Source organism: Aquila chrysaetos, chromosome 5 (assembly GCF_900496995.4).
Source record: "Aquila chrysaetos chrysaetos chromosome 5, bAquChr1.4, whole genome shotgun sequence".
Taxonomy (NCBI): Eukaryota; Metazoa; Chordata; class Aves; order Accipitriformes; family Accipitridae; genus Aquila; species Aquila chrysaetos.
Genome location: NC_044008.1, coordinates 69,123,556 through 69,328,549, shown reverse-complemented (window position 1 = coordinate 69,328,549; position 204,994 = coordinate 69,123,556). Strand labels below are relative to the sequence as shown.

Below are 204,994 nucleotides of genomic sequence, written 5' to 3'. Positions count from 1 at the left end.
CGACAGAGGCAGCCCCCGGTGGGACCCACTGCAGCACCGGGAGAGGGGGAAGCCGATGAGCGGCAAGGGGGGGGGGAGGAGGGGAAAATGATGGGGCGGGGAGGGGGGGGGGGGGGAAGATGATGGGGCAGGGGGAGACCGACCCGGCTCGGCCCCTCCTGCCGGGGGGGGGGCATGAGCCCCAGGCGAGGGAGGCCCACCGGGGCCAAGGTGCCGAGGGCAGCAGGAGCCGGTACCGGGAGCGAGGCTTACGCCAGCTGCAGCCCCCGGTAGCTCGGGATTCAGCGCCCTCCCCAGTGCCGCGGCTCCGCTCCTCGCTGCTACGCCGGCGAGTCCTTCCCGAGATCCTCACCCCGCTACAGGGCACCGGGAGGCTTCCCCCCACCGTGTCCCCCACCGCTTGCGAGCGGAGACAGCGCTGCTGGGCTCGGTGCATGTGGGGCACGGCCGGGTGCCCCCCCCCCCCCAGCTCTTTGCGAGGGGCCACCCCGTCTGGAGCAGATCACCCCTGGGCTGGGGGCACGATCCCGGCCAGCAGGTCCCAGGAGAGCGGGGCCCCGAGTGGGAAGGGGGGGGGGGGAGACGGGACACACGACCCGCCACCCCCCAACCGTGGGAGCAGCGGGTACCCCCGGTTCCCCCCCGCTCGGAGGACGCGGCCGGAGCTCCCTCTGCCGGTGCAACTCCCGGCCGCGACGGGAGCCGGCCCCGACGGCGGGGACCTCGCCGCAAGCAGCCCCCGGGGCGGGGGGGGGACCGGGAGGGGACCCGGCCCCGAGCGAGGGGCACGCCACGCTGGGCGCTCCCGGCCACGGCACAAGCCAGGGACCTTCTTTCAGCAGGGGCAGAGGAAAGGATTTTCTGCAGGCATCACTCATTTTGAGCACAGACATCCCCACAGGCTGAGCCAAAGCCCTGTTTTTAAATGGTTAAGATTTCTTGCCGCTTTAGAAACAGCTTTCTCACCTTTCTGCGGTAGCCTCCCACATCATATATATATGTATATGAGCATCCCCTTCCCAAGAGCTCCAGCTAGCTCAAAATCACCTGCAAGAGCAATAGGAAGATGCTCTTGTCTGACCCAAAATGCCTTCTCTGGGCTGAATCCTGCTGGCCTGGGAGCACACTTGATCTTGGATTCACAGCCTGTGCTGTCCAACCTGAGACAAATCACATGGCTGTTGGCAAAACTTCAAGGCCAGCCAGGCTCTGCTGCAGAACTGTGAGAGACTGTGTCCAGGCGGAGGAGGAGATACAAACCCCACAGCCCCACCACGCATGGCCAGGAGACCCTCCTGCAAGCCCAGGAGGACGCAAGTGTGACAGCACGTGGCGCACGTGACACCAGACGAGCGGAGAGCCCACGACACAGGTGCTAAGGACAGGGACTCCCATTTGTTTCCCAGGTTTCTGAGTGATTTCCCCCCTCTGGATGCAGCGTCTGTACTCATGGAGAGGGCAAAGCTCGACTAGTTCTTTGGCCTCTCTCCACTCCTGCCAAAGCAAGCAGACATACCGACAGGCCAGGAGCTCCCTCGCTTCCCCAGCAAAGGCTCCTGCGGTGGGGGACACCCCAGCCTTTGCTCCCCTGGCAGAGCACAGCCCAGTAGCCCGACAGCTCGGCTGTTGTACAAATGCAATTCACGGAAAGGTCCACAAACACATTTGCATGTGCAAGGTGCAGTCTTAGATCAAGCAATTTCCTCGCTACATATGTACAGCCTGGCCACAGCTGCTTTTGATCCGATTCTCTTTGTATCCTGATAATGTACAGAGAGCCTTTGTGTGTCGGTCTGTTTATTTAAATGGATTTGGAGCAAACATTTTTTTAAAAGCTGAAGCTTTGAGCCTCTAAGTGGGTTACCAGATTATATGCTGTCTCCATTTTAATTACATTTGGCTCGTTTTGTTTATTGCGTACATTTTCGAGAATTATGCTCGTCGTGAGAATTGAAAACATTTTGCTTTAGAAGATACCTGCCCTATAAAGGGATCCAACATCACACAGGAGACGCGATGCAAACCTTCCCATCTCAAAGAGCACTCTCCCTCCAACTAAAACAGGAAAAGAAGAAAGGCTCGACAGAGCCATATATCCTCTAAGTTTAAAATGAAGCACCTGAACATCAGGAGGATCAAGCCAACACCACCAGTCTAGCAGGATTTTAGCATCAGCAAACACAGATAGGATGATGCTCTGGCTAGGGAAGAGTGATCTTGGTTGTGGATCTCAGAGGGACGAGAGCACGGAGCCTGTCACAGCCTGGCCGGGGTGTTTGTCATTCCCCGTCTCAGCCGGCACCGGAGCAGAGGGAGCATCCAGAGCTTTGCTGTCTCACCTCGGGTGGGCAGAGAAGTTAAACCAGGAGCACCCCGGTGCTACCCCAGCCCAGGACATCTCCCCAGGGAGCCTTTCCCACCTGCCTAGGGTAAACCAGGAATTTGTCTTCCTGAAACACATGGCGGGGGTGGCTTTGAGATGGAAGTGGAGGGATCAGTTGAGGAGAGGGAACACAGCTCTGGCCTGGAGCTTTGGTGAGAAGGATGGAAAGCAGCAGAAAGTAACCCCGGACACCAGAGCTGCACATTTAGGGATTGGGGATGTAAATGAGAAGAAATTTTAATACAGTATAAGAAACTAATGAGGTCACATTCACCTCACACACACAGTCCTGGCCTCCTAATTATACCAAAGATAGCACAGGAGAGAGGGATGGGGGTGAGCCAGGGACAGCTCGGGTGGCAGCAGGAATTTTAGGGCTGTGGTGTTTTGGAGGGGTGAGAGGGAGGGGGGTCATGCACTGCAACATCAGTTATGCCTCCAACAGCAGATGTGATACCCCCTAAATTACTCAGCAGACCCCCGGCAGCTACAGGAGCTGTGCCACCCGAGGACGAGGAAGAAGAAGAGGAAGCAGAGCTGTTTTCATCCCAGCACAGCCCTCTTGCTCTCCTCTCCCCCCTGCAGCAGAGCTGCCCCCCACCATTTCAGGACTCTTTCAGGGGAGCACAACCCTGCACTCTCTTTCTTAGTGGTACTTCTAGGAAAAGCATCACGAGCAATATTTCACGTCAGGGAGGAAGCTTTAGCCGAGCCGATGCTCACCAAAGACGGCTCTGGCGTGGTAATGGGATTTGGAGTCGGCTGTACAGGAGCTGCACTGAGCTGTAATGGGAAAAGCCTACATCTGTAACCATTTTAGCAGGAGGCGGATTGAAGACAGCCTCAACGGAGAGGCTCCAATCCGATGGGAACTAGTCGCTATTTGTTTTGCTGTTGACATACAGCTGCAGTAGCTGTGGGTGATTTTAATAAGATGGGATAATATTTCTATCAGTTCTGGGAGCTATAGATTGAACCCATATAGGCATCTGGCTTAGGGCTGAGTGATAAATCGCAACAAGATCCAAAGCTCTTCTCATGCCTTGGAACGGGAGAGAAAACATATTTCATTTCGGATGTCACAGTTTGAGGGCAGAGCAGGCCTCCCACGACCAATTTACAGACTCGAGTGTTGTTGAAGAGCACTTTGATGGCACCAGGCCCGCTCTACCCCTGCTCCCCCCACCCCACCAGTGACAGTTAGTGTCGTGGGGCCAGAGCCCTTGCCATGCATGGGGGCTCCTGGCTGCCCCCATCAGTGAATTAACCTCCCGAGAAACGCCGTTCACCGTATTTCACCTGACACAGCTATAGCACAGACACCAGAGACCCCCCTGCCCACCCCTGCTTCTGCCTCTTCCCACCAAACCCAGCCCCACACAGCCCTTGGTCCCTCTCCAGTGTCCCCCCTGCTCCCTCCAGCCTTAGCACAGCCCCCCAGGCTGCTCCCATCCCTCAGTGCCCACAGCTGGAAGAGCCCCAGACTAATGATTTTAGCAATTTGCTTCTTAGGACAGCAGCTAACGACCTGGGAGGAGCAGGAGACCAGCCCCAGGTTCGACACAGCACAAGATAACGGCTTAACCCTGCATAACCCCATCCAAACAGCTGCTTTTCCTCAAGAGCTTATTTTGCTAATTCCCTTTCTCATCACCCAGGCAGTTTCTTGCCCTCCTCAGTTATCCCGTTGGTGCCACAGCCATGGCCTTCACCCTGAGCATCTCAGGGCTTCCCAGTCCGGTGCCGCATCCCCAAATCCCAGGGCTGGGTACTGGCACTGGGAGCCACTGTGGAGGGTTTGGGAGAAGCAATTGCTTAATGAAACCAACTGCTAGAGGCTACAAGCAGGGCTTCATCTTTTATTTTTTTCCTCTTTAATGAATGTTTTTATTGTCTCTCTCAATCTTTATTAAGTGAAGAGCCAGACAAGTAGTTGGAGGGAAAATATACTACGGCACGAAGCACAACGACTGTGCAGAGGGGATGTACGCGACCAGCACAATCCGTTTGGTGTGCAGAAAGGAATTAATAATTTAGGCTGGGGAATGCTTTTTTTTGGCTGATGACCAGCACTTTCCTACATGATCAATGTTTGCACCTTGACTTTTTGGTACACAATCAATCCATGCCTGAGTACGGCCCAAGTTTTGGGAACTGCTACATCTGCAAGGGCTGAGCCGCTCGGGGCTGTAGCACTGGTGCAGCTGATCCTCCTGACTTGGCAAGAGCTGGGCTGAGCCCAGGTTTCAGCTCTGGGGCTCAGAATACAATTTATAGTAAAAATATAATTTATAATAAAAATCTGTCTGCTCCCCCATCTTTAAAAAAATTGCTTTTTCCTTAACAACTGCTATTACCTCCAGAAGACATTGAGAGGGGAGGGAATTGTCCTTTCAAGACTATCTTGGTCAGGCAGATTGGGTGTTTTAGTGGCCAGATCCTGGCTCTGACCTCCAAAAGGTGCAAAGGTCCATCAGCCCCACAAAGACAGCTCCCCCAGATGGGACGCAGGGACCCAGCGCCACACTGGATGCTGACCCTATTCAGTACCCTCTTGAATTTACCATGACTCCGACTGGAGCCTGTCCTTGTCCCCGTGCCCGGCCAAGCAGCCACGAGGCTTCGCACCAAAGGCTGCGGCATTGCAGCGAAGGACTCAGATGGGCTCTACGTCTCTCTGAAGCGTTAGTGCAAAATGAAGCGCAGTTTAATGGAGAGGCAGCCTTCAGAAAAGGGGAAAACAAAAAAATCCTCAACTGGAATCCAGCCTTCTGCTGCTTGGTTGAGGCAGCTCCCCATCTGATGGGGATAATGAACGAAGCTTTGCCTTGTTCTCCCCTCTGGTGCCGAGACCCAGCCCCGCTCCTGGCTCGCTCTCACCGCTGCCCTGGAGACCCGACTCTGTAGGATGAGATTTTGGGCGAGCAAGCCCTGCCCCGATGCCCAGCCTCACCCCACCAAGCACACACAGAGGGATTTTGGAGCAGGTCTCCCCAGCCCAGTGCTGCCCTGGGAGCCCCTCTCCTGAGTGGGAACCACTCCGCTGCTCCGGAGGCTGGAGCACATCCCCAAGCCTCCAACCATCCCTCAACCCCCTCCAAATCTGCATTTCTTGCTTTTTTCTCCCAGGCTGGCAAAAAGCCTCCCTTTCCAATACCCTCCTCTCCCCATCCCCCCTGCATCGCTTTCAGCTTTCATCTGGTTCCCATGCAGCGCGAGTGCGGGGCGCGAGCAGCACGCCAGCACCGCTGCTATCAGCGGCTCCCACTCTAATTGAATCTTCAAATCTTGTCTGACAGGAAGAGACAAGAGGGAAATGAGACGCTTGTTGCCGGGCCCTGGATCCCCAAGCAACACTGCTGCTGCGAGCTCGGCCGAGCACCGGGATGCTGGTGAGCATCGTGTGGTGCTCCGCAGCGTGCCCGCCTTGGTCCCCAGCACTGCTACAAGCACTTCCAGCATCCCAGGGAGCTCAGGAAGGCATCGCCACAGCTCAGGATGGCCCCAGGAAGGAAGGGTACAAAGCGCCAAAAAGCCAACAAAGCTGAGAGATCAGGCAAGGGGAAGGGCAGAGCCACACAAACACCCGGATCGCAGCAGGCAGAGGATGGGCTGCGGAGCACAGCCCTGGGCTTGGCAGGGATCAGGGCAACGAGACCTTGCTCACAGCATGCACAATTTTGCAAGGAAAGAGAAACCTTCTGAGCAATGGCAACACATCAACAAGTCACCCCACTGCCCCCCCCCCAAGCGACTCCAGGCTCAAGAAAAGCCAACCCCCTTATCTCCATCTAGGAACCCACGGCAGCCACAGCCACCCAAGGGCATCTCCACCTCCCCTGCCCCAGCACAAAGTGCACAACAGCAACAAAAGGTCTCAACAGGACAATTCTCACTCGGGTTCTTACCTGAGCACTCAGGAGCTCCAGCCAGAGGACATCTTCACCCCAGAGCTGCTGCACCAGCACCCTCAAACAACCTTCTGCCCCGGGGGCCTGGCAGGGAGGGGAAGGCAGGAGCTGGAGCAGTGATTGGCACCTGCTGAACAAGCGCTAATTAAGAAAAGGTGGACGTGGGAGGAGGAGAGGGCATGGGGAGGACGGCAGCTCTTGGTGCTGCTGGTGGCCAGGCATGAGCAAACAATGTCTTGGTCCATATAAAAAGGATTCACTAAAATTTGCCCTAGTAAAGGTTTTCCAGCCACCTCCCCTGGAGTACAGTGGCCAGGCTGCGACAGCCCCATGTTGTGGAGGTCAAACTCATTAAACCCCCCTGCAAAGGCTGTGCTGCTGTGGGGAGGGGGGGTCACCATCCCACCCCAAAGAGGTTGATGCTGTCCCCCAGCCCCGGGTGGCAGGTCTGGGGGGGGACTGCACCCTCCGCACCCCTTCCCCTGTCCCAAAACAGCGGCTTCCCCTGCCAGCTGGGGAGAAAATGACCCAAATGGTCTTAAAATAAATGACTGTTAAATGAGCACATGGCACTGATGGCAAGGACTGACTGACATGGCATAAATGTCTCCTGTTTTCCCAAGGAGCGATGAATAGCAGCGAGGGCAGGGGGAGGGAGAAACAGCCTTTGGGGGGACCAGGAGGAGAGGGGTCAGGATGGGAGGGAGAGCGGGGCTTTAACCTGGGGTCTGCAGAGGGAGGGCAGACGCTGCCAAACCAGCGGGATGCTGGGTCACGAGCAAGAGCTCGTGCCCTCCATCCCACCGAGCGCAGCGGGACTCAGGCGGGAGCTCAGCGGCGAGCACTGCCCTGAGCTGGCAGCTGCCGGCTGGGATGGCTGGGATGGCTGGGATGGCTGGGATGGCTGCCCTTCCTCCGGGGAGGGGGCTCTGCCCCCGTGGGCAAGCTTGGCCATGAGTTGGGGGCACCCCTGAGTGCTGCCTTCTGCACCCCAAACTTCGCTCCTCTGCTGCTTAAGCCCCTCTCAATCATTATTCGTATTCCAGCTCGCCTCCAACAACCTTTGATGAGGAAGGGGCCTTTTTTCCCCCTTTTCCTTTTTTTTCTTTTTTAAGGCCTCTGTTGGGAAATCTTTGTAATTAATGGCCCTTTAAAGTAAAATATAATTAAAAATAATGTGGAGCACACCAAAGCCTGCTGGCAGCTTGCAATGTGGGTGGGTGATGGGGAGCGGGGCAGCCGGGTGGCTGCGGGTCCTGCAGACCTGCCACGGTGGTGCTCGGGCTGGGGTGGGCAGGTACCCACTGGGGTGGGCTCATCCCAGCCTCGTTTAGCCCTAAAGCAATTTCTAAATCACCAAGAGCACCAGGCTTCTCTGTCACACCCGTGGGGACACCGGGGTGCATTTCATCCTCACCCTCCCGTGGGAGATGGGGTGCGGGTGGCCCTGCCGGGAAGAGATGCTGAACACGAAGCGCTGGGGCAGAGGGAGACCCGATCCCACCCGACTGCTCGTGGGGCTGCGACGGGTCAGTCCACACCCAGGGGAGCCTTCTTGGATAGAAAAGTCTGATTTTCACGCTTTTAGAAAGCCAAGGAGGGAGAAATGGCTTGCTGAGCCCCCGCTGAAGCCCGTGCTCCCTGATCACCCTCTTGCAGGAGCCGGAGCATCGCAGAATTGTGCAAATGAGGACTGGCTCATTTAAATTTAATGCTGATGAGGAGATCTTCCTCCTCTTTCCAGCAGAGAGCAGATGTTCTTGTTTCACATAGGCAAGGCGTCTCTAAATCACTTCCCCAGCAGTGAGGTGGACGGTGATGTCATTGTTTATAGGTTCTTAGTTATTATTTCGTAGACAAACCTGACATTTTTCCCTTTTAAAGATACATAGGGATGGATTCTGGTTTTCTGCCACTGAAAATATCCTGGCAGTCCCGTCGTTAGCCTCCTTCCAAGATTCAGGCTGCTTTCCTCACAGCACATAATTAAAACAGCACTTTGAATTTTCAGCAGCTCGCAACATCTTCATGATATACAGGAACCCAGGCAACAGCTCGCTGTCGAGCCCAGCCCCGCCAAGAGTCAGCACCCAGCGAGCCGTGCCGGCGAGCCCGCGCGCGAGCAAGGCGTGCGCGCGTGGACGTGCAAGATGCGAGCGAGGGATGTGGCGTGAGAGGTGGTGGAGCAGCACAGCGGCTCCGGCGAGCCTCGGGGGCGAGCCATGTGCCGGCCGCTCCGCGTGGTCCCCGCCGGCTCCGGCAGCTCCTTGCCGTGCCGCTGGGGAGGTGTCGGTGGCACCTGGGGTGCTTTTAGCCAGTTCAACATCTTTTAGCTAAATCACACGGCCTGCCTGCGGTCTTTCTCTGGCGTGAATCATAATTACCTTAACAAATCCCCAGGCAACACGAACACCTTGCCGCTGGGGTTTTAACGTGGCCGGTGGCACCACAGGCTGCGAGGGTCATCGCTTGAACGGGGTGAAGAGCAGGGGTTTGGGGCTGCCCAGCCCTTGTGAGCGCACACGGCCGGAGCCGCACAGGGCCAAAACGAGATTCGTGGGTGCAGGAGGTGCCAGACCCGACAGGTCACGGCTGCCAGCGTGGCAGAAGGGCAGAGCTGGCAGGGATCTGGCTGCCCTGCGGGGTGCCGGGAGCCTGGGGAACGAGCGCGGAGCTGGAGAGGGGAGCGCGGTGCTGCGAAGCCCCATAACACCAGGGGAGCCCGGTGCCAGCCCCATGCCACCACTCGTGCTCTGCACGCTGGTACCAGCCCAATGTGTCCCCATCCTCCCTTTTCTCAGGGTACCGAGTGGGTTTGGCGATTGCAAGGCAGCCTTTGAGCAGCTCGCAGCTCCAGCCTTTCCCATGGGAGCTCCCTAAGGAAAAGCCCAAGCCCCCACACCACACAAAGGTGGGGGTGAGGGACCGGCAGCAGCCCCACAGCAAAGCGCAGGGCACCGGCAGGCTCGAAGCCTGTTCCCTGCCTCCGCTTTCCTGCTGCTCCCGCAATGCCAGAGCTGACACGCTCGAGAAGCCTCGCTCTGCCTTAAAACGTTCATAATGGTACAAAAGGCAGTTTGGGAGTTGTTTCGGTGGGAAGCCAGGACCCAGCTGTTGCCCAAACAGCTTCATCTCCCCCGAGACAGACCTGGGCAAGCCCCAGCACACTGGACCTGGCCGTGACGCTCGGTCACCCCCAGCACGACAAGTCCCAAGACCTGCCCTGAGAGCCACTCTCCCAAAGTGCTCGGGTCCCGCTAGCTTGTGGCGGACCCAGCTCATCCTCACAGGTAGCAGCCACCACCCAAAAAAATCACCCGGCGCTTCCTCCCACCATGGCCCCGACCCCTTTCACCATCCAAGTGCCTGGCTGTGACAGCCCTGACCCGGCCCCAGCAAGGACCAGTGATACTTTAGCTTGTGTCCAACCTCACGTGCATCCCCACTCGAGCGGCAGCACAGCAGGAACACAATCCCGGCTTTATTTCATCCCAAACCAGGCTCAGTTCAGCCCTTGCCCTCCAAGACCCGAGCGTCAGATGTCTCCTGCCCCCAGAGCTGTCCCTGCCCTTCTCCTGCCCCAGCTCACACCCATACTGGTAGGACTGGAGCAGCTCCCACCCACAGCACTGCTGGAGCAGGCACACAGCGCTTGCACGCACGGAGAAGCTGGCAATGAAAGGGAACATATTAGTGCTCCCCTAACCAGTGGAGGGGAGTTAATGATATCAAACTGGTTTGTTGTTGTTGGTTTTGATTATAATTTTTTTTTAAGATCTGGCTTCTATCTGTCATTACCGTTATATTGCATAACTGGGGAGAAATCTGAATGAAGTTAATACCCGCGGAGTGTGGTACAGAATATTCATGTACTGGGAACCAGAACGAGGCAAATGTGAATCTTTATTACCAGTGGAGGTTGTTAAATATTTATATTTTCTGTTTGAGACACGCTGTGACACATGAAACTCAATTAGAATATAACTAAAAATCATGCTAAATTATAGATAAACGGCAACAAATGAAGGGGAGCCATCTGAGCTCCCCCGTGCACAGCCCTGGGGGACAAGGGTGACAACTTTGGGAGAAGAGGGCAGCCCCATTAAGGGCATCACTGTCCCGCAGCGACTGGTCAGCGCACACCAGCACAGCGCTGCGTTTCCTCTACAGGGCTGATTTTTGCCCCGAGACATCCAGAAGGAGACCCTCGGGGAAGCAGGATCCATCCAAACCACCCAGCGCCTTCACGCGAAGCAGCCCCAGCCATCCCGGCCTCCCCGCTGATCCCGATGCATCACGAGGACCCCCAAGGCCCCCTCTCCTGGGCTGTGTTTATTTTAATATGAATATGTCTAGTAACAAAAACCACAGTGAAAAGGAAAGACAGATGTTAAAGAGAAATATATATTCACGGCCCAGCACTGTGCTGGTGCTGTGCTGTGGAAATGACTGGAGATTTCTATCCCTCGGCTCGCTGAAGCCAAGCTAAGGACAGAGTCAGGGCTGGAAAATTAGGGGCTGAAAGGACTGTGGGGTTATTTCTGTAATTGTTTGCTCTGGGAGACGCTCGTCATCGCCGGTGGGGCTGGAGAGCGGGGGAGGCTGCGCGGACATGAGCTTTAAGTGGCTGCTGCCGGGGCCGAGCTCAAGCAGTGCCTCTGCGCAATATCCTTAGGAATATTACTGTGGGCAGACAGACAGCCGGACGGTCGGACAGCCGTGTTCCCAGCACAGACAGGCGTTTTCTCCCTGACCCTGTGTGGTACAGAAGCCCCCAGGCTGCTGGGATTCCCCTCGGTGGCCTTGCAAGAGCATCCCTCCGGAGCATCCCTCTGGAGCATCCCTCCGCGTTGCCATGGAGATGCGGTCCAGGAGGAGACCGGGTGCTGTACCCCTCCGGGGGGGGCTGCCGGACCCCCCTTCCCCACCGCAGCCCTTCCCCTTGGCTGCCCCGTGAGATAAAAAGTGATTTGGGGACTTCATTAGTGCCACAAGGATCTCAGCCAGAGATGAGCGCAGGATCTGTCCCGGCAGTCAAAGCTGCAGCCGTTCATTAGTGGCAGTAACCAGGGCTATCGTTAGTGCGTGTTGAGGGAAACCAGAGCAAAAGGGCACACAGACAGATGGGTAGGTGACATGGAGAGAGAACAGCACCTTCCCAGAGGGGTTTCTGCCTGCGCTTCTCAGCTTTGCAAGCCTCAAAAGACTCCAAAGGCCCCACTGCCCCCTCCATCCCGCTCCCTTTTGGGTGGAGGGGCAGTGGGGCTCTGCCAAAGCAGCGTGGGCATGGGGACGCCAACCCTCTGCCCTGCGCCGCCCTGGGCTAACCCCGCCGTGCCGCAGCCACGCGCAGCGCTTTCCCTCCCTGCGGCACGTTTCCAGCCTGATTACCTCCTAATTTTGTCTCCTACCTCCTTTTGCTCTGCCTCGCTGTCCCTGCCTGCCTGCCCCCGGTGCGGGGTAGTCCTCCCTGTGTCTCCCCCATCCCGGGCTGTCCCCTCACCGAGTCCCTTGCCAGCGCTGGCCGGCCCGGTCACTGCATGCGGAAAGATCCTCGATTCGTCAACAGATGAAAAACATGCCATTTAATGAAGAAAACAGCAATACAGAAGAAAAAAAAAAAAGGAATTTAAATTTAAATTATGACTTTTCTGAGGCTCGTGAGCAGAATCCCTTCCTCCTGCTTCTTGACTCTGCTCCCTCGGAGCAATCAGCCACGTCCAGCCCCGTGGGGCAGGTGTCCTGACCGTGCTTGCAGGGATCCCGGATCTCCAGGTATCCCACACCTGCAGGGAGAGGATCCATGGGATTCCCAGACCTGCAGGGATCACATTTTCCATGGGGAGAAGACAGAAACTTTTCCCCAGCCTGTCCCATCTCAACAAACCTGGCAACAGGAGGTCCCTGACCCAACGAACCCTCCCGTGGGGCTGAGCCCCCTCGTGCCGGGGGTGCGTGGAGGTGCCCGGGGGTGCCCAGCAGCCACATCCCCCAGCCCACAGACCCCACTGGTACCAGCTCCAACCCCCAGCATCAGACCATCCCTGCCAGGGCTCAGCCTCAGCAATTGAGGTTTTAATTCCTCAGGGCCAGGACGGCCGCTTGCAGAGCGTGCTCGGAGCAGAGGCTGAGCCCTCAGCCATGCCACCAGCACCTCCATTGCAAGCCAGCTTATTAGTAATAGTAATAATACTAATAATATCAGCATTTCCCAGTGTGGTGTCTGCTACCAGAGGCTGATTACCCAGCTCTGGCGATCCGCTCCAGGTGAAACAAGCCTCTGCCAGGAACATGTGAGTCCTCTGGCCGGGGAGGTCGTGGAGAGTGGTCAGAGCAGTGGGGAGTTACAGACTGAAAAAGCAAAGCCAGAGACCTTCCCCTGCCAGAGCTTAGCCCCCGGCCCAGCCTTCCCGTGGGCTGAAGGGTCCCCAAACATTATGGGGAGACCCGCTCGTGCCCCCACCTCGGGCCAAGCTGCCGGGACACATCCAGCCCCCGTGGGCTTGCAGTGCGATCCTCCATCGATGCTCGGGCTGAGGTTTTGCACTATGACCAGGAGCCCCTCCAGCACTTTTGTCTTTGTATACTCTAAATTAGATTTTGCTCTTTTCTCTGTTATCCCTGCCAATCCCATAGGAGCTGGGAAATAGCTTTGTCCCCTTCTTCTCCCCCTTTAATTTCCAGTCATTCACCAAAACACTGATTCCTCTTTCTCGCCTGCTTTTCTGGGAGATAAACACATCTGTGCTGGCCATGCTTCGCACAGCCCAGAGGCAGCCGGCATCCCCAGCATGTGGCGGGGGTAGCAGCTCCCGCACCCCTCGGTAACTGGCAGAGACATCGGTCACAGCCACAGAAACCTGAGTTTTAAAGCACGAAATGTTGAGGAAGAGATGCCGAGAGGTGTAGAAAGCCTGGTGCTGCCAGCATCCTGAGCAGGCGCTCGGGAGGGATGAGGGGATCGCATGTGGGAGCAAGGTCTGGTCCAAAGGCAGGACCCGAGAGCTGCCCGTGGGGTCCCAGAGGGACAGGGACCCCCCCGCTCCATCACACCCCACCTGCGGGGCCACACGACCAGCATCCGACCGCGGAGCCGGGGCTGACATCAGTGCCACCGTACCCAGCACCCTGGCTCTATCCAGGGCCCCATGACTAATTTGGGATGCGGTGGACATTTTTAATACGCCGCTATAAATATTCATGGGCTGTCAGCTATGAAAAAGGACCCTGCCTCCCGCCGTGCTGCCCTGCCAGAAGGCAGCAGAAGGGAGACAGACCGAGCCCTTGCTGGTGGCCGCGGGGGCTCAGAAACCCTGGGGGCCACCGGGACATCCCCAGATTACACCGGTGAGCATCCCGTTGTGAGGATGCTTGGTTGGCGCACACCTCGCAGACGGCCCAAACCAGCTTCTGCCCAAATTCTGGTTGAACCTCAAACCAGTTTCCTCAGGGCCGTGACGTCTCCGGCAAGCGCGGGGGCGAGCGCACCGGCACGGGCGGGGGCCGGCTGTCAAACCCGTGCCTCGAATCCCGCAGAGCCGAAGCTCACGCCTGTCACGGCAGCCTCCAGTCTGCTGAGCTGCAAAAACCTGATGAAAGCCTTGTGCTGAGTTGCAGTTCTGCTTTGCTGGCGTGCATCGCCCGAGGGATCGCCTGCCACCGGCTCCCACGTCTCCACCTCTCCCTCCCGGCCCCGCGCCACTCGGGCATCGCCGCCGCCCCGACCCCAAAAGCATCACCCCGTAGATTTATACAGACCGTCTTCGGCATTTCTGAACACCTATTGATTCCTCTTTTATGTGCTTCACCCCAACGTATCGATCCGATTTAGCTTCTGTAACTCAAACTAAATTAGCTGCCTTTAATCCGAGGATAATTGCAGCGAGCCCGGCTCTGCCTGTCCCAGATTCGCAGGTGTCGGGGATGGGGAGGAGAGCGCTGGGTCAGGCAGGGACATTCAGGTTCCTCGTCTGCGGGTAAAACCCTCAAACAAGCCAGCGGGCATCAGCCCCGAGGCACCCGGGGAAGTGGCCTCAGGACATCTGTGCTGTGGCCAGAAACTCAGTTCCTAAGGCTGGGGGCCCTATCTTGCTATTCCAGTGGGAGATTTTGCCCCAAAGCCCAGGCATCACCAGCCGGCTCCTGCTTTCTCCAAGCCCTGGGGTCCCTGATGTGGGTTCCAGCCTTAGCTGATACCGTGAGGTGTTGCTACATGCTCCTGCCAGGCTGCAGCGCACAAGGGGTTAACCCCAAAATCCACCTAGTCATGGGGAGAGGAGCAGCCTCAGCCCTCTCTGGAGCCTTAGATAAAACCCCAGTTGAAAAGCGGAGCCTGTTCCCCTTTGATTAGCAGCCGAGGATCCCCGGGAGCCCTCAGCATGTCTCGCCTTTTAATTCAGTAGTTCATCAAGTACCAAAAGCACCGGAGACGCCACTGGCACCTCACCTGGACTGACAGACTGGCACAGCAACTGGGGGACAATCCCACACTGGTGATGAGGCCATTCAGGACCCACTGGGGTCCTGGTCCCTCTGTGCACCCTCAAGCCCACCTGTCACCGAGGCACCCATAAACCTGCATCCTTCTCGCCAGACATCCTCCTCCGCCCTTCTGTAAAGCCTCCAAAATACACATTTAATTTCGATTTAATGCAATAGTTACCGTGGTCGGTAAATACTGAAACCATATTAAAGGAGGATTAATAGCCGTGTAATGGCCAAGTGTCTATTGCATAACCCTTAATAAGTGCGGATGGCCTCCCGCCGCCCTCCCACCGTGCCGCCGGCGCTGCAGGTCCTCCAGCCATCCCTTCCCATCCTTCCCTGCCTTCCCAGCGGTGTGGCCAAGGTTGACAGTTCCATGAGAAATGGATGAGATTGCTGCGGCACTGCCAGGCAGGAGGGGGAGACCTCCAAGTGTTAAAATTGGTTAAAAGCATCGGCCCGTGGTTGCAGTGCCTGTTTGGAGCCACTGAGCATCGCATGGGGATGATGGTCCCCAAAATACCTTGGCATGTGCACCTGGCAATGGCAGCCAGCCTGGAGACAACTGTGAGTTCCCCTGCATGGTCCCTGGAGCGCATCTCCCCCTCTCCGCTCGGTAAAAACCAGGCGTTAAACAGTTTGGCTGCACCCTGCTTGTGTTTTCTCCCTCTGGGGAGGGAGGCAGGCAGCATCTCCATCCCACCCCAGCCCATCTCCCTGTCGCACTGACCACTCGCTGCACCCAGCAGCATCCCAACGCCAACCCGCTTGCAAGGACAGAGCCATTTGCCCGTCTCTGGTGTTCCCCGGCTTTGGAGAACACTGCCCTGAAATGCAGCATTCGGGGCTCCCTAGATTATCCTGCCAAAAGAGAAGCCGGAGCACATGGTGGCTCTGAGCAGGGGACACGCTCCAGGGCCACGTGGGAGTGATGGATGGTTTGGATAGGAACAGCCAGGACACGCTTTCATGGGAGGGGAAACTGAGGCAGCAGCTGAGCCAAGCGGGGCTATCCTGCGGAGCCCCCAAACCATGGTCTGGCACTGCCCCCCCCACCCCCGCAGTCCCTGGCACCGATCCGAATGGAAAGTTGGTTTAAAAAGAAAAGACAAAAAAAAAAAAAAAGTACATTTTGAGCAAGTGTTGGCCAGCTTCAGCTGCAAATTCACTTGTCAGGAATATTGGAATTACTGGAGCTGGATGGCGTGAACATCTGTGCAACGCAAACGCTGGGGCGGGGAGGGGGGAGCGGAGCCGGCTCGCCCACCAGCCCCCACTGCTGCCTGCGGATGCTCCGGCGGGATACTGGAGGAAGGCGGCTGTGACCCAAGACGTGCTCCCCACCCGCCTCCCGGTGCAAGGGGACCCCAGCAAGCTCCCCGAAATACCCCAGAGAGGAGGCTGCAACTCAGGGGACTCACCGCACCAGTTCGCCCACTGCAGATTCCCTTTGGGTGAATATTGGAGTAACTGGGCTCAACAGCACAGGACAAGCACGGAGGGACTCCTTGCACCAGTGGGGCTCCAGCCCCACGTCTCCAGCCCTCCCTGCCATAGGCTTCCCTAATATTTTGGGGTACAACAGGGCATTTCCATGACTTTCAGAGGAGCCACAACCAGCACTTTCCCAACCTCCTCCCACATCAACACCACTACAGCCCCCAAATACCAAAACCTGCCCATTTATGCCCAAAATAACCTTCAGGCAGGAGCTAATCATCCACTCAGGCATGAGCAGATTGGGTGCTCAGGTGTTGACTGATTGGGTGCTCAGGTGTTGGCTAATTGGCCACCCAAGCATGGCACAATGGGGTGCCCAGGCATGACCTAACTGGGTGCTCACGCGTGAATTCGTTGCATGCTCAGGTGTGAATTGGGCACCCATGCCCGGGGCACCCACGTGGGAAACAACTGGGTGCAGAAACCCTCATTATTTTGCCCAACATACCTTCTCAGAGGGGCTGGAAACAGGGATGCCCAAATTACACCCCCACATGTGTCTTGTTGGGGGGGGGGACAGACACTGGAGCAGGGTTGGACCCGGGCTTGGGGACCCCCCTCTCCATCCTCCCTCTCCCGCAGATCCAACATCACAAATAACAAACAGCTTTCAAAGCCCCGTCTCCCATTGATGTCACATCAATGCCAATGGAGATAAAAGCCAAGAGACCCAGAACCAGCGCTGGCTTTGCTGGAGAATATTAATTAGAGGGAAAGCCTCATTAGAGCAGCAAGGGTGGCCGCCAGCGCTGCCTCCCCCCTGCCATGTGCCCCAGACCCCCCAAAGGGGCACGACGGGCATCAGCCCTCCTGGCTGCCTTGGTGGGCTGAGCGATAGGGAGCACTGCAGATCACCCAATGTAAGCATTAAAAATTTAAATCTTGAAAGGTTTTTTTTTTTCATTAAAAAGAAGGAAGGGGAAAATGTGCTTCTCCCCATCTGCGGCTGTCGGGGCTTCCAGGCAAGCCCAGAGCCCTGGGCAGGGTGATAAACCGCCCCCCCCCGTGCCCTCCGGAGCAGCCCGATGGCAAACCTAAGTGTTTGCAGGGAAAAAGCAGCACATCAGTTATTTGATGCATTTTGTGGATTTTTATTTTTTTTTTTGACAACTCTGCAGCTGGAGAGGAGCGGGAGGAGCAGGGAACGCTGGCTGTTGCTGCCCCAAGCCTCCCTGCCAACAGGGAAAGGGGGTCCGGTGCTGCCCCAGGGAGAGTCCGCAGCAGCCCCCACGTCTGCCACCAAAAGGAAGGTGGGAATCAGGGATCAGGGAAATGGATATTGTGAAGTGGCACAGGACCCTTGAGCACCGAGACTCTGCTCCATCACCCTCCTGAGAGTCCGGGCCAGCTGGGCAGCACCCTGCCAGCCTCGTCTCCCATTAATCAGCCTGGGGACCACAGGCTGGAAAACAACACTTGCAGCAAAGCACCGGCATTTGCAGCGAAATCGGTGGGTTAGCAACGGGAAAGTAATGAGGAAGGAAGCATCACCAGCAGGGTTTAATCGCCACGGCTGTGCCGGCTCCTGTGGCCAGTGCCTCCTTCTGCACCACCTGCCAATGAGGAGCAGCACCCATGGGTGCCCTGGCACCCATCCTGGCCAGGGGACACTAGAGGGGACCAGCGAGGTGGGTGCTGAAACTGAACTTAAGCAAAACCACCACTTGCCAAGGCTGTAAAGCCGAAAGGCTGAAAAAGCCGGGTGGCTCTGGGGATGGGGCAGAAAGCGTGGGGCCACACGGGATGGTGCCACCGGCTCCCAGGCAGCAGCAAGGCAGAGGCACCGGGAGGACCAAGGTGCCAAAACATCAGTTATTTATTACAGAGAACTTTCTTCCTTTTTTTGTTTTGGTTTGTTGTTTTTTTTTTCTGAAAGGTGAGCCCAATTCAGCCTGACAGAGGTTCGCAGCACATTTTTGCCCGGCGGCTGCTTACGGAGACGCGCCAACAAGCAAGCCGGTGTGGGAGAAAGGCACTCTGTGCCTGTGCCACGAGGGGCTGGTGGGCACCGAAACGGGTTTGGCGCATCGCCCCCAGCCCCGTGCCACCGCTGCACGCGGACCTGGCCAGTCACGGGGCCCAAGATGTCTGGGCTTCCCCATGGGTGCTTAGTGCCGGCCCCGCTCTCCGAGGATGCTCTCCTGGCATGGAGACAGCATCAACCCGCTCCGAGCGCTCATGGGGACGGGTGTCAAATCAATCCCTGCAGCAGAGATGCCAAGTTAAAAAAAAAAAAACAAAAAAAACCGGAGGAAAGCAGCCAGCCATCTGCCAAACCAGCAATTTTCAGCTGGATTTCCAGAAACACTTCAGCTTTTAAAACCAAGAGAGGAGAGAAAATAAAACCCCCTCCTCTTCCACAAGCATAGAAAGCATTCATGAGATGAGGTGCAAAATTCCTCTTTGACTTCAAAGGCTGGTTACCCCCAAATCCTGGCACAACCCACTGGAAAGCTGGCGGGCAGTGCGGCTCAGCGCCGCTTTGCTGCCAGATGACGGCATCCCGCCGGCCCCGGGTGCGGGCTGGCGTGCCAAGGGAGCCCCAGGGTGCAGAGGGATGCTGAAAACATGGTACTTGTCCCTTTGGAAACAGGGAGGAGGAGGAGGGATGAGGGGGAAGAGAGGGAGAATGAAGTTTATGCTGCAGCAAAGGGGGTTTGCGTGGTTGGCGACAGCGTCCCGCTTCTGCCGGGGTGGGTTATCTGCCTCTGCTCGGCGCGCAGAGGTGCCGAGACCCGGTAGCGCTGTCCCCATGGCTGGCGTCTGCAGGATGCGGCCGAGCACCCAGTGAGGCTGGGCGAGACCCTCGCTCCAGCCTCGGCTTCGCCAGGAAATTTCAGACCAAACACCTCCCTCCTCAAACACCGGCTGAAAGGCATTTTTAGGGTTATTTCCTCTGCTGTTACCGCAACCTTCTGCAAGCAAAGGCAGGGGCCAGGCTGGAGCAGCCGCAGCCCTGAGCACCCTGTCCAGCAGCACCCACCCCGAGCATCCAGCTGGAAAACGCAGCCCCAGCCAACCTACCTCACCAGCCGTCCGTCCCTGCCTGCTCCAGCCCAGCCAGCCTCCCCGGCACGGAGCAGCAGCCGGCCGCTCTCCTGCCAGCCCCGCTGCCTGCAGGCTCGGGGGTCCCCAGCAACTCGGCTCCCACCCCGGGTGACGGCCCCAGCCGAGGTGCGGGTCGGACGTCTCCCTTCTTGCCATCCCCGCTGGGGACCCCCCGGCCGGGGCAGGGGCACCCACCCGCAGGGATGCTCAGGAACCCCGGGGGAGCCGTGGGGCACGGCGGCATCCCAGCTCCCGGCATCCTCAGCCCCGGCACCTGCCCCCTCCAGCCACCCCAGCCCCGGGGAAGCTCCCCACCTCGCCGCAGGTCCCAGGGGAAGCAGCGCAGCCCCATCCCATAGCGTAGACGCAGGCATTAGCCTTTTACAAAGCAAACAAGACTTTCAAAAGCGTTTTCTCGAGCTGAACCACGTCTCCGCAGCCTTGGCAAAGCCAGGATGAGATGTTTAGCTGTTTGGAAGGGCTTAGGCTGGGTCTCGTGGCACGTTTTCATCGGTTGCGGTAATCAGCAGGTTTTTTGCATGCACTATGTATTAACTTAATGTATGTTACAATCTACTCTGTAATGGAAAAATACCGTGGCTGTCGTAACCGGTAACACTTTCAAAAGCACTTGACTCCCAAGTCATCCAGGTGCTTTTGACAATGTTACCCTGGGTTGCTATAGGAACCCTAATAGTTTTCCCATCCGACTTCTCCATTAACGCTGGGATTTATACTTAATTTGTTTTCTTTTTCCTCAGCGAGCAGAGGCAAGGAGCAAGCGCGTGTGCAGGGGGAGGCGATGCTCCTCGGTGGGTGTCTCCTAGCCATGCCAAAACCAGCACCGGGGAGCAGAGCCGGTTCTGCCGAGATGCTGCCAGAGCAGTGGTTGCAAGCAGAGCCTGACCCCTGCTGCAGGCACAGCCCCACTGTGCTGCCAGGAACCATCCAGGAGGCAGTTGATGGCCAAGGTAGCTTTATTACGGGTCTCTCCCGTGTCCCCAGGCTGGCGTGACAGTCTGCCTCCCCCTTGCCTTCCCTGCAGGCGGAGGGGCCGAGGGGCTCACGGGCAGAGCATCCCACGTAGCTCCTGGGGAGAGGTGATGGGCAGGGAACAGGCGAAGTTGCTGCAGAGATAGGCGGTGGCTTTCCCGTCCTTCCTCTCCAGGGATGCAAGGAAAGGCAACTGGCGGTAGAGGAACCCAGTGCTGTCTCCATCTGCTAGCATCAGCACCTGCCGGAGAAGGAGCTGGGAGAGCTGGAGAGCAGAGCCAGCGCCAGCCAGCTGGTCCTTCCCTCCCCACAGACATGCCAAGTGCTGGCAGCGTCCCCCCACGCACTCGCCCGAAGAGGGAAGGGGACGGGGAGCCGAGGGGACCCATGCCAGCCCTCTGCCAGGGTCCCACGGCGGCCACATCCCCAGCGCCCGTGTTGGAGGGAGCACGTGATCCACACCATCCCCGGCAGCTTGGCCTCCCTTTTCTGCTCCAGACACCCGACAACTGGGGATGAAGCACAGGGACCGGCACACAACGGCCTGGAGTGGGGCTGCCCGAGCCAGCCGGCTCCCTGGGGACACCCACCCAGCCCAGGGGCAGCCCCAATCCCAGCACCAGCTCCAGCATCCCACCCGGCAGCCCAACTCCTCCTGCCCTCCAGATGCTTTCCAAAAAACTCAAGACACCAGCAAGCAGTGGGTCGGGGGCTCTCCCGGCTGACACGGCAGCACCAGCCAGGGGTGATGACAGGGCTGCCGTGATAATTAGCTTTTCTGAAAGGGAAAATGTTTGTTAAAGCCTCAGGGCTTGCAGGCTAATCAGGGGAAAGGCCAGGAGCTGGCAGGGAGCCTGGTGCCGACACGGATGCAAAGGGTGAGCAAAACGCCAGCCCTTCCAAGGTCCAAGGCATGAAGGCAGCATCCCACTGCTGGAGCACATGGTTCTCCCTTGCCCTCTCCAGCTCCGGCTCCGGCCCCAGCCCCATGTGTGCACCCACCACGGTGCCCACCAAGCACTGACACGCTCGCCACAGGTTCACGCCGCCGCCGCCGCCGAGGGATGCCGACACCGAACGCTACTACCCCCGGCACGCACATCTTGCCACCGTGGCATCGCTCGCCCGGCACGCAGCATCCTCTTGCCACCGGCCCCGGGGCCAGGAGCAAACCCAGCACCAAGACCCAGCAGAGACGCCTCACCCGTGCCTGGCAGGGGCTGCCCTCACCCCCTGCGTCCCCAGGAGGTCACCATGTCCCCAAGCCCTTGCCCTCGATAACGGCTGCTGCAGTCCCGTCCTGTCCCCCATCGCCCCACATCTCCCGCTCGGCCCCTGCCTTGACCCAGCTCTGACTCAGCCCGACTCCCTGCCTCCCTCCTGCTCCCCCCCAACCTCCTCCCCCACTCGCCTTTGTCTGGAATTAATTCCAGGAGTGATTAATTACCAATTCATGTCCAATCTGAAATTCATTATTCATTTTTCTCACAAGCTCCCTAAGGTCCTCTTGCAGGGCCAGGATGAAGGCAAGCGGCAGGCTTAGCGCTCTGCAGCTGAGGAGATAATGGGATCCTTCATAATTACCCTAAAGACCATTAACAGGGCAGGAATCTATACCAGGAGCCGGGATCCAGCCCCGGAGCAGGGATCCAACCCTTTCTGCTCCCAGCACCGGGACCCCTGGGGAGCACCTCCGGCATCGCCCCTGCAGCACTCACATCCCTGCGGCAGGTGCCTGCGGCAAAGGGCTCCTCCGGGTGCGGGGTCCATTTAAACCTGCGACCTCAATGCCGTTTTATCATCGGCATCTCGTTACAGCAAGGATTTCAATGTGAAGTTTGTAAGGAATTAATTACTGGAATGACCTAATTAATTGTGTTCCTGCAGACGAGCCAAGCCCCCAGCGCCCTGCCGGCACTGAGGGAGCAGGGGCGGCAGGGGACACGGCAGTGACATTTCCCCAACTCCTTGGCAAAGCCGATTCCCAAAGCCGTCGTGTCCCCGGAGCGGGTGACCCCGGAGCTGCTCTGCCTCAGGCAGCTTCTCGGGGTGGGGAAGGAGAGCTGGGGTGCAGCTGGAGGGGGCTGAAGGCGGGTGGGAAAAGGGAGGACCCGCATCTCTGTGCGATGCAGCACGGAAAGAGGGATGGCTGTCAGGAGGCAGCAGGCTGCTCCCAAAGGCAGTGTGACTCTCTGAGCAGTGGGATTCTCCTCCCTTCTCTCCATCCCCTCTGCAAGGTGAGGAGCCATCGCTACTGCCAGAGATCAGGTTGGCCATGAAGAATGGCACCGGGGAAGCCCCGGCAGGACGGCTCAGGGGAAGTGTGGCTCTACCCCCTCCCTGTTGCCCTTCATTCCACCCAGATGATGCTGAAGAGACCCAAACGCTCGCCCCCGGCCTCGGTGACAGCAGGGAGAAGCAGCCATCACCGCGACGGGACACCCCGTCTGCTGGAGCCGGGCTCAGCAGCGCAGGCAGCTTTCGTGGCAGGAATGAGCGGGAGGGAGGTGGGCTGAGGAAGGTCGAGGAGGAGCTCAGCTCCTACCGCTCCTGCACGCTCATGCTTGGGGAAGCACATGCCTACAGGGCTGTGCTCCTCTGGGAAGAGAGCCTTCCCCTCCTGCCACGTTCTTTCTTCCAGGAAACAAACCCAAGCTGCCAAAAGGGACAACTCCTGATCCATCCCACCATCGCGACATGAGGAACACGCAAGAGCAGGGATGCCCGGCAAGGGGCTGGCAGGGGCTCGACCTCTGCCCTGCCTGCTGCCAGCCTCCAGCTGCAGCCCCCCCCGCATGCCCCTCTGAGCGCAGCCCCCCGCGGCTTCACTCCCTTATAGCAATATCCATCCAGAGCGCCCAGCCCTCCTCTTCCTCCCTATCCCGAGGAAGGCAACGGCTTGGGGCAGACAGACCTGCCCCTGGGGAGCGAGCGTCCCCAACAGCCAGGCTTGTTACCAGCTTAGCAGGAGGGAACCAAATCCCACGAGAGGAGAGGAAACGGCTGCGCTATTTGCTCTGCTCGAGACCCCGAAGCTGCCGGCTGCATCCCCTGCCGGAGCCCACGTGGACTCGGGGGAACCGACGGCTGAACCAGTTGCGGGGAGAGGGAGCGGGTTATTAGCAGCAGCACTGGGTTCCCCGCTGCCACCACGGCGCTTCCCGTCCCCGCAAACTGGGTCACCCGCTGTAATCCTTCCAAGGGAGAGAGGAAGAGCGTGGGAGCAGAGGCCTCGCACGCGGCACGGCGACAGGCACGGCTGAGGGCATCGCTGGACGGGAGATGCCAGAGGAAGGACGGAGAGCTGCGTCCCCCACCCACGTGCCTGGGCAAAAGTGGTGACTGTCCTCCAACACCGGCGTTGAACACCGCTGGGCACGTAAGCAGAGGGTCAGGGACGAAAGCCTCCGTGGGCTGAGCTAACGTGAGGACGGAGCAGGGGACCCCGTGCCGATGGCTCAGCGCTCCCCAGTTCACCCCAGCTGGGGCTACAGAGGGAAACTGATGCTTTGGCCTCAGTGCCAGCTCCCCACGTGTTGCGGCTCAATGTGCCAGTCCCTGGCACCAGGACCCCGACAGGCAGGGATGAATCCGGTCCAGAGGCTGAAACGCTGAGCCTCCTCGCCTACAGCCCAGCCCTGCTTCCCTCGGCTCGACAGCTTTGCCAAGGCGAGAGCCATCCGTCCCCAGGGCAGGGACGCTGCCCACCAAACGTGACGGGCGCCGGCTGCCGCACTGCCCTTCCCTGCCAGCTCCGCGGGCGGCAAACAGCTCCGTCCCCGCGGCAGCACGGCCCCTCCGTGGGACGCACCGGGTGACGCATCTCTGAGCAGGGATGCAGACGAGCAGAGCAAGGTGGTAACCCCAGTGCGCGGCGACGGCACAACTGGGGGCAAAGCTTTTGGGAAAAGCCAGACCCTCCCAGCCAGGGGTACCCACAGCCGGAGCAAGGTACTGCCTTGCCGTTTCCCAAGGATGCGAGGGTGGCTCCAGGCAGAAGGTGACCCAGACACTGGCTGGATCTGCACCAGGCATGACACATCCACACCGGGCATGACGCATCCGCACCGGAACGAAGGGTTTTCCCTTGGGAGAGCAGCGCTGGGGATGCTGGGCTCAGGCCGAGGGCAGTGTAAACAGCCGGCAGCGACAGCAGCCGCTGCTGCAGCCGCTCCTTGGGCTGGGCTGCCAGCACTCTGTGCCAGGGAGAGGGGTGCAGGGGCTCAGCCGTGGCCCTGCCGGCTGCGCTTACAAATATGGAAAGGATAGGATGCTTCCCAGAAAGGAGGCAGGACAGAGGAGGAGGAAGACGGATGCTACAGCCGCACTGGGAGAAAAGGATGAAGGCACCGGCAATGCAGGTGGCAGCAGGGAGCATGCCGGCTGGCGGGGAGCGGCTGCGCAGGGGGCTGCGGAGGGCTGGCACCTCTACCTTGTTTGGGCTGAAGACGGAGCGGACGCAGTGCAGCATCTCTTTCGTGTCTTCTCCCTGGGGGTCCCCACAGATAACCACCTGTCCGGGGAGAGTGTGGGTGGCAGAAGAGAGAGAGCAGAGAGCTGTGACTGCACCCACACCACCACAAAGCCCCCTCCCTGCGGCAGGTTCCGTAAGGGGCACATGAGCCCCAGCCCGTACCTGTTTGAGGGTGTGATGGAACACAGCGGTGGCCCGGGCCATCTCTGGCAGGGCTATTGGGATCTTCTGCAGCCTCTCTGAGAAGGCAGCCAAGATCTGCCCGGCTTTTTCCACCCACTCTGTATGGCCGGAGTAACAAGCTGCTCGGAGCAGGTTTGTGACAGTGACAGAGTTGGGAGTGGGCTCTGCTCCATCTTGGTCTGCAGGGGAAAACAGCTCCTCCATCAGCCCAGTGCCTCACCACCCCACGGCTTGTTCCTTCAGCCAGGCACCACCCCTGCCCTCCCTAAGCTGCCCCACACCATAACCCATGGAGAGCAGGGCCGTGTCCCTGAGCTCACCATCCTTCAGGCGCAGGAGCAGAGAGGGATCGCCAGCCTCGCTGGAGAAATACGCAAAGCCTTTGGGGTCCCAGAAGAGCTTGTCTTGCATGTGCTGGAGCTGCAGGGCCCACTCCAGCCAGCCCTGCTCCAACGAGGCTTCATACAGGTCAAAGAGAGCCTGGATGACAAAGACGTAATCCTCCAGGAAGCCCTGGATGGGCACGGCGCTGCAGTGGCAGACAGGGAAGGAGCATCAGGGTCTCTACACTGGCCAGGTGGGAAATGTTCTCCAACCCAGCAAAGCCCTACCTACTGGTCTCTGCTACCCGAGGAGACGCCACCTCAGAGCTCAGTCCAAGATAAGCCGTGGCTGTGCCAAGTCATCACATGGCTCAGCCCCGGGTTTCTGTACAGCAGGGGAGGGCAGGGGAAGGCTCCTGCCAGCTTGGAAGATGAGGATCGGGAAAGGATTTGACCTTAATTCTTCCTCACCGGGTGGGGGGCACTAATCCATCCCAAACTGCACCAGAGGCTGTTCTGTGCAAGGCAAACAGCCTCCCTCCCTCCCAGTTCAGTCCTGCCTGGAAGAGAGGAGGACGGGGACCACCTGGGGCCTGGGCAGCACCCGGGGGGTGGCCAGTCGGTCTGTAGACACTCTCTGTACCACTGCTCACCTCTGCTCCACCGTGTTGTCTTTGCCCCGGTAGCAGCTCCGCAGCAACCTCCCACTGGCAGGGTCAAAAAGGTGTCTCCGCAGGAAGGCAGCTGCCTGCGTAGCCCGGTTCACGTACTCCTGCTCGGCCAGGGCTGCCCCAGCCTGGGCAAAGCCCGAGATCATCAGCCCTGCACAGGCACAGACACGGGGACAGGCTCAGGGGGGGCACAAGGAACCGGTGGGGGTGTCACGGTCTTTCCTTTAAAGGATGCTCAGCAGGAAGCTCATCTTCCCTGAGGTTCTAGGCAGGTCAGGGCTCAGCCACCAGCTCTCCCACTCGGTTCAAACCGCTAAGAAAGTCACTTACTGTCACTGAAGAGAGGGGCAGAACGCTGCAAGGCCAGCAAGAGCTAAGCCTTCGTTTGCAGGAAGAAACAGGGTTTAAGAGAGTCTTCCTGTTTGCAGGACGAGGTGTAACTCCAGCTTACGCCAGCTCCAGACCCAGCTACCCAGGCATTTACTGCTGGGAACAGTGTCTGGGGTACTGCAGTTATTACCTGCTGCAGGACACCTGGACAGACGGACACAGAGCTGCGGTCTCCCACTAATGCAGCAGTGGAGGTGGGCTCTGCACCCCACCTGGGTCCTGAATCCCCAACTCAGTCCCCTTCCCCAGATCCCAAGTGGGGGAACCAGGCTGAGCCAGGGGAAGGGTTTTGCTGCTCTCTACTGGCAACAGGGGAGGAAAATAAAGCCAGAGTAATATCCCGACGCCCAGCAGCCCCACGGCTTGCAGGTTTGGGGCTGCTTCCCCCAGGTGCTCCCACAGCCCCGGACCCCAGCCCACCCACCACCTCCGTGGGGGGCTCTCCAGTCCCAGCAGGACTCGTTGCTACAAGCCCCCCAAAAGCGTGCTGGCCCCGGGCCGCCGCGGAGGGGTCCAGCCAAGGCACACACCCCCAGAGCTGAGCCGCCTCTCACCGTTCCATGCCGCCAGCATCTTGGTGTCCAAGTGTGGCCGCGGCCGCTGTGCCCGGGCTGTGGACAGCCTCCGCCGGCCCTCCTGCAGGAGAGCAGCCAGCCGCCCCGGCTCCAGCCCAAACCGGGATGCCGTCAGCTCCGGGGAGCATCGAACAATAAGGACATTCTTGCCCTTCAGCTCCTGATGGGGGTCCTGAAAGGAATGCCCCGTTCTAGGAACGTCACCGGGCTGAGGAAGGGTTGGACCCCACGTGCTCTGGGGCTGCTCTGCCATCGCCCCATGCCCAAGGGTGCGGGTCCCCCACCAGTCGTCCCAGTACCAGGCAGGTCTTTGTTCTCCCTCACCTTCATGGGGCTCACGTTGCCAGTCTCCTTCACTCCGTAGTGGTGCATGAAGACATCTCCCAGGGTCGTCCCCTCTGTGGCCCCTTCGACAGGGTCAGGAAGGAGAGCCCGAATTTCCTCGGCTGCCCACACACAGAAAGCTCCTTCTCGCTTCTTTCCGGATGCAGTGGTCGGGTAGGAATCAGCATCTTCCGCACTGTAGAAACCTCCAGCCTGGGAAAAGAGCAACAGAGAGACTCTCCCGTTACTGGGACAGCACCTTCAGCCAACTCCCCATCACTGCTGGGCTGGCAATCTGGCCAGCGAGCCGCAGCAGTGCCCCAGACTGAGCTCAGCTGGGAAGGGAGGGAGGGAAAAGCAGCCCCAAGCCACGTCCCAGGGCAGGGTAAGTGGCTCCCTTTGGCCCAGCCCAGGTAACAACCTACCTGGTCACTCAGGTCCCGCGAGACGTAGAGCAAAATGTCTTGAGCGACACTGGCAAAGAATTCATCGCCAGAGATCTGCAGGAGGCACGGGGTGGATGTCAATATTACAAGGGGCAGCGGGGAGGCAAGAGACACAGCAAGATATGATCAGAGATTCAGATTGAAAGAGCTGGCAAAGGAGGGGAAACACATTTGAAAGTCTGGGGACTTTAAACGTGGGATGGATTCAGAGTAAGATCTCTGACAAAAATCTACAGGCACTGGAGAGCAACCCTGGAGTTATACCAACATCACAGGCAGCAGCATGTGTTTGCTGACTTGCAGAGACCAGCCAGAAGGCTGTTCCCTCCCCCGTTACGCTCAAAACCCTGGGGCTCCACTGTCACGGATTTGTGCAGTGTTTCTGGATGAACACCAGTAGATGAAGAGGAGTATGGGACCACTCCACGCCCAGGGGATGGGCAACATCTTGGGGAACAGGTTTCGAAGCTGCTCCCCAAACCAAGCCAGCCCTCCCCAGCCAGCGCTCAGAGTGCTGAGGGAGCCCCCCCCCCACAGAGGGATGCCACGGCCGTACCTGAAACGCTCTGCTATACGTGGCTGCCAGCTGCCCCTGGTCATACAGCATCTTCTCAAAGTGAGGGACGTGCCAGTGCTGGTCGGTGGAGTAGCGGTGAAAGCCCTGCAAAAACCAAGTGGACACGTCTCCACCCCACGCCTCCTGGATGTGCCAGGGGTTTACCCCCGAGGCCTTCCTCCTACCTGACCGATGTGGTCATGGATGCCCCCATGGGCCATCATCTTGAGGGTATGCAGAGCCATCTGCAGTGCCCGGGCACCTTCTGGAGTTGTTCGGTGCAGGGCCCAGTACGTGAAGAGGAAATTCAAGTTCACTGAAATACAGGGAGAAAGCGGGAGGCTGTGGGGTGGGCTCTGCCCCCCGGCGCTGCCTGCCCCACGGCAGGGCTCAGCAGCAGAGGCCAGACTGACCTGGGGTGGGGAACTTGGGGGATTCGGAAAAGCCACCGTAGTCCTCATCGTAAGAGTTGGAGAGCTGCTTGAAACAGGTGGCCATCACCTCTTTGGATGGTGGGGGTGACTCCTGGCCCTGCACATGGACCTCAGACCTGTATAGCAATGCTTCCAGGATCTTCTGGCTGTTCTCCAACAGGGCCTCTTTGTTCTCCTTCCACTAAGATGCAGAGTGAGAAAGTCAGTTCTTCCATTTTTTGTCTCTCTTTCTGCTTCCTGCATTGCACCAGTCCAAACTGCACCTTCAGTTCTCGGTCCTCCTCCCCAGATCAGTTCCAATCCATCTCTAACCCAGCCAAAGCTCTGACATGTCCTCTGGGCTACCATTTCTCATGACTATATCTCTTAACCCAGTCACCCGTCAATTCCAGACCAATTTCCCTGCAGCCCCGTTGGTTGAGCACTGTCTGCTACGCCACTCCTGCTCCGTACCTGCTCTGCGATTCGGAGCAGCACAGTCCGAAAGCCAACACGATGAACTCCATCTTCAGGTGGGAAGTACGTCCCCCCTACAAAGGGCTTGAGGTCTGGAGTCAGCCAGACACTCATCGGCCAGCCACCTCCACCACTGGTTGCCTGAAAGACAAATCACGGGTGCACCAAGGTCATGCAAGTGGCACCCTCTGCTCTGTAACCCTCCGGCACATCCCAGTGCCTCGCTTGAGGACAGACGTGTGCTTCCCTCCACCCTTGTGATCATGCATGGCCCCATTCAGACCAGCTCACATACTGGTTCTTCTTGCCTGAGGAACACAACCATGAATCTCATCTTGAAAGAGCCAGTCAAAGCCCCCCGAGCTCTGCCCGTGCCTCCCTTACCTGCACGAAGGTCATGTATACTTTGTCCACATCTGGCCGCTCCTCACGATCCACTTTGATGCATACAAAGTTCTTGTTCATAATCTCCCCGATCTCCTTGTTCTTGAAGGACTCCTCCTCCATCACGTGGCACCAGTGGCAGGTGGAGTAGCCAACTGAAAACAAGCTCAGGCGAGTGAGGAAAGACCCTTTGCAAGGAGCAGGACACGCGTTACGGGGAGATCGCTCAGCGGTGGGGAACCCTGATACGGGCAACAGCTGCCCACCCCACCCAGAGAAGAGATGGAGGAGAAAGCTTTTCAGCTCTTGCTCCTAAAATCTGGTCCTTGATGCAGCCCACCTTCAGAGAGAGCTATTAAAGCACGTGGCCCTCTCTTGCTAGCAGAGAATTAGTGCTCAGTGTCCTTACCTACACGGCTACTCACACACCAGCAGCCCAGCTTATCTGGTCATCTACCGAACAACACATGGGAACATGAAATATGTCTTGTTTCTGGTTACCTGACAGGAATATCAGCTTGTTTTCTTTCTTTGCTTTATCAAAGGCTTCCTGACCCCAAGGGTACCTGTGGAGGGAAGACAAGGAAGGAGCTTCAGGGGTCACCGCTGATGGGACCCGGATTCCTCTACAGCTGCCTGAGAATCTGCTGCCTGGTGGAGAGGGGTCAGGACAGCCGGGGGCACGGCTGGCTCAGGAGCACGGACCCCGAGTCCGCGGGGAGCTGCAGAGGAGGCCGGGCTGCTTCGCCTGCCGCCGCTTCCGTGGCAGCGAGTCCCTCAGCCCCACGGACGCAAAAAGGAGAGGAGGAGGGAGAAAGGCACCAGTCGCTCTTACCAGTCCACGGGGTTGTGAGCATGCTGCAGGAGGTAGGGGGACTTCTCGTTAATCAGGCGGTTGGTGTGACGAGGGACGCTGGGGGGGCTGGTTGTCCCCCCCGTGGCCATGGTCACGCTCCCAGTCAGAAACGTGCACCTGCGACACGGAATAGGCTCATCGTTTCCTTGCTCGCCACAGCAAAGCACAGCCCCTGGAGAGAGCCGCGACACCCCAGACCAGCACCACCAGCACCCCGGCTCCTGCGGGTGCCCAGCGCAGCCCTGGGACGGGGTGCTGCTCCCCGCTCCCCATTATTTGCTCCTCGTGCCAGGGGAACCACTTTTAGCCCCAGGGCTGGGGCTTGGTCCACCTCTGTCCCCCCTCCAGGACCCTAAAAAGTCCTCCCCGCTTGCTGGAGGCTCAGGTGAGGCTGTTCTCCTCCGACTGCCATCCCTGGGCTCCCTCCCCTCCAGCCCCCAGCCCACCACCAGCATCTTTTGGGGGCACAGTCACCCGACAGCCGTGGGTAAGGGAGCAACATCCGCAGGATTGGACCCGTGCGGTCATCAGGGAGGAAAATCCTCTCCCGTGGGTGCACGGGTAGGTGCGGGGTCAGGGCGCGGGTAGGGTGGCACGGGCTTTTTGTGGCGAGGGGAACGAGGGACAAGAGGGGACCGGAGAGATCCTCCTGGGTGGGGATGCAGGGCTGGGGTGCGGGGATGCAAGAGGGGGTGCGAGAGGGGTGCAGGAAGGGGGTACAGGGAGAATGCTATGTCATGCGGGGGGTATAGGGGTGCAGGGGGGATTTGGGGGAGTGCAGGGAGGATTTCGGGGAGTGCAGGGGGGATTTGGGGGAGTGCAGGGGGGATTTCGGGGAGTGCAGGGGGGATTTCGGGGAGGACGCTGGGGAATACAGGAGGGGTGTAACGGTGCTGAAAGGATTTAGGGGAGATTCGGGAGGGTGCAGGGGGGGATTTAGGGAAGACGCGGGAGGGGTCCAGGGCGTTGCAAGGATGCGAGGGGAATTTAGGGGGATGTGGGAGGTGCCGGGAGGACGCGGGGGATATAGCGGGGGGAGCGCAGGGTGGATTTAGGGGGAGGCAGCGACGATGCCGAAGGGCTGCCGAGTGCCGCAGCGATCGCTGCCCACCGCCCCGCAGGGCCGCAGCCGCCCCGGCCCTCCCGTTCCCGCCCCCCCCCCGGTACCTGCGGGCCCGGCGCAGCGGCGCCGCCAACATGGCGGCGGGGCGGAGCGGAGCGGAGCGGAGCTGCCGCCGCTCCCCGTGACCGGCCCGAGGCCCGTCCCCGTCGTCGTCTTCCCCCCCCCCCCCCCGCCCCGAGCCCGGCCTCCTCGCCGGGCCCTGCCCTCCCCCCGGAGCCGCACACCGGGTCCGTCAGAGCATTTTATTGTCTCACAGGCAGCCCGGAGCCGCCGCTCTCCAGCAGCGCCGAAGTCACCGGTGCTCCCCGCCGCCCCTCCAGCCTCCCACCCCCTTCGCCCCCGCCAGCGGGCGAGGAAGCGGCTGCCCCCCGCGGGGGCCCTGCCCGCAGCTCCTTCGGGAGGGTCCGGGGAGGGGGCTGAGGGGCGGCAGCGAGCGGGAAAGGGGCGAGGGGCGGGGGGCGGCGAGCGACAGCCAGGGGAGCGCGAACCAGCCGGGGACCCCGGGGAAGGGAGCACGGTTGGGGGGGGGGGGGGGTGTAACCGCGGCTCCCCCCGGCCCCAGCGCTGCCCCAGCTCCCCGCAGGCTCCGAGGCAAAGCCCCCTACCCCGGGGGGGGAACCCATCCAGCAGCGAGCCCCCATGCACCAGCCCAGCCCGCTGCACCGGAGCCCCCAAAACCACCACAGTCCTTAGGACGGGCCCCGCCGTGGCCCCTCGGCCGCGGCTCTGGCCTTCGCCGGGGAGGGGACGGGGGGGGGGGTCCCCTCTTTTCTGTCAAGCACGGGGGCTCATGCTGGCTGCCCCCCCAGCCGGCAGGCACGGGGCAGGGGCTGGCGTGGGGGACACCCTCCCTTGCAGCTAGCGAACCGCTGGCCCCCCCCCCCGCCCCAAGGTCTTGGCGGAAGGAAAGGCCGGGGGGGATTTGTAACAGCCGGGGAAGGGGCGAGAGTCTCCACGTCCAGAGGATTCAGAGGAAGGGGTTGAGCCCCCCCGGAGCGGACGGCGGGGCCGGGGGGCCGCTCAGCGGTAGTAAAGGCTGCGGCAAGTTGCTGGGGAGTTCGGGGAAGGTGCCGGCCTGGGGAAAGGCACTGGCGGAGGCGGGGAGGGCGGCGGCGGCGGCGGGGACGCTGCTGAGGGGCAGCGGCAGGGACGCGCTGTAGGTCATGGAGTTGGCGGGGAGACCGGCGGGCAGGCCGGGCACCGGCGAGCTGGTCCGCATCTGGTTGAGCGTCGGCTTGGGCTGCTCGGCGAGGCTGAAGGGGTTGGTAGGGGACGGCGTGCTCAGACCTAGCAAGGAGAGGACGGGACGCGTCAGGGCAGCCATATGTCATCCCCCGTCCTCCTCCTCTTCCTCCCACAAACACCCCTCCGCCCAGCCCAGGGAAGCCCCCGGCCGGCAGCCCGCACCACAGCACCGGCACCTACCCGAGAGAAAGGGGTTGCGCGTCTTGGAGGCCGGAGCAGGTGCGACCAGGGAGTCCAGGTTGACCAGGGAGGAGGCGGCGGGGCCGAGGAAGGCCTCGGGGGTTTTACAGTCCTTCCGCTCCTTGCCGGATTCGGGCAGGGAGTCGGCCAGGTTGGCGAGGTCGAAGCTCTTCGCCCCATCCTGCCTGGTGCTGGGGAACAGGTCGCCGAAGGGGTCCAGCTCTGGGGTTGGGGAGGGGAAGACGAGTCGCGTGAGCCAGCGGTGAGAAACTGAGGGTGACGGCATCCCCCTGTCCCCGCACAGGGCGGCTAACGGCACGTCTCGCCCCAGGTCACAGCTCGGTGCGGTGGGGCTGAGGCTGCGGCGTGGCGTGCCCGAGATCCGCCCCCCGCCGCGAGCCACCACGGCGGGCGACGGGGTTGGGAAATGGATGACACGCAGGGCCTGGAGCTGCCCCCTCGGCTACGGGGCAGCCCAAGCCCACGGCACGCGTGGTTGCAGGTGGGAACGTGCTTTGGCCACGCCAGCAAGCAGCCACACACAGCCCGGCCAGCCCTGGAGCTGCCTCTCTGCGATGGGCAGGGACAGGTCACTGTCCCCCACCTGCCCAAATCGGCCCCTGCCCGCTCCCCCGGCTCTTACCGACGGGGCTGTTGGACTTGGCCGAGGAGGGTGGCTGAGAGGGCTCTTGCTCCGGCGGCTCGGCTGGCTCGGGCGGCTTTGCAAACAGGTCGAAAGCGTCCCCCCCTGGAGCTGGGGGGAAGAGGTGAGACTCAAGGAGGGGAGCAAGCGGGGAGGTGAGAGGCAGGAGATGTACGGGCAGGAGAGAGGCAGGGGCGGCTGCCTGCAAGGAGACAGAGAAGAGGGCGTGCGGTGGGGGGGGGCACGGGGCTGGGGGTCGGGAACGTGCACCGGCCCGGGGTCGGGGGGCTGAGCCAGACCATTGGGGGTCATTGCAGACCGAGGCAGCCCCTACACCGCTCGCAGCCATCCCCCTGCAGCAGGCAGGTCGCGTTGCCAGCCCCAGCAGGGACAGGCGGAGGGGACAGGTCTGCAGGAAAGCTTTAACAACCAGCACTGGCCCCCAGGCCGGATTCTGCTCTCCTCCCCAGGGAGCAAAACTGAGGGCAGAACACACGGTATCTCCGCGGGGCCAAAGGAAGCACGGAGGAGGAACCGAGAGTGGCACTGAGCTCTGAAACACAGGCTACTCCTACAACCGTTTCCCCATCTGCAACGTGGCATCTGCGAGCAGCAACCGTCCCGTCCCGGCCGGTTTGGGGTGAGCAGACAGACAGGTATCAGCAGGGGGGACACACACCATCACCCCGCTGCTGGAACGGTGCGGTGGCTGCGATCCGCTCCCATGGGCGGGCTCCGTTAACTGTGCCATGTTAATTAAAGCAGCCTATTCTGTGCAGAGATAAAGCCTAAAAGTTCCTTGAAGTTTTCAGGATGCTGAGGGGCGAGCGGAGGTCCCGCTGCAGGGCAGGAGAGCAATGCGGGGGGGTGTTTGCAGAGCTGGCTGCGGGAGGAAGGGGGGAGCACCGCAGGATACCCACTTGGAGGAGGGCAGTGACGGCCAACGCTGCCCGCCATCCCCAGCAAAGCCAAAACGCCCATCATCGAGCCTCTTACCAGGGTTAGGAGGTTGCTCGGCCACAGCGGCCCAAGGATCGGCAGCTGGTGTGGAACCAGAGACCTGGGTGGGGGGGGATGCCGTCACCCAGGGGTCCGCAGCAGGGAAGCCAGAAGACAAGGGTGCCTTCCCCCAAGGGTCAGAGGCTGCAGCGGTGCCAGGGGGGAAATCCCAGGGCCCGGCAGAGGTTTGCTGGGACGAGGCGCTCGCCTGGGAGAGGGGCTCCCCGCCGGCAGCTGGGACCGGCACCCAGGGGTCAGTCGCACCGGACCAGGCAGAGGCTGCCGGCTCCGCTTTGGGCTTCATATCTGAAAGAAGAGGGGAAACTGTGGAAGAGGGGAACGGTGCAGGGCACGGAGTGATGCTGAGCAGCAGGGATGTGCCCGGGGGACCACAGCTTCCAGCAGCACCACCCAGGCATGTAACGGACTGGGCAGCGGAGGGAGGAGAAGCAAGAGGTCCTTACTGTTGAGCTCCTGGGGACTGGGGAGGGACAGAGGCAAGGGAGAGGTTTCTGCCACTGTCCCAAGCTTTGGCAGCCTGCGAGTTGCCCCCACCTGGCATATCCCACGGGTCGGCAGACGTGTGGCTGGAGGGGGCTGGCGCCGGCCCAAATATATCTGCCAGCTCCAGGATAGAGGACTGCAAACGGAAAAGGAATAAAGAGGTGAGGGAAGCCCAGGGCAGACCTGCGGGATCGCCCCGGAGCCCAAGGCTGGCTGTGTGGCCATCCAGGCCCCCAGTGCTGTACCTGGCTTTTCTTCATCTTATCTTCTTCCTCCTCTTCCTCCTTGCCCTGGGTAGTCTCCTCCGAGGCTCTCTGCAGCAGGGAATTCTCCCCTTGCCAAGTCCTCACCTCCTGCAGGGACAAGGGACGGGGTCCATGAACTCAGCAACCCTGCAGCCAGCACCTTCTCCAGGAGACAGACTGAGCACAGGAGCTGCCACCGCATCCCCGAAAAGTCCCAGCATCCGAGCAGATGGCTCCTCTGGGGCTGAGCCCGCTGGGAGAGCGCTCAGCAGACAGCCCAGAGCAGCGAAAGCAAAGCAGGCGGCGGAGCAAGGTGGCATTTCGGGCTCCGGCGCCCCAGAGAGAAGCCCAAGTGTAAGGACAGAGGAGCACCCGGGGCTGCAGGGCACAGGTACCTTCTCGTGCTCCTCTTTGCTCAGCGCGAGCGCTAGCTGCAATTGCCTTTCTTCATCTGTACTGGAAATTGGAGGAAGTGGCTTCTGCCAACAGAGGAAATGGGGTGACATTTCAGCTTGCCCTCAGCTCGCAGGACTGCTTGGAGGTCCCTGTCCTCACCACCACCTCTCCTGCAGACCCTCGCCTGCCCGCACAGCATCTCTGTGCCCATCCATCCGGCTTTGGCTGTGGACCCCCAGCCCGGTGCCCCTACGCTCTCAAACCAGCTCCTGCTCAGGCTCCCCTGTGGCCTCTACCCCAGCTCCTTCCCCTACCCCATCACCAGCCTCTGCATCTAGACTGGGACAACCCTAAATTAGGCATCCAGCATCTCCCCAGGAGGTTTTTGGGGACTCCGACGCAGTTGGCGGAGGAGAGGGGATTGATTAGGCGTCCCCTCACCCTGGCAGCTTGCTGGGGAGGAGGGTTGGTGATGCCAACTGGCCTCGGTGCGGGAATCCTGCCTGGCCCTGCTCTGCTGGGGGAAAAGCACCCAGATCTGAGGCAGCTTTTGGGGAGAGGCTGTCCCCATACTGCCATGGCAGCCCTGATCACCACCCCACGATGCTTGTCCAGCAGCGTGGGACCAGCTGGGACTGGGAATGGGGACCCCAGTGGGGGTGTGCATGTGTGCACCCCTGTACAAGCGTGTGTGAGCATGCACACGTATGCGCAGCCCAGATGGATTCCAACAGGCAACACTTTCAAGAGCATGTTCCTACAGTGCTCATCGCAGCAGCCTGTGGAAGCTATAAATACTCCAATTCCAGGACAAAAATAGGGATATACGCTCTGCTCCATCTCCAAAAGAGCCTCCATCAGGCAGGGAAGATGGGCAGCAGCAAGCACCGGCTCCAAAGCACGTCCGCTGCCCCGGCAGGACTGAGCTCGCAGTGCTCGGTGCCAGCCCCGTGGGGGGACGCCCGCCGGCCCGGGCACACAGCCCCTCAGTCACCACGTCCCTCTGACTTTGTGTGTCCGGCCGTACCCACATGCTCCACGCAGGCTGTGCCAGCCGGTGGCAATCTCAGCCGGTGTGCAAATAAGCCGTCCCTGGTGAAAAAGGGGCCGTAGCCAGCAGATAGGAGAGGAGACAACCCTGGGGGAGGTTTCATGGTTGGGGACAGCAGCTCGCTTGCTGCCTGCATCCCTGCTCAGCTCCTCCTGGTGTGGTTTTCCAGAGCTCCTTCTAGCCTGGTTTGAACGGACCAGCCAGTGGGAGGGAGCACCCAGCCCCACTGAGCCCCCAGCCTGGTGCACAGTCCCAGGGACACTGCCGGGCCCCCACCCACCACGCAAACCGCAGCGCTGGGCAAGGCATCATCTCCTAAAACCTCGGCAGGAAGGCAAGAGAAATGGGGCAGCTCGACCAGAAGCCCTCAGTGGAAGAGGGCGGTCAAGTTTGGGGGGGGGGGGGGGTTTGCGATGAATCAAGACCCCCCGCAAGTTCACCCTGGGGTCTGGGAGGCTGGATGGGTCCCAGCCTGGTGCTGTCCCCGCTGGTACAAGGACGGGGAGCAGGGACAGCCCGTGCCTCCATCTGCCTGCTGGTGATTTTGGATGCCGGCCACAGCACGAGCAGCCCGGTGCAGTTGCAGGTGTATGCACCAGCCTCGGGCAGCCCCCAAAATCCTCCCTCCTCCCAGGGAAATGACCCACCATGCCCACAGACAAGGCAAGGTGCGGGGAGATGCCCGGCCTCGCGTGCCCTGGGGCAGGCAGAGCCACCCCTACCTTCTCCGCCTCTTCCCGACTCATGGCCAGCGCAAGCTGCAGCTGCAGCTCCTCCTCGCCCGTCGTCTGGGGCCTCGCTTGCTCCAGGTCGGAGGCAAACCGCGGGGACGAGGACGATGCTGGTTGATAAGAGGAAAAGGGGAAGGGGTGGCATCAGGACTAGGGTATTTTGCAGAGCATAGCAGCAGCCTCGTCCGGGCCCCCGTCCCAATGCCCGCAGCTCCACAGCGTGGCTTCCCCAGGGGACGTAGCCCCACGTTAGAGCTCCCTACCACGAACAAGCTGTGGGTTTAAGGCTTGAGGCACCGCCAGCTGCCACCACTCTTGGGGTTCACCCCTGGCCCAGCCAAACCTCTACCCGCGGGACAGAGACGGGCTTCACCACCACCACCCCCCCCAAAAGGCAGAGGGGAGCGATGGGCACCAGGCAGGTGCAAACCAAACGCAACTCCTGCCTCCAGCCCGCAGCGAGCCCGAGTGAGCCCAAGCGAGCCGCCAGCAACACTCACAGTTAAAGGAGGAGGGCGAGCCCCGCGCCCGGCCGTAGTCGTCACCGTAGGGCGATGCACGGCGGCCGTAGGAGACCTGGTGGCTGCCGCTGCCCATGCCCTCGAGGGCCATGCGCTCCTTGGTCTGCAGAGCGTGCGCCCGCTCCTGCTTCAGCCGCTCCTCGTCCTTCAGCAGCGCCATCACCTGCTTCACCTTCTCTCGGATGTTGATGCCCTGGTCCTTGCCATCGCGGTCCACATACTGGAAGTCCTTCAGTGTCTGGATGGTGTAGAGGTTCTCCCGGCACTGGTGGGTCACCTTCTCGGAGCCGGTTTTGATGAGGTAGTCCAAGAGGGTGAGCGCCTTGTAGACGTGACGCCAGTTCTTGCCGCTGTCGTTCAGCCGTCGCCATATCATGCCCATGACCTCGGCAAAGGCCACCGTGTTGAAGGTGAGGTCGGCGATCTCCGACATCAAGGAGCTGGGGGGTCCCCAGGGATCATTGGAGGTGGCCTCCCGCACCTTGATCTCTGCCTCCGAGTAGTTGTGCACGATGTTTTTCACCTGCCGGCGCAGTGCCGAGGTCGTCATGGCTGTGCGGTGCCGGAGACCCGCCGGCGGCGGGCAGGAATGGTGAAGAAGGGATGAGCAGTCACGGCTGCAGCCTCACCGGCGCCTGCAGAGGGGAACAGGGACACGGAGACCTCAGCATCACCCCAGCCACCGAGACCCGTCCCCAGAGCCCTCGGCTGGCACCTGGGACGCTTCTCAAGGTGGAAGCGCCCATCATTGGGGCATCAGGTGCACCTCGCTGGGCTGCCACTACTCGCTAACCCAAAGACATGCAGGATGCAGGATGCTCAAGGGGAAAAAAGTCTCATAGCAAGCCGATACCCAGCACTGCAGAGCTGCCAAGAGATTTGGCTCTGGATTCAGCAACATTTGGAGGAGATTTTACCCTGCACTTCTGCTTCTAAAAGTAACTACCTGAAAATGGCAGCTCCCTCCTCCAGATCCCGGCTGCCTCAGCCCCACCATCCTGGCAAAGCTTGTTTCAGGCCTCTCAGGACGCGTGCCAACCAGGGGCTCCCCTGTACCCCCAGGTGCGCTATCTGCAGCTGCACGCCGCCCCACTCGCCTCAGCCGTCGCCCCAAGGTTCTCAGTGCCACCGAGGATGCGTTGTGCAAAACCAAAATCCCGTCGTGAGTCAGAGCCTGCCACGACTTACCCGTGCTGGCAGCCACTTGGGTGGGTTTTCCCAGCAAACTCAGTAATTTGGCTTCCACGAGAGGCTGCAGGTACAGAACCGCGTGCTGCTGCGGGGTGGGGAATTCGGGGTGCTAACCTCCAGCGCCAGGTCAGCGAGCAGAATGGATAACGCAACCCCCCACTCTCCCAAAAACCCCGAGCTGCCTGAGCCTTCTCTGCACACAGACCTAGGGCCGGGGCGGCAGGGGCTGGCGCAGCCGGGAGCTGCCCTGGAACATCCCCGGCGGGCAGTGCCCGTCCTTGGGATGCGCTGCACCCGATGCAGGTGCAAAATGACGTGGGTCAGTCCGGACCCATCTTCAGGTGAGCACATCACAACTCTATCCTCTACTCTGTGCTAGTCTTAATCCTCACCTTCTCCCCGCACTGTGGGAAGACACCGTTTACCCTCATTTTCTCAGAGGGCCAAGCAAAGCCAGGAGGCAAAGGCTGCCTGGAGCTGCCTTGCCCTCAGCAGGGCCACACCGCAGGGCTGCGGAGCTGAGCTGCTCCCAGAGCTCCCACCATGGCTGCAACAAAACTCACTGGCAATTTTTTTCCCTGTCCAAGAGATAAAGCTTGCGGGCAGAGGAATATCTCCCCCACGCAGCAGTGCCTGCAGACAGCGATTACCGGCGTCCATCCCGCCACCCACCTCAGGTGCCGGTACCTCCCTGGACCGCAGCCGCCGTGCCGTGTCCAGCCCTCTCCCGGCTCAGGACACCGCTCCCTCCCGCCGGAGCTGGGCCGGGGCCGTGCCGACGTGCCCACAAGCCACGCACGGTGCCCGCCACGCTCCCACACAACCCGTGCGACCAGTCCAGCACCTCCTTGCTCCCGCGGGCCAGCGGCCGGGCGCCCCACGGCTCCGCCGGCAACGTCCCCCGTGAGTCAGAATGGATCCTGGCACAGCCACGCTCACAGGCGGCCGGAGTTTCTCTCGAGACGCTTCCCTGTATCGATTCCCTTTCGCAATGCAGCCCGTCAGTGCGGCCTTTGGATCCCGCCGGGAGAGCCCACGGTGCGGACAGCAACGCCGTTGCCCGCCTGGCGCGGAAACGCCTTCGGAACAAGGGCAGCGACACGGCAAAGTCCTCCGGGACTTGGTTCCACACTCTGCTTTCCACCAACTCCCAGGCAGGAGATAAAGTCACGTTTTCCAAAGGCGCCACCGGCCTGGCAAACACCGGCAAACACCAGCACTCCTCCTCCGGGGCAGGACGGTCCCTCCTGCCTCCAACAGGTCTCCCGGCAGGACAAACCCCAGGTCCAGTGCGACGGGTTCCGGCACCGGTCGTCCCGGCCGGAGACCCGATCCCGGCTGGACTTTGCCCACCACGAGATGGCCCGGGAAGTCTGCGTGGGAAGAGATGGGAAGCCGGGGCTGGGACAGGGGTGAGAGGAGCGTGGCCCTGGCTGGAGCGCTGCCAGGGGTGTTAAAGGCAGCGGGGTTTATCAAACGCAATATCCACCCCCCCAACCCCCCCAGAATATAAAAGGAGTGAAACAGAAGCTGTGCGGGAGATAAGGCCGCAGCACCCGGCAGCTCATATGGAATTACTGCAGTGACCTTGAGCAAGAGGCTGCCAGGTGGGAGAAGGACACCCGGGTGCGGGGACAGGTCCCCATCGCCCCGCGGCCCGGCGCAGGGGACTGCGGAGGCGAAGAGGAATAACATGGAGCGGGAACAGGAGGGGATGGGGGGAAGGAGGAGGGGGCAGAGGGGGCCAGACGAGAGGAGGGGGGAGGCCGGAGAGGGGGGATTAAAACCTCGCTCCATCCCTGATCAGGTGCAGGGCTGGGAGGAGCAGCGCCCGACATGGAGGGGGCGGCAGAGAAAGGCTCCGGGGCAGAGCCCTCGGCCTCGCCGCCGGCTCCCGCAGCTCGCCCGGGGACCGAGGCCGCATCCGCACCCGCCGAGGGGACCCCGAGCCCGGCCCGGGAGTCTCCCCGCCACCGAGCTACCCGCCGGGGCCCGGCATCCCCCGGCCCGCCGCAGCCCGCGACGCTCCGGCGTCCAGAACCTTCCTCCCCCCCCCCCCCCCCCGCTTCTTCTTCTTCCTCCTCCTCCTCCTCCTCCTCTTCCTCCTCCTCCTCCTCCTCCTCCTCCTCCCCCCGCAGCCGAGGGGCGAGCAGCCCCGCTTACCTGCGCGGAGCGGAGCGCGGCCCCGCCGTGCCCGGTGCCGGTGGGAGCGGGCTGGAGGCGGCCGCAGCCCGCCCGCTGCCTGCTGCGCGCCGCCGACTTGCCGGGCTGGCTGGGCAGGTCCAGGCTTAACCCCTTCGGGGTCACCCGAGCCCCGGCCCGGGCACCGGCAGAGGCGCTCAGCCTCCGCCTCCCGGTACCCCCGTTCCCTCCCCTTCCCTTCCACTCCGCGCCCGCCCCCGGTGCGGTGCAGCGCGGTGCGGTACCGGCCGCGGGGGATGCGGCGCCGAACCCCTGCCCCGCCGCATGCGGGAGGCGGGGATGCTGTAAATGCTCAGTCACTGCCCCTCGCTGGCAGCCAGCCAGGCGCTGCTTTGCTGCTGCTTGCTTTGCTTTATTATCCCCCCCCCCCTCATTATTTTTAGAGAGAAATCAACATCCCCGGGCTCGGAAGTGGCTCGGAGGGATGCCGACCCTCCCCACCCACCCCCTCTCTCCCATAACGCAGTTCCCTCTCTGGTACCCAAGGCCACAGTTGCAATTTGGGTTTGTTAATTTTTTTTTTTTTTTTTTTTCCTTTTTGGCCGGGATCTAAATTTGGAGCGCATTCTTCCCCTGCTCTGAACAGCTCCCGGAGCCTGGCCGGGGGGGAGAGAGGGAGGCATCAGATGACATGACAAAATAAGTCATGTCTCTCGATCGTTTCAATGCCACCCCCTCTCTCCCGGCCTCTGCCTTCCATTTTAATCACTGACAGGCCTTCAAGTATTATGGATATATATAATCTTTTTAATATCACTGACATTTTCCATACTGGAAAGCATCTCCTGTGTGCTGAGACATTCTGGAGGGGGATCGTGCCTTCCTTCTGATGCTCCCACCGCACAACACGCAGAGCTGAGATTCATCTCGCCCCAGGTCCCGGCGCTGAAGGTCTGAAGCTCCTGCCTTGGGTCGCAGGGAGAAGGCAGCGGGGAGGCCACGTGCCTCCAGGGGCTTTGCAGATCTCATCAGCCCGACTTTCCCAACAGGCTCTGGCCCTGCAAGCTGAACGTGCATCCAGCTGCAGCCTGTGAGAAGAACACCTCCAGCATCCCAACCGTCCTCCGGGTCAACCTGGAGAACACCCCAGTTCGGGTGGTGGGAGGCATTCTTCATGGTTGCCTAAGATCCAGGCCTTCCTCTTCCTCTGTTCCCAATGCTCCCGGTTCACCTGCATCAGACGGCCGAGGCAGCCAGCTTGCCCCTCTTCAGGCACTGATTTTTTTATAAGCAAAGTGAACCTCTCCACGGGGACAACACCCTATGAGCCACAGTGGAGCTGCACCAACTTGGAGTTTGCTTTGCTAGGCGGCCCACAACCCTGCCATAGCAAATAGGACCCAGCAAGGCTCTAAAGCCAATTTCCCTCAGCCCTGGGGGGCCCTGCTCACCCAGACCCCCTCAGCCATTGAGAAGCCTCTGGAAACGCACTGTCACCTTCTGCTTGCAGCGTTTTCCTGGAATTCCCCTTCCCGGCCTCCCTAATAGTTATGGTGTCTTCAGACCCCGACTCACGTGATGGGTTTGGTATGCAACTCCGAAGACCAGGAAGGTCGCTCACCTCTCACAACACAAATTATTAACACTAATACAAATAACGCCCAGGTTTGGGAGAGGAGAAGGAATACTCTCCTTGCCTGGCTGTTAGGACTTGGCATTATAGGCACTAGAGCATCCACGCATCCTTCAGAGCGCAGGGCTGACCAGCCCTGGGGGTCTCTGCTCTAATGACAGAACCCACATCTCACACCAGGCCTGTAAATGAGGGGTACATGTTTCTAAAGGTGTTCTGTGGAAGCCAGCTCTAATTCCACTGCAGTTCCAGTCATGTAACTTCCACAAATCAATGCAAAAGAAAAAAAAAAAAAAAAAGCAGCTGGCTCAGAAAAAGCTGCAGCAGCCAGACAGCAGAGTATTGCGCTTGTTGGCCCAGCACATCCCTTCCTGTGTGCTGCTTATACCTTGTCCCTTGAGGACATTCTTGTCCAAGGCTGTAAGAGGCACTAGCAATGTTTATGACAAAAAATTAGACTATTTGCAGCATTCAGGTTTGTTCTTTGCAGAAGTTCTTATGCCACCCCCCGCCCGGGGCCACCAGGCTCCTCCCTTGGAAGGGGAGACCAGCCTAGGACATTCTTCCATGGTACGTGACTGACGTGAAACTCCCATCTACCTGTTTTCATATTAACAAGTTTTCCTGTGAGCAGAGGTATACATGGAGACTGGTTTCTATAGGCTGGACTGGAGGCATAGATCTTGTGAATGGGGTTTGCCATCTTTCAAGGTAAAGCTACCCAATAAAAGTATTTCCTGCTTTTGAGACAATCACGTTGCCTCTATAACGTGCAGACTCCCTCTTGTCTAGAAACAGATGGCTTGAGCTGTTTGAGTTGGGCATATTCACAAGCTGATAATCATCTCCAGGGAGGCAGGAGCTATTGTCAGAGCCTGTGAGACACACCCCAACTTCAGGCCTTTTTCCTTCTAATTCTCAAAATGTTGCTGAAATTCTCACTACAGGAATGCTGAGCAGAGACATTCCCTTTGTGGGTTCATGCCCGCTAAGCCAGAAAAGGCTGCTAGCTTTCACAGAAGCCAAAGTGCTTCCCCGCACCCCACTAAGAGAAAGCATCTCAAAACATGAGGGGCCTCACCTGGCCAGCAAAAAAAATAAGCTGCGCTTTGCCGTGGTACTGCAGGGAGCCGAGGGGAAGAATACATCCTCACCCCAGAGACACCACATGAGTTAAAATGAGAAAGTAAAAGAAAACAATTCTGCAGAAGAAACAGTTATTTTACACTACGCGCAGCTCCAAGACGCGCGTCAGTGTGGCTGCCAATGTAAAAGAGCACGTGCCCGAGGCACACACGCCTGGTGCAACTGCGCAGCGATGTACAGAATTTGTAACAGCAATGCTCAGCACGGATATGCATCTGCTGCCTTAGAATCCCAAAGGTATCACAAACCTCAATTAATAATCTACACTGATGTCATTTCTCTACAGGGCCAAAGCCTTTCTGGGGAATGCCGTCCAGCTGCTTTTGCAGGAAGACGGCACTTTACTGACATACGCCATGTCTCTCTTGATGCCAGGTCAAGAGAGACCCTGCACCCAGCTCGCTCTGCCTTGGAAACCTGCTCTGACCCAAGCCCAGCTGCACAGTGTGCGACACTCAGACCTGGAATGCCTCCACAGAAAGCTCCATTCCAGCTGCAGTGCACAAGGAAACCCAGACAGAAAGCAGTGATAAGCCCAGACGCACATGCAGGCTGCAAGAGGCAGCAGGGGTGGCTCTAACACAAGGCCTTACCATGCTCACAATATTTATGGCATGAATTTCACTCACTTGAATTCAAGACTGATTAGTCCTGGAAGGAAGCAAGTAAGAGCTGGCTCAGAATGGGGCATGGGTACCTTGAGCTGGATGGAAAGAGACGGCAAGATCAGCACAAGAAGTAAACTAATGGGTGTAAAACCAGGCAGGGTGGCACACCCTTTGGGATAGTGCTGTCAGCAAGTCCTGAGAGGAGACTGGACAAGAGTCAAAAATATGATCAAAAATGAGATTAATTTTTCTAAGTTACTATCCTGGTAGTTGGACTCATGAGTACAAGGGACACTCTCTGCTCACTCACCTGCTAGCCAAGCAAGATCAAGAAGCAAAGAATAAGACATATCTCATGTTGACTGGCGCTTTTAAATTCTTCTTCCTTAGCAGAAATGCCAGTATTTGCCAGTCTTAACGGTTTCTGAGGCTGTGATATTTCTTGCCTTGTCTCTTCTTGGCAAGCGATCATCTGTGGAAGTAACAGATGATCTAGCAATATTCTCACATCACAAGATGTCACAAAAGAGGCAGGCCAGTATTTGTAATCACTGCATCATGTCAGAAAGAAGAATCGCCACCTGATCTGTGTAAATATGGTTATTTATTTATTTTTTAAAAGTAAGTCTATTTCTAGTCATAAAGGGCTTCACTCTCCCACTTTAGAGCACCTTTTTTCTTTAGTTCCTCAAATAAAGAAACCATTTTGCTCACCATTGAATCCAGCAGTCCATAAACCTGCAGCAGAAATTAACAGAAGATAGTTGCAGTGAAAACACATGAAGAAATCCTGATGATCAGACGGACAGACAGAGAGATGGTTTCTCACACACATTAACGTATGGGCACGCACACAATCATGTAAAAGTGGCTGCCTGCTATCAGCGCTTAGCTCTAGTAATAACTTTTCTGGCTACGAAATGTGTTTAACATTATCTGAAATACAATTAATTCTGCTGATCCCTCAAGAGTCCACAAGCATGCTAAAGACATCCCAGATAGAAATCCCGCATGTGGCTATGTGACGGCTGGATTTATGTGAACAGATTCCAGGCTGGAATAAAGGACATCTTACCTTGTATTTCACACTTACCTTGCTACGGAATTACGGACATATGTTTGTCAGTTTTCTGAGTTTAACAAAATGCTTACCTCTCCACCTAATCTTCAATGTAAGCTTACAAGTGAAGAACAAAAACAAAGATATAAGCTTTGGTCAGACTCACTTCAATATAAAGCTTTTCCTGGTATGTCGCAAACAAAATAGGGTCCACCTGCTCCTGAAGAGGATCAACTCTATCTGTAGTTACAGCTCCCACGCTCTGTCCTGCCTCTTTCACCTCCTGCGATGAAGTGGAAGATTTCAGCTTTTTCTCATCTTTTACTTTTAACTTTCTGCTGCTTGGACATTCCTATTCAGGGACAGACGAAAAAAAAAAGTTACATAGGACAAAACATCTTTCAGATTGTTGCAAGATGCACCTCCCAGAAGCAGCATGTCTTTCACCGGGTTGGAAATCAGCTCAAACTCAGGATGCACAACCTCAGAATGGACCACACTGTCCCCAGCACTTAGGTTTCAACAGGCATCCCAACACATACCTCTTTCTCTTTGCCCGCTGTCTTTGTTGTTCTTTTTTTGCCTTCTTTATCCTTACCACCAAATGACCTTCTCTCTTCTTTCCTAGTAGTTGTTCTGTCTTCCTTTCCTCCTTTTACAGGTTGCTTTACTTCCACTACAAAAGAAAGAATTTCAATTACCCAAAAGCGACATTTTCACGTCCAGAAAGGCAAGCCCACTACACTCATGCAGCGGAAGTATATTACTCTTGCAACGTATTTTCCTCTTTTTATTAATCTGAGCTGTACTGCACTGAAAAACAATACCTTGAAGAGTACTTTGTTTAAATAAGGAATGAACAAGTCTCAGACGTGTATCAGAACAAGCCTGTAAGACAGCTAATAGTGAGCGAGATAGGGTTGCCTGGGTTAGTCTGTGTGAAAACCATGGCTACATCTAGCTAAATTAAAAGGCTTATTTGTGTGATGTTTTTTTAATGACACCAAACCACAGATCACAATTAGTATCACGCAATCTGCCATTTTTTCTGACGCGTTTTCTTATAAAAGCTTTGAGGGGGAACTGCTGAAATTGCCATTTCAGTTGAAATTCAGCACGTTTTCTGGATTTCCAACAGTCCACAGAAACCGGCTGCTGTGCAAAAACCACCACTTACCTGTTTCCTCTGGAACAACATCTACGTAGGTGTCCTTCTCAGGCAAGCCAAGCAGGGATCTCAGCTTCAGAGAGTGACTCACCAGACCATCGATTGTTTCACGCCACAGTTGGAGACTGAGAAAAGTGTCACAATCAGAAGAGAGACAAGTACAGCAATTGCTATTTTGTTTTACCCTGCGCCCAGGAGTGATGGCACCTCACAGCTGAGAGCTGCTCTGTCCAACTAAACCAATAAAATAGCACCCACCGTCTAAAAATCTGTGCAGAGGGATGCTAAATTACTTTCCTCATGTTAGAACCCTCTGAGGTCTCAATGGTTTGCAAACCAATGAGCTCATATGGACCCATAAATATTACTGTGAAACCAGATCTGCTCTTCAACATGACACGTGTTGGTAAATCAGCATCAACCTGCTCTCTGTGTTTACCAAGAGGAACCCGCATCCTTCTAATTTAGAAGCAACTAGAAGCTGTTGATATGTTTACAGTCTGAAAGCCTGAGCAAAAAACAGAGAGACTGTATGAGGGAGGATACAGTTATCTGAGTAAAAGTGTACAGAAAATTACCCAAAGGTTTCATAAATACAGACTAAAATAATCTTGCCAGAAATAATCTTGTATACTCCCCAAAATTACATTAATTTAATATTCTAAACTTATCTCCAGAAAAAAACCAAAAAGGCATATGGGTCAGCTGGTACAATTAAGCTATAAAAAAACCAGAGTGTAAAGACGACTTCTAGACCTCATATAAATATCTGCACTCTGAATCACAATGCTTGCAACAGAGCTTGCTAAGGCTGCTGATCACACGATGCATTTACAAGCTTTATCTTGCAAACGTTAACGCACCAGGTTTGATACAGAAGGTCTGACTGAGTTGGCCTCTGTCCAACGCAAAGCTCCAGTGCTGCCTTATTGAGCTGGGTCAGTGCTTCTTCTCGCTGCTCCGCCTCGGGGATTGACTTTATAGCCTGATGTGAGAGAAAACACAGGGTTCATGGAGCGCGCCTCAGTCTTCATTCCCAGTCATCTGGACCCTGAGCTCAATGGAGCACACCACGGCTCTCTTCCTGGACACCAGTCTGAAACCAGGTTGCGCTGGGCACTTACACACCCAGGTGTAGCCCCCAATACAGCTGGGATTTAGCCAAGGTGCGCACGCGACCCAAGATCTGGGGAGCAATCCCGGACCCCCAGTTAGATTCACGGTAAGTCCCCTTGCAACATCACAGGTGTGCTGGAGAACAGGGATTCTAGCGAGTTAGAGGGCCTCGAAGTAAAGCTTAGTTATAAAAGCAGCAGAGAGGTTTCCAAGAGAGCACTACAGAAAAACTGTGCTGACAGAATCCAAACCACTCTTGCTTTAATCTAGGGAGGTCTGTACTTTATCCACAGCCTGTCATGAGTCCCCCCTTAGGGCTCTGATGAATAGGAAGGACTCTTCAAGGAGAGGAGCCCTTGGGGAAGCCACAGGAGGCTGTAGGATTAGCTTGCCCCCCGCATTCACTCCTAGGATGACAGAAAGCTAATGGGGGAAGAGCTTAAAATATCTATTACATTGCATGGTTCTTTTTTCTTCTTCACACAACAGCCCTCAAAGTCTCTCTTGAGAATCTCTTTACAAGAGCACTGAGGGTGTGGTCAGCAGAGCTGAAGTGCTTTTCTGCAAAACACATCATAAATCCTCTCTAACTCACAGCACATTGGGAGCAGACCTTTGGGTGGGCTCACACTGGGGTAGGCCAGGCTATTTATTTTCCTTCATTTAAGGAAAATGAAAACACCATCGGCTTGTCATAGCACTAGAGGGAACAGGGGTGACCACCTGCTTAAAGTCTTCAAAGGAGAGGTTCCATCCTGAGGGGCCTGGTTCTTCCTCCTCCACATTCATCATTTGACTCAGAGCCTCCTGGAGTGTGTTCTTCCAACCTGGGACCTCTGTGGTGCTGCTCTGAGCAGGGAGAGCCTCTGAGGTACCCTCCTGGAACTGCATGTCCTCCACAGTGCTCTTCTGGCCCGAGGGCACTTTCTCCTCAAAGGCTGAAGGAACAGTCATGTGCTGTCTCCATAGTTCATGCAGCTGCTTTACCACTCGATGCTGATAATGCAACTGTGATAATGGGGAAAAGGTAAATAGTGAAATGAGCTATGCCTTTCCTCTACAAACTTAATTGTTAAAGCCACCGTGGCAGACTATGCCAGCCTCCAGAAACCCCAGGGATGCACCAGCCCCATGGGTCTTCCCTCCCTGCTATTTCAGTTGTGTAGCCAATCAAATAGCAAACGTCACCTTGGGATTCTTCTGGTGGAACAACTCTTCCTCTGTGGCATAAGCACCCACAGGAGATGGGGTGCGCTCTGGGGTCCGAATTCGGACAAGAAGTTCCTTCAGACTCTCTTCTACTATAGTAGCACCTTCTCGAGCAGCCAGGTCACTCTGAGGCACCACAACAAGAACGACATGTGTGAGTGCCCGTTCAATATACAGACACACAAACAAATTCACACCCACACTAGTAACCACACGTATACGTTATGCAGGGTTACAAGGACAAGAATAACTGCAATCTCTGCTAAGCAGAGCAATACTTACAACAGCTTTTCAAATAAACCCTACAAATCCTCCCCCAAAGTATACTTTTCAAAGCATAGTGTAATTTTCAATTTATACCTTAACTGATGGCATAGTGTACGACACATAATCCCATCCCCTCTAAGTAACTAATGAAATTCATTACCAACAGAATATTCATTCTTTTAAAGGACCAGTGTGAATGGTTTAGGAGACACAATCATGACACAATCATGTCTTTATTAACAACATTACAATAGACTGCAGAGTTCTTCCATTTTATTTAGCAAACCTGCTCAAGTATGTACAGATGTTCTGTAAATAAATAATCATCTCACTCTCAGCCCTGATTGCATAGCAATAAAAATACCATGTCATCCACTCCCACCCTTACCCTTTATTTGCATACTAAGTTCAAAGCTCAGAGTTACTCAGTTACATGCTTGGTTACCTCCAGTTTCTCTCTGAGGTCAGCCAATTTATCCTCATACACAGCAATTCCCCAAAGGGTCACCTGCAGCAGAGCTCCTCCTAATAACAGAGGATGTGTCCCAAATTCCCAGGACTCGCTGAAAATGCCTGCTCTCTCTGACTTGAAAAGAAAGAAAAACTTCCTAGTTTCCCCAGGCAAAATTACACCTGAAATAAGAGAGAAGATGCTTCGGTCCACAAGAAACCACCTGGTTAACTTGACCCTTTTCCAACCCCACCCTGAGTGTCCTTATCTCTGCATGAGGCTCTTTCCCCATAGCTTAGCTGGTTATCACACTTCATCCAGCTATTTTTCTCCTTCCAGATTTACTCCCAGACACCATGTTACTGAACTGGTGTTATTTCCCCTGCACACTCCTTTTACAGCCAGCTCAGTACTCTCTCTGGCAGATTATGCCCAGTTTGCCATCAGAAAATGATTCACTTCTCAATATTCCACCCATTTACATTCAGAGCAGGAGCAACCTCCTTTAAGTTCCATGAAAGGGATCTGCCGCGCACACCTCTTTTGGTGTGAGTCAGCTCTGATGCCTAGGGTGGCTTCCTAAGGAGAATCACCCAACAGGCTTGCTCTGCCATTAGTCAGACTCCGCATCTCAGATAACTCCTGAATACGTGATCTCTGCTCTATGTACAAAGGTCTCGGAGATCAGCAGCTCTCATACCTGGTCTGGTATCAAAGTAAAAACACTGCATCCTCTTCCCCTTGGTTTCTCTGGAGGGAATCTGCTGGGGAAGCCTCATCCAGTTATACCAGATGGCAGCTGTGCCATCATTGCTCACCATCAGGGAGCTCTCAGCTTTTTCGCCAGCCAAAGTCTCAAAGGTGAGCCGGGCAGCAATGCCAATTTCATTCTACAAGGAAGAGGAAAAAGACATAGATAACTATGTCTACTTTACCTGGCAGGCTTTATCTTGCCTGAAGTCATACCACAAATAAGGCGCTGAGCCTTAGTAGGAGAACTTGTAAGGCAGGTCCAATGAAGTGGCCATTATACAGAGAGAGCCTGGGAATCTGAGCTTTACACCACAGAGAGAGCAAGCCCTTCTGTTTCTAGCTCTCTCCAGAGCAAACATAAGGATACTCTATTGTGCTCAGAATAAATCCCCCATTCTCTGGCCTGGGAGTGACACTCATTGTACAGCTGTGACTTGGGAACTCAAGCAGGCTTAGCTCGACTAAACGATAAAGAGGGCGCAATTACCCTGCAAGAAGTGGTGCAGCTGATCCAACGAGCAGGCTGGCCACAGAAATCTAAAGATGGACCCAGTACTGCTTCTGGAACCACATCAGGGTAGTCCCTCGAGGTGTCACTACTAAAGAAAACAAGAGCCAGCATTTTCGTGGAATGAAATTCACTTTTAGAGAGAGGAGAACCAGGGGTGATTTACAAGACCCTGTAAGAAATAATCCCAACTAATGCTTTTCCACACAGCCATCTCTTTAGGGACAGAGCCCTGCAGATGTGGTAAACTCCAGCTAGCTACTGGCCACCATCAAGGAGGACAGGACAGCCAGAATATTAAAGAATGATACCTGCCTAAGGAAGGCTGAGGGTACATGACTGAATAAGGACAAGAGGCCCTCAGGTTGTGCCTGTTACAGATGGACAGGACAGGGATAAAAGGCAAATTAATGATGGAAGTGGAAGGCTAGAAAAAGACAATCAGATGGAGGTAACTCAGGGCAGAATCCCCACCCTGCCTAATGTAAGCTCTGGAGCCACACAGAGGGAAGACTGGAGGAAGGGCCTCCAAAAAAACTTTTCTCTCATTCTTGCTCCTTAGGCACAAGGCCCCAAGGCACAAAAGAACTGCTTGATTCCTAAATCTGGTGATTATAATATTAAAATATGCCTTTTGTTGTGCCCCAGTGGAGAATCCTCTCCGTTCCGGATAAGAACAGCTAAGGATACCCTTACGGACTGGTGGTGCATACCCAAAATTCTTTATTTCTGCCATGAAGTAAAACTTACAGGGTCTCAGACTCTTCAGAAGTGGTGGAATGTGGAAAAGGCTCTGTTGAGACAGATGTGAAAGGCTGCCCTTTACCGATCACCTCCAGTCCATCCAGATCCTGGACATACAGAAAAATGACCAACTCATGATTTCTCTTTCTATATAGAAAGGAAGTTAAAATACCAGACAAATGTACCAACTGAGTCAAGTAAAGTGAAGTTGAGATATCTTGCTCCTACGATGGTTTTTAGAGGTAGCCAACGAATGTTCAAGAGACATGGGAAGGAACCAATTCTAGGTCTCCCAAGAATCCTAGATGACCGCACTCCCCACTACAAATGATGCATGGATGGGAAAAGTCTCCTTCACACACATTTCTCGTCTCCAGAACCAAGTTTCAGAAACAAAAAGGTGAGGTTTGTTCCGTTTTTAAGAGGAGGGGCTATCTGCCTTCAGGAGATTATTTCAGATGCGTGTCTTCCACGTGGGTAAAGGTGTCTTCCCTCTGCCCTGAGGCACTAAATCAAAGTCCTACACCAGTACTGGGCAGGTTTTTTTATTGCCTAGTTCTTGGCAGCTGCATGCTGCTGGTTTGGGCTCCTATTCTGAGGCTCCTAGACCACTCCATGCAACACTTAGGGAGGCCAGAAAAACTCTTCCATGGGTGTGGCCCTTTGGAAATGTGGAAACTTCCAAGATAAGTACTGTGGGGCTGAGTTTTAGATTCCTAATGCTTTTTCAGATCCAGTTCTTGGCAATTTTGTGTTACTCTACAGCATCTGACAAGAGACGAGAGATGCAAAGAATGTCCTCGCTCCTCTAGTCTTACCGGCTTATAAAAATCTAGCTCCTCTAGGACAGATTTTAGCTCCTGCCGTCGATGTTTCAGGAAAAGACTCTTATCCCAGGTTAGATGGAAAGGAATCCTCTTTGGAGGCTTCACACCTGTGGAAATACCCATACAAGAGCTCACTGTCTACATACCCACATGCTTATTAATTTCACTCTCTGGCAAACTTTGGTCTCATGGTGTTTTAAAGACAGGAGGTCCAACAGATGACGGGGAAGTAGCTTGTGCTGCACCTACCGCAAGGAACAACTATAATGTGAAGCCTCCAGACTCGCAGGAGTCACTGTTTCTTTCTGCTGCTCCCTCCACACTTGTACCCCATTTCTATGGAATCACCTCTCTGTGACATTCCCTTACCCGTTTCCATCCGGACAGTGTGGGGTTTCCCCACATGAGTGACTGGCTCTGGGTAGCCACGTTCTCTCTGAGTCAGTGTCATCGTCAAGCCTGTGAGTTCATCTCCAATACGCTCGGGCTGGCTCCAGAACTCGCTTCCTCTTCGGTAGCCCTGTGGCGGAAAACAAGACTCCCACTGACACTTTCAGAGACATACGGCTGCCTGCTACTTTCACAGGGACTAGAAGCTAAAAAGAAAACGGGGTCTAACTCTGCTTATATGGCTATTTTGAAGCCTCTAAATTACCACTTTCTGCAGAGCAAGCCAAAATTTCTACCAGGCTGCTGTCAAAGACAAAAGACTTACTTCTAGCTAGTGCTACATGAAGGTTGAATGATACTAAAATAATGCCTCACATAAATGCAAATTCCTCGATAGTGCTATATGTGTAAAAAAATTATTTTAACATAGGATACTCCCATAATCCTCCTGACTTACCCATACCCCTTTCTCCATGGCAATCACTAAAATTCAAGCCTAAAGCTATCAGATCTTTCCCTCCCTGGAACATCAATTGTGGCACGGCCCCCTGCCACTTCCCAGTGCGCGACAGTCTTTGGTGATAATCAAGAAGTGGCACTTGCCCGTGTACAGCAGTTTGTTAGCAAGGAGCCAAAGGACACCACCACTTTCCTCTGACTAGTACGGATAGTACAGTTCATGTTTTTATTTTTGAAGTTACTGAAAACCCTGCTTGCACACTCAGCTGAAGGACTTAGAGTGGCTTTGATAAGTATCTAATGACAGGTCTTCAGAGATGTTACTCATAACACCAGTGTCTTAGCTCTTTCACAAGAACAGAGCAATCAGGATGCAGAGGAAGTGGGTCTCTCACCTTTCCAGGAAGCAGGGCAGGGAGACTCCGGTCAATGACGTCACGTTCTTCCTGGATTTGCCTGTAATCCTCTGAGATGCTCATCAGCAATTCATTCTCTGGCCTCTGAAGAATTTCTATAAAGAAGAAAGGCCAAATCATTGGTGCTACGCTTCTTCTGGGCACAGCCTTTACCGCTACTATTGTTCACATGTAACTTCCTTACACCGTCCCCCACCAAATCCACTGTCCTTCCCCCAACCAGAACCACCAGCTCACTTCCCCACAGCATCCACAGCCACTAGCACTAGCAGCGTGGGGAGCTCTGAGAACATGGAAGTAGACTGCAAAAGCAATAGGATTAACCCCGGTCAGCTATGACCATTACAGTTTGTTGTGGTGCCATCAAACTCCCCCATCTGCACACAGAATTTCACAGAACAAGGCCTTGGCTTTTCTCACCTCCTAGATATTTCTCCTGCTTTTTCCTGATTGCCATATTACGGTGCCAGTTCTGGAGAGCTTTGTGCTCTGCTAGTGGGGTCTGATGAACATTTTTCTTCTGCTCTCCTCCATGTTCCTCTTTTAAAGCTGCTGCAGTAACATCTGGATGAGAAACCTCAATAAAATCTGCTATCTGAAGAGAAAGGAAACATTAAATTAACCTCTCCATACACACACGGCCACCACAACGAGAATGGAAGAGGGGAGGAGAAAAGAATTCTTCAGATTGACAGTACTTTCACCTTATCACTCTGAGGGGAACAAAAACAGAGCACTAGGAACACACTCAGAAACAATGGAAGGATTTATCTGAGTAATTAGACTCGAGCAATGACATTGCTGCAACACCAGCTCTTCCCTTGCAAGCCTGATGCCATCAGCAGAAGCACATATGAAAGAGGAAGCCTGCGTAATTCTTCCCTCCATGACCTCGTCCTGCACAAAGGTCTTCAAAACCTGCTGGTGCAGTTTCTCTGAAGGCAAGCCCTCCCCATAGAGTATGATGAGGCTGGGAAAACCACACCTCAGGCCTGACTTGTTCCTGATAGGTGCTGAAAAGCATTGAAAGGTACTGTAGGCACCACACTCCACCTCTAGAAAAGTGCCGCATTTTCGTAACTTTACAAACCAACCTGAGTGTTTCCTCTGGCTAAGGCTTCCATCTTGAACTCCTGGAGACTTCCCAAAATGTGATGGGGGAGAATCTCTTCACAGCCATCACCAAACAGTCCTGGTCCTACAACACACACACACACAAAAAAACCCAAAACAATCCCAGAGCCAGGTCACTAAAGCTAGGCTTAGCAAAACCAAAATCTAAAGATAAGACGTGAAGTTTAACCCTACCAGAAAAAGTCAGTGGTTCCCTGTGTGCCTTTGGGAAAGCAGGACATGCTACGAGGAGATGTGCTGCCTTCTTTGTCTCTCTGGGTCGATATTTTCGAACAAGGTATTTCTTCCTAACTGGAATTCTCCCAGCATCATGAGGAAGGTGTGGAGCATGGAGCTTCAGAAAATAAACAGTCACAATGCAATTAGGTACATACTGACTCACCTTCATTCCTTCTGATCCTTCTAGGATACACAGAGAAGTCATATCAGCACAGGCTGATATCACTTTCCCAATAGTTTTCTGCTGTGTCACTTGGTGTCAAATGCTTCCACTCAACAGTTTGACCCAATTTTTGGAAGGGATGCCGTGAGAGTTACTAAACAACTTACATGTCTTATTAGACCAGAAAGTTGGAAATGTAATTCTGAAGAGGCGGATGACATCTTCCCATTTGAAAAGATTGTGTAAGGATCAACAATCCTTTACTTTTAGCAACTGAACCTGATGATCTGACAAGTCATAAAAAGCAGGACAGACAAAATGGAATGAGAACTGAACTCCAAGAGTGGGTTTTGGTTTAAGTATATGGACAGCACCCTCTCTTAAACACACAAAATGAGTGTCAGTTAAAGCAGCTGTTTCTATCAGTAAAAATACATACTTTCTCCAGGTCCTCCACCTTAATTGCAAGCGCCTGGATGTCATCTCCTTGCAGAACACACGAAACGGGCTCAGGCTCTTCTGCAATTGTCGAGGAGGACAGTTCATGTGTCTTTTCCTTCTTGTCTGAAAAACAGATGAAGAGACCTCCTCTTCAGTCTCCCAAGAAAAACCCATCATTCTCTTTCAGCCTGGTTATTCATTTCCAGCTGAACTATGTTTTGGGGTGGGTTTTTTTTTAAGGTGGCACAGAACAATTAAATTCAGCATCTCTTATAACTGGAAAATCAAACTCTGAGAAGCTACAAGGACCAAAGCAGGTCACTAGCATTCAACTGTCCCATGCTTTATTCTTGACGAGAGACAACGGCTGAGAGAAATACAGCCTGCGCTTCCCGCAGGTAAAAGAACAAACTCCTGGGAAGTCTCCTGCTCCAGCTGCAAGCGCAAGCACACAGCCTCCCTGCACAGCTGCGCTACGCTCACCAAGCACAACTCAGACAGCAAGCCGTTGGATTTTCAGAAGCTCCTAAATAACAAAACAGCTCTTAAGTAGCAAAACCCCTGCAGAGCCGGGCGCAGGGCAGCGCTCCCCGGGCACAGGCAGGGCCGCAGCCGAGGCGATCCCGCCGGGGATCTGTTTCTCCCCTTATCCTTAACCTGCGGGTCCCTCCAGCTGGGACTGACTCCCTGACACGCGTCGGAAAAAGAAAAAAAAAAGAAAATATATACAAGAATAACGAAAGGGGGGGGTAACTGGGCGGGGAAGCGGCTGTTCACGGCGGCTTCAACGCCCGCCTCGGGCGCGGCGGGGACCCCGAGGCCGTGCCGAGGGTACAAGCCAGGCCCGGGGCCCGGCCGCCAGCCGCCTGCTGGGCCGTACCCGGGGGTGTACCGGGTCGGGGCTCCCGCCGGGCCGGGCCGGGCCGGGCCCCCAGCAACGCCGCCGCATCCCGCCGGCCCGCTCCGCGCCCGGGCGCCATGGCAACGCCGCCCGCACACCACCGAGGCGCCGCCTAGAGAGGCGCCTCCCGCCCGCCGCTCTATGATACCGCTTCCGGAGGACGGGACGGCGCCACCCGCTGTACGCAGGCGCCAGCTGTACAACACCCCCCCCTCCTCCCCGGCCCGGGCTCCGCGCATGCGCAATGCGGCAGCGGCCTAGCCGGGCCTGCAGCACCGCGGCCTTGCAGCGCCCGGGCAGGAGCCGCCTCCAGCGGCCCGGTGCCGCCGCCCCCAACACCCCTCTCAGCCGGCACACAGCTCTCGTATTTTATTCTCCACCGCTCACAACCCCCGCGAGCCCGTTGTGCTCCCCGCGGCTTCGCCACCGGCTCTGTCCCCCGTCGGGTTTCTCCTCAGCTCCCCCAGCCAGGGCGGCTGGCAGGGCCCAGCGGTGCTGCAGCTGGCAGAGCAGGTCGGGCAGCAGGGAGTCCAGCAGGGCCAGGCCCTCCCAGCTGCACCGCAGGCCGCTGGGGAAGAAGCGGCAGCTGGGCCCTGGCTCCGCGAAGGAGACCTCCCCACCCCGCCACCGCCGTGGTACCCCCAGGGCTCACCCGCCGTCCAGGACCAGCCAGCCCTGCTGCTGTAGATCCTTCGCCTCCCCAGGCACCCCGAACACGGCCTCCAGGCTGAGGTGGGGGGAGAATTGCCCCCAGCGCTGCGCGCCAGGGGTGAAGAAGGTCGTTAGCGATTTAGCGGCAGGTCGATGCTGGGTTCCCCCACGGGTGGCTCCTCACCTCGTGGGTGATGCCCTCGTCTGTGCGAAGTCCCAGGGCGAGCACCTCCTCCAGCCTGCGGGCACATGGGAGAGCTGTGAGGCGGCACGGAAGGGGAGAGGGTGTGTGTGGGGGGCAGACACCCCCCATACTCACTGCTCCAGCGGGCTCAGCACCACCCGCCTCCTGGTGCCGTGCCCCCGGCTCTGCACCTCCCGCATCCAGGCATCGGGCTCCAGCGTCTGGACACGGGCCTCCCGGCTGTGGCCACCCTCACCCCATGGCACAAACCGCCCGTGCGCCCCTGCAATGGGAGCCGGGGGGGACGACAATGGAGTTCAGGGGGTGCACATGGTCACGCACGCACCCCCCCGTCAGACCCCCGTCACTCTGGCTTACCCGGCCCCACGCCGATGTACTGCTCGGCCCGCCAGTACGAGAGGTTGTGGGTGCTGAGGGCGCCCTGGGGGAGAGCATTGCGTGGGGTGAGGGGGGGCTGAGCCTGCTTGTGGGGGTGGCATGGCATTGGGGGAGGGGGGGGCACGGCATGGGGGGCACCCCACCTTCCTTGCAAAATTGGAGACCTCGTAGTGGCGGAAGCCGGCAGCCACCAGCACGGCGCGGGCTGTCTGATACATGTCGGCCAGGAGGTCCTGGGGGGGCACGGGCAGGTCCCCCCCCCCAGACCTGCGCCGCCAGCGCCGTGCCCCGCTCCAGCGTCAGCTGGTACAGGGAGACGTGGTCGTCGCAGAGCCCCAGCGCCGCCTCCAGCCCCCGGGTCCAGGCGTCCCGGCTCTGCCCCGGCAGCCCGAAGAGGAGGTCGATGGAGGTTCGGCCGGGGAAGAGCCCCCGCGCCGCCTCCACGGCCCCCCGCGCCTCCGCCGCCGTGTGCTCCCGGCCCAGCAGCCGCAGCTCTGCGTCGTCCAGAGACTGTGGAGGGAGCGCAGTGGCAGTGGGGGGGGACGGGGGGGCTGCGGCGGACAGGACGAGGGAGAGCCCCTCTCACCTGGACGCCGATGGAGAGGCGGTTGACGCCAGCTTCCCTGAAGCCGGCGAGGCGCTGTGTGCCGGCAGAGCCGGGGTTGGCCTCCAGCGTGACCTCGGCGCCGGCGGGGAGGTGGGCAGCCCCCGCGACGGCCTCCAGCACCGCCGCGATGGTGCGGGGGCTGGCCAGGCTGGGGGTGCCCCCTCCGAAGAAGACGGAGGTGACGCTGTAGGGCAGAGGGTGGGGAGGCTGCGGGCAGGTGCCAAAGGGCCCCGCACCCCCCCAACCCGAGACCTCCCCAAGCACCCACCTCTGCACCTGGCTGAGGTGGAGCAGGGTGCGTGCCTCCCGCACCAGGCAGGCGCGCACGGCCGCCTCGTCCACCGCCGGCACCACGTACTTGTTGAAGTTGCAGTAGGAGCAGCGCTTGCGGCAGTAGGGCCACTGCGGGCACGGGATGCCGTGGGGGACGGCTGCGCCCCCGGGCACCCCACTTTGGGGAGGGGGACAGCCCCACGCACGGGCCCCAGTGCTCCCCAGCTGCCCCAGGGGCACAAGGTGCATGCGTCGTGGGTGCCTCCCCCCCTTCACATGGATGGCTCGGGGACCCCCCAGGTGTGCTCTGTGACACGTGCAAGGCCGGGTGCACCCCCACGTGTGCAAACCCCAGGGTCCTGCACGCACCCACACGTGTGCAAGCGCCGTGGTCCCACGGTCGCTCCCCAATGTGTGCAAGCCCCGGATTCCCACGTGTGCCCCCACGTGTGCAATCCCCGGCGTCCCTCCCCTAAAGTGTGCAAGCCCCAGGTCCCCTACCCGCTCCCACCACGTGTGCAAGCCCGGGGTCCCCGTGCACCCCCACGTGTGCAAGCCCAGGGTTCCCTTGTACGCCCACGTGTGCAAGGCCGGGGTTCCCGTGCCCCCCCACGTGTGCAAGCCCAGGGTTCCCTTGTACGCCCACGTGTGCAAGCCCGGGGTCCCCGTGCACCCCCCCACGTGTGCAAACCCGGGGGTCCCCGCTCACGTGCACGTAGAGCGCGGCTGTAGCGGGGGCGGCCGGTTCCGGGACCGGTTCCGAGGCAGGGGCCGATCCCGGTCCCGGTGCCGGTGCCGGTCCCGGTCCGCCCCCGCCGGTCCGCGCCGCAGCGATCGCCGCCGCCGCCGGCCGCCACCCCCGCGCCGCCATGGGACCCCACGGGCTGCGGCACCGCCCCGGGGCGGGCACCGAGCCTGGGCCGCCCCGCCGAGGCCCGGGGGTACGGCGGTGCCGGGGCGGTGGGGAGGGCAGAGCCCTTTGCTTCCAGAGAGCTTGCGCGGGGGGGGGGTGCCGGGGGCCGAGGGACCCGCTCCCGGTGCCGTACCGGGCACACGGTCCCGACGAGGCTGGGGCACCCCCGGGACCCGCCCCGGCATCCGCCGCCCCCGGCTGCCCCGCCGGGGCTGGAGCAGGGGTTTCCAGCGGAGGAGGGGCTGTTTCGGAGAAAGGAGCCGTGATGTGTCTCCGCGCAGGGTTGTGCAAACCCAGTGCTTACAGTCCCGGGCATTATTTTTTCTTAATTTCCTCTATTAATAGCCCTAGAGAAGTGAGAAATGCCGATGACAAAGACCGTGGCCGCAGATTCCTGTTTCCAGGCCAGGGAGGGGGTAGTTCAGAGTAACCCACCCCTGACGTAACTCTCCCCGGGAAGAGCCCCCCGCTGCCAGGATTTTCCGAGCGGGCAGCGAGAGCTATAAGAGCAGGACCCGGGTACAAGAAGGGCAGAAGCCCTGGAGCCTGCCCGCAGCCCAGCACACGCTGAAGCTATGCTGCCAGCCAGGAGGTTCGGCCCTTCGCCTCCTGTGAGTATTTACAGCCTGGGCTGCATCGTCCCAGGGGGGGGGTGAGATGGCCACGGGGCATCTCGGGAGGTGTCGTGGCCAGCGAGGCTGGATGTGGCCATGGGGAAGGGGATGGCAGGGAAGGAAAGCTTCCCCGGGCAGTCAGGCTCTGCTGGGGCTCAGACCCACGGACAGTGCAGCACTGCTCCCGGGACACGAGCAGAGCTCCGGGGAGCAGGGATGGGGTGACAGGGGCCCATACACCCCCTGTGCCGGCTGTGACTGGTGCTCGCTGTGTTTCTCAGCAGTGTGCCTACCCATGCAAGCCAGCGCTGACTTCATTTCTTACCGGCCAACCCCCAACTATGGTGAGTACATAAGGAGCTTCTAGGCAGCACAGGGGTTGTGCAGAGGGTGGAGTTATCAGACAAGAACCAGAGGAGAAGCTCCTCTCACTGCAGGACTGTCCTGCACCTGCATTAGTGCTGTGGGAAGCAAAGGAAAGTAAAAAGTCCTTCCCTAGGCGTTGGATGTAGAGGTCCACTGCATCCCCAAGGTCACTGGCTGCAGTTGCTGTAATGCAGGTAACAGCTCCTTCTTGGGGAAGGAAGGTTTACAAGGGTCCTAAAACCAGGGCAGGGAGGAGACCCGAGTTTTGCTTGCACACATCCCACTTATTGCAGGGTGGGCAGAGGTGAAGCTGGTGAAACATGCTGACACCAGCCTCACGAGCAGTTTGGGAACGCGGGAAGAACTTGCTGGAGAGACACCATACCGAAAGGGTCTGACACGAACCACCCCACGTGGTTTTTTTTTCCTTTCAGAAGGCAGGCACAAACAGTGGGCTTGTTGTCCACTTGGTCTGCTTCCATGGGTAGAGCCCACAGTCCAGCTGGGAGATCCAGGATCGAGACCTCGCTGATGTTTCACCTCTCTCCTTTGCACCATTTCCCCCCACCCACCGGAGGAAGCCCCAGCGTGGAGGTGGAAGCCCAGCTGCTAGCCCTGCTCGGCAAGGAAGCAGGAGGGAGATGGCCGGGAGGTTGGTGACAGTCAGCAGCATCGTTATCTGCTTCCCAGCTGGGGTGGGACACTTCTGCCGGGAAGGAAGAGGAGCTCTGCTCTTCCACTTCTCGGAGTAGTGTTTCATGGTTGGGAGGTACCAAATAACTCCCGTAAAATACTGTCCCGGGTATGCTCTGCTTCACACTGCCGATGGGACAGGAACTTTGGTATTTCTGCAAAATCCTTACGGTCTGTCTTGTCCAGAACAACAAAATAAACAATGCCAAGTCTGCCTTGGAGAAGTTTCTTTGGGGGTCAGAAGGCCCAGGGGAGGTGTGGGAACAGGGCGAGCTTTTCCAGCCAGCTTTAGGGAGCTCCTCCCCATGCCTTTGCACTCTCTAAAGTCCCTGCCCCTCATTTCAAGTTCATCAGCTGTGTTATATGACCTAGGAGTCTCAGCAACACCCAAGCACAGAAGGCATTCACCTACCCTGGGAAGCCAGGCCAGGCTGTTATGACTTAAAAGTACCAGTAAAATACCTACCAGCATCAGTTCAAGTCCTCTGAAATGGCTGCAGCCAAATGGCTCAGAGAGACACAAGATTTTAAAACCTTCATAAGGTCTTTCAGTAACCGGATAGAATTCCAGAAATAAGCATCTCTTCCTCACACCACAGTATTTCTGTTGGCAAAGAAACAAACCCAAGTGGGAAAAAAAGGCACTCTGTTTTATTAACTAAAAGTGCCATCAGCCTGATGTCAAGGAGAGAAGGTCTTCACTGCATAGCCCAAGGCACAGGTGAAAAGCAGACGCAAAGCTGGCTGAAGCGGGGCTGATTGATCCTGGTTTTTGCTCTGCCTTCCCAAGCTCAGAGCTGAAGGTGGTTTTCCATCTGCTCCCTCAACTTGTATTTCTGAATCTGGAATAAAGTGCAGAGAGGAGGAGGAAGAGAGACTCAGACAGGAGACGGGACAGGAGGCCAGGGCTCCTGCCCTGCTCCAGCCCCTCTCTTACCTTGCCTGAGACGGTGAGCGGGTACTGACCCACAAACACAACGTACCGCGGGATCTTGAAATGGGAGATCTGGGAAGAGAAAACCAACCGCTACGCAACCTGCCGGGAACAGTGTTGCCAGCCCAGCTGGTACTACCCAAGCTGGGACTCCCAGGGCTGGATCCCCAGTTACTCTAAATCCCTGGGCTTTCATCGGCACGTCCCCAGCAGCTGCTGGGTGTACTGGTCTGGCAGGGAACTGAGGACTGGGGGACCCACCTTCCCTTTGCAGAAAGCTTTAATCTCTTCCTCGGTGCAGTCCTGCCCAGCCCTCACTCGGATGCAGGCGCAGATCTCCTCTCCCATCCGCGAATCCTTCACACCGACCACCTGGTTGGGACAGATGGATGGTGTGACCCCTGTGGACTTCCTTCTCCTCCCACAGGGTAAATGTGCTGGCCCACAGCACGAACCCATATCACAGGATGCTGGAGTTGTGGTGTGGGGCTGCGTAAAGGCAGTTTGAGCTGCTTGACCATCCCACCGGTGCTTTCTACACGACGTCGAGCCCTCCTGGAAGGACTTCCCAACCCTTTGCCAGACGAAAAGTGGCAGAGCAGGCTGGGCATCCAGATGCCAGCACCTTCCTTCAATTTTGCTAAGTCACTGGAGTGAGGGCTGAGTCAGAGCAGCCAGACAGCAGCTCATCATGGGTTCAACATGGACCTATCGTCCCTCTGTGTGCCTCTGCTTCCCCAAAAAATGGGGCAACAGGTTTCAGAACTAACAGGGAGACTGGGGAGGCTGCTGCAAGTGCTTTGGGATCTCCAGACGGAACAGCAGGAGAGGGATGAAGTTGAATTAAAGGATTATTTGAAACCCTTATAATCACAGATCTTCGTGGATCACTGCCTGTGACACCAGGAGATGGGCTTCTCAAGCCTGATCTCTCTCTAAAGTCTGCTCACACTATTTCACAAGAGTCCTACTGTCATTCCCCGCCTTGAACTGGTATCTCAGAATCCTAGAGACACGTCGATCCTTTTGAGTCCAGAGCGGTGACATAAAGCCCTAGAAACTACATAAACAAGGCTGGTTTGCAACCCATCTGCACTGGGACTGTTCCAAGGAGAGATGCTAGCCTGGCACAGGCACAACACTGACTAAATAACTGGTTTATTTATGGGGAAACTTGTCTGGCACAAAACCTGGAGGAGAACAATCCCAGCAGATTGGGAGCAGCTGCTCGATGCTGCAAATCATTGCTGTCTTGTGAAGAGGTGAAACTAAGTCTCACTCCTCACCTCCAAGGACTCATTGGAGGAGTCTTTTTGGATTTAGGAGTTTAGTAATTAATTATGAGTAAAAACTGTCCTTTCAGACTGCTTTCCAAGTAAGCATTTCAGAGGGAGCTATGAAAGTGAACAGGCAGTTTAAAAACCGAAGAAGAATGACAGTCATTACTTTGCAGATGGTTGCTTTGCTGGTGCAAGAGAGGATTGCCCGAACTGATGTGCCCCATGCCAGGAGCTCTGCCTGCCATGAGCCTCTCCTTCCTGCGTGCCAACCCATATTACACAAAAGTTGATGCTGAAAACAGGGGAAGACAACCAGGTCCCGAGCAGCATCCCAGCAGCTTTCTGTACAGGTTTCCCACCACAAGAACCATCGCTGCTCACTCACCCCACCTCCCTCCCGCTCACCTGGACCTCCTCAACTTTGGGATGGGTGTGGAGAAACTGCTCAAGTTCTGCTGGATAGATGTTCTCTCCTCCCCGAATAATCATGTCCTTGCAACGGCCTATAATTTTGCAGTAGCCATGTTCATCCAGGCTCGCAAGGTCCCTGCAACGACACCACACTCCTAGTCGTGTCCCAGCTGGGTGGAAGAATGGCTGATGCTCCTACCCAGCCTGGTCTGGAGGCCGGGTCAAGGTATCGGGAGGATAACGGCTGAGATGCCACCTGAACACACGAAAGAGATCAAAGAGCTCCTGCTACAGCTGGACATTGCCATCGGCAACGTTCACACAAAGATCAGGGCTCGGGGGGGAGGCAATTCCTGCCCCTGCGGTGTACCCCCATAGCCCCTCCATCGCACCAGTAGCGAAGTGACTATCCCCGTCTCCAGGGGCACTTGGCACCAAGAGCTCTGTGCTAAAAGCTGTTCTGAAGTTTCACGGACAGATCAGAGGGCTAAATTGGGTCAGTTTTCCCTAGTTCGGAAATCACAGCCAAGGCACTCCTGTACACACCCGTCCCCATCCAGCATCACCGGGCAGGACAGATCGGGAGGAGCAGGGCTGTTTCCAGACTCACCCCGTCTTATACCACCTCTCGGCAGTGACCACTTCACTCGTCTTTGCTGGGTCGTCCCAGTAACCCAGCATGACACAGTAGCCGCGGATCTGAAGCTCCCCGGGAGTGTTCAGAGGCACAGACTGCCCTGTTTCTGGATCCTCGATTTTTGCCTGCAGTGGAAAAGAAGAAGAGCTTAGGAGGGGATGTCTGAGCCAAACGTGATGGCATGCACCGACTCCAGCACCAGACAGGGAGGATGGGCTGAGGTCTGCTGCAGGCAGAGGACCTGGAGCAGGTGGGGAGAGTCATGGTCACCTCTGTGTGGGGAAAGACGCATCCCACTGTCTCCGTTTTTCTGGCAATACTGTCATTGGGGAATCCCATGAAGGTGACAGGGCTGTTTTCCGTGGTCCCATAAGCAACCTGCAAACACAAGAGGAGACACATGCCTCAAGGGAAAAGGGGACTGCACAGCTCCAGGCATGGGAGAGACGAAGCCAGCGACAAGCACAGGGGAGATCGGGATGGGAGGAAGATGTTCTCACAAGTCACTCAGGTCACAGGCAAGCACTGCTCTCCTGGCCCGTGGATGGGGCTCTCCAGACACTTCTGCCAGAGAGTCCTGGAGAGACAGGAGCTAAAGCAGCACTGCACCTGCCTGCCACGGCCGCCTTCGCTTCCACCACTGTGTTCTGGACCCCCACCACCCACGACTCTCTGGGTGTCCTGTGCTTTTGACACCTCAACTTCTTTTCTTGGAGGACCCCAGAGTTTGCCCTCCTCTTTTTTAACGTGCGTCTCTCCGAGTTGACTCCCTGCCACCTCTGCCAGACACCGATCTTGCCTTGGTGCCCCTGCAGCCATCTACTCAAGGTGCCGAGTTCATCTCCTACAGCTCAGAGCACGTCGGACATTGCTTTGGAAAAACCCTGGAGCCAGCAGTGGGCTCCTGTGGGGGACCACGTGTCCTGCAGCACGGCTGCTTGCTCCAGATCCTTTTGTGCAGACATCAGCTCCTGTAACCCTCCTAAAGGCATCACGAGGCTGCACAATGCTCGGCGCAGCTGCACTTACAGACCGAAAGCCTCACAGCAGGACAAAAGCTTCTCGCTGCTAAACCTCCCTCACCGCTAATCCCAACGGCAGGCTCTGAGTCACCTCAGCTGAAGGTCACTTCTCCTCAGAGGAAAATTCCAGCTCTTTATGCCCAACTCAGTGGCCTGCCAAGACCGCAGGAGCTGGGCAGGAGGTGCTCCGGGCAGCTCTGAGCTGCACCGAGAGCACCATCGCCGGAATTGCTGCTTCATCTCCAGCTCTTGGGAGCTGTGTTTCAGCGGTGGGACATGCTGGAGCACTGCTCTGGTCTCTCTAACACGCTCAGCATGTCGTATGTCATCAGGCAGGGTTTCTCTCCCACCCACTAATGTCACTGGTAGCCGCTTTGCTGGCAGAGCACGGCTGGGAAAAGGCCGATGCAGTTCATTCCTTTCTCCTCCAGATCTTCAAAGGCTGACACGTGAGCAGCTCTGACCCACCGAATTGCAACAGGGACCAACCATCTTCCTACACCCTCGGCACCCAGATCTGGGTCGTGCCTTTGGAGCAAATGCCGAGGCTCCATCGCTGGCTGCAAGGGCACGTCTGCACGGCACTCACCAAACTCCAGGCACTGCACCCAAAATTAACGAGGGGCTTTGCAAAGGACTACGAAGAGGCATCCTGAAAAAACATGCACATATCCTGAACGACCTATACATAATACTGGTGGGAGCACTTGGCGCTTTCTGCTGCTCGGGGCTGCTGAAGGATCTCACGTTGGGCACAGTCTGTCATAACGGCTGATGCTCTTGTTTGACTACACCGGGGTCAGCGTGAATCCGAGATGGAGATTTGCGGGAGCCTCCTCTGAGCCAGGAATCTGGAGGAGATAGTCTCCAGGATGCTGCAAGGACCATCTGGTGCAAACTGCTCTGCTAGGAGCCTGGCAACCCAGAGGGAGCGACTGTAAATAGGCTTCTCCTACCAGACGCAATGATAGCTTCCCAGCCGGGGTGGAAACCTACAGCATCTAATGCTCAGACAGAATTTCTCTCCCACCCACTAATACGAGTCCTGTGGCTGGATCAAATGACTGACGAGACACAAATCCAAGATCTTAAACACTTATTAAAAATCCCAGCGCCTTTGTTTTTTTTGTTTTACTCTGTTGGATGAATTGCAATGTTGGTCCCAGGATCCCAGCCAAGCCCTGAGTCAACCCTTTCTGCCTCTCCGGGTCGCTCCAGCAGTTTAATTGGACACAGCAGCAGGCAGCTCCCTGGCAGGACGATGCCGCGGGTGCCGCGGCTCACCAGGCTCCTCCAGATGCCTGGCAGCCTGCCGTGTACCCCAAGCACTGGCTGTCCACGCCTTGGCCAGCGGCTTGTCCCCATAAACACCCTCACACCCTCAAGTAACGGGCTTTCCGACTCAGCCCAGAGAGCAACGCGGGTCTGAACCTCCAGCCTTCAGTCTGCTGCCCGATCGCTGCCTTCCCCTCCCGGCCTGCCCGCACTGGCACCGCTCTCTGCAGCCAGACACCAGGACGTTGCTCCTGACCTTTCCAAGATAGCATTTCTCTCTTGGGATAGCGTTTTCCCCATCTGCACGCCCAGGACTGAGGCAGTGGCTGGAGCAAGCCCTCACACCAGCGCTGCTGTCCTTCCTGACCCTCATCTGACGTGTGGAGCATCCTTCCACGGCTCCATCGTCCCAGCCCAGCCGCAGCTCGTGATGCACGAGATGAAACAACGCTTCCACAAAACCCCATATACCAATTTAGGCTTGGAGATATCCGCAAAGATTCATAGCTTTCAAGACCCAAAGGGACACTTAGCATCATCTAGCCTTGTCATCCGGTATAATTCAGTCCAGAAAACCTCACCCAATAATTTCTGCATCAGCTCCATAATTTCCACTGGAGCTATATCTAGTGTCAAAGCACAGCTTTTCAGAGGCAAGGAGTCCAGCTCGGACCCTTGGCTTTGCGAGGAGCTAAGAGAGTACAGAATATAATTGACTGTAAAGCCTTTTTTTACCGTGAGGACCACGAGTGACCCCCCAATGCCCAGCACACGGATCAGTCCTGCAATCAGCCATGACAAGGACAGCTCCAAAACAAACTGCTGCCTACCTTACTCCTACCGACAAGAGATTCATTCTTGTGAATCCAAAGCCTCTGTCTAAACCGGGAATAAAAAGAACATCTTAGCAGAACTGTGTTTTTTAAAACACATTTCAAAAACATTTCCTGCTAGTGCTGTTTAAACACTGGCCACTGTGGAACAGGCAAAACAGCCCGAAGAAGGAAGTTTCTAAAAATTAAAAATAAAGTAAAAACAATCAGACTCCAGTCTTTTTAGTAAACATTTGGGAGGCAGACTGATCTGGTGGGAAGAGCAGGGACTCTTAAGACCCTGGGTTTTTCCCAACCGTGCCGCTTATTTACTGCATAACTTGGAACGAGTCGCATCAGCTCTCTGCGCCTCGGTTTTCCCCAGCATTCAACAGCAATAAAAACACCCACTTCCCTCCGCATTCTACTGCTGCTGAAAGGCTGCGATGAAAAGGCTGGTTTCAGTACCACCAGTACCCCGAGTGGGGTTATACTGGGTGGGACTGGAGCAGAAGGTCAGGGCTGCAGGAGGGCATGAGGTCCTTGGAAGAAACCCCCCTGGACCTGAACGATGCTCAGGGAGGATCTTCATGCCCCTTGTCACCACCCTCTGGTTATGCCACGCTGGAGGATGATGGCAGGGCTTGAACCACCAAACTAAAACCTACAGAAATTGAGCTTCGCTGAAGACAATATTGGCCTCGGAAAAAAGAAGCAAATTGACCATGAAATAATAGGGATTTCAGACTTCAAAGAGGGCATAATGAACAACAGAAAGCAGACTGGCAACCCAAGAGATGTGCTAAGGGACCTCTAAGAGGCCCTTTGAACCCCTCTCAGTGCAAGATGCCGGATGGATCTAATTATCCCTAAACCCGTGCTGAGCGTGTTGTCTGCCTCAGATATCTCCACCAAAGTCAACCCCAGCCCTCCCCTTCACAGCCAGCTCAAAATCATTCTCAACTGAGCAACAAATCTTCCCTCACTCAGCTGCTCACTACCAAGATCACCCTGAATTTTGCTGTCCTCTAGGGACAAGCGCCTCCTTGCTTTGGAGCTGTCCCACTATCCCAAATTATATTGGAATATTCCCTAACCTTTGGGTCAACTTTGCTGCTGCAAAAAACAACTTCTGATCACGTCCAGCCTATGTCACACCGAGATTTCATTTCTTTCCCCAGCAACAGTACCATCTTTGTGTCAAAAACATCAGGACACAAACAAGCAGGTCTTGTAGGACAAACCTCCAAGGGTGGCCACCCTGTTGGCATTTCTCCCCACCCGGAGAGCTGCCAGACAGTCCCAGTTTGGATGGGCCTGAAAAAGTTCCCCAAAATATCAGGTGCCCAAAGCACCGTCTTTGTGTTGTAGCACGCAATGGCTTTGCCCCAGGAGGAGGCAACTGCAAAAATGGCAACCCAGCTTGCCCGGGCCAGAAGCCTGCCGCTGAAAATGAACCTCCTGTTATTGTACAGTCAGGACAAGCTGCTCCTCGCGGTCTGGAGTTAAAGATGCCTCTCTTCTTTCCAGGCTGAGCAGAAGGCTTGAGGCTTGCAAGTATTTCCCCAGTCCTGCCAGCATTTCAGAAGCACTGCCTGGTGGCGACCAGCAAAGGCATGTGCAGTTACCTACTGGTTTATCCACAGCTTGATAAAAGGTCTTTGCTATGTAATTAACTCCATCCTCCCTGGCACTGGGTGCCAATTTATTTAGGAAAGGTGGAATTAAAAGCAAAAAGTGAGAGGAAATATGCAGAGACAAAGTGTCTTGCAAAGGTAGAAAACCACTGGTTTGGGGGTACCTGGATGCTCAAAGCTGCTGGAGAAGGAAACTTGGCAAAAACCTAGGGGCAAAGGTAACATCCCCACGGATCTGGAGAGCTCAGCTCCCACCAAAGACATGGCTGGAAGTCCAGGACCTTGTTGCTTCCACGGTGCATTTTAAATGTTCTCACAGCACATTCCCATAGCTTCTGCAGCTACTGAAACCACCTACTCGTCAGGTCTTCCCCAAAAACGAGGTGGGATGGGATGGGGAGGTCTCACTTTGGCCAAGGGCAAGCAGGGAAGTTGTCACCGTGTGGAGCCGATTTTCCATTTTGGGAACAGGGGGGACTCCCGGCTGGGGAGCATTTGGGAAAAATCAGAAGTCTTGCGTGGATCAGTTGTGTTCTGCAAGGGAAGAAAGCGCCACTCTTCTTCAGAGCCTGCAAAAAGAGAGGACAGCAGCCCTGGGCAGAGCAGCGGGCTGCTGGGGGATGCCCGGTGCCTTGCAAGGTGGACGCGGCAGGGCTGGGGAGAGGCAGCAAGGGCTGGGTGAGCTTCACAGGAGAGGCCAAGAGCATCATGCAGCAGCTGCTGGGATCAGACAGAAGGAAAGGGTGGGTGGACATCAACGGGGAGCCAAACTGGCAACATATCAATGGGTGGAGGCCGTGCTAACAGCGGAAGAAAACCATCAGAAGGACGGAGGTGCACCCATCACCACCTCCTCCAGTTCAACAAGCAGCCTGGGTCCCCGCACCACAGTGAAGGGTACCCTTCAAGCATGTCAAATAGAAACGATAACTTGGGTCTGAACTCAGAGCCCCAGATGCCACTGTCGCTGATGGGGTACTTGCACATCACCGAAAGCCAGGGATTTCTCAGGTACAGCCTGGAAGCGGGAGGGATGGGACCCAGGAGATCCTCTGGGGCTCCCCATTGCCCACCCACCAGGGCTGGTGCTGTGCGGGCTGCAAAGGGGAATGGCATGGGCACCCCCGGGCACCCCCCCCAAGCTGCCTGAGCCCTCGCCTCCAGCCTGGACCCCAAGGCCAGCTACACTGGTGCCACTTCAAGAAGGTGATTGCTAGTGTGCACTGACATACAAAACTAGATCTGGATCCCCTTAAAAGCTACAGACTCAGGCTTAGGCAAGCAACGGAATATTTTAACGTAACGCACGTGCAGCTGTATCGATATACCAGAATTGGCAGTACTAACAAAGATTAAACATGGAAAAGACCATCTCCAATGTTGTATCAAAACAGCTCTGACCTGCAGCACCAAAGAAACACCCCAAATCTATATTTATACTGTTTTAAAAACTGTATTTATTTGCTTAGCCCACAATGCCTCCACGAAGGAGAGGAGGGGAGTCCAGCATCTGCAAATTACCAGGCATCGGTAATGTTTGCAGAACTGTTAATCAATTAAGAAAGAGAGGATGGCAGGATAATCCTGCCTCTTCTGCGATGTCCTAGCAGCACCGGTCCCAGGGGACCTGCGAGGTAGGGGGCTGGACGGGACCCAACTCGCTGCGGTATCGCACCGCAGCAGAGGGAACACCAACACTGCTGCCATTGTCACTGCCAGACTGCGAGCCACCCACGAGCGGGACCCAGGCAAGCTTTTGAGGATCGCTGGATGTTTGCTGGCCAGTCGAGGGCTGCAAAACCCGGTGTGGGAAGACCAGACCCTGCCAGCGAGCAGCTCAAAACACAAACAGCCAGGAGCCCGGGGGCGAGGTGCCAGCTGCGGCAGATGCCAACCAGCTCCCACCACAGGAATGTGCTCACCGAGGCATGGAAATCAAAAAACATTAGGGGAAAGAACTTCCTTTTATTCAACATTTGTGCCTGGAGAAATGGAGCTGAGAAGCAGACACCTTTCCCCCAGTAGCTCTGCCCTGCTGCCACCCTACCGCAGGACCAAAAATAACCCGGCATCCACCTAACCTCAGCTGCAGGCACTGGGCTGGCGGGAGCCCTTGGGGTAGGGACAGCTTCCCACCTTGCTCCAGCATCATGGCAGCTACATCACGGCATCTTCACGAGGAAGCTATGGGTCTTACCCCTGTCCGCAGCCTGCCTGCTCCAGGCACAGCACACACATCCCTGCAGGGAGACGGTCCCTGTCCCCAAAAACCTGCAGTCTCAGTAGCAAAGAGATAAAGGGTAGAAGAAAGGGAAATTTATCCTCAGAGGAAGAAAGATGAGAAGATGGTTTGAGGTTTGGGCAGTATAACCTCTGAAAACGGTCTTGTTCCAGAAATACACATGGGTGGGATGTATTTATGGATGAAGCTTGCAAGGCCCTCACCAGCTTTTTGCTCTGATCTGACCCACACTGGCAGAAATCGCTGCAGAAGCGGTAAGCTGTTAGCAGGTATTTTTTGCAAGAGGATGGGAAAACCAAGTATCAGACATAAGCTGGACTTGGGGAGGGAACACAGATACACTGCCCAGCTTCAGTGTCCAGCAGAAACAGGCTGGATTTTAAATCTCACCCATCAGTTGCTTTTGCGCAGTATAGCTGGTACATAACTGCAGGAATTGTTCATGAAAATGATTACAAGTAAGACTAAGGTGGTTGAACCTACTCAGAGAAAAAAAACAAATCAATCAGTGGATACTGATTCATCTAAAGACGATCAGTAAGACGTCTAAAGACGATGCTTTAGAGGAATTTTTTTCTTTTCCAATCATTCACCCAGTTCCCTGTCTGAGCTTTATGAGCAACACACACTTAAGGGGCACTGTCAGTCCTGATCAACCTGAAGAGACAAAGGAGGAAAACACAGAGGGTTCTTCTGTCTACCTTCTCTTCTGCTGTCTCAAAGGTCCTGTCTGAGACACTCGAAGAGCTACTCCAGAGATCAAAGCACGTGCATGACCGTCGCAGTGCCTACTGAATCAGGCACAAGCAAAAATACCATTGTTTTGATATAAGACTTTTAAGTCCTACAGTAAGTACAGTAGTGAGTCCTGCAGGAGGTCCCTCCAGCAGGAGCCTGGAGCTCCTGCAGTCAGAGCATCTCTCCGGAGATGAGGCAGGAGAAGCACTTGGTGCCGAGGCGAGTGGCAAGGCCCCAGCTGCTTGACAGCAGGACGTTGCACCTCAGGGCTGACAAACATTGGAAGCCTGACATGGCCTGGTTTGCACCGAGGGCCCACATTACACCATCATTTGGCCAACCCCACCTGCCCCACAGGCTCCCCGGAACCTACATTCCCACCCCAGAAGCCCCTTTTCTCCCCCAAATTAGTCATGCAATGAAAACACCGTTCAGACTGACAGCTGCTGACCGGAGCGCGGGCTGCCAGGCAGTTTGCATAACATCGTCCGGAGCATGCTCGGCGGCGCTGGCTAATTCCTCATTGCAACAATGGAAAAACCCAGAAATCTCGGTGAATAAGCCAGTCTGTGTCCTAAGTCAGCCCTTGGATTTCCTCCCTTTCTTGAGCCTGTCTCGCCTCTGCAAAAGCTCCGCTGGGGCTCTGCAGCCAGCCTCAGGAGCAGAAATCTCAACAAGCTCACAGTTATGTGCTCGGCTCTCAGCTGTTTGCTGCGGCCAGGAACTGGCTGGAAATCAGTTCAAAATGTTCCACTTCCAAACCCCACCCCACAACCCCTGGATCTCTCTCTTCACACTCACAGAAGCAGGCGCTGGGGCTTTAACCGCTTTGCTTTAGCCTTCTCTATCGAGAGAACAAAGGACATCCCGTGTTGTTAATTCACCTTTCCCATTGCTACCCCAAGACAGGAGCCAAGGCAGACCCTAGTCCCAGCTCCAGCAGTGATTTCCTCACTCTGCTACCTCACCATCCCTTTACCACTGCCCAGAGCTTTGTCTCTAGAGCCGCAGGCATTGCCATCCACCTCATCTGAGCCAGGCACGCAGCAGGGCACCATTGTCTAGCATTTCATATCCACCAGCCCATGCCCCGCTGCTTCCCCAGAGCCCCATGTGCCACTGCCCCATCTCTTCTTGGAAGGCAACAGCCACTGCTCCACAGTGCCACGGGCTGAGAAAAAAAACCCTCACACAGGTCTCCTGACCATGACCATGGATGTGTCACACTCAACCGCTCGTAGGAAAAGGCGCAGCAGAAATTAAGCCTGTCTTTGCTCTCCCTTTCTTGGCCAACTCTTAGGTGCAGTCTAGATCTGGAAGTCTTCAAAAATTTTGCATTGCAAGAGCAACTACAGCGCTGTTGGCCTTTGGCATGACCCCGTATCGCTCCCATCTTCTCCCCTCCTCGGGCAAACTCCTTTGAAATCAGCAAGACAAGACCCCCCAAAAAACCTTCCTCCGATAACAGGACAAGGTGCTTCTCCCCAAACCAGCTGAGGCTAAATACAGCCCAGGAGCCTGCTCAAAGCTTCAGCACGAGGTGGCTGTGGAGCAGAGCAGCGCTCCCTGCCATGCCATTGAACCAAAACAGGTTGTTTTTCCCCCCACTGATGAATCTGGGCCCCGCTTGGCTCAGCGGGGACCAGAGAAGTCCCCCACAGAGCAGGTCTGCGTTTGTTCTTCCTGACCATTTGCCTCCCTGTTGCAGAGAGGAAAACTACCTCAGCACAGTCGCTTCGGCAGTGGGGCCAGGCAGGACCACGGACACTCCTCTGCCTGGTGCCAAGGGGTTAAGCTCACAGTGAGTTCCCAAAGCCAGTTGCTTCCAACTGGCTGCTGCCTGCGGTTTGTGGGAAGGGATTTTGCTTTTTAATAACATTATAAATAGGGCTGTGTTCAGCATGCTGCAAACCCAGTTTCTCTCTCTCCCACCCATCTCCCTCCTCCTCCTCCTGCTGCTTCTCTTCCCACCACACTAATTCCAGATCTGACCATGAATCGGTCAGGCTTCTTCCTCAGTGTCCTCAGCCTACTGGCATGTCTTGCCTCCATCACGCAGGCATGTCCCCCGAGCTGCCACTGTCACGGTGGAGACCTGCAGCACGTCATCTGCGACAACGCGGGGTTGCAGAAGATCCCCAAGGTGCCCGAGCAAACGCGGCTTCTCAACCTGCAAAAGAACAACTTCCCGGTCCTGCCAACCAACGGCTTCCGTGACATGAAAAAGCTGGTGTCTCTGCACCTCCAGAGCTCACGGATCAAGGAGATCTCAACTGGAGCCTTCCGGGGGCTCAAGAGCCTGGTCTACCTCTATCTCACTGACAACCAGATCAGTGTCATAAAGCCAGGAGCCTTCGATGACCTCTCTGAGCTCACCTACCTGTACCTGGACCAGAACAAGATCCCAGACCTACCCAAAGGGCTCCTCTCTCCTCTTGTCAACCTCTTCATCCTGCACTTAGGCAGCAATAAAATCCAGGAGCTGAAACCGGGGGTCTTCAATGGGGCTAAAGACCTGCGCTGGCTCTACCTGTCTGACAACTCCCTCACCAACCTCCTGCCTGGGGCCCTGGAGGATGTAGAAAACCTCGCTGTCCTCCACCTGGACAAGAACCAGCTGAGCAGCTATCCTGTGAGCGCAATGAGTAAGCTGAGAGTGCTGGAGGAACTGAAGCTTTCTCATAACCCCATTGAGGTCATCCCCGACAATGCCTTCCAGTCCTTCGGGCGTTACCTGCAGACACTCAACCTGGACAACATGAAACTGAAGAAGGTGAGTCTCTTGCCATTTGTTCCAGATAAGAAACACAGGGCTTCTCCTTTACAAAGCCCTCTCTTTGCTGTCCCTCCCTTGCAGAGGAGAGGGGAGATGCAGCTCTGCAGGCTCCGCAGACAGCGAGGCACAGGCCAGCTAACACCCCTGCCATGGCCCCAGACAAGGGATGAGAGGGAGTACTCCACCCTTCTGTTGAGTTATTTTATGCAAAACCAAATTGTCTGGAGCTGATCAAACTCCTTGGAAAGGCAGCACATTCCCTCCCAAGCTGGAGGTGACATCAGTCATTAAGAAAAGTATTTGGGGTGCTCCAGGACAATTAGCAACCTTCCATCATCCCAGACACAAGGCGTGGGACGAGAGGCGAGCGTCTGCCTCGTACTCAAGGGACTCAAGGGACTGCCACCTTGCAGAGCTGACCTGCTCTACCTCCTTCGTTCAGGCTGGGTACCTGTCCTAGGTTGGGAGGGGGAGACTCCTCAGGATGGGCTGTGAATAGCAGCGGTTTCTTACCCACGCCTTGCAGACAGGTAGGCATACGGACCCTCACTTTCACTTCCCCCCCGTGCCTCCCAACTTTACACATCATAAAGAAAGGTTTGTTTATTGATGCTCTCTCAAAAGGAACTCTCGCAGCATCTTACAAAGGGGCCCTGTTCCCACTGGAGAGGAGGAGGGACATTCAGGTAGCCCGAATGGCAAAACAACCCCCTCCTTCTTCCGGGAGAAAGCATGATCCAGAGGCAGGAGCATCACACTCAGGGAATCACTTGCATTAGGACCTCCGAAGTGCCAGGCAGTGCAAGAACAGAAACGAGCACGGTGCAAGAGCAGCAGCCTGTTGCAGCCTGATGACCTAGGTGCACCCCACGGGGCTGGAAAGGGAGGGTGCTGCAGCTGGAGCAGAACAGTTCTCCCTGGGATGATGCTTTGCCAGGAAGCCCAAAGACAAAGGGGCAGGCTAGGACTTCACAGAAAAGCAACACCCACCACATGCAGGAAGATGTGATGAAAAAGAGAATTCCTTAGCAACAAAGAGCAACTCAGAGTGTCTCACAGGGATGAGCAGGTCACCTGAAAGCTACCAGGAATAGAACACACCAGAGTCTTCAAGGGGATATAGAATCCCCAAATGTTCAGAAACTGGAATTACAGCTTGCCCAGGTGGAGAACAACACTCATTCAAACCAGCTCGGTAGCACTCAGTCAGTATTTAAGTCCTTGTCCTCTCCCAGCACTAACCTCTCCAGGAGGTTTACTTACTCAAGCAAACTCAACACTTGAAAACAATCCACTGACCTCTCTAGGCAAGACCTTGGACGTGCTGTCACAGCACTTTGGTAGACTAAGTTTTAAGGCACTTTCACCATGTGCAAGTCAAAAATTATAGCTTAAATGTTGTACCAGCTGTAAAGACATCAGAGTCCCAAGTTATACATTGAAGAAATGAGACTAACCCATGATGCTGGGGTGCTCCAGGGAATTAAGTGTCCTTGGATCGGCCAAAAAGCAAGGGTTAACGATTCTAGCCAGCAAAAGACTTCATTCTTTTCAGTGACCACCTGTGGACAGGACCTTTAAAGGCTCTTCTGCGGCCAGATGCCTCCTTTCCTCCCCAACAGCCCAATAAGACACCAGTAAGATATGGGCTCAGCACTAACAGGGGTGGCTTCTGCAGCTTTAGGGCTTGCGTTCTTTTTCAGGGAAACAAAGCTCCCATCCCAGCTCAGAGTTTCCTCTTCAAGTCCTCAAAGGCCTCATATCCAAACAGCCCACGCATGAACTTTGCACTGCTAGGAGACATCTAATCACAGAGGTCTCACGACCTAGGAAATCACCACTAAATACTTTAAATGCCACTGGCATCTTGACTGCAGCTCTTTCTCCTTCACAAAAATACTGTCCTTAGCTGTTCCCTGCATGGCTGCAAGATTTTTAAAGCCAATCAAGTGCAAAATCCTTCTACACAAACCTATCCCAGCCTATATTGCACTTGAGCAGAATGAGGAGAGCCCTTGGGCTGCCCTGCAGCTCCAGCACAGAGCTCCCCTTCCCCACCAGCATCACGGACCCGCACCAGTCACCTGCAGGGCTGCGTCATACGGGCCAGGACCTACCACGTACATCAACATGAAACCAGGCAATGCAGATCCTGGAAGCTTTACGTACGTCCCTCTCTGCGTATTTATTGCAAAATAAATTGCAGCAGCGATCCTCCGTCTAAATAAGGGAAAAAATCACCCATTTCTTTACAAACGCATGCTCTGGCAGGCAACGCAGCAGCTGTTACCAGCAGATGCGAACTGTTCTCATGGGGCTGGGAGAGGAATGAGCAGCTGAGACAGTACACCACTGTCCAAACCAGAACGTGGCCAGGCTACCGCCCCGCTGCATGGCGTGCCAGCATCTCTCTGAGCAGCTCCACTATCAGCACAGTAAAACCTACCAAGGTCAGCTCAGTTTTGGACCACAGAGGCCAGCACCGCTGACTGTCCAACAGTTACAGGACTCTGGGAGTCTCTTAGCTAAGCTCTAATCCTATCCAACATTGCTTAATTTGGAAGATGACAAAAGTTCACAGCTTAAAATAGTGCATTTCCTCTGTCAAGCTTTTCAGCTTAGCGAGCTTGAACACACCCTGATGGTCCTGTATGAAGCGCAAGCTTCTGGTCAGAAATGGGAGCACAGGTCCTTGACTGGGGGGGTTCTGGTAGACCTGGTGAGTCTCCTCGCCACCCTTTTGAGAAAGCTTTCCCCCCCGTTTTGAGAAGGGGAGAAATGGTTTGTCATAGCCAAGAGGAGCTTTGTGCTTTGTCAATGACCCCCTCTCCAATCCATCACTGCCAAGGAAGTTTGTGTTGAGGGGTTTGATTTCAAGAAGAAACTTTCCAACCTGAGTAACCGTGGGCTGAAAAAAGCCAGGGATGAGGCCTCAGGGAAGAGAGGAGAGAGCTGCAAAGCCGGGTCTACAGCCTCTCTCTCCTCTTTGGCAGCTTTTTTAAGGGAGGCTCTCCCTTAAAGCCTGCCTGTTAATCAAAAAAAGACAAATCTTGCAGCATCCTTTGCAAACAACCCACTGGAAATGAGAAAAAACGGAGGAGGTTGAGGTGCTGGAAGCCTGCCTCTATTTCTACGCTGCTCAGATGCCAAGTGTAACTTTCCACTTGGAGCCCCCGGGCACTGCCAAAGTCTACAGCCCCTTCAGACGCCACAAACACTCCCCTCCTTCAGCCATTCCAGGACAGGCAAGGCAACAGGCGCTGGGAGGATTTCCAGCCTTGGAAAGGAATACACCCAGAAAATATCTTCATTTAGAATGGAGAAGTATGGCTCAAAAATAAAGAGGGCTGCCAGACTTCACTTTATTTAGGGATGTGGCTGCAAAGACAATCCCACGTGGATTTGGGACGTAGCTCTCTTCAGGCAGAAGACTTCATCACCCATGAGCCCAGCAGCCTGACATCTCTCTTGGGTGTCCAGGGCTTCCAGCGAGCCAGGACCACCCCCCCCGCTCCTCTCCTCTTGCTCCCTCCATGCTTACACCACTATAAGCCTTGAACAGAGGCACTCAGGTTTGAAGTCCCCTTCCCTGACTCAGCGTTCCTCACCGTAAACCTTTGTGCTTTAGTTTGCAGACAACGCATTCGCCGGTGTGACCATGCTGAAGACCGCTCACCTGGAGAACAACCGGCTCACCCAGCTGCCCCGCAACTTCCCCTTCGACAAAATGGAGACGCTGACGCTCTCCCCGAAACGCCTGGCACTGCAACTGCCAGCTAGCACATCTGCGCAAGTACGGCACCGCGTGCCCCTTCCCTCCCCTCCATTCCCTGGGGTCTCCTCGGATGTTCCCCCCTCCCCGAGCTGTGCCAGGCAAGAGGAGGGTGCTGAAGGCTGCAGGCATGCTCAGCGGCTCTCTCCCCAGCCCTCTCCACTCGTGGTGCGAGTGATGTCCGTGGTGGTTTGTGCCTTTTGTAAGCTCCCCATCTTCTTTCTCCCCGTGTCCCAGGTGGCTGAAGGGCAATCGCACCCGTACCGATGAGACCTGCTCTACGCCCGCGCAGTACCGGGGGCAATCCATCAGAGACACCCCGGCCCTCCGCACCTGCAAGCTCCCCACCAAGAGGTCCAAGAAGGGAAGCCGCCATTAGACACGTAAGATGGTTCACTTTTAGTCAGACCTACAGCAATCCCTGATGCCGCCAAAGGTATGGGGACTTCTATCTCTGACTTCAGTGACGTTAGGGTTTGGCTCAAAAGAGCTCATCCGTTCACCCGCCGATGCCTCTGCTCAGAGCTGCTCCATCTCCTGGCAATACTGGGCTCCACGGGCTCCCGGAGCAGAGAATGTGCCTGGAGCATCAGGGATGGAGTCACCCCTGTAAAACAAACATGGGGCTAAACACAGGCCTGGGGCAGCAAGTACGGGTGAAAACGTGTAATTAAGTGTCAAAACAAGGGTGGACTTAGCCCACTCTTACCCTGAGCTAGGATCATACACGCTTTACTGTTCTAAACGATCAGAGATGCTCATCCTTTTGCCCTAGTAAAGGTCCTCCGGGTCTGGTCTGAAATCCAGGGCAGGACATTGCTGGGAAATCTGGCCCCAGGCTGCCCAGCCCATAGGAAAATAGACGTCTTCCATAAGGAGCAGTTCTCGGTCGAGCACCTGCCTTTCAGCAACTACAATTCCCATCCAAGACACTCAGGTATTTAAAAACAAGGGCTGATGCCTTCAAATGAGTGTCTCAGAAGAGGGAGGTTCAAGACAGCAAATATTCTTTGAATAAAGTGTTCTGGGCCAGAAGGTGATTCAGAGACAGGGCTGACTTTCCCTTGAGCAATGAGCTTGCTGACATCTACCAATCCAAACACCGACCGGGAAAACCTACCACACAAACACCTTCCGCAGCTGGAAACTACCAAGAGCATTAAATTCAGCGCGCAGAGTAGCAAAAAAGCCACAACTGTCATCACTCCATCCCAAGCGTTTTACTTTTCCTCATCCCAGGAATAGGTCTGGAGCTTGTACGGATTCCAAAGGGCTTTGGATGAGCCTGCAAGTTTGTAAGCTCTTGGGAAAGGGACCTTTGCTCATTTGTTAAGTAAAGGGCAGTGACCCTGCGCTGCACTGTACGAACGAGGGTTGTCACTGTGCCCCTTCATAACAGAAAGGACGAGACAGAATTCCGAAGCCCAGCTATGGCCATTTGGTCCCCAGTTCACTAAGGGTATGCATAACAGGATGGAGAAAGTAAATTTATGACCAAAATGTCAGGGATGATGCCAGCTGCTCTGCGCGTTCCTAAAGTGGTTATTTCTCTTACAGTGCCAGAGGTTTTATGGATTAGAGATGGAAATACCAGTCGTTCCATATAGGGCGGGTAAAGTTCCGCTCTAAGGATGGAAAAACTTCAGTTTTCTAAACCACAATACTTAAATGTATTTTACTTACAGGTCTGGCGCTTCTTAACCTTCTTCTCTCCCTGCCTGAACTCAATTCCAGTTCACTCCTCCATGGTGAGAGTAAGAAAACCATGACAATAATACCTGGTTTTTCCATAGCACCTTCCATCCAACTCTCTCAAACAGGTTTACAAGCGTTAAATGAAATAGAAAACTATTTATTCCTGTCTTGCAGAAGACAAAGCTCGGTACCTTCAGGTGCGAGTGCCAAAATGCAGGCACACAAAGCCACTCCAGCGTGGTGAGCATGATTTTAAGGAATATGAAGTACCTCCGACTTCATTGCGCACCTCTTGAGAGCCAGGCAGCTTTCTCAGATGTCAGCTCTGGGGCTCTGTATTTCAAGGATGACCAGTGACTTGGGTCACTGACCACATTTCAGATGAAAAGCTGCTTGGAAGTTTCTACAAATCTACCTGCCCTGGATTTTCAGAACCAGAGCACCAAAATAATTCACTACCCTTGAAAATTTCGCTCTTGGGTTTCTTCCTTTATGAAGGAAGCGCTCACTGACCATCAGTGCTCTGGGTAAGATACTCAAGAGTCATGTAATGAGTTGGCAGAAGAGGTCAGAGACAGGACTAACCCATCTCCTCTACTGTGGGAACTCATAATGGCTCCTTGACTCCTAACTCTTCACTTTCAAGTATGGGCTTCATTTGCTTACTGTAAAAATAAGCAGACAAATGCTAGATCTGCTTGAAAAATCCCCTTAAACATGTGGCCTTCTCTTTTTTTCCCCTAGCAGGCCCTGGTATGGCCTGTCCTGGTGACCGGTCACTTCAACCATCAGAAAACTACTGACTTCTGAGTCCTTCCTTGAGCTTCTCCTACCTGTCAGGAAACATTTCTGATATATCCGACCACCTCCAGCCTCCTCCGAATCCCCGCTTCTCTGCTGATCGCAGGATGGAATCCACCTTTCCAATCTTTTCCGACATCTATATATTTTAAAAGAGGCATTTTTAAAAACTAAACTATGCATGACCATACTAAGACAAGCTAACCTAGATCCTGCCGGTAAAACACAGTCATCTTTCCCAGAGGCAACATAACCCACATCCCCGATCAACCAGTTGGTCGCTGTCTCTCCCTTTCCAGTGGAGTGGAAGCAAGCGGGAAGGTAGGAGCATCCCTCCCCCAGCTGCTTGATCAGGAAAATTGGTCTCAACCCACGCAAAGAGACTCCTCTGCCTTCCCACGGAGGGGGTCCCTGCAGGCCAGGGCTGAGGGGAATAGGTGAAGCAACGACCAAGAACCGGTGGCCCCGAGACCGAGCTGCCCTTTCACGCCAAAAGGCAGCAATCTCTCTAGGTTGGCCAGAAATCCTTTAAGTGAAGCAGTACTGAGAAACCCCAAAACTGGAGCCATCTGAAGACTGGATTCCCTCCCACTCTGTGGGGTCTACTAAGATGCATGTACATCCGAGAGGAGAAGGTGTGCGCCGTGCAGCCTGGCTCGGGCACCCCTCCTGTTCTCTCTGCCCATACTCCCGAGGATCTAGCAGGACACCAGGATGACTGTGGTTTATTGTCACGGCTATTACAATACCACAGTTGCAACTTAACTGTGTTTTTTAATCCTAAAGAGTTATATAAATATATGTATATTTATTCCTCTGTAACTGAGTGTAAATGACCTTTAAGAGGATGAAAGCTCCTCTGTCTCCTATATAGAAATCAAATTGTATATTTTCTTATGTACATCTTCTGTATAAAGCTCTTGCTGCAAAGATGAATTCAACAAGTCTCCCTGTGTCTGTCTGAGGGCTGGGGGATCAGGAGTAACACGAGACCAGTGCTACAAATATAGACTTAATCCTCTTTATCCTATGGGCAGAGCAACTGTTTGGGAGGGTTTTAGTCTTTCTCTCTCTCTACAAAGCAGGAACATGTGACACCTCATGAGTCCTGGGCACTTTAGTATTGTCCGAAAATATTTTGCGAGGCCAAACTGAAGCCTACTATAAAAATAGGTGGCTATCACCTGACAGAGTCCGGTCAATGGCACCAGGGCTGTCCCTGGTGTTTTCAGCTCAGCATTAAGAGCATCATATCCAGGAAAAAACCCTGGCTGCCTCTGAGACGGCTCCAGGACAGATGCCCTGGCCTCCCCTGATCCGCGGCAGAGCACACAGTCGTCCCTGTAAAACCCTGGTGCGGTCCAGGTCTGCCAACAATAACACGCCTAATCTGACTCCCAGCCCCGCGTGTTTATCCATCACAACAGTCTGCTTCCTCAGCGTTTGCAAGCAGCGCGGCACCGAAGTTATTTCCTTTAAAGTAAAACAAAAAAGTCCTTTTTTTGGCTCAGCCATACGCTCACAGGCACACACATGCCGATGGCAGGACCTGCCTACGAAACGTGTCACCTGGAGTGCCCCTGACCCCCTCCGCACGCAGGACACGCGGATGCTCTTGCACAGGCCAAAGGTGCAGGGACACGCGATGGAGCAGCAGCACGCGTGCTCCGACACGCGCTACCCGTCCGGCAATGCGAGCCTGGCGCTGCACGTGTGGATGGTGCCGTTCCCACGTTCAGACTCAAACACGTAGCATGCAACGAGGTTTTATATCTGCATGCAGGCCAGGATGGTGAAAGAAATCTGACAGCTCCGCAGCAAGATGAACACATGCACCCACCCACACCGATACAAACCAGGAACGCCTCTTCCATCATCATTCATCCTTGCAGCATGTACAACAGAAGGGTTTATAAAAGCTTTGAAACGCACCAGCAGAAGCTCAGTTTACGACACTGAATGCAATGTCTTCTCTTCTTACAAAGCTTTCTCCCCAGACACCCCACCAGCAACCAGGCAGAATCCCCCTTCTTCCTCCCAGCCCCTCTACACCGTCACTCCTCAGCCTGGCCTCGCACCCACGGTCCCATCACGCCCGATCCCAGCAGCTCTGGCACTGCTGGGTACCGCTGCCGTGCAGAGATGCCCAAACTCAGGGTTTCACCACAACCACCACCGCTTGTAGCTCTAGTCACAGCAACCACAACTCACCACGATCTCCGGCATGTGCATCTTGGTGATAATCATCTTCATGATCTCAGGAGGAACGGGAGAACCTGCAATGATTCCTGGAAGAAAGAGGAAAAGATGACCTTCTTGGAAACCATCTATTTATTCCCAGGAGCGGTCCCTCAGAAGGTTCTGCACTCCCAGATTTAAATGCTGGCAAGATCTTTGGGATACACCGGTTCCTGTCAAAATACTTTTCTATTTTTACAGATACAGGTCCTAGTTATTCTAGAAGAAAACGCTGCAGCAAGGCCAGTTTGCCTGAAAGAATTAAGGGTTGGCAGAGTTCACTCGTTAGGAAAATAAACTCTATAGCACAAACCTAGTCCAAGCTGCAGTTCCCAAAAAGGGAAGATTCAGAGCAGAAAGAGGCACAGATTTTTAGCAGGACAAACACACCCATTGATCGTCACCACCATAAAACCAAAAACCTTTCCTCCAGCCTTGCACAGAGCAGCCCTTTTGGGAAAGGGCAGATCACATTTTCACCTGTTCCGTCCTAGGATGACAGAGCAAAAGAGCAGGGTAATATATAGGCTTTGCTGGGGAACAAGATGAGACAGGATCATTTTTCACATAGCAGAGATGATTAGGTAATCTGCTTAAATGTTTCTTTATGCTCCAGCACCATCTTCTCTTTGTGCTGTTATTGCCTCAAAAGGGCTGGCGACCTCCCCATTTCGGCTCAGCTATTCCCGAGGCTGGCTGGTGACAAGAGAGAAAGCTCCAGCACGCGTTATCACACCCTCTCCAGGATTTAGATGAATGACTTCAAAAACAGGCAGGAAACTTGAGGTCAGAGAAATCACAGCGTGGCTCTGCTTTAGGGACCGCACCAGCCTAAAGCACACAAAGCATCTGCTGCCACACGGTGGTGGTTGGTGAGACACGAGTCGAACAAAACCAGTCTTCCCAGCTCCCTGACCTAGCAGATAAAAGAGAAAGGTCCTTCCCCAATCTGCTTTGAGATGACAGAAATCTTAAAAATGCATAATTCTTGAAGGAAACCCCAAGGAAAGGAAACGTAGCATCAAATTAACAGTGAAACACAAGGGTTGTACAACTAAACTCTTCCCTCCCGTTGAGTGATTTGCTCACAAAGCTTAATACAGCCTCCCAGCAGGGAACCAGTAATATCCAGTTTCTTGGGATTCTTCCATTTGAGCTGTCAGACTTACCTCCCCGGAGACTTGACAGGTCGTAGGAGTCAAAGTCCGGCTGGGAGAGCATGTCTATATACATGGTTGGCGTGCCGATTACAAACGAGCATCTTGAGGAAGGGGAGAGAAAAGGCAAAGCTGCAGAGAGCTGGAACGGGGCTCAGCCCCAGCTCAGCACCCCATCCCGTCCCATTGCGCACGGGGCCGCGGAGCAGCAGCACGGACGCAGGCACAGCAGATGTGCTCTTCATCCGTGCACGTATACATACGGATGTATAAAAATATATATGAATATATATGTGTGTGTATTATGCAGACACAACGATAGCTCTTTTGTTTTACAAGCTCCACGTGAAGAACAAGCTGGAAACGTAACTATCTCAGCAGCAGAGCTGGACTTGGAGAAGGAGGGCAGGTGGTTAGGTGTAAAAACACACCAGCCATACCAAACTAAGACACCACTACGCTTTCCAGCCAAAGCCCTACGGTGACCCGAAGGAGCCCTTATTTTGGGGAAAACCGAAGCGTGACAAACTCCCAAGCATAGCTGAAAAGGCAGGATTTAGGCTCCTGAAGTGCCCGTGCAAGTGTGCGCACCAGCAAACCTGCCTCTCCCATCGCGGGAAGGAAGAGCGCGAGCAATGGCCTGGCAGGCGAGACAAGGGGAGAACGCATCGCCACGAGGCGACGAACTCCTCTGTAGCAAGGCGCGAACAGACTCTCACTTCTCTCGAGACACTGCCTCCAGCACAGCCTTCCCCTCGAAACTGGGCGATGAGAAGATGCAGGAGGACCCGTGCAGAGCCATCACCATGCAGCCTCCTACCGACGCCAGGCAATGATAGAGGGGCGCGGGGAGACCAACGCGACAGTCCTGGGATCAAGGCAAAGACAACAGTGAGGAGAGGAGACCTTCCAGTCCGTGACTGGCCCCTCTCACTGCTGGAGCTCAAAGATCTGAACAGAGGAGTTTTCCCCAATTCATTTCATTGCCGGAAATCTGACATTCATCTGTGTTCCCATTAGGTGGAAACATGACGCTGATGGTTCCTGCCTTTAATAAAAATCGGTTTGGGAAGTTTTCAATGTCAGAATTTCATTCCGTAATTCTGCAATGTCTTGTCTTTGCTGGACTTTTTGCTCTGGTGTTGCTTACACATTATTTTGTGATATGCCAGAAGAGAAGAGCGGTAGTGCTGTGACAGGCATGAAATATGCAGGAACCAGCACATGCTATTAATTTTATTTTGTTTTTAAAAACACCAAAGGCTCTGAAGACTGATTGAAACAACCCATCTTTTTTTCTGGATCAAAGCTGTTGTATTAGAAATAACTACTTCAGAACTTCAAAAGAAAGTATTTGCCTTTAACAATTTTTAAAAGGAACTACAAATAGGAAGGTCAGATCCTGATAAGAGTAACAAGACTGTATACATGACATCAAACAAAGTCATGTAAAATAAATTAAAACTTCATTCAACATAATTCAAAGCTAACATCCAGAGTCTTGTAATTATTTGAAATGAGTATTCACCAAAATGAAAAGTGATTAATTTCACAATTTTCCCCCCACAAAAAGGCATCTTTTTTTTTCCTCCAAAAAATCTTCACATGAAACTAAAATGAAACATCAATGAAATGAAAAATGTTACGCACGAGCATCCCTCAGTGTCGTTTGTAGCAAAACATCCTGCCCTTCTGCTGAGCAAGCACCAACGCTCTCCACGCACGTGGTCTCTCTGACCACCCCAAACTGTGCTCCGACGGAGACCCACCTGCTCTGTGATCCCCAGCCTCAGACCGATCAGGTTGGCATTATTCACAATGTTCCTGTGAGAGAGGGTGGCTCCTTTGGGGCTTCCCGTCGTCCCCTGAAAGACACAGGGCATTACGCAACGATGCCACCCTTCCCACGGATGAGCTACCTGTGCTCTCTAGGGCAATTTCCCCGGCAGATTCCGGGGTGATCTTGCACTCCATTCAGTCCTGGGAGACTGTATTTTCTTCTTTAACAGCATCTTAATCCCAAACCACGCAAAAAAATGGTCCAGCTTCAGTTGGACACAATTCACATGACACCCTCTCATCTCCATCAGCCCTTGACAAAGGGCTGAGCATCAAGAATGGAAGAAGTAAGGGGAAATGCTGGAACTCTTCCTCCATCCTACAGGATGATGGAATCAGGGCTTGGTCTCAGAGAGCAGAAGGCAAAGGAAATGGGATGCTCAGCATCGCACACATCTTTCCCTGCGGCCCCAGCGAGGAACCCAACCACAAGGCATGGAGCAGACAGAAGCACCTACTGAAGTGAATTGGATGTTGATGGGCTCGTTGCAGGAGAGGGTCCGCTGCACGGCTCTTAACTGCTTCATATGGCTGCTGTCCCCAGCCTGCATCACTTCATCCATGTGGAAGGTGCCAGGCAGCTTGGAGTCTACCGTGATGACAATGGATAAGTCAGGGAGCCTGGTAGGAAGAAAAATACCATCAACAATAATGGAGCAAGGAGAAAACTGCCTGGATAGGCGTACACTGGTCAGGGTAAACTTCCAGGACAGCCTAACCCGTTCTCTTCATATGAGACCCCGTCCAGGTCCTCCTTCTGCTAGAGCCTGTGTTGGGCAGCTGAGAGGACACAAGGCAGGACACGGCTGTGAGGTCAGTGCACAGACACCAGATGTTCCTAACTCACCTTTTGCTCTTTATTCCCCCTGGACTGGATTTTTCTAGCTCAGGACATGACTGCTTTAGAATATCATAGTATTTCTGTGTTTTAAATTGAGTGGGAAACACCAGTGCCTTACAGCCAACCTGTGAAGGGAGACAGAAACTCATGAGAAGTCACATCGGGTTGATGTTCAGGACACGATGAAGAGCAGTCACCGACACAGGAACGTGCGCAGCCCTGCGACCCCACGCAGCAAGCGTTAGCCATTAACACCACACCGGGGTTTTCTCCATGGCTCGTTTCTGTAAGCACGCCATACAATGAGCTCACTCCAGACTAAACCTGGAGATTTTTAACTCTTGCTAGCAAGAGCCATGGCGTGCAGCAGTTTAAAGATTCACCGAAGAGCATGACATAGGTCTTTGCACGGTGCAAAAGGTGCAGCAGCCAACCTCCCGGGGCTGGGGACGTGTCTCCAGCAGGCAGGTTCACCGAGGGCAAATGCAAACCGAGCCCTTACAGCTGTGCACTCATAAAACCCCGCAAACACAGGGCAGGGTGTTGTTACTACACGCCCAGCACCCCGAGCCCTGATCCAGGTGTGCAGCCGGTGCTTTGCTCCTCCCCGGTGTTTGGTTCAGGACGGGCTGGTTGCTTTTTGCTGGGCAAGAGAGCAGAGCTGCAGCCTGAGGTTCCCTTTTCCCCCAGGATCAATACTCCTACTTGTGAGCACAAGGCAAACAACTGATTTTTCAGATTAGGAGTCCCAACGCTAACAAAAAGCCCGGTTCCAAAATATGAAGAAAAAAAAAAAGTTCATTTGGTTGATCTGAAATGAGGATTTTTGCAGAACTTTGGAAAACCAAGGAAACCTAAAGACTGCCTCTCAGGTCAAGCCAAGGTTTTGTTGTGGGTTTTTTAAGGTCTTCTGTTTCCCAAGATTTTTCCACCTCTTTTTAAAGCGTTAGCTATTTTGAAAATTAAAACATTTTTCATTCAACCCTTACATTTACATAATCCTGAAAAAAAGCGCTTTAATTACTCCAAGAATTTCTATTTCTTTTTCAGCAGAGGAGATTTGCTGAATTTGACCCAGATTTGCAAACTGCTTTCATCTTCCAGAAAATGCATTCTTGTCAAATAAACTACTTATATAAATGATTTACTCGGCTGTTTTCATTATTTTCCCAAGGTCCGTGAAATAAGGAGACCAAGGCTATGCCAATAAATTATTTGTAAGTACCCTCTGGGGTTTGTCAGAAGGGAAGACAAACATTTGCTCTATTTTCTGGAACAGTATTCCCAGAACCCACAGGACTGAGTCTGTTCTGGGATGTTTTGGGCCTTTAACTTTTTACTATTAGTTCCTTCAAAATACTATTTTGGTTCAACTAGCTTTACAAACGAGATGCTATGTGAGGAGAGGAGCTTGCAGGGCAGATGCTATATGAGATAAGGGTCTCTAGTTGGCCATTTCCCACTTGGTCTCAACCTGAATGGCAGCAGATCCGTCTTCAAAAGACCTGTCATACGAAACCTGTCATCAGTTTGCTTTTACAAAGCCCTGGAAATACAGCCGGAATCAGAGGAATGGTTATTCAGCATGTATTTCTATTTATACCAAAGGCAGGGAACCTGATGGAGCAAGGGAGGGGCTGCACAGGATCCAACTGGCAAAGCCCTGAAGTCTTCAGGGGGTTTGTTGCACAAATAAACAAAGACAAACAAATAATTTGGGGGGTGAGGGACACCAGAGATCCCAGTGCCAAAGGTACACGGGAAAGCTAGGAATGCTAGAAAGCCTGAGAGGGTGAAACAGGAGTAATTCCCAACAGAGCTGAAGCATGTTTCTGCTCCTATCCCATCGACACTGCAGATTTACACTGGAGGAGAAAAATCAGAGCAGAACCTGACACACAGAGATGAAAAGGAAAACAAAAGCCAGGTCTCATTGGGAAAAAAAGGGAAGTACTGCCATTTACATTTCCACCTGGTGAGAGAAGGAAGTGGATATCCACACTGGAAGAGACGTGCTTCACCGCAGCACTGTGCTCAATCCTAACGCACGAGAACAGGAGTGACACCACTGAGACTACCGTAAGAGGATTAAACGAAGGATGAAATGGGAACTCAAACTGCAGCCCAGCAACTGAATTACAAACTTACTGATGCGAGAGAAAAGTCTCTCTTTGTTGCTAGAAATTATCCACTTCTTTCTAGGTAAAGCCAGAACTTGGATGGTGCTGGGAAGACCCAGCTGTGGTTCCAGCTCTTCTAGTATCAGCCTTTGATTTAAAGCTGAACAAACCACAGATGAGCAAGTTAGCTTCTTAATCCTAAGATTAATTTCTAGTTGTCAAATGTGTAGTAGCCTGGATTCCTCTTTACTGGAACTAAGGAGCCAGAAGAGTTTAAACTGTTCAGTGCTCTGCAGGTTGCAAACTCAAACCCGGGCAGGTATACGAGCGTAGCTAAGGCAGCCACAACCAGACATCAGAAAGATGTCAAGCAGCGGCAATACCTAGGACTTAAACCAGGTTAAACTCAAGGCCAGCAAGGCCTAGGACACATCTGGGAAGGAGAAAACAAGCTACCAAGTGGGCTGGTCCTTTCTGAGCCATCCTCCTTTTTCCTTTCAAGGTTAAAATCCCAGATGGTGATTTTTGCCCCAAGCAGGAGGCAGGCAGCACAGCTGCTCGGTGCTCTTCCTCCCGGCCAGGCTGGAGCATGAGTGTGGGAAAGTTAGAACTGACTTAAGACAGATGTTGCCTCTAGAGATTGCTGTTACTACATAGTCTCTGCTGTCCTGGCTGCCAGCTTCTTGGGTAGAAAAGTCCCTGGGTCAGATATTTAGTCTTGCCTTGTTCTCCTCATTCCCTAGTATACAACTGCTGGCAGGTATGGTTATTATTGGTGTAATATTGGCAGCACATGGTTGTTAGCAGAGAGAGAGGGATGAGAAGGATGCAGAAGTCTCCATCAAACGGACAGGGAGGCAGCCAAAGGGAACAACAACAAACGTGATCGCTTAACTGCAGCTTCATCCCCTCGGTCACGGCGTGGTGGTGTTCGCTCTACGTGGCCACCACCAGCCCCGTTCTCTGACCAGCTCTCCCTGCCTCTTCCTGATAAGCCCAAGTGCTTAAGCAGAAGCTCATCTGTACTGTGTCCCCACTATCCCCTTTAACAGACAGCTGCATGTATGAGTTCTCACAACGAATCAATTAGCATTACCAGCAAGTGCCATACAAACCTTCCTGATGACAAACTCCAGCTCAAGAGCCTGGTAGGCTGGATTCACAGATACCTGAAGAGGGAGAAACAAGAAAGTTGATCAGAGTTACCCTTGCCTTGAAAACCCTCTCCCCCAACACATATTCCAACAGAAAAGTTCTCCCAGGGACAAGCCACACGTGAAGCCTCTCCTCCAACACGCAGAACTAAGAGCTCGCCACCACAGGGATTTCACATTCACCAGAAAAATTAGCTGAATCCTGTGTTTGCACAAAAGAAAACAACCAAAAAAAAAAAAAAAAAAACGTATGTGAGGTCACATAGTCAAAATAAAGTTTCAGGAAGAGAAACCAGACTTCCTGCCTCCCCAGGCAGACATTCAATCCACTAAACTGAAGACTCAAAACTCAAGTGCAAGTCAGGTTTCTTGATGGACAACCACGAAAATACCAGCTTTCTCCTCTCCAACTCTCCACAGAAGCAGTATTGGCCACTGGAGTCGAGTTCACCATCAGGTTCATACTGAGCCATGCTCATCCACCCTGTTACTGTGTCTTAGCAGACACTGGGATGAACCATGATGAAGAAAATGGACCAGAAGGCAGGGTGCAGTCATTATCATGGTACACTGTATATGTAAGATGCATTTTGGTGAATGGGCCAGCTCATACTATCAAATGAAAATTGGCTTTGAGGGATATGCAGTTTGGACTAGATATTTAAGTGAGCATTTGCACCATGAAGCAATACAGGCCCTATTTAGAAAGGATCTAAATAGGTGGTAACTGTTTAGGACAGCAGCATGCTACCTAAAAATGGTCCTATAGGCAAAAGCACATCTCCTCCTATCATCGGCTGCTCCAAGCTAGTTCACAGCAGTCCATTGCTTGCTGCTCCTTCCTCTGCAGTCTGCTTTCCTACGTAGTGGAGGACAAAGACGCAGAGGGCTGCATAGATCTTGTTTAAATACTGGATTCGGTTATAGCCAACATGCTGGGTAAGAGCATGAAAAAAAAAAAAAAAAGACAATAAACTTGTCTAAACTCCAGTAATCCAGTATCTCCTATTGCTTCTTTGTCTCCATTTCCTTTCCCAAGAGCCTGCTAAAAACCCAGACACAGCAAACTCCTTACCAGGATGATTCCTGCCTGAGCGGTTGCAAACTGCATGAGAACCCACTCGTATTTATTGGGACCCCACATCCCCAGCCGGTCTCCCTTTTTCAGGCCAAGAGCCAGAAGCCCGGCTGCCGCGTGGTCCACCTGTGAAATACAAGACAAGAGCCTGAGGATCACACACAGGATGCAGTGGGGGATATTTGTCTCCAGGCACTGCTTTCTGCGGGGAAAAAGCATCGTCTTTGCAGCTGAAATCAGGCAGAATGTACCTCTGCTGCACAGTCTGTCAGCCTACTGCTGCAGCAGCAGCATCTTCCGAATCGCAGAACACAGACCGGCCCCTGCTCAGCAGGTTGACTGAAAGCATAAAAATAACAAGCGTGGAACAATACAACAAAGCAGGAAGGAAACCAAAATAGGCAATTATGTACAAACAGTTGCAAATTAATTCTTGCCCAAAGACTATTTCAAATTAATTCTTGCCCAAAGACTATTTAGTGTCTAGCTTCTCACCAGCTCAACTTAAGACTAAGCCTTACCCATAAGCTGGGCCCATCTATGCTGTTGGATCTGCCTCCATTCTGGCATATTGCTTACTTCAAAAAGGTCTCGGGTGAAAAAAAAACTGTATCGAGTGATTTTTTACCAGTTTGGGGTTCCCACCCTCATTAACTTGAATTCAGCCACTATATTAACATGATGTATTGGCTTTGTGTGGCAAGGTTTTGGTAGCAGGGGGGATGTTACAGGGGTGGCTTCTGTAAGAAGCTGCTGGAAGCTTCCCCTGTGTTTGAGAGCGCCAATACCAGCCGGCTCCGAGACGGACCCGCCGCCGGCCAAGGCCGAGCCAATCAGCGATAGTGGTAACACCTCTGTGATATCATTTTTAAGAAGGAAAAAAAAAGTTGGGACAGAGAGAAAACGGCAGCCGGAGAGAGGAGTGAGAACACGTAAGAGAAACAGCCCTGCGGACACCAAGGTCAGTGCAGAAGGAGGGGAGGAGATGCTCCAGGCGCCGGAGCAGAGATTCCCCTGCAGCCTGCGGGGAAGACCATGGTGAGGCAGGCTGTCCCCCTGCAGCCCAGGGAGGTCCACGGTGGAGCAGATCTCCACCTGCAGCCCGTGGAGGACCCCACGCCGGAGCAGGTGGGTTCCTGAAGGAGGCTGTGACCCCGTGGGAAGCCCGCACTGGAGCAGGCTCCGGGCAGAACCTGCGGATCTGTGGAGAGAGGAGCCCACAGAGCAGGTTTTCTGGCAGGACTTGTGACCCCGTGGGGGACCCACGCTGGAGCAGTGTGCTCCTGAAGGACTGCACGTCGTGGAAAGGACCCACGCTGGAGCAGTTCGTGAAGAACTGCAGCCCGTGGGAAGGACCCACGTTGGAGAAGTTCGTGGAGGACTGTCTCCCGTGGGAGGGACCCCACGCTGGAGCAGGGAAGAGTGTGAGGAGTCCTGCCCCTGAGGAGGATGAAGCGGCAGAAGATAACGTGTGATGAACTGACCGTAAACCCCATTCCTGTCCCCCTGCGCCGCTGGAGGGGGGGTTGGTAGAGAATCCGGGAGTGAAGTTGCACCCGGGAAGAAAGGAGGGGTGGAGGGAAGGTGTTCTGAGATTTGGTTTTATTTCTCATTACCCTACTCTGGTTGATTTGTAATAAACTGAGTTAATTTTCCCTAAGCTCAGTCTGTTTTGCCCATGATGGTAATTGCTGAGTGATGTCTCCTGTCCTTATCTCAACCCACAAGCTCTTTGTTATATTTTCTCTCCCCTGTCCAGCTGAGGAGGGGGAGTGATAGAACGGCTTTGGTGGGCACCTGGCATCCAGCCAGGGTCAACCCATCACACATGACTACTTTATTTTGCAATGTGGGAAGTGTGTTTCAGGTGTGCAGATGTATATATAAATATTCTGAAGTATTCAGGAAAGTTTTTATAGTTTACTATGTTCTCAAATTTATGAAATCTACCTTGTAGGAGAAACGAATTTGAAGAATAGCTATTCTCTGATTTAGTTGAACTACAGCCTACTTCTTAAAATTAGTATGAACACAGCTAATCTTATTTATCTGAATGGATGTAGCCAAAACGCTACTAAATCTAAAAAAAAAAAATATTTCTTCCTATCGAAGATCATACAATACATTTATACACTTAATAGAAACTTTCCAGGTACTGAGCCTTGAAATTTTGCCCCTCCATTTAGAATACATATAACCATATATTTTTATGTAATATGCATGCATACACACACATGCATAGATAAACCCACACCCATTTTTTTTATACGATATTGAGACCAAGTCCCCAACTTTGCTCAGTTGCCTTTGCGCTTGGACTAGAAATTTCCACACACTCAGGACCTCTGACAGTCAGAGCAGAGTGACTAACAGAAGAGCTGGAGCCTAATCCAGTGGAGAAAAACACCACGACTCAGCCCAGAACACATCAGATGGGGTGATAATTTTTAAGTATGAAAGCTCGTTCTGGGGTATACAGCAAGCATTTTACATACGCTACCTTCTCCCTTTGGTCTCGAGACTCCAAAGAGGGCAAAGGCAGTACGTGCCCACCGGGTGTTTGCCGGGGAGCTGCTCTCACCCTCTGCTCAGGGCCAGGATGAAGATCCACATACAACAAACCTCACCCCTGAGCTCAGCAATGAAACCGGTTTCCATTTCTCCATCACGCCTGCTGCTGCCGTTATCCACCCACCCGGGCGCTCCGAGGGGCGAACCAGGCACTCACCTCCTCTTTGAACTGAGCAAACGTCTTCCGAACCCCATCTCGGCAGAAGACCAAGGCGTTGCGCTCGGGAAACCTCTCGACGGTCTCATCCAGGCACTGGCCCATGGTTTTGGTGAGAAGGGGAACGTCTAAGGTCCCCTGGACATAGCTGTTGGTCACCCTGCGGCAGGCAGAGGGCACCCCTGTGTGCAGGGCACTGTGAAAGAAAAGGAGAAGAGTCTATTTTTTAATAAAACCCATCCATACCATTCTCCCCATCCGGAAGGATTATCAACCTGCCGACGGTACCAGCAGTACCCGATGCACGTCCCCACGCTAGTGGGAACCACGGGCAGCCGCTCCGGTGGGTCAAGATCAGGAAGATCTCCAAAAGGACTTGGAAAGCACGTGCAGCAGCCCGGGGGGCACTGCGCAGGCAGACGAGCTCCGTAAACCCCATGCACGCACCTGGACCTGCCCACACCAGCAGGCAGCGCAGGCAGAGCCTCCATCCCTCCACTGGAAACCAGGACCCTGCTGCTGATGGGGAAGGAGCCTGCACCAGCCCTGCAGACCCGGCACAGCCTGGTCCTACGGTCATTCACCTGGGGTGAAAGCTACCTTGGACGTTTTGGGATATGCGGACAGATTACAGACTCTGCAGTTTACTGAGTGCTGGCGACTGGGTTTGGTCTTTCTGCAATATTAAAAAGTGCAAATAACTTGGAAGGAACACAATCAAAACAGTTTGTAGGGAAATTCCCCCAACTGGCTTCTCTCTGCTGGAAAGAGCAGACGACTGAGAAAGTTAAAATTAAAGTCAGAGCTATGTCATTTTATCAGTCTCCAAAACAGTCTGCAGAGAAGACTCTAATCCCACAGAATAAAAACTGTTTAGAAGAGTTCAAAGAAGCTGAGCTGTAACTGAGAGACATTTGCAAAGTAACAGTCTGTGTATACAACAGCAAGCAGGCTGTACATGTTTTATTATCTCTGCCAGCTAGACTGCAAAGAGTTTATGGTACTGACGACAGCATCAGTAAAACCAGGAGCTCCCAGCAAGATGAGGGGGGAGAAGTGCGGAGGCAGTAACACAGCAGGCTCGCAGGGTGGAGGAGAATACACCCACTGCAAAGGCAGGGCAGGAGGGGAGGAGGAGAGCAGGGAGGTGTTTCAGCAGAGCAGCACCTGGGCAGGAATGGCACGACACGGTCCTTCAGAGGAGCACAGGGACATCGTGCTGGAGGCCAAGCTGGAGAGGGAACATAGGTAGGAGAGGCAGCAATGAGAAGCTGTAGGCAGGGCGGTAGGGAAAATAATTTTAAAAATCATTAAGGGTCTGAACATCAGTGGAAAAGCAGCGACCTCCCCTCAAACCGCAGCTCCTGACCGTCCGAGCGCTGCAGTTCTTGCCCCGGTTTCTCTCTCCACCTCCTCCTGCTCTGAGCCTCTCCCTGCCCCAGCAGCCACCCCCCCGCCACGCTGCCCTCCTCCCCGGGCAGCCCCCCGCTTTCTCCATCCTTCCTCACTTCTTCCCTGCCTCCCTCCGTGCTCTCAGCTCCTCCGTTCCCACCTTAGACGACCAGGAAGGACAGGGTTAAGCGACACTTGTGGGGTGCACGGCTCAGAGGCAATGCCCCGTGTTTGCCACTTCAGTGTATAACGGGGGGGATCCCTGCCCTGGAGAAGAAAACCAGATCAGCTTGAACTCAATTTTCCCCCATTTGTTATGGGATCAATACTCTGCAAAGACTGGGTGCTATTTACCACAAAAGATTTGTTCCCTGCCCACAAGGAACAAAACTTAGCATGAAGTTACTTCCTCTATGGGGTGGAGTTCAGTCTCGAGAGAAGCACAAAACAAGATTTTTACCTTCCGGGGGGAAGTTTTGCTCCAATAGCTGAGCGAATGGCCCGACCCTCTTTCCCCCACTTCTTTTTGGCAGATGGAGGGTTGTGCAACTCCCACTGACTCACATCAAGGCTGTAGGGCTGCCCGAGGAGGAGGAGGGAGGACAAGTGCTAAACTGATCTTGTATTGTTTGAAAGCTCCTGGGCACGGCACGTAGATAAACTAGGAAATGAAAGCAAGCTCTGCAGAAGAAAAGCCTTCATAAATATAGGTTATATAAAATAAAGGTTGAAAAAGCTCTGCCTAACACAAGGGAAGGATGAATGCTCCTGGGAAAGCAGTAAAAGCCACTGCAGCCACTGCCACGGCCACTCGCTATTTGAAACGGCGACCGGAGAAGCCACTGTCCCATCGCTGTAGGGCAGCCTCAGACAAGCAGCTCCAGCCGCTCACGCAGGCAGATGAGGAAACCACAGGCTGTTTGCAAAAACGTTAATGGACACAACCACACTCACGTCTCTCTAAAGCCAAGTCGCCTCCAGTTTCAGCAGAGCCTGTCCCTAAACACTCTGCTTTTCTCTGCCAGCTGAGGCACAGAGAGGTCCCTGCTCGCTCCTGCAGCCCGAGAAGGGCTGGAGCGGCCAGAGAGCAGCTGCTGACTTGGTTGTGCAAGAACACTTTCCCTGAGCACCATCTCAGGGGTCACTGGGAGCCGAGCAGTCTCGGCACTGGGCTGGAGTGGGAGCAAGTAAACACAAGCGTTTCATGGACCACACAGTTTCTCCGGGGATACCACCCAAGGAACTACTTGGTAAAAAAATCTGGTCCAATGCATTGTTCTACCGTGTGGTTGAAAACCAAAAAAACAAAACCCCACCCCAAAAAGAGATGGAAAGGGGAAGAAAATTATTAGAAAATTCAGATTGTGATAAAATTCAATCAAAATCCAAAATGTCCAGCTGAAACAGACTCCTGCTCTCTGCAGTCAGCCTTCAAGAGGTACTTGCACAACCCATAATGAGAAGAGTGATATTTTACACTGTCACATCTTGGCAAAGCACTAGGCAGACCAGGCTTTCTGGTCTTACTCTCTCATTTTTTTCCCCGGCCTGAAGAGCCAAAGGGTTTCACAGACTTTCACACTGAATGCAGGAAGGTGCAAAGCCAGAACCAAATGATAGTTCCACCTCCACTTACAGCTTCCTCCCTACCCCCAAACATGGGGATGAAAGAGCATCAAAGAGCAGTAAAAGATGTCTTTATAAAGCCCTGCACTCCAAAACACTGTGAAAATACTGCTGGTTCCCCCCACGGTGTGAAAACACGCACAGCTTGCTCTTGAAGGTCCCAAGCAGTCGCATCTTCAAATGAAAGCATCAACAGCTTTGAAATTAGGGCCTAAGATATCTCATGCTCATAACCCAGAGTCACTAACTCCTCTCAAAGTGCTTGCTCATATGGTTTCTTCATATACCTTAAGGAAAGCAAAATTCACAGCTCTCATCTACTTTGAACTCCCTGAATTCCAGTCTGACATTCACAGGTGCTTCAGCATTTCCGTATCACTTATCTCCTGGCCATGGCAGGGGTGAAAGGTGTGGGATAAAACACAGGAGGCTGTTGGAAGCACTGGGGGTCAGGAACAGAAGGAATGAGGCAGATACAGGATACATTTGTTATCACTAGCATCATGCTGGAAATAACGTAGGGTTGGTCTCCCTCCTGCCTATAGCCAACAGCAAGTGCATATATCTGATCTGAAAGAAGGTATCAAGAGACCTTGATACAAAGAAAGGGTCCAAAGGATTTAGAAATAATCTTTTTGTTCATCTTTGTCACAGAAAAGATGGAATTCACCCTCCACCTCTTCCTATGAAGCATCTGGTGCTGCTGGAAATAAAACAAGACCAACGGTCTGATGGTTTTCGCTTACAGCAGCTCTCATTTCCCTGACTCAGCCAGAGGAGAGCAAATAAAACTCTGCTTGCTCTTGGGTCTCAGCGTAGACTGTTAAACACTACTCTTAGAGAGCGCATGCCTTCTGTTGGCAACACATTCCAGCGGCAAGACAGCCTGCGGTGCCTGCAAATGAGCCAGCCTCAGCACTCGGCTGCTCCTGCAAAACTCCGTAACCCTGGAGCTCAACAGCGCAACTGAACGGAGGAACATCAGGGACCCAGGGAAAATGCATCCCGCTGCCCACCTCGCGCGAAAGGCAGGCAAGCGGCCGAACGAACGCTGGCGGACCCAGCCAGCACTTCTGCCTGATGGCAGCAAGCAGAACAATCAGACTGAAGCAAGCACTCTCGGCTAATCCTAGGAGCTCTTTGTATTTATCTCTGAATAGCCCCAACTAACATTTTATAGTTGTTGATATAAGATAACCGGTTTCATTGTTCACCTTTAACTCTTCCCTAGCCTCTATAGAAATTCTCAGAAGGGATGAGAGACGAATACAAGGCAGAGGCATAGGCATAACCTCCAGTCCCCTACGACGAGCACAGAAGCAAGCTCCTGCTTTGCAGCTGTGAAGGACATCGACCTGACCTGGGGTGCCATCCCCTCTGTGCGTGGATGAAAGGCCCTGCCCTCCCAGGGCCTGGGAACCATCCTGACTGCAGAGTTCATGCTCTAAGAGGTTCACAGACTCCCCAGCCAGTTCCTTTGCTCGTGGACATCTACCAGGAGCCTCTCCCCCAAAAAGCAAGAGCTTTTGGGTCTTTTAGGTAACACAACTGCAATAAAAGGGTGGTGAAAGTTAACCCTGCTCTATCATTACCTCTTCTTTACTCTTTAAAACAACCCTGTTGACTAAAGAGTTAACCAGATTCTGATTACTTTTGGTTGGTTGGTTTGGTTTGAGGAAGGATCAAGTCCCCAGAGCTTTCAGATTCCTACTGCAGCAGACTTTCTGGTTACCTTTTCCACTGCACCTCTTCCCACCCTGCACTATTCCTGCCAAAATGATAAATACTGCTTAACAACTTTAATAAACTTTTTTGTAACGTTACTAGAAAGAGTTTACTCCTCTAAACACGCTGTCTTTTTCTCCAAGTGCTTTGTGTTCCTGCCCCTCAGTTTCACTCACAATTCTGGGCTGGAGTCCAAACTGCAGCAAACTCTCTGCCGTTCTTCCCTTCTGATCCCGCCTAAGAACAGATTCCGAGACGGCAATCTTGGCCCCAGCTGCACACACGGGCTTCAGCCACTCACTCCTAATCTCAACCCAGCTGAAAAGAAACACCCTTACCCCATGTGTGAGTAAACAAGGGCTCCTCCCCACGGTTCTTGGGGAGTTGCTCCCTGAAGTCATACCTCCGGGTGAGTATTAGGCTCTGAATATCAACTAATCCTCCAAAGCCTTTCCCAAAGCCAGTTGCTTTCCTTTTGCTGTTCTTTCCCACGAACTTGCTCCAAGAGGCAGCTCTGAAGAAAAGCAAGGCAAAGAACTCGCCTGACCCCCCCCCCACCCCCCGCCCCGAGCTCCTCGGTGCCCAGGACCTGCTGGGACCCCAGTGCCCCCCACCACAGGAGAATGGGGACACTGCCCCACAAAGCCTGCAAGTCAGAGCACTGAAGGAGGACAGAGAAGCTGTTTGATATATCTCGCGTTACTGCAGTCAGGCTGGAGCCGCTGCACAAAGAAAGTTTAGCCCTGGGCACAGCTTCACATCCCTCCACGTGGTGCACCAGGCTTGTCCCTGCCCCTGGTCCCCTCCCAGGCCCAGGGGGACAGACCCAAGGGATGCCGCCTGCCTTCTGCTACTTTGGAGGGGTTTTAGGGGAGCCAAGGGACAGCGACACACGCTGAGAGTGAAACCTCCAGCTGAACCTGCTCTCCCTGCATGCAGCCACCCACATGGCTCAGCAGCTGCCCTATAGCCCCCGGCCCCCACCACACATAGCCTCCATCCCCTAGAGCCCCCATCCCTGTCCCTACAGCCTCTGTGCCCTACAGCCCCCTCATCCTCTGCCCTCACAGCCCTCCATCCCCTCACCCATGGCCCCCTATGTCCTATAACCCCCCATCCCCTCTCACCTATGGCACCCTGTCCCCTACAGCCCTCCACCCCCTATAGCCCCCATCCCCTCTCACCCACAGCCCCCCATCCTCAGTCCCCACAGCCCTCCCTCCCTCCCCTATAGCCCCCATCCCCTCTCATCCATAGCCCTACATCTCCTATAGCCCCCCATCCCCAGTCCCCACAGCCCCCCATCCCCTATAGCCCCCTATCCCGTATAGGCCCACAGCCCCCCATCCCCTATAGCCTCCCATCCCCAGCACCCACAGCCCTCCCTCCCTCCCCTATAGGCCTCACCCCCTCTCATCCATAGCTCCATATACACACCCTATAGCTCCCCATCCCCAGTCCCCACACCCCCCAATCCCCTATAGCCCCTGATCCCCTATAAGCCCACAGCCCCCCATCCCCTATAGCCCCCCATCCCCAGCACCCACAGCCCTCCCTCCCCTATAGCCCCCCCATCCTCAGTCCCCACAGCCTTTCCTCCCTCCCACCCCTATAGCCCCCATCCCCTCTCATCCATAGCCCTACATCTCCTATAGCTCCCAGTCCCCACACCCCCCATCCCCTATAGCCCCCTATAGGCCCACAGCCCCCCATCCCCAGCACCCACAGCCCTCCCTCCCCTATAGCCCCCCCCATCCCCAGTCCCCACAGCCCTCCCTCCCTCCCCTATAGCCCCCATCCCCTCTCATCCATAGCCCTACCTCCCCTATAGCTCCCCATCGCTTCTCCCCACGGCCCCCTGTCCTCTATAGCCCCCCCATCCCCAGTCCCCATCCCCAGTCCCTACCTGCCCGCCGGTCCCGCCCGCCGCAGGAGGGGCGGCCCGCGGCGGGACAGCGCTGCCAGCCGCGCCGTGGCCATGCCTGGAGCGGCGGCAACAACCGGGAGCCCGGCCCGGCCCGGGATAGGCGGGGGCGGTGCGCACCGCGGCCCGCCCCCCGCCAATCTCTCTTTTTTTTTTTTTTTTTTTTCTCCAGACTGCCCCGGCAGCCTTTTTCTGCCCAACCCCAGCTGCTACTGCACCCCAAACTCTGGCCTTTCCACGCACCCCAACCGAGGCGGACTTTGGCGCAGAGCACCCGACTCCCCTTGCCTGCGCTTTTCTCCACCTGTATCGCTCGGTGCCTGAGCCCTGTGAGTCACTAATTGATTTCCAGCCCTATCCACTTAATGAGTTATCGCAGTTACTCCCTCGCTAATAGCTCTTGGCACTCCCTGGCTGCCTGTACCCTGCTATGGGAGGAAGAGAGACCAGTTAGGGACCGCAGAGCTACTCCAGAGCCGGGCGGGCTGCGATGCCCTCACCCAAGGGCAGAGGCCGGGGAAGGCATCCAGGCGAGGAGCCCTGCGGTGCTGAGCTCTGCTGAGCACCCGGCCACGGGAGCAGCGCTGCTCCGCTGCAGCAGCACTGATGCTGCAGGAGAAGAGGTGACACGCACGTCGTTCCCCGCGTAAAACGGCTGACAGCCTTTCTGGGCATCGCCTGCAACAATGGCCAAAAGCTAATTAATCCTTGTGAAAGGGCTGGGGTATAAATTTGAGCCCAGAAAATAATCTCTGTCTTTTAAATACTGTACAGGCATTAACCAAACAGTGCTGGCCTGAGACGTGGGCCGTTTCTGGCTCAGCCGCTGACCTGCTGGGCGATCGCTGGCTGCCGTTCTGCACCTCTGCCCACGTGGATGCTGGAGTCCAGTGTGTCTGGACACAGTGTGTCTGTACCACGTCGAGCACAATGGTGCTGATGATCAAGGGCGTCGATATCGGCCTCGGAATGGTGAATCTCAGACTGTCGCAAATGAGTGGTTCGGACCACTTAAAGAATCACCGTCAAGGGTATTAGCAAAAATGATTTAATCGGAATTTATAAAAGCACGACTTCACAAAGTTCGATGGCAAGGTTCACTCTATTACTTAATACGTGGAGGAAACATACAAAGGAGAATCAAGTTAGAATCAAACTAGAATTATTTATACAGAGACCAAACACGCAAAAGGGTAAGAGAGAAACATGCAAAGGAAAATCAAGTTAGAATTGGACAGAGATCAGAGACGTAAAAAGGTAGGGGAGACCCTCCCGTTGAGTCACGAGGTTCAGAGAAGACCTCCTTGCTTTCTAAACTCCTGATGGATCTTAGGTGCGGCTGGATCCTCTCCCAGTCCCAGGCTTGGGCAACGATTTATGTCTAAAGGGCTTATGTGTGTAGCAGCAGTCTGAGGTTCATTCACAGCTTGAGGAGAATCACAAGATTTAGCAGAATTTGATCATTTTAACATTTACAAAGTGATTCAATAGAATTTACTACAATCACAACAGTGATTTAGTTACAGATTCAAAAGGGCAATATTTATACTATAATTGCTGTAGGATACCCAGGTTAATTCACACATGCATGCAACCAGACACTAAGATATATGTATAAACAAAGGTATATCTGTTAAAAATTACCCTTGAGTTCAGTGAAATATTCATGCCAAATGTCTCGGCATTTTCTCAACGGGCAAAGTGTTGAGCCTCAAGGAGCGAAGGGTATAAGCCCAGGTCCCATCGTCAGCTCTCGGTGACAGTCCTCCGATTTTCGCAAACTGGAGAGTTTACGAGCTCTGAGAGGCGTCCCCCTTGGAGGGAGATGCTGGTCGCAGCCCGCTGCGGTCCAGGAGAGCTCAAAGGGCCTCACTTGGGACTGCCGTTTATAGGCTGGCAAGATGATTGCTTTAGTCATCAGCAAGCTACTGGAATTCCAGTAACACTGGTACCGTTTCACTCGAGCTACAATGCAGATAAAGGATGTTCCAAGGCTGTCAGGGGATGACTAATTGTTCCTGCTCTGGATCCTCGCCTCCGCCAGGCAACAGGAATTCTTGGTACAGTCAGTGCCGCTCCCCGCCTTAGCCATGCAAGAGCCCCTGGTACAGTCAAGGGATTCTTAACCACCCAACTCATTACACAAAGGCCAAAGCCTAACAGGAATTCCTGAGATCGTAGAGTGGCCTGGGGGGGAATGCACCACCACACAGACACCAAAGCCATAAATGTGCTCATAAGACAGCCGCATAGCGAAATACTGACTGCAACCAGACCTCTGGTGTTACATACTTGGTTTTAGAAGCAGGAAGGATTTTCCCCAGTTCTAGTTTCCCTCTTGTTCACAAGGAGTTTGATGGCGGCAGTGACAGTGTTTTCTTTGGTAGGGGAAGGGAGATTTTTGTCTTTGAAATGTGAAAAATTGGCCATGGCTGCAGAGGGGACACTGGGTGAGGCAGGCCAGAGATCTGCAGAGGGTCTGGGACGATCTGCGAGGCCACAGTAAGGTTCGTTAGATCAGGGTTAGATTGGCAGTGTTCATCTTGCTTCCCTCAGCAGTTCCTGCTCCCTTCTTGCAAATGTTCTTGCAGCCTTCCTCTAGCAGAGTGTGCAAATGGGCCCCGCGTTATGGTTTGTCTGTCTCATGGAGGCTTGAGGTCTTTCTAGACACGCACGGGAGCTCTATTTACATGTCAGTCCCAGTAAAATCAGTAGCTAGGTGAGTTTATGCATTTCCACAGACGATGTAAGGCTGTATGACATTCGTGGCCAGAAGTTGTCCTTTCACCGTTTCAGCACAGAGCAATTATCTTTGCCTGTACATCAGGATCATCAGAGTGTGCTCGGTGTTGTATAACCACAGAGAAAAAAAACAATTAAAAAACATCTGGGATCTAAAACCTCCTCACCATTAATAAATAAAAATAAAGCTGACTTTCAGTTTGATCTTCCCACATTCCAATTATTAGCCTACAGGGTGAATCCCGGTTAGGTATTAAACCAAGAATTGGGCAGAAGTTAATGTGACCTTGACATTTGGGTACACCCCTTCGAGATTGTCAAAGCAAAGGCAGGCCGAACCAGTAACACTTCACACACCGTTGAGTAAGGTATCATTTCCTTCTAATGAAGATTTAAAAATCTGCCTTCATGTTAATCACAAATAGGCAGGTAGGTTTTGTAACTGATCTATACCCTTATTTCCTTCCACTAAGAGCCAAAGGATCTTGGACTCCTGTAAACCCCGAAGCGCAGATTTCAGTCTCTGCAGCACTGCACAGACAAAGCCCTTTTCCAGAGAAGCAGAGGGTCTCGCTCGGGTCCCCCCAAAGCCCCTCGGGGTTTTGTTCTCGGGAGCAGGACTGTACGTGGTGCGTGCAGCTGCACGGCACCTCGCGCCAGTCCCTCGCTGCCTCGGGGTAACGCGGGGCTCAGGCAAGCGGTTTCTTCCCTTGGGGTCTGTGCGGGGAGATCTGGCAACGTGAGGTTTTCCCACCCATCCCTGGAGCAGGTCGTCCTCTGGCCCTTCCTTGCCCTCCAAACACTGCTGTGAAAAACCAAGGGATGGGAGAGGTTCTTGCGTAACTAGATCTTGCTTTTCTCAAATGAGGGCTCCGTAACTTCAGCTCGCCGTTGGAGGAACAATAACCTGCTCCGAGAAACTTCTATAATCTCCTCGATGAGAGCGCATTAACCTCAGGCAGATTTTGTTATACTTTCTATGAGGCGAATCCTCATTTGTTGTTTTGGGGTGCCTTTGCTCAGAGACTCCTGTGGTCCCAGTTACCTCCATGGGGAGCTAACGCAGATCTCTGGGTGTCGGAAGAGACCTACTGGCAACTTAAAATCTAACTGAAGCACCCACGGTGTAGATGTGCCAGAGGAGTTAAAACATCTTTGCAAGGTCGTGTACATCACGGTTTGCAGAAAGGTCAGGAAATTCAAGGTTAGTGCTCGCTGCAATCCCATTACCGAGTAATACTAATTTGGCTCTGCCCCAGGCTCCTTTTCTCTTTCCCTGACTTTCTCCACAGCGGGTCAGTGGAGACAAGAGAGCGCTCTGCTCGGGCAGCACGGGAGCCTTTGGATCAAAGCGGGAACATCAATAACGTTAATTGCAGATTCCTCCCCGTGAAGAGAGATGTCGTGGTGTGACAGCCCCCCCCCAAAAAAAGGGAATTCACCGCTCTCCTCGTGGAGCCTGCGAAGCGATCGAAGCCGCAGGATCTGCTGTCGTAAAACGAGGCAGAGCTTACTCGGTCGCTGCGTTCCTGTCGGGATTATCAGCGGTCGGTTTTTCGTGGGGTGGCGTGTGACCGGTGACACGACTGGACGTGACCCCCACCGGCCCCGTGGGGCCGGGCTGAGCGATCTCCGTCCCTTCCCCGCGCCGTTTCACGCAGAAAGCCGCGGAGCAGACGCCGAAGTTCTGACGGCCCGGCTGTCACCCCCCCACACACACACCGGGGGCGGCGGGAGAGGCTGCCCCCCCCCCCCCCCCCCGCCCGGGGGGAGCCTCGAACCCGCGTCCCTCCGAGCGGCGGTGCCCAGGCGGCGGGGCGCTCCGGGCCGGCAGGGGGCGCGCTCGGCCCCGCGGCTGGCGGGCCCCGCGCGGACGTGGACGCGGAAGTGGGTGGCGGGGCCGGGCCCAGCCGCCCCCGCCCGGCCCGACCCGCAGCCCCTTGTTGCCGGCCCTCGGAGGAGCTCGACGACGGTACCGGCGGCCATGTCGCGGGGCGGCGGGAAGGGACCGAGCCTGAAGGACAAACTGGACGGCAACGAGCTGGACTTGAGCCTCTGCGACCTCAACGAGGTGCCGGTCCGGGAGCTGGTGAGCGTCCGGCCCGCGGGCCGCCCGGCGGGGCCGGGGCCGCAGCCCCGGGGCCGGCTCTGCCAGCTCGGTCCTTGGGAAGGGGGGTGCGCAGGGGGGCCAGATGTGTGCAGGGGGGCCAGATGTGCTGGAGGTGTTTGTGACCTGGCCTGCGGGTGTTTAAAACGGCGGAGGGGAGGGTGTACGAGCCGCTGCTCACATCTCTCGGGATCCGTGCTGCCTTTAGACCCAGAAATCGATCAAGATATGACGCCGCTACTCACATCTATCTCGGGATCAGTACTGCCTTTAGACCCAGAAATCGATCAAGATACGACGTGACCTCGGAGGCAGTGGCGGGGGGGGGATGGACAGACTGACGCGGGAGAAACCGCAGAGACTGAGGCAAAACTAGCAGGTGTCAGGAGGGTACGGGTGTACCTCGGTGTTGATTTAGTGCTTTGTTTCTCTTTCAGGCTGCTCTTCCAAAAGCTACTATATTGGATTTGTCCTGTAACAACCTCATTTCCTTGCCGGTAAGGTGCTAGAGAGGCTTTGTGGGGATGAGTCTGCTGGGAAGTATTTAGAAAAGATAACTAGTGCTTCGGTAAAGGTTCATCGGGAGGTTTGGAACTGGCACTTTCCTCCTCCTGGGGTGGCTGAATGACTCTGCTGTCAGTGACGGGTCGGTACTGGTGGTAGTTTTGGCTGAGGCAGGAGAGAGAAAAGGGTTGCGCTGCCTGGAGATCGCAGTATCTCCCTGCCAGAGGATCCCCCCGTGAACACAGACCAGTTTCAGCAACAGTGGAGACTCGGGGTTGTTTCTGTTGTATTGCCACACATCACCTTGTCAGTCTTGTCTGTCTTATCCATCCCATTGTTTTCCACCTCCATCTTCCAAGGCAAAGGAGGAGAGCGATTTTTCCTCCACCACAGTTCTGTGGTAAGTTAAGGATTTGTGTCTTATGTAAGGTGCAGGCTATCTCCACGTACTCCCCGCTGAGGTTCCTCCATAAAGGTGCTGACAAGCTTTTCCTGGGTTTTGTTTATGTTTGGGTTTTAGTCAGACTTCTGCAGTTTGATGCATCTGGTGAAACTGGATTTGAGTAAAAATCGGCTTCAACAGCTGCCCTTGGACTTTGGCCGCCTGGTCAATCTGCAGCACCTGGACCTTCTGAACAACCGTTTAGTCACCCTGCCAGTCAGCTTTGCACAGCTCAAGGTAAAACTGTTTGCTGGGCAGTTACGTAAAGCTTTGGGATGCAGCCCAGGGTCTTGTGATCCTTCTCAAGTTGATTTCTCTGGTAAAGCATCCATCCTGCTGACTACCCATTCCAAAATTCAGCTGGCTCTGCACCACAGCTCCGTGGAAATTCTCTCACATCTATCGAAAACATCTCTGCTCAAGCTCTCTGCTTGTCTTCCATACCTGTTTCATTTATGTGGAAACCAAGTAGTTTGCTTCTGCTTTGGATCTCTTAAATAATCACAAGACTACTGTGCTCTTACAGCCTCCCCTTTATCGTTCCTTTCTGCAGAACCTGAAGTGGCTGGATCTGAAGGACAATCCCCTGGATCCCGTCCTGGCTAAAGTAGCAGGAGACTGTCTGGATGAAAAGCAGTGTAAACAGGCTGCTGTCAAGGTAAGGAATCTGCTTTTATTCTTTTTTTTTCCTTACTTGGCTTTGTCAGCAGTGGTTTTTCCCTCTTCTTGCTCAGCAAGCTGGGTGGCTGCTGCAGCAGCGTGAAGTTTCTTCAGCCAGTGAGGTGCAGGTTCACTGCACACTTCCCTGCTTCTGTGCCTGTAGAAAGCAAACACTGGACTGAGTAGGATTCTCTTCCAGTAATGGAGTTAAGAGAGGGCTCAATGCTGATTGCTAAGAAGTGGAGGCATAATCAGACAAAATAACCCATGTCTAGGCTTATAGTCCAGAGTACAAAAATCTCTGGAGAAATTCTGGCAAACTGTAGGCTCATGTAAACAGAAGTGTTCTGTGATCCTCTGTATCAGCTAGCACCAGTTTGCCACGTTTGTATTTTAACGGAAAGATCTGTTTCTTAACTGCAAAGATTCATGCTGGAAGCTGTGAGCTGTCTTTCTCTTCAGAGCCATACCTGTAGGGGTAGGTCAGGGTTGGTGGTCAGCCCCAGCTACGCTCCAGCTGTTCTGTTTTGAACTGACTGTGCAATGAGCCTTCTGCAGAGACCTCAGGGTGTTTTCTTGGACCTTGAAGGTGCTGCAGCACATGAAAGCGATCCAGTCTGAGCAGGATCGACAACGGCAGCGGAAGCTCCAAGCAGAGCGAGGTAAGCACAAAGAGCCCTCACATGCTGTCGGCTGAGGACTGTTCTTGATCTCTCGTACACGCCCAGACATACTGATTGCCATCTAACAAATTGCCATCTAACACATACCTGTAACTATCAAAATCCTGAGGGCTCAGGGAGTAGTAGGGTAGAAGGCTGGAGGAGGAAAGACAGTGGGGGATAACTATGCAATTTGTTGCCTGAATAACAGTTAGATCTCTAGACTGAACGTGCTGTAGGTTACCTATAAAAAATATGAAAGAAGAGCACAAGATTTATTTTAGGGGAAGCCTAATTCTGAGGGAGCAAAATGGAAGGTATGTAATATTTAAAAGAAAAGAAAAGAAAAAAAAAAGGTGGTTATTGGATTGGTTTCCTCATTCCAATTGGGAACAGATAGGCAGGTAATAAGGAAGAAGGCAATGACAACCCTTTACATAAAAGGAAAAAACTTCCTATTAATCCCCAGAAATGGAGAAGAAGCGTGAAGCAGAACAACGAGCAAAGGAGGCTCAAGAGAGGGAACTGAGGAAGCGAGAGAAGGCAGAAGAAAAGGAGCGCAGAAGGCGGGAGTATGATGCTCAGAAAGCTGCAAAACAGGAGATGGAAAAGAAAACTAAAAAAGAAACAGTGCAGGCCCGAAGTAAGTAGCATCCATTTTGGGTGGGATTGCATCGGATTTCATCTTCATCACATTTCGATGCTGCCAGATTTGCTTTTATGCAGCCCAGGTACTGGGAGGTGGTGGGAGTGGGGAGGGAACTGGTAAGACTTTTAATAAGCTCTACTGCTGTGCCCTTTTCCCCTTCGTCTCTGTTCCTGATGAACTGCTGAGCTACAAGATTCGGAAAGTTCTTCGACTGTTCCTAAAGAGAACTTCCCTCCACTCATTTCTTTTTAAGTGTACCGAACTGTATGTGCAAAACCAGATCTTGTGCAACACAGAGGTGCTTTACACCCTCTTCACTGCTGCCCATGAAACTAAATCTGAAACTTTTCATCCTAAAGTTAGATCCTGCGCATCTACTCATTAATCAGAGTTAAGTGATGAAAATTCACGACAAAAGACAACTGTAGCACAGGCTAACGTACATTACCTGAACAGCTTGTTTCTGAATGTAGACTGTTAAAGATATTTCATTAATTCCTCGCCTTCTCTGTCTTGTGAATGTTCTCGTTACAGAGCCCGCCTCCAGTTCTCGTCCCCCTCAGCCACCCCGGCACAAGCACTCCTGGTCGCGGTCGGTGCTGCGGGTCCTGCTCTTCGTGCTGCTGTGCGTCCTCTGTACTTTGGCCGCCTGCAAGCTGACAGAGCTGCAACGCCAACCTCTGTGCGTCAGCGTGAACACTCTCTACGAGGACGTGTTAGCCGCTCTGCAAAACCACAAAACCCTGCAAAATATGCTACAACAGAACTCGCAGCAGTGATTGTCCTGGATGGGCACTTGCTTCGTCAGCATCTCCCTCCACCATCTACGCAGCCAGAATTCCTATGGAATTGTGTTCTGATGAAACTGCTTTTAATCAGGCAGCATTGGTTTGCTGGTCCACTCCACACAGAGCAGTTATTGTTCAGATCATCTTTGCTGTGCATGTTTCGCAGTTGGCCTGTAACTCCCATTATTTGCCCACATTACCTTAAACTTGTTAACGCCTCTTACCTCCAAGGGCTGTTTACCTAGATTGTGAGACACAGAAAGCTGCCGATCTATAGGAGTGGGAAAAACCAGCCCTTGCGTAGCTATAGCTCTGTCCTGGAGGTAGAAGGTTTTTAATACATATCCATTCCTTGCTGTCATTTCTATTTGTGCTGAAATTGGTGATATGGCTGTATGGGAATAATACATTAAGGCCCACTCCAGGACCAATTACAAGTGTGTAGGATGGCTGTGCATCCATATGTTGGAGCGAAGAAGCTGATGTACTATTGAAAGGAGCTGAAATTTTCAATACAACAGTTTTCGCAGCAATTTGTCTGAACTGGATGTTTATATTGCTAATGCAGTTTTAATTTTAATTAGGTCCTTTAGAAACAGCCAAAAATTATTACTGAGGACACTTAATTTTAACCAGCTACTGCCAACAAAGCGGCTACAGCTTAGAAAGGGCTTCTGGCCAGTCTGCAGGCTGGTTTTGCATGCGCAGCAAGAGGAGGGTGTCCGAAACCCACAGACAGCGGGCGAGTTGGCTGCCAGTTGCTGCCTGCAGCAGTGGCACACAGCACTGGGTGGCACTGTGGCAGCGTCACCCGCTGAAGGCGGGTGGGCGGGTGGAAGAGGGCTTGGCCTTGGGGCTGTTGGGAAGGCTGGGAGGTTTGGACGTTTGCACCTAGAGAAGAAAACTCACCTGTACAAAGGACTATGAATTATTTATAATTTCCTTACAGAGAAAACCAAACAGAAGTTTGTTACATCCTGAAGGGCTTTGCGAGTACTAAAATGAAGTGTACACATAATGCTGTTAAGTGCAGGTTGCAGAGAATATCCCTACTACCGACTCCACTGAGACATCCTACATTAGTCACCAGAATCGCTCCCTCTCTTCTAATACCCGGGATGATTGCTGATAAGAGCAGTGCCACAAGGAAATAATGTATAGAATTTCATGCCGAGGTCATCACTGAAGCAGTAAGCCTTCCCACTTCTGTAACCTAATGATAAGACTGTGGTTCCCCACATACCACGCAGAAAAAAGCGACAGCATGAATATCAGATAAAAGGAAGGAAAGGCTGCCTATCTCTGGCTTAGCAGTGCATGTGTTTTCTGAGCTTCCTTGAAACAGCTTTAGGCTTTGCTTTTGGTATCTAACTCATCACATTCTTTAAAAGGTCCTTGCTTACTAGCCAGAAATGTTCAGAAAAACAACAAGCAACATTCAAAGCAACATTTCCTCTCAGCAGACATTCCTGCCAGCGTCTGGCAGGAGTCTGTTGCTTTGCCATCTAGGAGAGTGCTGCTTAAGTTTGCAAATGCCAGGCTAATAAGATTTATCAGTTCAGGTCAGAAGCGCGCCACTGGCTGGGCGAGGACTCCTGCTGAATGCCTGAAGCTAGCGTAGCGGGCAGGTATTTTTTCATTCGAGGCAGCACGGTTCCAAAGGGTAACTTCCACACACTGGATGCAGTTTAATTCACTCTCAGCACACATCTCAGGAAGCGCTGCTGTCGCTTTTGCGCACACAAGTGCTCATGGCTTCGTGGACAGGCAAACATGTTCCCCAATCTAATTAAAAGAAAGCTTTTTCTGCCAACTGTTTAGACCTCATAATTCCAGCGCATGTAATCAGATTTCAAGACCCTCTGTAGATTAAGCCGTCTGGAGACTGAATCAGGGCAGTCTAAATTTATATCTGAAAATTAGTCTTACTCATTCCCATCTGCCACAGCGGAAAACTGAGAGTCTATTTTGTGAGGTAAAGTTCTTCCACCTCACTAGAGCAGGTGCTGGGGGGGGGCAGCACCATGTTGCTTTAGGTATAGGATTAGGATTTTTCACACTGGAGAGAGAACTAACTGCAGTTTAGGATAGCAGTAGAAAGTATTCCTTTCAACAGATCACATATCTGTCGGTATTCAAGACGGCTTGTTAAGAAGCAAAGATTATTATTATTCAAAAATATTTATTTTCTAGGAAGACAAATAAAAGCAACTATCAGTACTATAAGCCGTGTCCAACTTATGCTCTTAGGGAAGATGTTCACCATCTTTCTTGTGTAAACTCCAGCCACTCAGCAATTTTATCCAACCTTCTGCTACAATGAAGTCTAAATGTGTTTTAAGTCTTTAAGCTAGGATCAGTGAGTGTATTTGGTATCTAAGCACTTCTTTCCAGAAGGAAGCTGAACTGAATACCTAGACCAGGCAAACAGTAAAATCCTCATTCCCTGGGGCTACCGAGTGGAATCCAAATAGAGATCAGGATTGTGGGAAGTCATCTGCAGATAGATTCGTCGGGAGAGTTCTGGTCCGATCCGCCGGGAGGTGGCTGTCACACCATCACTGCGGTGCACGGGGATATCAGCCAGCATGTTTTCCCGCTCCTGCTCCGAGGAGCATCTGCTATAGGCCTAAAAGCAACACAAAGGAACAACAGTATCATCCGTTTGCATCCATTGCTCAAAAAACATAATCAAAGCTAGGCACCTGTGACTGCTCTACCCTTTCACAATGTACGCTCATTTTTCACCTGGTCTCTTCTCAGATCTCGTTTGTGAGCTTACAGGCTGATGCAGAACCAATACTGCTCCCTCAGTACTCTGCTCTGTAAAGCCAAAGCAATGGGTGCCAGGGAATCGGTTCCTTCATTGCCTCACTAAACAGCTCATACAGAATCGTTGTGTCAAATTTAATACCAGTTAAATGATTTCTTCCACTCCTTACATTAGCTGGCTGTCTGCACACAGTACTTGGCATTCCCGAGGCATCCTCACCTGGTTCAGAAGCTGAGGAGAAGGGTAGGCAGACACAATAGCCTCAGCCATCTTGAGGCTGACATGGTTAAATTGTTGTATCTGCCTCTTCCAAACTTCCAAGAGACCCTTTCCGGAAGGATCCACCTTCACCCCTCTGCACCACCTATTCTCTAAGTAGAAGGAGAACCCCGTCTTGTCTCGCTCTCGCCTAGGGAGAACAAAGGATGGGAAAGAAAATGAGACAATGAGGCTATGAAGAAAATCCTATCACTGCATCTGTTGTCACATAGCCAGAGAGAGAAGACAGAGAGCCATTTCTCACTCTGTGCTGTTATACACACCATTGGTATCAAAGTAGATGCTAAAAATTTGACCTTATTTTCTTTACATGCATTACCAATTCCCTTGTTTAAGACCCAGATATCCTACTGAAAAAGAAACATTCCTGTACTCGGGAGCAATCCTGACACAAGCCAATACACATACAAAGTGGTAAACAAGAATTCACTTTCTGACTGTCAACCATAATAAAACACTTCTATACGTCATTTTTAACGACATCTCATCTCGTCTCATGGCTGAGATGTAAAATACAGCATCTGCTGTGATAGGAATGCTAGGATTGTGTGAGACTGCACACGATGGCTTTCTTAGCTATTGCTGTGCAACATGCTGCTGTCCTTCCTTATCAACGGAAGCAGCTAAACAGTTCGCTCTCAGTAATGTCTCTCTTGTTTACATACTGAAGAAGAAAAGCCGGTGCTGTAAGAGCCCAATCCTCCTTGCATTCCCTTCCCACTCCTAAAATCAGACTGAGAACAAGACCTTTGCTTGATGTTAAGTGAAACTCCAACGTGAAACCAGGGTCTGTCCTCACCCTTCCCCAGGCAGGACCTCAGTTTCCAAGAACTAACCCTGCGTTGAAGGAGCTGCATTAGCAGCTGGTCTGTGTCGCTGGTCCCTTTAAAAACCATTATACTGGGTTGTACTGAAGCACAGCCGCGTACCTGCTATTCCCTCCCAGTAACTGTGAAAGTGCAGCCTCTCCAAAGAAGGTATGACCAAACCTCATCTGCTTACTCACTTGAACGGTGCTTCAGCTACAGCTTTTGTGAACATAGTGGCAAATTCTCCGAGGTCCTCACAGCTCTCAAAAAAGCTGACTTGGACTTGTTTGCACAGCTGCAGATCCACCAAGGCCTGTAAACATCATTGGCAACAACAAATGCAACAATTAATCTTGGCACATCAAATCCCACTCTTGTCTGAAACAAAAAAGGGTCACAACATCTTGCTATAGGACAAGAACATCCACACTCTCCCCATTTCGGGAACAGTTAATTTAAGGCACTGAAGTATTTAGGGGCAGCCTGTCTCCTGCCTGTTAATAACAGTTTAGCACCATTTCAGCTCCCACAGCTCTCAGTGGCAGACTCTCATTACAGGTGAGTCACCCAGCCCAGGGCAGCACTGATGTGCTTTGCCAGCAGGCCACAAAGGGTGAGAGATGCTGACTGAGACTGACATCAGAATCAAGGTGAACGAGACACGTCAGTCCATGGGAGAGCAGGTGTGTACACGAGCAGTGGGGAACTGAACCCCAAGAGCTCTGTCCTCAGACACACAGACTAACGAAGGCTGAATCCCCCCATCCAAGAAAGTGTGTGATTAGGTCAAATGTTCAAACAATGGCAGACAACAAGAGATGACAGCTGCATGCCTGTTTTAAAGCTACTCACTTCTTCCATGTCCATTCTAGTTATCTCCAGGCCAGAATCCTTAACTTCCTTTTTTCTCCGTTTTCTCTGTTCTTCTTGTTTTCCACTCGCTGCTGCCTGTCGCAGTCTCTTTTTTGGCTGAACTCTGAGAGACCTAAGAAGACTAAAGTAAGACTGGGAGTTCATGCTCTTCCCAAGGTATTTCCCATTGGTCACTGTGATGACAGGCTGGATGGACCTTTGCTTCTGTTTCTCTATAACAAATAGTGGAGCAGTTCTGGGTGGGAATTCTTCTTATGCTCCAGTCATTGCTAGAAGGAATTAATGTAAACACCTATGGCATTTTTCAAGGCCAGAGACAACACGAAACATTTGGAGGGAAAAAAGTTTAACCTGAAGTAATTTTCTACTCCAACTGCTGCCAGTGCCAGAATTTTCCTAGGCATTTTCTCCATCACGTGAGCTACATAGGTCTGTAGGGTCTCCTTTTCTCCTTCTGTACAGCCCTGTGCTTCCTGCAGAGATCAACGGAAAAAAAGAGTTAAACCATTCTGAGGCACACATGCAAGTGCAGCAAGCTATGGCTCTGATTCTGCAGCTGGGTCTGCAGATGAAAAAGTCTGTCCAGGGGCAAGCAGGCAACACTTGTTCTGGTACAAAGTTACAGCAGAAAGGAATAAAAAATAATCCCACTTGGTCTGACAATGTTACCTCTTCAAAAATCTGTGAAAAATTGTAACTAGGAAAGAAAGCTTGTCAGAACTTTGTATTATACAGCCCTAGTGGTTATGATCCATTAATGGCTTCTAAAACCAGATTTCTGGTTTACTGAAACCATTGCTCCATCCCACATCAAAACCTTCCTGCTGTGAAGAAGGATGACAAACACCACAGCAAGGCATGTTTGAGAGCACAAAAGTCATAAGCATGCTCACTTGTTTGTAGTTGTGAACCATGGACAAAAACTCCTCCAAGCGAAGCAGAACCAGGACATTTGGTTCTTCCGTCCATTCATCTCCTTCTTCCATCTGTCCAGATATGAAAACAAACAGCCAGACCAAGAGTCTGTTTATAATTCACTCAAACCGGTGCTCCCACTCAGACTTCTGAGGCAGGGAGAAGATTAGAGGGTGTTTACTTGGGTTGCTAAATACAATTACTAATGAGTGCAAATAACAGAAGAAGAAAAGGGTAAGAACATTGAGATTTTGCTCACACACCTGAGATGACACAGTCTTTCTCCTCCAGGTGATGCTGCAGGGCACAGCCTGATTCTCAACCACACAGGAGTAATTTGCAGCCTGCAAAGCACTAAGGATCTGTCCACCACCTTCCACCTGTAAGAGAACTGAAATCGGTGCATGGGTCAGGCCTCCACAGAGAGGAGACAACAGCCATTATAAGACAGATGCAGGCTGTGAGGACAAGTACCTGGATCTAGCACCACTGTTATGTATTTCTGGCACTCCCCTGGTCGCTGAGCTTTCAGCATCTTGGCAAAGGCCCTCTTCCTCTCTTTTTCCTGCTCCTGCTGCCTCCTCCGTGCTTCTCGCTCCTTCCTCCTCTGCCACGCAGCCTGGCAGATTACCTCCTTTTCCTTCTGACTGTATTTTGGCTTTTTGCGAGAGGGGGATGTTTCTGGGCTTGCTCCACTTACCAGGGGCCTACTAGGGTGGTCTGCAGAGTCAGACTGAGAGGCTGGCAGCGGGCACAAGGAGGGCCACTCAGCACCACGCGTGCCATTTTGGCTGCCACAAGACACATCTCCAGTCGACACCAAGGCTTCCTGCGGCCGTCCGCTGCCAGGTGCCAACAGGTCACCCCTAGCACAAAGGCCAGCATCCCCACCGCCCGGCTGAGGGGGCTCAGAAACCGCCTTCCTCTTTGCTTTCATCCTCCTCTTCATCCTCGCAGACAGAGGGACGACCTCCTCCACCTCCTCCTCTCCGCTCCCACTGCTCACCACCACAACCGCCCCTGCCTTCGTATCTGGCTTGGGAGCGGAAGATGAGGACAGCCGGCGGCGCAACAGGCCGGGGCGCCGCGGCGACGGTGAGTGCTGCAGCAGGGAGGCTAAAGCAGGCAGCTCCTCCTCATGGCTCTCCTCAGACCTCGGCTCGCTCTCCGCCATCTCGCGTTCCCCTGAGGTAAAGCCCCCGGGCGCCTGAGGGAAGAGCGGGACGATCGCCCGCCTGAGGGGAAGCTCGCGCGAATAGTGGGTGGTCCAAAAGCGCGCGCGGCTGGCGGCGGTTGGTCCGAACGCGCGCGCGCGCGCGCGCGTTCGGACCAACCGCCGCCAGCCGCGCGCGCTCCGCCCTCCCACCGGATGAGGAAGAGGCGCTAGGGAAAATGGCGGCGGTGAGGCGGCTGTGTGAGTGAAGCGTTATCGTCACCTCCAGCTTCATCCCCTCCGTGGGGGTCCGGCCGTGGGGCGGGAGGCTGAGCTCGGGAGGGGGTGCCCCGGGGAAGGTCCATGCCGGTAGTTCGGGGTCGAGGCCTTCGCCTTTACCTCAGGCCGCGGCTCGGGGTAGGGACCTCTAGGGATAGGGACTGCGTAACCTCTCTGTGCTGCTGTTTGGTTGCCCTCATGGTGAAAAAAAATCATCTTTGGAAAAACAGTATTCGTGTGCGGTAGGTAGAGACCAAACAGCGAGGGGTGCTGCTCTCTCCTTGCGCAGTGCAATAGCCGGGAGGCTTTAAAAATCCCCCCTTTTTAAACTAGAAGTGTTACAGACAGAAATGTCCTCACGGCTTCTTTGGTGGGACATCAGAACTGTGAAGTTTTCCCACTGATTTTCAGTGTGACTTCAATCAATTACAAACTCTGTCTTAGTCTGGAGAATCACTTTTCCCTGCATGTCTGATGCTTTGAGGTTCATTTTTTTTTTTCTTAGCAAGCTGCTTTCATGCAACACAAAATGTAACTCTGGAATCACCCCGTTGGAGGTTTTTTTTATAAAAGTCAATTGGACTATAACATCGTAGAATTTGCATAAATGAAACTGTAACTATTGTTCATCTTTGCCTACCTCCCTGTAGTTTGTTAAGTCTCAGAGCCTTTCTTTTACTTAATGGGTAAGCACCTGAAATTAATGGCTCTTTGTAGAGCAATTACCCTTTTCCCAACAATATTTCCAGCTCACTGAGTATCTATGGTAATTTAATTAAGATTAAATTAATCCAGAGGTTTTACTCAGGTTAAGGAAATGGGAACATTATGATAACCACTCTTCTGTACTAACCTGCTGTTTAAGAGGCTAAATAGAGGGATTCAGAAAAATTGGATTTGCCTGCTAACTGCATGGAAGGAGCTATTGAAGAGCTTTTTAAGAACTAATTATAGCTCAGTCATTTTTAACAGAAGTTCATGAGAGGGTCAGCTCTCTTGATAAGAAAACCAGTGTGTTTTCTGTCAGTGTCTTTTGTTTGCTTAAGGAGGCAGTTTGTGGTATGAATGATATTTTGTGTTCCAGAGAAAATCAGTGTCTGTAACAACTGATTTTATTTTCTTTTTCCCTTGACTTGTCCTGATTATAACTCAAGGATTTGCACAAAATGCTTCAATTAGCATGTTCAGGATAGCAATTCTATATATGCTTATATATTGTCCTGAATTGGAGTCTTCTTATTTGTAGGATTTCAATATATTACTGTGTAAGTAAATGCTATTCGATCGAAGGGGAAACCGAAACAGATCACACCTTGTCTTTTTTCAAAGCAATATAAGGCCAATCCACAGCAACCGGTAATGTCTGTACCACATTTTACAAGGCCTTGCTGAAACAGGAATTTGTGTATGTCCTTTAACATTGTTGCCAAGGGTTTTATTCCTCGCTGGGCAGCAGCAGCACTTGAGATGTGGCCTCTCTGCAGGGGACGGACTTAGGCCGTGGTGGTCTAATTATGATTTATCTTTGAAGTAGGTTTTTTCCCTCAGAGCTTGCTTTTGTCTTTAGTTTTAAAGCCTGCATTAACTGACATCCTTTAAATCTGAAAAAAGAAAGTGCGTGTATTAGTTTTTTTCAGCTGATGTTGTTGTTCTTGCTCCCAACCTAGTTCTAACTACTCCCCAAACAAGCCTGGTTGCCATCAGATGTGCTTCTAAGAAAACTGGAGGCAGCTCAAAAAATCTAGGTGGCCGCAGCCCTGGGAAGCGCTACGGATTCAAAAAAGTAGAAGGTAGGTCTGAGTATCTGCTGAGTCTTCCTTGCATTTCATTGGGTTCTTCACAGCTTCTCCCCTGGTACGGGTGTCAGTTGTTGAGCATTTCAGTGGGAGGTGGCCAAGGGCACTCTTCCAAGAGAAAGGAAAGGGGAGGTTCAGTGAAACCTCATGATCAAGGGTAGCTGGTGGGAGGGCAGGGTGAGTCAGCCTCTCTCCCAGATGGGCCCGCAAGCAGCCAGCTGAAATTGCCTACAGAAAATGTACTTTGATGCTAACTTTGCCTCTCTGGAGTGCCTGGGAGGAGGGTACGCTGTGGGACACCTAATAACTTAAGTGCACTTTCCCCCCACGCTGTGTTGAAAAGCTGGGCATTTTAGATGTTTACAAGGGGGAGAATTATGAGGATTAGCAGAAGCCAAAGTACAGATTCTTGCAGCTGAGCGCTTAATAATTACTAGCTTTGCTGATGAAAACATATTGATGTAAAAGGTAATAAAACAAATGCCTTCAACAACCAGAAAATGCCTTGTACCCTAGAAGTAACCTTTTCAAAGACTAGAATTGCTTTTTTACCATTGTATATGAATTGCCCTTTATTTCCTGCTAACAGCATTTTTCTTTAGATGCTTTTATCATTTGAAGTAATTTTTCCTTAGAAAATTCCCACAGAAAGCTGTGCTTTGTAAGTCCTGGAACCATTTGTGTTCTGCCAGGGCTTTGGGGAGCTCCATTTCCCTGCAATCTGACTCTGTCACTCTATTGCAGGTGCATTTGTGCATGCAGGCAACATTTTAGCTACACAGCGGTTGATACGCTGGCATCCAGGGGCTCATGTAAGTTGTTTTCTGTCTCTTCCTTGGTTCTTAGATAACAGCAGCCCACAACAGAGTCACATGCTCAGTGCCTCCTCTCTTTCGAGCTCGTTCTTAATGCTCTTCCCTATATTCTATATAATCCTGGAATTGGGTTTCATTACCTGGTATTTCTTAGTCACAGAGCCTGCTCAGAGTCACACCTGTGACTCAGGAAAGGTCTGGAAGTTATGGATATCCCAAAACACCTCTGTAACCTGACTGGGTGCTTGTGCTTCAGGGTGGAATGAGTATCTCCTCCCTTGTAAGGAGCACCATTGCATACTGATAGCTGGATGCAAATAGTGTGGTTTTCTTTTATTTTAAAATACAAAGCAACAGATGCTGTTGAAGCCAGGATATCCAATGAGGCAGACCAATGATCAGATCTGCTTTAGTGGTGGACCTCCAGCCTTTCCTTTCTAACACTCTTCATCCTTTTCCAGGTGGGGATGGGCCGTAACAAGACACTCTACGCCCTGGAGGATGGGATTGTGAGATACACCAAAGAGGTCTATATACCTCTGCCCCGCAGCAGTGAGAGCAGGGAAGTGATCTGTCGTCTACCCAAAGGAGCGATTCTTTATAAAACCTTTATCAATGTTATCCCTACCACAGAAGTAGGAAGCTTTAAACTGGTCACCATGCTCTGAGCCTCCTGTGTCACACAGGGTCAGATGGGAAGGAGCGGCTGGGACAGACCACTACCGCTGGACTGGCATCTGAGGTCAAGAATATTCTAGCTCTGAAGATACCAGTTTAGGACTTTGTTTTCTTGCTCCTAAAGCACATGTGGCCAGTGTTTGGGCACTGGGATCACCTGCCAGTATTTGTAAGAGTGTTTAATAAATGCTGTGGGGCCACTAAAGGTCTTGACTGTTCATAGAAAGTGTTACTTATGTTTATGTAGTATCTGGAGCCGCCTTCCTCTGGAGAACCTGTTCTGTTGTGCCACTGGATGAGTTCTCTCTACAATCACTCTGATGTCAGTACTTGTCCCACCAGTAATTCCTTCTATCTATTTTTTACTCATTTTTAGACATTGTTATATTTGTATCTCTATTCAAAATACTGCAGAACAGATCCTTTTCCACTTGGCACTGAACTCTGCATCCCAGGCAGCTAGACTTTTCCTTCTATCATGTAACTCACCTCTACCTGAAAGCATTCCATTTACTAGTCACGTGAGGCAAGTTCACATTCGTAAAGCTAACTCATGACTAATGTTAGAGTGCCTGGTAAGATGCACAAGTCTGGGGTGGTATTTTAAGCTCCGTAGCTGGAGGTGTATCATAAAGCCATAATCCAGAAGACTTGTCCTTTTGTCTTCCCTGAGTCATTCTGTGACATTTTCAAGCTTATATCACTCAAAAGGAAGGAGCCCAAATGCCCTGTGGCCAAACTGATCTCATTTTATCTGAAGTTTGTAAACAATTTGAAATATTGGCTCTGCAGTAGAAAACAGGTTATCAAAATCGGTGGTGTGAGGGCACCAGTGTTGAAATTAGATTGTCTGCTCTGCAGAAGACAACTAGGTAACCTGGGTCAGGCACACATGTCCACCTTTGATCCCACCTACCATGAAGAGCATAAAGCACTGATACATCATAGGGAGGCGACGACTAGCCTTCTACCTTTCCGTGACATCGCGAGATCTTCCAAATGCTGTACCCTACAGAGACCACAAGCTATTTTGTCCACGCTTCTGTCCTTTCCCAGCTTGCATATCCCGTCACACAGTTCACCTCGCTGGTCTGTATTTGCATACAGCAGGCAATAAAACCCCTGGAACCTCTCCGAATCTTTATCTGAAGTCCATACAAAATTGCTCTCGGTCACAGAGGACTGTTGCTGCAAGAGCACACAGCAGTGCTCTGATGTGGATTCGTTCTGCTCACAGCTGAGGATTCCCACCTGATAGCCAATACACCGATAAAGTAAAACATTTTATAACCTAAGAAATAAGTGAAGTAGCACAACACAACCGCTGTCTGAGGTCTGATCCTTGGTACGGCTGGCAGTGCTTGCCTCACAGAGGTATGATACACGCCAGCTGCCTGGAGGAGCTCTGGCTGAGCGGACCTTCACCTTGGCTTTGCCCCGTGTGTAGAAACAAGCAGCTGGTCCGTCACCTTTGGTAACAGTACATTTGCCAGAGAAGAGCGAACAGACATCCCTGGCTGCTCCGCTCAGAGCTCAATACCTGGCGGTGGCTCTGTGGTTGTCCCTGTGCTGCAGGAGGGACATCACTGCTGGCTGGGTTCTGACTTCCCTGTGTCTCTGCTGATTGCGAATCTGGGTGAAGGTCTGATGTTTGGCCGTTCCCTGCGGACGAGAACGATGTCACAGGCACTTTTGTCGCTGACACCATGGGAAGAAGCAGTACGCTGAGGCCGAGGCCTTACACGGCTGTGTTTCGCTGAGTTTGGTAGCTGAGAGGGGCCTGGAAAGGGTCTGGCACACCACGTCTGTCCAAGGTCTCTGAGCTTATTACTGTTCCTGAGAAAGCTGGGGGATGCCTCAGAGCATGCTCGTAGGGAGGCGGCATCTATTGAGGAGAGAGGAAGAGCATTACAGCTGATCAGAAATAACCAGGAGATTATCCCACCTCTTCTTACAGAGTGGATGACAAGGCTCACAACCACCACCAGCCTGAAATTAAATTCCTGCGGTCCTCAGAGCAGCAGGCTGCTGGTGAGATGAACACCTGGAAGATGGGTGCTGAGCACCGGTTTGCAACACGGTAGGGCAGCAATCCACTGGATAGGCACATTCCCCCACTCCCCCCTCACAGTGTCTGTGCCAGGTTCCCGCTCTTCCCTGTTCCCCTTCAAGGACTTGTCACTACTTGTCACAAGGCCAGAAAAGACTGGCTATTGTTAAAAGAGGGCTGTCATTCGCTTTCCTTGGACCAAGGATCAATTACTGGGATTTATACAAGCACCTACAAACCAGGCTTTCTACCCAGGTTTTGGTAGCGAGTGTCACTGCACAGCAGCAAGAGGAACCTCCGGGATGTTGTTAAGTTTATTTTGGCAGAGCTGGGCTAGCTTTCTCCCCATAACAAGTGGCAGGAGTGACACAGGGTGTTGTGGAAGAGCTCCCGCTGCAGTTCCTCAACGACTTGCCTTACTCTCCCATGCCCTTGGTGCTCTGGTTTCAGGGCAGGTATCATTATTTACAGCTATGAACACCCAGGGGCAAGTGCTGACTATGCCAGACTTTATGGTACAGCTTTAAGACCTCAAAATCCAAGTAAATTGGTGAACCTTTAGTGCTCTACTCAGAGTTTCAAATGTTTCTGTTCTGCTTTAGTTAATGAGGTCTCTTTGTTCAACAGGAGTCTCTTGGGACACTGCCACAGGACCTACTTGGCAGATGCACTCGCTTTTCTCTGTTCTATTGCAGGAGTGCAAAACTTAAATGTCGTAACAGGCAAAGCCTCCTGCTCATAAATAAGCCATAAACACTTCAAGGTAATAGCGAGGGGCCTCCCAGAGGTGTCCTGCAGGGAGAAGGGAGGAAGAAACCTCACAGATCTAAAAATAACATTCCCAGCTTGGACTTGTACCAAGCAGATCATCCAAAGGGCCTGCCCTTTCATCAGCAGCTCTGCCCTGCCTCCCGGCACAGGCATTTCTGCAAACGCACCAGGAAAGATCGATCATTAACCAGCACAGATGTACACCAAAGGAGCCTTCTGATACACTTTGTGCCCTTCCCAGAGATAAAGGCTATCAGAGAAAGGCAATCGCAGCGAACAGAGTCCTTAACTACTGCAAATTGCTGAAGCAAGACCCAGATATGGACCGGAGGGGGGACTGCCCCCCGGGCCTCTGCCAGCACCCTCGTGCAGGGAAGGAAGAGCTCACCTCCTGGGAAGGCTCTGCCCACAGCCCAAACCTCTCGGCAATCATCTGATGGATTTCCCGCTGGCGATCTTTCTTCCGCACGCTTTCGTAGCTTGGCAAGCGGGGCTGCTCCCAGGAAGAGAGCTGGTAGCTGCTGGGGGGTCCGACGCAGAATAGCTCGTCTCCCTAGAAATGCCCGGCCCAGAGGAGAAAGGTCAGTGTGGTGGCGGCGGCTTTCTTCGCTGGAAGTTCATAGCCTGGTGCCACCTCGAATTACTTCAGGGTTCAAAGTTGTGGGTGCCCTTCCTTGAACCCTGACAGAGGAAATGCTCCCTCCCAGGAGGTAATTACACCATGACCTGCTTTGCAAGATCCCAAGTCCCGAGGGATCTGCCTGGCACTTCATGCCCAAACACCTCAGGGCACCGTGGTGTCCTCTGCAGCATCCCCACCCCCAGGTTTTTACATACAGGCAGCACTTCCCAAAGTTGCTCCTGCTGTCCAGCACCTTCTCCCTATGCCCCAGGAGCTCACCGGGTCCCCATAACAACAATCTCTTCCCAAAGCCCGTCATGATCTTTGCTACCATTTCCCACCCAGCTCCCATCAGGGACCCAGCCGTCACCTGCATGCCAGGGTTCTCGGCAGCACTCTCCAGCCGTGACGCTCCGCACTGGGGACCCACCAGCCGCTGGCTGCTGCTGAAGTAGGGCGGGGGACAGTCCTGCAACGAGGGGCGAGGGGAGGAGGACATGAGCAAAGCCGAAATCCCTCACATCCCGCCCGGCAGCGAGCAGAGCTCAGCCAGCTCACAGGGCACAGCCTGGGAAGCAGGACTCTGGGCTGGGGCGAGAGCCGCTACCTCTGCCCATTTGGCTCATGTGGCTCTTGCCGCTGGCGGCCAACCTCTGCCTGCCCGTTTACTGACACTGACAGCTCGGGCACATCCTCACCGGGCAGCGCAGGGCCCGCTCTACGGGCCTGAGCCAGCTGGCACCGCTACACAGCGCAGCTGGAAGGGCGGCAGCCCGGGCCCAGGGCAGGGTTTCATTCAGACTCAGCAGAACCATCTCTCTTTGGGGGACCAAACCCAGCTATTGGGCTAGTGTAGATAAGAGCTCTGTCACGTGCTCAGGGTTACAGAATTTGTAAACTTATCTACCGAGGTAGTCATTTCAGGATAACGTAGCAAGCAAATCTGCAGAGCAATAGCTGTTCTGTTCCCGAGCAGTCTTGTTCCAGTTAAGCTCGATTCTCTGTCAAGGTGTTAAGCAACAGCGAGCAGAGATCCCTCTCAAGGAGAGCAGCCCCTTGAGCCACAGCCAGGACTCAAGCCGTGGGCCGTTCCTTGCTCTCAGAAAAGCCCCATCTCTGCCAGCGGAAAACAGCCCAGAGACTTTCAGAGCAACCAGGGATCCGCAGGGAGGACTATGACTGACAGATTTACTTTTGCTCTTAACAACAGAGGAACCGTTTGTCTCTGCCCTACAGCACAATTAGAGAAGCTGCAGGAAACTAGGCTGGCTGGGGGTGCAACTGTTTGTTTTAATGACTGATTAGTAAAACCAGTACAACTACACCTGCTTGAAAGCTGCCTCACACCACTACAACTGCTTCACTTTTTCCGATGGAAATACATCCTATATACGTTCCCTTTCCACATATAGTTCTTTGCATCCACATCCATCTGTCCACACAGCCCTTTGCTAAAGGCAAGATGCCTTCTCCTTTAACCACCCACCTGAGAGCCAGGCCCAAGCTACAGCTCATGGCTCTGCAGCTCATGGCTCATCCCGCACTGCCTCGGGTAGCAGCTCTGCAGGGCGAGGAGCACGGCACCAGAGCCCTCTCCCCCACGCGTGCCACGGACAGGCATTGGGGAGGAAGAGGGGAAAAGAGCAGAGGCATCAGAGCAGGCAGGGGACACCAGCAGCACAGCCCATTTCTGCTGGGGACTTCCCAGCCTGTACTGGACTGTTAGATTTGCCTTTCATGGCACAAGTCTCTCCATCCCCTGCTAGTCGAGGCTGGACGTCCCCTCTTCTCCCAGGGGCTCTGGAGCAGTACCCGCAGCCATCCCCTCGACAGCCATCCCTGCAGCTTTGGAGGCTGAGCTTTCCCCAGGCAGCCACCACCAGAAAGGCAACGCTGGCTGAGCACCCTGCTCTTTTTCCATCACTAGCTTCCCCACTTAAAAGCCAGCCCCAGGAAATGACAAACGCAAGCAAAAGGGCTTTGTGTCTCTCTGCTCCGCGCCCGGGAGCTGTGCACAAGAAAGCCAGTTGCCGGGGATGCGAGCACTAGCGAGCGGCTTTGTCTGCCTTCGCCTGGAGCTTCCAGCCCCCTTCCCCACTGGGCCCCTTCCCTGTAAAGCGGAGCCCGACCCCACACACGACTGTGCCGGGGGAGGCGGACACCCCTCCTGAGCTGCGTGGGGAGCTGGGGAACCTGCTAGTCTTGGGCCTTGGAGATATTATCCCCAACAGCACAGCCAGGCAGGGTTGAGTGGATGGATCTCTGGGGTAGAGTGGGAACAAGGAGGAGGCAGAGCCCGGCTCTGCTCGGAGCTCCCAGGTCCATCAGTGAAGCCAGCCAGGCTGCAGGAGGGGAACGCAGCGATGCAGCCTCGCAGACCCCAGCACAGAGGAACAAGAGCGTGGGGGGTGGCCGGGCGGGAGGGAGGACACTCACATACTGGCTGGGGGTCTGGAAGAAGCGGCAGGAGCAGAGGAATTGGCAGCACATGGGGTCCCGGTGGTACAGGAGCAGCAGTAGGATGAGGATTGCCACGATGAAGACGGAGGTGGATACCGCTGCCAGGGGAAGGGAGAAGAGGCGAATGAGCCGGTGGCCCTCCTTGCTGCTTCCCCCCTTCACCCTCCGGGTCCCTCGGCAAAGAGCAGCTTGGAAAAGCCCCAGAGAAGCCGGGTCCACCCGCTGCCCGTCCCGAGGTCACCGAAAGCCCGGTTGTGCCCAGCATCTCTCTCTCCCAATGAGACTAGGAACAACCCGCAGAGCCAGAGGGGCTCGGCCCCCTCCTGGACCCAAAGCAACCCCCGGGCCCCTCCAGCCCCCGCGGGGACCGGGCCCCCGGCACCCCCCTGCCCTCCCACCCGGAGCTCTCGGCTCACACTCGGCACCTCGGCAGTATGCCGGTTCGCCGGCGCTCCGGCTTGCCAAGAACCCGCGGCTCCCACCCAGCCCACGCTCTGCTCCGCGGAGCCCACCCGGTACCGCCGACCGCTCCCACCGCCCGGGTCCCCAGCCCCGGGAGCCAGCGGGACCCCGGAGAAGGACCGGGGGCTGCAGCGACCGCTCCCGCCGAGCCGGGGAGAGTCGTCTCGCCGGCACAGCCTGAGGCCGCCCCGGGAAGCAACGGCAGAGGCTGATCCCGCACGGCGGCGGCGGCGACCGCCCCCGCCCGGCCCCACCGGAGCCCCCGCCCGCCACTCACTCGCGGCAATGACGATGGCCAGGACGTTACTGTCCATGGCCGCACCGGCGGCCGCCGTGTGCGCCGAGGCCTCGCTGGGGTGCGCCATCCCGCCGCCCGCCACCGGCAGCCCCTGCCCGCTGCCCGCGCCCCATCGGCCGGCGGGGCGGGGCCGGGAGGGGCGGAGCCGGGCCGGGAGGGGCGGAGCCGGACGCACAGCGCGGCCGCAGCCGTCCCGGGTGCGGCCCCGCCCCGCCGGCTCCCCATTGGCCACCGCACCGCCCTCCCCCCCCCCCGCCATTGGTCGCAGGCGGGACCGGCTACCTTCGCCGGACGGAGGGCGGTGGTGCCGCCGGTTGCCGTGGCGACGCGGCGCGGCGGGACCCGATCCGGGCCAACGCTCTCCCGGCCCGGCGTGCTCCCGTTCGCTCCCCTCCGGAGACGAGCGGCCCCCGGTGGATCAGAGGCCCGGGCCGGCCCAGCTCGTCCGCGGGTGTCTCAGCCCCAAGCGGCCCCGTGCCGGGGTTACCGGAGCCGGGCGCCGCGGTCAGGCCGGGCGTCGGTGCCCGGCCCCGCACGGCGCTGTCCGGGCTTGGGTCAGCGGGCAGGGAACAGCCCCAGCGCGGCCCCGCTCCTGGGGAGGGAGAGCTGGGCTGGGCTGCGGGAGGCTCCCAGCCCTCGCCCTTCGCTCCAGCCCTGCAGGCACCAGGAGGTGCCCATTCATTAGCTAATTAACATTTTAACGCAAGCGCAACGTCAACGCTAAGTAACGGGAGCAGGCAGTACCCGCGGGGCGCCCGCTGCCAGGGCCGGCCTCTGCACGGAGAACCGGCAGGCAGCCCCCGTCGCTCTGCGGGTGAAAACACGGCTCGTAACCGGGCTCCAGCCCCCAGCCCCGGGCGCGCCCCGGAGCTCTCACCCCCCGGCCACGGGCTAAGAAATCCCCTCGGCTTGGCTTTGTTTGAGTCACACACCACCCAAGAGAGAGCAAGCCCACCCCTGCCCCAGCACCCCCAGCACCGCGTGGCCCTGGTGCCCAGGACGGATTTACACCCTTCCCAGGGGGGGCAGGTGAAGGCAAATCTCCCCCCCGCCCCTTCCAGCACACACTGCAAAAACCCGACACACCGCACCGTAGAGATATAGATATATTTGTGGTGATGTTGCATATTTAAGACAACTTTACATAATGCTTCCAACACAGTTTTGGCATCCTCCCCTGCAGCGGGGCTGGCCCCTCTCACCCCATGTCCCTCCACAGCCCCGGAGCACTCCCCGAGGGAGCGGGCACAGGAGAGGTGGGCAGGGGTGCCGGCAGGTACCTGCCCTCGCACACCAAGGTCTCCATCCCCTCCATTTTACAACACGCCTCTCACAGCACCAGCATCCTTGAGATGGGGAGCGCAAGCCCTGCCAGGCAGGGAAGCCTGGGGCTTCGGAGGAAGGCGAAGGATGGCACAGATCTTTGGAGATGGCAAAACGCCGACCGGCCAAGGCCGCGAGCCACCGGCTCCTGCTGACCCTGCCTGGAGCAGAGGGGTTGGGGCGGACAGTCTCCAGATCGACCCCAGCAGCTCCCCTGCCCCAGCCCTGCGCAGGGGCAATACCCCTTCCCCGGCCGCAGGCGAGATGGGAAGCATCCTCCCAGGCTGAAAACCAAACCCAGACTTCTCCACACAGCATCGGTCTTGGAGAAAGGAACATCGCAGGCGGTCCCCAAGCCTGGGAGGACGGCAGGGAAGGGGGATGCTCTGCTGCATCCCTTCCCCGGAGGAGACGGCGTCTCTTCCCTGCGGAGGAGGTGGAAGCAGAAACAACGGAGAGTGGATGGAGCCGGCCGGACCTCGTCTCGCCTCTTTGCTTTTTGGCCAGGAAGCACAGCAGATCCTGAGAGCTCCTGCTGACCCGGGAGAAAAGAAAAGGTTTGGCCAAGGGGCCGTGGCACAGGGCAGCCCTCCGGGCACGGGAAGCTGCTCTCTCATCCGCAGCAGGACATCAGCCCCGTGGATGGCATTTTGGCACGGGACTGGGGCGTCCCTTTGCTGAAGCGGAGGCGGCAGGGTCTACAGCGGCTTGCTGGGACTTGAACCGTGAACCGAGCGCTCCCCCGCTTGCTGTCGCACAACACACGCCGGCAGCTCCAAATATTTGGCACAGTCAGGCAGCTGCTTCGGAGGGCAGGCAGCACCCCACAACCAACCCTGCCTGAGGGGCAGCAGGGTGCAGTTCCCCAGCAGCCCCCAGCAGGAAACAGGGAAACAGCAAAACAATAATAATACTACTAATAATTAAAAAAAAATGTAAACGACCCAGCACCCTGTCCCGTAGCACCAGGACACCCAAGAGAACAAGGTATGTTACAGTCTGAGGGGAGATGGAGACACAAGGACTTCCCGGCCAATGCGGGGTCTCGTCTCTATTGCACTTTGCATCATATATATTTTTATATATATATATATATATTTATAAAAATACAAACTAAAGGGCTGGGGTGGAGGGGATGAGATACAAGCCCTGGGCCAGCAGCAGCTCCGTGCACACAGCAGGCTTTGACCCATTCTGCTTCTGCCCGTCCCTAGAGTCCCCTGTCAGCCCTCCCAGGGGGGCAGCCAGGAGCACAGGGCCTGATCCTGCCGAGATTCAGGCCGGGGCTGGGCAGGGTGCTGAGCTGGTCCAGAGCCTGCCCATTTCCCAGCCTTCCCTGTCTCCCCCATCACCCCTTCCCGAGGCTCCAAGACCTGGAGTAACAAATGCACAGCTCTTCCCAGCCGCCAGCGCCATCCGTGCCCCTGCCTGACGAGCGCCCTGGCAAGCTCTCCCTGGCCAGTAACTGCCCGCTCCTGGGGGAGGTGGGCAAGACTGACCTGACACCTCCCCCTCCACCCAAAATACCCCACAGGAAAAAGTTTTCCCCCACCCGGAGGTTCCCATTCTCTCTTCCTCGAGTGACTACGGTGCAAATGGCTCGGGGTGATGTAGTCCGGATGCTCCTCACTCCCAAGGCTGCCGCCCCCCCCCGGCTGCTCCTGCTACCTCAGCCGCCCGTCAGGTTTGACGGGCCCCAGTTCTGATTTGGGGTCCGGGGAGAGGGAGCTCCAGGACGTTTCGCTGCAGGTCTCCAGGGAGGCGCAGGCAGAGGGGCTGCCGACGCAGACGTCTGCCACGGACCAGAAGGTGCTGATGGCACTGTCCGCCCAGTCCTCCAGCGCCTTGCCCGTCAGCTGCGCCTTCTGCGCCGCATCCTCCTCCGCCTCCTCGGAGCGTGGCAGGTTGAGGATCCCCCCCAGGCCCTGAAAGCTCTGCTCCATGTATTCGTTGCGAGGGGGCCCACCGTGCAGCCAGTTGCTGTCGTCTGGGCAGGACAGGGAGAGAAGAGAGAGGGGATCAGCAGTGCAGCAACATCCCGGCACCCTGCCGGTCCTACCACCACCCTCCCGGTGAGGCTCAGCACCCCGTCCCTTTGCAACCCCAGCTCTCCTCCAGCCCGAGGAGAGGGGTGCTGCTGCGGGATGGATCTAACTGACCTGCAAACGGGCCCAGGGGTCTGGTTTGAGGACTCACGTGGGCAAGGTGACACCAGCGGGAAGGATGGCTCCTGCCTTGTCATCAGCTGCAGCCCAGAGAGGCCAGCACCAGGGGGAAGCACCTTGGACTGCCCGCAGGGAGACCCTCCCATCCAGCCCCAAACTCCAGAGCATCCTCACCTTTCCTGAGAGGCTGCTTGCGGTTGAAGGTCTGGGGCACCACCAGGAACTGGTTCTCCCCCAGGGGCTCCCAGAACTGGAGGAGGCGGATGGTCCAGACACCAGGGCGCAGGGGGCGATTGAGGGGGGGCTTGTACTGGGTGAATTCTGCCTCGGCATCCACCGTGATGTCGTAGGAAGCAGCAATGACATAGGTAGGGTCGATCCACACCACCGTGGCTGTCAGGTTGGGGCCCCGCGACCACTTCTGCATGGCCACCGGCTCGTCGAAAGGCCCCATCAAGCCTCCAAAATTGCGGAAGAGTCTTTCCTTGGGGTCCCACTCCGTGCCCACCTGAAGGGACAGGAGGCACAAGCAGTGGGACGCTGGGCAGGGAGATGCTATCAGCTCAGGTTTTGCATTTCACATCCCCAAACCAGGGAAGGCATAAACTTTGGAGCCCAAAGCAGTGCACACCCAACCCGCCACAGCTCTCCTGCCTGCACCATGCCAGCACTAATCCAGCTGTGTGATGCCTCCTGCAGCTGCAGGTGCTGAGCATCACAGCCTCAGCTCCTCCCCGAAAGATCCCCTTCAGGCCTTTTCCCCACCAGTCAGCTCCACACCCCACACAGAAGCCAAACTCCCGGACAAAGTTTTGTTCTCAGACATAACAGCAGCACCGTGTCCCTCTATCCCCACTTCATGCAGGTGGGGGAGAGGAGGAAGGGCAGCCTGGTGTGGGAAAGCCAGGAAGGAAAGTGGGCATTGTGAGGGAAGCTCTCCCCATTTACCTCAAGGTTTTGTAAGCGGTTTGCCTGCCCTCCATGACCTGCCAGTTTCAGAGCTCCTTGGGGCATCATCCACACCTCCAGGGACTCTGCCTGCCCAGTTGCCGAATTCTGCACTTCCTGCATCACCAGGTAACCCTGGAAACGGTCGTCATAGAAATATAAGTGCACACTGGATGGGAAGCCCCGAGGCTCAAATCTGGAGAGAGACAGACAGAGAGGTTGCACATCTGAGCATCAGCACCCTCCCAGCATGAGATGCAGGCCACCACTCAGAGCCTGGATCGAGCCTGCAACAAATACCCCACCTGCAGAGCTTATCGGCCTTCGCTGCCGGCGTGGACGCGGCTTTGCGGAGCCCCAGCCTGGAGAAGGCCGTGTAGAAGGTGAGGGTGACATCGCTGAGGCCGCTGAGCCCGTCGACACGGTCGTAGACGTTCTCCCAGTACGCCTTCAGGGCCGGCGTGTTGGGAGGGTAGCTGCCGTAGAGGTGAGTGTCCAGGATCTCCAGCACCTCCTGATTCACCGTTGACTCAAACTTGCGGGCGAAGAACGTGGGTCTGGAGAGTTGCTGGAAGAGCACAGGCATTTCTAACAGTGTTGGCTGCACCCGCTCTGCCCTCCCACCTGAGCGGGCAGCTGGGAGGGAGACAGACCTGGAAGAAACATGCTGGGACCCATCCTACCCCCTTTGAGGACACAGGCTAAGGAGCAGCAAAGCACAGCCAGCCTCTACGTGGGATCCTCTACGACAGGATCAGTGGGAGCATACAGTACACTTACTGGTAATGCAGATGGGTTCCCATCTCTCCCACTGCCTCCCCCTTTCCGTGCTCAGAAGCAGCCGTGTGTCATCGAGCTCCTTCGCTGCAATCTCTATTCAGATGGGCCCCCACCCTGCAGAGCCGCTGCGGAGCCCTGCACGAGGCCTGGCCACGTGGCACAGCTTGCAGGATCGGGGCCCTGCGCTACATAAGCCCAGGACTGCTAGAAAATGCTGCTAACTTCTCTTTTCAGGGCTGGGTGTATCTCCCCCAAACCTTCCTTGTTCAGTCTACATCCCTACACACTGAGAGCATGGGATACCATTTGTCACAAGGCATTTTATCCTGCCAAAGAGGACCGCACTCTGAACTGGTTTTACTGAAAAGGTATTTGTCCCAAGTGATAGGTCTGGAGGAAAAGAGCAGGAAAATGGAAGAGAAAGGCTGGGAAGAGGAGCAGCATTGCAAGCAAAAGCCTGGCTGCTGGGCAGGACAGTCAGCGTAATCCTGCTGCCAGAGTGTTTACAGATACGTCTATGCCGAGCCCCACGGCGGCTGGGGAGCCAATCCTGCTCCTGTCCCTTGTGGGGCTGGGCTGAGGCTCGTGAGGGCATGCACAGCAGCTGGCATTGCATCCACGGATGCGCCCGCAGGGAAGCTCAGAGAGGAGAGAGACAGGGAGGAGGGGAGAGAGCAGGAGGAGAAAGGAGGATCTTTTTCACCTGTAGCCGGAGGAAGTCCTGGGGTTTGAAGTCATTTGGGGAGCACCCGCACCAGTCGACTATGTGTTTATATTGGCACTTACAGCCCAGCTTCCGGTTCCAGTTGGTCACTCGGAGGTTGTTATCAACCAGCGTCTCGCAGGCGTGACTGTTCTCCAGGACCGTGTGGAAGAAGGACTGCACAGGAGAGAAGGGACAGGACACCCAGTGGGGATGGAGGACGGGTGGTTAACAGAGACCCCCCACCCCTCACTCACAGAGAGAGGAACAGGACAGACCTCAATAGCTCCTGAACAGAAACCTATCCCTGTTCCCAACACAGGGCAACATGTAAGGGACCAGGCTGTGCACCCACACCGGTCCTTGTCTGGCCCACATGAGCGTCTGGACCTAAAGCAGGGCTGGATATAAACACGACCCCTGGCCTGTCCATTCCTCTCTCCCCTCTTTCATACCTGGCTCTGGACAAAGGGGAGGCACAAAGCTGCCTGAGCAGAACCAGCAATGCCCTTCGCAGCTACCCAGGGCGGGGATGAAGTGGGACAAAGATGTTAAGTATAGTGGGAAGAAAATCTGGCCCATGCCCCACAGTCAGCACCCACCTCGGCTGGCAGGAGCGTGTAGGTGTAGAACTGGCGCAGCTGGGACACCAGTTGGTCATTGGCATAGACCACGTACTCCACAAAGCTGCGCGTCAGCGAGAACCAGTCAGAGCCCCCATCCACCACGATGCCCTCGGGGATGTGGCGCTCGCCCAGCCGCCACATGTGGGAGTCACACTCATGGAACAAGCGGTCCAGGCCCTGCTTCTTGATAAACCTGGGCACAGGGATGAGGGGTTAGGAGTGTCACTCACTTTGCCAGGTGCAGCTACATCCAGAACATCCCCCCTGCCCCAACTGTTTCAGTTCTTTTCTGAAATCCCTCCTTTTTCTGTTCCTCCAGCTCAGCTTTGCCCTTAGCTGGGATTACCTGGCATTGTCTCGGCCATGAGACTTCAGGAAGTTCTTATCTCGGTATTTGGACAGGAACATCACCAGCTCCTCATTTGTCCTGAGGTGCAAATTAGAAAGCATTAACAGCCCCTGAGGTAAAGCAGCCCAGTAAACATTCATACTGTGAGAGCCGCCAGACACAAGGAGCCTAAAGCTGCTCGGTGGGTGCTGACTCAAACCCTTGTCCCATTGCTGAGGAGACACAGATGCGGCCTCTCTGCTGTCTGGTGCCTCATATGCATGTTCCCCTGCAACACCCAGACCACAGGGAAAAACAGCCTCCAAGGTACTTGCTGGGCTCCTCTGCAGAGATGGGACCAGCCTGGCCCTGGAGCATCATCACCAGCACGTGGGTGCAATCTCCAACGCCATCTTCCCTCAGCTCCCTGCTCCTCCCTGCCCCTCCCAAGGCTGCTGCAGCATCACGCAGCCCAAACACCTCCATCACCCTCCCCTGCCCCAGCAAGGTCCTCACCTCGTGGGGTAGTCAGTGGCGCTCAGGTTGATGAAGAAGTCCCAGGGCCACTCGGGCAGTTCCAGCAGGTCCTTCATGCTGCGCAGGTACATCTTCAGCAGGCTGGCACCTCCCCAGATGGTCACCATGCGCCAGGGTGTCACGCGGATGTTGGGGTAGTGCTGGGCCAGCTCCACCGCCTCACGATGGAGGTAGTTGGAGCGCTGCCAGGGAACAAGGCTCACGCTCAGCAGGGAGCTCGTCTTCCCGGGGCCCTGCCCTCCTTGCTGCCAGCCCGGGGTCAGCCCTTACAGCAGCCTCCACAGGGAGGGGAGCAGCAAGACAAGACTGCTCTGGGCAGGGGGGACAGATCCTACTTCCCTGGGGTTGCAGAAATAGGCGTGGGAGGGTCACAGCTCCACCAGCAGCAAGGACAAACCCTACCCAGCCACTTCCTCGGCTCACCACCCCAACACGCCCCAGCACCCTGTCCCAGTGACCGATCCGGGCACTGTTAGCTCCCCCTCTCCCCTCACCCCTGCCGCATACCTTGTCGACATGGATGTAGAAGAAGTGCTGCTCATGGTACACAGCCTTGATGAGTCGCTTCAGCTGGCGAATGGCCCTGCCATGCACAACCAGCATGTAGGCGATTCGCACAGGCTTGCTGGGGGGCACCTGCTGCAGCCGGCTCTCGTCCCACTGGATGACAGGGCTGACCTTGCCTGTGTGGGGAGGGAGGGGGCTGTCAGCCGTCCCCAGCCTTGTCACCCACCACCCCACCACCCACAGCTCCTGATAAACCAGGGAGACCCGAGCAAGGTGGGGGACAGCAGGGAAGAGCTCGGCCTCAAGCAAACCCCATCAGTGCAGCCCAAACTGGCTGCAGTGCCAGGCCATGGTGGCACATGCAGCCCCTTGCATTAAATTGACAGAGCCACGGTGGGAAAGGGGGGGTGTCCCTCTCTGGCCCTTCAAAACAGAAAATGCAGCTGGGCCTGCCTCTGACCTCTGCAGGCACTGCAGGGTGGGATGAACAGCCCGTCTTAAGTAACGGTGGCACAGCTTTGATTGGATTACAGAGGCAGCAGTAATCTGGGAATCAGTGGCAGACTGAGGCCACTTTTTGCAAGGTGGGGCAGTTTGGTGACATAAGGAAGGTGGCCCACACACCTGGCTGGGATATTGCCGATGCCCAGGGTGACCGGGAGCACCCCAGTAGGACTCACCCGAGAGCTGGCAGTGGCGAGGCACTGACTGGGGCATGAGGCTGCCGGCCCGGTGCAGACACACCACGTTGGCGATCTCCTGTTGGCACTGCTTGCTGCTGGCCCGGGCCAGCGCCGAGAGGGCATCTTTGCCCGTGATTTCACACTTGGGGGTGAAGCTGTTCTCGGTGGGCTGGGGAGCCCCCTCCACACTGCCTGTGTCGCCCTGCTGGAAGATGGCTAGCTGGGCCTCCCCGTGCAGCTCCGTCAGGTTCCTCTGGCTGGAGGAGTCCGGCGCGGCCGGCAGCCTCCGTCCCGGTTTGTGTCTCGCTGTGACGGCTCTCACCACCTTGGACACCAGTGCCCCGGGGCTGTCTGGCCGTCCCCGCCATCGCCCGTGCTTCCGGCTGGCGCTGCCCCGGCGCCCAGCAGAGCTGTCCGAGTCCTTGGAGCCATCGCTGCTCTCGGGCAACCTGGCTTTTTTCTGCCGCTCCTGTGCCAGTTCCAGGTGGATGCAGAAGAGAGGACAGCATTAACTCGGGCCTGCTTCCCCCCAGCTATGCCAACAGGCTCCCCAGAGCATCCCTGTTCCCAGAGCTCGATGCTCCTTGTCCCCACGGAGCTCAGTGCCGCAACATGGCAGGCGCTCTGGGAGCAGCCACTGCGCAGTGAAGGACATCACACGGCCCCTCCGCCACCTAAAACCCCAGGCTAAGACCCCACAGCACCTCCCTGCATGGTCCTATGCCCCCCTCACAGGGACAACTCCCTATATGCCAGCAAGGGAGACCTCGATTTGCAGACCCCGTCATCACAACACCCCAGACGCACAAAGAGGGTCTTGCTTTCTACTGCCAGACTAAACCGCCAAGGTCGGTTGTGTCTGCACCAGCCACCCTCTGGGGTCCTGTGTGGGCAGGGGCATCCCCAGATGGTAGAGATGAGCACAGGGCTGCTCTGGCTGGAGGTGGTTATTTTACCGGGAGGCAAATGGACCGGCTTTTCCCTGCCATGATCATGCTGTGAGTCCAAGCCCAGCGCATCCATCTTGGAGCCAGGGTCCTAGGTGGCTGCAGCTGTGCTCTCTGGGGCTAAAAGCACTGGAGAGGCATTGAACAAGGTCCTGCCTGCCCTCCCTTCCCTGGGCCCCGGCTTCCCGCGCTGGGCTGGAGCAGTCGCTGCAATCGCCAGCTTCTCTAGAAATCCCTTTAACAAACCCTCCCGCCAAGCCAAGCGGATGTGTAAAGGGAGCAGTTAATTATGCTTCGTTACCTCTGCCAGGCTGGCTGATGAGCAGAAACGAGTCAGCCCTGGGGAGAGCAGAGAGTTGGGAAGTTTGGATGCCTACGAGAGCCGCGCTCGTAGGAAAGCACTTTCCCAGCAAGTTGTGCTCACAGGGCTGGGCCAGGGCCGTATGCCCCCAGCCCACCGCAGGCAGTCCTGGACAACAGGCAGCAAAGCAGCTGCCTGCTCTAGCCAGGCCTCCCAGGGCTATCTCACAACGCCCTCAAAACCCTGCCTGCCCAGCCACTGTCCCAGGCACCACGGGAGGCTCACTGGGGGCTATTCCTGGGCAGTGGCATCTTCCAAAGATGGACAATTGCCTCACAAGGACAGCGGGACCAAATTAGCCCCCTGCATAAGCCCCCCCTGTGGGCATAGCTACTGGGAAGGTCACAGCCAGGAGAAACCACACCGTGCAAAGGCTGGAAAGCATCTGGCAGGATCTGCCTGCTCTGCAGTCCCTGAACTACCCATGTTGTGGTGGCACAGCTTGCAAACCATGGCTACCCAGGAAGGGGCCAAGCCACTGCTTAACTTCCGAGGGGCTGGCATCAGCGAGGATCAGCCGAGCCCCCTTCCGCCCAGACAGGCGTCACAGGCGGCCCGAGACAGGCAGCGAACCGTTCATTAGTCACTACACAGGACCATCTGTTCGAGAGTTATAAACCTGTTTTCTCCACCGAGCATCACAGGAGAGAGGAGTCGGGAAGGCGACAGGCAAGGAGAGAGTCTCTTCCTGCAGGGACAGGGCTGAGCCAGTGGAGGAGACCTGCCGGCCCCACTCGCACCCTTTGCTTCCCAACATGCCTGGCTCCGGAGACAGCCCCTGCGTGATGCCCACCCTCAGTTACAGTCCTGCTCGTCCCCCTGGAAGGAGCCCTGTTTCTGGCTCACGAGCATGCCTGGCTGCCTTCCCCAGTAGGGAAGTTGTTAGAAGCATCGCCAGCCTTTCTGGAGCTGCCAGTTAACGAACTCAATGGCTTCTAATTACTGCACCACAGCGGAGCGATCCCTCCACCCCAGCCTGGCAGGGAACAACTCCGGCCACGTTGCTCTGCTGTATTTAAGACTCGTACGCAGGACTTTTGGTAAGGCTCCCCGTCCCTCTCCTTCCGACACACTCAGACAACTCCAGGTGCCAGCCAGAGGTCACGTCTCCCGTCCTGCCTACCCTGATGTGACACTGGCATACCCAGAGTGCCATAGAGCTGTGGGTCAGATATCTACCTGCACCCTGTCCCCAGCGCAGGTCCAACTGTACCAACATCTCCAAGCTCTGCCATTGCGAGCAGCAGAGCTAACAGCAACTGGTGTCCTGCAGGACTCCCCTTCTGGTTGACTGACTGGTGTCTGCCGCATACGAGCACTCATCAGGCAAAACCAGCGCCAAAATGTTCCAAAGTCACCAGAGGAATCCAGATGCTTGATTGCCAATCACAGCAGCAGAGCCTTAAACCTCTCAGTTAAAATGGCTGGAGCCCCCTAAAACCAAGCTATTTGTGGGGGAAAAGTAAAAATCAAGGAATCTAAGCAAAGCTGGAATAAAAGATGTTTCATAGGAAGCTTCTCTGGTGGCGGCAGCACATGGAGGACACCGACACACAGGCCCCAGAGAGGTGTCACCTCCTTCCTGGAAGGAGGAAGATGGCAGGCAAAGTGAGGGAAGAGGCGTGACTGGGCTAAAACATTTCTCCCAAGTGACAGATCCTCTTCTCCACCCACGAGGACACTTTGCGGTTTGCATTTTCCTGGTGCCAGCTCCACTGTGGACCAAGCACTCTAGGAAGCTCCTGCACTCGCTCAGGAGCCATCAGCGTCACCACAACAGAGGCAGGATCGCTTTGGTCCCTTGGGCTCCCACCTTTGTGTGCAGACAGGCTCGCACTGTCTGCAGTGGGGATGCTGTCAGCGAAGGGCTAGGTACCGATGGGAATTTCCTCTCCCATTGGCCAGTCTGGACAGGGATTATGGTGTTTGATCCCAGTGGAACAAGACAATTTGGCTTCCTGTAGGTAGGAAACTCAGTGTTGACCTGGGTGGATGGAGACTGATCCAGCTTCTGCTGGTCTGCACACCACAAAGCATCTGCTTGGTGAATAAAGGGAGCCTGCAGGACTTTGAAATCAGGCTTGGAAAGAGAAGCGACATGATCCAAGTGGCACTGCCTTCTCAAGGAGGGTTGGACTGGTGGCTCTGAGGTGGCTGAAGCCCATTACAGGGCAGCGAGCAGTTGGTGCTGCTGGTGCGAGATGGGTTTACAGCCTGCTCCGGTGAAGGCAAAGATCCTCACTCAGTCTCTGCTCAGGTCACACCGGGGAACCACCGGGGATGGAGCCTGCCAACGTGGGGAAGCCCCTCCCTCCCCTATGAAGGGAAGAAAAGGAAACCAGCAGGCTTTGAAGAACCAAGCAGGACAGAGAAGGCGGCTGCCACCGGCAGAGATCAGAGCAGCCCTTTTGGGAACACCTGGGCAGCGCAGGCAGCTGCCAGCCCAGGGCACAGGGCTGCAGCACAGCCTCTGAGTGCTGCAGATGCCCCAGCCGAAGGCACTCGTCTGGAGGGGAAGGTGAGCTCGCCCACCTCCAGATGCTCCACAGCGTTTACAGGACTCTCCCTTTCTCTCTCTACAGCGAGTCACAGCCCATTCACGGTGGGGAGAGCCATGTTAAAGCTGTGTCCATTAGTGGGAAGGAGCCATTTACTCTAACAATTAAGAGATCCCAAGGTTCCCCAAATCCTTCCACACCGGCAAGGTCAGGCTCTCCTGGGAGGGTTCCTCCAGCTTTACCAGAAATGCCCCAGGGGAACAGCGGCTCCTCCAGGTCTGGCCAAAACCAGAAGCTGCAGGAGGGCATGGAAACCAAGAGCTTTGCCGTTTTATAAGAAATAAAGGTTAATTGGACGTTTCCCAGCTTGCTAATGGGTTTGGGCTGTCCGTAAAGTTCAGGATGGTTCTTGCCTTCTCTGAAGAGGCTTGTCTGTTTCCAAGCCCTGGAGCCAGGCCTGCTCATGGTGAACCATCCCCTCTCCAGATGAGGGGACCCATGGCCAAACCTGTCAGCTGCCCAGGTCAGTTTTGGGAAGAGTCATGGGGAAATCAGGCAAGGACCAAGGCAGAATGAGCCAACCTGGGAGGCCGCGCAGGGCAGGAGCAGAGAAAAGCAGACAAGCACTGCAGGACGGTGCAGAGGGAAGGGGAAGCCGGGAGCAGTGATTTGATCAAGGCCACAGGCAAGGGGCAGTCAGGCACTCCTGGCTGCCAGAGGAGTCTGCTCTCACGCTCCCAGTGCCTCCGGATTGTGCGCAACTTCGTGTCCCCTCTCCTTGACGCATTTATTCCTTGGTTCTGTTTTGGTGGTGGGCGTACAGCAGCACACGAGGGTGCTCACACCCATTCCCAATGGCCCAAGAGGAGACCTGGGGCTGGGAATCAAACTGCTGAGTGAGTGGTTGCCTTAGAGACCTTCCCCCCTGCAAGGGGGCTGCCCAGTTCCCCTTCTCACCTCTTTGCTCTCAAGGAAAACTTTCTAGTCCTGTGAAAAGACCTGCTGACCACGGGGTCACCCTCCACACCACGGAGGCACCCCACAATGGGATGGGGAAGCTCTCGCCCCTCCAGAGATCCCCACCTCTCACCTCACAGCCACTGGCTTTGCTCTGCCATAGCTAACACGCTCACCCCATGTCTGCCCCTGCACAGCTCCCACCTCTAGTCACACGCTGTCCCTGCCAAACCTGGCTTCACCATCGCCCTGGGGCTTGTTGGCAGCCTGTGGAGTCTACAGCCCCTGGAGCATGAGGATCCTGCCCAAGATGAGGGGCTCCAGTGCCGTGCAGATATTTGCCAAGGAAGCCCATACAGGGACTCCCAGTCCTTCCCCAATGCTCTTGGAGAAACCAGCTTCAGCCACCGGCCCATCCAGATGCAGCATGCCTGGATGCAGTCCAGGCAGCTCATGACAAATAAATAAATAAATTCGAATAAGCAACCCAGAGGTCAAGAGCTTTGTTTGAAGGTGGCAGCAACATGCTCCAGAGGCCCGGGTCCTCCTCGATACCTGCTCTGTGTCTGACCTTGGGCAAACACCTTCGCCAGCCTGTGCCTCAGTTTCCCCACACATAAGAAAGAGGTGACGCCTTTTGCCTTAGCAGACCATTCTGGTATAAAGACAACAGATGACTACAAAAGGTCCTTGTACCCTCGCACTTCACAGGGATATCCCTAACTGGACCAGCTGAACAGAAGCTGCCACAAACTTCCTGAGCTGCTGTACATGCTATCCCCAGCTCTCTGAATTACCGTATGTTTTCATATTTTCTGGCTTGGGTGTCACTGACCCCAGCTTTCTGCAATGTTTCCCAAATCACAGGGAAGCTCAAGACCCCCATTGAGCCTCCCACGCTCCCCACCCCATGCCAGACCCCGACTGACAGCCCCTGGGCCACAAGCTCCCCTTCTCAGGTGCCACAACTGCTGCAGGTGGACCCCCTCACAGGCGACCTTAGAGACCTTCCCCCCTGCAAGGGGGCTGCCCAGTTCCCCTCCTCACCTCTTTGCTCTCAGGGAAAACTTTCCAGTCCTGTGAAAAGACCTGCTGACCACGGGGTCACCCCTCACACCACGGAGGCACCCCACGATGGGGCGGGGAAGCTCTCGCCCCTCCAGAGATCCCCACCTCTCACCTCACTGTGGGTGACCCCACAGTCACTGCCCTCCAGCAGCCTGGGGCCTGCGGGACCCCCCACCCACCCCAGGAACCCCGTCCTGGGACAGGGCCTCACCAGTCCCACAGAGACACCCTGGGGGGGGGGGGGGGGCACCCCTTTTGTGTCCCCTCCCAGCTCCAGAGCAAAGGGACACACCAGCCCCCCCCCCGGACACTATCCCCCCAAGGACCCCCACCTCCCGCCCCAAGGGCCTCGCCCCCTTCAACAGCCCCCTCCCAGCACGCACCGCCCTCCTAGAGCCCCCCCGGGCCCCCCGCCCGGCTCAAGCCCCTCACCTCCTCCCCTGTGTGTCCCCCCCCATCGCCCCCAGCCCCTTTGTCCCCCGCCCTACCCCCCTCGGCCCCCTCACAGCCCCCCCCCCAGCCTCTTTATCGCCGCCGCCCCCTCACCGCCCCCTCAGCCCCCGCCGGCAGGCCCCGGGCCGCCGGTCCGGCCCTCCCCGCGGCGCACCTCGGCCGGTCCCTCCTCGTCGAGGCCGGCGGAGGTCCAGAGGACGAGCCCCTGGAGTAGGAGGATGGCGAGGGCCGTGGCCACCGCCAACCGGTACCGCCGGGCCAGCTTCCGCGCCCGCCCGCTGGCCACCATCGTCACGGCCGCTCCGCCGCGGCAGGGCGGGCTGCGCCGGCGCGCGCCTCCCGCGCGCACGCGCCGGCGGGGCCGGGGGAGGGGGCGGGGCCGGGGGCGCGCGGCGCGGGATGGAGGGGGGGGGGGTGTGGGGGGGGGGGGGTCGGCCCTGCGGCGGGCGGGCGCGGGCGCGCGCGCCGGGGCGTGCGGGCGTGCCCGCCCGCATGGGCGCGCTGGGCGCGCGCGGGCGCGCGAGCGGGCGCGCCGGGGTGGGGGGCGCGCGCGCGCGCGCGCGCGCGCGTGCCTGTGCCTTTGCCTGCGCCTGCCTGCACCGGGGCTGTGCGTGTGTGGACACGGGTGTGCGTGTACCCATCGTGTACGTGCATGCGTGCACCGTGGGTATATGCATGTCTGCGTGCGTGCACCGGGGGGTGCGTGTGTTCACGCGTGGGTGCGTGCGCCGGGTGTGCGTGCCTGCGCGTGTGAGGCACCGGGGTGTGCGTGTGTACACGCGCGTGCATGCGTGTGTGTGCATCTGTGCACTGGGGTGTGCGTGGCTGTGTTGCGTGTGTGCCTGTGTGTGCGTGCATGCATCAGTGAGTGTGTGCGTGCGTGTGGTTGTGTGTGCGTGTATGCGCTGGATTGTATATCTTCGTGCACGTGCGTGTGTGCGTTGCAGTGTCCATGTTCGTGTACTTGCGTGCAGCAGGGCGTGCATGCGGTCGTGCACGTGTGCCCTTGGAGGTCCACGTGCTTGCGAGCAGCATGGCGTGCATGTGCTTCTGCATGGGTGCACCAGGGTCTCCATGCGCGCACTGGGGTGCATGTGTGCTTGTGCATGCTGGGGTATGCACGGGCATGTGTGCACTACGGTGTGTGCCTTTGTCCTTGTGTGTATGCACACTGGTGTGCACGTGTGCAGATATATCTGCATGCTGGGATGTGCACATACACAGTTACACGTACTGGGATGTGCCGGTGTGCCTCGGGATGTGTGCGTACACCCGCATGTGTGTATTGTGGGCACTTAGGTACGTGCACGTGTGTGCACAGGGGCACGCATATGAGCATGTGTGTGGGTGTGCACTGGGGTGTAGGGCTGTGCATGGACTGGTAAGTGCATGTTGCTGTATGGGCACAAGCCTGTGAGCACGGGGGGGTGTGCACAGGCACATACACGTGTGCACGGGGGCACATCCATGTGTGTGAAGGTCCCTCCCATGGACCAGCCTGCTCTGTACCAGCATGTCTGTACTGGCGCTGAGTTCCCCGGTTCCCTTGCAGCCAGTTACGGGGCCGGGCACAGGGCCCGGTGCCCTGGCGGGATGCTCGCACCTCCGTTCCTCCCCGCAGACAGTGTGCAAGGGCCTTGCCGAACCTCGGGGAGCCCCCCGGCCCCGCGATGCTGCTCAGGGGGCTCTCAGCAGTGAGAGGTATCGGCCAGCCCCCCCTCTCTGCTGGCAGAGGAGACTTTTTGGGTGCCCAGGGCTGAGTGCCGAGCTTGCTGCTGCCCCAGACCCACCGGGCTATCGGAGCAAGAGCAGCCCCGATGGCGGGTAAAACCTGCACGAAGGTGCGGGCACGGCAGGGCCTTCTGCACAAAAGCATCCAGCTGCCGAGCTTGCTTTAAGGAAAAATGAAAGACCCCAGTCCTATTTCTGCTGCAATAAAACCTGAAAAGATTCAAAACCTCTTTCAGGACACCCACCCAGCAAAAAGAGCTCCGGGCGAGCTCCTGGGGGGTGGCTGCAGGGAGAAGAAGTGCCCTGGGATGGAACCTGGGCTCCAAGGCAGACCCTCACCACAGGAGCCCCAGCTTTGCCGGCCGACCCCTGCCTTCCCCCCCTAAAAGCTGCTGTGGGGTAAGTATTTCAGCAGGGGAAATAGGAAGCAGTGTCTGGGTGGCGATAGCAGCTCCGGAGCGAGCTTCTTGGGCACATTCTGCAGATAACAGCGGAGGGAACCGCAGCAGAGGGTTTTAAGGGGAAAACTGCCCAGAAGGTTTTAAGGGGGAAGAGGTTTAGATAAGAGGGGGTTCCTTGGGCTTCAGGAGGGCTCTGTGCAGCCTGCTGAGCTCCAGGCGGGCTTCCCCGTGTAACATTTGGTCCATGGCCATGAAGGCCAAGAGCTGCAGGACTGCCTCGGCATCTCCACACCGGCAGGAAAAGGCTCACCACGTGCAAGAGTGGGATCTCGGTGCAGATAACAAGCGGGCAGCCTGTTTCGGAGGCAGCCTCCGGTGTGCTGTCCCAAGGCAGGCAGCGGTGCCAGGGCTGGGAGTGAGCACAGGGACAGCTCTGCCTCAGCTCTGTTCCCTCATGGGTGCTTTGACCAATGCGTAAGTGAGGCTCGAGCCAGAAAACGCATCGCCTGCCATTAAAAAGGGCAAAAAACTCATCATCCCTCCTCTGCCGGAAGAAATTTGTTCTTCCCTGTGTTATTCCCCTGTTCAAGATCCGCGCCTTGGAAGGCATAAGAAACAAATCACAGTTCAATAGTGTTTAGAGGCTGTTTATCGAAAACAAGTCAGAGGCATTCCCACAGCCTGTCGCTTCCCAGCTTGCCAGGTAGCAAGAGCAGTTTGGGAAGCAGTTGCACAGCCCCGGGGGTACAAGAGCCGTGCTCCCCTACACCAGCTTCTTAGCCAGGGTATGCGCCCCGGTACACATCCCTGGGGAAGGAGGAGCAGGGTGCCTCAAGCACACGTGCTTTCTGATGGAGAGGAGGGAAATGCTCCAAGGACAGATGGAGGTGCTCCCCAAATCCCGCACTCCTCCCCAGACCGGCGGGAGCAAGAAGCTGGGTGCACCCCTAGTTCACGGTGGGGGGGGATAAAACATGTCAATCCACCCAGCAGCCCCCCAGATACTCCCCTTCCCCTGCATTAGACCCGCCACTCATCTCACACTCAAGTTCCTACCAGATCATGACCAAAATCATTTATTACAGAAGTTACTTAAACTCAGTTATTGCCCAGCTTCCTTAGAAAAGCCCCAGGCAGCAACAGGCACATCTTGGCCCCAACACGAGCTCCTCTACCTGCACAGCCCTCTGCTTTTTTCACCCCTGGCTTCAACCTTGTGGCTTCAACCAGCCCAGAGCCAAAGCAAGCCCAAAGAGCAGAAAAAAGATACTTCTCTCCTGCTTATGGAGCCAAGGCTTCCCCAGCAGCAAGCACACCCAACTGGTCTCAAGCCCAGGCTGGCTCCCTGCGGATTTGTAGCCCTGTGGCTCTGCCTTGGTTACTCTCCTGCTGCTGGGGGGGGGCACAAAAGCAGGGCTGACCGCAGCACCCCATCTCCTTAGAGAGGGCTCTCTGCTTGGCTACGTTCAGGATCTCCCCTTCCTTAAAATCTTGCTGTGGCAGGAGCAGAAGAAAAGCTGCTTCTCTGCTTGGATCATCCTATCTGCTCATCTCTTCTTATGTATTAATTGGGGGTTGCAGGCTACAGTAATTCATTAATGAGCCAGGCAGCGGGGGCTTTCCTAGCTCTGTGTTGCCGGGGTTTGTCTTTCTCCCCAGCTTCACACGAGCTCCCTGTTTGCTCAGGAACCGCTCTTCTCTCCAGCAAGGCTCGATTGCTGCTTCTGACTCTCTGCCTTCCCTCCCTGGCCAGGAGAAGACTTTTCTCTCCTGCTGAGCACCCCTGAGTATTAACAAATTTTGTGACAGAATATATATGTATTCCAGTGACAATTATTCCAGAAGTCATCCCCTGTTACGCTTGAATGAGTTGTAAAATATGGGTGCAATGGAGGGAAGGTGGACAAGGGAGCAGGGCTATGTGGACATCAGGGAGCATCCCTGCTTGGCCATACCCAACTCTCTCACCCATGAGGTTCACCGCTGCGTGCACACAATGGCTCTAGAAACTGAGCCTAGCTCTAAAAATGAATTTCCAAAATACCCCTGTCCTGCTGAAGACCTTCCTGCATCCATCCCCTCCCGCTGTCCCTCCTCGCTCAGGCTCTGCCTTGCAGGTCCCCAAAACTAGCAGCCCAAAGCTGGGATCTGCCTGGAGGAGGTGGTGGAGAAGTAGCTCTAGGTGCTTCCAGAAAAATCACTGTTCCTTTTCGGGAAGGGGTGAGTTACAGGAAGGCTTGTGCACCAGGATAGGACATCTCCACTTTCAGCAGATTCCCACAGCCAGAGCTCAGAAATCATGATTTTGGGGCAGAGTTGGTTGCACGGTGTAAATCAGCATCCCTGCCCCTGGAACCAGCCTGGCTGTGCGGAGCTACAGCGCCCAAATTCCCGTGGCAAGGGAAAACTCGTCTACCCGGGCAAAACCACTTGCATGGGACTGTGTGTGTGGAAGAGCTCAGGTTTTCTGCTCCCAGCCCTCTTTCCAGCAGGAGTCAGCCCTTCCAACGCCAAAAGTGCGGAGGTTTTACCTGCCAGGCGTTATTTCTCTCTTCCAGGCAGCTGCCCTGAAACACCACTAACGCTGGAGAAAAGGCAAATTTCTCATGCTCTTCAAGTTACCTGAAAAAGCTTGAAACTCTTCAGCTGTTAAAACTTTGGTGCTCAAAATGGCTCTTGCAGAAGGTGCTGCTGAACACCCCACCTTTGCACACCCCGAGGATCCCGCACCCTCCACCCCCCTGTGCACCCCCATCATGGAGCTGGGGGCTATTTCTGCCTTAGCGCAGCGGCGAGGGCTTTAATTTAAGTAAGCCATTTAGTTCTTTTTTTAAAGCATGAAAACTACCTCCAGATATGGCATAATGGGACCTGGTTACCTAAAAAAAAATCCAACTGATTCCTCCTCCCGACTCCTTCAGAGAAGGGGTGTTATTATCTCCAGCAATAAATGGGGGAGCAGGAGGAGCAGTATGTGATTTTCTTTTTTTTCCCCAGTTCCACGTGAAATTTGTGGCAGAAGAAGTTTATTCCCGCGGGTGCAGAGGGGTTTGCTTTCCCTTTTTTCCCAGTGATGGCTGGAATCTGGCTGGATGCTCCTTTTCATTACAAATTGCAGCGATGCTTGTCTGTGCCATCGCTGTTTGTTCCCTGTGTGCTCCCTTCTCTGAAGCCCGGCCTCAGCAGGGTGGGAAGGACCTCCTGACCAAACACAAGAGGAATTTTGCTTCCATAGGAAGATAAGCTTATATAGGAATAACCTATAGGAATAACCACAGCTGTCATACCACTGACATCTACTTGCAGCCACCTTTGGTTTTGACAGAGCAGGGATGCTCCACGTGGCTTCTCGAATAAAACAATTACAGAAATACTGAAACAAAGCGCAGCCCCACGGAACGTCCCGGCGGGGAGCCGTGCCGCAGCTGCCGGCAGTGGGGGTTCTGGTTTGTGCTGGAGCAGCGGAGTCCTTGCCCTTAAAGATCTGGGTTGCCACGCTGCTGGAGTCCACCTGGGCACCAGTAAGGGGCCAGACCTGCTTGTGGGGCAACACTCTGCAATAATCCCTTTAGCGTGGGGCAAAGCTGCCGTACAAATACAGCTAAATACTGCGCTAGGTGCTATCAGATTCTCAGTTCCTGTCACTGATAAAGGAGCGATACTTTACACAAAAGAACAAGAACGTATTTAGTGGGTGGCAGAAAATAAATTATAAGCAGAGAAGAGCAGGGTCGCGGTTACAGCCCATCGTGTGCTCCCAGCCTGGGGGTCCTTGGGGGTGGCGGGGGAGAGAGAGCAGGAGCAAACCTCCCTGGGGGCTGTGGGACCAGGGGGGTCGGGGGAGACGCTTCCCAGCTGCCGGGCAGGAGGGACGGGAGTAGCTCTGCCATCTGCTTTGCACCAAGACCCTACTGCACTACACCCACCCTTCACCCGAGCCCCCCAGTATTTGGATATAACAAATGCATTTGGATATAACATTTCTTGCCGTCCTGCTTCCCAAGAGCTGCCAGCTCTGCCTGGCATCGGCATGAAAAAAGTCTGAGGGGACTAGGAGGTTTGGGAGCATCAGTCCGCGTGAATAACACAGCCAGAGGGGCAAGCGGGGTGGGTGCTGGGTGCAGGGAGCCAGGCAGCCCACCCGCAACCCCCAGCCCACCCTCGCCTCCCACTGCCGGGCTCTTCCACACCCTGCCTGGCCGGTCTTTGGCCTGGCCTACCCCAATGCAAGGGGCAGTTTTTTATTCCCAGCACCATTGCTGTACGGGTGAGGTCTCCAAATGCAGAGGGATGATTTCATCCCACTCCACGCCTCCTGCTCAACCTCATCCTCTTCGAGGTTGCTCCAGGGAAATGTCCTAGCCTACAAGAGCAGCAGCTCCGCTGTCAAGCCAGCTCCTGCCCGAGCAGAAAGCCAGCCCGTGTCCCGCTGGCACTGCCGGCAGCGGGAGCAGCCCACGGGGCCGGGTGCCGGCTCACACCCTCTGCACTGTACTGTAGAGCTCTTCTCTGGGCTGTGGAGCTGACGGCACGTTGGCATACGTAGCCTCTTTTTCCTCTTCCAAATGCTGGGAAAGGAGGGGGATAAACAAAAAACATCCTTCATGGGGTTGCTCCAGGGCAACACCATCTGCCGTAACTTCTCTTGGCTGCTTTTAGCACCCAGGAGCAGCCCGGAGAGGGCACCCACATTATCCAGGGTCATTTGCACCCCATTGCAGCTCCCTCCCTACCCACCCAACCCATCCCGCTGCCCACCCGCCCCAGCTTTCCACCCACCGCCTCGAGCTCCGCACTGCTTTGCATTCTCCTACCTTATTGCTCTGCTTGATCTCCGTGTACTCGGTCGTGGCGTCTGCCGAGCAGCGGAAAGCCTCGGCATTGCTGTACAGCTGGCTCTCGGCTGTGCCTGCGTGGTGGTTAATGTCCGCGTAGTTCAAGGCATCCGCTCCCTGACATGCGAAGGAAAGGGATGAACTCTTAACCTACTGCTGCTCCCCCGCCTGCAGCCCCCAGGGATGGGAGATATTCCCATCCCACTGCCTGTCCTCATGAGAGCTGAGATGGCTCCGGGAGCGTTGGGGGAAAATTTAACTTGCAGCAAGGGCTGGCTCAACATTCCCCAGGGGAAACCTGGTTAGTGACACCAGCCCCTCCTTGAAAGCTGGCAGAAAACGCTAGAAAATATTTCCCAAGCAGTGACCGAAGATCAGCTGCCCCGCAGCCTCCTCAGGTGTGCTTTACTGCAGGTTCCCAAGGCTGTTCCACCCAGAGGAGCAGCTCCCATGCTTGGAGGGGCTTGGGGAGAAACCTCGCAGCTCAATCCTAAATTCCCTTTCCAGGAATACTCTGCGATAGTCACACAAAATCCCTGGTTGGGTCTTTCTGTTGGCAAATGGAGCCTGAAGGATCCCTCCCAGCCTAAAGGGCCATGGACCTCGCTGAAAGCAAATGGCTCTGGCAGCTCGCTTGCTCAGCTCAGGCTGTAACATTTCCCCTCTCCAGGCGAGCTTGGAGCACACCATCCCAAGACCTTGTGCGGTTTGTCTTACTGTTTGCGATGTGCTGCGAGTCCTGACCATCTCTACAGCTGCTCCGGAGAGGGCTGGATGAAGCACGGATGTGGTTAGACATGAGTGAAACCAGAGGAAAAGAAATGTACTAAAAAACTGCGCTGCCATTGCAAATCTCATTGTAAAGCAGGAAGGGAACCTGTTGCCCCATCAACCATCTAAACTGGAGCAGTTCTTCAGATAAAACCAGACCCCGCGTGCCAGCTGGTGACATCCCCTCCCGTCCCTCGCCATCCTTCACACGGGCCTTAAACTTTGCATCAAGCCTAGGACAAGCCTGGCCTATGCAACCAAGCATGTCTGGAGAAGCTGACGGTGCCCAGACAAACTCAAGCGGGAACCGTGCCAGGCAGCACTCACCCCGAGAGCTGCCATTCCCTGCTCCCATGGGGATGAGACCTGTGGGATGATCCCACCACACCCTCGGGGGAATGAGACCTCCTTGTTGGAGGTCTCAGTGGTGGACCCAGGAACTGGATGGATCAGGTATGGAATGGGGGAGAAAAAATGAAATATAGAGGAAAAAACCAAATATAGCAGAAGACAGGCTCTGATGCAGAAACAGCGTGTGTGTGGCAGTGACAGCTTCGCTTACCCTTCTTCCTCTTCCTGGACATTTTTACCAAAATGCCAGCAGCAATTGCAAGCAAAAGAAGAACCACTATGATGCCTGGAGTGAGGATGTGCTCAACCACTTGCAAGCTGCAAGAAGAAAAGAGTTTCTCTTTTCACTCTTCTCGGAAGCAGACTCGGGAGGAACCAGCATGGAGCAGGCAGGCAGGGAGTGGCTGTGGGTGACGGGGCTTGCCTTGGGAGGCAGGGAAGCAGGCGTGGGGGTGGTCAGGCTGCAAGCTGGGCACGGAGCAAAGCAAACTGAAAACTGCAGAAGCAAACGGACACTCGGGTCTGAGAGCTGCTGCGTCTTCACTGTTTTAAGGATCGGTTTCTGCACCTAATTTTGCGCTCGTTTAGCTCTACTATTTGTTCACCTTGTTGTAATGGGCAACCAGGCGAGGTTGGTGTGCCAGCTACCCCTCAAGTGTGCTGATGGGAAGCCTCAGCTTTGCTCACTTCTTGCATCACCTCTAAGAGGCAAGAGAGGAGGGAGGAAGCTCTGCCACTTTGTTCTCATGCGTTCTCAGCTGTCTCTGCCAGGCTGCATGTGACTACAAAGCAGAACAGGACCCAGCCCAGCACTTGGGTTTCCCACAAGCAAACAGTCCTTCTGAGTTTTGGGGAAGGAAACAGGGTCAGCGTTGCAGCCAGAAACCACTTCTCACATGGTGATAACCTGCGTCTTGCTTAAGCTGCAAGACAGAGAGGGAACGAGCAGAGCTTTGCTGGGGCCAAGTGACCAGGCGCGCTGTGATTATTTTCCACGCGGAGCGGCTGGCTGAGAAGATGAAATGCTGGTCTCTAAAGGCAAAAGCAGGAGGTCTGAATCCTTAAGGGAGGTGTGAAGAGCCCGGAGGGTTGCAGGGCTCCAGGTACACCAGAGAGACCTCGTGGAGGGAGGTGACCGCTGCGGGCAGGAGCTGGTACTCACTGTGGAGGGCTGAAGTGTTTGGGGTGGGAGTGACTTGATCCTGGTTGTGTATGCCCCCCCCAGGGAGCTGTCTCCGTGGTGACCGATACAAAGCTAGTGAGATCAGGGTGCTTGGTGGTCGGAGCTGGGGAGGAGGAAGAGGAAGCTGTAACAAAAAGAGGAGAGGCTCAGTCAGCCTCCCTGCCTCCACGGGGGGAAAATGCTGTGGGTTTTGCAGAGACTCAGAAGTGACCCACTTACCGTCACACCAGGAGAAGCTGGGTCCCCTCTGCCACATCCAGAGCACACTCCTCAAGGTGGGAGGGCTGTAATCCCCTGCCCCTGCCTAGGGGCCTTTTCGTGGTCCCGGTCCCCCCAAAAATGCGCATGCATGCAGCAGGGTTCACCCTGCAGGAAGGGGATCTGGGCACCCCATGCCTAGACTGGTACTAACACAACAGCCACATACAAGTGTCCCACCATGGGAGCTGGTCCCTGGCGAGGGGACGGAGAGGGACATTCATCAGGGTCTGGTGCCCACAGGCACTGGCTGCCCCACAGCAGGAAAAGGGGCAGCATGGGGGTGTGAGGAACTCCCTGGTATTATAAAATAAGGCAAGGAGAGCACAGACAGTGCCAGCAGGATCTGATGAGAGGGGAAAATGGGGCACGAAGAGCAGGATGGTGCACCCAGCGATGGGGGTGACTGACCCTGGGGCACTGAGAAGGGGCTGTGGTGAGACCTGGGCACGGGGAATGGGTGAAGGCGGCACCTGCCACAGCGGCAGCCTGCCGAGCCTTGCTGACACACACTGGGGCTGCCCCACGCGGCGTGGGCACCCGCCTCCTCCAGGCTGCCCCTCACTGCAGCCCCCACTCCCAGCACTTGGTGGAAGACACACCAACACTGGACCTGGGGGACCCACAAGTACTGACCTGGGCACACGATCACCTCCATGTCGGCACTGTCATCAGGCAAGAATTTGATCTTTCGCACCCCGCAGCGGTAGGTGCCCCCGTCCGAATTTTTCAGACCCTCCACGGTCACTGTGAACACCCGCTGTGCACGATTGTCCCGGATGGAGAATCGGTCCCCGCCGCACCGTGGGCTGCAGCTCCGAGGTGATGACGATGTCAGTATCACAGGTGTAAAGGATTCCCGGACGGCACCAGAATTTTGGCTTCAACTCCTCGCCGCGCTTGTACGTGCAGTTCACCGAGAGGGACCCCCCCAGGAATCCCCACACGGTGCCGGGCCCCGTCACCGCCCAGCAGCCTGCGGAGACACACGGAGCCCTGGCAGTGCCGCTGCTGCCGCCGCCGCCGCCGCGCCCGACCCGCCCGTCGGGGCCGCCCCCTGGAGCCGCTCCGGGACCCGGGGGGGCTCTGGCCCGGCCTTACCTGGCAGCAGCGCCCAGGCGAGCAGCGGCAGGAGCTGCATGGCGGCTGCAAGACGGCGGGGCTCGGCGTCCTGCCGCGCCCGCTTCTTCGCCGCGGGACCGGGCCCGCCCCCGGGGCCGCCCCCGCAGACTCGCCCGCCCCGTCGAGGCGGAGCGCCGGGACCCCCGGGGCTGCGCGACCGCGGGGCCGCCGGAGAAAAGAGGTGAAGGCGCGGAGCGGTGGCGGAGAAACTTTATTGCAGCCGCCGGCGGCGGCGGGAAGGGACCAGCGGGGCCCCGGTGCTGCCCACCACCCCCCCCCCCCCGCCTCCGTCCGCGCCGTCGGGGCCGGGGCGTCCCGGGGCGCAGCGGCACCGGCTGCGGCCGCGGGGTCCCCGCCGGGGGCTCAGCCGCCCCGCAGGCTGACCCAGAGCACGGCGGCACTCGCGGCCAGCAGCACCAGCACCTGCAGCCCGGCCAGCACCGGGAAGATGCTGACGGCGCCGGGGTTCCTCCGCGGAGCGTCCGTCGCCGCGGTGGGCGGCGGAGGGGTGGTCGGAGGGAGGACGGGGGCCGGGCTGAGCGTCGGGGATGCACCTGCGGAGAGGGGACAGATGCGGCGGGTGCCTGCCGGGCACCGACCGGCCCTTGTCCCTCTCCATCCCCCTGCCCACCAGGTACCGTCTCCTCCCGCTGCCCGGCCCCGGCCCGTCCGTGGTGGTCACTGGTGCTGTGCGGGGGGGGTGGAAATACGTGCAGGGACTGACCTGGGGACACAATCACCTCCACGTTGTCACTCTCGTCAGGCAAAAATTTGATGGGTCGCACCCCGCAGCGGTAGGTGCCCCCGTCCGACTTTTTCAGACCCTCCACGGTCACTGTGAACACCCGCTGTGCACGATTGTCCCGGATGGAGAATCGGCCCCACCGCACCGTGGGCTGCAGCTCCGAGGTGATGACGATGTCAGTATCACAGGTGAAAACGGTTCCCGGACGGCACCAGAATTTCGGCCTCAACTCCTCGCCGCGCTTGTACGTGCAGTTCACCGAGAGGGACCCCCCCAGGAATCCCCACACGGTGCCGGGCCCCGTCACCGCCCAGCAGCCTGCGGAGACACACGGAGCCCTGGCAGTGCCGCCGCCGCCGCCGCCGCGCCCGCCTGTCGGGGCCGCCCCCCGGAGCCGCTCCGGGACCCGGGGGGGCTCCGGAGCGGCCTTACCTGGCAGCAGCGCCCAGGCGAGCAGCGCCAGGAGCTGCATGGCGGCTGCGGGACGGCGGGGCTCGGCGTCCTGCCGCGCCCGCTTCTTCGCCGCGGGACCGGGCCCGCCCCCGGGGCCGCCCCCGCAGACTCGCCCGCCCCGTCGAGGCGGAGCGCCGGGACCCCCGGGGCTGCGCGACCGCGGGGCCGCCGGAGAAAAGAGGTGAAGGCGCGGAGCGGTGGCGGAGAAACTTTATTGCAGCCGCCGGCGGCGGCGGGAAGGGACCAGCGGGGCCCCGGTGCTGCCCACCCCCCCCCCCCCCCCGCCTCCGTCCGCGCCGTCGGGGCCGGGGCGTCCCGGGGCGCAGCGGCACCGGCTGCGGCCGCGGGGTCCCCGCCGGGGGCTCAGCCGCCCCGCAGGCTGACCCAGAGCACGGCGGCACTCGCGGCCAGCAGCACCAGCACCTGCAGCCCGGCCAGCACCGGGAAGATGCTGACGGCGCCGGGGTTCCTCCGCGGAGCGTCCGTCGCCGCGGTGGGCGGCGGAGGGGTGGTCGGAGGGAGGACGGGGGCCGGGCTGAGCGTCGGGGATGCACCTGCGGAGAGGGGACAGATGCGGCGGGTGCCTGCCGGGCACCGACCGGCCCTTGTCCCTCTCCATCCCCCTGCCCACCAGGTACCGTCTCCTCCCGCTGCCCGGCCCCGGCCCGTCCGTGGTGGTCACTGGTGCTGTGCGGGGGGGTGGAAATACGTGCAGGGACTGACCTGGGGACACGATCACCTCCACGTTGTCACTCTCGTCAGGCAAGAATTTGATCTTTCGCACCCCGCAGCGGTAGGTGCCCCCGTCCGACTTTTTCAGACCCTCCACGGTCACTGTGAACACCCGCTGTGCACGATTGTCCCGGATGGAGAATCGGCCCCGCCGCACCGTGGGCTGCAGCTCCGAGGTGATGACGATGTCAGTATCACAGGTGTAAAGGATTCCTGGACGGCACCAGAATTTCGGCTTCAACTCCTCGCCGCGCTTGTACGTGCAGTTCAGCGAGAAGGACCCCCCCAGGAATCCCCGCACGGTGCCGGGCCCCGTCACCGCCCAGCAGCCTGCGGAGACACACAGAGCTGTCGAGTGCTGCTGCAACCACACCGACGCCTCCTGCCCCATAGGGCCATTTCAGTGTGGGGCTTGAGCCCCTGGTGTCCCCTCAGCCCTACCTGGCAGCAGCATCCAAGCGAGCAGCAGGAGCCACATGGGCAGGCTGGCCTGGGCCACGCGTCAGGGCAGCCCTCCTGCCCCTCACACTCCTTCTTCGTTGTGTCTCTGGGGCTTTTCTTCCTCTTGTGCCTGGGGTACCAAACCCGTTGCTGCTGGAGGTTTAGTGAGGGGGTGAGATTTCTTGTTTCATCTGTCTCAGCTGACTTCCTGCCGCCCCTGTCATCGGGAGCACTGCTGTGCACTGTTCTCTGAGTCCTGCTGCTGCAATCCTGCCCCCGCTCCTTCCCCTGCCCCATGGGCTCCCCTTTCTGCCCCTGGCATGGCCCCCACGGCGGGGTGCGCTTCTGCCTCTCCCCTGCCTTGCTGCCACACTGCCCAGTTTCTCTGGCCAGGCAGGACACCCAGTAGGGGATCTGCCTCTCAAGGGGTGGCTCAGCCCTGCACAGGGACCCCCTGAGCCCCAAACGTGCCCCCAGGCTGGGGGCAGTGCTCCTGCATGGGCACCCTGTCCCCCCCTCCATGGGAAATGCAGAGGGGGAGTCGCAGCCTCCTGTCCCTGTGCAGCTGGACGTGAGCACCCGTCCCCGCTGCCCTGGCCAGCACGTCCCCCCGGACTGTCCCCAGCACAGCCCTTCTGCGGCTCAGTAGCCTCACGCCCAGTGCCCTGATCGGGTCTCTCCAGGCTTCCCCCCGTCTCCATCCCTGGTCTCGTGGAAGTACCACTCCTCTCCAGTGTCCTCTGTCCCACCCCTCAGTGACTTGCTGAGCCTGTGCCGGGTTGGGCAAACCCTTTGGAAGAAGCTCCCAGGGGTGAGAAAGGGTTTGGGGACATGTGGGGACAGCCAGGACAAATGCAGCCCATGGACAGGGACCAGACCCACCCTGGGTGTCACAGGGTCTTCTACAGCCATGGGCTGGTCCCGGCTCAGACCAGAGCCTTGCACGTGGACTTGCTACCGATACCATCGCAGCTCTGGCCTTAGCGAAGGCGAGGAGACAGCTTTATGGCCAGCAGTTGGTTCTAGTTTAGCAGTGCTGAGGGATTTCCTTGGCAGAGACACAACTGAGCTGTCCCTGTCCCTGACTTGTGCCTGGCCCTGGCCCCTGGCCCCTGCCAGTGGCTCTCTGTGGACGAAGGGTCCCTGCCCTGAGCATCACCCGGGCTGGGCTCTGGGCTGCTGGGGGTCCCTGTGCAGTTGCTCCCGGGTCCCTTCTCCTGCAGGGAACAACCTGGGAGCCCCGCAGTTCCCCATGGCTCTGCCTTGGAGCTGCCACCTCCATCCCCTCCACACATGGTGGCTCTGGGGCAGGACTGTCCCCACCTGACAGTGCCAAGAACCATCCCTGGATAGGGCATTCCAGGGACAGGAGGTCTTACCCTGTCCCCGAGTGTCCCCTTCCTGGAGCTTCCCTGCTCCCATGTGTTCACCCAGGAGGTGGCACCGGCCAGGGCCAGGAAGACGAGGCCCTTCAAACCCACCAAACAATAAACAAGGAGTTGGGACCCCAGCAGGTGGAAGCACAGCCCTGGCCCCTGTGCTCCCAGTGGGCTCCCAGCACCTTCCCGGCAGAAGCAGGCAGCGGAGTGGCAGGGAGAGCGAGGTTTTGGCACATGGCCGGGCTCTCCAGCTTGCTCCCTCCCGGGCAGTCAAACTGCTGCGTCTGCAGTGGAGGTTTTGCCACATGGGGCTGGAGTGGGCTGCGAGTTCCTGGTTCGTGCCTGCTCCTGGCACCTCGGGCATTTTGGTTCCTTAAACAGAGCTTCAGAGAAACAACTCTCCTCCAGAGCTTTCTGGGGCGATGCCGGTGAAGCTGGTTGTGCCGTGAAATGCGGGATGTGGCGTAGCCCCGAGGAGGATGGAGGTCGCTACGCTGCTCTCCCTGATGTGGCTGCTGATGCCAGCCATCCCATGGGACACAAGCACATATAAGGAGCAGGGTTTCTGCAGGGTTTCAGCAGTGTGCAAGTGCCTGCTTTTTGGAGATGCAGAACCTGGAGAATAATAGGAACAATGAGAAAAGGAGCCCATGGTGCAGCTGGGTGTGATGTGAGCTTTGCTCTCGGGCTGAGGGTGGAAAGTTGCTGAAGTGGGTGAGACAGTTGTGGAAGGACACTGTTCCCTGGCTCTCGCTTCGCTGGAGGAGGGCGTTTGGCTGCACTGGGCAGGGCTGGCAGGGCTGAGGGCTCCTCTCCCTGCACCAAGGCTTAGCCGGGCCATGGTGGAGCAGGCGCCTGTGTGGCCCCCCGTCACCCCATGTCCTCCCCAGCCATGCTGCAGCATGTCCCCACACATCAGCGTCGGCAGCCACCAGCACCCCGGGCAGCGCTGGCAGCCCAAGGAGGGAGCAGGCGGACGCACAGACAGACAGACAGACAGATGGGCACTTGCAAGATACCCAGGCTTTATTGCAAAATTGTTTTCAGTTGGCAGCTCCAGCTCAGCAGGGGCGGGCTGTCTGTGCCCCAAACCCTCCCCTCTCCAGCACAGGGGCTGCCAGGTGGGACCGAAGATTCACAGGGAGAGAAGCACCCAAATCCGAGCACCTCCCGGCGTGGGGTGGCCGTGACGGGTGGCGCAGCCCTGGCAGGGTGGGGGGCAAGGGGGGAGGAGGGCATCCCTGCGCTTCCAAGGTGGTCGGGGCGGGTGGGCAGCCCGGTGCCTTGGTCCTGCCAGCTGCCTCAGAGAGGTTTTCCCGGTCACGGCTCCTGCGCCGGCTCCTCACCCAGGCAGCCCCGCATGCCAGGGCCAGCGCCACGGGCACCTTCACGCTGAGGAAGAGCAGCAGGTAGGTGATGCTGAGCTGGGACCTGTGTAGGAGAAAGGAGATGATGCTAGAGCAATAAGGATGGGGACTGGGGCACTTGCATGTCTGCCAGCTGCCCCGCTTGCCCCCGGGATGCTCCTTGGGGCTGCTGCAACGGGGGGGACCCAGGGCTGGGGGATGCATGCAGGGGAAAAGGTGTCTTAGGCAAGGGGATGCTGTTGGGGGCCTGCCCAGACCCTGAGCCCTGACTCACGGCACTGGAGGGTCCCCACAGCCCGTGGGGCACAGGCGGTTGGTGGTCAACAGGCTCACGTTGCTGCCCTCGGTTGTGGTTGAAACAGCTGAGAGGAAAACACAGAGTCAGAACAAAGTAGAGGACCCCCCCCCGCACCCCGTCCTGCCCCCTGCGCGGGGGGTGTCTCCCCCGAAACTTTGGCCACAGATGTGGAGGTGGGGGTCTCCAGGCAGTGCACTGGGCACTGAGGAGGAGGAGGAAGAAAAAGGGGGGTTTTACTGGGAGGAACTGGGACCCCCAAGGGATGGGCTTGTGGAAGCCGAGATGCTGAACGGGAGTGAGGGAGATGCTCTGCTCTGCACGAAGCTCCGTACAGCCTCCGTCCCTTGTCCAAATTTGCACTGGGGCTGTCTCCAGTGGGTCTCAGTGCCTGCAAGGAGCTTGTTCCCGCTTTGACAACCCTGGTGTTCCCCTGGCTGGGGTGGCCCTGTCCCCAGCGCTCTGACCCAAGTGACAGGCTCCATTGCACACCCCTGCTTTGCTCCCAGCCTGACTTTACCTGTGGAGACCATCACTTCGGTGGTGTGCTGCGGGCTGAACAACAGGCTCTTCCTCACCCCGCAGAAGTACCAGCCGGCATCCCCCAGCTTGACGCTGCTCAGTGTCACCATGAATGAGCGTGCCGAGTGGTTGTCCCTGATGGACACCCTGCCCTGCGTCACCGTCACCTCCGAGCCGTTGGTTTGGGCGATGTAGGTGAAGCAAAACGAGAGGAAAGCCTGCCGGCACCAGTACTTGGAGTAGAGCTCGTAGCCCATTTCGTAGCTGCAGGACACTGTCAGCGAGCCACCCTGCTCAGCCGTCATCTGCGCAGGGCCCATCACCGCCCAGCTGCCTGTGGGGGACAGGGAGAGGTTCCGCAATCACGAACCAGTATTGCCTCGGGGAACCGGGAGGGATCTGAGCCCGGGATGCTCGGGAGCAGCCTGTCCCGAGGGAGGCTCCCCCCGCTGCGCCGGGGAGCAGTGCTGAGATGAGATGTCCCCAGTCATTAAAAAAAGAGCCTCCGTCAAGCGTGTGTGTTATTAAATGAGCAAAAAGCCGTATTACCAGGGTTCATATGACAACAATACAAGCATATCTTGGAGATCACTCACTGTAGCTGTCTGCTGACCACAAGAAAAGGTCGGTATCAGCTGGGGTCTTGCCCTGACCACAGTGGGCTTCCTGGGCTGGCTCGGTCCCAGCCTCTCCGCAGCTCTGCCAGAGCCTGTGGGGTGGGAACCACCTGACCTGTGCTCCTGGGTCTCACCTGGGAAAAGGGTCCAAACCAGGAAAATCCTCATTTTCCAACTTCTCACTCCTGATGCGGAATTTTCCCCGTGGTTATTCACAAAGCACTCTGTGGGATGGAGCCAGGTTCACACGCACCTGGGCATCCCAGGAGTTTCCCAAACCTTTCTCTTGTTGCTTCCCTGGGCAGTGTTTACACACAGACTCTGGATGTCTTTTTTAAAGGCGGTTGCTTCCTCCCCTTTGCCCAGGGACCGTGACTCACGCTGGGGGTGTCTCATGAGAAAGACACTCTGCTTTTGGTCTGAACCCGCTGCTGGTTCCCAGCAAGATGCCAAAATGCAGCGGGTTCCTCTGCCGTGATGCCTGTTCCAGCAGGGAACGCAGCCCCTTCCCTGTGCACAAAGCCCGAAGGGCTTCAGGGGGCTTTGCAGGGGAGCCAGGCCAGAGTTGGGGTCTGGGGACCGGGGTAGAGTGAATGCATATCAGCCCCTGTGGATGGGTGGTTGGGACCACTGGGATGATCTCCCGGTTGTGATGGACTGGGATAATGGACTGGCATGATGGACAGCCATCCCCACTGCACTGCTGCTCCCCGGCTCCTGAGCCGGCTGCCAGTGTGAGCTGGGCTGCTTTTGTTTGTCTTCCCAAGCAGAAGTGTCTCATTTCCCCCCCAGAACGCCTTTTCTGGCACAGCCGTGGGTTTTGAGTGACAACACTGTTTTTCTCCTGAAATTAAATGTTTCCACAGAAAGTTTCGGAAACCCAAACACAAAAAGCAAAGCCACTTTCCAGGCAACTGCTTTGCTGACCGCTCTCTTCCTCAATCCTTCTTGGAAAGAGCAGAAAGTACCAACTGCCGACACTGTCGAAGGCTGAGGCAGCTTTTTTCGCCCATGCCCTGCCCTCCCTGTGCCCCCTGCCACAGCAAGAGGAAGCTCCGAGTTTTCCTTCTGATCATCAAGTAACCCCATTCATTCCCGGTTCAGTGAACCAGCTGATGGGCTGTGAAACGAATCGCTGCAAATAGCAGCAAGATCTAAACTCAGGAAGTGGCTGGAGATTGCAAACCTGCTTTCTGTTGAAAAGCCTTCCTGGTAAGGGTGAGCAGCCAGGGCTCCAGCCGCCTCCCCAGCCACTCTCATCTTCCCTGCTTTGAGTGTCGGTTCCCAGTGCCCCCTCCTAACACAGCCCCAGCAGTACCGGGGTGCCCTGGGAACCCCCAAAGGGGATGGCGGCAGCAGAGCAGCTCTGTGGGTGCACCAGATTGTCCCCTCTCCCCTCCAGACCGAGCCCCTGCAGAGGAATTTCTTTATTGGATTTATCTGAACCCAAAGCAATATGTTTGCTGCTGAGCTGGGAAAACATCCCGCTTCTCAGCCTGTGCAGGAATCAGGGATGTGGTTTCTTGCCAGCACAGAAGAGTGGGTCAGTCTGCCAGAGCAACACAGGGGCAAGGGGGTCTCTGGGTCCCACAGGCCGGGGAATGGTGCCAGCATGGCCTTGGGCTCCAGCATCATGGGCAGAGACCGCCAAGACGCCACGGTGATGGGACAGCAACGGCTGCCTCCTGCAACGCTCCTTCGCCTTTTCTGCCGCAGCAAGGACGTCCCCGGGGGTGATCACAAGGACGTCCCCAGGGGTAGCACCTCAGGGACCCTCTGCCCCCGAGGGATGCTCCCCTAGGACAAGTAGAAAACCTCTTCTCCCAGGAAATGTTGGCTGGGTGTCCCCATCACCTCCTCCTGACACACAGTGTTTGTGTAGATACCATCGTCCCCTGGCTCAGGGTCCTGCTCCGTGTCACTGCGGCCACCCTGGTGAGGGGACAGCGTGTCCCCGCAGCCGTGGGACACAGCTGGGCGGTGCGGGGGCTGCCCAGAGCAAGCAGCCGTGCTGCACGGCCCCTGCCCACCCTGCCTGCACTGCCCACGCTGCCTGCACCAGGGGCCCTCACCTCTGCCAGGTCCAGCTCGTTGTCGTAGACGGGGCCGTGGTCCGGCTTTGTGCCGATGCCCGGCTCGTGGGGGGCAGCGGGGGCTTTGCTGTGAGGGGGCAGCGTGCCAGAAAGAAGAGACACAGGGGCAGGTTTTCTGTGTCACAGGGAGCTCCCCACAGCCCCGTGCCCAGAGTGGGTTTGTCCCCCAGGTCCTGGGATGGGCACCGGGGTGTGCCTGGGACGGGGCATGCGTGGGCACCATTACCTTCCCTCGTCCTGCACAGGGTGCAGAGGAGTCTGGCGGAGCCGGCAGCAGCCGGGAGGGAGAGCAGGACTGTGGTGGGCACTGGGGTGCTCAGGGCTGGCCGCCCCAGGGCTGGAGGTGAGGGGAGAGGAGTGGGGCTGCTTCTCTCTATCCCAAGGCTGGGGTTTTGCTTTTGCAGTGCCCTGCGTGCCGGTGCCCTCCCGCAGCCCCTCCGCAGCCAGCTGTGGGGTGGGATGCAAAGTGGGGGCAATGGCCTGGGACCCCACTGCATAACCCCCAAAATTCCCAGGCTGATGGGTGAAGACCCTGCGTGTCCCTGTGAGCCCCCTCCCAGCACATGCCCCTGCCCTGCTGGCATCTTTGAGGGACACAACCTGCCTGTGCCAGCCTCCCCCCTGCCTCTCCGGGCCATGTCTCCCACGGCGAGACATCTCTCTCCACCTGCCGTGAACCAGAGGCTTCCCAGAGGCTGGTGGGGTTGGATCCACCCCTTTTCCTTGTGTAGAAACTCAGTGTTATATCGTTTGGCAGGAGCTCCCTGGTCTCAGTGCTGGGGCTCAGCGTTAGTGCTCGCTGCTGCCTGTAGCCGGCAGCTCTGCCATCCTGCCTGTGCCATGATTGGTGCCAGGAGCCCCAAAAACAGGCCAGGGCTGGACCCTGCACTGGGCTCCAGCACGGTCTGTCTGTATCTGTGAGCATCCCCTCAAGAAACCAACCTGTCACCCCTCCAAACTTCTCCCACTGGTTTATACTGGGTCCCAGGGGCTCTATCCTGCATCACTGCCTCCTCCCAGGTCCCTGCTGGCCCACAAGCCAGCGTCTGGTCCTGGCCAGCAAAACCTCCAGCCAGACGGACGCCAGGGCTTACCTGGGACCACCCTCAGACACCGGCTCCATCAGGTCCCTGCTCGTCCTCTTGACCCCACACCAGTAACTCCCAGCATCTTCCTCGAAGAGGTCCTCCGCAATGAGCAGGATCACACAGAAGACATGGCTGTCCTGGATGGAGACCCAGCTGTGCTGCCGGGGAGCTTCCCTGCCCGCCGTCCCCACCACCTTGCAGCAGGAGTCCCCGTTGTCCCCCGGCACCAGTACTTGTTGTAGCCCTCGTAGCCCCGGGGCTACCAGCAGTGGAGGGAGAGGGTCTCCCCTGCCTGGCCACTGACCTCTCTGGGGACAACCAGAGCCTGGCAAACTGCGAAGAAACCCACAGTGACACCGGAGAGAAACAGGGCTGCAAAGCAAGCCTTCCCCTCAGCCCTTCCTTCTTGGCTCCCTTTGGAAAGAAGCACTTTGGGGGAGACCCCATTTGCCGGCTTTTAGCCCCAGACATGAGGCTGCGGTGATGGGAGGCTTTGGCTCCGTCGGTGCCCAAAGTGGAGCCTGTGCCCACCGGGACGGCTCAGCAGCCCTGGCCCCTTGGTGCCAGTGGGAGGTAGAGCATCGCTGGCGCAGTCAGAGCCTGTTCTCACCTGGGAGAAGGAGCCAGCCCCAGCTTGGCGATATCCCCATCATCCCAGTTTGCTCTGGAGATCCACAAGCATCAGCCTCCCGTGCAGGGCAGTGAGCCGGGGGACGCTGAGCTGATGTGCGCTCTCAGCTTCTTTCGCTGCTTTTTTGCTCATGCAAGAGGCAGCGGTGAATGGTGCTGCTCTGCTGCCAGGTTATTGTTATCTGAGTGGGCTTCGCCTCAGGGCTGGGGGTTTTCTGCTGCGAGTGAAAAGCTCCTGAGATGTTTTTTGCAGACTGGCACATCTGAAGCACACCGGGGACGGTGGGCAGCCACAGAAAAGAGACATGGGACCCTGTGCACCCCACTTGGCAGGAGAGTGTAGGAGGGGAGGGGTCTTCACCCCAAACGGCTGCTGCAGAGAGATGCTGGAGCACGCGAGCTGAGCAGAACTTCCAATGCCAAAACGGGGCAAAACCAGCACGGGAGCTTTAATCTTTGCTTGATCTTTGCAGAGCCCACCTCATGTTCCTGGGAGTGCTGGAGGCTGTGTGTCCTGGTGCTCCCCCTCCGCCAGGTTAAGGAGAGATGCCAGGATGGATGCAGCCTCCTGGGTGCTCAGAGGGCGTCAGCTCAGCCCCTGGGTTGTGTTTCAGCTGAGAGAGACATGCCAGGCCCTGCCAGCTCTCAAGGGTGTGGGTGCCTGGCCCAAGCCCCGGGCTCTGCTGGGGTCTGCAGCACCGAGCTGATTTGGGGGCAAGTGGGAGACATGAGATATACGGAGAGCGTGGAGCGGGAGCGATGAGGACATTGCCCGGAGCTGCCGTACAGCACCGAGGGCTGTGGCTGTGTAGCCGGGGGTCAGATCTGCCAATGGTGCTCACTGGGACAGAGTGGCTGGGATGATGTGGGGCTTCCTCCTCCTCCTCCTCTGGCTTTTGTATCTCAGGTATGACCATGCTGAGGCTCAGGGGAAAATCGGGAGCATGCCTGCATCACTGGAGCTGATCCAGCCAGCGGCTCCCCCCATGATCCCACTCCCCTTTTGGCACTGGATCTTCTTGCAGATGACGAGGCGTGGGTTGTCCTAGGGAGCTCCTGTGGCCCATGGCAGGGCAGGGATGGAGCCGAGCTTCCCCCAGCTTGAGCTCCAGCTTGGCCGCCTGCTGCCCAGGCTGCCACTGCAGGGCTGTCTGCAGGTCCTTCCTGCAGCATCTCCCCACTTCTTTTTCTTTCTGTCCTCGTGGTTTTCCTTCCTCTTTCTAAAACTGCTGTGTAGGTTTCCATTTCGCAGCAGGGTGATTATATTTGGGTAGATGATGAGACCTACCCAAACAGGGGCTTTTCCTTCCGCAGCTCCTCCACCCAGGGTACGCAGCTGAAATCCTGATGTCTGCACAGGAGGCTGGGCTGCGGGGAGCAGAATGGGACCCCCTGCAGCCAGGCTCCCCCAGGACCTTCCCTCCACCCCATCCTGCCCTTCGGCCCCTTCGCTCTGTGCAGAGACACGGAGGGAAGGGAAGAAGGCGCCAGGTAGAAGTAAAGAAGCAGAAGTTTGAGGGTTGTGTGGGAACAGGGGTGACTGCATTTGCCATGGCACCACCTCCTTCCTGGCCACCTCGGAGTCACCAGGGCTGGGAAGAGACGGAGGTCACGTCTCTGACCAAACATTGACCTTCCCTTCCTCCCCATGTGCTCCTTATTGCTAAGCACAAGAACCGAGGAGGATGAGAAGGGGCTGCCAGCATCCCCTGGTCCCCTGCAGCCTGGACCGGGGATGCTGGGCTTTTAACCCCTGATTGGGGGATATTTTAAAACACATCCCAAATCTTCTGATCTTCTCTCATTTAATAACCTCATGGCAGGGTGGGGATAAACAATGCTGCTGGCCCGGTGGTGTGCACGTCACACCGGGACCCCGTGGCACACTGGGGTCCTCAGTCTTGTACAGTACGGAGGGGGCAGGGGTTGTTTCTGTGGGATACAGGGAATCTCAATGGGAGAGGCAGAGGGAGCTCGGGCAGCAGTGCGGAAACACAACCTGGATGGTGGGAGAGCTGCAGGGAATGCCCGTTCTCGGACACGGGGCTTTCTGGCAGAGAGGGGCCAAGCGCGGAGCCGCTCAGCGCGTGTTCATGTAGATCGGCTGCAGTTCTGAAGCTCTGGAAACTGAAACTTTGTCTCCTTTTTCAAAGTCCTGAAATGGGGGAGAAATGCAAAGATTTGGGGCACTTTGCAGGTCCGCCTACGCTAGAGTACTAAAAGCTCGAGTCTACATAATGCCTGTTCCTGCTGGGTTTGTGAGCTGCTGCCTGGGACAGGCTGTTAAAGGGAAGGGAAAGGCTGGTGTGGGGAAAGGAGTGTGACCCCAAAGCAGGGTGCAGCTCCTCCTTGCCGCAGGGCTGGGGACAAGGAGCACCCATGGGGTAACTTGCTGTGCACCCCTGGAGCTGCCCCAGCCCCTTTTACCTGCCACTTGGCCGGGCTGTTCTCATAGTCATCCTCGGGCGAGCTGAGTTCCATGTTTATGTAGATGTTATTGGAAGCGTCTGCTCGCTCCCAGCTTGCAGTGACCTGGAGGGCATGAGGTGTGTTGAGGACAAGGGGGACTCCAGGCAGTGGCTCCTTCATGGTGGAGCCATCAAAAGACCCCTGTCCCACCACCCTCCCACCCACGGTACCTGGAGGTCCTCCTTGGACCTCTTCCTCTCTGCGGCCCGGGCTGCTGGGGGAAGAGCAAGAGAAATGGCTCAGACAAATATGGAGCTCCTTTTGCTGAAGGAGAGCATTTTGGGGGTTCCTGAGCCCTTCCCCATGGGTGTCACATCAGCTCCTGTGCAACCTCAGGTCTGGCCTGACTTTGCCAAGAGTACCCCGGACTGTGGGGCTCAGAGGGTTGGGGTCCTGGGGAGGGCTCCAGCCCCTTTCACTCCAAGTCCTGCTCACCCCTGGGACGGGAGCGGGAGGGCAGTGTGTGGTGCGCTGGGGTGGGGGGACAGGTTCTAGGAAGCAGTGTGGGGAGCCCCGCAGCCACCCCACAGAGGAGAACCACAGCTTGGGCCCCCAGATCACTTGTACCTCCACTCCTCTTCAGCGATGCTCTTCTCATCCTGCAGCAGACGATGATGCCCAAAACCAGCACCAGCGCAGCAGAGGGTGTCAGGACCAGGACAAGCAGGTTTGGGGTGCTAGGGGGGAAGAAAAGGCTGTTACTGCCCTTCTGCACTGCCGCCTCCACAGCCCTGTGCCCTGGGGAGGGCTTTCGTGCTTGTATTTGGCATGACCCTGGGGGCTATGAGACTCCGTGGGCCGGCAAGGATGTTCCAAGGATTTCTCCCAAGTTTCCTGGCCAGGGATCCATGCATGGGTACACACAATGTCTGGACAACTTGGCATGAGTGAGTTGCACAGATTCATCCCCTACCTCCATGGACAAGTGCCCAGATGCAGCACACACCTGCCTGGGGTGTTGGGGTGCCCCGCACCCCCGCGGGAGTTGGGCAAAGGCCCTGGGAGCCCCAACCAGTGCAGCATGCAGGGGTACAGCAGCCCCCTTAGCATCACATCTTGCTTCCTCCAGAGATTCCCCACTGGCCCCAAGCCCTGTGGCAGGCTGGAGCTGGATGCTGCATCCTCGGGCTGCCTGGTCCTTGGGCTGGGAATGGTCCCTCTCCTCCTCGGTAGCCCTGGTACTCACTCAGCCTGCAGGCTTCTGACTTTTGGTGTGGATGTGGTGTTTTCCAGCTCCAGGAGAGTCCATGGGAAGGTGGGAGCAGATGTGGCCTCTTCCCCCTGTGTCGTGTGGAAGTCATAGTGTGTTGTCTTGGGCACTGTGGTATAAACAAATGGGAAGCAAAGCACCGTGGCGCATGTTACCTGGTCCTGGGCTGTAGCTGAGGTTGGTGACTGGGGGCTTCAGGGCCCCAGAGACTGGTGGTGGGGACGTGATGGGGGTGGGTGGGAAACACCAAGCATGGCCCCAGGGGGGATGTGTGCATCACGAGAGCAAGGTGGGGGATGCTGGGGGATCACTGAAGGAAACTGGGAGGGGGAGGGCTTCCATCCCTGGCGCTCCCTGTCCTCCCTCCCAAGCCTCCCCTCTCTCCATTCCCTCTGCCCTTCCAGCCTCCTTCAAAGCAGAACAGCCACACCAGGTGCTTACCTGGGAGAACAGACACCATGACGGGGAACATGGGATCGTACCAGGCTACCTGGATCCCACACCAGTACTGATCCCCGTCCTCCATGCTCAGGTTCTCCATGGTCACCACGAACACGTGCCGACTGGGGTCATCTTGCAGGGACACCCTGTCCCCCCTTGCCTTATCGCCGGGGGCCGTAGTCTGAACGAGGATGGAGCAGGAAAACCAGCTGCTGCCCCTGCACCAGTACTTATTGGCATCCACCAGCTTTGGCTCGTACTCGCAGGGTACCTCCACGGAGCCCCCAGGGAAGCCGCTCACCTCTGCAGGGCCCCTCAGAGCCCAGCATCCTGCAGGGAAAGAGGCCATGCCAGCCTGCAGGCAAGCACAAGCCCACGCACGAGCCTCCTGCCTGTGCCCAGCCTGCTGCCCGTCCCCCTGCCACGGGAGCTGCTTCGTGCTACCCCTGGAAAACCTCTCCCGCAGCCGGTGGGGCTGCAGCCCCTGGGTCCGGGTTTGAGGTGGGGGGAGGCTATGTGGGGCCAGGGGCTGAGGAGGGAGGGAGGGCACAGGGGGAACCGCTTGGTCTCTCTTTGCCTCCCTGTGAAAGCCCCGTGCCTGGAAAGCCACTTCTGCTTCTGCCAGTGGGTTCTCTGAGAAAAGCTGCCCCTCTGGGACGCTGCTGCTCACCCCAAAGTGTTTGGGTTTCTGTTAAAGCCATCTCTGCCAGCAAGCACAAGGTAGGAAGCCCACCCTGCCAGCCCTGCCCGCCCTGCCCGCCCTGCCTGCTGCTCTCATGGCACAGGGCGGGCACAGGATTTGCAGGCTCCCTGCAGCCTCCCACGGGGTGTTTTTAGGGCTCCGTGAGTTGGAATAGGTTGCCAAGCTCTACATGGGATTGAAATAATTAATCAGTTCTTGGCAGAGGGGAAAGTAGGGAAGAAATATATCCATGAGGCATTTCCGTCACTGCTGGATGAGGATGTGGATTTTGGAAGGTCGGCACAGCCTCAGTGAGCCCTTACCCACTCCCATCAACACGAGAAGGTCCCGCTCTCACCTGGGAGGAGAATCCAGGTCCAGACCAGGAGATTTTCCCGCATCCCGCTCGCCGGGTGGTTGCAGGCTCAGCCCTCGGTCCCCAGAGCTACAAGTCCCCAGCAACGGCCATGCCGGGCTCCAGCCGCTGTTGAAGGAGCCCTTCACCACCGCGGTGTCGCTCCTTGGCTTCCTGCCCCAGCTTCACTTCCCCCAGGGCGTGGGTGCCGCCTCGCTTCTCTAGCTCGGGGAAGCATGTAGGGCTGCTCCTCTGGGCCAGGGAGACCCACACCAACCACTTCTTTCCAAACTCACTCAGCCTGAGTCGTAACTTTGCCCTTGCCAGCAGCTCCGGCGGCCAGGAAGCCGAGAAGGGGGTCGGAAGTAGGGGGGCGGCTTAGGCAAAGACCTCACGAGGCTAAACTCAGCCTTCGCTTTCTGTTTAAGAGTTTCAGGGCTAATGAAAAATTAAGTTCAGCTTTTCAAAGGGGAAAACCTGATGTCGAAGAGGAGAAATATGCTGAGGATGGCCAAATCACTACGGGCCAGTGGCCCGCGCTCTGCTCCCACCGGTACCCATGTGCTGGGCTGCTCTGGGCTGCGTGCATGAGGAGCAGCAGCTGGAAGAGCTGGGGTTTAGTGTCCATCTGCCTTGTGCTGCCCAGAGCCAGCCCTGGTGTGACCAGGAGCACTGGTGCCAGGGTGGGAGAGCCGCCCCCAAGCAAGGTGTCATGCACCAGCTTTCCCAGTGGCGGTGTACGGCTGATGGTACACAAGAGCTGCTAACATACAGCACACTGACCTGTGGGATATGGCAGAGGACTGAGCTCTTCGACACAAAAACAAGAAGGTGTCAACCCATCTGGGAACCCATCAGGCAGGAGAGGGAGACACCAGGTTACCCTGCAAGGGTTTTTGCATGCGGACTGGAGAGACGCAGGAGATGTGCAGGCATCCCTGCCGCTGCTCGGCAAAGCGCAGTGAGCCCTTCCCACCGTTCCCTCGGGGAAGGAGGAGGACTGGGAGAAGCTGCTCAGAGGTGGAGGCTCCAGCTGGAACATGCGTGGGGAAGGCGCCTACAAAGGCATTTGCTGGCTGGGGATTTCGAGGGCAGCTCAGTTACCCAAAAGCAGCCAGAAGCACTTGTCAAAGAGCCACTTTGGTAGAGAGGCTGGGGGAATTTTCCAGCCACATCCATGCTATTGCTGTCAGATAAAAGGTATCATTTCCCTTTCTCTGTTTCAGGTTTAGTTTCCGGGCAGGAGGAGCTGGGACCCCCGGCACAGACTGGGGGCAGTTCCTCCCCATTGTCACAGTCCTCAGGACCATGTTACCCTCCAGAGAGCTCCTGACTCCATTGCAGTGGCTGAAGGCAGGGCTCCTGCCTGCCCCTGAGGACACTGCAGGGCTTTACAGCCACCCAGCACTGACGCTACAACTCCCACATGGGGTTTTACCCTGATATTTCTCCTTTCAGCTGTTGGACAAAGGGGCCCTGGCTGCAGTGGGGATGCTGGCCAAGGGGTATCGATGAAGGTTTTGCAAAGGGGATGGCTCTGCCTCAGCACCTCGGCCCCAAACCACCTCAGCAGACTGTGAATATGCTGCTGGAGAGGAAGAGCGAGACAGGAGCAGGCAGGAGCAAAGAGCCCCAGAGCACCAACTCAAGAGGTTCTGTCACATGAAGGGCTGCGATATTTATCCCAATTAAAGCGAGTGTCATGTTGAAAGTGATGAAACCGGAAAGGGAGTGGAGCAATTCAGGCAGAAACCGACGCAGCAGAGCGTGGTGTGGAGCCACACTGCCTGATCCCTTGCAGAAATGGAGAGCCCCTCGTGCAGAGCCGCCACCCCTGACACCCTCCAGCTGGGGCACAGGCATGGGTGCTGGGGTGCTGCAGACACCCTGGGGAGGAAAGAATAAATGCAGCCACCTGCTGAGGAGGCTGCAGTGAAGAGCAGGGGAAGGCACTGGGCTCTGCACCAGCATCTCTGTGGGGCAGCTGTGGCTGGGAAGATGCTGCCCTCCCCACCACAGGCAGGGCAAGGGGGTCCTGATGGGGAGAACTGGGTCCTGCCCTGCTTTTCAACCGAGACTCTGTCTCTTTAGGCAGCAAGTGGCTCAGGAAACACAAGGCAAGGCTATTCTGTACGAGAAGAAGCGTTGCTGAAACACTTCTCAGGAAACCCAGTGATGCATCCCGACAGAAACAAATCGGTTTGTCTTTTCATCTCAGCCACACTTGGGGCTGGAGCGAGCACTCGTGTGAGGCTCAGTAGCTGTGTCAGTGAGCAAAGCGGCCCCGGCAGTGGCAGAGCAGTCGCTGGCGATGGGAACACGGGAGTGGGAGATGAGCTGACACCTGCGCTCCTGCAGCCCCTGCCCGGTGCCTGCCTGTGGGCAGCGTTCCCAGCCCCTGCCCAGCAGTGATGGGACATGGAGCGACACGATCAGACGCTGCTTTTGCCCCGGCTCTGGCGAGATTCTGGGTCGGGGTTTAGTCTCTGGCAGTGCCTTTAAAAAAAAAGGCTCAGAGCCCTCCTGGGACAAGCAGTAATTGAATCAATCGGTGTGTGCACCCCCTCCGTGCATGGCCCTGCACCAACAGATCTGCCCTAGCTCCCATCCCACTTTACTGCCCACCGCCACAGCTGAGCCTTTCCAGAGTCCTCCTCTGCTCTGGGCTTCAGTGACATTTCCAACCCCCGATTCTGTTATTTAATCTAGGACCTTTGAAAAAGAATCTGGGTGTTTCAGACTGTGCTTTCATGGGCAGCTTTGGCAATTTTGGTGAAATTGTCCTTAGGAGATAAGGCTGAGTAATTGCTAATGCAGCTCCTTTAGTGCTGGCTGATTGAGCTCACACTGTCTGATCTCTCCTTTCCGCTGCCATCTCAGATAACCAAGATAAACCCAGATCATTCCCAGATCTCCTGACTTAGCGAAGTTAGTAAAAGAGAGAAATACTTGCAGACTTCGTGGTGGTGGAGGGTTTACTCTGGGCTGTGCCTTAGGTTGGACTCCTCAGCCAGAAAGGGCTAAAGAGCAGGGGTTAGTTATTGCAATGAAATGAAGAAAGCAAAATTCAACAGATTCAGAGGATGACATTCTGACTCCTCCCTAGTTCATGGGGAGGGAGTGACTTTGGCAGGGCTCAGATCTCCTCCCAAAAGTATTGTACAGGCAGTCCAGGGAGATACTACAGTGGGTTAATGGAGAACAAGCAGGAGAGAGGGAGGAGTACATACAGTAAAGCAGAAACTCCTGAGCTGTTATAGCTGTACTTCTCAAGGCAAATAGACAAGTAATTAAGCAATCAGAGATACAGTCTACCAGCAAAGGAGACCAAACAATGGAGCTAAATTGCAGGTTCATTTGAAATCACTCCTGCCGTTTGCGGGTCATTTCCTCTGATTTCATTGCTCTGCACTGATTTCTGCTGGTCAGCGATTGCTTAGGGCTATAAACTGCTTGCTGGCTTCCAGGAACCTCTGCTGGGGTGGGGCGGGGGGGGGGGGGAGCGGGTCTGGGAGAGCAAGTGGTTTGCTTTGGATGGTGGGGAAACTTATTAATTGGTGTGTGAGGGGAGGAGGGTGATGCAGGTGTCAGGCTGCTGGGCTCTGATAAAGCTGCTGGTACCACTTATCTGCAATCGGTCAGGTCCCCCAGAGTCATAAAATGGTATAAAGCCCTTGGAGCAGCGCCAGGCTGTGCTGGTGCCTGTCTTTTGCCATCAATCTGTGTTGTCTCATTAGGCTGCATTACACTTGGCGATATCATGATAGATAGGAAAATTGTCTTCCTCCTGAGTGCTGTTAAGCCTGCAGGGCCAAACGTGTCTCTAGTGTAATGCCAGTGCCTACAGCAGGAAAGGAGAATTTGGCTTTACAAGGTTTTCCTTCCTCCCAGCCAGGCCCTCACTCAGCAGCAGCTCCTCGCTGCTCTCCTTTGCGACTCAGAAAAGGGAGACAAATGTTGCTGGAACTGAGACGGGTTAGAAGATGCCCTCAGAGCCCCTCCTGCAACAGGGATGTGCCAGTAATACCCCTCCAGAGGTAAGCAGGGCTGGAGTCTTGGAGCTGGTAGCGCACTGGGGACTTCCTCTCCTTGTCACTGGGGGTTAAGTTCATCCCACGCCCCGGGAGAGGTTTGCCTGAGCACCAGCACAGCTTGGGTACCCAGGGTGGAGCCCCACGGTGCCTGTGGCAGATCTAGGTCTGTGTGACCCAGCAGGCAGCTCAGGTTGGGGCGGTACCCCGCTCTGTGCAGGCACTGGGGCAGGAGAAGGCTGAGCATGCACTTGAAACATGTTAGCATGAGGTCTCCATCCTCAAGGGGCCATTACAGCACTGGGACTCCCATGGCAAGGATTGTGCTGACAGCCATGGGCTTTTTGACAAGTTCTTGGTGTATTTAAGAGGTCAGAGAGTTGCCCTGGCTTTGCTGAAGTCTCCCAGAGGTTTGTTGCTCTCATCTTCCTGGCCCTATCTGGTATGGAGTGTGTGCACTATGTTGAACCACGATGCTGGCCACGTCACTTGTAAATTATCTGATCCAGACACTGTGGCTCATGATATAGCTCGGGTTTGTGCTGTTGATTGTCTTCCAGTGCTTGAGACCAAAGGGTGATCTCGCTGCAGGATGGTCTGTGTTGGGCCTGGGTTTAGCTTCTTGGCCTCAGGCAAGCCTGAAAACCCCTTATCCCTCTGGGTTGTTTTTCATCTTTTCTAGCTGTTGTTGCCAAGACCAATCATCCGACCCGGCAGAACTGTCTCTGTTGTCAGAGGAAATAATGGGCAGATATAATTAGCAACGTCAGGCCCAGGCAGTCAAACAGCAATCGGACGCATGCAGATGGCTCTTGGAAACATGGTCTGTTCCTCTGGCTTGGGGCTGTCTGCTGATCTGGAAGGAGGGAACTGGAGATTGAATTGAGTTTCTCTTAAATAAACTTCTCAGTAAAGATTAATTTCTTTCCAGTCTAATTGACAACACCAGATTGCTCTAAGGGGAGTTGTAAATAAAAGGATCTCAATGAGATATCGACTGGCATCTCCAGGTTTAGGCACAGGTTCCTCCTGTTTTTAAACACAATTTGTTTTCCACTCCAAGCAGGCTCCTAACTGGGCCCTGTAAATGCAGTGAGTTTCCAAAGGACAGCTGCCAGGGTAGCCAGGCTCAGGTTAGCACCAGTTTCGTAAAGAAGCTGAAATGGCCTGGCTAGCGCAAGCTGCTGCCCCTCCCTGGGGTGACACTGCTGACCACCCAGGTCTGTGCTTTGCCACTACCCATGGATGCCTGACGGCTGTATGGGCTGATGGCTGGAGGGGTGTCAGCCAGAGCAGCCAGAGTGCAGGCGTGGGGCTCCCTAACTCAAGTGCCAATGAGCCGGGTGTGAAGCACGGCTCAAGCGGTGCAGCAGACCTGGCTTCATTCTCTCAGCTCAGCAGCTGATTGGAGCTGGCAGCAAGAAAACTCTCTGCCCAGGGCTGCCTTCCAGACCTGCCTGACCGTGTCCCGCAGCAGAGGGAGGAAGGGCAGCGTTTCCTAGTGGCAAGGGTGAGGGATCGCTGTGCCCTTGGGCAGGGAGCCCCGGGATCTCTGCAGAGGTGGGGGGGCCTCTATCACTGCGGACTGAGATGGGGGGGGGGCCTGGAGAGGAACCAGCGGTTGTGTGGAAGTTGCCACGGGCCCTGCCGGCGTGGAGGGGAGCTCCCACGGCCTCCCCGCCCCCGGGCGGGACCGGCCTCCCCCCACCGCCTCCTCCGGGCGGGGGAACCCTGCGAGCGGGGCGGGCACGGCGGCGGCGGCGGCAGCGGCGGCGGCGAGGAGCCGGGCACAGCTCCGCTGTCCTGCGGGGGCCCGGATCGAGCCGAACCGAGCCGTGCTGAACCGGGCCGCGCCCATCAAAACCCAACCGGACCAAACCCAGCCGTGCCGTGCTGAACCGGGCCGGGCCGAACCGCGGCCCCTGCGGAGCCAGACCGGAACTAACGGGACCGGAGCGGGCCGGGCCAGGGTGGGGGGGCGGCCGCTGTCCGTGGTGCTGAAGGCGGCGCGGCCGCTGTCCGTGGTGCTGAAGGCGGTGCGGCCGCTGTCCGTGGTGCTGCAGGAGCGGCCCGGCCCGGCCCGGCCCGACCCGGCTTCCCCCCCCAGCGCCGGCGGCCGGAGCCGGCCCATGCACCTCGGCCATGGAGACCCGCGCCGCCGGCTCGGGGGGGGCTGGCTACAACGAGGCCCTGCTTCACAAGGTAGGGCTGGGGCAGCGGCGGTGCTCGGAGAGAGGGGGAACCCGGGGGGGGCGGGGGGTGTGCCGGGACGGCCTGAGAGCAACTGCCGGGGTCGGGCGCCTGCTTGAACTTCCCCGGCAAACTCTGTCCCTCTCCCCTCCTCGTTCCTCTTGTCTCGGTGGGGTCCATTCGTCCCGGCGGGGTGGTGGGCGGATAGGGCTGCAGCTCTTCCCCCCCCCCCCGCCCCCCCCCCCCCCCCCCCAATTCGCGGCGGCCGGGGCCGGGCAACCCGCGGGGCTCGGCCCCGGTCACCGCCACCTCCCGGGTGACGGTGGGGAGGGGGGCGGCAGGATCGGGCGTGTTTGCAAAGCAAAGCGGGCGAGAGAGCTGGAAAGGGGCCAGCCCCGCGGCACAGCCCGCAGCCGGCGTTCAGCCACTTCCTCTGTCCTGTGCATGCTCCGGGGGGGTCGGGGGGACCTGCGCTCCGGGGATCTGTTTGCCAGAGGCAGCCTAAGGAGCCGAGACTTCCCTGCCATGAAATAGCGGTGTCCCAAGAGACGTCCATCCCTGAGCTCCTTGCTTTAAAATCTTTCTCTTCTGCGGGGTCCCTGGGACTGCGTTTTGTAACTCCACGTTGCACAGAGGGTGGCCGGGGCTGCTGCTCTCCCCGCAAGACCTGGGTGGCTCAGGCTCTGCTGCAGGCTTTGCTGGAGCAGGGCTTTTGCTCGCTGCAGTCAGACGCTGCCCTGCAACTCCAGGAGACATGGAGGAGACGCTGAGCTCTGCCAGATCCACCCATCACTCCCTCTTGCTGTCCTGAAGCCTCTGCTGCAGTCCCCAGTGACTGTGCAGGGACCGACCCCCCTGGGCAGCAGGGGAAAAGCAGGGGTAGAGCAGAGCAGGGGAAAGGGCTGGGGCTGTGTTGATCCCTCTTCACAAATCCCAGTCTATTTTACATCCTGCTCTACTCAGGGCAATGTGCCCAGCCCTTGATTAGCAGAAAAATATCAATTACTAGCAACTGTCATTTCTGTTGTACACCCAGTACGTAGGACATGCCTCCAGGGATGACTCAAGAAACTTTGATTCTTTGCAAAGCCTTAACTCTCTCTTCTCCAGCAATGAGCTGCTGCAGTAAAGGAACAACACTGGTGGAAATGAGTCTCTGGGCACAAGAGCTGCCCAGGCAAATAACCATCCCAGTCCCATGTTCTCTGCTGTTTCCCTTGGTATTACGCTGCTGCTCCTAGCTGGGTTGCTTGTCATGCAGAAACAAGCCTGCTCTGCTCCAGGGATGTGAGGCAGCAAGTACCTTGCTAGATCTTGTTTCTGAGCAAGGAATCACATTTCAGATGTGCTGAGAAACCCCAAGAGAGCTTTGCACTCTGGAGGCAAAGGTTAAGTGATTTCTGATTGGTGGCTAAACCCAGGCCTGGGAAGGAAATGGGCTAGGAGCAAATCAAAGTGGGAACAGCAGGGGTTTGTTCTGGGCTGTTCCAGAAAAGTTTCACTTGGCACAAAATGACGGATTCTGCTTTCAGGTGATTTGACCCATTGCCAAATTCTTCTTCCTCCCATTGGATGCTTGGATCCATTTAGCTGGAACAAGCCCCAGGGGGAGAGGGACATGACCCTGGGCTGTGGTTGATCCAAGGTGTTAGCAGGCGGTTTGCAAACAGGGATCCCCTGTGTGACCTAAGCCAGCTTTTGTTTGATGCACAGCCCTAGAGCTCGTGTCTACAGGGCTGAAATGCAGTCTCTGCCAGGGCAAGGGTCCAGCTGGGCTGGCAGAGGGCCTGGGGCTCTGGCTCGAGCCAGTGTAAGGGGCTTGGCTGTGGTGAAACAGTGCCTGGGCAGGCTGGGGACAGCCCTGAGGTGTCCCTGTGGCACAGGACAGCTCAAGGCATCATCCAGCAGCATCCAAGTTGCCCTGGAGCACTGCCTGGAGGAGGGGAGAGGCAACACAATTTTGTACATAGGGCAGGTAGAAATAAGTCTTCGTAATGCATCCCTGAGAGACCATGACAGCAGGGTGGCCAGGGGCTGAAAGCAGCCATGGCTTCACTCTTAGACCTCTCCCAGTGCTGCGCCCTGGCTGAGCTCTGCAGGCAGTTGTGCTGGGGTGCACGTACACAATCGCCACAATTTGTTGCGACAAATCCTGCTGACCTGGGAGCAAGTCTTTGGGTTTGGGGCTTCAGCAGCTTTCTGAAAGCAGCAGCAGAGCCTGTGGAGGGCAGCTCTCTTCTCCCTGCATCCCCCAGGACTGGAGTTTTATGCTGTCAGGCTCCTGCTAGCTACATGTTAGCTCAGGTCCAGCTACCACACGTTAAAGCTCAAAAATGAACTGGGAAGATAACCTCAAACCACACGCGCTGTCCTAGATCTCCTCCCGCTTGGCTGGCACTGGAAATGCAGCAATCACCTCCCTACACTGCTTTGACAGCCGTGCAAAACCTCTCTTCCCTAGGCATGTTAGACCAAAATATCTCCTTTGCTCACTGGCTGCCAGCACGGGTAGGGGAGATCTGAGTGGGTTTGCCCTCACTGCCCCATCTCTCTGCCTTGTGTCTGCAACCTGCACTGAGCCAGCAGCGGTTTTGAAGGGAGGTGATTCACCTGGGTCTGAATTATCCCAAAGCCCCTAATTTGAGGTGTGGGGAGGGATATTTGCTCTTTCCCTAAGGCAGAGCTGGCAGACAGGTCTGCTCGGGGGTGTGTTACAAGCTGTGCCTGCTTTTCTGCTGGGGCTGTGGAGCAGGCGAGCTGTGGGGTGGTGGGGAAGCGAAGTTACCTCTGCCCACACAGTGGAAATAATTTCCTTTAGCTGGAAACAAGAACTTCTCTGATTGTGCTGGGGCTCAGGAGCAGTGCTTTGGGACTGTCACCGAGTAGCTTTCCTGGTCTTGGCCAGGTTTCCCTCTGTGCCTTGGCCAGCCCACCTGTGCATGCACCCCAGCAAAGCACTGCTCCATCCCCACACCACCATGCAGAGAAGAACTACAGCACCAAAAGGAATCTCTGAACGTTTTTGCCAAAGTTTTCCAGGCAAAGAAAAACTCCCAGGAAAATGCAGGGTGCTGGGGAGGCTGGGCTGTGGCCGAGGATGCTGGCAAGAGGCAGGGCAGGTACGGAGCTTTGTCACTGGGAGGCTTCTTATCTTGACTCACGCATGTCCAAACTGAGGTTTCAACAGCTGGCTAGCCACATCCACTCCACAGAGGGGTTTTTATTCTTCTTTTATGTTTATTTCGTAGCCAGGAAGGCCACAGTGATTTCCACTGTGCTGTACCTCCACAGAGCCCATGAGCTTTTCCTGAAGTCATTAGGAATCTCTTGGCTGATTCAGGCCAACTTTTACTGTTATTATTATTAAGTCATGAAGCAATTCATGAGTTGTCTCTCTTATAAATCCCAATTAAATTATTGATATGGGAGTCTGCCTTTTATACATGTTCTCTGTAAATCCTGGGCTCTGGAGACTTTCTGGTGCTCATTCCAGCCATCTCTCCTCCCTCCATAATTAATGCCATTTTCTGCATTAACTGCTCCCAAAGACAGTGATGCAGGGTGCAGCTGGTTCTGTTGCACCTCCCAGCACCAGTGTTTTACCTGGGAATAGTGTAGCACCAAAGAAGGCAGTGCTGGGGTGCAGGAGCCCCACGGTAATGAACTCTTGGGGTGTTTTCCTATGTGGCTGCTCCAGGGCAGATCCTTCTCTCTGCACAGGGAATGTGTCTGGGACCCAGGGCAAAGCCAAAGGGGGCTTGGGCAGGGAAATTCCCCCCAGGGAAAGGGATGACCCAGCTCCTCTGGCCCACGTGCAAGGACTTCACCCAGAGATTTCTGCCTCCCAACATCCCCCCAGCTCTCGCACATGCTCCCAACCCACGAGGCTGCTCTGAATGTACAAGTGACCTGCAAACAGCCTGACATCTAGTTAGGGGGGGCACAGAAATCTCTGGCTGCAGATCTGACCCCAGGTTGCTGCCTCTGAGCCCTGCAGAGGTGCAGGGCTCCCTCCTGCCAAAAGCTCTGCTCAGCAGGTCGGGCTTTTCCCAGGAGATGTTTGGGGTTTGGGATGCTTTTTCCGAGGGAAAATGCTGATTCACCGAAGCGAGCGTTTCACTGAAGCGTATCGGCATTAGCAGGCTCCAGGCAGGTTGTGGTGCGGTGATTTATGCAAGGCATGATGCTGGTCTCCTGCCAGTCCATGTTCCTGCTTCATTTGTGGTCCTCAAGCTCCTTGGCTTTTGGTTTCAGCCCACTCCTTTGGGGCCGTGGAGTGGCAGGAACTGTGGTGCCGGGTGCTGTGGCATGTGCCTGGTGGTTGGATCCCCCATGGCCTCGTGGAGCACAAAATCAGGTCTTGACCTGTCGGGGCTGTTTGGGCACTTGATTAAACACGTTCCTCCACGCTTCTCTGCCCTGCACTTCACAAGGGGGTACGTGCAGTGCCTGAAGTGGTGCCAGGCTGGGTTTCACCTCAGGGCCCCTCAGTACAGGGCAGGTGATGGAAGGATGGGACCGGCCATATGCAGAGGCTCCCCTGGCCATCAGGAAGATGCTGAAGCAACAGCTTCCACTTGGCAGGCAAAGAGTGACCTTCACGATGTCACCTGGGGTGGGGATGAAGAGCTGAGGTGCCCTGGGATTGAGCAGGGCTGCTGGAGCTGTATCGGGCTAAACACAAATCGAGGGGGAAAAACAGATGCAGTGAAGTGCAGCACAGGTGGAGGCAGAGTGGGGGGGTTCAGGCCCAGCACCTCGCTGGCTCAGCCCTGCAGCCTCAGGGGTGGCCGGGGACCCATGATGGGGGGACGGGACACTGCCCCAGGGCCAGCTCAGCGCTTTCCAGGGCAGCAGCTACAGCAACACCTGTGTCCTGAAAGAGAGAGCCAAAATCACTTCTGAGCAAGAAACCAGTTAGCAGAGTGTTTATTTTAACTTGTGTCCCTCTGAAAGGGTTGAAAGTGCCTTGGTTTCCTGAAAGGATGGGAATGTTTGTGCCGGTGGCTCAGCAAACAAAACCCAGATACTGGCAGAGAGGGGAGGGAGGGATTTGCATTTGCACCGTTGCTCTCCCTTAGGCTGGGGATTTGGAGGAACACGGGCAGGAGCAGAAGGGAGGATGGGCTCCCCAGGAATGCGGTGTGGGTACCAGGGCCACAGGCTGGCAGCTTGGAGGCTGCTCGGGAGATGATGGCAATGCCCCAGCTCTGACATCTGCACAGCTCCCTTGTCCCTTCTGCTCGGGGACAAGCAAGCTTTGCTCCCTGCAGGAGAGCCCTGGGGCTTCCCATGAAGGGCTGGAGAGGCAGAGAGGCTCCATGACTTCAAACCCAGCACCCTGCCAGCGGGGAGCACTGTGGGGTCCACGGCATTAATGCAGCGTGAAAACAACCCGGTGCCCCAGAGAGGCTGCGTGGCTGTGGCAGTGTCTGTGTGCAGCAGCTGCGGGAGATACTGTCTTTACTAAACAGTTTTGGACCTAACCCAGTGCCGCCAGAGTCCTCCCAAAGAGGTTTTCCGCCAGGGCTGTGCAAGCCAAGGCTGCCTCTGCTCAGCAGCTTCCCAAGCCGGGGCAGGGGTGTCTCTCCTGCTCACTCCCCACGACGGGCTGCGCTTTGCTTTCTCTTCCACCTCTGCATTTCGGAAGGGCACAGTGGGGCTCATGCCTGAAGCTCCATCTGGGGCACATTTCATTTATTACAGAGGTGGTCAGAGGGGTGGAAATTCCTCCCCAGGCAGGTGGCAGGACCCAAGGGGACAGCAAAGAACAGGGCACAGTGGGACAAGCCATCTGGCCCTGATGCTGGCACCCAGCAGCCCATGGGGACAATCTGCTGCTGGGCAGGGCTGTGCAGGGGGGCTGCCATGGGGTTTCCATGGGGCCCACGGCTCTGCCATGACCTGGGGCCAGGCTGGTCCCTCCAGATCCTGCTGTGTTCACTGCTGCATCCCCCCAGCACCCTCTCCCTAAACACCCAGACCCTGGCTGCATGCTGTGCCTGCAGGCTTGGGCATCGCCTGCTTCCATGCACTGACTCCTCTTTACCTGGTCCTTGCAGACAATCCTGGTCGGAGACAGCGGCGTGGGGAAGACATCTCTGCTGGTCCAGTTTGACCAGGGCAAGTTCATTCCTGGCTCCTTCTCCGCTACCGTGGGCATTGGGTTTACGGTAAGAACCCAATTCCTGGTCCCTGGGCTGTGCAACCTTGCTTACCCTTGGGGAAGCAGTTTTATTTGGGTAATCATAAGCTATGTTTCTATGCTTTAAGTGGTGCTAAGCACAAAGAATTGGGAGAATTTGCTTTGGCGCTGCTGGATGAGGGGCCCTGTTTGGCTGTGTGCTTGCCGGCAAGCTGGGGGCAGGCGCGCTTCAGTTGCTGGAGGGGATGGAGGATGGATGAGGCTTCACATCCCAAAACTCTCTGTGGGGCCGTCCCTGAGTGCAGCCTTTTGCATCACACCCGGAAAGCTGCCTTTGGAGCAGCCCTGCTCTCCCAGGGAGAAGCCAGCCTGTGTCCTGCCTGTGCGGCCCAGGGCTCTCACGAAAAGTCAGGCAGATGGCTACAGCGCCTGGAAAAAGCACTCGGCTGCCGTCCAGCACTATTTGCAGAGCTGCCGCGGGGCCGGTGAGTGGCTCTGACACGTGTGTCCTCTCTCCTCGGGGAGTCTGGGACAGAGACAGCGCTTGGGACCTCACTGCGCAGTGAGACCAGCATCCCTCCAGCATCCGTGACAAGGCTGGGGCTCAGCAAAAGGCCATTACCCATGGGATGGCTATTACCCATGAGGATGCTATTACCCCTGGGGATTTTCTCTCGAGTCCAAGCCAAGGAAGCAGGGAAACATGTGGTACCAGTGTGGGGGGTCTGGGGCCAAGCAGCCCAGGTGCTGGCAGCCAAGAGTGCCCCTGCGGGCAGTGCCGAGCCCTGGGCAGTCAGAGGAGGCTCAGCCGTGCTCCCGACCTTTGCCAGCTCTCGGCTGCTTTGTTTCTCCTGCAGCAAATGACAGCGTGGGGAGGTGATGCTCAGCCAGGCGTTTTTCCTGCCCAGGCAACTCCGTTAGTGCCAACACGGTTTGCTGTATCCTTCCAGCCCCCCTCCCCAGCAAGCTGCAGGGGAGCTCAGCCGCTTCCAGGAGCTCCGAGTGTCTCCAGCCTTCAGCTCTGGGCACTTTCCTGGTGAAAGTGCGTATATAAACTATAAATCCCCTGGCTGGGTCTGAGCGCAGTTACGGGACTGGAAATACAGGTTCCCTTTCCCGAGGGGCAGAGGAAGGCTTGGCTGGAGCAGGAGCCGGCAGCCGAGGAAGACGCGGAGGCGGGTGACGTCGCAGAGGGCATCTCTGCCGTCGGACCTCCCGCAGCCACGCGTGGCCTTCGCACTGAGATTAGCCCTGGACTTGCTGGGGCGATGGGCTGGGTATCCCCGGGGAAAATAAATCAGAGGGAGCTGAAGGCTCCTGTCCGCGGAGTGGTGCCTGTAAGCTTGAAGACATATGGACGTGGATGGAGTTTCATGGAGTGAGTTTTTGGGCAATGCAACATTCCTGGCTCTCCCCCAGGACTTCTCCCGCATTCCCCCGCTTGGCCTTTTCCCAAATGAAGAGTGCTATGAACCACATCCCAATGGCCGGCGTAGGATGCTGGGGGCTGTGAGCAGCCGGGGGGAGCGGGAGCCCTGGCAGCCGTCCCAGCCGAGCCGCTGAACTGGCTCGCCGCAGCGCGTGGCTTCCGGCTAACGGCCGCTGCTTCTGGTTTCCTCCCGGCTTCTCTGCGCCTCGGTGCTAACCCGGGGCCCGGTTCGGCAGCCGTCGGGGCTGCAGCAGACGGGCTAAACCCCCTACGCTCAACTGCACCGGTGGGGTGGGAGCGGGAGCCACCGTCCCCACCGAGCCGGCGTGGCGGGGGTGATTTAGCGGCACTGGGGTCTCCATCCCCACACCCTGGGGGGGGGGGCTGGGGGTTGTTCAGTTGTGGGGTGAGCGGTTCCTTCTCTCCCCATCCGTGTGCCTGGCGGGACGTGCCACGGCTCTGCCCGCCATCCGGTGCCGCCGAGCCCCTGGCAAACCCAAGCACCCCGGGGTCCCCGGTGTGGGGGTGCGGGGGGGGGGGGGGGGGCAAGTTTCCAGCCTTGACCCTCCTCTTCCTCATCCCGGGGCCGGGCAGGGCAGGGAGGCGGCCGGGGCACAGCCTTGGGGGTGGCATTGGCCGGGGAGGAGGAGGAAGAGGAGGAGGAAGGCGGGCCGGGCCGGGCCGGGTGGGGCCGCGGCTCCCGCTGGTCCCGCGGGGGCCGGGACTCGGCGGCTCCGCTCGGACGCACCATGAGCGGCCCCGGAGGGGCGGCGGGGAGCGGGACCCCCCCGACGGGGAGCGGGGACCCCCCGGTTCTGCCCCGGGACTACGAGCTGGCCGGCAAGGTGGGAGGTGACGCGGGCTGAGCGGGGAGCGGGGATGGACCCCCCAAAAGCTCTGCAGGGGGTGAAGGTTGGGGCTCGCCCCCCCGGCCCGGGGAAGACCGGGAGGGGTCCGGGGGGGGGCCCGGGGGCCGCCCGCTTCCTCCGGTGCCGCGATCGCGCCCAGGAAGCGGCTGCGGGCCGGGGAAGGGGAAGGGGAAGGGGAAGGAGGCGGCGGCCCCAGCGGAACCCCCCCAGCCCTGCCCGCCCCTACCCCGGGGGGGTCCCAGATCTAGCAGATGTGGGGATGGGGGTCCTCCCCCCCCGGGGGGTGGAGATAGGGGGTCCCTGCCCCGAGGTGGCGACGGGGGTCCCAGCCCCCCCGGTCGCCCACCTGCAGAAATAGGGGTTTTGGGGGTCTCGGCTTGGTGGGTGGGCGGTGGGACTTACTTGGGGGTGGGACACTGCCGAGCTCTGCCTTCTGAAAGCCCGTCCTGCACTTCTCCAGGCAAGGGGGGGTCCTGCCAGCTGGGGCAGCAGTGCCCTCCATGATACAGGGCAGTGGAAACAGGACCCCATCCAGCCCATCGCAGCACCCCAAGGGCACCGGGGAGGGAGACAGCAGCCCCAAAGCCGAGCCAGGCCAGGGCCCCGCACCCAGCCCACAGCCCCCACACTACAAACACCCCTGCACCCCTGCTAGGCATCGGGGTGAGGACCCTCCTCCCCGAGTGCCCCCCTCTTCCCCAGCCCAGCTCGGCCAAGGGTCACCCCAGGGAAGCACCCTCCTCTTCCTGGCAGCAGAGGGGAGGCACAGGGCGGATGAACCTTTTATCCGAAAAATTTAATATGCAGCCCCAGGCTGAGCCCGGCACCGACAGTGCCAGGCCCGAGACCTCGCGCCGCCTCACTGAGCCGGCTCCCAAAGCGGTCCCGTGTGCTGCCACCTTCCCCAAAACACTTTTATTCCTTTGCCCTCGTCCTCTCCACTCTGACTCCTTTCAGTGGAGGGCAATTTTGTGTTTGAGGGAGGAAATCAGTTGCCAGCTTGGTCTGGAGCAAGGTGGAGGCAGAACTGAGCAGTGTTCCCAGCTGCCCTCCAGCCTGGGCAGGGTTGGGGTGTCCCCGGGAAGGATTTGACCAGCAAAGTGAATTGGCAGGAGGCAGAGCATTTCCAGCCCCCAGCTCTGGCTGTGCTGGCCCGCAGGGCGTTTTGCTGTGCCATCCCTGCCGAGGGTGGCCACAGCTCTGTGTTTGCCCGGGCAGTGGGGCTGCATGGGTTTGCTTTGCAGGCTCCAGCATCCCAGCAGGGTGGGCTTGCAGGGATGGACCTTCTTGCTGGAGTCCTGCTCGCTGCCATTTTTAGGCAGGGGATAGGTGCAGTCAGTGTCAGGTTAATTATTGCCGGGCAGGAAAGGGCTGCTGTCGGCAAGCTGGGAGGAGAGCATGGCATTAGGGCATCTGGTAAGGCTGTGCTTATGGAGACCAGCAATGGTCCTGGCTGCTGTCTGCCCGAGTCCGGCGGTGCCAGAGCAGTTGGGGAGCCTGGGCTGAGCCTGTTTGCTTAGCAGGAGGGGAAAAGGCACCGTGTTTGCTTTGGTGTCTGTGGCAGGCAGGGTGAGAGTCCCAGACACGGCAGCGTTTGCCCAAGCCATGCACTACCCCTTGGGCTGGGCACACCCGGGCCGGGGGCAAAGCGTGGGGGGAGGTGGCTCCGTGTGTCCGGGAGCTGCGGCCGGTTCTCCAGGAGCCTGCTGGGCTGGGAGATGGCCAGGGGCCGGCCCGGAGACATCTCTTCTTGGTGTGGTACCTGCCTTCCCACCAGCTCTCCTCTTCTGCTCTCCCCCTTTTCGGTGGCTGGGGGCTGCTCTGCTGCCCTGGGGCATCACCTGGCTGTACCCTTGGGGGTCCCATCCCACCCCCAGCTCTCAGGGGCATCCCCAGACCCAGCTGGACCAGCCCTGGGGAAAGAAACGGAGGGACACATGGGACCGGGGGGGGGGGGGGGGGCTCAGCACCACCCAGGGATGCTGCCCCCTCCCCGTCCCGCTGACACCTCTCCCTGCGCCCATCTTGCAGGTGATGTTACTTGGAGACTCGGGCGTGGGGAAAACCTGCTTCCTGCTCCAGTTCAAAGACGGGGCCTTTCTCTCCGGGACGTTCATAGCCACCGTGGGCATAGATTTCCGGGTGAGACCACCACAGCTGCCAGCCCCTCGCCTCCCCCGACCTGCACCTCAGCCATGACGGGGTGCTGGGAAGGAGCGACAGGGGGTTTCCAGCCTCTGCACCCCAAATATTCTCCCAACCAGCTGCAGGCACTTGCTGAAACCCTTCCACCTTTCCCTGGGAGAGCTGTAACAGAGGGAAGGGCCCGCTGGGACTGTCACCTTTTGCCTTTGAATCAGCAAAAAGCCTCGGTTTGGCCCATCCTGGCCCGATGCGTGGGCTCGGGGTGTGCGGTGGGCAGCTGGCACGGCCCACCGGCCAGGCTGAGGCCAACAGCTTGGGGGGCAAACGCTGGTTGCTGTAATTTTGTGCTTTGGAAAGGGCTGAAATGGGCTGCCGAGGAGTCGTTAAGGTCACCAGATCCCATTTAAACCCTCCCGCTGCTCTCTGTTCACCAAATTTCAGCTGCAGGGTCTCTCTGGGCATGCACAGGCAGGCAGAGCTGTTTGCAGCTCAGGGTAGAGCGGCGTTTCAGCAGGCTGGAAGTCACGGGGGTTGTCCCCGGTCTGGGCTCTGCCTGTGGCTGCCGACACGTGTCGAGCGTGGTCGGCGCTTCCTCTGCCTCCGCAGCTGCAGCTGCTCTGGTTTTCTGCTGCCTTTGCTGCCTGGGCTGCTCTTGGCTTGCAGGGGGGAATTGGGAGGTTGGGGAGCAGGGCCTGGGGGAGAGGGTTGGGGGTTCGCTTTGGAGGGGTCTTGTGGCCTGTCCTTCCAATAAAGTCACGAAACAAGGAAAATCTGCCCTGTCCCACTGCTGGGCTCAGTGCTGGTGGCCCCAGGGGTGTTGTCAGCTCGTAGGTACCCACTCTGCCTTGTGCAAGCATCCCCTCCAGCAGCTCATGGCTTGCTGCTGGTAAATAATTTCCAGTGTCTCCTAGGGCGCGTTTTTTGTTTTATCCAGCCCATTTTCTCAACTTCTATCATCTCCACGTGGGCTGAATTTCCATTTCAAACAATTCCAGGCAACCAAATTATTTACAGGGGTCTTCTCTTTCCAGAATCATCCCTCCAAGTACAATTCTTTAATAGTCTTAAAATAGCCCTTCAGTAAATCCTGCTTTTCTTTTCTCAGGCCTCTGGAGAGAAGTCCCTGCTCTTCTGAGTTGGGTACAGCTATTGCTTAAGCCCCAGTAACTGACTTCTCCACTCACTTGCAAATGCCTCTTCACTTCCCCAGTCCCAGCCTGGCTGCCTGGCTGCAAACCACCCTAACTAACCCAGGAGATTTCCTCCTGCTGTGCTGGATAAAGCTCTGTGCTACCTGCAACCCCCCCAGCTCAGTGTTTGCAACCACCTCTAAGGGCCAAGCAAGGCTCCCACCAGCAAGGAAACCTGAGCTGGAGACCCAAGCATCGCCCACTGAGCATCCCCAGGCAGCTCGTAGCACGCGAAGGCCTTAAATTGCTGCAAATAGCCCAAATTTTTAGTGCAGCAGTGGTTCGTTCGGCACAGGGAGCAGAGGAATCGTGGCAGAAGGGTCAGGGCTTTATGGTGGGCAAACATTATAAAAGCACACCGAGATGTTATTAATGAATGCACATTTGCATGTAGTTCACGCAAGACCTCCCCACTTCCCCAGCTCTGCCGAACTTCCCCCGGCCACGCGGGCAGGGGCTGCTGCAAGCCCGGGGCTGCCCGGCAGGACCCGGAGCAGATCGGCATCCCCGGGCTTTGCGGGACAGCCTGCATCGTTAGCCAGCTCCTTACGGAGCCATAAGATGGGGGTGCTGGCTGTAGGAGGTGAGCGAGGCACCAGATCCAAAGCAGGCTGGGATCTTGGTGTCCTGTCTCCGTCAGGGCCTGATTCTGCTCTTTTCCACCCTGACACGAGGGGATGCTGCTCTGGGATGTCCCCACAGCCACCGCGTGGCATCGCAGCCCCCCAGCAGGACCAGGGTTTGTAGCAATGAGGCTTCAACGTCCATCCCCACGGGCAGCCTGACTTCATCCTGCTGGCCAGGGGAGAGCAGCCGAGGGGCCGGGGCATGACAGGTTCCACGCCGGGGCTGGCCAGCACCCACACCAAGGCATGCTTCGGGCTGATGAACGTGCTCTCCTTCTTTTCTGCAGAACAAAGTGGTGGCCGTGGACGGCGTGAAGGTGAAGTTGCAGGTGAGCTTTGGGAGGGGGTGAGCAATTCCCAGCCAGATTGCTTGAACTCCCCCCCAGGCTGAGAGCGGTGGTCCGGCAGGGCCGGGAGCCACAGGGGCATCCCCACCTGGGAGGGGTTTCCCCTCCCCGCTCTCACCGGGGCGGCTTTTCGGCAGATCTGGGACACGGCAGGACAGGAGCGTTTCCGCAGCGTCACCCATGCCTACTACAGGGATGCCCAAGGTTGGTTTGGGGTCTGGCGGGGACGGGGGAATACCAGCCGGAGCACATCCCTGCAGCAGGGCAATGCCTCTGCCTCTTCCCTTCCAGCCCTGCTCCTGCTCTACGATATCACCAGCAAGATGTCCTTCGACAACATCCGCGTGAGTCCCCTCCGTGGGTCGGGAACGTGTTTTTCCTCGGGAATTGGAGTCGTGGGTGCCGTGTATGGCTTGCTGGGTGTTTGGGGCAGTTTGAAGCCTGTTTTACACGTAAGCGCCGGCTGTTTTGGCCAGACCCAGCCGGCTGGGAGCTCGTCCCTGGGGCGCCTGGCTGGGTGCTGCATGGCTGGGTGAGTTTTGTTTAGGGACATGGTAAATGGCTGGAGGGAAAAAACGTGGTTTGGGATGGACGTGAACTACGTGTAGGCTTGGGCCATAGCCAGGAGACGGGGCGTTTTCAGGACTGTTCAGCTGTCATGCTGGAATGGTTCCCACGCCAAAAAAAAGTCATTTTCCCCATCCTTGTGGGGGTGAGTGAGGGCTGGGAGGGGAGGGACGGGGGTACCGCTCACCCTGACACATCCCTGCTGCCCCACAGGCCTGGCTGACGGAGATCCACGAGTATGCCCAGAAAGACGTGGTCATCATGCTGCTGGGCAATAAGGTGTGTGCAGGGTCCCCCTGCACCCCGCGGTTTGCCGTGCCGTGCCGTGCCGTGCCGTGCCGTGCCCTTGCCGTCCCTGTGGCTGTGGAGGGATGGGGCTCGGTGGGTGCTCTGCCTGCCGGCTGGGTGCAGCCAGCCTACACCCGCTGTGGGGCTCTGCTGCTTTCTGGGCTCAGCCAGGCCCCAGAGGTGACCCCAGAGGTTTAGGGGGGTTCGGGGGGGGGGGTAGTGTCCCCAGCAGCCAGTGGGGGGCAGCACGAGGCTGAGGCTCCCAGTATGGGATGCTCCTGGAACTGGATGCTGCTGGGTATGGGATGCTGCTGGGTATGGGATGGCCACCCAGGTCCTGGATGCACCCCCAGATCCCAGGTAGCCCCAAGTCCCAGATGCCCAACCAGGACCCACATTCTCTCCAGGGGTCCCAGATGCTGCTGGGTGCCCAATGCCAGACTGGGTACTGGATTTTCCCCTGGGACTGGTTGCTCTCTGAATCCTGGAGGATGCTGGATACTTGATGCCCAGCAGGGTACCAGAAGCCCCCCTGGGTCCTGGATGCCCACAGGTACCCACTGGGTGCTGCCCCAAGTCCCCAGGTCCTGGATGTCCCCCCACATCCTCAATGCCACCAGGTTCCAGATGCTCAACAGGTACTGGATTCGCCTCTGGGCACTGGATATTCCTGGGTCCCTGACACCCCCAGTTCCTGGCAGCCCCTTGCACACCCCACATTGCCTGCTTGCCAGATGCCCCCAGGGTGCCAGCTGGCCCTGGTACGCGGTGACGCTTTCCTTCCCTTGGCAGGCTGACGTGAGCAGCGAGAGGGCTGTGAGGACGGAAGATGGAGCATCGCTGGCCAGGGTGAGCCATGCCAGGGTCTATCCCAACCGCAGCCCCCCCCCCAGAAAATTGCACATCGCTCAGGGTCCCCGTGCAGCTGTGCCATCCCCTCTAATGGGTACCCAGACCCACCTGGCTCTAGCACGGGCAGCGTGGCAGCCGCTTGCACACAAACCCTGGGGCAAGGCAGGGAGGGGAAGGCACCTTGTCCCCAAGCCTCAGCCAGGTGACAGGGATGATTCGGAGGGACAGGAGGGAATTCTGGGGCTGGCCGCTGACAGGGCGGTGCTGCCCTTCCAGGAGTACGGGGTGCCTTTCATGGAGACGAGCGCCAAGACGGGCATGAATGTGGAGCTAGCCTTCCTGGCCATTGCCAAGTGAGTACCTGGGGGACCCGGGCAAGGGAGGTCTCCCCCTGACCCCACTGCCTCCCGCACTGGCACTGGAGCAGGCAGGGGGGGGTAACGCAGCCCCACCACCCCAGGGAGCTGAAGCAGCGCGCGGTGCAGCCGCCGGAGGAGCCCCGCTTCCAGATCCATGACTACATCGAGTCACAGAAGAAGAAATCAAGCTGCTGTGCCTTCGCCTGAGAGTGGCCGGGAGGAGCTGGCAGTCCCGGGGGTGCAGGCAGGCAGGAGGCAGAACAGGGGCCCAATCCTGCCCTCGAGTGCCCAAGGGAACCAGGCTCTGACAAGCCAAGCGTGGACGGGACGATTCGGCAGAGCGAAGCGTGCACGGGGAGAGCCATTGCCCTGGCGCCAGGATCCAGGGGCCAGATCCTGCTGCCCTGTGGGGCAATGCCTGGAGCTTACTGTGTGCTACTGGGGGAATAACCGCCGTGTGATGACTGACAGCCTGGCCAGCGAGCCATTGTGGTGCCTCCATCACCTGAGCAGGATACGGCCCCGCAGCTAGCTGAGGGCTCCTGGGAGCGGCTGGAGGGGCTGCGTGTGTGCCATGGATGAGCCTTCGCACAGCCGCCGGTCCTCTCCTCCCCTGCAGCCATCCCCGCTCTCGTCCAGCTGAAAGGGCCTGATCCAGCCCCCGCGTCCCCAGTGCTGCCAGGGTCTGGCTTCCCTCCAGGGAGCCTCAGCTCTGCCCCCCAGGCTGCCCCACGGCTGAGTCCAGCCGGTGCCCACACTCACCGTGACTCCTCGCTGCTGCAGTTGCTAATGTCAGCTTTTATCCTCCTGCCGCCACCAGGGCAGCGATGTCCCTGTTGTGTCCTGGTTCTGCTGGAGGGAAGGGCCGGGATGGGGAAGCGTCCAGCCAAGCCTGCTCCCTGCCTGCGCAGCTGACGTGAGAAATAAAACTCCCCTTGGAGCACCCGAGCGATGCTTGGGGCAGTTGTAGTATACACGGCGATTTGGAAAAAACTTTATTTCCCTCCTCTTGTAGCCACAGGAATTAGACACTTTTTTTTTTTTTTTTTAACAAGAAAAGCCTTTTTGTTTTGAATCCCTCCAGACAAAACCATCTCCGGCCTCACGCAGGCTGGAGCTGGTGGGGTGGAGGTGCCCGCGGTGGCCTGGGGCTGCTGTGCCTGCCGGCTCCCAGGGTGGGCTGGGTTTCTGTCCCATCGCTGCACATGTCATACAACTGTTTCTTCCTGCCACTGGCAAATAGCAGCTGAAACCCACTCTCTGGAGAGCAGATGCCTGAGATGCTTCAGCCAGCAAATGCTGCTACACGGGGCACAAGGTACAAGGCTTGGGTCCAGAGTTGCTGCACATCCCCGGTCCTCAGCCTGGCCCTGCCGACCCCTCCAGCACGCTGCCGGCTCCCCTGACCGCTACCTAGGGTGGTGAGATGGTGAATATTTGGTTATATAGCTGAAGAGTCGATGCGAAGGGCAGCTGCGGAGGGCATGGCACTTTTGCACGTCGGAGTCGGGGACTGTCCGGCACATCCGTCCCCGCCAGCATCTTCCCTGGCCCTGCGCCCCAGCTGCTCGTCTCTCACCTGCCCCCGTCCCTCCTTCGCCTCTGCTCTGCTCCCGGGTCTTTCTTTGCAAGTTTACAGATTAAAGCTGGGTATTTTCAAGGCTTTGCATCTGCCTGTTTTTTCATTGTGTGAGAAATCTCTGCCCTGGGTCTGCAACGTGGGAGGCTGCTGCAGCCCGGCGCTGCAGAGCAGCGGGGCCGGGGGGGCCCTGGGAGCAGCTGTGGGGAAGGGGAAGCACACGCAGCCCCTTCCTCCCCGCCGGGGCTTTCGTTGAACATTTCAGACAGTCCAAAGGTGAGAGGGGAAGAGTAAACATGGCCTGTTAAATTAAAACCAACCTCCTCCCCTGCTGTTCTCATGGTGCGGAGTCCAGCATTCCCCAAATAACTCCGTCTTCCCACCAATGGCATTGCTGCTGCTGCTTGGCTGATGTCTGCAAAAAATGCTGGATGGCTTCAACACAAACAGACGTTGGCTCTTTTCTGCTTTCCCTCCTCCAGCCTGAGCTCCCTTAACGTCACGCCGAGCCGCAAAGGGCCCTGGCAGGAGGAGGCAGCTGGGGTGCAGCGGTGCTGCCTGCACCCTGCCATCCTGCGGGCGCTGCCGATGTCTGCCGGACCCAAAACCAGCTCCGGCTGTTTCCTTTGCTGCTGCCTTTCTTCCTTATCACGGTCCCATGCTCAAACCAGCCCTCTTGGAGCTGTCTTTTGTTTCCTGACTTAGGGCAGCGTTCCCAAAAAGCGTGTCCCCCCCCACCTCCCCCTCGGAACACACATGCTCGCAGGGCCGTGCCACTCACAACCCCCTTGCCAAAGGGAGGGCTGTGCCACATCGATGCTGCAGGCGATGGACCCCCCTGTCCTGGGGCTGTACTGTGACATGCTTGCCCTGGTTTTCCTCTCCGCAGGCATCTGCCGCCGGCCGCCGGCCGCCGTGGGATTCCTCTCCGCTGCCTTTCTCAGGGCTGAGCGGCCGTGGGCAAATGCTCAGCCGAGTGGAGGAAACAAATGAGCCCACTCTTCGCTCCCAGCTCGGCCCCACGGAGCTGGAACATGGCCAACCCCCAGCACCCCCCCCAGCACACGGGGGGTTTCTCGGCCGCTGGGGTCCCTGCAGCAGGGGTTCGGCACAGAGCCACCCGGGAGGGACATGTCCTGCGGCATGCTGCCATCACCTCCTTGCTCGCCCGGCTGCAGCATGGTTAAACGTGAACCCGGCTGCCCTGAGGACCTTTGGCCAGCCTGAACTTCAGCTAGGCCCTGAAGCCCGGCAGTAAGAGACACCGACGATATCTCCGTGCCACCCTCCAAAGGATGATCCCGGGAGCCAGGGGCCAGCTCTGCCTGGCCCCAGCAGCCCTGCTGCAGTGCTGGAGCAGCCCAGGCTTGCTTCTGCCTTGCTCTGCCCTGGTTGACCCGAAACCCCAGGATTTCACACTCTCGTAATCCCCTGCAGCCAATTCTGCTTCCCAGGTCGCGAGCAGAGCACATTGGGGCTGGGCAGAGCAAATCCCCCCTGAGTTTCCCCCCCATCTCCCCATCCTTGGGTCCCCCAGCTCCAAGGTGCCGAGCGGGGGCCGGGGGGCTCCTTGGAGGAACAGGGCTGCTCTCTCGTTTCCGCCGCACAGCGGGTTACCCGCGAGCGCGGCCTCCCGTGCTGCTTTCCCACGCAGTTTCAGTTTGGGGTTTTTATTTCGCTTTTGAAGCTCCGAGCATCCCTCCAACCCATCTGCCTCGGAGCAGCGTGGGGGCCGGCACCAAGAGCGGCGTTCGAGCACGGGCCGAGGGGCCGGGGAGGACGAACCCCGAGAGGCCGAGGTGTGCCACCCCGGACGTGCCCCGGGCGGAGCGGGGAGAGCGGGGAGCGCCCCGCCGGTCTCCAGCCAGCGTCGGGGCTGTCTGCCGTGACCCCGGGGGGAAGGCAAAGCCGGCCCACGGCGGATGGGGGGGGGGGGAGGACTCAACGGGGAGCGGGGGCTGCCCCGGCGGCTGGCGGGGAGAGGCGGAGGTGGCCCCGGGGGAGCGGCCCGACCCCACGCGGGAGCGATCCGGCCCCACGGGACGGGCGGCAGGACCCCGCCGCCGCCGCTGCACCCTGCCCGGGACGCCCCGGCGGGGCGAGGCTATATTTGCATAACCCCACCCCCCTTAGATTTGCATAACCACATCCCCTATGGTTGCATGCCCTCGACCCGTGGATCTCCTTGTTTGGCGGGTCTCGCCCCGCCCCGCTCTCCGATTGGCGGCCGCGCGTCCCGCGCCCCGCCCCCGGGTATAAGAGCGGCGGGCGGAGGGGGCGGGCGCGCAGAGGCGCTCGGCGCGGCTGGCGGGGACGGGCGGCGGAGCCGCTCCCGCCCCTCCCGCCATGAGCAGCGGCGGCAGCAGCACGGCGGGCTCCGCGGCGCGGCTGTGCCGCCTGGAGCGGGGGCCGGACGGCTACGGCTTCCACCTGCACGGCGAGAAGGGCAAGCCGGGCCAGTTCATCCGGCTGGTGGAGGCGGGCTCGCCGGCCGAGCGCTCGGGGTTGCGGGCCGGGGACCGGCTGCTGGAGGTGGACGGCGAGAACGTGGAGCGGGAGAGCCATCAGCAGGTGGTGGAGCGCATCCGCGCCGCCGCCGGTGCCGTCAGCCTCCTCGTCGTGGACCCGCTGGCCGACGAGCAGCTGCAGAAGCGGGGCGGGCCGGGGACCGAGCCCCCCGTGGGCGGCGGGCAGGCGGCCCCGGAGCCGGCGGAGCCCCCGGCGCGGGAGCCCAGCGGCGGCCAGCGGGTAAATGGGCGGCCGGGGGGAGCTCGGGCGCTGGAAAGTTTTTTGGGGGATTGGGGGAGGCGGGTGGGGACTTCCCAGGACCGGCCCCGGTCGTCGCCTTCAGCCGAGCGAGCGGGAGCAGCAGCCGTCGCGTCTGCCCCGGCCTCCCCCGGGCGCCCTGTGTGGTTTCACTCTCGGTTGTTTTTCGTTTTGCTTTAAACACGGTTCCCTAGGAGCACTGGGGCCCGCCCTGCTGCTTTTCCTTTTTGATTGTAATTTTTTTTTTTTTTTTTTCTCCTCCTTAACACTTTTCTCTACCAGCCTTGCTGGGTGACGAGCGGAGGCAGGCGGGCACAGGGGACGGTTTGGAACCATAACCGAGCAGCCCGTCGCGTCCCGGAGCCCTTTGGCCCGTCCTTGTGCTGCAGGGCTGGTAAAACGGGGTGAGAAAAAGCAACAGGCAGCGAGGGCGGTGGTGATCTTCGACGTGTAGTGTTAACCCGCTCCGAAATACAACAAAAAAAGCTGTGGCGGAGGGTATTTTTGGGGGGGGTTGTGACCGCAGGTGTTGGTGGCAGTCACTCGTGCTCTGAAGTGTGTCCGGTCTCTGCTGTGGAGCAGAGATGCCGCAGCCCTTCCCAAACCAGGGGGACCGATCCTGTCGGTCAGGTCTCCGCGTACAGACACTAAGTACAGACACTTACTAATTCAGGAATGTTGGCCTGAAGCGGTGCGTGGGAACTAGCGGTTGCACAAACAAAGCGATGTAGAAAGGTGAGAATTGAAAAAGAGCTGACCTTTCCTGCCTGGAGCCGTTCCTAAGAGACGCTCTAGGCTGCTGGAGGTGATACTGCTTTTTATTTACCCAGCAAAAACACATTTGTTGTTACAACAGAGATGTGGATAGTCATCCTGGGAAGCAGGCTCTTGGTGTCCCTGGGGTGAGAGACCTTCTGGGGAGCTCTTATGACCTGCTCCCAAAGATCAGCTGGGAAGGGTTGGTGCTGTGGGGCCTTCCCAGTGCTGGTGCTGAGCCCTAGGCAGACTTTGGTGCCTCATGAGCTGTTGTCACACAGGATTTTGCTGAGGATCAGGTGTTTTTATTGGTTGTGTCTCCTGTTGGACTTTAGCCTCGTGCCGGCTGCCCATTGCCCCCGGTCGGACTGATCCATTGCAGGGCACCGGTCTCACCCCTGCCTGGCTAAAGCACCGCTCCGGCACCTCCTCGATGGGCTTGTTCAGGTGGGAACAACCAGGCTCTGTCCCTGTCACTGTGCCACACGCTGTCCCCTGTGGCATCCCTGGTCCCTCGGGTTTGGCCCCGTGCCGGGCTGCGGTGCTGCCCTGCGCGGGGGGGAGCGTGCCTGCCCTCCCGTATGTCACAGTGCCAACGCTCCCTCGAGGCCAGCGAGACCGTCTGTGCTTTGCTTTCTGCTCCCAGATCTCTCCATAAGCTGGGAAAAATAAAGGGGACGTAGTTAATGCAGCTCAGGTGAGTCCCCTGCCAGGCTTGGGGGGCTGCGGGCGTGCAGTGCCCAAGGGGGACGGAGCCCTGACATGCTGCGGGGTGGCTGCCTGCTCGCAGGAGCTGTGCCGGCCGGAGCGATGCAAAGGGCCCGGGAAGCTGGAGATGCCCCACGAGCTTTTGGGGGGGGAGGCATCCCTGGCTGGAGATGCCCCACAGTCTTGGGGTGCAGGCTCGGGGTGCGCCCCGTGCAGAGTTACCGCAGGCGGTTTCTCTGTTGCGGGAGCAGGAAGTGGGTGACACGGGTGACACGGGTGACATGCGGTGACATTGCCACACAGACCCGGACGGTTTCTCAACAGGTAGCAGGAAATCTTGTGGCTGGGGGCAGGGCCCGGTGCTTGGGGCAGGAGAACGAAGGCAAGCGGGTTTGGAGACATGGCCCCATCTGGGCGCCCACCGAGCAGGGTGGGAAGATGCCGAGCCAAGCCGGAGCGGGCAGAAAGGGATTTCTCTCTGGTGAGCTGGGAACACACTGGTGTGCCTGTTCTCTGGTCGCTGGCGGGCAGCCGGTGCCTGCTGCCCCGTCCCCCGGCAGCCCTGTCTCAGCCCCGTGGGTTGGTGGGATTCCCCCAGGATCGCTGCGGTGGGGAGCGTGTGTCAGAGTCCTGTTTGCTTTATTGGGATGGACTTGCCTTTATTTGCTTACTGAGCCGGGAGACACTCGCTGCTGTGAGAGCCGGCCGGCAGCACCCACACCCTGCCTGGGGCCGAGCGAGGGTTTAACACCTCCCTGCTTTGGGCAGGATCCGACCTCTCTCTCCAAACCCTGCTGGGTCCTGCACGGTCGGGACACCCCCGTGGCTCCCAGTGCTGGGCATGGGCTGAGGAGGTTTTGGGGGGGGTTGTCATGGGCTCCCTTCTCATTCCTATAAAACCCTGGGCATGCAAATCCCCCTGATGCTGGGGTGGAGGTTTTGAGCCTCTGTGGAGCTGATCCGCGCACCCCCCTTCTGCGGCGCTGAGCCAGCGAGGTGACAGTTTTATACCCGGGGCCAGCCCCATTTCTGGGGGCCCAGCACCCTGGGGACTGTCCCCAGCGCTCGGCTGGGAGCCGTGACACCTCGTCCTCCCCCCGCCTGCGTTTCCGGAGGCTTCAGCTGCTTGGGAGTGTCTTGAGAAAGTTTCATGCAAACTGCACGGCGTTAGCGAAGCAGCACCGGCAGCTGCCAGCCCAGCACCCTGGCACAGGCTGGGGCTGCTTTTACCAGGGCATGGCTTTTGCTACCAGCCCCGGGCTTCCCTCTTGCAAATTTAGTGCTAAATTAGAGCTCTCCCTGCCAGCAATACTCATCCCTCCTTGTAAAAGCTGGGTGAGCCTCCCAGGGCTGAGTTTCGGGGTATAACAGGGAGCAGATCCTCCCCCCGCTTTTGGGAGCATTGCACTGGGGGTAGCTGGTGTCTAATTAGGAAATGAATTAAATTTCCTCTCAAGGCAGCTGCATGAAAAGCAGCTCCAGTCAAACGGGACGTGACGGGGATGCTGCGAGGAGGCTGCTTTGCATCCCCTTTGTATGAAGCCCGAATGTGTGCGCCAGATTTCGGGACCCGTGTGAATTTGCTGGCCCAGGCGTCCTCAGAGCTGTTGTGTTTCTCTTTGAGTAACCGGGAATGCTGCTGCCGACGGGCTTGTTGCTGCTTGTAGGGCTGTGGGGAGTTCCCTGGGACTTGGGGCTTCAAAAGCTGTCCTGAAATTGTTCTTGGAGGGCTGGGAACTGGGGAGCGGGTTCTGGCACACCGTGCGATTGGGGTCCCCGCGTCCCTGGGGCTGCTGGTCCTGCCAAGTGGCCGAAGGTGCTGGGGAGGGATGACCTGGCACGCTCCTGGAAGGAGAAGGGTCCAGATGTGCCCCAAGTCCTGTTCCAGAGCAGGAAGAGGGATGCGATGCCGCTGAGCTCCCCATCCCAAGTGGGCATATCTGCGGGCAGGAGATGTCCCTGTGCCAACCCTGGGTGCAGCGGAGAGGGGCGGCATGGGATGGCCGTGCTGGGGGCTGAGTCCGGCTTCCCCCGCCACCCTCCCCGCCGGAGGTTGTAATTGCTCGTAACGAGGCTCTGCCGGCTAATCCGTGCCCCAGCGCGGCGGGAGGGCTGCTGGCGTTGGAGGAGAGGACGCAAAAGCTTATAGAAATTAGGGGCATTTCCGTTTTCCTGCTATCCAGCTCCTGGCCCCGCAGCCGTGGGGCTTCTCCGCATCCCAGGTGTTGACCCCAGACCCTCTCACCTCGGGTCCCTTCTGGCCGGGGGGACTTTGGGGCTGGAGGGATGCCCCGTGGATGGGCAGGATACGGCTGCTGGAGGATCAGATGCTTTTATATTTTTCTCTCAGGGAGGCAGAACGGTGGCTGCCCGCAGGGTTTCTGCTGGCACGAGGGATTTGGGGAGGGCGAAGGCAGCCTGGCACGCTGGGCTGGAGGAGCTGCCAGCCACTGGTGGGGGGATGCTGGGGGGGCCAGGTCACGGCTCGGCCAGGCTGCCCTTGCGCTGGGTGCTCCTGCCTTTGCCGGCCGCCTTTGAGGGCTTGGTGCTTCCCTCGCTGCCATGACCTGTCCCCTTGCCCCGAGGCATCTGTCCGTCCTGCAGGGCTATCCCCTCCACCCCCAAATTCATGGCCCCACTGTCTCGGAGAGCCTGAGCTGCCCAGGCTTTGTTGGTATGGGTGGGAGCAAAGTCCTCCCTCCTCCTCCTCACCCGGGAGCGCTGCCAGCACCGCTTGCCCAGTGCTCCCTCCGGCTTTGTCCCGAGCTATCGGCGTGGAGCAACCTCGTGGTGCTGCCAAGGGCACCGGGAGCGTGGGTGCTTGCAAAGCCCAAACCCCCTTCTCGGGACAGGGACCCAGGGAGGTGCTGCCTTCTTCCAGGCTCCACCAGCTCCTGCTTTTTGGCCTTGTTTTGGGTCTTCTCTGTCCCCACCCTCGCTGGGGATTGCTGCCTGGGTGGAGGGTGCAGTCACCGCAGCCCGGGCACCCCGTGAACCTGCTGCCACCCAGGCATGGGGACCGGGGCAGAGCCCGTAGCCCAACCGCCTGGCACGCAGGGACCGAGGGGTGGCCGGGGCGAAGTCGAGGTGTCACAATCTTCCACCCAGCCAGGGAATCCGCTGCCAGTCTGTGGGGGAGGCACCACCGGCTCCTCAGGGTGCAGCCGGGCTCTTGCACCAGACATCGCCCAGCCGAGCCGTGGGTGGAACGGGTCCTGCGTGACTGCCAGCGCTGCGGCATCCCGGGCTCACCTTCGCTCCCCGGCAGACCCGGTTGGGTGCTTGCTTGCGCCTTCCTCCCCGGGGCGTTGGCGAGCGGTACCGGGGCGGCAGCGAGGCTTGACCCTGCAGGAAGGCGTTGTGCAAGAGGACGGGGTTTTATCGCAGCGTTGGGCTTAGTGATTGCAAACGTGTCACCCTGGCCCATGCGGGACCCTGTGCCACTGCAGCGCTGCCAGACGTGGGGTGCCAGCACCCCAGGGACCAGGCTTTCCTGGCAGGGTGCAAAGGGGATTTCATAGTGAGAAGCGAGTGTGCTGTAGAGGGGGTAAAGAGCAGCACGGTGCAGGTGTGGAAGGGGAAATTCCTGCAGCGCATGTCCCTGGTGATGCTATGAGTACCAAAGGAGAACAAACAATCTCAGAAGAAAGAATAAATATTAAACTCCCTGGTCAGGAATATTTCAGGAGCTCAAGCGTGGCTTGGCTGCTGGGACAGCCCTACCAAAGCCCGGGAGCTGGTGGTCAAGGCAGGATCAAACCATTTTATATATAAATATGCAGAAGTGGTGTTTCAATGCTGGGGTTGGAGCAGTTCTGACAGCACTGCGTGCAGGCAGCTGGTTCGCGTCGCCTGGTTCCTCCGATGCTTCCCGGACATCCTGCTCCCCGCAGGACGAGCAAAGGCAGCTCCTATTTGCCAGGCTCCTGGGGATGCTCCTGCTTCTCCCCACTGCTCACATTGTGGGGAACGGGCTGGTGGGGGGGACAAGGTGTGGGGCTGTGGCTGTCCCAGTCATGTTCCCTGGCTCTGGGTGCTGGCGGATCCACAGGTCAGGGTGAAACTGGGCGCAGACGAGCTGGGTGTTGCCTCCTGGAGATGTGAACTTCCCACCTTGCGCCGCCCCAGTTGAGCTGGTTTCTCTTCTGCAATCACAGAGGGTCATGCGGGAGCATTGGGGCACCTCGGCATTGGGGCTGCTCCGTCTGGATCCCAGCTGCCTGCCCAAGCCCCATGTGCCCCTTCCCTGCCGGCAATGGCTGCGGGGTGCTTTGGGTTGGGGGGTCCCGCTGGTGCCATGGCTCGGGTTTGCTGTGGAGGGGGGCTGCAGCTTGCAAGGGAGTGATGGAGGGGACCTGTACTGGAGACTGAGACTTCTCCAGTAGCAAAGGCTTCCTGGGTGGGATGGGGGTGCTTCGCAGCAGCCTGGGCTGTGTTTCTTCCTCCCCCCTTCACGTGGCAGTTGCAGTCCTGACCCCAAAAGGAAGAGCGTTGTCTGGGGACACCCATAATAACATGTTTCTTTAATGTTTCGCTGCAATTAGTGTGCTCTGCACCCAATTAATTAAGTAGAGCCTGGGTTTATAGGGTGTTTTGGCACCCTGTGTCCCAACTCAAGGCGTCTGTGGGTGCAGGTGGCCACCCGAGGATTGTGTTCCTGCCACCCAAGCAGGCGTCTGGTGGTCCCGGTGCTTTCCCTGGGTGTTGGGGGGTCCGGGAGCAGCTTTCCCACAGGCTCTCCCCGTTGCAGGAGGAACTGCGGCCCCGGCTCTGCTGCATGAAGAAGGGTCCCAATGGCTACGGCTTCAACCTGCACAGCGACAAGAGCCGCCCGGGGCAGTACGTGCGCGCCATCGACCCCGATTCACCGGCTGAGGCGGCGGGGCTGGCCCCCCAGGACCGCATCATCGAGGTATGCTGCTGCGGCGGGGGGCTGCTGGCGGGCTGGGGCGTCTCCCCAAAAAACTCGGCGCTCCCTCGCATCCCGGTGCCCGGGAGGGAGCCGCCCTTTGCCGGGACGGTGCGCGGTGTCCCCGGTGCCGGCGGTGACTCACGGTGCAGCCGCCTGACCCGCACCAGCCTGCCCGTCCCCACCCAGGGGTGCAGCCGGGCGGGTGGCGGGGAGCAGCACCGCAGAGGGCTGGGGCTGAGCGCTAATGAGCTGGCTGCGCGTGAAGCGGCGGTAGCACTGTCCTCTGCTCCGAGCAGGAGCGTCCCTGGGCTGTCCCTAGGGTGGGGCAGGATGAGGACAAGGTGCACGATGGCCCCAAGCCCTGCTGCCGGCTGTGACCAGGGTGGGGATGGGGACAGGGTTTGTACCAGGCGGGATGGTGACCCACGAGGGCAAGGACCAGCTGAGCTCCGACCCCGCTGCTCACCAGGGCAGGGGGCTGCTGCCTTTTTGCCCCAAAAGCTTTGGGGGTCGCCGGGGACCGTGCCCTGGCACAAGGGCTTTGTGCCTTGCCCGTGCTGCCCATCTTCCGCGCCAGCCCTGGGTCCGTGCGCTGCTGGACGCTCCCTGCCAGCTTTGCCCGTACGATCCCGTGCTAATCACTCAGAGGAAAATCTGCTTTTAATGAGGTTTTGCTGGCTTCACCGCTAATCCCCGCAAGGCTGTAGATACCTGCAGGGGCTCTGGGGTGGCCGTGCTGGGGCTGTGACTGGTACCAAGGCTGGTACCCGGCCCCTCCATGGGGCTCCCGAGGGACGGATGTCCCCTGGCCCTGGCAGTGACATCGCGCCGTGCCCGCAGGTGAACGGGGTGTGCATGGAGGGCAAGCAGCATGCCGATGTGGTGGCAGCCATCAAGGCGGGCGGCGACGAGACCAGGCTGCTGGTGGTGGATGTCCTCACGGATGAGTTCTTCAAGAAGTGCAAGGTGGTGCCCTCGGAGGAGCACCTGGCAGGTGGGCTGGGGGCTGTGCTGCAGGGAGGGGGGTTTGTGCCACCTCTGCCGGCTCTGTGTCACCTTGTCACCAAACATGGGGGTGCTGGGGGAGTCCCCGAGCCCTGGGAGGTGGAGGTCTCGTCACCCTGGGGCCAAGCAGGGTCACCTGGCTTTGGCACCTTCCTGGCCCGGCCGAGGGCCCCGTGCCAGGGCGGTGAGGCTGATGTGGGCTCTGTGGGAAGGCGGGCTTATGGCCCCGGGTTGCACTTTGGCAGGGTTTATGGTTTGGGGAGTGAGCAGGCAGCAGCTGTTCTTTGCTCTCCTCCGCAGCCTCGGCTCAGCCGTGGCCCCCTCCCTGCTGTCACGGTGGTCCCTGGGAGGATGGGGGGGGTCTCACTGGGCTCCATGTTGTGGCTGTCATCGTGGGGATGTACCCCGTGCCCAGCAGCATCCCCTCATGCTGTGGGGCTCGCTGCAAGGGGTGGGTTAAAAAAATCTGGGACCTGGCTAGACCATGGGCAGTGTTGGGTGAGTGCTGGCCATGTGCAGCCTTTGCTGGGCACTGCTGTGCCCGTAGGCAAGGGGGCAGAGCAAACGCATCCTCACCCAGCACCCGTGTCCTCACCCTGCAGGTCCCTTGCCAGAACCAGTTGCCAATGGTGATCTAGGGAAGGTAAGAGAGCCTCGTCTTGCTTTTAATCCCATCTGTGCCAGTCTACAGCCAGGAACTGTGCCTGTTTAGGTGTCCCCTCTGCCCATGGGTGGGTGATGCCACCAGGGACCACAGTGCTCCTAGGCTGCAACACAAGACTAGGTGCCACTGGGAAGGGGACTGGGAGCTGGTACCCCCCAAGGAAGGGGGTTGCTTGTGGGGCTGAGTGTCATGAAGGTGGCTGCAATGCCTGCCTTCCTCCTCTTCCTCCTCCATCCTCATGATGCTGCAGGGCTGGGAGCCCTTGTGCTGCTGCAGGGAAGTAGCATCCAGCCCTGCAGCCGTCCTCCTCCTCCCGCTAAAGCCGGGGCAGTCAGGCTGGGGTTTAATCCTTCCTCGCCCCGGATGGGCAGTGCTGGAGGTATTTAAGAGCCTGGAGCTCGCGGGGGATTATGTGTGGGGAAGGCGGATTTCGTGGCCCCCTGGGTGGGACTCGCAACTCCAGGGGCCGTTCCCAAACCTCAGGGCTGGAGCTGCCCTGCTCACGTTTGCTCCCTGCTCCCCCCCAGGAAAATGGTGGAGACTCACAGTCCAACTCGGTGTCTGAGAGCCCGTCCAGTCCCGGGCTGCTGGCTGTGTCCCCCGACTCTGGAGAGACCCACAGCGAGGTAAGGCTGGGGATGCTGGGGGGAGGCAGTGGCTGGAAAACGGGGTCTGGGCTGAACCCCCACTGTGGGGCCGTCCCGGGGGGGGGGCACAGCAGGGCTGATGCAGCCTCTCCCCCCCCCAGCCTGACACGCAGGAGGGTGACAAGCGCCATTCAGCATCTGGCTCCCTCCTGGACCTCGACATCCCGCTGGCAGTGGCCAAGGAACGGGCGCACCAGAAGCGTACCAGCAAGCGGGCACCCCAGATGGACTGGAGCAAGAAAAATGAACTGTTCAGCAACCTGTGAAGGCCCCAGGGCAGGGGTGAGGGTCTGCTGCCCCCCCCCCCCAGCCTCGCACCCACCTCTCCTGCATCCCCCTCCTCCCTGCCACAGGGTCCCAGCGGGGATGCAGGGCTGCTCCCCACCACCCTGACCTGAGCGATGGGGCTCGGTGGCCAGCAAGCATCCCTGCAGCAGGGTCCTGGGTGGTAGTTTTAGGCTAGAGAGAGCTGGGGGGGGTGCCCCCTCCCGTGAGTCCATCCCCAGGGTGCTCCTCCAGCCCTGCCTTGAAGCCCCACGCACCCTGGTAGGCACGAGCAGGGGTTCAGGGAGGGGGAATCAAGGATTTGGGGTGGCCTGATGCCCAACACTTCTGATCCCCGCTGTTCCCTGGTTATTCCCCCCCCCCAAACCCCATCTCCATTTGAGCCCCCCCCCCCCCCCATTGCCCTTTAACTGCAAAACCTGAGGCTTTTAGTGACTTTTAGCAAACCCCATCTGCCCAGCCACTGACCACAGCTATTCCTCCCTGGGGTGTTTGACCCCTGTCTGGCAAGCTCCGTCCACGATGACCCTGTCCCTTTGTCCTCCAGCTGCAAGGAGGGACATGGGTGCCCAGCACGGTGGGGAGCCCCCAGCACTCTGCCCCTGGGGGTATTTTGGGAGAGGAGAGGGTGTCTGGAGCCAGTGCAGCAAGCAATAATCATCTCCTTCGCTCCCACTCACTCCTGGAGACAGAGCCCATCAGGGTTTGAATCTGACACTGTTTAATTTAAAGGCTTCTCAATAGACTCTTTTTTTTTTCCGAAATAAGAGTTTTCCAATCACACTGTTTTATTTTTTTTTTTAAATGTATTTTGTGGAAATTCTTCCTGTGGATGTTTTGTTTCCTTGTATTGCGATCGGGTGTTGTCGTACCGTCGAGCTCAAGACAAATTCTGTTTACTGGAATAAACCTTCCTGACTTCACGCGTCCGGTTTAAGGCTAAATCCTTCCGAAGCACGAGGGTGTGCGGGGGCTCATCGGGGGCTCGCTGTGCCGCGAGGGCTGGGGAAAGAGGCAGGTAATGCTCCCGGTGGTGGGGGACACTAGGGCTGGTTTGGGTGCCCCTCGGCACCCAGTGGGGCCAGGCTGGGGGGGGTTGGGGAGGGACCTGCTGGTCCCAGTGCGGGTTAATGCCTAGGGTGATTAAAGGGCTTTAATCCCCTGGGGAGTGGAGGGGGGGGGGAAGCGATGCAAGGCTGTAATCTGTCTCTGCTGGCCCGGTTGGAGGGCAGCAGCTCTGCAGGGGGCAGCCCAAATCTGTCCCCAGCCCCTCTGGGGGGGTTTGGGGTGAGCCTGAGCCCAAGGGTTGCATCCTGTGTTGGGGGAAGGCGGGGGGGATCGGTGGGGTGAGGGTTTGCTTGTCCCTCTAAATTGCTGGATCTTAGCCCTGTCTGGGGAGCGAAGCAGAGGAAAGCAGGACAGAGAGGTGTTTCAACATGGGGTTGGTGAAGGTGTCGTGGCTGGAAGGGGCTGGGGGCACAGCGTGGTGGGGCCAGGATGTCCCCAGGGCTATTTTTAAGCCCATGCGGGGCAGCTTATACATGGCCAAGCGAAGCCCTCCTGCCGCAGCGGGTGAGCGCAGGAGCACGCTGTGCCTGGGTGGCTCAGCAGGGCCAGTCTGGTGGCAGCTCAGCTGGACCGGGGAGGGTGGGATGGCAGCTCCCCGGGACAAGGCAGGGCTGTGCTTTCAGCAGGGGCTGTGGCGTGCTGTGCACCCGCAGCCCCAGCCTCTGCCCGGCCTGTTTGCTTCCTCCTCTTCTGCACACTCTTGTTTCGTGCTCCAAACCCCCAGACAAGCTCCTCTACCTGAGCAGACGAGTGGTCACAGAGGTCTGCAGCTCAAATAACAACCAAGTGAGAAAGTGCCACCACATCTGCGGGGGACGCACAGTAAGCTGTAAGCTGGGGTAGCCTGTTTCAACCTGCCTCGTTGCCCAAAGTCGTGTCCTCTGCGGCAGCGCTGCTGAGCGGAGGTGAGCCCCTGTCCCCTCCTTTCCCACCCTCACCCCCTTGGGACAAGCAGGGTGTCCCTGCCTGGGACGGGGTGCGATGCCATGGGCTGGGGCTGCCCATGCAGGGCAGGAGCAGGGGTACCTGGCAGGTCCCAAGAGCATCTTTTGCCTCTTCACCCAGTCGGAGCAGCCTGGGGACTGGTTCTCTGTGGGAACCCCGGTTGAGCCCTGCTGGGACCCCCCCCAGCCTGGGGGAGGGCTGTGGCTGCAGGACAGACCCAACTTTGTTTCGGGTTGCCAGGGCAAAGGCTTTTCCCAGCCGCCCATGGAGGCGGGGGAGCGCGCCGGCGTTGCTGGGGGACTGGGGATGCCAAGCGGGGCACTCGCTGGCGCCGGAGCAACCGGCCAGGCACGGGGAGCTGTGGCAGGGCCGGAGGGCAGCATGGTTTCACTGTGCCCCCCACCTGGCGGCAGAGGTTAAAAGAAATTATTTTTCCCACATTTTTCACTT

General features: G+C 56.7%; 16 protein-coding genes and 2 long non-coding RNA genes across 39 annotated transcripts; 7 read left to right on the top strand and 11 right to left on the bottom strand.

The window, feature by feature from the left end:
- Positions 1-20,285: 20,285 nt before the first annotated feature.
- On the bottom strand, positions 20,286-31,686 carry SPATA20 (spermatogenesis associated 20). The gene is made up of 16 exons (XM_030015900.1): positions 31,559-31,686; positions 30,371-30,508; positions 30,037-30,101; positions 29,536-29,690; positions 29,149-29,292; positions 28,675-28,876; positions 28,447-28,577; positions 28,262-28,366; positions 27,685-27,759; positions 27,260-27,472; positions 26,915-27,107; positions 25,953-26,121; positions 25,297-25,505; positions 24,956-25,155; positions 24,752-24,832; positions 20,286-20,560 (listed from the first exon to the last, which is right to left on the bottom strand). The coding sequence occupies exons 1-16, from the start codon at positions 31,588-31,590 to the stop codon at positions 20,390-20,392; spliced, it is 2,283 nt and encodes a 760-aa protein (XP_029871760.1). The 5' UTR covers positions 31,591-31,686; the 3' UTR covers positions 20,286-20,389.
- A 56-nt stretch (positions 31,687-31,742) lies between these two features.
- Positions 31,743-41,592, bottom strand: EPN3 (epsin 3). 7 transcript variants are annotated; one of them, XM_030015903.1, is made up of 11 exons: positions 41,384-41,590; positions 40,065-40,593; positions 38,009-38,664; positions 37,500-37,618; positions 35,726-35,809; positions 35,331-35,438; positions 35,137-35,221; positions 34,579-34,887; positions 33,583-33,693; positions 32,940-33,161; positions 31,743-32,801 (listed from the first exon to the last, which is right to left on the bottom strand). In XM_030015903.1, the coding sequence occupies exons 3-11, from the start codon at positions 38,577-38,579 to the stop codon at positions 32,482-32,484; spliced, it is 1,929 nt and encodes a 642-aa protein (XP_029871763.1). In that variant the 5' UTR covers positions 38,580-38,664; positions 40,065-40,593; positions 41,384-41,590; the 3' UTR covers positions 31,743-32,481. The 7 variants fall into 7 exon arrangements, with proteins under 7 accessions (XP_029871763.1, XP_029871764.1, XP_029871761.1 ...); XM_030015904.1 differs by having other exon boundaries at positions 40,443-40,593; XM_030015901.1 differs by lacking the exon at positions 40,065-40,593.
- Positions 40,775-43,747, top strand: LOC115342089. The gene is made up of 2 exons (XR_003923622.2): positions 40,775-40,827; positions 42,202-43,747. It is a non-coding gene; the product is annotated as an uncharacterized LOC115342089 (long non-coding RNA).
- Positions 43,748-45,334: 1,587 nt separating this feature from the next.
- On the bottom strand, positions 45,335-57,322 carry LOC115342082 (MYCBP associated protein). Of its 3 annotated transcripts, none has more exons than XM_041123763.1 (19): positions 57,124-57,322; positions 56,073-56,197; positions 55,426-55,585; positions 55,212-55,315; positions 54,538-54,712; positions 54,097-54,212; positions 53,222-53,372; positions 52,844-52,959; positions 52,032-52,132; positions 51,261-51,372; positions 50,721-50,910; positions 50,015-50,202; positions 49,282-49,428; positions 48,817-49,101; positions 47,841-47,962; positions 46,987-47,102; positions 46,352-46,485; positions 45,976-46,161; positions 45,335-45,487 (listed from the first exon to the last, which is right to left on the bottom strand). In XM_041123763.1, exons 1-19 carry the CDS (start codon positions 57,212-57,214, stop codon positions 45,383-45,385), a joined length of 2,724 nt encoding a protein of 907 aa, XP_040979697.1. In that variant the 5' UTR covers positions 57,215-57,322; the 3' UTR covers positions 45,335-45,382. The 3 variants fall into 3 exon arrangements, with proteins under 3 accessions (XP_040979697.1, XP_029871756.1, XP_029871757.1); XM_030015896.2 differs by lacking the exon at positions 57,124-57,322 and adding an exon at positions 56,955-57,103; XM_030015897.2 differs by lacking the exon at positions 57,124-57,322 and adding an exon at positions 56,955-57,103 and having other exon boundaries at positions 45,976-46,092.
- Positions 57,323-57,329: 7 nt separating this feature from the next.
- RSAD1 (radical S-adenosyl methionine domain containing 1) lies at positions 57,330-59,975 on the bottom strand. Its single transcript, XM_030015910.1, is given in 9 exon segments — positions 57,330-57,543; positions 57,628-57,731; positions 57,811-57,865; positions 57,946-58,093; positions 58,189-58,252; positions 58,353-58,460; positions 58,462-58,719; positions 58,796-59,218; positions 59,799-59,975. Coding segments are annotated over 9 exon segments (1,521 nt in total). The 5' UTR covers positions 59,961-59,975; the 3' UTR covers positions 57,330-57,344.
- Positions 59,976-60,046: 71 nt separating this feature from the next.
- On the top strand, positions 60,047-61,889 carry LOC115342088. Its single transcript, XR_003923621.2, has 3 exons — positions 60,047-60,613; positions 60,898-60,960; positions 61,417-61,889. It is a non-coding gene; the product is annotated as an uncharacterized LOC115342088 (long non-coding RNA).
- A 415-nt stretch (positions 61,890-62,304) lies between these two features.
- On the bottom strand, positions 62,305-101,621 carry ACSF2 (acyl-CoA synthetase family member 2). The gene is made up of 16 exons (XM_030015908.1): positions 101,512-101,621; positions 94,863-95,058; positions 92,132-92,260; positions 91,018-91,071; positions 87,789-87,907; positions 87,400-87,562; positions 86,872-86,967; positions 85,822-85,970; positions 85,115-85,206; positions 83,919-83,995; positions 65,208-65,315; positions 64,911-65,062; positions 64,295-64,436; positions 62,871-62,981; positions 62,613-62,681; positions 62,305-62,517 (listed from the first exon to the last, which is right to left on the bottom strand). Exons 1-16 carry the CDS (start codon positions 101,583-101,585, stop codon positions 62,467-62,469), a joined length of 1,782 nt encoding a protein of 593 aa, XP_029871768.1. The 5' UTR covers positions 101,586-101,621; the 3' UTR covers positions 62,305-62,466.
- Positions 74,423-82,643, top strand: CHAD (chondroadherin). The gene is given in 5 exon segments (XM_030015911.2): positions 74,423-75,436; positions 79,068-79,187; positions 79,189-79,232; positions 79,449-79,594; positions 81,654-82,643. Coding segments are annotated over 4 exon segments (1,086 nt in total). The 5' UTR covers positions 74,423-74,656; the 3' UTR covers positions 79,591-79,594; positions 81,654-82,643.
- A 4,517-nt stretch (positions 101,622-106,138) lies between the features above and the next one.
- Positions 106,139-110,616, top strand: LRRC59 (leucine rich repeat containing 59). Its single transcript, XM_030014378.2, has 7 exons — positions 106,139-106,360; positions 106,816-106,875; positions 107,403-107,561; positions 107,878-107,982; positions 108,574-108,646; positions 109,116-109,289; positions 109,830-110,616. The coding sequence occupies exons 1-7, from the start codon at positions 106,256-106,258 to the stop codon at positions 110,072-110,074; spliced, it is 921 nt and encodes a 306-aa protein (XP_029870238.1). The 5' UTR covers positions 106,139-106,255; the 3' UTR covers positions 110,075-110,616.
- A 1,629-nt stretch (positions 110,617-112,245) lies between these two features.
- Positions 112,246-116,986, bottom strand: EME1 (essential meiotic structure-specific endonuclease 1). 2 transcript variants are annotated; one of them, XM_030014377.2, is made up of 8 exons: positions 116,207-116,985; positions 115,996-116,123; positions 115,711-115,803; positions 115,169-115,290; positions 114,797-114,929; positions 114,142-114,257; positions 113,076-113,265; positions 112,246-112,712 (listed from the first exon to the last, which is right to left on the bottom strand). In XM_030014377.2, exons 1-8 carry the CDS (start codon positions 116,904-116,906, stop codon positions 112,536-112,538), a joined length of 1,659 nt encoding a protein of 552 aa, XP_029870237.1. In that variant the 5' UTR covers positions 116,907-116,985; the 3' UTR covers positions 112,246-112,535. The 2 variants fall into 2 exon arrangements, with proteins under 2 accessions (XP_029870237.1, XP_040979698.1); XM_041123764.1 differs by lacking the exon at positions 113,076-113,265 and having other exon boundaries at positions 116,207-116,986.
- An 81-nt stretch (positions 116,987-117,067) lies between these two features.
- MRPL27 (mitochondrial ribosomal protein L27) lies at positions 117,068-120,658 on the top strand. The gene is made up of 4 exons (XM_030014382.1): positions 117,068-117,146; positions 118,832-118,954; positions 119,705-119,772; positions 120,237-120,658. The coding sequence occupies exons 1-4, from the start codon at positions 117,125-117,127 to the stop codon at positions 120,441-120,443; spliced, it is 420 nt and encodes a 139-aa protein (XP_029870242.1). The 5' UTR covers positions 117,068-117,124; the 3' UTR covers positions 120,444-120,658.
- Positions 118,255-127,230, bottom strand: LOC115341417. The gene is made up of 7 exons (XM_030014380.2): positions 127,096-127,230; positions 126,333-126,454; positions 124,267-124,365; positions 123,663-123,827; positions 122,196-122,338; positions 121,994-122,115; positions 118,255-119,068 (listed from the first exon to the last, which is right to left on the bottom strand). Exons 1-6 carry the CDS (start codon positions 127,181-127,183, stop codon positions 122,037-122,039), a joined length of 696 nt encoding a protein of 231 aa, XP_029870240.1. The 5' UTR covers positions 127,184-127,230; the 3' UTR covers positions 118,255-119,068; positions 121,994-122,036.
- Positions 127,231-128,209: 979 nt separating this feature from the next.
- Positions 128,210-155,121, bottom strand: XYLT2 (xylosyltransferase 2). Of its 3 annotated transcripts, XM_041123552.1 has the most exons (16): positions 155,024-155,121; positions 154,574-154,912; positions 151,252-151,396; positions 150,301-150,407; positions 149,685-149,737; positions 148,947-149,084; positions 135,714-136,185; positions 135,034-135,209; positions 134,506-134,708; positions 134,008-134,088; positions 133,638-133,854; positions 133,036-133,212; positions 131,858-132,120; positions 131,553-131,748; positions 130,779-131,112; positions 128,210-130,426 (listed from the first exon to the last, which is right to left on the bottom strand). In XM_041123552.1, exons 1-16 carry the CDS (start codon positions 155,058-155,060, stop codon positions 130,104-130,106), a joined length of 3,261 nt encoding a protein of 1,086 aa, XP_040979486.1. In that variant the 5' UTR covers positions 155,061-155,121; the 3' UTR covers positions 128,210-130,103. The 3 variants fall into 3 exon arrangements, with proteins under 3 accessions (XP_040979486.1, XP_040979487.1, XP_029871427.1); XM_041123553.1 differs by lacking the exons at positions 154,574-154,912; positions 155,024-155,121 and adding an exon at positions 151,492-152,119; XM_030015567.2 differs by lacking the exons at positions 148,947-149,084; positions 149,685-149,737; positions 150,301-150,407; ... (1 more) ...; positions 154,574-154,912; positions 155,024-155,121 and adding an exon at positions 142,155-142,336.
- LOC115342116 (CMRF35-like molecule 6) lies at positions 152,849-154,060 on the bottom strand. Of its 2 annotated transcripts, none has more exons than XM_041123559.1 (3): positions 153,830-154,060; positions 153,335-153,715; positions 152,849-153,236 (listed from the first exon to the last, which is right to left on the bottom strand). In XM_041123559.1, exons 1-3 carry the CDS (start codon positions 153,867-153,869, stop codon positions 153,016-153,018), a joined length of 642 nt encoding a protein of 213 aa, XP_040979493.1. In that variant the 5' UTR covers positions 153,870-154,060; the 3' UTR covers positions 152,849-153,015. The 2 variants fall into 2 exon arrangements, with proteins under 2 accessions (XP_040979493.1, XP_040979494.1); XM_041123560.1 differs by having other exon boundaries at positions 152,849-153,206; positions 153,377-153,715; positions 153,830-154,058.
- Positions 155,122-157,428: 2,307 nt separating the features above from the next.
- Positions 157,429-162,734, bottom strand: LOC115341303 (CMRF35-like molecule 5). 3 transcript variants are annotated; one of them, XM_041123557.1, is made up of 5 exons: positions 162,391-162,734; positions 159,136-159,337; positions 158,585-158,920; positions 158,044-158,131; positions 157,429-157,833 (listed from the first exon to the last, which is right to left on the bottom strand). In XM_041123557.1, the coding sequence occupies exons 2-5, from the start codon at positions 159,143-159,145 to the stop codon at positions 157,464-157,466; spliced, it is 804 nt and encodes a 267-aa protein (XP_040979491.1). In that variant the 5' UTR covers positions 159,146-159,337; positions 162,391-162,734; the 3' UTR covers positions 157,429-157,463. The 3 variants fall into 3 exon arrangements, with proteins under 3 accessions (XP_040979491.1, XP_040979492.1, XP_040979490.1); XM_041123558.1 differs by lacking the exon at positions 159,136-159,337; XM_041123556.1 differs by lacking the exon at positions 162,391-162,734 and having other exon boundaries at positions 159,136-159,353.
- On the bottom strand, positions 160,616-168,594 carry LOC115342229 (CMRF35-like molecule 3). 4 transcript variants are annotated; one of them, XM_041123554.1, is made up of 8 exons: positions 168,175-168,586; positions 167,135-167,464; positions 166,670-166,802; positions 166,051-166,160; positions 165,654-165,697; positions 165,442-165,546; positions 165,066-165,169; positions 162,846-164,382 (listed from the first exon to the last, which is right to left on the bottom strand). In XM_041123554.1, the coding sequence occupies exons 1-7, from the start codon at positions 168,215-168,217 to the stop codon at positions 165,095-165,097; spliced, it is 840 nt and encodes a 279-aa protein (XP_040979488.1). In that variant the 5' UTR covers positions 168,218-168,586; the 3' UTR covers positions 162,846-164,382; positions 165,066-165,094. The 4 variants fall into 4 exon arrangements, with proteins under 4 accessions (XP_040979489.1, XP_040979488.1, XP_029872113.1 ...); XM_030016253.2 differs by lacking the exon at positions 162,846-164,382 and having other exon boundaries at positions 164,803-165,169; positions 168,175-168,582; XM_030016254.2 differs by lacking the exon at positions 162,846-164,382 and having other exon boundaries at positions 164,803-165,169; positions 165,654-165,694; positions 168,175-168,577.
- Positions 168,595-173,715: 5,121 nt separating this feature from the next.
- On the top strand, positions 173,716-190,869 carry RAB37 (RAB37, member RAS oncogene family). 4 transcript variants are annotated; one of them, XR_005932356.1, is made up of 10 exons: positions 173,716-174,404; positions 180,455-180,565; positions 184,867-184,977; positions 187,084-187,125; positions 187,281-187,347; positions 187,435-187,487; positions 187,924-187,989; positions 188,406-188,551; positions 188,791-188,847; positions 189,127-189,157. XR_005932356.1 is itself a non-coding variant. In XM_030015744.2 (10 exons), exons 1-10 carry the CDS (start codon positions 174,345-174,347, stop codon positions 189,414-189,416), a joined length of 750 nt encoding a protein of 249 aa, XP_029871604.1. In that variant the 5' UTR covers positions 173,779-174,344; the 3' UTR covers positions 189,417-190,869. The 4 variants fall into 4 exon arrangements, 3 of the variants coding, with proteins under 3 accessions (XP_029871604.1, XP_029871607.1, XP_029871606.1); XM_030015744.2 differs by lacking the exon at positions 188,406-188,551 and adding an exon at positions 189,311-190,869 and having other exon boundaries at positions 173,779-174,404; positions 189,127-189,203; XM_030015747.2 differs by lacking the exons at positions 184,867-184,977; positions 188,406-188,551 and adding an exon at positions 189,311-190,869 and having other exon boundaries at positions 173,788-174,404; positions 189,127-189,203.
- A 2,194-nt stretch (positions 190,870-193,063) lies between these two features.
- Positions 193,064-203,454, top strand: SLC9A3R1 (SLC9A3 regulator 1). Of its 2 annotated transcripts, none has more exons than XM_030013085.2 (6): positions 193,064-193,536; positions 199,769-199,930; positions 200,771-200,924; positions 201,538-201,578; positions 202,127-202,225; positions 202,348-203,454. In XM_030013085.2, the coding sequence occupies exons 1-6, from the start codon at positions 193,135-193,137 to the stop codon at positions 202,510-202,512; spliced, it is 1,023 nt and encodes a 340-aa protein (XP_029868945.1). In that variant the 5' UTR covers positions 193,064-193,134; the 3' UTR covers positions 202,513-203,454. The 2 variants fall into 2 exon arrangements, with proteins under 2 accessions (XP_029868945.1, XP_029868944.1); XM_030013084.2 differs by having other exon boundaries at positions 201,538-201,582; positions 202,125-202,225.
- Positions 203,455-204,994: the final 1,540 nt, after the last annotated feature.

What these genes read in the sequence shown, in the direction of transcription:
- SPATA20 (XM_030015900.1), bottom strand. Translation starts at nt 31,590, where the DNA reads ATGTTGGCGGCGCCGCTGCGCCGGGCCCGCAG. An exon ending in CCGCTGCGCCGGGCCCGCAG is followed by an intron (nt 30,509 to 31,558) that starts GTACCGGGGGGG and finishes TCCGTGTCGCAG; the next exon opens with GTGCACGTTTCTGACTGGGA. An exon ending in GCTCCTGCGCCTGAAGGATG is followed by an intron (nt 25,156 to 25,296) that starts GTGAGCTCAGGG and finishes TTTCCCCTGCAG; the next exon opens with ACCAAGATGGAGCAGAGCCC.
- EPN3 (XM_030015903.1), bottom strand. Translation starts at nt 38,579, where the DNA reads ATGACGACCTCGGCACTGCGCCGGCAGGTGAAAAACATCGTGCACAAC. An exon ending in CGAGCAACCTCCTAACCCTG is followed by an intron (nt 33,694 to 34,578) that starts GTAAGAGGCTCG and finishes TCTTCCCCCCAG; the next exon opens with CTCCAGGGGGGGACGCTTTC. An exon ending in CAAGTCCAACAGCCCCGTCG is followed by an intron (nt 33,162 to 33,582) that starts GTAAGAGCCGGG and finishes CCCCAACCCCAG; the next exon opens with AGCTGGACCCCTTCGGCGAC.
- LOC115342082 (XM_030015896.2), bottom strand. Translation starts at nt 57,054, where the DNA reads ATGGCGCCCGGGCGCGGAGCGGGCCGGCGGGATGCGGCGGCGTTGCTG. An exon ending in CCGACCCGGTACACCCCCGG is followed by an intron (nt 56,198 to 56,954) that starts GTACGGCCCAGC and finishes TCTGTTTTTCAG; the next exon opens with ACAAGAAGGAAAAGACACAT. An exon ending in GACCTTCTGTATCAAACCTG is followed by an intron (nt 47,103 to 47,840) that starts GTGCGTTAACGT and finishes CACTTTTCTCAG; the next exon opens with TCTCCAACTGTGGCGTGAAA.
- ACSF2 (XM_030015908.1), bottom strand. Translation starts at nt 101,585, where the DNA reads ATGGCCACGGCGCGGCTGGCAGCGCTGTCCCGCCGCGGGCCGCCCCTC. An exon ending in GGGGGAATAAAGAGCAAAAG is followed by an intron (nt 87,563 to 87,788) that starts GTGAGTTAGGAA and finishes TCTTCCTACCAG; the next exon opens with GCTCCCTGACTTATCCATTG. An exon ending in TCAACATCCAATTCACTTCA is followed by an intron (nt 86,968 to 87,399) that starts GTAGGTGCTTCT and finishes TGTGTCTTTCAG; the next exon opens with GGGACGACGGGAAGCCCCAA.
- LRRC59 (XM_030014378.2), top strand. Translation starts at nt 106,256, where the DNA reads ATGTCGCGGGGCGGCGGGAAGGGACCGAGCCTGAAGGACAAACTGGAC. An exon ending in TCAGCTTTGCACAGCTCAAG is followed by an intron (nt 107,562 to 107,877) that starts GTAAAACTGTTT and finishes TCCTTTCTGCAG; the next exon opens with AACCTGAAGTGGCTGGATCT. An exon ending in GTAAACAGGCTGCTGTCAAG is followed by an intron (nt 107,983 to 108,573) that starts GTAAGGAATCTG and finishes TGGACCTTGAAG; the next exon opens with GTGCTGCAGCACATGAAAGC.
- EME1 (XM_030014377.2), bottom strand. Translation starts at nt 116,906, where the DNA reads ATGGCGGAGAGCGAGCCGAGGTCTGAGGAGAGCCATGAGGAGGAGCTG. An exon ending in TGGTTCACAACTACAAACAA is followed by an intron (nt 115,291 to 115,710) that starts GTGAGCATGCTT and finishes TGATCTCTGCAG; the next exon opens with GAAGCACAGGGCTGTACAGA. An exon ending in GGAGTAGAAAATTACTTCAG is followed by an intron (nt 114,930 to 115,168) that starts GTTAAACTTTTT and finishes TAGTCTTCTTAG; the next exon opens with GTCTCTCAGAGTTCAGCCAA.
- MRPL27 (XM_030014382.1), top strand. Translation starts at nt 117,125, where the DNA reads ATGGCGGCGGTGAGGCGGCTGT. An exon ending in CGGATTCAAAAAAGTAGAAG is followed by an intron (nt 118,955 to 119,704) that starts GTAGGTCTGAGT and finishes ACTCTATTGCAG; the next exon opens with GTGCATTTGTGCATGCAGGC. An exon ending in GCTGGCATCCAGGGGCTCAT is followed by an intron (nt 119,773 to 120,236) that starts GTAAGTTGTTTT and finishes ATCCTTTTCCAG; the next exon opens with GTGGGGATGGGCCGTAACAA.
- LOC115341417 (XM_030014380.2), bottom strand. Translation starts at nt 127,183, where the DNA reads ATGGCGCACCCCAGCGAGGCCTCGGCGCACACGGCGGCCGCCGGTGCG. An exon ending in TCCAGACCCCCAGCCAGTAT is followed by an intron (nt 124,366 to 126,332) that starts GTGAGTGTCCTC and finishes CCCTCGTTGCAG; the next exon opens with GACTGTCCCCCGCCCTACTT. An exon ending in CCGAGAACCCTGGCATGCAG is followed by an intron (nt 123,828 to 124,266) that starts GTGACGGCTGGG and finishes GGGCATTTCTAG; the next exon opens with GGAGACGAGCTATTCTGCGT.
- LOC115342116 (XM_041123559.1), bottom strand. Translation starts at nt 153,869, where the DNA reads ATGCAGCTCCTGGCGCTGCTCGCCTGGGCGCTGCTGCCAG. An exon ending in CGCCTGGGCGCTGCTGCCAG is followed by an intron (nt 153,716 to 153,829) that starts GTAAGGCCGCTC and finishes GTGTCTCCGCAG; the next exon opens with GCTGCTGGGCGGTGACGGGG. An exon ending in ACCCCCCCCGCACAGCACCA is followed by an intron (nt 153,237 to 153,334) that starts GTGACCACCACG and finishes GGTGCCCGGCAG; the next exon opens with GCACCCGCCGCATCTGTCCC.
- XYLT2 (XM_041123552.1), bottom strand. Translation starts at nt 155,060, where the DNA reads ATGTGGCTCCTGCTGCTCGCTTGGATGCTGCTGCCAG. An exon ending in CGCTTGGATGCTGCTGCCAG is followed by an intron (nt 154,913 to 155,023) that starts GTAGGGCTGAGG and finishes GTGTCTCCGCAG; the next exon opens with GCTGCTGGGCGGTGACGGGG. An exon ending in AAGGCCGATAAGCTCTGCAG is followed by an intron (nt 131,749 to 131,857) that starts GTGGGGTATTTG and finishes GTCTCTCTCCAG; the next exon opens with ATTTGAGCCTCGGGGCTTCC.
- LOC115341303 (XM_041123557.1), bottom strand. An exon ending in CGAAGTGATGGTCTCCACAG is followed by an intron (nt 158,132 to 158,584) that starts GTAAAGTCAGGC and finishes TTTTCCTCTCAG; the next exon opens with CTGTTTCAACCACAACCGAG. An exon ending in TGTGGGGACCCTCCAGTGCC is followed by an intron (nt 157,834 to 158,043) that starts GTGAGTCAGGGC and finishes TCTCCTACACAG; the next exon opens with GTCCCAGCTCAGCATCACCT.
- LOC115342229 (XM_041123554.1), bottom strand. Translation starts at nt 168,217, where the DNA reads ATGCGGGAAAATCTCCTGGTCTGGACCTGGATTCTCCTCCCAG. An exon ending in CATGGTGTCTGTTCTCCCAG is followed by an intron (nt 166,803 to 167,134) that starts GTAAGCACCTGG and finishes TTTATACCACAG; the next exon opens with TGCCCAAGACAACACACTAT. An exon ending in ATCGCTGAAGAGGAGTGGAG is followed by an intron (nt 165,698 to 166,050) that starts GTACAAGTGATC and finishes CTCTTCCCCCAG; the next exon opens with CAGCCCGGGCCGCAGAGAGG.
- RAB37 (XM_030015744.2), top strand. Translation starts at nt 174,345, where the DNA reads ATGGAGACCCGCGCCGCCGGCTCGGGGGGGGCTGGCTACAACGAGGCC. An exon ending in CCGTGGGCATTGGGTTTACG is followed by an intron (nt 180,566 to 184,866) that starts GTAAGAACCCAA and finishes CCCATCTTGCAG; the next exon opens with GTGATGTTACTTGGAGACTC. An exon ending in CTACTACAGGGATGCCCAAG is followed by an intron (nt 187,348 to 187,434) that starts GTTGGTTTGGGG and finishes CTTCCCTTCCAG; the next exon opens with CCCTGCTCCTGCTCTACGAT.
- SLC9A3R1 (XM_030013084.2), top strand. Translation starts at nt 193,135, where the DNA reads ATGAGCAGCGGCGGCAGCAGCACGGCGGGCTCCGCGGCGCGGCTGTGC. An exon ending in CTCGGAGGAGCACCTGGCAG is followed by an intron (nt 200,925 to 201,537) that starts GTGGGCTGGGGG and finishes CTCACCCTGCAG; the next exon opens with GTCCCTTGCCAGAACCAGTT. An exon ending in CTGGAGAGACCCACAGCGAG is followed by an intron (nt 202,226 to 202,347) that starts GTAAGGCTGGGG and finishes TCCCCCCCCCAG; the next exon opens with CCTGACACGCAGGAGGGTGA.